The sequence below is a fragment of the Dendropsophus ebraccatus genome, chromosome 8 (assembly GCF_027789765.1).
Source record: "Dendropsophus ebraccatus isolate aDenEbr1 chromosome 8, aDenEbr1.pat, whole genome shotgun sequence".
Taxonomy (NCBI): domain Eukaryota; kingdom Metazoa; phylum Chordata; class Amphibia; order Anura; family Hylidae; genus Dendropsophus; species Dendropsophus ebraccatus.
This window is the reverse complement of record NC_091461.1, coordinates 116,201,804-116,445,790: the sequence shown is the minus strand read 5'-3', so window position 1 is coordinate 116,445,790 and position 243,987 is coordinate 116,201,804. Positions and strand designations below refer to the sequence as shown.

The 243,987-nt window shown below is 42.7% G+C and overlaps 1 protein-coding gene across 2 annotated transcripts; it reads right to left on the bottom strand.

Annotated features, from left to right (window-relative positions):
* Window positions 1-83,197: 83,197 nt before the first annotated feature.
* ADGRL4 (adhesion G protein-coupled receptor L4) lies at window positions 83,198-200,504 on the bottom strand. Of its 2 annotated transcripts, XM_069981509.1 has the most exons (16): window positions 200,318-200,503; window positions 198,967-199,107; window positions 152,732-152,884; window positions 143,770-143,916; window positions 134,586-134,656; window positions 133,251-133,430; window positions 132,979-133,162; window positions 126,237-126,353; window positions 117,538-117,740; window positions 114,928-115,107; window positions 107,748-107,951; window positions 94,977-95,197; window positions 94,829-94,895; window positions 90,050-90,141; window positions 86,519-86,687; window positions 83,198-84,353 (listed from the first exon to the last, which is right to left on the bottom strand). In XM_069981509.1, the coding sequence occupies exons 1-16, from the start codon at window positions 200,337-200,339 to the stop codon at window positions 84,291-84,293; spliced, it is 2,214 nt and encodes a 737-aa protein (XP_069837610.1). In that variant the 5' UTR covers window positions 200,340-200,503; the 3' UTR covers window positions 83,198-84,290. The 2 variants fall into 2 exon arrangements, with proteins under 2 accessions (XP_069837610.1, XP_069837611.1); XM_069981510.1 differs by lacking the exons at window positions 94,829-94,895; window positions 94,977-95,197 and having other exon boundaries at window positions 200,318-200,504.
* Between the last annotated feature and the right edge of the window lie 43,483 nt (window positions 200,505-243,987).

Below are 243,987 nucleotides of genomic sequence, written 5' to 3'. Positions count from 1 at the left end.
AAATAACACGGCTGCCGTCAGCCGCTCCGCAGCTAGCACCTGTAATGCACTGTTTTACCTTAGGCAAAGCAGAAAAACCAGGCTAATAAATAGCATTGACTATGTACGGCAAAGTATGAAGTTATGGTAAAGAGAGGGATAATAATGCATTATATCCGAGATGTCTCAGGGAAAGGAGAAGGAGCAGTCAGTGTAATACAATTGAGAGAATGACGGCGGGCCAGATTAAGGCTGACTGCAATGAGGAGGATGTTTTGATTGCATCGGCTGCTTTTAGCATAAATGGAGCATAGAAACAGCCTGATTAACATGATTAGGACGACTGTGTCTCTCGCCTGATTTTATAGTTCAAGCACAAGGCTGCAATGATGATGGGAAATGCTATAGAGCTGCCAGAGTTTCCTCGCTGCTCTGGAGTTGTTTAATTCTGCTGATGTGACTCTTTATCTGCCGAGATCTCTCTTGCTTTGATACACAATGTCTTGTCTAATTCCGAGGAACTCTGAGGGTATAGGACCCGAGGAGAGATCACTATTCAGATTCTGTGTATAATAATAATAATAATAATAATAATAATAATAATAATAATAATAATAATAATAATAATAATGTTTTTGTATATGGCAATAATGAGAGGACTATACATTGACTCTTGAATACTTATTATCACTTAAAGGGGAACTATCAGCAGGTTAGATATATCTAACCATCTGATATCCCCTTATTGCGCACAGGGTGCTGAGGATGAGGGAATGTCTCTTACCTCCCCCGCTGTTAGCAGTGTAATCCTCTGTCCAGAGCACCATGGGGAAGTGTGAGCCGGCCCGCTCCTTCTAATCATAATCAATGGAGCGGGTGGGCCGGATCAGTGCACTGGGGGTGGGGCAGTGCTCCTAACGGCGCTCCAGAACGAGGATTAGACTGGTAACTGGAGGAAGGTAAGAGACATACCATCCTCCCTGGCACCCCATGCGCAACAGGCCTGTCTTACCCATTCCTTACTGATTCCTGGGAAGCCCCTCTGCCCGCTTTGATATCTGAGCCTCCTCCTCCTCCTCCCTAGCCGGTGTCTTCTCCAAGGCCTGCAGCATATCTCTGTGCGCTCTGACTTAACCCCCCCCCCCCCGGTCCAGTCGCTTGTAGTACTGTGCGCTGTAGTCAAGACCCTCATTCCTCCTCCCCAGATCACCTAATAATATATGAGCTATGTTGATCCCCCTCTGTATATATGAGCCATGTTGTTTCCCTGTTATGTATAATACAGTATACAGAGACCCTATTATATATGAGCCATGTTGTTGTCCCTCTCTGTATATATGGGCCATGTAGTGTTCAGCCTCTGTATATATGATATGTACAGAGGGGCAACACAACATGGCTTATATACAGAGAGGGGCAACAATATGGCTCATACAGGGCCACATCTGCCATGAGGCGAAATTCAAACTTCGCCTCACACGGCAGATCATACTTGAGGGGGTGGCCCTGGCCGTCCCTGCACAGTGAGCGTCCATGCATCATATATTAAATGCATGGCTACTCACTACAGGAGCAGAGACTGATGTCTCAGATGTCTCTGATTACAGTGATTTGCGTGGGAGGGCCACAAACAAGATCAGAGAGATCAGCGCCTTTTTGCAGTGTCTTTACATCGTACAACAAATCAAGCGACCGGGCTGCACAAAGGATTATTGTATCGTATGTGCAGCCCGGAAAACTGACAGCATAGATATGTAAATATAGGATATGTATATATCTCTGCTGTCAGTTTATAGATCATAAGCAGCAGTCTATACTTACACCCCCCACTGCTTGTGATTCAGCGCGTCTTGTCCAGTCCCGCTGCTGGCTGTATCTTCAGGCCCTGCCTCCTCCAGATTGATTTACAGCCCGAGGAGGCGGGGCCTGAAGATACAGCCAGCAGCTGGACTGGACAAGACGCGCTGGATCACAAGCAGTGGGGGGGTGTAAGTATAGACTGCTGCTTGTGATCAGTATATATATCCCAGAGTCCAATATGTACATGTCCTATATGTACAGAAAAAACGTAGAGGAGACAGCACATCCAAAAGAAGTCTTTACTTTAATCACACCATTTGTTTGGGACTGTCCTATATGTACAGTATATCCTATATATGTACAATATATCCTGTATACCTTTCCTATATGTACTATATATCCTATATACCTATCCTCTATGTACAGTATATCCTATATCCCTATCCTATGTACAGTATATCCTATATGTACTATATATCCTATATACCTATCCTCTATGTACAGTATATCCTATATACATATCCTCTATGTACAGTATATCCAATATCCCTATCCTATATGTACAGTTTATCCTATATACCTATCCTCTATGTACAGTATATCCTATATACATATCCTCTATGTACAGTATATCCTATATACATATCCTCTATGTACAGTATATCCCATATACCTATCCTCTATGTACAGTATATCCCATATCCCTATCCTCTATGTACAGTTTATCCTATATACCTATCCTTTATGTACAATATATCCTATATACATATTCTATATGTACAGTATATGCTGTATACATATCCTATACGTACAGTATACACAGGATGATGTGCAGCCAGCAACAATGAATTAAAAAGCCACCTCTAAAGACCCGATCAGTGGAGGATCAGGCATATTCCTTGTCCTTGACTCATTGGTGTAGCAGGAGTCCTTCTAATAACACTTGTTACATGTTACATAAGCTGCTGTAGAGCAAACTGCTGAAAATGTTCCTTCTGGCTGTTCTCAAAAGGAGTCATACGGGGTCCAGTAGATTGGTTAGGGGGCACATGCTGGAATACCTGAAAGTATATACAATAGGCACGTCTGAACAGGACCATCAAGCAATGTAAGATGCAGTTTCCTTTTCCACCATGACCCCCACTGATCTGGTAATGGCGGTCCATCCTGAATACCATCCTGGGTCATCAGTTTTGTAGTCCAGCAAAACCCCCCTTGAAACCTCTGATAAATGTAGTGCAGTCTATGTCCCATACTTCAGTATACATATAGGATTTTCCTGTAATAAGATGGACAATCCCTCTAAACTCTTCTACAATAATCCTCTTCTATCTTCCTTAAACATTCTCACGCACTCTCCTAAGTATCCTGATCTCTGAAGAAATTGGTTTTACATAATGTCACAGATCCATGGAAATGCTTGAACAAAATTGGCCTAGTCTGCATCGCCGGCTGATTCCAGTCCCGTATCCTCGGCTGTACTGATGGTTTTTTTTTCCAGTGCTTGTTTAAAGATCCTCTCGGCTTTTGTGGGATCTGTTTTAGATGAATTTCCGTATGTGAGTCTTATGGCGCATCTGGACCTAATAAACGGCATTAAGTGAAAATAAATTAACTTCTAGCCTTATAGAATGAACCTGTCACTGTCAATCATGGAGAAGCGGGCAGGTTCTGCCATAGACAGTGATCACACGGCAGACGTGGCCCGATGGGGAATGACCGCAATTCAGACAGAACTTTAAAAAACAGTCAAAAAATATGATGTTTTTGTTGTGTGATTCCAGCCATAACCTGAGGAGCAAAGGAGCGCTCTAAGCGATCTATGCTTGCAACTCAAAGTATTCTTACTGCAATTATATGCATTGAAGTCAATGCAATAATTAAAAATTAAATTGACAAAACAAAAGATGTGTGAATGAGGCCTTAAAGGAGAAATTTAAAAAAAAAAAAATACACTGAAGGTTATATAGATGTCTCTATATAATGTATGCGCAGTTCTGGTAGTTAGGGACATCCAGAAAACTGCCCCCTACCCTGCCATCTACTCTATCTGCTTCTCTCTCTGCTCTGTCCCCTGCAGGAGATGAAGATCATGTGACCACTGTCTCACAATCACTTTGTGTGTTGAGACTAAGCATGGAGATGTAACCGGGGTGGGGGGGGGTGGGGGGGTTTGGAGTGGGGTGGGGCATGGATAGGAGGAGGCGGGGTTATGGGGAGCGTGTACTGCAAAGACTACTGGGAGATGTAATGTGATAGCAGTGCATAGGAAGAGGAACAGCAAGAGGGATGGAGCAGGCAGAAACAGGACTTCTGTATAACCACATAAAAAGTGTCAAGGATAAGAACCTTCCATTGTTTGGAAGTTTTATTTTTTCCTAACAAGGCTGTTAAAAAGTTCCCCTTTAAGGCCGGGTTCTTACATAGTACTCATAATAACATGTTGCATAGCCAATGACTACACAGCAAAACCACAAAAGATTTTCTATAAATCACAATAATTTTGCTTTCTGATTATTAGTCGTGACTCGTGAGGTTTTAATTTTAGGTTATCGTCCTACTACGTATAAATGGCATCCGCCTTTGCAGATGGCCATCTATCGGTAATGATGGCTGCGAATAATGTCCATGATCGTTATTTGCGGCTGTCATTGCGATAGCCGGCCATGGTTTGCCAATAAAATGACGGAAAAGACGGCCATCATTTGTACATAGTAGGAGGATAGTCTTGTCTTGTACGTGAAACATGCAAGGCAGGGAGCTGTGAGGGAGTGAGGAGGCATGCATACTGCGGCTTAGCAACACATCTAGGACTAGTGTTTCACAAGCCTCTCTATAAGGGATTTCCAATAATCAATAACTGATTGGCAGGATGGCACCAACACCGATCAGCTTTTCTACACAGAGTAAGGAGCTATGTCCCCCATAGATTTTTTGGTTACCCCTGACCCTTCTTGCAATGTTTTAGGTTCTGAATATTTTTAGCAAATATTCTCCAGTATTTAGCACGCGCCATTTTCACAGCTTTCATCGTTGCGTCCCCATGCGTCTGTGTTCACCATAGCCCGCGTTTCCCTCTCCTCATTTAATTCCGGAATCCATTAACACATCGCCTCTCATTAAACCGACCCCTATCACCACTCGCTATAATGAAACAGAAGAACTTTGGGCTCCAACCATTCGACGCCAAGCGAAAATGACTGATAAAAGGGATTGTTTTCTGCCGAGTAAATGATAGCCACTCACATTTTATAATATTCATTTAGGACACGATGACATTAGGTTATTGGACAAATAAGATAAGGGATTGGTAAGTCCCCTAAGTTGTAAATAGAGGGATCGCAGGCAATGTGGCTGCCAACATAAGCAATACTCCCGCAATAATTAACTTCACCTTTCTCGCTGCCAATTTATCCTTGTGACAATTGGACAACTTTCATTCCTGCTCCAGGTTTATGGCTGAGAGAGAAAATCCTCTAAATCAGCCAGGTAAGTAATGGGTATAGCACTGTTCACACACCACCATCATCATCATTACTGTTAGTGGATAGACCATCAATTAAGTTTTTTGGGAATCCCCCTTAAAGAGGAACTATCAGCAATTTAGACAAATGTAACCTACTGATAGCCTCCTATTGTGCACGGGGCACCGAGGAGCAAGGTATGTCTTTTATCTTCATCCTCGGCACCGCTTCCGTAGTGTTAGTTGTGCATGGTAAGCAGTTAGGAACACTGCGGACGTGGCTACAACCCCCCGAGCACCGATGATTAATACTCATTTGAGGGGCGGGCTGGCTAGGGGCAATAACCCCCCCCCCCCCCTCGTGCGACATCAGTCCACCACGTTGGGGGGTTTATGGATTGCCAGCCCGCCCCTCCAATCATTATCAACAGAGGGGGAAGGCCAGGTCAGTGCTCAGAGAGGAGGTAGCCCTGCCCCCAGTGCTCCAAACGGCTTACCGGCCACAACTAACAGTACAGGAATGGAGATAAGATAAGGATAAAGGTAAGAGACATACCTTCATTGTCAGGGTCCTGTGCCCACTAGTGATGAGCGGACCGTCTGACTTTTGGTCCGACGGCATCTGCGCTCTATTATCATGCCTGTGATCCCGGCCGCATAGTTGCAATCCTGCGAATATGCGGCCAGGATATTCCAGGGAATTCCAGATCGATTTCCTGGAATATCCTGGCCGCATATTCCAGAGAGCGCAACTATGCGGCCGGGATCACAGGCATGCCGATAGAGCGAACTGCTTTCGGACCAAAAGTCAGAAAGATTCGCTCATCTCTAGTTCCCACTAGGGCGCTATCAGCAGGTTGATGACAGTTTCCCTTTAAACTTGCTCTACACCTTAATTTAAAGAGGTTATCCAGTGCTACAAAAAGATGGCCACTTGCTTCTAGAGACAATACGACTTTTGTCTCCAATTCAGATGTGGTTTGCAATCAAGCTCCGTTCACTTAAATGGAACTAATTGGCAAACCCCACCCAAACTGGAGACAAGAGTAGTGCTTTCTCTGGAAGAAAGTGGCTGTGTTTTTGTAGCGCTGGACAACCCCTTTCTGAGACTCTTTAACCGCTCCTTGGCTTGGTCCCTTCCCGGAGAGATATCTGGCTAGTTCTGTGTTTTGACACTCTTAAATGAGGCTCCACTCACTCTTTTTTGCCTATTCTCAAGATAGATCATCAACATTGTTGAGCTGAATTGCCAAACCGTTTGGGTTCGTCAGAGGTTCGGCATTTGACTCCTGGCATCTGCAGAAGTTGGAGGACAGAAAAACATGGATATGGCCTATGGTTGTACCCATGTTTTCCCAGCCACCGGTATTCAAATGCCGAGTGTTGAGGCTCGGAGAGCGTTACCAAACCTGAGCAGTTCGGCAACTCCATTCAACACTAGTCATGTGATCGTAAAGGTGCAACACCTGCACACCGATAAACCAGCTGAGGCACCTACATATACAGTATAAAGGAAGCAGACAGCGCCATACAAAGTATAGTGACATAGTTTTGTGTCACATGTGAGGGGTGCGGCTTCCTCCTTTTAGCTGTGCGCTCCACCCAGTTCCGGTGGGTAGTCCAAGAGAGGCCGTTAGCTAAGTATAGGGTCCAACTCTCTGTGGGGTCACCTTAATATGTGAGTTGGTACATTCTATTTGATCAAATGGTTTGGAAAGAACCTCATTTTTTTGTTTTTAGTTAAAAAAAAATTCTATAACAGGTTTTTACTGTGTGTATGCTGGGGGAAATATATATAATGGGGGAGATTTATCAAACATGGTGTAAAGTAAGACTGGCTCAGTCGCCCCTAGCAACCAATCAGATTCCACCTTTCATTTCTCACAGACTCTTTGGAAAATGAAAGGTGGAATCTGATTGGTTGCTAGGGGCAACTGAGCCAGTTTCACTTTACACCATGTTTAATAAATCTCCCCCCATGAGTGCAGCAGTTTTCTCTTTTTGGATATATACAGTAGTATAGTGGCCGTGCTGGGTAACTGCAGCTAAGCTCTCATGAACTTCAATAGGAGCCAACCCAGCATGGCCACTACACAATGTAGAGGTGTCTGCTTCCAGATCCATTCATTGTATATGTCAGTGCCATGGCCCTAGCAAACAGCTTTGTTGGTGCCCCAGTGATCTAATATCAATGATCTATCTATAGACCATCAATAAAAAGAATGTCAGCCAAACACTTATTTAGCCAGGAATAGTTACCCATGGGAGACCCCCTATCTCTTATCCGATGTCACAATACAGAAGGATCAGGCAGTTGGATGTCAACATGGCCGATCCTTTTTTTCACAGCTGCAGCTTATTCTTCTATCACTATACAGAACACATGGATGCCTTACCAGGGCCGGATTAAAGGGAAGGCACCAGGGACACGTGCCCCGGGGCCTCCACCACTTAGGGGCCCCCCACCAGCTCGAACTTTAGCAGAACGGTGCTGCCTACCCAGGATATCAGGCCATGTAATAGGGCCTTAACACAGTGGGCAACAGCACGCAGAAAGTGCTGTGTTCTCACATTGCGTTATTAACACAAACACAATGTGGGAATACACTCTTATACTTAGTCCACCCCCCCCCCCCCCTCTGCTCCTGTCTCTAGGGCCTGGCATCTTCCCCTGGACTGCAGCCTCTAGTGACCACGTGCATAATAGAGGAGGATGCTGAGCCATACAGCCAGGAGCGAGGAGGGGTCTGTGCTAATTCATCTACAGTAAGCAGCCATCTGTATAGATCACAGTATAGTTTATTTATTTATTTTTTGGGGGGGATTGTCGCCCGGGGCCTCCACCAACCTTAATCTGGCCCTGCGCCTTACATACAAGTGAGGGGGGGGGGGGGGGGGGGGGTTGTATGTCAGTAATGTTAACAAGAGGGGAAAGTGATGATCTTGTAATCTGTGTGCTTATATAATCACAAGTTTACTTCACAGTACATTTGAAGGAAATATAGAAAACCTTTTTTTTTTTTTTTATTTTTTTTTTTTTATTTAAAGGAGTTGCCTGGTTTGGGAAACCCTATTTCTTTACTGTATCAGTTCTGATTTAGGCTATGTTCACACTGCGTAAAACTACGGCCGTGGTTTTGCGGTGTGTGACAAAGCCTTATGTTGAATGGGATCCCGGCCGGAGCGTACACACATCGTATACGCTCCGGCCGGGATCCCATGCGGCGCCGGTAAAAACTGACAGGTCATTTTTCTGCAGCTGGAATTCAGTGAATTCCGGCTGCAGAAAGACCTGTCAGTTCAGACAGTGAAGCGAGCGACTCAGGCCGCTCGCTTCACTGTGGGCTATGGGAAGCTCTGATGCGGGCGTGCGCTGATGCGCCCGCATCAGAGCTCTGCGGCCGGAAAGATCACCCGGCCAGAGACCGACCGTTCTGTGACCCGGTCGGGGTCACGGAATGGCCGGTCTCATACAGAGTGTGCACATAGCCAAACATTGCGGGTTTAGATCCATCATGTAATAGTGTGGAGAATACAAAGAGTTTCTCTCCCTGGAGGACCTAGAGGATGTCCTGCCCAATGACATCAGTGAGAACTATGCAATACATAACATCACCTGTGGGGGCGCAGCAGAGAAATTTAACACTTACCGGTACGGTTTCCTCATATATTGTGGTTGGGACCAGTTTTTTTCACTGATTTCATTGATTGTCATCAGAAAATTACTCATTGTATAAATAAAGTTTTTATGTTATACATATTTTTTTTTAAAGAATTTTTGGTGAAATTTTTTCTAATTTTCCATTTTTTTCTTTCTTTATGATAAAATAATTCTGATATCTTGCAGTTTTCATTCTCACCACTGGGGCTAAAACTAAGCTGAGGCTTCATAATGAGTCTGTGGTGATAAGAGGAGGCTGCTGTAAAGTGATCTGTGCAGCATTGCAGCATCACGTGACACCTGTAGATAGTGGGGACAATAGCAGCTCCCTGTGAAATGACTGCTTCACAGGTCACAGTGCACACTCAGGAGACAGAGTCTGTCTATTGTTGTCTATGTCCATGAGTCTTGCTGTAAAGCATGTCACTAAATGCTATTAAGAACAGCTCAGGCAAGATGGCCTCCCCCATAACAATGTAAAAAAAGTGAAATAAACTGTATTCAGAAAATAGAAACAGATTAGAATAAAAGAACAAAATTTTTGTATCTTACTCTAATCAGTAAAAGAAAATTTAGGTGACACATTCCCTTTAAGGCTTTAACCAGTTACAAAGACTTAATGGAGGCATCAGCCGGAGCTCTTTGTAGAATTATCAGAGTTAACATCTCCACCAGTGTTTTTGCTCTCTTCTCTTGCTCCTGATGTGGTGATTGACACCTTCAGCGGCGTCTCTTGTCCCATAAATCACAGCCGTAATGCACAGCCCAATGTGGCTTTTGTTTGGAAGAAATTGCCTGTACCAGGATTTTATTCTTCATCAATGTCAGGAGCGCCGTGATTAATAACGTCTTGTGAAATGCAAAGTGGTTTTCACGCACAATTATAATAATTCATTTTTGGACGGATGGCGTGTCACCATCAAAATAATTTATATCCCTTGTTTACTTGAGATTCCCTGTTGGTCGGGGTTGTAATGCCTTCCTCAGCTATTTTTCTTGTGCCAACAGGGTCTTGGCCTACCTCTTTGTCTGCCCCCGGAGCAGCGCTTCCTGGATCTGCTTCCCCTTAAAAACAAAGAATCACCGGTAAATATCCAAATATCAGACTGCGGTGCCAAGGGTGGTTTTTTTAGGTATTTTATTTACTAAACCTTCTGGAAAATTGTTGAGACAAGTAATTATTACAGCTTCCATTGTGGCCGTCCTAGTCTTCACGGTTGTATGTAATGGTGTAATGCTTGTGAACATTCAAAAGCCATATAGTGAGGGAAGTGACCAACCAAGTGCAATATAGTGAGGGAAGTGACCAACCAAGTGCAATATAGTGAGGGAAGTGACCAACCAAGTGCAATATAGTGAGGGAAGTGACCAACCAAGTGCAATATAGTGAGGGAAGTGATAAACCAAGTGCAATATAGTGAGGGAAGTGACCAACCAAGTGCAATATAGTGAGGGAAGTGACCAACCAAGTGCAATATAGTGAGGGAAGTGACCAACCAAGTGCAATATAGTGAGGGAAGTGATAAACCAAGTGCAATATAGTGAGGGAAGTGATAAACCAAGTGCAATATAGTGAGGGAAGTGACCAACCAAGTGCAATATAGTGAGGGAAGTGACCAACCAAGTGCAATATAGTGAGGGAAGTGACCAACCAAGTGCAATATAGTGAGGGAAGTGATAAACCAAGTGCAATATAGTGAGGAAAGTGACCACCCAAGTGCAATATAGTGAGGGAAGTGATAAACCAAGTGCAATATAGTGAGGAAAGTGACCAACCAAGTGCAATATAGTGAGGGAAGTGATAAACCAAGTGCAATATAGTGAGGGAAGTGACCAAGTGCAATATAGTGAGGGAAGTGATAAACCAAGTGCAATATAGTGAGGGAAGTGACCAACCAAGTGCAATATAGTGAGGGAAGTGACCAAGCAAGTGCAATATAGTGAGGGAAGTGACCAACCAAGTGCAATATAGTGAGGAAAGTGATAAACCAAGTGCAATATAGTGAGGGAAGTGACCAACCAAGTGCAATATAGTGAGGGAAGTGACCAACCAAGTGCAATATAGTGAGGAAAGTGACCAACCAAGTGCAATATAGTGAGGGAAGTGACCAACCAAGTGCAATATAGTGAGGGAAGTGACCAACCAAGTGCAATATAGTGAGGAAAGTGACCAACCAAGTGCAATATAGTGAGGAAAGCGACCAAGTGCAATATAGTGAGGGAAGTGACCAACCAAGTGCAATATAGTGAGAAAAAAGTGACCAACCAAGTGCATTATAGTGAGGAAAGTGACCAACCAAGTGCAATATAGTGAGGGAAGTGACCAACCAAGTGCAATATAGTGAGTGAAGGGACCAAGTGCAATATATTGCGTGTGATTATATGGGGGCAGAGTACAGAATTACCCATGATCCTCATCTCAGAGGAGACCATATAATGATGGGACCTGCAGGAGAAACCCCAGCTTAGTATATACCCCTTCACCCTACATCCCCCGGGATTGTGAAATAACAAAGAAAAACTGCATGAATCTGGTGGTCGGGGCAAAACCATCTCTGCCCCTTCCTCTCCCAAGCTCCTGACTGGCAGCCTTCCTAGCCGTGCCACAGTGTACTCTCCATACCCAGAATGCCCATATACTGGAGACCTCCTTATATCCTAATAACAGATAGGAGATCCGTTGTTCCCAATAAGCAGCGTAATATTGTCAGACAGGAGGGCTAATATGTATAAAGTAATGTCAGAGCTGACTTCCCACCCAGATCTTCTCCATATTGGAGCACAAGACGCAGGACGAGGGGTAATGACTGGAACATATTGTAATGGACCCATTTAACCAAGGCTGAGATCAAAATTACAGAGACAGCAAAAATTGGTTATGCTTAAAAACACAGAATCTGTTTCTTTTCTCCCCGGCTACATATCATTGTTCTATCTAAATAGCATTTTTTTTTTATTTGTTCTTTGTGTTGCAGGAAGGTGGCGCTGTTGTCCCGTGCAATCTCCTGTCTATTCCCAATATACTGTATATAATGCTTGTCTTTAATGCCTTTGGCTAAAAAAGGTCTATCTATCTCCTATCTATCTATCTATCTATCTATCTCCTATCTATCTATCTATCTATCATCTATCTATCTCCTATCTATCTATCTATCTATCTATCTATCTATCTATCTATCTCCTATCTATCTATCTATCTATCTATCTATCTATCTATCTCCTATTTATCTATCTATCTATCTATCTATCTATCTATCTCCTATTTATTTATCTATCTCCTATCTATCTATCTCTCCTATCTATCTATCTATCTATCTATCTATCTATCTATCTATCTATCTCCTATCTATCTATCTATCTATCTATCTATTTATCTATCTATCTCCTATCTATCTATCTATCTCCTATCAATCTATCTATCTATCTATCTATCTATCTATCATCTATCTATCTATCTATCTATCTATCTATCTATCTATCTATCTATCTATCTATCTATCTCCTATCTATCTATCTATCTATCTCCTATCTATCTATCTCCTATCTATCTATCTATCTATCTATCTATCTATCTATCTATCTATCTCCTATCTATCTATCTATCTATCTATCTATCTATCTATCTATCTATCTAATCAACTTTATTGGCAGGTCTAAATAACATATTAGCATTGCCAAAGCAAACAGGAAATTATTGGGGATGGGTAAGGATGGGGTGTAGGGACAGAAGTCTGCTGTATATCATAGGTGGCGGGGTGGGGAGATGTCGGGGTCGGGGAATTGGAGTCCATGGCATATCACGCTCCCCTCAGTCTATGGCAGGTAGAAAACCGAGACAGAGTTCCTGTCTCGGACAGAGATGTCAGCAGAAAGCACTATGTCAGACTGAAAATAAAACATTTCCTGCATGACATACAGCAGCTGATAAGTATGGAAAGACAAGATTTTTTAATAGAAGTAATTTACTAATCTATACAACTTTCTGACACCAGTTGATTTGAAAGAAAAAGATTTTTGCTGGAGTACCCCTTTAACCAAGGAAATACTTTTACTGTAAACTCTTCAGTGCAATACAGGTTGACCCGGGGGCATTCACACGTACAAGATCCGCGGCAGATTTGATGCTGTGGTCAGTTATTTAGACCAAATCTGCAGCGGATCCGCACCATCAAATCCGCTGTGGTACAAGTGTGTGAAACTACCCTAAAGCAGGAAAATTTGCACAGGTCCTGGTAATACAGAGGGTGAAGAGTAAATGTACTATTACACGGAACGATAATCTGCCGATTCGGCCGAATATCGCTCTGTGTAATGAATACAACGATCAGCCGATGACAACGATCATTGATTTAGGTTTGAACCTATAATTGTCGGGCGCCGACCGCGCATCGCTACGTGTAATCGCGGTGTGCAGCCAAGGGCTGACAATATACATTACCCATGCAGGCTGCAGGGCTCCTCTTGCGGTCTTCTTCTCCTCGGTTCCCGCGCGCTCCAGCTTCAGAGCGGCTTGTCTGAGCTGACAGGCCGCTCGGCCAATCACTGGCCGGGACCATCGCAGCCAGTGATTGGCTGAGACAGGCCCCTCTGGAGCTGCAGCGCGCGGGACCTAGGGAGAAGAAGAGCGCAAGAGGAGCCCTGGACCATGGATAGGTAATGTACAAAGTTAAGCAAGGGCTGCAAGGACATCGGTAGCGATGCCCATGCAGCCCTTGTTAAACGATAATCGGGCGGTGTAATAGACCCAGTAAACAAGATCGGCGCTCGTTTACAGTTATTATCGGGCCCCCATCAGCCAGTGTAATAACAACCTAAGTAGGAGTTGAAGTAGAAGTTAAGATAGTTAACAGGCAGTAGCGGGCTTGTGGTTGGCTTGGGGTTGTGGGGCCCTATCTAACTTCTTCAGCTGGGGATCTAAGTAGACTCACAGGTCTGATGTACCTCCTGAAGACATTGTGCAGTGTTTCTTGGGTAGAGTACCTCCTGCAGACCTTGTGCAGTGTTTCTTGGGTAGAGTACCTCCTGAAGACATTGTGCAGTGTTTCTTGGGTAGAGTACCTCCTGAAGACATTGTGCAGTGTTTCTTGGGTAGAGTACCTCCTGAAGACATTGTGCAGTGTTTCTTCAGTAGAGTACCTTCTGAAGACATTGTGCAGTATTTAGTAGAGTACCTCCTGCAGACCTTGTGCAGTGTTTCTTGGGCAGAGTACCTCCTGAAGACATTGTGAAGTGTTTCTTAGGTAGAGTACCTCCTGAAGACATTGTGCAGTATTTAGTAGAGTACCTCCTGAAGACATTGTGCAGTATTTAGTAGAGTACCTCCTGCAGACCTTGTGCAGTGTTTCTTGGGTAGAGTACCTCCTGAAGACATTGTGCAGTGTTTCTTGGGTAGAGTACCTCCTGAAGACATTGTGCAGTGTTTCTTGGGTAGAGTACCTCCTGCAGATCATGTGTGGCCCCCAGCACAGACAGGGTTTTTCTTTTTGTTCCCCCTCAGTGTAGCCCACCGACTCTGGCACTATCCTCATGTGGCCAGGAAGCTGAGGCTGGAAGAAAGGTGGGACCCAGGTGGAATAAAACTTAGTGGCCCACCCCGACGGGGACAGTTCCTGACATGAACAGAGGTGGCAGTAGAGAGCAGTGTGTCGGATTGGAAAAAATACACCACTTCCTGCAGGACATACAGCAGCTGATAAGTACTGAAATGCTTAAGATTATTTAATAGAGGTGAATTACAAATCTGTTTGATTTTCAGACAACAGTTGATTTAAAAATAAATTATATATATATATATATATATATATATATATATATATATTTATTTTATTATTATTATTATTTTTTTTTTTTCCAGTGGAATACCCCTTTAACCTCTAAAAGTCTTCCTAAGCTCTGCTTGTGCTAATGGTCAAACCTATAATGGTTTTGCCCAAGCAGAGCTCAGGGATGATTGTCACTCCGCCCTTGCACAGCCGGAGCCCAGCTTAAATAAACTGGGGATTTGGAGCTTTGTATTAGAAAAAAGCTTGATTGAACATATACAAAATCATATATATATATATATATATATATATATATATATATATATATAATTCATAGATGGCCATTGTCATCTGCCACTATGGATCAGGTGAGGCATTGTCTGTACCATGGATGCTGATTCCTCATGGTAGAGCGGGTTGTTTGTATTCTCTTCCCGCACATTAGATCAAGCTTTTCCCTTTCTAACAAAAAAGTGAAGCTCGGTTCAGAGGCTTCACCTATCGGGGTTGATAGTCTAAGACCACACTCACCGTCAGCTAAGTCCTGATTATATTGAGCTGACAATGGAGCCGACTTATGTGATGTTCTCAAACTCTCCCCAGACCTTTCTACTCATTGTGCCGTCAGCCGAGCTCTAACAAAAACGCCTTTCTTCAGTAGGCCGAGACGGCGAGGACAAAGCCCGCCATAGAAATCCCACATACGGCAGGAATTGCAGAAAGGACGGATCTTAATGATAGTTTGCCGATTCATCAAAAGACTTCATGGCCTGCAGTATAATCAATTCTATACAAGAGCAGCGTGCATCGCCCAGACTGCTGGATCAGCTCTACACAACGCTTTCCCCTAAAATTACAAAAAAAGACCCCTCTTGGTATAGTCTTTTCGGCTATTACCAGTGACAATCTTTATTGGAAACCAATAATGTGGTCATAGGGCACGGATAAGGAACCTTTGGCCCTCCAGCCGTTGCAAAACTACAACTCCCATCATGCCTGGACAGCCGAAGGCATAGGAGAAGGTTTGGTAGGTAAGGATAGTGATATAGGAGATGGTTTGGTAGGTAAGGATAGTGACATAGGAGATGGTTTGGTAGGTAAGGATAGTGACATAGGAGAAGGTTTGGTAGGTAAGGATAGTGACATAGGAGAAGGGTTGGTAGGTAAGGATAGTGATATAGGAGAAGGTTTGGTAGGTAAGGATAGTGATATAGGAGAAGGTTTGGTAGGTAAGGATAGTTGTATAGGAGAGGGTTTGGTAGGTAAGGATAGTGACATAGGAGAAGGTTTGGTAGGTAAGGATAGTGATATAGGAGAAGGTTTGGTAGGTAAGAATAGTAACATAGAAGAAGGTTTGGTAGGTAAGGATAGTGATATAGTAGAACGTTTGGTAGGTAAGAATAGTAACATAGAAGAAGGTTTGGTAGGTAAGGTTAGTGACATAGGAGAAGGTTTGGTAGGTAAGGTTAGTGATATAAGAGAAGGTTTGGTAGGTAAGGATAGTGACATAGGAGAAGGTTTGGTAGGTAAGGATAGTGACATAGGAGAAGGTTTGGTAGGTAAGGATAGTGACATAGGAGAAGGTTTGGTAGGTAAGGATAGTGACATAGGAGAAGGTTTGGTAGGTAAGGATAGTGACATAGGAGAAGGTTTGGTAGGTAAGGATAGTGATATAGGAGAAGGTTTGGTAGATAAGGATAGTTGTATAGGAGAAGGTTTGGTAGGTAAGGATAGTTGTATAGGAGAAGGTTTGGTAGGTAAGGATAGTTGTATAGGAGAAGGTTTGGTAGGTAAGGATAGTGACATAGGAGAAGGATTGGTAGGTAAGGATAGTTGTATAGGAGAAGGTTTGGTAGGTAAGGATAGTGACATAGGAGAAGGTTTGGTAGGTAAGGATAGTGACATAGGAGAAGGTTTGGTAGGTAAGGATAGTTGTATAGGAGAAGGTTTGGTAGGTAAGAATAGTAACATAGAAGAAGGTTTGGTAGGTAAGAATGAGGGATGAGCTAACCGGCTAAGGTTCGGGTTCGGCTTCTATATAATGTGGTATGCGGAGCTGTATATATATACTGTATATATTGGTATGCTGGGCTGTATATATAGAATGGTATGCTGGGATGTATATATATATATATAATGGTATGCTGGGCTGTATATATATATATAATGGTATGCTGGGCTGTATAGCTAGAGGTATAACCAGGTATAACCGTCCAAGGACGGCTACAAAAATAGTTGAGGGTGTCAGGCATAAAACATATCAGGAAAGACTCAAGGATCTGAATCTATATAGTCTGGAGGAAAGACTTAAAGGGAATCTGTCATTAGGTTTATGCTGCTGAACAGATCGGTGTATTACTTGCATCATTCTGTTCAGCCGTTCTCCTAATATGCAGGAGAATAGGATTCTTGCCACACCCCTCCCCCACCCTCCAGCTGCTGATTGACAGTTGACTGTCTATACACAGCATGGATAGCTAACTGCCAATCAGCAGCTGGTGGGCGAAGTTTTCTGCTTGTCATGAATATCCAGGACTACTGGGCTCATGCACATAATGGAGAGGACTACTTATTGTCCATGTTACTGTTGAAATTGAGCAGATGGCCGTCAATTAATGGCAAATATCGAACGTTGTTTTAAAATAACGGTAATTATTTGCCTTTAAATCACAGCCATCCTATTAATTTCAACAGTGTGAGAACATAGCCTTTATGCGTTTTCAATCCACTTCTTGTGTTGGTTGCAAAATACTGACCAAAATACTGAGCAAAAAAACTGTCTGTGAACATAACCTTAAAAATTTACAATAATGAATAAAACATAAATAAATAAAGACCTATATTTTATCCCCCTCAGGAGATATGAACCCTGGTCGGTCTCTAGACAGGAGAGTTACCCCCAGACCACAGCTTCAACTACATCTGAGTGTTTCTTTCAGGCATAACCTGCCTACAGAGGACTGATCTGCAATCAGAGACACTGTCTGACAGCTGAGTGAGCAGGAGGCCGGGCAGCATTGATTATTCATAAAGAGAAAGGAAGGGAAAGGAGTGATGAGCTGTGCCAGAGTGTGGCACATACAACTCCTCTTTGCCTCTTCAGTATAGTAGGAGATATGAAATTGTGCATAATCCGCTGCACGGAAAATTACCAAAAAGCACCATGCTCACTAGTGGACCGCCAGCTACAGAACACTGTCAGCATCTTAGATAGGGCTGGGGAGCTGACAGATTCCCTTTAAGGATCTAAATCTGTATAGTCTGGAGGTAAAAAGAGAAAGGGGGGACATGGTATAAAACTTTAAATATGTTAAAGGACTAAATAAGTTTCTAGAGGGAAGAACAAGAGGACATAATCTAGGGTTAGTTGGTGGAAAGATTAGAAGCAACACAAGAGAATATCACTTTACTGAAAGAGTAGTAGATGCCTGGAAAAACCTTCCAGCAGATGTGGTAGATAAACATATATCTACCCCAAAAGAATAAGAAAGGAAATACTAAAATGGCCGACTTGATGGACCAGGGGGACTTTTTTTGGCGGCAACCTTCTATGTTTTTATGTTCTTAGCTTCACATTAAAGGGGTTGTCAATCGAAAAAAAAAATGTATTTCCAATGAACTGATATCATAAAGTTATACAGATTTGTAATTTACTTCTATTAAAAAATATCAAGTCTTCCAGTACTTATTAGCTGCTGTATGTCCGGCAGGAAGTGTTGTTTTATTTTCATTCTGATACAGTGCTCTCTGCTGACATCTCTGGCTGAGACAGGAACTCTGTCTCCATTTTCTGTTTCAATAGTTTTTATTAAACAATTTCTCAAACATTATAAACACAGTTATCCCACACTCCGGGCATATTTTGTAATAATACATATTGCGAACAAAGTAATATATGAGAAGATTTAAAACTTCTCCTGCCCTGGACAATTCCTGTCTCAGCTAGAGATGTCAGCAGAGAGCACTGTGCCAGACTGAAAATAAAACAACACTTCCTGCAGGACATACAGCAGCTAATAAGTACTGGAAAAGGACGCTGGTTGACCTCAGGGAGATCAACCAAAACACTGCAGAGACACCATCACGTGTCTCAACGTCAGTGTATTCTAGTACATTGCTCCCACTAGCCAGAAACCTACTCCACACTGATGAGGGGCAAAAACCCCGAAACAGCTGTCTGTGGATGGATACCTAGCTTGGGTGATTTCCTTAATTGGAGACATTCCTTGGCTTGGTTGTTCCTTCCCGGAGGAAGGTCTGACTAGTTCACTAACGTCGAGACACGTGATGGTGTCTCTGCAGTGTTCTTTTGCATCTTCAGTAAGTACTGGAAGACTTGAGAATTTTTTAATAGAAGTAAATTACAAATCGATATAACTTTCTGACACGAGTTGATATGAAAGAAAAAGATTTTCTCTGGACAATTTCTTTGAAAATCACATGTTAAAAAAAAAAAAAAAAAAGCTCAGTCTGCACAAGGCCTTATAACAACTGATGGACAGAATGTTTACCAGCTGGATAAGGACAAGGACGACTCATAGACTCTATGGTGATTTTTTTGGGATGGCGGTTGCCCTTTAAGTCGGCCATCCATTGCCTGAGTGTTTTGCTCTTCTCTTTGACCAGCTGTACTAGGTTAATGTCAGGTATTTATCGGCTAGTATGCGGCACTAATGTAAGTAATAGCGCAGTAAAAGGTTAAGGCGTACACGGCTCGTGCCTCGGAGATCCTCCTGTAAATATAAATGGAGAGCGCGTCGTCAGTGTCTCTCTCCCGTTTCCATCCTATTCAGTTATTAAGCAAAGGATTCCTATAATTAGATGGATAAAAGCCCTGATGGACGCCATGTGAAGGTTTATGTTGGGAGACAGTTGATGTATGAGTAAGTACATTATATTTAGAGTCAATGGCCAGCAGAGAATGCATTATGTTTTCCAGGCTAATGAACTGCTTCATTAAGAACGTGTCCCTAATTCTCTTGGCTAGACCGCGCACTTGTTCTTAATAGCAACATGGCTCAGTGCCCTGCTTTGAGTTAAAGACGCCACTTCATATAGATATTAGGTTTACTAGGAAAAAGAAACAAAAAATTGTTCTTTAGCATATAAATCAGCCTATGAACAGTAAAAATATGTAGCTTTAAATCAAAAACATTGCCACTCCTGTTTTAGGGCTGCATCTGGTATTACAGCCCAGTCCCATTCAAGTAAATAGGCCTTAAAGGGGTACTCCGGCGAATTTTTTTTTCTTTCAAATCAACTGATTTCAGAAGGTTATATTGATTTGTAATTTACTTCTATTTAAAATTCTTCCAGTCTTCCAGTACTTGTCAGCTGCTGTATGTCCTGCAGGAAGTGGTGTATTCTTTCCAGTCTGACACAGTGATCTCTGCTGCCACCTCTGTCCATGTCAGAAACTGTCCAGAGCAGGAGCAAATCCCCATAGAAAACCTCCCCTGGTCTGGACAGTTCCTGACATGGACAGCGGTGGCAGAAAAGACTGAAAAGAAAACAGAAAACAGGGACACAGAGTCTTATTGTAACCTAGTCAGGGAAAGATTAGGGATAGCTGGACAGGGTCAGTTTTTTGAAGTTGATTTTCACCATCATCTTTCATTATCATTTGTTTCCTTTCTTCTACTGTCGAGATGCTTCTCTTTTTATTTGTTACCTTTCTTCATTAACAGATACTTCAAATGTTTTTCCTTGAAACTTATCAAAAAATTTGGTTCTACTGTAAGTCCTGGAGGTATCTGAATACAGGCAGCTAGAGATCAGTGATCCGAACTGCTCTAACCAAGATTTATTATGAAGCTTGAAAAAAGTTTGCTTCGTTACAGAACCAAAGTTTTGCAAAGTTCATAATGAACCTGGTTATGGATGAACCTGGTCCTGGTCATGATGCTTACCTGCTGTCTGCGTTTCCCCATTGTCCTTCTATGGTGCCCCCCGTTGATTGCAGAAGCCTCCACGCCCAAGTCAAGCTCGTCTTGGGAGTGACAGCCCACTATGCCAATCACTGGCCATGGCGCTGTCCCTTCTCAGTCAGTGATTGGCTGAGCAGGCTGTCCCTCCTGAGACATGAAGGCTGCTGGGATCAGTGGAGGACACTGGAGACCTGTAGGAGGACATTGGGGGAACGTGGATAGGTAAGTGTTGATTAAAAAAAAAAACCTGCAATTGTTTATCTGTTGTAGTGCAGCTTGCTTAAAGAGGTACTCTGGGCCGGGGGGGTATTTTTGAGGATCGCGGGGGAGGGGGTGGAAATTGAAGCCAAAAGTCACTTACCTCCAATGCCCGGATCGCGCCGCATGGGTCTCCCATCCCGCGGCCGCTTCCTGCTGCCGCATGAGACGTGACGTCTCAAGGCAGCTCTGCCATTCAGCGTCCGAGGCGGGACCCCTGCTACGGCCGCTGATTGGCAGAGCTGCCTTGAGACATCACATCTCATGCGGCAGCTCTGACCAGGAAGCGGCCGCGGGACGGGAGTACCGGGCGGTGCGATTCGGGCACCGGTGCTGGAACAGGGGAGGTAAGTGATCTCCGGCTTCAATTTCCACCCCCTCCTCCTCAAAAATACCCCCCGGCCAGGAGTACTCCTTTAAGGTTTGGCTTGAACAAACCCAAACTGTGCTCCAAACTTAGGCAAACCTGCTAAAACGAACTTTTAAAAAGTTTGCTCATCTCTACTGACAGCCATGGTTGGACCAGAGATGAGCTAAGCAGGCTTCAGGCCTCCTTAGAATTTGTAGGGAACGGAACCATCAGCCTTTGATTCCCGATATCTGCCCGCTGCCTGGAGAAGGTGTAGAAGGAAAGACGACTGCTATAAGTCCAGTTCCACCATCTTGTGACCATCCACCTTCATTACAGTTTTCTAACCTTGACTACATTTCACTGTATGTTCATTTAGAAACACCTGCTCAGTGAAAAACCCATTTCAGCATCTCAGTCGATTTGCTATTAGCATGCACAATTTCAGTCGCCACAGGATCTCATTGCTGGTAAATTTGTTTTTTTGACAAAACCAAAAATTTTCATCTCTGCAAAACCCTTGTTTTCTACACATAACAGTGAGGTGTATAATTAAGACTGCTCTAACTGCCGTCGTATGACGGGAAAATACTTCTGAGGCTGGCATGATGGAGAGACGGTATTATATGTTAGCTGTAATTGGAGTTAAAACAACACATTATGATGGAAAAACAAAAATCCCAAAGTTTTGTAGAAGTGCTAAAGAGGTCTCTGCACTGTGTGTTATTCTGGCCCCTCCTCTCAGCTCAGAGTGATGGCTCTAGCAGTCTCCTGATTGGACACTAGAGCTGTCACTCAAAACTTAGAGGAGGAGCCATCTTGAGCATAACTTAAAGGGGAACTATCATCAGGTTGGACACATTTAACCTGCTGATATCCCCCTAATGCGCACAGGGCACCAAGGAGGAGGGTATATCTACTACCTCCCTCCTCTGCGCCACTCCCATGCAGTAAGTAGTTGAAACCATGTCCTAGAGCTTTATTAGAAGCACTGCCCCACCCCCATTACACTGAGCCGGCCCACTCCTTGTAATGATAATGAATGGAGCAGGTGGGCTGGATCTTTGCAATGCCGGCGAGGCAGTGATCTGGGCTGTAGGTTCAACTACTAATTCCATAGGAATGTGGTGTCCCATTGGGGGTGTTGCAGTTATTTACACTTCTTCTTCTCTCCTATCATCTCCCTTCTTTCTTCTTCTGTTGCACTCTTTCACCCACTCGTAGCGCACCTACATGCTAGAGAGGAAGTTAGTCACATGGGTGGAGGAGGAGCATAGGGTTTTCGTTCTGGATCTTGTGGAGGAAGGACACAAGCTAGATAGCTCTCCACAGGAGTCCTGTCTGGGCCCTGGCCCTCTGCCAGGTCCCTGTGCACCAAAGTCAGTCTTATTCAGTACTCTGCATGGGAAAGACACAAGACAGCACACTGTCACCAACCTCTTTACCTGTAACACTTCAAAGCACTCTGCACTGTTAAACTCCTCCTAAAAGAGGACTAGGCAGAGACAACCTCAACCCACGCCGTGGACAAGGTGAAGTCACAGAGCAGGACAGTATCAATAACAGAGCCACAGAGCCAGGAACTGATCCGGACAGAGCAAAGTTGCAGTAGCCTATGAACTCTGTCTCGCAGTGTGGGTGTCAGCAGGGAACCCTCAGCATTCTGCTCATCCCAGGTATCAAGGTCTGGGGCCTGTGTCACCCATTAGGAAGGTTAAGCTGAGTCTAGTGGGCATAAGGTGGTGTGAAGACTGAAGTCAAAAGTCAATACACGGGCACAGGTGTTCTTCTTCTTCTTCTACAAGTATTCTACCTCATCCTTCAACATCCCGGCAGGGCACACCACTACATGGGTTGAGACTCTCACGGCATCCTTCTCTCTGCTACTCTACTTCTTGTATTACTCAGCACAACTCAACCAACACGACTAAATCCTACACTGCACTTATTCTACAGATCTGGTCATTCTACTATCAAGTGTTTTATTGGAACGTTGTCAATTGTGTTTCAGAGACTTTCTGTATTACCTGCTGCACATTTACTCGTAGTAAACCAACTCTCCCCTTTCTGTGGGTGGAAGGTCCTACTATCCGGGAGGGTCACTATCCCCCTCAGGCCATCTGTGACAGAACGCCAAGGGACCCAGTAGCAACCCGGCAGGACACTGACCACTGGGGAAAAGGGTACAACCAGCCTTAAAGGATTTGTCTAACCTGCTGATAGTTCCCCTTTAAGGTATGGGTACATTCCCATCCGCCATATAATGTAGACAAATTCTCTTTAAGGGATTATCTGATTTAAAAAACTCATTTTCAAATATCTTCTTAGGACATTTAGAATGGATCAAGAGAAGTCCTCCATCCAAAGTCTTTATCAATGTGTCACAATCATAAGGGTCCTATTAGATTAAGCGTTTTTCCCCCTTCCCATTAACGATAAACTTTCACAAACGAGCCCATTTGGGAACGACCTGAAATCATTCATGATAATACACGGAACAACAGTAATTACACCTTCGTATATGAGTATTTTTTACACAATAACCTTTTTGTAATAGGGTGTCTCTGCACATCTGCTGTATGCACAACATAGCCCACTAATTTTATTGGACACCATGCAATGCTTCATTTATCCTGCGGAGGTGCTGCAGGGAAACGGAGCACTTGCTGATATGCTCCTCTGTAGATTCTACCTGGTCACGGGATGTCTTATCAATACAATCAGAATTTTTTAGGCTCCTTTTAACAAAAAGGGATTTTCAAAAATGGGCAGCTCAGGATGGTCAGGGTCTGGGTGTACCCACCCTCACCAATCGCTAAAACTACCTGGGAGAAGTGTTCCAATACCTTTCTCTACCTGACCAGCTGCAATCTCTATCTCACTGTATAAGTTTCATTATAAGTCTATGGAGCTACATGTGATGGAAAAGTCAGCATGCCACATGCTTTCCCAGGTCATTCGAGCAATCGGTGGGGGCTCTATGACATATGCATCTCCAAAATGATAAGCCTAGGTGTCACCATGTGTGGCTGCTCTCTGGAAGGGTTGGTAAGGCGTGGTGTACCCCAATAAGTCCAGAGAGTTAGCGTTCATACTAAACAGTGTGATTCTTTACTGAACAAATTTTAGGTGCAAAACAATAGAGGCCAAGCAGTGAGTCGACTTCTCCAGTCTCCGACCCATAGCAGCTGAAGGCAGGGAAAGGCCTAAGCTAGGAGTCTTCTTCTAGGTCTCTGCAGGCTTGTGCTCTGGTCAAAGGGCCTGGTGACCCAGGGTCTGTAGGGTCAGCATCTTCTTCTTCGTCTTCTGTGCGGTCTAGCAGAGTCTCTTCACCTCTCTGGCCTCTGGTCTAGCAGCCTTAATAGATACAATATTTCAACTTTAATCTGCCATAGACTTGTATTGAGTTTCAATATAAGTCTATGGGAATGACAAAGCAGTTTCTTTCTAGACATAAACAACATTGAAAAGGTCCAAAAAACTCCCCTCTGCTCACTATCTCACAGCAACAGTGGAAAACCACCAGCTTCTAAGCTTCTTGTGTCATAGCTTGGCTTTATATTAACCCCTTCAAAGTATGGAGCAGGTACAGGGCAATTACAGTGAACATAACAAAACACATTACATGCCAAACAAAGTGCAATGCTACAACACAGTACAAGTGTGCACAACAGAACAACACAGTGCAAGTTAACCCTTGAACGTACAGTAAAGTGAGATGGTGATGGCCTTTCATTATAGTGAATGTCCGTGAATGACCAACATTGCCCTTACTTCTGGGCATGGGACATTACAGCTGGTTAAGCGGGAAGATTGGTGTATATCAGGGATGGGGAACCTTTAGCTTTGGCTGTCCAGGCATGATGGGAATTGTAGTTTTGCAGCAGCTTCCCTATCCCTGGTGTAGATGGTGTATTTCTCGCTCTTCCATTCTGTAATCTCCAGTATAGAGGGTTTTATATCACGCTGGGATACTGTGGGAGTTTATTATACATTGGATAATTCATGATGAGCTCCACTCCGGGCTCCATCTTCCGTCCCGCTCAGGAAACAGCAACATCTTTATTAAACTTTATCTCTGGTTCTTGATTAAATTGACCTTTTTAATTCAATTTTTTTTTATCTTGAATAAAAGGGTAGGATGAAGAAATTACAAGAACAGCAAGTACTAAGCTTAATAGGAATATTAAGTTTACAGATGTACAGGGCTAATCATTTTATACGTTAAATATAAGGCAGATGTAAGAGAGCTTCAAAGCTACGGCTGTAGTATTCCTTACACCACAATCATCACTTCTCCTTACATCATTTCCTATTGAAATGCATAGGCTTTCCCAGATGTTGTTGGTTTAAGAGGGGGCCCAAGTATGTTGTTGACTCCAGAAGAAAACTAAGCCCACCTGCTAGAATTAGGACGTGTACTATAATATGATGATTTCATTCTACATTTGAAAAGTTTATTGATCCTTTTGTTGCTAAATATCATTGGAAGATCAATAGGTGTCTTTTTAGGCTGCGTTCACACGTAACGGATCCGCAGCGGGTCTCTCGGGTCAACGGATCCCTGTCCTGTACACCCTATGGGCAGACAAACTCGCAGCAGGAGCATATACTTCACCTGCTCCCCGCTCCGGCTTGCTTCGGGGCTCCCGGTGTCGTCACGTCCCGCTCAGCCAATCAGTGCACTGCGGCGGGGCAGTGCACTGATTGGCTGAGCAGGACATGCCGGGACCCCCGAAGCAAGCCAGAGCGGGGACCAGGTGATGTATATGCTCCTGCTGCAAGTCTGTCTGCCCATAGGGTTTAGCCGCAGGAAGGATTCGCAGCGGGTCTCGCTGTGAATTCGCAGCAAAAAACTTGCTGTGGATCCGTTACATGTGAACGCAGGGGTGGTAAAGCAAAAAAAAAAAAAAACTTTAAAAAAATCTTTTAAATTAACTGGTGCCAGAAAGTGCCGGAGATTTGTAATTTGCTTCTATTAATAAAAAAAATCTCAAGTCCTTCAATACTTATCAGCTGCTGTATTTCCTGCAGGGAGTGGTGTATTCTTTCCAGTCTGGAAAGCAGGAGAAGTTTTCTGAGGGGGTTTGCTACTGCTGTGGACAGTTCCTGACATGGACAGAGGTGGCAGCAAAGAGCACTGTGTCAGACTGAAAAGAATTCACCACTTTCTGCAGGACATACAGCAGCTGATAAGTACTGGAAGAGAGGAGATTTTTTAAATCTATTTTTCTATTGATCTATTTTTTAAGCCCCTTTTACACAGGCTGATTATTGGCAAGTAGCGTTGCTAGAAACGCTCGTTTGCTCAATAATCAGCCCACGTGTCTTATTTTTACTGTGGCTCCCAAATGTATTGCTATCGACTGAAAATCTTCCTTTGTAAAGAAGCGGTATGCGGCCAATAGTAATATAAGTTAAATGGCTCTACAAATAATACCGTGATTGTTTGTGCGGCCTGGCCATGCAATTAATCATGCCTTCTGAAGGCACTGCCAATGAGCACCTGATCCGTGCTTGCTTGTGTCCTTGCACGTCCTCATACCAGTCCCAGGGATCAGCCCTGATAACCCCTTTAAAAGACTGCAAAAAACTATTGTATATTGTATGTTTGGAGCTACTCTTCCCTTTATACTGTTTGTGAGAAAACTAGAACCATCCAGTGGGCGAGGTAGAGTGGAGAAGCACAAATACAATGTTTTAACTTTAGTCTACCATAGACTTGTATTGAGTTTCCATACAAGTCTATGGAAACGAAAAGCAGTTTTCTAGATATAGGCTATGTTCACACTACATATATTTTCGTAAAAACTACGTCCGTTGTTGCACGGAATGGCCGGTCTATTACAATGTATGAACATAGCCATAAACAACATTGAAAAGGTCAACATGTCTGTTTTTTCCCCTTTCAAAAACTCAGCTCTGCACACTCTCAGAGCAACGGTACAAAACCACCAGCTTCTAAGCTTCTTGTGTCATAGCTTGGCTTTATATTAACCCCTTCAGAGTATGGTGCAGGTACAGGGCAATTACTGTGAACATAAAGACACATGACATACCAAACAAAGTGCAATACTACAACCCAGTACAAGTGTGCACAACAGAACAACACAGTGCAAGTTAACCCTTGAAAGTACAATAAAGTGATATGGTGGTTGCCTTTCATTATAGTCAATGTCCATAATCAGTGATACCCTTATCCCTGGACACTCCACCTACCTATAGGCCGCTCTCCCTTCTCCAGCTCCCCTATTTCTTCGTATCTTAGTATTTCATATACGTTAAAACCTTTTAGTAAACCAAACGCAGAGGCTCACAGTTATTGATCATAAATACTGTACATTTTTTCTCTACTTAATATTGACTACTTAAGTGCATTGCCGCCAGAGAGCCTGCGCCATAACATCACAGGAACGTTATCATTTGTAATTAAGTATTCAAGGCAGCCGAGCCTCCCAGAGTCGCCAGGTAGGTACTATGTCTAATTCTAATCGGTTATGTTTGATGCAAGGAGAATCTATTACATCCCGATAAAATATTCATACTGATAACGTTCTATCATTTTTAGGTTCACATAGATTGTTGTTGTCAGGAGACAGATTTGCTTCATAAGGAAAGTTTTGACCAAACTTTATTTTACGCTGTATAAATTGTATATGGGTGAAGATGAAGCCTATAGGTATCGGTATAATACAATATCACATGGGTAACGTGTATGGGATTAAATTCCTTGACCTGATATATAGTATATAAATCTAAAATATAGTATATAGGTTACAAAATTCTATGGTCTTGGTAACCAATCCTTAAAGCGACTCTGTACCCACTTTGTGACCCCCCAACTAATTATTCCTTCTCTTAGCTGATGAGAAGTTCTTTTTGCTGGTATGTTTATCTACGCTGGTGTTGCTTTCCAGAGGCCGAAATTCATACTTTATTCGGGCTGTAGCCGTGCCAAAGAGGCGTGGCCTAGAGCAATCTTGCCCTAGGCCAGTGCCGCCTGTGTGGTTGTCCGTCTCCCCCTGCCTGCCCTCTGTCCGGCCCCACAGTATTAGCAGTCATTGCACTTGCGCTGCCTTCTGACCCCCCAGGCGCCGCTGCAATAATGTAGGCGGGTCCGCGCTGCCTCTCTGGAGTGTCCTCACAACGCCGCCCCCGTCCGTGTTTGTGATGCACACGGCCTTTCCCCGCCTTGCCCCAGCTGGTCCTTTTCTCCGCACATATGCTGTTGCTCTCTGTTGCGCTACGTTCCCGCGCATGCGCAGTGACGCTGCCGGCTATGTGCGTCACTGCGCGTGCGCAGGACCGTATTGCTACGGATCGCAACGGCACATGTGCGGAGAAGAGGACCAGCTGATTCAGGGAGCCAGGGGCGGATTAACTTTACCATAGGCCCCGGGCTGTTCACCAAGCCTGGGCCCCCCCACCCCACTGTAACTATGGCAGCACTAGCCTGGCGTTCATAGTACAGTATAGATAATGTGTAGCCAGGAGACAGTACACCACTGAAAGTATAAGTCTTTTTGGGTGGACATGGGCCCGCCAGGAGCTAAAGGCTGCGGGGGGCTGCGGGGGGGGGGCAGTCAGGAGAGGCAGGGAAAGGCACGTCACAAACAGAGGGCGGGGGTGGCGTTGTGAGGACACACCACATGCACCACATTGCAGCGGCGCCGGGGGGGTTAGGAGGTGATGCATGTGCAATGACTCCTAATACTGTGCGGCAGGACAGAGGGCGGATCGGGGGGCAGGGGGAGACAGACAACCACACGGGCGGAGCTGGCCTAAGGCACGATCGCTCTAGGCCATGCCTCTTTGGCACGGCTACAGCCCGAATAAAGTATGAATTTCACCCTCTGGAAAGCGACACCAGCATGGATAAACATACCAGCAAAAGAACTTCTCATCAGCTAAAAGAAGGTATAAGTAGTTGGGGGGTCACAAAGTGGGTACAGAGTCGCTTTAAAGGGGAACTCGAGCCAAAAAGAACATTTAGCTACAGGCAGGGGCTGGGGGGACATAATAAAGACACTATACTTACCTGTCCCCGTGCCCATGCAGCACCACGTCACAGGCTCCCAGACCACCGCAGGAACTTTTAATAGTACCAAGAACTCAACCCAGGTGATGGATTGTCCACTAAGCCAATAACTGCAATGGTGTCTCATGCTAGTCACTGACTGCCTAAGCAGGCAATCCATCAGCTGGATTGTGATGTCACTGGATCAGTAGATACAGGAGGCTAGCGGGGGTCCTGGAGCGGTATGGCTGTGCTGTGGAGGCACAGGGATGGGTAAGTAGAGCTTCTTTATTATGTTTTCACAGCCCATACCTGCAGCCAAATCTGAATGTTGGTCGGACTTCTCCTGATACAGTCAGTGCACAAGTAAAATAAAGCTAATCATTTACTCCATTACACATACCATAGCTAGAACACGTATGACACAATATAAAACCCTTAAAAATGTTACTGTCGAGAACTACAGAAAACATCGGAAGATTGGGGTTGGTGAGGATCATGGTGGGGTTTATGGAGGTTTTCTGCTCTTTCCCTGTTTATCACACCAAAAATATATTATCTCAATTAACCTACAATTAAACTCCCCAAACTCTTCTGTTTGGTAAAATCTAATTAAGCTGGAAATATCTCGGAGGAGTCGTGAGCAATGTCAGATCTTAGTTGTTACAACCAAGGGAACGAGCAGCCTGAATGATGAGGGTTATTATCTGGAAATAGGAAAAAATGCAATAAATGCATAAAAAAGCATCTTTCCCTATTCATCCAGGGATTGTTTTCATCCAGGGATTGATGGGAATGATGGAAAAAAAATAGGAAGATTGTGCTGCTCATGTAGGTAGAAGGGACCTGTGCGTCATGGGCTCCATGTAACAGGAAGGGGCTGTTATATTAAAGGGGTTGTGTGACTTAAAAGAAAAGCTATACCCCCCCCCCCCCCGCCCGAACCCCTGTACCAGCTAAGTAACGCCTCTTGATTTCCTTTCAGTGTGCTTGTTCAGCCAATAACTAGCGGAGGCAGGTCACCTAGCCTGGGCACGGAACTAAAAATGAATGGGGCCAGAAAACTCTTGTAAATGGGTTTTCTGTTCTGTTGTCCCTATTGGTCAACTTCATGCTCTTGCTGTACACTCTAGCTCAGAATTTATCGACCTCTATTTCCTTCTCATGACAGCTTCTGAGACCATAACTCCAGCCACCACACCCACAGGAATCTCACACATAATGGGAGGCTGATAAAGTTATCTGAATTCCAAAGTGGGACAATGACAGGAAATGGGCTAATAAAGACAACAGAGCAGACAACTTGTATCAGAAGCAAAATGAAAGCATGAAAGACCACAGAACAGCAATAAAGTAACCTCATTAACCAAACCATGTCCATTTATTAGATAGCTGAAAATAGGTTTCATCATTGTAAACTCCTTTAGGGCATCTGGGTTAGGAAATTATAGAAGGGGAGTATGTAGTGGCCCGTATAGTCAGATGACTATATTAGAATGGACTGGATGGAATGAAAGGGCACAACAATCACACAGAGAGGATACAAAAAGCTAAAACTTGTAATAGAAATGCACATGCACAAAAATCCTAGGACCATGCTACCATACCAAGAAGTGCATGGAACTGAACTGATGTGATCGTGAAGAAAGATTCTGGCAGGGCACAGCCTATAAATTCCATGTAATCATATATGTATCAAGGAATATATGGGGCTTCCATTGAGAAAGGGGCTTACTCTCTAATCTATTACTCTTGTCATGGATTGCAACTCGATTGCAAAAACTTTTTTTTGCCTCTGGCCCCTTTATTTAGTGCGCCTGGGCTGCCTTTTGATGGGCAGAAAATAATATACACCAAAAGTCCTGGGATCAAACTCAACAACTACCTACATTTTACGCTTCACTTTTGTACCTTTTATTATAGCAATATTTCTTTTTCCTCTTTTTTCTTCTCCTCCTCTTTTTTTTTATATAATTGACTTTATAAAAGGACAAATGGTCTCAATTATATAGCGCGGTGTCTGAAATAGTTTTGACATTTTAGCGGTGGAGAGATACAACAAAATAGAGACTTGTCATTTTCAAATACATTTCAATATCAACCTTCTAGATCCAATGTACTTATCTTTAAAAAAAAAAAATGAATATGCCACTTCTCCAGTTTTCTTTGTGAATTATTCATAGATGACTCAAATAAGGAGAAGGAAAAAAAAAAAAAGTCAAAAAATCAGAGCAGGCGCTGTTTATCTTTCTATGTTTTTTTTTTCTTGGCGACTACCTTCAGATGAACAGACTGAATATGTGTATGTGAATAATTTAATAAAGACCTCGAAAGGAGACAATTTTTTTTTTGTTTCCGTATGTTTAAGTCTACATGTGTACACGTATTCCCCGAAGACATCGTCTGTGCAAATGTCCCACAAGCTCCAGTGACTCCTATTGTTCCTTCAATTAATTCATTCTTTGTTGGGCACATGGTCAGGATCAGTAGGTTATATATTGAGCATTGAATCGTATCGGTCTTTAAATCGTTGATGATTCTTATAATTAGATCATACCCACCATCCCTGGTCTTTCCTTCAGGCGGAAGAAAAAAAAAACACTTTATTACCCTATCTACATATCCTGGCTAGTACAGAGAGGCTTGTTGGAGTTCCCCAGTGCCCAGCATCCATAGATAATGCCAGCTATACCAAAGCACCATCTCGTAACCTGGTGCAACTCTTCTATATGCCACCATGCCACCTCTTTTACTTACTGAAAATCATAATCTAGCTTCTTGCCAGAAATAGGGAAATTGATTTGAAACAAATCAAAATCTTCCAAATTTATTTGTAGTTCACTTTGGGTACAGGGACTCCTGTCAAAGATAGGAGTCCCTGCTCCCGTTGTTATTACTGGGCCGAAATCAGAGCTATTGATCCAGGCAACTGATTGGCAACGAGAGGTAAGGGGAGATGCTATTTGCATTGCTGCTAACACCTTGTTGAGCCAGGTGTTCTGAGGTTTTCTGAGCAGAAAGGAATACAGTGTGTGCGTCTTGGTCAGTAAGTCGTTTTCTTGATGATCTAGAGCCAGAGTTCCCTTAGAGTGAGCTCATGGCAGTGTATTAGAGATTCGAGCACAAGTCTACTAGTTTGAGTAGCAAAATTTGAGTATATTTGAGTCCACCCGAACTCAAACTTTTGGTATTTGATTACCAATGGCTGAAGACGATGGATGCAGTCCTAGAAAGGCCTGGAAAACATGGATATAGCTGTTGGTCTATGGTTGTATCCATGTTTTCCAGGCAGCCTTAGGGCCCCATCCAATGTCTTCAGCCACCGGTAATCAAATAACAAGAGTTCGGGCTCATCTCTACTGCTTATGTGTTCAGGAGGCAATGACACTGACACAGTGCAACCTCACCTACATTCTCTGCTGAATCCATGTTTTCCAGGACTCCCTAGGACTCCATTCAACGTCTTCAGCCACCGATAATCAAACACTGAACAATTGAACAATTGAGGCATGCTAGAGTTGCGCTCATCTCTAGTAATTTTCTAAGAATAGTGCTACTCTGCATTGTGTGTAGTGCCACAACCCAACCCCATTCAAGTGCATGGGCCTGAGCTGCAACACAAGCATAATAGAAACCTAAATCAAGACATATACATGGGTACTGTCTCTTGTGGACGATAGGTCGCCATTCACGGAAACTTGGTCAGCATGTTCTTTACCAGCTCTGTGTCACATGACCCAGACCAACTCCCAATGTACACCAATGGGACTATCCTGTTTACAGGCATAGAGAGTAATGCTGCGTTTACACGTAACGATTATTGGCCCGATCGTACGATTAGCAATGTCGAATTTACGTTTTTTTTTTATAACGATCAGCGTTTAGATGGTACGATATATCGTACGAATATTCGCACTGCGATCGTTTTGCGATCGTTTAAGCCTATTTCACACATTGGTTAAATTGACGAACGACTGTTCACACGGAACGATTTGCTAATTTTTTGCGTACGATGAACGACGATTTGATGACCTGATGAAAGATCAAAATGTACGATTTATCGTGCGTCGTTTGATCGTTCTCTGCGTTTACACGTACGATTATCGTTCGAATTCGACCGTTATCGCGCAAGTAACGTGTAAACGCAGCATAAGGGTCCTATTGCACTGAGCGATTTTTAACGATTAACGACTAAAAATCGCAATCGAGATTGTTTATCGTTAACCTGAAATCATTCACCATATTACAAAGAACGATAATCGTTAGTTACAATCGTTACTATGATCGTTATTGCGATCGTTACTATGATCGTTTACTCCCAGCAAAACAATGCACAATTTGCAATTACACTGAACGATTAGTGAACAAATGTGGAAATTGAGCGAACGAACATGGAATTACAGCGAATGATTTGCGAACGATTCACGATAATTTTAGGTTCAGATCTAAATCAACGATCAACGACATACAAACAATTTTTCGATCGTTGCCTGCAATTACACAGAACGATTATTGTTTAAATTAGAACGATTTAACGATTTTTCGCATAATATCCGGCCCTAAGGGCCCTATTACACAGAGCGATAATGGGTCAAATCAGGCCAATTCGGCTAATTATTCCTCTGCGTAATAGAGAGAACGATTAGCCGATGAAACAATCAATGGCTGATTGTTTCTTTAAATCCAGACCTAAAATGATTGGGTGTTGGGCATGCATCGCTATGTGTAATAGCTACATGTAATAGTATAAAATAATAAGCACCTACCGTAACACGTTCCCTGGTGTCCTCGGGTCTTCCCCAGTCTCTGCAGCTTTGCCTATTGGTCCCATCTCTGCACTGACAGGCCACTCACAGCCAATCACTGGCCAAGACAGGACAGCAACCAATGATTGGCTGAGCGGTCTGTCAGTGCAGAGACTGAACCAGAAGGGAACAAAACACAGAGTTGCAGAAACTGGGGAAGGCCCGAAGACACCGGGGAACGTAGTAAGATAAGTAAAGGCTTTATTATTGTACATTTAAGGTAGGGGCTGCACGGACATCACTAATGATGTCTGTGCATCCCTTGCTGCCTGATAATCGGCCTGTGTAATTGCTCAGTGAATGAACTCCAGGATTAGGATTTTCGCCACATGTGACAACCCCTTTAAAAAAAAATTTAATATAAAGGTGGAAATGAACGAAGGTGTCAGATTATTAACCTAAGGAAAGGTAGTAAAACAAAATATAGACTTGATCCTCAAATATATTACACCTACTTAAAGGCAAAATCTCCATTTCCTCCTTCTTCCTGGCTCCGACCCCTGCGGACATCATTCGTCTACTTGGATATCAGCAAAACCTGTTCCCAAATAACAATAGCTGAATATATTTCTCGGCATGTTTATATAAATTCCCAGTGTACGGATAGCTTGACAGCTGTTATCATGCCCTTGTAGAGGCCTGACGGAGAGCGGCTGAACAATTCAAGAGGACATTGTGGAGGTAATTTGCAGGAAGTAGAACACGCTATGGAAGAGAGAGCCGGGATATTACAATGAAGAAAATGTTTTAAAAATCTCATTCTAGAAAAGAAAAGAGAGACTTTGATTAAAAAAAAAAACCTAATAGTTTCACTTTAAGCAGAGCACAATTTCTCACCCTGTTAAGCAGGTAATGGAATTTATATAGATGTCAACAGACCAGTAATAATGGCCGCCTCTTCTTAGGGGAAAGTTCTTTACAACAACTAAAATGAGGAGAACTTGTTCTGTGGTCGACCCCATGAACCTTAAATAGAGGGGATGGATCCGGAACACTTCAAGGTGTTGCTGGATTTATTTGGGGGGAACAGACATATGAATGCACACACTCTCACACAGATAATCACATACATATACACACATACACAAACACACACACTCACATACATACACAGACACACACACAGATACTTACACATATACACATACACACACATACACTCACATACATACACAGACACACAGATACACACACATACACTCACATACATACACACACACACAGATACTCACACACAGATACTCTCACATACATACACACACACACACACACACATACACACTCACTCTATACATACATACACAGACACACACAGATACTCACACACACATACACCCACATACATACACAGTCACACACACTCAGAAACATACACACATGCATAAAAACACACTCACATACATACACACAGACACACACTTAGATACTCACATACATACAAACACACTCACATACATACATACATACATACATACACAGACAGACATATATATATATATACATACATACATACATACAGATACTCACATACATACATTCAGTGTGAATTGGAGCCTACGTAAATCATGCTATGCAATGATTAAACGATAATGAAGCAAGAGATAGACTCACTTTTTGCTGTCTTCACATTTTGTTTTCTTTCTTAGGCTGCGTTCACACTACGTATATTTCAGTCAGTATTGCAACCAAAACCAGGAGTGGATTAAAAACACAGAAAGGATCTGTTCACACAATGGTGAAATTGAGTGGATGGCCGCTATATAACAGTAAATAACGGCCATTATTTCAATATAACAGCCGTTGTTCTAAAATAACAGCAAATATTTGCCATTAAATGGCGGCCATCCACTCAATTACAACATTGTGTGAACAGAGCCTTTCTGTGTTTTTAATCCACTCCTTGTTTTGGTTGCAATACTGACTGAAATATACGTAGTGTGAACGCAGCCTTAATTCGTGTCCATTTTCAGGCTGAGGAGGCTTAGAGGTATGCGTCCACGGAGTTAGCGTGGGTCCCGTCTGCCACGCAACGTTTCAAGGGTGTGTCCCTCGCATTAGTAAGAGGGACACACCCTCAAAACATTGCGTGGCAGACGGGACCCACGCTAACTCCGTGGACGCATACCTCTAAGCCTCCTCAGCCTGAAAATGGACACGAATTAAGAAAGAAAATAAACAAAATGTGAAGACAGCAAAAAGTGAGTCTATCTTTTGCTTCATTATCATTTAATCATTGCATAGCGTGATTTACGTAGGCTCCAATTCACACTGAATTTGATTCACGGACGACCGGTGGTGGTTTGAAATTGTATGAGCCAGACCTTTTACATTGGTTCACCTGCACAGACTTTGCTTGAATGGTATTCACATACACACACACACACACACACACACACACACACATACACACACACATGCACATGCACATACATACACACTCACATACATACATACATACATACACACTCACTCACATACATACAGTACATACATACACACTCACATACATACACACATACATACACACACATACATACATACACACACACACACACATGCACATACATACACACTCACATACATACATACATACATACACACTCACTCACATACATACGGTAAATACATACACACTCACATACACACACACATGCAAACGCACATACATACATACACACACATACACACTCACTCACATACATACACACACTCACATACATACATACATACATACACACACACTCACTCACATACATACATACATACATACACACTCACATACATACACACACATACACACTCACATACATACATACATACATACACACACACACATACATGCACACACACTCACATACATACACACTCACATACATGCACACACATGCACACATAAAACACATTATATACACACAATGCACATATACATCATAGATAAACACGCCCCTGTGCCCCTGGCGTACACACGTACAGACACAGGTGAACACATCATATAAACACAATATACACAACGCACAGACACACAGATGAAGACTTCATATATACCCAATATACACAACACAGAGAAACACTTTATATATACACATTATACAGAACACACAGACACACAGATGAACACTTTATATATACACAACGCACAGACACACAGGTGAACACATCCTATATACACAATATACACAACACACAGACACACAGATGGACACCATATATAATCAATATACAAAACGTACAGGCAAACAAGAACACATCATATATAAACTAAATATACACCATGCAGAATACACAGAGAGGAACATATCATATACTGTGTGCACAATATACACAAAGACAGACACAGAGAGGATCACTTCATATATACACATTATACATAATATATACACAAAACAAACACATACACAACACACAGACTCAAATGAATGAATCTGACATATATATGGATATAAACATCAGCTATATCCATGCACAGACACAGATAAAACATCCTATGTGCATTTCGATATCACACGGCCAATACTCGGTATAACTATGGGCCTATAGACGTCAATAGATGCTGTTTATGGATCCGGATCTGTAATATGGAAATATGCATAAGACGTCAGGGCATAAATATTCACTTCCCTGCATTAGCTTTTTGTTACTCACTTTAGCCTAGACACAATGGCACGTGGCGCCCCCCGCTGGCGCTCTCCCCACTTGTCCCCCCCCCCCCCCCCCTTCCCTGTGATCCGTCCTAATAAATACAAGCAGCCAATACGATCCGCTACAGATAAAACAAACCAGCCGTAAATTCCATAACGCAAATATTCCATCCACGACTTTATTTTTTATTGATATGGGGTTTTTATTGTAGCTTGTCTACGTCTATGTCTCATCCGTGTAGATGGCGGTAATATGCATGCGGGCCTGTAATACTCCGCATGCTTTGTGCAGCAGCCCCGAGGTAATGAACATACACCGGCAAACACATTAATATGAGAAAAGAGAATCTCATCAGTTGTGTAGCCGGCGTGGAGCAGCTCGCCCGTCCCGGCTCCTCTCATCCTCACACACGTCATCGAGTTAATAAGCAGAAGAGAGGAACTTAAAGCCAGCCACATGCAAATCCTCTCGGTGTATTCTCACTTTTGCTTCACATCCATCGCCAGTGTACATATTTCCCAGGAGGTTCTTTCCACTGTATTACAAATCTTGCTGAGTTCAAGAGATAAGGAACAGGCATAAGCAACTCATAATTATAGCCAGCTATTTGACTAGTTATTTTGATGGTTACTGATTCCGTGCTATGAGTCTCATAATGAAAGGAATGGAAAGATGATTATATTAGAAGAAAACGTGGCGGAGATAACAGCGTAACGGAGAAAAAAAAAAAGCATTGTAATTAGAATAATAGAAAATCCAGCTGCGAAACAAAGAATTACAATGTTTTTTTTATATTTAACCGGTGGCTTATAGCACAGAAGAGCTGGTGGTGGAGTATGGGCTGGTTGTGGAGTATGGGCTGGTGGTGGAGTATGGCTGGTGGTGGAGTATGGCTGGTGGTGGAGTATGGGCTGGTGGTGGAGTATGGCTGGTGGTGGAGTATGGGCTGGTGGTAAAGTATGGCTGGTGGTGGAGTATGGGCTTGGTGGTGGAGTATGGGCTGGTGGTGGAGTATGGGCTGGTGGTGAGTATGGGCTGGTGGTGGAGTATGGCTGGTGGTGGAGTATGAGCTGGTGGTGAGTATGGGCTGGTGGTGGAGTATGGGCTGGTGGTGGAGTATGGGCTGGTGGTGGAGTATGGGCTGGTGGTGAGTATGGGCTGGTGGTGGAGTATGGCTGGTGGTGGAGTATGGGCTGGTGGTAAAGTATGGCTGGTGGTGGAGTATGGGCTTGGTGGTGGAGTATGGGCTGGTGGTGGAGTATGGGCTGGTGGTGGAGTATGGGCTGGTGGTGAGTATGGGCTGGTGGTGGAGTATGGCTGGTGGTGGAGTATGAGCTGGTGGTGAGTATGGCTGGTGGTGGAGTATGGCTGGTTGTGGAGTATGGGCTGGTGGTAAAGTATGGCTGGTGGTGGAGTATGGGCTTGGTGGTAAAGTATGGCTGGTGGTGGAGTATGAGCTTGGTGGTGGAGTATGGGCTGGTGGTGGAGTATGGGCTGGTGGTGGGCCCTTTGGTTGCTTTGTTCTCTTATACCCCAGCAATGGTACCTAGCACGCAATGTGTTATCTGGGGGTCCTCCATCACCAAACCATAGAGATGAGTTACTACAAAGAGTGTCTCTGGTTTATTTGTGCACTGCACAGAGTATCTATTAAAATTCAGGGACCCTATATAACGCTTTATATCACCAGTGGTGGAGCAAACATTTAATTCAAACCCCGTATGTCAAATGTCAGACCCAAAAAGAAATTCAAACCCAAGACCAAACCCCTAAATTTATCAGACCCCACAATTGTTAATTGGTCATTGATTATGATGAGGGTTAAAGGGTTAAAACAGTCTGATGAGTTGTCCACAGGATAGGCTATTAGTAGAGATAGGCATGCTCGGGTTGGGTCATAGGGCATTTGAATACCGGTGGCTGACAAAGTTGGATGCAGCCCAAAGGAACATGGGAAAACACGGATATCGCCGTAGACCTTAGGCTGTATTCATGTTTTCCAGGACTCTCTAGGGCTGCATTCAATTTCTTCAAATGCCACACAAATGTGCAGGCCGCACTCATCTCTAGTCATTAATCGCGGATGTCCCTGGTGTCGCCATCTAACTCCACAGATCAGCTGCACTACACAGTAAAATGGCCTGGAGGAAGAAGCCAGCTACTTCCAACCTGGTTAAACGTGTAGTGCCGGAGCTGAACAGCTCATTGGTGAAGGTACCAGGTGTTGACACCACGGCCATCACTGACGACCCATCCTGTGGCTGCTGAACTTGGATAAAGCCCTAAGGCTATGTGGAAAACATGGATATAGTCATTGGCTGTATCCATGTTTTCCAGACAACCTTAGGGCTTTATCCAAGTTCAGCAGCCCCCGCTAATCAAATACCGAACGTTCGGGTTCGGATGGACACGAGCCCGAACCCGGTTTGCTCATCTCTAGCTACGACATCTATCATACGACATTTATCTTCAGCACATCAATATGGTACTTCCTCACCCAAGATGGGCTCACTCTTTCTCCTAATCACCACCACCATCAGAAGTAACTTTCCCAGCAGCTGGACTGGCCTACTTTGCTTGGTTTCTATGCACTAACCACTCCGAATTACAAAGAAGTCCACATCTGACATCACATCACAAGGAACCCGGCTTACACTCCATCAATTAGAAATATGATGCTAACTAAGACCTGCCAACAGTTGCCAAAATGACTACTGCTGGTACCTTAAACCCCATATGGTTTCCAGCACACCTTGTGCCATTATAGGGCATTGAGCGGTTGCGCTCCAGTTAATTGGTTAGTACTGTAACTGTGGAGTGATGAGGTCATGAGGTTTTCCCAATTTGCACAATTTTAGGACTCATTTACACTAGACAATAATATTTTTGCCCCAAATGTCCAATACTGTTTAGAAGTTGTCTCCTGGTGCCAGTATTTGGGTAAAAAAAATCTTTTATTCCCACGGCATGGTGTGAAGGAGGTGTAGTCCAGAGCATCCGTGCCCTAGGCCTGCTGAAGATGAAGATCCAACCCAGGGGAATGCCGACAAAGAAGAAAGTCTGGGAGAGAGGCGCTGCCGGCCTTTGACACTGTGCTGACAAAAAAAGTTTTTTACCCAAATACCAAGAGACAAAGGAAGCCTTTGTAACGCCTGGAGTAGTGGATCCACTGGACCGTCACCAGCGATGGCACTAACCTCACCAGGGAGCGGAGTCTAAGGGGCCGCTGGTTTTCACCAGAGCCCGCGGCAAGGCGGGATGGACTTGCTGCGGCAGGCGACCCCCAGGTCGCTACCCCTGGCTTGGTTGCTAGTGACGGCAGGCGAGGCGTGGCAGGAGCAGTAGGCAGGAGATGGTGCTGGACGAGGTCTGTAGGCGTTACCGCAGGTGACAGGCTGAACACAGGAGCAATGGTGAAACAGGGGAACAGGAACCAGGAACAAGGACTAGGGACCAGGTAGCAGATAGGAATCAGGAACAGGGACTAGGGACCAGGTAGCGGATAGGAATCAGGAACAAGGACTAGGGACCAGGTAGCAGATAGGAATCAGGAACAAGGACTAGGGACCAGGTAGCGGATAGGAATCAGGAACAACAGGGAGCTGGGCCAAACGCTATGGGAAGCATGTAGAGGCTCCAACCCCTGTAGTGGGGCAGGGCTGGAATATATAGGGAGTGATTGGTGCAACTAACCAATTAGGGGCGGACTGGCCCTTTAAATCTGAGACAGCCGGCGCGCGCGCGCCCTAGGAGGCGGGGACGCGCGCGCCGGCCGGCACAGACGGAGACAGGAGCGGAGGAGAGGTGAGGCGCCCCAGGGGCCGAACTAGCAGCAGCGCCGGGTCCCTGCACAAGGACCCCGGCGGCTGCATGGGGCAGGAGGCGGTCGCGGCGGCGGCCCGGAACGCGGGAAGCCGCTGCAGCCGTGACAGCCTTTTGGGATGGTGTTGAGCGATATTTCTACATCTACAATGATAGAAAAATTGTACAAAAATTTACTTGATGAAAAGTTTGGCCAAGGATCAATACCAAGAAAAAACTTTGTCTGATGTTAATGGAACCTGATGTTTTTTGTATACCTAGTACAAATCTGGGGGTAGCGGGACTCTTTCTTTGGTCTTCTTGAGTCTTGCTCCACCCCCATTGGCCCAGCACTAGCCATAGCACATTGTATCACTTTACCTGGAACGTTTCTTTACATAGTCACCGACTAGAGTTTTCAATAACAAACGCACGAGAGTCCACGGGAAACAGCAAATTGTGAAGACTAGAGACATTAAACCCCTTTAATCTAGAATAAATAAATTTCCTCGGAGCTCTAGGCTGGATATTGGCAGAGGACAACATATGAGCGAGCCGCTACATGACAGAGCACGGCGCATTGTGGCAGCTGAACTAGAAGGCGAAGTCAGGCTAAAATAATGAAGACGGCAAATCTGACCCACAGGCATGCAGATAATGTCACTCAAGCGCTAGCTCATCCCAATGGTATCTCAAGTCTCGGAAAATAGACCTCGGTGTAGTCATGTCATTCCGGCGAATGCACAAGATAAAAGACGAGTCCACTCAATGAGGCGCAAGAGAATTCAAGCAAATTTCAAAGTGTTTTATTGTTATATTTTTAGGCACCCCATGGGGTAACAAGGGTCTCTAAGACTCCTAATACCCAGGTAATGGGCTATGGTGTAATCATGGGGTGACCTCCGGGCCCAGTGCAAACTCTATAACATGACCCCCACCTACTATGTTCCATTATACCGGAGCACGAAACAGAGGGAAGGCAATAAATACAGTAAAATGTAATATATAAAAGCACATTTCCTCTATGTTTCCCTGCTGATCTGTAACTGTAAGACAACTGGCTGCAGCAGGAGCCTCCCCCCCACTGCCTTGTCTCTGTTTTCTATATATCCCCATAGAAAACCTCTCCTGCTCTGGACAGTTCCTGTCTCGGCCACAGGTGGCAGCAGAGAGCACTGTGTCAGACTGAAAATGAAACAACATTTCCTGCAGGACATACAGCAGCTGATAAGTATGGGAAGACTTGAGATTTTTTTTTATAGAAGTAAATTACAAATCTATAGAACTTATTGACCCCAGTTGATTTGAAAGAAAAACATTTTCGCTGGACAACCCCTTTAAAGTCAGTTAAGAGAGTTAAGATTCAGGAATCAGAGTCAATTATCAGAGTGGGGTGTCAGCGTGAGGTATCAGAGTCAGTTGTCAGTCATAAGTGTATGTCAGTCATAGGTGGTAAGTGTATGTCAGTTATAGGTGGTAAGTGTATGTCAGTTATAGGTGGTAAGTGTATGTCAGTCATAGGTGGTAAGTGTATGTCAGTTATAGGTGGTAAGTGTATGTCAGTCATAGGTGGTGTGTGTATGTCAGTCATAGGTGGTAAGTGTATGTCAGTCATAGGTGGTGTGTGTATGTCAGTCATAGGTGGTAAGTGTATGTCAGTCATAGGTGGTAAGTGTATGTCAGTCATAGGTGGTAAGTGTATGTCAGTTATAGGTGGTAAGTGTATGTCAGTCATAGGTGGTAAGTGTATGTCAGTTATAGGTGGTAAGTGTATGTCAGTTATAGGTGGTAAGTGTATGTCAGTTATAGGTGGTAAGTGTACTGTATGTCAGTCATAGGTGGTAAGTGTATGTCAGTCATAGGTGGTAAGTGTATGTCAGTCATAGGTGGTAAGTGTATGTCAGTTATAGGTGGTAAGTGTATGTCAGTCATAGGTGGTAAGTGTATGTCAGTTATAGGTGGTAAGTGTATGTCAGTTATAGGTGGTAAGTGTATGTCAGTTATAGGTGGTAAGTGTACTGTATGTCAGTCATAGGTGGTAAGTGTATGTCAGTTATAGGTGGTGTGTGTATGTCAGTCATAGGTGGTAAGTGTATGTCAGTTATAGGTGGTAAGTGTATGGCTCTGGTCCAACCAGTGGGCCTTCATGGAGAGGAGCAGTCACGCCTGCATAGTGCCACTCCATTCATTGCCCATTGGACTGCAGGAGATAGATCTATGATGTATTCTGGGGGTCCCTGTGGTGGAGCCTCCATCAATCATTCGTCCAGCACCCATCCTGCGGTCAGGGTATGAGTGTTATTTGTGAGCAGGGTTGTTTGGTTAAAGGCATTGTTCACCATTTTTTTTCTTTTCTTTTCAATTAACAGGTGTTAGAAATTTGTAATTTACTTCTCTAAAAAAAAAAAAAAAAATCTCCAGTCTTCCAGTACTTATCAGCTGCTGTATGTCCTGCAGGAAATGGTATTCTTTCTAATCTGGAGAGCACAAGAGGTTTTTCTATGGGGATTTGCTACTCCTCTGGACAGTTCCTGACAGAGAGCACTGTGTCAGACTGGAAAGACTACACCACTTCCTGCAGGACATACATCAGCTGATAAGTACTGGAAGACTTGAGATTTTTTAATAGAAGTAAATTAGAAATCTCTGCCATTTGCTGAGACCAGTTGATTTGAGGGAAAAAAAAAATTGTTTGGGGGGGGGGGTGAACTAACCCTTTAAGGTGGCAGTGGGCATCCTCATCTACGGCACAATGTATGTATACTGTATGGCAAGTATATATCATATGTAGCCTTTTCTCTTTCTGCAGTCCCTGTTCCCTAGAGAACAATATTTAGATATCAGGGATGAATATGACAAGTGTCTCACATACCGATTGGCAGGGGACATCCTCATTTAAGGTGGACCGGTGTAAACAATCTCCTACAAATCCTTCCTCCTCGGCCAATGATAAATCCCTGGCTCTGTAATGGGTGTTTCATCGGATCTTCTATGGCAGGTATGGGAAGCATTTGTTCAGTGTTTATCATTAATTCCATGGCTGCGGCCACCGCCATTATCCGCAGGTATTGCACAATCTGCGGGTAATACAGATGCAGCAAATGAGTGGACAGGAAAGTAATTGGTTTATTCAGTGTACAGCGGGGACTTGTAGATGGGCAGACATGAAATGCACACTCTGACAGCTTATTACAACCCATGTATAATTAAGGAATCCATTAAAGGATGTTGTGTAAAGAATGAAATGTCCTTCACAACTTAATAGAGACGTCGCCAAAAACCTCGCATCGAAAAAAGTGGAAGACTTTACAGAAAAGGCTCGCCTTCCAAAGTTGTCAGAAAGAAGCGAGATGGAGGAATTCATTAACCAATTTATTTCGTCTGGTTCTATAGGATCTGGCAGATTAGGAGCTATTAATGTGGCAAACATGGGTGAATGACTAAAGCCGGTCATTCAAATTACATTAATACTGGTGAGCAGTGTCCCACCGCGAGGATTTCTAGATACTCGGAGGTTGTTGGACATGTAACACCCATCTTTGTACTATTATTCTTAATGCACTTACCTGTGTGCAGTGTAGAGAGAGTGAAGAGAGAGACAGCAGGGGCGGATTAACTTTACTATGGGCCCCGGGCTGTTCACCAAACTTGGGCCCCCCCAACCCACTGTAACTATGGCGGCACTAACTTAAGTATTTTACCTCCATAATGCAGCCTGTAAAGGACCTGTGGTGACATCATTGTCACATGGTAAGGTCCTTCAATATATATTCTCTAATGTTACTGCATTGTCTCCTGGCTGCAGTTTTGCCCTGATTTGTGCAAAATTGTGGTTAAAAGCAGAGATTTTTATGCAAATCATGACTAAACATAAGCCTGTTTGGGGGGCCATGGGCCCCGGGCTACTGCCCTAAACTGACCTATTATAATCGGCTACTGAGAGAGAGAGAGACTCTGTGTGCCATGGGGTAAAAGCCCAGTCAAGACCTTAAAGGGGTAGTTCACAAAATAAAAAATAAAATAATATATATATATTTGTAATTTACATCTATTAAAAAATCTCCAGTCTTCAGTACTTATCAGCTGCTGTATGTCCTGCAGGAAGTGGTGTATTCTTTCCAGTCTGACACAGTCGCTCTGCTGCCACCTCTGTCCATGTCAGCAACTGTCCAGAGCAGTAGAAAATCCCCATAGAAAACCTCTTCTGCTCTGGACAGTTCCTGACATGGACAGAGGTGGCAGCAGAGAGTACTGTGAAAGATTGGAAAGTATACATGACTTCCTGCAGGACATACAGCAGCTGATAAGTACCTGGAAGACTTGCTATTTTTTAATAGAAGTAAATTACAAATATTTGACACTTTCTGGCACTAGTTGATTTGAAAGAAAATAATTTTTAGTAAACAACCCCTTTAATGCAGTTACTAGTGTGCGGTGGAGAGAGACGAAAGAGAGACTCGGTGTCAGATGGAGTAAAAGCCCAGTCAAGACCACTAGTCAAGTGGCCACTAGTCTTAATCCAAAGAGTTTTACATTATTTATCAGACTGATAGGGTCGTATCTTCTAGACAGAATATGGGGCGGTACTACTCATGCACAGTGTATTCACATGAAATATATAAACTTTCAATACAGGCGGGGTTTAAAGTCACAAGACATATACATATCACACTGATAGGTCAGTCCACAGATGGTCAGCAGTTCCCTGGTACAAAGTGTTGTTTACCATAAATTGTTTATATAACAATGTCTCTTTCTTGCATCTGTATTGTGGCTGCGATGTAAGTTGAAGGTGCTGCGCTCATTGGCGCGCTGCCAGCTTTCCTCTCCTCCTTCCAGACCATCTTCTTGTCACGCTCTGATCAGAGACCTGTATATATAGGTGTAGCCCCACAGGTACTGTGTAAGCAGGTAAAATCACATCACCTAGCCTTTTCAGTATTAAAGAGTTAATAATGTTTTAAAGAGATTATTTTGGAGGATCCCCATTGAACATGTCCATATTGCAAATAGATTGTAAGCCACCCTTTTAACTGTAGGCCCTCCTGTAGACTGCCCTCATATGGGACAACTGGTAGCTGCCTCATAAGGGTCTTCTTCTGGATCAACACAGTAGAAGTAAAGGATGGACTTCTCTTTGTTCTACCTAATCATCAATGCAAATAGCTCAACTTGATGTTACTGAGTAATATTCATATATACATCCTGCAGTATCGCACTCATTAAGGAGATCCATCTACCAATCTTAAAGCCAAACCTACCCTACGCCCTAAGCCTATATTCATTATAGCATCAAACCCCAGGAATCGTCTAACATCCCCTTGACCACTCTCGTTAAACCATATCCTAAAGAGATATTTAACCTACTTCCATCGAAGCCCGAACCCAAACCGATTCCTTCTTTGCATACATTTGCATATTTAATCAGCCCCCCCCCCCCCCCCATCTCAAACAACCCCATCTGTAGACTAACCAAATAACTGGTGCGGTTTACGGCTGTCAGCGACGGGGCCCGGCGCTGGCAGTGATGGATGATAGCGATATTAATGGCAGGCGATCCATCCTACACAGCAGAAGAGCAAGATGCCGGAATAATTTTTTTTTTTTTTTTTTGCTATACAGATAATCTCCAGTGCATACGAGGAACATTTCTGGATCAAACTGAATTTGGATTTTTTTTTTTTTGCGTGTGAAGTGTCATGGCTGCCTGTTCAGGTTAATGATCCGCCCCTTGGTGCGTTTAAGTTCTTGTAGTACATAACAATTGCTTTAAGCACACCATGTAAATGCCCTCATTAAACTCCTTTACTCTACTATTCTGTTTTAACCCTAGCCGGATATCTCATTTACAGACAGACTATTTATCAGGTCCTCATTTCTAAATTCCACTTCATCTAGGCCGTAACGTAACATATAGATAGCTGCTTCTTTCTCTTCTTCTTCTTCTTCTTTTTTTTTTTTTTTTTCTTTTTCCTTCCTACTGATTTCAAGCAACTTGAAGATTAAAGGACAGACTTTAATAAAACCTTGGAGTTTCTCTGTCTATTTGACAAACATTTATTTATTTTTTTTACTGGGGGGGGGGGGGTATAAATGTGATTATACTTTTTGCTGATTTTTCAAAGAGATAGAAAGCTTAAGTCAATTAGCAGTGACACGGTGATGTCTGCGAGGACTGAAGGAGCCTGGCTGATGTGTTTTGGGTCCGATGAATTCTGACAGTAGGACTTGGAGACCTTGAGAGACACTGACACAATGACAATATTTTTCCATGAAGCTGCTGTCTTTCTCCAGAGTCCACTACTGTAACTGGGCAGGGACCATGGATCACCTGGGGGAGGAAGAATTGTGTTGGAACTGGTATTGTTTTAAAGCATTGTTTGATCAGATAGTATTTTACATATCAATGTTTTTCTATGTATTTTCAATGTATTCAGTAGTGGTCAAATAAAAAAAATTGCAGTACTCACCTGCTCTGATCCTCTCCCGCTGCATACCACTTCCTGGTGACTTTTTGGCCCGAGAAATGATATGTCCAATCAGCCGTAAATAAATAAAATCAACATGTAAATTCTTTTTTAAACCCTTCAAGACTAAAGATAATTGATGCCCGGATGTCCACGTCACATTGAGGCAGTGTTCTTCCTCACCTTTTAAGAACCATAATGCTTTTATTTTTCCACCTACAGGGATTATTATTATCATTTTTACATATTGTTATTTGTATAATAGGAAAGGGGGTGATTTAAACTATTACTGGGGGAGGGGCTTCCCTCTGTCCTGTAGGATTAGCGATCTCATAGATTCTGAGGCAGACTCTATGAGAAGACCGCTTTTCCTACAGGATAGAGGTAAGTATTACTTCTCTGCCTGTCAAGGAGTTACGCTGTGTGGGTCCTGATCAGTCAGTGACGGGTACTTCTCCTGTTACTGACTCCCTTAAACGCTACAACAGTATTTAAGGGGTTAATGGCAGGTGGCTGCGTAATCGCGGCTTCCTGTCATTATCCTCTGCTTCTGGGACACTAATCACACTGAAGCGGCCTTGCACACATTACAACCCCATCAAGTCAGGAAGGTTTATACATGTCCCTACTGCACATGGTGTCAGCAGTAGAAACGGCTAACATGAAGGGGGTAAAGGAGGTATCCAAAGATTTTAAGTCATCCACAGGACAAGAGATAATTACCTGAGAGAGAGTGGCTGGTGAATGGAGTGTTGGTGAGCATGCTTAGCCACCATTCAATTTATTCTTAATGGGGAGCAATCTGTTGGTTAGACAATTCTAACCTTCTGATATGTCCCTATTGCGCACAGTGCGCTGAGGATGAAGACATATATCTTACCTTCCCGTGTTGTTATCAGTGTAATCCTCGGTCTGGAGCACCGTTAGGAGCGCGGCCCCGCCCCCATAGCTCGGTGCTCTGGGGGTGGGGCAGTGCTACTAATGGTGCTCCAGACCGAGGATTACACTGATAACAGCACGAGAATGGCGCCAAGAAGGACATACCCTCTTCACTTCCCAATGCGCAATAGGGGCATATCAGCAGGTTAGTTGCATCTAACCTGCTGATCGTTCCTTTTTAATGAGCCTGGCTATGTTTATTATTCTCATAGACAATGAATGGAGCAACGGCCAAGCATGCAGTCACTCAGAGCCCTGGACACCATTTTGGGCACACCTGGGATACCGCTGTGGTGCCCTTGTGCTGCGGTGTTGTTTTGTTGGTGGGTAATTGTCTCTTATAATGCATAGAGACTACATGTGATTTTTTTGTCATTTTCTGCGAGATTTAGAGGTAAGATTTGTATCTTTCTGCTTCACTGTACTCCGATTTCTAGGAATCTTCGAGAACTGCTTTTAAGTAGAATTCAAGATAAAGGAAAGTTAAAAAGGTTTTCTGGGCAGAACCTACTGATGAGCTATCCACAGGAAGCTGCACGTAAGGCACATAATGGAGAGTATGGATGGAACATTAAAGAGACTCAGTCAGTAGGTTGATGCTGCCCAATCTAAGTCCGGCATAAACTAGGGAGAGAGAAGCTGAACATGATGATATATCACTTACATTGAGAAATAATGGAGGAGCACCGCGCACCAGTCCTCTCCATTATGTGCTATTAATGAGCACCATCTCCCTCTGCCCAGCGGCTGCTGACTAACAGCTGTCTATCTATACTGTGTACATATACTGTGTATATAGGCAGCTGCAATTAGCAGCCGGAGGACTTCATATAGGGTGTAGGCATGTATACAGGAAGACCCAACTCCAAAGTGGGCTCCACTTTAACTATGGAACCCTTCATCTCTGGACCTAAAATTTGCCAATTTATTTGCTTCATAAATTAAAATTTTGCAGCTGGCAGGGGCAGGGGGGAAATTGATTATAAGTACTAACTTACCCGTGGCTCAAGCACAGACAAAAAACAAAAGGCGCAACAGCAACCCACAGGTGCAAGGGCTTACCGTATATACTCCTCCCAGTGTACACACTGTAAACACCTGCTCTGTAGATATAAAACAGAGTGTACCATGTCGCCACGTTAAGGACGCCTTAACGTGGCGACATGGTACACTCTGTATGATCAAATAGTTTGCTAAGATCCTCACTTTTCTAAAAAAAATATATATATTTTAATTTTTTATATCTACAGAGCAGGTGTTTTTCTGTGTGTACGCTGGGAGGAGTATATACGGTAAGCCCTTGCACCTGTGGGTTGCTGTTGTGCCTTTTGTTTTTTGAGTGGGCAGTCTATCAGCTTGGTCTTGACGTGTCAGCTCTGGAGATCCCATAACCTGGCAGGGGTCCCGTGGCTGACCTCGCGGGCACGGGGAGTGATAATTTATTTGAATTGATTGATTGAATTTGTCCCCGCCCATGCTTGCTGCAGGATTTTTTTATCCTCCGGACTTCTCCTTTAAGGACTACTCTATGTGACTAGATCCCTATTATAAGCCATAGAGAGTTCTCAATTTCTGACTGATATGTTTCAAGGGATCTATAAAAAAAAAAGTCAAAAACACAAACGAAACAGTATACAATAATTAGCATCCCCTTGTAATGAAGCTGGTTGGTCACTAGATGGCAGGACTAGGTTTCACCTATAGCAGCAACTTAGTACATGGGCCAATAATTCTCCCAATAGGCAAATTATCATTTGTCAACTGATCGGGCTGTTCTGATCTGCCGAATTTTTTTTTTGCCGTCAGCCCTATATCCTGTACTAAGGGATGTTGCATCCTAACAACTAATAGACAGGAGAAGCCAGAAAAGCAGAATGGTTCCTGCTATTCGTAACTCCTCTTTGTCCTTGAGTCTTCACATCATTGGGCGCAACGTTTTTTATCAGTGCTAAGTAATAGCTAAAGGAGTTTTCTAGGCAAAACATACTGGACAGGTCATCAATCACTGATTGGTGGGATGTGGCCCCTCCCCCCACCAATCAGCTGTTTGGCTTCTTTATATTGATCTTATATCAGTCGACTGGTCTACCTAAGTAACAGGTGTGTGAGGATCCAGGGCTATCCATCCAATGGGACCTGCCAATGGGATAAGGGGCCATTCTGTCATTTCCTATAGGACGTTATGATTTTCATGGATATTATATCTGGATTCCACCTATTGTTCCCGTTATTCCATGAGTCAATGTTCTTCTTCTTATAAGAAGTAAAAATTTGGCCCAAGATATAATAAGATATAATTTCACAAAGAGGTAAGAATTGTGCAGTGAACGGTCGCATTGAGCTGCATCTCGATCCATCACCGTCGCCTCCATCTTCCTATTGAACGTAACCGTCCCGAGGCAATTACTATCACAATTGACTACATGTAGGGCAACAAATGGCCTTGTGTAGTCTCAGGCGTACACAGATATATGCTACATGGGTAAGTATTATTGATCTCCAGTATATAGAGTAGCATCTGTGAGACGAGAAGGATGGACACCTGGCTTTCCTAGTGTCTGCGCTTCCATCACTCCATGGAAATCGATAATTTTTGTGTCGCTCTCCATCTATTCTCTGGAAACGTACTATAAGATTGACTTTCCATGGACATCATTAGTTCTCATAAACCAGTACGTGCCGCTGTGATGTATGTCTTAGGGAGCTATACTTTCCCCAACGTCAATCCTTACCACCCATCGTATGTATCCTGGGGCTGAAGAAAGGGGCCAAAAATAAAACACCACGGGATGGATACTCCAGAGATGGTGATGGTTATGGTTGGCTCGGTGCGGCCTATATGGGTCTCCCAGAGGAATTCATTCTAAGGACTCTTCATCTATATGTAACATTTGTATTTCATTTGATTGGAACGGACGGTCTCTGCAAAGATCATCCCAACCGGTACTGGTACCGGACAGGTGATCTTTCAGGCCGTAGAGTTCTGATGCGGCCGCATCAACGCGCGTCCGCATTGGAACTCCCCATAGCACACAATGAAGCAAGCGGCCAGAGCCGTTCGCTTCATTGTGTGAACTGACAGGGTTTTTCTACGGCTGCAATTCACTGAATTACGGACGCAGAAAACTCACATGTCAGTTCTTTGCGGCGTTGCGAGGGATCCCGTCCGGAGCGTATACTATTTGTATACGCTCCAGCCGGGATCCCATAAAAGAACAATAAGGCTACTCCACGCGTACAAAGTACGGCCGTTGCTGCCGATGGCGATGAACATAGCCTAAGGGTCCTATTACACAGAGCGATTTTTCACTATTAATGACTAACGATAAACGGTCGCAAAAGAAATTGTTTATTGTTAACCTAAAATCGTTCACCATAGTACACAGAACGATAGTCATTAGTTTTGATCGTTACTATGATCGTTTATTCCTTCTGATCCCAGCAAAACAATGGACTATGTGCAATTAAACAGAACGATTATTGTTTAAATACGAACGATATAACGATTTTTTGCACGATAACCGTCCACTGTATTAGGGCCCTAATAGAAAAATGGTCTATTAACAAAGGGAATATAATGGACCGTTGTCTCAACCAGATATTTAAGGGGTAATCAACTGGTGTGAGAAAGTTTTATAGATTTGTAATTAAATTCTATTTAAAAATCTCAAGTCTTCTGGTACTTCTCAGCTGCTGTATGTCCTGTGGGAAGTGATATATTCTTTCCAGTCTGACATAGTGCTCTCTGCTGCCACCTCTGTCCATGTCAGGAACTGTCCAGAGCAGGAGAGGTTTCTTATGGGGATTTACTACTGCTCTGGGCAGTTCCTGACATGGACAGAGGTGGCAGCAGAGAGCACTGTGTCAGACCGGAAAGAATACACCACTTCCTACAGGATATACAGTAGCTGAGAAGTACTGGAAGGCTTGAGCCTAGTTATCACCTAGTTATCCTTATTCTATGGCTTCTGAATGTGGGATAACCACAATCAAAAGCTTTGGCTGTCCAGGCATGTTGGGAATTGTAGTTTGGCAGCAGCTGGAGGGCAAAAAGTTCCCCATCCCTGTATTAGACAGTCATTAGTTTTGGACCGTTTTTCTATAGGGTGTGTATGGGCCTTTAAATCTCACGTTGCAGTTAGGTCACATGGTTGACAGTGGGCGGAGTTTAAATACTGGGGGAGATTTATCAAACATGGTGTAAAGTGAAACTGGCTCAGTCGCCCCTAGCAACCAATCAGATTCCACCTTTCATTTCTCACAGACTCTTTGGAAAAAGAAAGGTGGAATCTGATTGGTTGCTAGGGGCAACTGAGACAGTTTCACTTTACACCATGTTGGATAAATCTCCCCCCACTGTTTCAAAGGGCAACTGGCAGAATTCTGTAAACCGTTACATATTCTAATTTTTAAAAAAAAACAAGCAAATAACAACAGATCAAAATGGATGCACAAAAAAAAAAATGCAAAAACTAAGTGTGAACCCTGCCTAACCGTTTTATCTGTGGATCGAAGCCTCTGAGTTAGGGTGCGTTTACACAGACAGATTTATCTGACAGATCTTTGAAGCCAAAACCAGGAACAGACTATAAACAGGGAACAGGTCATAAAGGAAAAACTGAGATTTCTTCTCTTTTCCAATCCATTCCTGGCTTTGGCTTCAAAAATCTGTCAGATAAATCTGTCTGTGTAAACGTGCCATTAGGGTGCGTTTACACAGACAGATTTATCTGACAGATCTTTGAAGCCAAAGCCAGCAACAGGCTATAAACAGAGAATGGGTCATAAAGGAAAGACTGAGATTTCTCCTTTTTTCCCCAATCCATTCCTGGCTTTGGCTTCAAAAATCTGTCAGATAAATCTCTCTGTGTAAACACACCATTATCCTTTAACATCTCTAATAAATTCCAACCCAATGGGATCCGCCTCAATACGAGAATATAGTAGTGTGAACCGTGGACTAAACACTCGGCTTATCGCTTCCCCAACATTTGGAAGTAATTAATAATTGTTAAGGCTGTCTCCGCATCTATATTATTAGAGAGACACCAGGGACTGATCCTTCAAGAGAGTCAATTGCTTTATTCACAGGCACTTCATGAATGATACAAATAAGCGCAATCCGAGCCCAAGCGCCATGCCCCAACCATAACCCCAGCCAGGCCCCCGAGGGGTGCACTCATGCCATCAATCATGATGCGAAACCAGGCACTTAGGAGCAGAAAATCCTATGCATTGTCTTGTGTTTATATATTTAGTATGATGCCTGTTGGGAGAGATGTCAGTACTAGCCGGCTTATTTACAGCTTGACATGTGGAACAATCCGTATGATAATGAGAAGCTGCTGATTTGGTTCTGCGCACCCAACGTGCTCCATGCATTTCAATAAACACTGGAAAATAGAAATCATTTCCAGGATCAAAATATGAGAAAACAAAACGTGTTTCCCGATGACACCGCAGATTGCCCGCCGCTGCTATCTGTCATGGTGTCAGTCTTGCCGGACAACCGGAGACTACGAATGACGCCGAGCGGCAGAGAGAAGGTCAGTTTGTAATTGCAGAAATTACGCCGTTTTTTTTTTTTTTTTGGTTTTTGTTTTTTCCCGATTTTACAACTTACTTCAATGGTGGGAAAAAAATTGTCACCATCATGTCACAATTTTATAAAACGTCATAGGAAAACAAGTAGAGTTTTTGTAACTGTATTTTTTTTTTCTTTCAAATTAACTGGTTTCCAAAAGTTATACAGATTTGTAATTTATTTCTATTTTAAAAATTTCCAGTCTTCCGGTACTTATCAGCTGCTGTATGTCCTGCAGGAAGTGGTGTATTCTCTCCAGTCTGACACAGTGCTCTCTGCTGCCACCTCAGAGCAGGAGAAGTTTTCTATGGGGATTTGCTACTGCTCTGGACATTTCCTGACATGGAAAGAGGTGGCAGCAGAGAGCACTGTCTCAGACTCGACAGAATACACCACTTCCTGCAGGACATGCAGCAGCTGATAAGTACTGGAAGACTGGAGATTTTATAAATACAAGTAAAGCTATATAACTTTCTTACACCAGCTAATTTGAAAACATGGCTGTATTTGGAAGTAGGCACTCATGGTTTTTCCTAGGACAGCACAATCTGGATGTAAGGCCCCGTTTTTATAGACATCGCCTGCCAAGAACAGCCAAAAGAGCCTTTGTTAATAATTAGAGGGACCTGATTGACGATACTATAAACCCTTAACATGCTTCATAGGGCAGGGTTCTGGCAAATGCTACCTTTAAAAAAGATATATTCCTAACAGCAGACACAGAAATAAGTGATAAATTCTGGATGCCTGTATTGTCCACTAGGTGGAGCTCACTGCATACCTGTGTATACAAGTCAATCTAAAGCAGGGATAGGGAACCTTGGGCCCTCCAGCTGTTACAAAACTACAATTCCCAGCCGTTGGCTGTCCAGGCATGATGGGAATTACAGTTTTGCAACAGCTGGAGGACCTAGGGGTTCCCCATCCCTGATCTAAAGCAACATAAAAACATATGCAACAAGCTTTGTGAAGCCTTTGCAGAGAACTTCCATTACGTAATCTGCCAGTCGCTTCCTTTGCAAATAAACTCAGTTTATCTGCACATAATATGGTCTTCCTTACAATATCATGGCGATAAGGTCTGTTTCTATGGAGCTTGCACCAGTTATTGAATATAAAATTATTGTAGTTTTCTTGTACTTATATTGTGTGTGGTTATAATGTTTTAGGCTGGGCTCACACTGCATTTTTTGCAATCTGTCTTTTTCATCTGTTTTATGCAAAAAACAAACAAACAGATGAAAAACGGATGTATTTGTGTGTATCCATTTTTCCATACACACTGACCAAAAAACTATCAAAAACTGGTAAAAAAAAAAATGAAATGTGTTTTCATCCGTTTTTATATAATGGAAGTCATTGGAAAAACAGATGCACACAAATGCACCAGTTTTTTCATGTGTTTTATGTAAAAAAAAAAAAAAAAAAAAAGATGAAAATACGGATGTATTTGTGTGTATCCGTTTTTCCATACACTCCGACCAAAAACACTGATCAAAAACTGGTCGACCATGTTTTTGTGTACGCAAAAAAAAAAAAACATGAAAAAACTGATGTATTTGTGTGTATCTGTTTTTCCATACACACCGAAAAAAAAAAAAAACACAATCAAAAACTGGTAAAAAAAAAAAACAGATGTGTTTTGATCTGTTATCCGTTTTTTTTATAATGGAAGTCAATAGAAAAACTGATGCACACAAATGCATCCGTTCTTTCATCTGTTTTATGGCAAAAAAAAAAAAACTGCTGAAAAAACAGATTTGTGTGTATCCGTTTTTCCATACACACCGACCAAAAAAACCCATCATATACTGGTCGACCATGTTTTTGTGTATGCTAAAAAAAAATAAAAAAATAAATCAGATGTGTTTTGATCCGTTTTTGTATAATGCAAGTCAATGGAAAAACAGATGTACACAAATGCACCCGTTTTTTCATCCGTTTTATGCAAAAACACAGTGTGTTTTGATCCGTTTTTGTATAATGGAAGTCAATGGAAAAACAGATGCACACAAATGCACCCGTTTTTTTTCATCCGTTTTATGCCAAAACACAGTGTGAGTAGTTAGTCCTACTGCCGTATCATTCTCCTTGCAGTTTTGGTTGCTATTACATATCGCTCTCTTCATCGTTATATACGTTCTAAATGCTAATTGCAGTAAAGTGAGCTTGTCACCCAGGTTGCCAGTATTTCCATAAGCAGCTTGGTGGCGAGCCAATGTCTTATTTTACACACTAAGCAAAGTGGTCGCTGGGTAGAGGAAGGATGCCAATGCCTCCATGTGTCTCTTCTCACTGATCACATAGGTTTCCTAAGGCATAAGGAGTCAGAGAACCATATGCTGCCTCTCCTGTCCTGCTAATCCGCCGCCTCTCTCTCTCGCGCTGTCTACGTGGATGTCTTTGGCTCCGGTTCACCTTGAGCAGCTCTGCACACAGATAAAACCCTGAATTTTAATATAACGCAATTAAGTAAACACACCTTCCCTGCCATTGTCCTGACCACAGCAAAAAAAAAAAAAAAAAAAAAACAAACAATCCGATTTGGCAGGAGGAGACGAGACAAAGAGACAGGTCAGAATGGCCGGTGGAAAAGTTTGCTTTCAGCAGAGGTTACAGCCAGGAGTCCCGAGCCTTGATGACCCAGCAGTGGCGGCTCTGATTGATAGGATGCTGAGACAATGAATGGGACGGCGCAGATAGATGGTTTGTTGTCTCCGGGAGACGCAGGCCTTTCACGGCCGGCAATGGATTAGCCTGTGCTGCTGTTATTCCAGGAGATAGGTGCGTGCTGGATGTTTGCTGGGAGTGATTCATGGCGATAATAAATCTGTTGTGATATTCATTGAAACCGCTGTATTTCCTGGGCAGAGAAAATTCTGCTCGGAGAGAAGAGGCTCAAGAGCGCTGGGGTGACTGGGTCCATGTTTAGCCGCCTGCAGGGTGCGGGGCCGTTGGTTTCTTTCTTTTTCTTTTTTTTTTTGTTGTTGTTGCAATGGTTAAAAGATTGTTATCACCTTTAAATATTAAAGGGGTTATCTAGCTTTTATAAGAGAAGCTGCTTCTATATGGCGACATAGAGGGGGCCTATACTCTATAGGGTCGTGTGTAGAGCCTTTTTTTTTTTTTTTTACAATATGGCGACAGTATGTGGAGGTTACTATATGCAAAAACAGAGGGGGGCCTATATACTATATGGGACACAGAATGCAACTGTAACATATGAAGACAATGTCATTGGCCTACTACATGGAGCACTGTGAGGAGCCTTACTACTATATGGAGGCAGAGAGAAGTCCTAATAGTATATGGGGGCAGTATGGGGGGGGGGCTTACTACTAAATACGGACACAAGGGGGGGCTAACTGCTATATGGGGCACAGAGGCAACTATAATATATGGAAGCAATATGATTGGCCTACTACGGGGAGCAGTGTGGGGAGTCTTACAACTAAATGGGGGCAGAGAGAAGGCCTAATACTGTATGGGGGCAGTATGGGGGGCCTTACTACTATATGAGTGCACAGAGGTATCTATATGGAGGCAGTAAGAGAGGCCAAACTACTATGTGGGGATAGATAGGAGGCCTAACGTCTGTATGGAGGCATTGAGGGGGCCTAACTACTGTACGGGTGCAGCCTAATATAAATACGGAGTGTGTATAGAGGTGAAGAGGGTGCAAGAGTCAAAATGTCTTGCAGATTCTGCATAGAGGAGTCATGGCTAAAGAAGTCTTCATAACAGCCCGGGGAGGATGGAGAAGAAAAGGAAAAGTAATGACTTCAGTTATAGAAAACATCGCTTGTGAGTCATTGAGTATAAGTGGTTAGTCACCACATATCCAGCGGAGAGTGTCTAGCACTAATATATATATATATATATATATATATATATATATATATATATATATATATATATACATGTGTGTGTCCAGGATGTGTGTGTCCACTCCTCAGTTTGAATTTTGTTGTAATACCGCATACAACCTTAGGACGGGAGTGGTGCTGGTTCTGCTATGTTTTTCTAATCCTGGACAACCCCCTAGGATGTGGTGCTTACTAACATGGAGGATGAAGGACCCCTGTGCTTGTAATTGCTGGGACCCCCAAAGATACTTCTCTTCTATCCAGTAATAAGTTATAATATTGGGGTAATCCCTTTAAGAAAGTACTAGGACAATAGGTTCTGCCATTGTGTTTTATTCAGGTAACATATGATGTCGAGCCGGCGCCTGCCTGGGCATGCTGACAGTTGTAGTGCCACAAATTAGAGACCACCTTTCATTATAGTCGATGGATGTGAACATCATATGACTCCCTTGCCCTTGCAGATCTGGCGCTCACCGACCGGGCCTGCTTATACTTGCGGTTCCCCATCCGCCAGCCAGTCTACGGCTGCCGCATTCATACGGTGATAACACGTGTCCTCGAAAACTTACCTGAACACATTAAAAAACTAATTATATGATTTGCAAGCCTCATTCCGTTGCGACATTGACCCCTTTTTGCAGCTGCCCAGATATTCCCTGTTTACACGTTTCCTAATTATGGATTTCCTGCGGAGAGATCAGACAAAGGACAAGGCAGATTTACCGTCCTTGCTCAGCGGGATTTAGCATTTGTATTCTTTTGAAACAAAAACATTTTATGTTATCATAAAACTCTTGGAAAGGTTTTCTGGAGTATAAAGTTCATATATAAAGATCTGACAGATGATATCATCGGGCGCAGTTCCAGCCAGTCGCCAGTAGATGGCAGTGTGGTGCAACCTATCTCCTATTGATGTTGATGGGAAAAGGGGGGGGGGGGGGGGAGCTGCTGGAATATTCGGCAATGCAGTGGAAAGAAAATGTGGATTATCTAAACAATGAAAGGACATGGAGATAGGAGCAGAGAGTTATTTTGCTGTTTTATTTCTCCCTAATAAAATAAAGGGGGGGGGGGTGAAGAAATAAATAATATTAAGAAAAATGAGACTGTTGTTAGAGCGGATCAGCGAGTGACATTTATTAGAATCTCTCGCTTCTCAAGCAGCTTGTTTCCCAGCGGAGGAGGCTGGACCTGACCTTTTATCCATATATACAATACAATGGTAAAGCAGGACAAAACATCAGCATGTATACATTCCACCCCATCACATTGTTCTGTTTGCTAAGCATGGAAAATTACTCCGAGCTTGATTTATTGAAGTGTACTGTACCTTCAGAGCCGGCTGTTCATACAGTAGACTGCTAGCTCTTCTGACCCTGTTCCTTAGCATTATTCATCTTTTTACCATTTGCTTTTCACTCTCTGATTACATTATTCTGGCCTCTTTAGCATTTCTATACAGATTTCTATGCGGCTCTACCTCCAGGATAGACACTACTCTTATGTAGAAAAAACATTTACAGATTGGTCTCCTGTTAGCCAGAGTAGCAGCAAAGAAAGGGTGTAATACTTCATATCACCAGTGGTGGCGCTGCAGCTGTAAAGCAGAAAAAAACCTTACAGATTACAGGAGATTCTCAGCAGGTGTTTACAATGTGATCTGCTAATTTGTAAGGTGGGTGAATTTTGAAAAGTGCCTCAAATGCCATTTTGCCTCATGCTATCTACTATGCTGTGTTTTACGCTCTGATACTGTTGATGTCTTTGTTGCAAAAAAATTTTCGGCGCACCATCATTATTATTAATATTATTCCTTGCTCTAATGTATTGTTGGGGTTTGGCAACATAGTGTAGGGAAAGTCTGCACCTGGTGTCGTAAAGCTATGCAATCAGAGAGCTGGGGCCTTAAAGGGGTACTCCAACATCACAACATGAACAGCTTCAGCAGCCACAGCCCGCACAGCTCTGGGAGTCGGGTCGTGACATCACCTTTTTATCCAGGAAGTGACATCACCATGTTATCCAGGAAGTGACATTACCATGTTATCCGGGAGGTGACATCACCATGTTATCCGGGAAGTGACATCAACATGTTGTCCGGGAAGTGACATCACCATGTTATCCAGGAAGTGACATCACCATGTTATCCGGGAAGTTACATCACCATGTTATCCAGGAAGTTACATAACCATGTTATCCAGGAAGTGACATCACCATGTTATCCAGGAAGTGACATCACCATGTTATCCGGGAAGTTACATCACCATGTTATCCAGGAAGTTACATAACCATGTTATCCAGGAAGTGACATCACCATGTTATCCAGGAAGTGACATTGCCATGTTATCCAGGAAGTGACATCACCATGTTATCCAGGAAGTGACATCACCATGTTATCCAGGAAGTGAATGAAGGTCATGCTTGGTCGAAACGCATCCTTACTGTACCTGATGTCTACTGCACTATAATAAATTAGCAGAACTACTTGGTGAATGTCCGGTCTTTTCTACTATCTATCTGAAATACCACTACTTCAAGCACCACCACTGATGGACGTGATGTCCTCCCCACATCTACTATAATCAAGATGGCGCTGGCCAGGGAACTACATTTCCCTGCATGCCTTGCGCCCCATTCTGTAACAGCATGTATTGGACCTATTGAGCAAAGCCTGCTTTTGCTACTTCCACAAACTGTTTCTGCTAAATAACTTATTGCTGTGCCATCTCCTTCCTCAATAGCATGTAGTTTTTACCCATTACACCCCTGCTTGGCACCTCTTGCAAATTTTAAAGGGACTCTTCTAGCAAAAAAGTATTGCATATTACCATACATAGACCATATTTTGCTCGGTAATAGCTAAACAATGTCCAAGTATAGTGCCGTCTATATAGTGCCGTACAGTGTATATATAGTCAGGGCTGTATTTACCACCCGGCACTCAAGGGCCTGTGTCTAAGGCGGAAGTGTTGAGGGGAGAAGAATTTAAAGGAGAACTCTAGGTAGGACCACTTTTTTCACAATACCCTGAGAGGGGGCGGCTGAAAAAAATAACATCCACTTACCTGTTTGACTCCAGCGCTGGTGCCTGCATTCCACAGCTCGCTCCATGGGGGCTTTATAGTGTAGGGACAGGATTTGGCACGTGATTTGGCAGGCCCGCTCAGTCATTCATTCGCTGTACCGGTTTCCTGTCTTTGCTGTTGACTGGCTGAGCAGGGCCTGACACGCCACATCCCAAGTCCCATCTCGGCCAGGGACCAAGAACCAGACCAGTGGAATCCGGCACTGACACTAGAGACGGGGAGGTAAGTTCATGTTATTTTTTCACTCACCCCTTCCCTGGGCATTTTGAAAAAATGGGTCCTGCCCTGTGTTCTCCTTTAAGTGAGTAAAAAAACTAAACAGAGCGGTATATTACTTACATCATTTTGTTCAGCCGTTCTTCTTATATGCAGGAGAATAGGATTCATGCCACACCCATTTCCCCGCCCTCCAACTGCTGATTGACAGTTGCCTATACACAGCATGGATAGATAACTGCCAATCAGCAGCTGGTGGGTGGAGTTTTCTGCTTCCCATGAATATCCAGGACTACTGGGCTCATGCACATAATGGAGAGGACCAATTATTGTCCATGTTATTCAGGAGGATATCTCTGGATCAGCTGCACAGAGCAATGTAAGTGATACATCATTCTGTTCAGCTTCTCTGTCACCAGTTTATGCCACCCTGAGATAGGACGGCACAAACCTACTGACAGAATCTCTTTAATGTCTGATTTGGCCACAAAGTCCTTGAGCTGGATTTGGCATAAAGCATCACCATTTACCTCTAACCCGAGTGCAGTCCCTGCTCCTCTACAAGTCTTTTGGCTGAAAGAAATCTAGACATATAAATTTGGATGAATCTGAATTCATTTTGAGAAATTCTAACCAAAATTTTTTTTGTTCTTAACGGTTTCACTAATTTTCTGTGTACTATAACGTCAAAGGCACCAGGTCCAGGGTACACAGCCTCCGCACCCCTATCACTACACCCCTACAAAATATACTATATGTTACAGATATGTAACAAAATCGTCACCCGTTGCAATATTATAGCTGACATCTGTTTGCAGATTTGTTGCAATCGCTTGTCAACAGTATAAAACAGCAAAAAGATCAATACTCACTGCACCAGTATACTCCGGCTCCCGTGCCAACACTTCCCCGGGTCCCCCACTGATCTCTGTTTTTCTAACTTTACATGTTGTGTTGATGCACCACGTCATGGCTGGAGGCCGGTAAACAAGACCCAACGGGGGATAAGGGAAGCGTCGGTACAAGAGCGCCAGGAGATTACTAAACGGAACAGTAATATTTTTATCGTTTAGTTATTTTATACCTCTGTCAGCTGTTTGGAAACCCCTGAAAATCCCCTGGAAATCTGGAAACCCCTTGCAATACATGAGAGAGCCCACCGTTCTTCTCAGTGGGATTGACAGATTTATTAAAGGTAAAGATATATATAAATATATATATATATATATATATATACATATATATATATATATATATATATATACTTTTTCTTTTACAATGTGTGAAAACAAACAGTAAAATTCATTAAAATAGCAAAGCAAGAAAAAAAAAATCAATGAAGAAAAGAAGTGTTACTGCTACATAGTCAAAGAAAAAAAATATTTTAACCCTTCAAGGATGAGGAGCTTGATTTTACTTTTTACTACAGGGGTAAAAAAAAAAAAATCTTTCAAATCTAATCAACAAATTAAAAAATCTTCAGTCTTCCAGTACTTATCAGCTGCTGTATGCCCTGCAGGAAGTAGTGTATTCTTTCCAGTCTGCTGCCACCTCTATCCATGTCATGAACTGTCTAGAGCAGCAGCAAATCCCCATAGAAAACCTCTCCTGTTCAGGACAGTTCCTGACATGGACAGAGGTGGCAGCAGGGGTTATCTATTATTACAGCTGCCATCTATCAAAAAGATGTGTTGCTATGAATAACCTGATTCCCAACTGTAAGGGGTACTGTAAGTGCAACGTCCCAGAACCCATGTGTCACTGCTGAGTATACATGTATGTAGGTAAGCACTGATGTTATGTATGTTACAGAGTAATTTGTGGATGAAGGTGCTATACTGCATTTTGGTCACTAGATGTCACTAGCTGTTTTCTTCCATAGTGAGCAAATGCTGAAGAATATTGAAGGGGTTAGGTGTATATGTTACAGTCTGTGCGTGCTTGAGAGGAAGTTTGCCAGCCACATCCTTATGTCTGGGCCAATCACAGCCCTGCAAAAGTTCCCTCCAGTTCTGAGATGCCAAGGTAACTCATGCATGCTCCACCAGTAGGTTTTTAGCCATTAACTTATAAGCCTGGGGAAAAGGGCCATGTGCTCAGAACAGTGTAGTGTCGAGAAGAGAGTATTTCAGCGACGAGTCTATACTGCTTACTTTCTATTTCATTTCTATTTCTGAAGGCCAGGCCATGGTCTGTAATAGCAAAGGGTGGTTAACTACCACAGGTGAGGGAACCAGGCCTGTCCATGCTGAGGGGTATTGTCGCACTTAAGTTTACTTCAAGTCCTTCAAGGATTTTCGAGTCATTCAAGTATTTATCTAAAACAGTTGGAGAAGTGCTACACGCCGACATGCTCTGCTGTCTCTCATTCAGCTAACTTCCTCAGAAAACCTGGGGCCCCTCTGTGTACTTGACCAGCATTGACAGATAATTACTGACCATGAGTATGGGTATTCTTCTATTTTTAAAGTATCGCAACACAAACCAAGGTTCTGAGAATTCCCCCAACAGAGTGTTATGCTATTGGACAGGTCCCCTCCAGATAGTCCCCTAACCTCAAGTTCAAGTCTTCTATCTGTAACTCCCAGAGACCTTTCCAAAGACCGCAAATATTGCCTATTCTCACTTCGTTTGCTAACTCAGAATACTCCAAAACTCTTTAAAGGGAATGTGCTGACAAAACTTTCAAGCTGAAAATAACCATGTAAAGGCAGTTATGGAAAAGTGCTGTACTCGGAGTCTGTGTATTTATATCTTTGCACCACCACACCACCGAGGGGATACTAGGGACACCTTTAATGTCTACTTGCTTTGTATTTTACATTACATTCCTTTCTCACACTAAGGGTGAAGCAGTAGTGTAAGCGTCAATATCTGCATATTCTATGGAACAGAGGAGTGATGCCTTGGTCACATGATCTTCTCACTATAGAAAATAGTCCCTAGTCCAACTCCTTAACCCAGAAGGGGTGGACCTAAACCAATCAATGCTATTTTGGCTCAAGCGTGTATTTCCTAATTCTGCTCCTCCTGGGTAGATCAGAAAGGGACAATGTTCAAATATTCAAGACTGGATACTACAGAGGGCTCATACCTCCATTTTGCATCACTAAAGCAACTACAATGATAAAAGGAGAACATCAAATTAGTGTATACAACCCTCCCATGTGAATGCAAACACGATACTATACCCAACTACTTACCACTCTTGAAATAGGGATCTGGTGAGTGCTGGAATATTGCAGTAGCAAGGTACTCGGCAGGTGAGTACTGTTTTTTTTTCAGGTCTGTTAAAAATAACCTCTAAAGCCTGGAATCTGAGTTACCTCTGATCCTGGCCATTGCCCTGAGTCCGTGTCATCGCTACTTGTGCTGTACATGAGTCACATGGGCTGCTGAAAGAGTTAAAGGGGTAGTGCGGCGCTCAGCACTTATTCACAGAATAACACACATTACAAAGTTATACAACTTTGTAATGTATGTTATGTCTATGAATCCCGTGTCCCCCCCACCCCCGCATGTGTACCCGGAAGTGTGGTGCGCTATACATGCCTGATCCGTGTCGACCGACCCCGTCCGCCATCTTCTTCAAAGACGTCATCTTCGGGAGGCCGGCGGACCCGCTCCTGCCGACCCCCTCTGCCGCGTCATAACTGTGCCCAGCCGCGATTGGCTGAACACAGTTATGCTCAGCCAATTGCGGCTGAGCAGCTGATGACGATGAAGAGGGGACGGGACGGCTGCAGCGAGTGGGCCGGCCTCCCGAAGATTGCATCGACAGAAGACGGGGGTCGACACACGTCAGGTATAAATAGCGCACTACACTTCCGGGTACACGTGCGGGTGTGGGGGGACACGGGAAGGAAGCAATTCAGAGACATAACATACATTACAAAGTTGTATAACTTTGTAATGTGTGTTATTCTGTGAATAATTGCTGAGCGCCGCACTACCCCTTTAAGTCTTTTTTTCCCCATAACAGATTTACTGAAACAACAAAAAACATCCAAAACCCAAAATACAAAGTATAAACCGAGAAGAAGAGGTGAAATCTAAATCTATAAGACAAGACACCTGCGCTGTAACACAATAGTCTTCACACAATCCAGCGCTCCGCTAAAACAATACATTTTCCAGTTAAAGGTCATTCAAATAATTTTTTTCTTTTTCTTTTTTTTTTTTTTTTAAAGGCTGTTTGGACATTTCACCGGATACTCAGCCCAGAAAATAATGGCTCGTCGGTGCCACATCATTCTATTTTGTGCTTGAAAATGGATGTTAAATTATATGTTATAAGTATAGACACACATTCCCCAAACTGTCATAGACGCATTGCTGGCAAATCACACTTACTCAGTGTCCTGCTAGACTTACCATTAATTTCCTTCTTTGTCATAGACGTATTACTGGTGCATCCATTTGCTGCTGAAACACTACGCGACCCGGCAATTCACACATATTAAACGCCATCTCCTGATCGGAGCTGTATCCGAGGAAGAAAAGCAACGGTCAGGATAATACAAAGCTGAGGCTGGATTCACACGTGGCGGTTTCGTGAAAAAATAATGTCCTTTTTTCATAATGTTTAATTGCTTTTTTTTTTTTTATCCAGATGCAACGTAATAGTATATGGCCAATATAAAAGGCCGCATAAAATGCATTTTACGGTTTATGTTTTTCTGTTGTCTGTTTTTATTGCTGCAGGGGAAATGTTTTCTGCCATTTTATTTCACACACAAAGTAAAAAAAAAAAAAAGTTCCAGACAAGCTAAAAATTGTTCAATGGGGTAAAATAGACCAAAGATGTTATCAAGTAGATTATGTTCAGTCCATTGAACGCTTTGGATACAGCGGACAGCTCTGGCGCACGGACGCAACCAATCTGGCAGTATGTGGGGATGCCGGGGAGCATGGATGGCAAGATGTGTGGTGGAGCCATGACTGCTTAGTTAGTTAAACTTAACTAAAATGACAACGGTGCAGAATCTGCCACCTGAGGAGGAATACTCATTCCGCCTCATGGCAGAAGCGGCCCTGATGATGGAGGAGCAGGAGGATGAAGGGGGTAGTAGTATGATGGTGGAGGGGCAGGGGGATGAAGGGGGTAGTAGTATGATGGTGGAGGGGCAGGAGAATGAAGGGGGTAGTAGTATGATGATGGAGGAGCAGGAGGATGAAGGGGGTAGTAGTATGATGGTGGAGGGGCAGGAGAATGAAGGGGGTAGTAGTATGATGGTGGAGGGGCAGGAGAATGAAGGGGGTAGTAGTATGATGATGGAGGAGCAGGGGGATGAAGGGGGTAGTAGTATGATGATATGGGTTGCAGCTGCATCATATGGGTACTGTAGACATGTCACTGGAGAAGTGTTCGAGGGGGTGTACATCTCACCTAGGTTGCTACACAGCGTGAGATGGTGAGTCCAGAATGGATCTGTTGCTCAGCAGTGTTATACTGCTAAGTGATTATTTATTGTTACTGGGCCTGGATTTACATGGAATGGCAGGTAGGTTTGGTAGTGGGACCTGTCATTCCCTCCCCCCGATCCAGTTTGGGTTTTGGGATCAGGTGTGCTCTGACCCTAATGAGCCTGAGAAGGTAAAAGCTCTGCAGAGGCTGCAGATGGTTGCTCTCAGCCAGGAGTCTGTGTGTGTTTGGAGGAAGCTGTGAATGCAGCCACTGCTGGAGGTTAGATAGACCCTGCGATATCCAGGCGAAAGACGCTGTGTTATATAGTGTCAGATAGGTGAGAGAACCTGTTAGTAAGCGCCCAGACGGGCAAGACCTTTTTGTTTGGTTTATACTGAAAAGCACGGTGTTGCTGTATTTCTGTTTGCTGGACTGTTAATGCTACAAATAAACGCCAAGCTGCTCTTTTATAAATCCAAGTCTGCTGTGAACTGTGTCCAAACACACCATCCCCGGGAAGATCCCTACAGTACAAACTACCAGTATATACAGTAAGTCAGTAAAGTACTATCTCTGAGTCTCAGCCTGCCCTGAGTGGGGTGTGTAATATTCTGGAAAGCTGAGACTGGGGTGTGTAATATACTGGGGACCTGACACTGAGGTGTGTAATATACTGGGGTCTGTAATTTACTGGGGACCTAATACTGGGGTCTGTAATATACTGGGGACCTTATACGGGGGTGTGTAATATACTGGGGTCTGTAACATACTGGGGACCTGACACTGGGGTGTGTAATATTCTGTAATAACGAATATTCTGTACGATATATCGTTCCATCTAAACGCTGATCGTTATAAAAAAAAAATCATTACTTCGAAATCGTTAATCGTACAATCGGGCCAATAGTCGCCTCGTGTAAACGTAGCATTAGCGTCCATTTACACAGAAAGATTATCTGTCAAAGATTTGAATCCAAAACCAGGAATGGATTTGAAAAGAGAAGAAATCTCAGGCTTTCCTTTATGACCTGATCTCTGTATATAGTCTGTTTCTGGCTTTGGCTTCAAATCTTTGGCAGATAATCTGTCAGATAATCTTTCTGTGTAAATGGACCCTTATGGTGCGTTTACACAGAGAGATTTATCTGACAGATTTTTAAAGCCAAAGCCAGGAACAGACTATAAACAGGGTGCAGGTCATAAAGGAAAGACTGAGATTCCCTGTCTTTTCAAGTCCATTAGTGACTTTGGCTTCCAAAATTGGCCAGATAAATCTGCCAGTGTAAACGCACCATCAGTCTTATGGTTCTAAGATAAGATGAATTTACTAGAACCTCTAAGGGCCCTTTTACACAGAAAGATTATCTGACAGATTATCTGCCAAAGATTTGAAGCCAAAGCCAGGAACAGACTATAAACAGAGATCAGGTCATACATGAAAGCCTGAGATTTCTCCTCTTTTCAAATCCAGTCCTGGCTTTGGCTTCAAATCTTTGGCAGATAATCTGTCAGATAATCTTTCTGTGTAAAAGGGCCCTAAGGGTCTTTTTATGTGACCTGGTAAGTGGCCGAGTACGACCTCAGATGAGCGCCAATCAGCGAGATCACCGCTCACCTGCATTTCCATTAGGATTGATCACACGGCCCGCTGTATCCTTCATGTGGCCATTAAAATTCATTGTTATGGGCCGCACATCTCCTGTTTACACACGTTTTCTCGTTCGTCGCCTGATCGTTGGCCCTTTTACGTGGGCCGATTATTGGCTGACTGACCGATCCTAGGAATAATTGCTAGCGATAACTGGCCTGTGTAAAAGGGCCTTAAAGGGGTTATCCAGCGTTCGAAAAACGTTGCCATTTTCTTCCAGAGACAGCCCCACTCTTGTCTCCAGGGCAGGTGGGGTTTGCAAATAATCTCCATTCACTTCAATGGAACTGCATTGCTTAACCTGCACCCAAACCTGAGACACAAGTGGTGCTGTCTCTGGAAGAAAGTGGCCATGTTTTTCTAACACTGGATAACCCCTTTAAGTCAGGAGTATGGAATACACCTTTAAGTCTTTCGGGTCTGAAGCCTTTCTTTATAGACATTATGTCAGTTTTCGCGCAGTAGATTGACACAACAGATGTTCGAATTGTTACAAATGCTTCTTACGATGACAGATGTGATGACAGCCAAGGTGTAAAAATACTTAGAATAATGAAACCTTTAACACACAACCTGTTTATTTCCTAACAATCTATGTAAGTGTGCATCGCCGCATCTCATCCCAAAGCTGCGGGGGTTTAACCCCTTCAGGACCCTGACAGTTTTTTTTATTCAGTTTTTTCAAAAAAGTTTGGTAATTTATTATTTTTAAATCAGCATAATTAATCGTGCCGTTTCATAGGAAAAGACATTATGGGGGGAAGAAAGTGGCAATTAAAATATATATTCTTAATATTCTTAATAAAAACTTTCTTACATCGGGGGGGGGGGGGGGGGGAGGGGAAAAATATTTTGGGTCGGAGGTGGGGGTACATAAAAAAAAAAGGTTATGTTGACCTCTCCCTGTGCCCTGTCCCACTCCTGCACCCTAGCCAGCTGTCTTGTTAGCTCTCCTCTGGCTAGGTCAGGACCCGGCTGACGGACGCCCCTCTCAACCAGTCAGTGACTGGGGCGGGACACCTCTGCAGTCACTGATTGGCTGAGTGAGCTAAATCTGACCTGCTTGTGACATTTTAGCCGGGTTGTGACATACCCGTAACCGAGAAGATGATCTTGTCTCTATTAGGAGTCTGTTTTGTCACCAGCTCCTGTATTTTAAAGAGGCAGTGTCACAAATTGTTTTTCTTTTTTATTATTTTTTAAAGAAATCCACAGAGGTTGTGATCTAAACATTATACATATGGCCAGTAGGTGTCTCCCTTCACTGTGCATGTGTACAGCTGCTGTGCGTCCACTTTTGGTATCATAGAATCCTGGGGGTGCTCGCATTGTATGGTCAGCTCTCCTGTCTCACAGTGAAATTATACAGACTGAATTACAATTACACAACAAAGAGCATTGTCTCATGGTAAGCTGCAGAGCTGATAATAGAATTAGCAAATGTTAATTGCCTTCAGGTGATATACAACCTGCATGATGGACAGGTGTCTTTCCTTGTGTAAGTGCCAAAGGACTGAGACTTCCTGTGTTTGGTCTCTTTTTGTTGAACAGAGAAAAGACCAAATATCAGCATGGAGGAGCATGGAACGTGTTTATAACGTTGATTTAACTAAAAAAAAAAAGCAAATATATTACAAAACTGCTTGTGATCACAACCCCTGTTGATTCCCTGTTGGGAATCTGTCAGTAGTTTATGCTGCCTTAAATGAGGGCAGCATAAACTACTGACAGAAAATGTATAACTTACATCATTCTGTTCAGCCATTCTCCTAATATGCAGGAGAATAGGATTCTTGCCGCACCCCTCCCCCTGCCAATCAGCAGCTGGTGGGTGGAGTTTTCTGCTTCTCATGAATATCCAGAACTACTGAGCTCATGCACATAATGGGGAGGACTACTTATTGTCCATGTTATTCAGGAGGATATCTCTGGATCAGCTGCACAGAACAATGTAAGTGATACATCATTCTGTTCAGCTTCTCTGTCACTAGTTTATGCTACCCTGGGATAGGACAGCAAAAACCTACTGGCAGACTCTCTTTAAAAAAAAAAAATGCTGTAAGTTGTGTCCAGGCTGACTGTGCTGCTCTGGCAGGAAGCCCATGAACATTTCTCACCCTATTATTCTTCTTTGCGGCTACTTTTAAAGATAACATTTGTTTGTTTTCTTACATCTTGTACAACATTTGAATCCCAAATTGGAGGAAATCTGTAAGTCATGCTGCCTCAACAAAAGAGAACTCACAAGTCTACCAGGATTACCATGTAAACACAAATAAATCACATCCTCTATATGGTTCAGTAACGTCCTTTTTTTTTTTTATACAGACATAACTCTTTCTTCCAGTAGTGATATCCCAGGTGTAAAGGCTCCTACAGTATATCCTAAAATCAGACCTTTCTCTAGGTAATATATTGTGATCAATGCACAATAGGGCTTCTTACCCTGAATCAGGACATAACTCTTATTTCAATCTGTCGCTCCGGCGCTGAGATAGAACTTCTACTGTTCGGATTTGTCAACTTCTCAGAATCTGAATTCTCTGCAATTGATTCTTGCCATCTGTAGACGTTGGATACCGTCTTAGAGCTGCCAGTAATACATAAATAAAGCCATAAGCTGTATCCATGTTTTCCAGGACTCCCTAGGGTGGCATTCAACTTCTCCAGATGCCGGGTTTGGAGAAGTTTCCTTCAAGGGGTACTCTGGCAAAAATATTTTTCTTTCAGATTAACTGTTGTCAGAAAGTTATATAAATTTGTAATTTACTTCTATTTAAAAATCTGCAGTTTCCCATTACTTATCAGCTGCTGTATGTCCTACAGGAAGTGTTGTTTTCCTATCAGTCTGACACAGTGCTCTCTGCTGCCACCTTATTCAGAGACAGGAACTTTCCAGAGCAGTAGAAAATCTCTCCTTCTCTGGACAGTTCCTGTCTTTGTCAGGGTTGGCAGTAGAGAGCAGTGTGTCAGACTGGAAAGAATACACCCCTTCATGCAGGACATACAGCAGCTGATAAGTATAGGAAGAATTGGGATTTTTTAATAGAATATACAAATCTATATAACTTTCTGAAACCAGTTGATTTGAAAGAAAAATACTTTCGCCGGCGTACCCCTTTAAGTCTTCTAAACATTACTTATAGGTCTCCACATGCTTTTAAAGTATTCTCCTTAAGATAAATCCTCGAGAAATATTATTACTATTTAACTCTTCCCGTTGAGAATACATACACGCTCAGATCGCTTGGTGTACGCAGAAGAATAGCTATCAGCCGGATGAGTATTCAGCTAACAGGTATCGCAGGTGAATGGTGTCTTTTTGAAGTATAAATTGATACAAATTGGGAATGATATAAAGTTATACTCACTGTTTTGTAAATAAAAATTACAGAATTCAACTAGTTCTCCGAAACGAGAGACAAGCGAGAAGAAAGAAGGAGAAGGAAACATGATTAATTCATCAGAACTGGTAGCGAACGTTGCGCGCCCTTCATGCAAAAACAAACAAAATCTCCACTTCTGCTGTTAGTCTCATGATAACCGGTGCTTAATTGAAAGAATTAATAGCCATGCAAGCAAATTGCCTTTCAGAAGAAAATTGAAGAATTGATAAAGTGGAAAGGGCTTCTGTAATTTCGAGTCAGTGTTTGCTGAAGCAGCAGGGCTGTTTCCTCACAGCGCGCTCGATTTCCAGGGAGTCTTCCACTAACTGCCTGTAACATTCAATGTTTAGCTGACCTCGAGTTGGGCTATTAAGGGCTTCTCGAAAATAAGTGTTTTTTTTTTTAGAAAAAAAAAAATTACAAATTTAAAAAACGATTGAAGAAATATCAAAAAGTCGAGCTGTGATCTGTGCATAATTCATATTTCACCCCCTAAAAAAAGGCAAAAAAACAACAACAACAAAAATCTTCATTAACCGACATCCCGCTGTGCTATTTTGTGAACTTGTGTTTTTTGAGAAAGAATAATGGGTTATAATTAAAATTCTTGCTGGCTAATCTGGAAGGAAATTTTTTTTTTTTTTCCAAAATTCTTACAAGAGTCATCAAAAATGTAACAAGTGCATATTTTCTTATTAAAGGGGTTTATGAAACATCTCGGTTTTCTGAGTCAAGCATTTTGAGCATTCCCGCAGTCTCTAAATTGCAATTGTATGGTGGATTTTGTTAACTAAATAATACGTTCCGTGGAATGAAGCGTAAGCCGGGAGTCGGCTCTAAAAGTTTCGGTTGGGAAAGTTTTATTAAAGTGAAGTTCTATCTTTAATTAACTTTGGCTTATTTAGTCTGGAAAAGTGAAATCTAGTCACTTTGTTACAGTTTTTTATTACTTTTTATGCTGTTTTATCAGTTCTTATGGTCTGTTTTTATTCTGTGCCGAGTGGAACGAAAATCCGATGCTGGAAACTACCAACAAGTAGTTTGAAACTACTCGCAGTCACTTGTTTTCCAGTGTATCAAAAATGATAGACGAGATGAGCATGCTCGATTCTGATTGTTCGGCATTTGAATACCAGTGGCTGAAGAAGTTGGATTCAGCCCTAGAGAGTCTTGACACACATGAATACAGCCTGTGGCCTATGGCTATATCCATATTTTCCAAGACTCTTTAGTTCTGCATCCAACTTCTTCAGCCACTGGTATTTAAAGGGGACCAATCAGCACGATTGTGCTGATATGGTTCCCCGCAGCACAGTATAGATCTACTGTGCAGCTCGCGGAGCATACCAGCAGCTATAGCAGTAGCTTTATATAAGTGAAAAAGAAGTTTTATTACACCGCATGCAGCCAGGAGAGGGGCAGCAACTAGTCATCTGGGCAGGGAGCTGCCCGTGACTAGTCATTACAGATGATTGACAAGCAGAAAGACCGTTAGTGGCCTCTCAGCCTGTCACTCATCCCCGCACTGTACGCTGACAGACAGAGAGCCATGACTAGTCCCAGGCAGCTTCCCGGCCAGAAGACTAGTTGCCGACCCTCTCCCGGTCTCGAGTGGCATAATAAAACTTCTTTTTCACCTTTATAAAGTTGCTTCGGTAGCCACAGCTGGTAGGCTCTGCGAGCTGCACAGTAGCTCTATATTGTGCTGCAGGGAACCATATTAGCACAATCGCTCTGATTGTTTCCCTTTAAATATTAAAGTTTCCTACCATTTACAAACAAATTTTTTATTGTGATCAGGAAAAAATAAGGAACATCTTCCAGAAAAATAATAATTACAATTAGGACGCGCAGGTCCTAGCACCAAGTACATAGTTGATACGATTTACATCTCCTCTGAAAACCTATGTATTTTTAGGTTGCCATGAAGTAGCAAATGAGCTTTGGTTCCTCTTGACCTGAGAGTCTTTTTTTTTTTTAGTTTAGTTTTTTTCCTAGGGATAGAGTATAGTCTAGGGCTATTGTAGGGATATGGCAGGGGCAGTGGGAATTTAGTGGTTTCATATGTTTAGAGTTTAGGGGCAGATCTAGGGAAAGATTAGGAAGAGTTAGTTAGGGTCAGTTCTTCTATTTTATCCCTGTTTGTAATCTGTTTTCTTTCTGACTGCCATAATTCTCATCATCATCCATCCATTCAATTATTTCCCGTTTATTTTCCAGTATTGATACCTGCTGTATTGAAGGTATCTGAGTTCAGGTAGTTACAGCTAGGACCCTGGAAAGGTGACTAATTTAAGTGAAGCCCAATTAGTGTCATATTGAAACCAGCCGGTGTTGTTACGCAAGGCTTCCAGATTCCGACCACCTGTACGTCTTTCATGTATGAGGTCCAATCAATGGTTTGGAGTCTTTGATTTTGATACTTTTTGAAGTTGCCAAAGTGACTGTAAACCCATGGTGTTTCTTCCCTGCAGCATTCCCCCACATGGATCTCATTAGCATCCTGTCGTGGCTTGGGTTAAATGAGGCGTATTCATTAGAGAGTGGCCATGATAATTTAGCAGAGCTTAGAGAAGACTTTGGCAGTTTGAATAACACCATTTCTCTAAGTAACTCAATCCAGATGAAGAGATTATACGAGAAGATTAAGGTTTTATAGTTGTTGCGAATGTAATTCTTCGTACCCTGCTGAGAAGCGACATGGTGTTAACATTCGAATATGAAAGCAAAATGTAATTTCATTGAAAGAATGCAAATCGGCTTGAAATCATGTCGGCTGCAGGTAAAGACTCCTTTAAATTTCAGCTTAAAGTTTTTCAGTAACTTTTTTTTTTTCAGTCAAAACAAGAATTTAAACTGAGGAGGGAGGGTCATACCAATGGAAACAAATCATACCCCCATTCCTAAGATAATTATTACCCATCAGGGCAAGTACAGGGGGTATTGCTGTCAGGGACTTAGGGATCTAAGAAACCAAAACTCACCGTTCGGCTTTACAAGTGGAGGCCAAAGCGGTCTGTTCCGGGTCCTGTTCTTTTTAATATGTTTGTACGTGTTATAGTAGGTTTGGTAGGTAAGGATAGTGATATAGGAGAAGGTTTGGTGGGTAAGGATAGTGACATAGGAGAAGGTTTGGTAGGTAAGGATAGTGATATAGAAGGTTTGGTAGGTAAGGATAGTGACATAGGAGAAGGTTTGGTAGGTAAGGATAGTGACATAGGAGAAGGTTTGGTAGGTAAGGATACTGACATAGGAGAAGGTTTGGTAGGTAAGGATAGTGACATAGGAGAAGGGTTGGTAGGTAAGGATAGTGATATAGGAGAAGGTTTGGTAGGTAAGGATAGTGATATAGGAGAAGGGTTGGTAGGTAAGGATAGTGACATAGGAGAAGGTTTGGTAGGTAAGGATAGTTGTATAGGAGAAGGTTTGGTAGGTAAGGATAGTGATATAGGAGAAGTGTTGGTAGGTAAGGATAGTGATAGAGAAGGTTTGGTAGGTAAGGATAGTGACATAGGAGAAGGTTTGGTAGGTAAGGATAGTTGTATAGGAGAAGGTTTGGTAGGTAAGGATAGTGATATAGGAGAAGTGTTGGTAGGTAAGGATAGTGATAGAGAAGGTTTGGTAGGTAAGGATAGTGATATAGAAGGTTTGGTAGGTAAGGATAGTGACATAGGAGAAGGTTTGGTAGGTAAGGATAGTTGTATAGGAGAAGGTTTGGTAGGTAAGGATAGTGATATAGGAGAAGTGTTGGTAGGTAAGGATAGTGATATAGGAGAAGGTTTGGTAGGTAAGGATAGTGACATAGGAGAAGGTTTGGTAGGTAAGGATAGTGATATAGAAGGTTTGGTAGGTAAGGATAATGACATAGGAGAAGGGTTGGTAGGTAAGGATAGTGACATAGGAGAAGGTTTGGTAGGTAAGGATAGTGATATAGAAGGTTTGGTAGGTAAGGATAATGACATAGGAGATGGTTTGGTAGGTAGGGATAGTGATATAGGAGAAGGTTTGGTAGGTAATGATGGTGACATAGGAGAAGGTTTGGTAGGTAAGGATAGTGACATAGGGGAAGGTTTGGTAGGTAAGGATAGTGACATAGGAGAAGGGTTGGGAGGTAAGGATAGTGACATAGGAGAAGGTTTGGTAGGTAAGGATAGTGACATAGGAGAAGGTTTGGTAGGTAAGGATAGTGATATAGGAGAAGGTTTGGTAGGTAAGGTTAGTGATATAGGAGAAGGTTTGGTAGGTAAGGATAGTGACATAGGAGAAGGTTTGGTAGGTAAGGATAGTGACATAGGAGAAGGTTTGGTAGGTAAGGATAGTGACATAGGGGAAGGTTTGGTAGGTAAGGATAGTGTCTCTGGATAACTGTCCAGAGCAGTAGCAAATCCCCATAGAAAACCTCTCCTGCTCTCCAGACTGGACATACAGCAGGACAGGACATACAGCAGCTGATCAGTACTGGAAGATTTTTTAATAGAAGTAAATAATAAATCTCTTTCACTTTTTGGCACCAGTTGATTTGATATATATATATATATATATATATATATATATGACTAGAGCCACAAAGTTGCAAGGTTTCCTACACCCAAGATTATCAGAAAGTTCCCATTAGAATCCTTGGGACAGCACAGTCATCCAGCGGTTAGCATTGAGGTCCTGGGTTCAAATCCAACCATGTCCTTTTTGTGTCCTTCCACATTCAAGAAACATAACAGTAAGGCTGCATTCACATGTTCCGGGAAGTTGTCTGGGCTCACGGATCCGTGCGCACGGACAATATTACAGCCCATTGCTTTCTATTGGGCTATTCAGACGTTCCGTGATTTCACGGATCCGTGATCTGTTCCGTTTAAAAATAGGACATGTCATAACTCGGAACAGAAGCACGGAACGGATTACCCATAGAAATCGATGAGATCCGTGTTTTTAACGGATGTAAACGGATGTGACATCCGTGTTCATCCATGAAAAACACGGATGTGATGAAATCAATGTAATTTAAAATGCTGTAAAACAGATCTGTGAAAAAAACGGACACGGATGCAAAACGGATGAAAAACTGACTGTTTTGCACGGATCACGGAGGTAGCTACCAGACCACAATCACGGACTGGGAAAATCACTGAATGTGTGACTGCAGCCTAAGGTAATGTGGTCATTGTTTTCATTGGCGCAATGGGAAGTCTGAGATTTGTTTGTCCCATGGGGCACTGGACAATCTCTGTACATTGCTACAGGATATGTTAGTGCTATACAATATTTCTGCAATTACCCATCAAATATCAGAACATTAATCGGCTCCAGCGTCTTTACATTCCTGATCCAATAGACATTTACATAAATAGATGCAAAAAAAAAAAATCGCATTTGTCAAATCAGAAAATTACCTCTTATAGAAATAATCATATGTCTCCTTCTCCATGGTAGCTTCAGACACGCAGCTCGTCTTCCGAGACCCCACGCTACAAGACGACTGCGCCGGTTTATATTTATCTACAAGTGTTATGTCTACACGCATGTTCTAAAAATCCTAATTATCAGGAAAATATCTAGAAGAAAGGTGGCAGAACGGCATAGTGACAATGCATTAAATAGAAGCGCTCACCGCCTGCTAAAGACGCCGAATACAAACACCAAAACAAGCTTTGTTCCCAGCCATACGTCGCTTAATAATTCCACTCACACGTTCCGGCGAAAATAAACAGAAGCCTTAGCAAATCCTTTAATATGTGTGATCTAAAAGCTTATAATGTAGAAAACCGCCAGATTTGTCTATTAGTCATTTATCTGCTTTAGTCAATGGAAACAAACTACATTATTATCCAGTGGTGGGGGTGGGGGGTGTATTCTTTAAAGGGTTTGTCTTGGAGAAGAAATACGATACGTTACTTCCCATCCATGGGTTTAGTCTGGAGTGAATAGAGTTGAGCTGTAATACCACTCATATCCTGTGGGCAGGTGGGGCGCTGTGATTGTTTTTTTTTTTTTTGTTTTTTTTTTATAAAACTGGACTCTCCAGGATTTTCCATCATTATTTGTTATCATTATTGTTTCATAATTCCAAAATTTTGGGTGGAAATGTAGAGAAACATAGAAGATTGTTGGCAGAAAAAGACCACTTGGTCCATCTATTCTACCCTATTAGCGTCTCCTTTCTTATTATCTTAGGATAGATATATGTATATACCAAGCAGGTTTATATTCAGTTATTGTAGATTTATTAACCACATCTGCTGAAAGTTTGTCTCAAGCATCTACTACTCTTACAGTAATATTTTCTCATGTTGCTTTTCTTCATGTTGCCCCCTCCCCCCAACCATTGTAAATCTTTGATGTCTAGAGCGATAAAAATATTTTTAACTGCTGCAGCCTTCCCGGATGTCTATATAATACATGTCACCATTAGAATAGACATTACACTAGGAGAGCTGTCTGTGTCACTAGTGCTGCAGCCTCCCCAGATGTCTATATAATACGTGTTACCATTAGAATAGACATTACACTGGGGGAAGCTGTCTGTGTCACTAGTTCTGCAGCCTCCCCGGATGTCTATATAATACGTGTTACCATTAGAATAGACATTACACTGGGGGAAGCTGTCTGTGTCACTAGTTCTGCAGCCTCCCCGGATGTCTATATAATACGTGTCACCATTAGAATAGACATTACACTAGGAGAGCTGTCTGTGTCACTAGTGCTGCAGCCTCCCCAGATGTCTATATAATACGTGTTACCATTAGAATAGACATTACACTGGGGGAAGCTGTCTGTGTCACTAGTTCTGCAGCCTCCCCGGATGTCTATATAATACATGTCACCATTAGAATAGACATTACACTAGGAGAGCTGTCTGTGTCACTAGTGCTGCAGCCTCCCCAGATGTCTATATAATACGTGTTACCGTTAGAATAGACATTACACTGGGGGAAGCTGTCTGTGTCACTAGTACTGCAGCCTCCCCGGATGTCTATATAATACATGTTACCATTAGAATAGACATTACACTGGGGGAAGCTGTCTGTGTCACTAGTGCTGCAGCCATAGTATCCTGTAGCTGGGGGCACTTATGCTGCTACACTGTTCGGAGTGCTGTGGGTGATTTTCTATATCTACAAAGTAAAGTCTTGTCTGGACTATACCTGCTGGCACCCACCCTGCTTCATGTGTAGTGTTGCTCCAAGATACAAAAGAGTATATATATATATATATATATATATATATATATATATATATACCCTTTTAATACTGAATGTAAATACCATTGTGAGTTTGAGGATAGATTTGATCAAGTTAACCTAGATCAGGGATAGGGAACCTTCGGCCCTCCAGCTGTTGCAAAACTACAATTCCCATCATGCCTGGACAGCCAAAGCTAAGTTTTGCAACAGCTGTGGGGCAGAAGGTTCCCCATCCCTGACCTAGATTATCATTACATGGCCCAAGGTTTCCTTTTGTTAATGCTGAAAAAATACCTGTAGATATCTAGAATGTTTGTTTTTGGTAAATATCTGTTATTTAACAAACAAACAAAAAATCCTGAAGCAAAAAACAATCAAAATGTATTGTTATAAATATATTCTTTATAATTTCTTTTGTAAAAATAGGCTAAAGTACAGGCTTTTACATTTACATATAAAGAGAGTGTACAGATAATCCCAGATATTGTCACACAGGAAACAGATACAGTACATCATCTACATACATAGGATACAGCCTGTAAGAAGGCGCTGGATTCAGGATAAGGGTCCCCCCTCCCCCCGCCCGCCCTTGGGTGTGACACAGTATAGCTATACAAAAAAAAAATACTGATTACTGCATACTATAAAACAGTAATCCACTTATATACATATGCCAGGTGATGCCTTACAACTATTACCAGTGAGCTTAAAGGGAATCAGCAGGTTAGATTGGTCTTTGTGGTCTTCTTAAAGGGAAACTATTAGCAGGTTGGATAAGTCTTTGTGATCTTCTTATAGAAAAAGATGAATCTAACCTGCTGATACGACCCTATAGTCATATTACTAGCTGCTGCCGCCCTAGGTACTAAGTCTGAAGACACCCCATCTTCACTCACCAATAAGCATCATGATTTTCTAGTTTCTGAACATCACATTGATATCTGATCAGTCTTAGGCGGCGTTCCCTCATTTACTGTACGTCACCACATGCAGCCAAAGCCAGACCCTCATGAGGTAACCAATAGGTGTATGGCCAATAATCCTGGTAACAGCACATGACTACAGGGGACTACCATACCCCCCCCCCCCCCCCACCTCCTTCGAAAAGACGCCTGGATTTACTGGCAAGTCTGAATGGGAGGCGGGAGACTAAAAAAATAAAAAATTAAAAAAGTTGTTTCAGGTCAGTTTCTTACTGTCATCCTCTGCACCATTTTTGTGCAGTTTGTAGTTAAATCCGTAAGGTGATTTGGTGCACTGGGGGCGGGACTTCCTGCCAAACCAGGGAGCACCAGGGCACCAAACCACCTTATTAACTACAAACTGCATGTTAACAGCGCTGAGGATAAAGGTAAGAAGCTTTCCTTCATCCTCAGCAACCTGTGCACTATAAGGTCATGCCAGCAGGTTAGATTTGTCTAACCTGCTGATAGTTTCCCTTTAAGAAGCCCACAAAGCTCTTTTGTACTGTTCAGAGTTTCCTACAAGGCACATTGATAAAGAAAGTAATTGAACATGTAAATAATTAGGTACGGCCGCACCAAGTGGTGACTTTAGACAATGTCTATGCCTGCCTCTTTAAATAAATAATTAGATTAGACGGGGGAAACACCTTCCAGTCTCTTATTCATTACCATGCCTAAAAGCTCTACTGCACCGAATGATTATTGGCCGTTTTTGGCCGTTATGGATGCTAATCGTCCCGTGTAATAGAAGGTAACGATCAGCCGACATGAACGATAATATCATTGATCTGCTGCCGTTGCTCCGTGGAATAGCAACTGCTTTGGGCTGCCCGGGCAATCAAGGGATTACCCGGGCAGCCCCCCCCCCCCCGCATCTCCTCTTGCTGGCGACGCGTGGAATAGCGGTGGCAGCAAGCAGGAAAAGAGGAGCAAGCGAGCTTAAGGATCAAAGTGACACAAAAAAAAGTAAAGACCGGCCTCTTAAAGGGAACCTGTCACCATGTAAATTCTTTCTAATCTATCGGCATCATGTTATAGAGCAGGAAGATCTGTGCAGATTGATATATATCATTGTGGTAAAAGATTGAATGTAACTTCATTGAAATTCCTGCTCTTTCTATTCTTAAGAGTCCAGTGGACAGTGTTAGTCATTGATTAGGACCGCCCACTGGACTTCTAAGAGTAGAAAGAGCAGGAATGTCAATAAAGTTACATTTAATCTTTTCCCATAATGTTATATATCAATCTGCTCAGCTCTTCCTGCTCTATAACATGACGCTGATAGATTAGGTAGCATTTACAAAACAGTTTAAAGAGAAGTTATTTTATGGAGGGTAAGTATTACTAAAGCAGACACGTCAAAAGAGCCGACAGATCCTATTGACTCAGGCTGGGTTCACACTACGTATATTTCAGTCAGTATATTTCAGTCAGTATTGTGGTCCTCATATTGCAACCAAAACCAGGAGTGGATTAAAAACACAGAAAGGATCTGTTCACACAATGGTGAAACTGAGCTGATGGCCGCCATATAACAGTAAATACCTGCCATTATTTCAATATAACAGCCGTTGTTTTAAAATAACAGCAAATATTTGCCATTAAATGGCGGCCATCCACTCAATTTCAACATTGTGTGAACAGAGCCTTTCTGTGTTTTTAATCCACTCCTGGTTTTGGTTGCAATATGAGGACCACAATACTGACTGAAATATACGTAGTGTGAACCCAGCTCAATATGCGAATGTAGAGAATTTTCTAAATCGCTGTAGAAAAGCTAGGCACTTAGTGAAATCAAGAGGGCCAAACTTTTCATGGTCCTGGCCCCTCCTTCACTGGCATCTTCACCTCTACTGGACAGCGTCTCAATGAGAGTACAGTCTGATCTTTTCCCATCATGTTATAGAGCAGGAGGAGCTGATTGGATACATATATAGGTTTAAGGGAAAATATTCTGTATAACTCCATTTCCTGCTCATTTTAGACTTAGGAGTCTAGTGGGCGGTTATATTCAGTGATCTGTAGACTAGGACCGCCCCCTAGACTCCTAACCTGAGAAGGAGCAGATGTTTATATAAATAAAATACAAGTGACACTAATATTTTCCCATAAACACATATATATCAATCTGCTCAGCTCCTCCTGCTCTATAACACACTGCCGACAGATAAGGCTGCAATTTTTAGGTGTCAGGTTCCCTTTAAATATCCCCTATAGTGCTTTTGACAAGGACTTACACGTTAACCTATCCTTATTCTTACAAATAGTAATTGTCTGAGAAGGGTGTGTCAGAAACAGTTTTACCTCCTAGGGCGGGGGTGGGAAACCTTTGGGCCTTCTGCTGGTGCAAAACTACAACTCCCATCATGCCTAGCTTTGGCTGTCTGGACATGATGGGAATTGTGGTTTTGCAATGCGGGTACTGTATATTGCTGACTAGACGTGTTGACAACGAGCAGGATATAAATGACATTGTAGAGTTTATGGACGTTAAATCATAGACCATGGGCCGTTTTATTCTAATTCTCATGGCGGGAGCGATGACAGCTACAGTGTATCCGGTTGCTAGCTTGTCTCGTTTTGTAAATGTTCTGCAAATCGTTGCAAACTCTGACCAGCTGTTCGGAAAACATAAACATCTCACCCCATGTACAGATATACTGCTCCGTTATATAACATATTACCTGACATATTGCACATTGTAAAAACAAAGGTCAGACCCGACGCTCATCGCTGTATATTCATTTACCGCGTATAAAGAAACAGAAGACATCCAGAGGCTTATTAAATAACATAAAATATACTGTACATAGTAATGGGGGCAGAAACTGGGCACGCTCCGGGGTCTCTCTCCCAATGGATGGAGACCAGGGCTATAATGTACATGTGATAGTTTAGGGGCCCCGTTACAGATTATGCATTGCGGCCCAGGAGTTTGGGGGTCCTGTTACAGATTATGCATTGCGGCCCAGGATTTTATGGGCCCTGTTACAGATTATGCATTGCGGCCCAGGAGTTTGGGGGCCCTGTTACAGATTATGCATTGCATCCCTGGTGTTGGGGGCCCTGTTACAGATTATGCATTGCGGCCCAGGAGTTTGGGGGCCCTGTTACAGATTATGCATTGCGGCCCAGGAGTTTGGGGGCCCTGTTACAGATTGTGCATTGCGGCCCAGGAGTTTGGGGGCCCTGTTACAGATTATGCATTGCGGCCCAGGAGTTTATGGGCCCTGTTACAGATTATGCATTGCGGCCCAGGAGTTTATGGGCCCTGTTACAGATTGTGCATTGCGGCCCAGGAGTTTATGGGCCCTGTTACAGATTGTGCATTGCGGCCCAGGAGTTTATGGGCCCTGTTACAGATTATGCATTGCGGCCCAGGAGTTTATGGGCCCTGTTACAGATTGTGCATTGCGGCCCAGGAGTTTATGGGCCCTGTTACAGATTGTGCATTGCGGCCCAGGAGTTTGGGGGCCCTGTTACAGATTGTGCATTGCGGCCCAGGAGTTTGGGGGCCCTGTTACAGATTGTGCATTGCCTCCCTGATGTTGGGGGCCCTGTTACAGATTATGCATTGCGGCCCTAGTGTTGGGGTACTGTTATAGATTATGCATTGGAGTCCAGGAGTTTATGGTCCCTGTTACGGATTATGCAATGCCTCCCTGATGTTGGGGGTCCTGTTACAGATAAAGCATTGCGGCCCAGGAGGTTCAGGTTACTTCTCTTCTCCCCAGTAACCAATGAGCCGCTATCGGATATGTTCCAGGCCCCTGTAAGATTAGTTATTATGGGTTGCATAGTATTATTTTGAGCTGGGGTAATGTGGTTTTCATTGCACCCTCACGGCTTGTATACTGGAATACTGCACTTTATTTCTCATACTGGAGCGAGCGTAGAAAAATCGAAGGAAGATAAAGAAGGCGTCGTATAGCATAGTAAAGAAATATGGATTCTGTGACCTTCAGTAAAAGACACAATTACAGCCGTCATATAAGTGGATGATGTCTGGTCCCATCATGGGGGAGATCTCTTCACCGAGCTGGCACCAATGTTTGCTGGAAATCACCGCCGCTCCGTCTGTTTATCTCAGACACATGAAACAACACGGCACGTTCTTGAATAATCGGTAGTATTCTTCTTGTATCTGCAAAACAGAGTCAACATTTCATCTGTGACAGAGGTCTGCCGGCCGGAAAACTCTCCAAAATGTCATTTATAAAGTAAACTTACACATTTTTATGAATCACGGTGGAGATGTGGCGCTTAAAGGGGTACTCCGGCAGGGAAAAAAATAATCAACTGGTGTCACAAAGTTATGAAGATTTGTAAATTACTTCTATTTAAAAATCTTCAGTCTTCTAGTACTTATCAGCTGCTGTATGTCCTGCAGGAAGTGGTGTGTTCTCTCCAGTCTGACACAGTGCTGTCTGCTGCCACCTCTGCCCATGTCAGGAACTGTCCAGAGCAGCAGCAAATCCCCATAGAAAACCTCTCCTGCTCTGGGTAGTTCCTGACATGGACAGAGGTGGCAGCAGAGAGCACTGTGTCAGACAGGAAAGAATACGCCACTTCCTGCAGGACATACAGCAGCTGATAAGTACTGGAAGACTTGAAATTTTTAAAGGGGTTGTTCACAAAAAAATAAAAATAATAATAATACATATATATATATATATATATATATATATATATATATATATATATTTATTAAATCAACTGGTGCCAGAGATTTGTAACTTTACTTCTATTAAAAAATGTCAGATCTTTCAGTACTTATCAGCTGCTGTATGTCCTGCAGGAAGTGGTGTACTCTCTCCAGTCTGACACAGTGCTCTCTGCTGCCACCTCTGTCCATGTCAAGAACTGTCCGGAGCAGCAGAGGTTTTCATTGGGGATTTGCTGCTGCTCTGGACAGTTCCTGGTATTATGATCCTGAGATATTACGTCTACCTTGGATCTCCATAGCCGTAAGAATGTTTTTGTTTTCTAGTAAATGGCCGATGTGAGGAGGAGGACGCCGGAGATACATAACGTCAGAAGGCTTAAATGCTGCCGCTCCCCAGCCATCGGGATTACAGAGTCATTTCCTAAGATAATGTATGGAAATGTTGCGAGTGCATACACACTACTTTGCATATGAATGATCTCGGCTGCAGTAATTGATATGCAGCTATAACATGGGGCCAAACAGACAAACAAACAAGTAACATGGAGCACTGTTTGCCTATTATACAGCCTTATTATGAATCATATTTACATCAAACGTTGATCCCAAGGTGACCCTGTGCTTCTAGATCAACTAGCTACATATATGCTTCCTTAAAGGAATAGCTATCATTTCATTTGACTATTTATTTGTATAAAATTAGGAAGAACCACCGTCGATCAGCTCTAATCTGAATAAGAGTTCAGTTTACCTACAGCACCTCCTCAGGGGAAATAAGGTAATACAAGGGGCCCACAGAAACTAATGGGCTGTGCAATGCATAGATATTCCGGGTCCTCCAGAGAAAGAGATTTTTTTTTTGTCTCTCCTGCTCTGGATTATAGGTAGGATCAAGTGAGAGGATCCCCTCTAACAGCTGCTGTATGCCCTGCAGAAAGAGGTGTGTAAATAGACAGACAGACCGATCATCTTTGGCAAATAATCTTTCTGTGTAAATGGACCCATAGATAGATAGATAGATAGATAGATAGATAGATAGATAGATAGATATTCTGTTTAAAAATCTCTAGTCTCCCAGTACTTATCAGCTGCTGTATTCCCTGCAGGAAGTGGTGTATTCTTTCCAGTCTAAGACAGTGCTCTCTGCTGCCACCTCTGTCCATGTCAAGAACTATCTAGAGCAGCAGCAAATTCTATCTATCTATCTATCTCCTATCTATCTATCTTCTATCTCCTATCTATCTATCTATCTATCTATCTATCTATCTATCTTCTATCTATCTATCTATCTATCTATCTATTATCTATCTATCTCCTATCTATCTCCTATCTATCTATCTATCTATCTATCTATCTATCTATTATCTATCTCCTATCTATCTATCTATCTATCTATCTATCTATCTATCTATCTATTATCTATCTATCTCCTATCTATCTCCTATCTATCTATCTATCTATCTATCTATCTATCTATCTATCTATCTATCTATTATCTATCTCCTATCTATCTATCTATCTATCTATCTATCTATCTATCTATCTATCTATCTATCTACTTCATCTTTATTTCTCGTATTTTCTTCTTTAGTAAATTTAGTAAATTATTATTATTATTATTATTGCACATTTTTCTTACTAACCTTTTTAGACAAAACGCAGAGGAAGATAAAGATGAACATTCCCTGGAAGGCATTGGAGATGGTGAAGAGATAAGCGGTGACCACCGACCCATTTACCACATGAAGGACGCCAAACATCCAAGTCGCTCCGAGAAGAAACAGAAGGGCCAGAGCCCCCCGTGCACAGGACCTGCAGAGGAGAGGGGGTTGTTACATCAGGTAGTGATTCTGGCGGTAATAACCCAGTACAGCCCATCCTATAGGGACACCCAGCCTGGTATATACACAGTACAGCCCGTCCTATAAGGACACCCAGCCTGGTATATACACAGTACAGCCCGTCCTATACGGACACCCAGCCTGGTATAGACACAGTACAGCCCGTCCTATAGGGACACCCAGCCTGGTATATACACAGTACAGCCCGTCCTATAAGGACACCCAGCCTGGTATATACACAGTACAGCCCGTCCTATAGGGACACCCAGCCTGGTATATACACAGTACAGCCCGTCCTATAGGAACACCCAGCCTGGTATATACACAGTACAGCCCATCCTATAGGGACACCCGGCCTGGTATATACACAGTACAGCCCGTCCTATAAGGACACCCAACCTGGTATATACACAGTACAGCCCGTCCTATAAGGACACCCAGCCTGGTATATACACAGTACAGCCCGTCCTATAAGGACACCCAGCCTGGTATATACACAGTACAGCCCGTCCTATAAGGACACCCAGCCTGGTATATACACAGTTCAGCCCGTCCTATAAGGACACCCAGCCTGGTATATACACAGTTCAGCCCGTCCTATACGGACACCCAACCCGGTATATACACAGTACAGCCCGTCCTATACGGACACTCAGCCTGGTATTTACACAGTACAGCCCATCCTATAAGGACACCCAGCCTGGTATATACACAGTACAGCCCGTCCTATAAGGACACCCAGCCTGGTATATACACAGTACAGCCCGTCCTATAGGGACACCCAGCCTGGTATATACACAGTACAGCCCGTCCTATAAGGACACCCAGCCTGGTATATACACAGTACAGCCCGTCCTATAGGGACACCCAGCCTGGTATTTACACAGTACAGCCCGTCCTATAGGGACACCCAGCCCGGTATATACCCAGTACAGCCCGTCCTATAGGGACACCCAGCCTGGTATATACACAGTACAGCCCGTCCTATAAGGACACCCAGCCTGGTATATACACAGTACAGCCCGTCCTATAGGGACACCCAGCCTGGTATATACACAGTACAGCCCGTCCTATAGGGACACCCAGCCTGGTATATACACAGTACAGCCCGTCCTATAGGGACACCCAGCTTGGTATATACACAGTACAGCCCATCCTATAAGGACACCCAGCCTGGTATATACACAGTACAGCCCATCCTATAGGGACACCCAGCCTGGTATATACACAGTACAGCCCGTCCTATAGGGACACCCAGCCTGGTATATACACAGTACAGCCCGTCCTATAGGGACACCCAGCTTGGTATATACACAGTACAGCCCATCCTATAAGGACACCCAGCCTGGTATATACACAGTACAGCCCATCCTATAGGGACACCCAGCCTGGTATATACACAGTACAGCCCGTCCTATAGGGACACCCAGCCTGGTATATACACAGTACAGCCCGTCCTATAGGGACACCCAGCCTGGTATATACACAGTACAGCCCATCCTATAGGGACACCCAGCCTGGTATATACACAGTACAGCCCGTCCTATCAGGACACCCAGCCTGGTATATACACAGTACAGCCCGTCCTATAAGGACACCCAGCCTGGTATTTACCCAGTACAGTCCGTCCTATAAGGACACCCAGCCTGGTATTTACCCAGTACAGCCCGTCCTATAGGGACACCCAGCCTGGTATACACACAGTACAGCCCGTCCTATAGGGACACCCAGCCTGGTATATACCCAGTACAGTCCGTCTTATAAGGACACCCAGCCTGGTATATACACAGTTCATACATGCTATGATGCTACATTACCCTCCTCCAAGTCTCTTGTAAATGTCTTCTGTAAAGATGATATACCCTGGTGACTGGCACTGCCATATGACTTCATTCTAAATCTACTGCAAGCAATTCCCAGGAGTAAAAATCTGTCTATAATAATCATGTGAAGCGTTGCCGAGCTCGGAAAAAAAAAAAAAACAAACCCCACAGCCTCCCTTATTGTCTGGCAGGATATGAATTTTTATATATAGAATAAAAATGTAATTACCTGGGAATACATGTATAAATTGTTCCGCGATTGTTTAATAATGTGAATCTATGTGATAACTTTTAGCAGACTCTACATTTTATTTATTCTGCTGTTATAGAAGGGATTATGTATCAATGTAATGAAGATTCCTAATCCCAAGTGATAAAAGTTATGTAAATGGGTCGAAGCAGCGACTGTAAGAAGAAGAGGAGGGGGCTCTATACACAAGCTGGCAATGGATTCTTATACCAGGAAGTCTGGTGATACATACTCATCTGCCCTGATCCCCCGACCGTTCTGACTGCGCTTGGTCTCCAGTCCACAGGGCATCTTCCAACGCTATCCCAACCCTGCAGGAACCACCCAATCAGCGATTCAATGACCTCAGTGATCCAGTCCCCCCAGTCCTGACTGCTTACTCAAACCATTATATCGTTCAAATGTTTTTTTTTTTTTTTTTTGCAGAAATCGATAGTACAGGCGATTTTAAGAAACTTTGTAAATGGGCTAATTAGGCAAATCTGCTATTATCTGCATCCAAAAAGACTTTTCCCAGGTCCCCCCCCCCTCTCTCTCTCATTCACTGCTCATTATCAGGAAATCTCGACTCTTTTACATCAGTCGAGCCCTGTGTATCCTATGGAGGGGCGAGGGGTTAGGAGGGAGATTAGCCGGCAGCAGAGAGCAGAGAACAAGGGATTACACAGCGGGACCTGAGTTCAGAGTTCAGAGAGGTCAGTGCTGACTTCAGAGGAGATAGCCCGATGATGTAGCTGTAAATTAACTCTTTGTTGTCCTGTTTTGGTGCCTCATCTCCCTCCACCCTTCCCCTCTCCATAGAGAACCATGAAGACAGGACGGAGAGCTTCAAACAGCTTTTTCATGAAAAAAATGCATTTTTTGGCTAATAAACCCAATTACAAAGTTTCTTAAAATCGCCTGTACTATTGATTTCTGCAAAAAAAAAATAAAAAAAAAAAATTAAAGAACAGTGACACTTTAAGTGTTTTCTGGGCCAAGTTAATAAATGCCCTGTCCCCAGGATATCCTATCCCCCCACCCCCAATCATCTGTTTGCCAGAGTGGCGGGACCTCAAGCTCCATGTATTGTGTAGCGGACCTGGCTTCAGCCCCTATTAAATCTTCGGCCTATTATGTTTGCTAGAACTCACCAGGCTCAGGATGCTTCAACCACATGACAGCCAACACAGATGTGTCAGAAGTTATGTGCAACCTGTAATTCTTCTATATTATATTTCCATCCTAGTGCGCACTGTGACCCAAGGCGTTAGACTTTACCTTATGTTTTCATAACAGCTGACCTCTGGCTTCAGCATAGCTGTATGTCGGAAAACTTTGTATATGATCACTCCAAACGCCATCAGGTTAACCTGGAAATCAAACACATCACACATGAATCAATAACTATATATGTGTGAATTTAAAGGGATAGTTCAGCAAAAAATAAATAAATAAATAATCATTTCAAATCAACTGGTGCCAGAAATGAATGTAATTAACTTCTAATAAAAAAAATCTTCAGCCTCCAGTACTTATCGGCTTCTGTATGTCCTGCAGGAAGAGGTGTATTCTTTCCAGTCTGGAGACCAGGAGAGGTTTTCTATGGGGATTTGCTGCTGCTGTGGACAGTTCCTGACATGGACAGAGGTGGTAGCAGAGAGCACTGTGTCAGACTGGAAAGAATACACCACTTCCTGCAGGACATACAGCAGCTGATAATTATTGAAAGACTTGAGATTTTTTAATAGAAGTAAATTACAAATCTCTGGCACTTTCTGGCACCAGTTTATTTGAAAGATTTGTTTTTTTTTTGGTGAACCACTCCTAACTTTAGGTTTGGCCTAAACAACAAAATAGATGGGGCTTTACTGCTGGTGTCCATCTTGGGCCCTCACCTAACTGCAGGATAACCTGCCGTGGATTCCGCCATTCGCGCCTGCGCATCTCCGCCTGTGCCATAGGCAGATTCCGCCATCCGCCCAATGAATTGACATGTCAGTTCTTTGGGTGGATGGTGGAATTCGGGTTATCCTAATTGAGAACCCCTGGTGTAATGCATGCATCTGGGCCTAACACAGCTTCCACTCGATTTGTTGCTGTTTGCTCTTGTCTCGTCCCTAGTTCCTGATCTGTGTTCATTCGCTTTATAGAATTTGCAATAATTTTTTATTTCCTCCCATTTGCATTATTATAGGGGACATTAACCCTCCTCACTACCATCTGGCAGATTCTCGCAGCCACGAGTAATTTTTACGTCTAGGACAGACGTTACCTATAAGAAAGTAATCACCTTCTAAGACCAGAAATAAGAAGACTTTAAGCTCTCATACCACACTTCATTTCCTCACTTACCCCTCTAAGCTTCAGGGTCCTGTAAAATATCAAAATCACCATTCCCTACAGGACTTTGGCGTCCGAATCCTATCTTGTAACCCAATATGGCGGATTATGGAGGAAGAAGGGGATTGTCTCTTTCATAAATCCCCTAATTTTAGCGTCCTCTGTAAATCCGACCTCTTGTAAAACGTTAACTGTTCGGGATTAACCCGTATCGTTCGGAGTTCAGGCCTCTCGTCATAACGTCAGAAATTTTTCTCTCCCGTCTGTCTACATTTTAATCGGACTTATAAACAAGCCGCGTATAAACAGCCCGAGGAAATATCCTGACTAGGCAAAAAATGGACGGCCAACTCGGATCACGTCGATCTGGAACAAAGTCAAGCCCAAGTATGGAGCCGTGTAATATGGAGGAAATAACTTTCATTGAGGCCTCTCGTAGGTCAGGAAAGTTTACGGCGAGTTTTTAAGCCAAATGCAACAACTTAGCAGACCTCACGCTGTTCCGCCGGAACGATTTTTCTAGATGCGCCAGGTCTGCTAGTCAACGAGAGTCTCTTCATGAAATAGCTGGCTTCTGCCTGATGCTACAATTTGAGTTAAGAATAACTGTGATGATTACAGAGTACATAGGAATTTGTGAAACATGAAGATGACAGTGTAATCTTCGGAAGCGTCCGATCGCCAATAGCAGATGATGCCACGCAAGATTTAGAGTATCAGATTATTAGACTGTTGGCATACTTTTTTTTTTTCAACCTCCTGCTGAGTTTTCCAAAGTACGGACTGACACGTCAAACTTTATTCCCTGATTTCAAAAGTTCCAGTTCCAGTCTTAAAGCGGCTACGTAAAAACACCGGACACATAAAAGAGCGAAAGAATGTTTTTTTGATATCTTGTCCTTTCCATGTCCTCTCACCCCGGGGGGGGGGGGGGGGCGCAAAGAAGAAGAGGAAGGATCTCAATACCAAGGAATAAAGTGGGCCGCCTATTATGGTGGACAGAGGAATCAGGTACTTGTTCTTACCAGAGATGAGCGAGTACTAAAGTGCTCGTTACTCGAGTCAAGTATTTTCCGAAGCTGGAGTGCTCAATTTGGGTAACCAACCCCAATAAAGTCAATGGGAGACTCAAGCATTTTTTTGGGGGGGCCTCCTATTTGGCAGAGGGGACATTGTCTGGTGTGTCTGAAAACCCTAGAAAATGATGGAAACACCACGGAAATGGAACTGGCTGTAACGACTCGAGTCGTGGATCCACTGGACTGTCACCAGCGATGGCGTAAGCCACACCAGGTAGTGGAGTCTAAGGGGCTGCTGTACTTCACCAGTGCCCACCGCAAGGCGAGATGTACTTGCTGCAGCAGGCAACCCCCAGGTTGCTACCCCTGGCTTGGCTTGCTTGTGACGGAAGACGAGGTGTAGCAGACACAGTAGGCAAGCAGGCAGGCCGCTGGATTCACGGTAGTACCGGGGTTGCAGTCACAAACGTAAACCGCAGATGGGCAAGGACAACGGACAAGAACCATGAGCAGGAACAACGGGCAGGAACAAGGGAGAGCTGGGACCACACACTATGGAAGCATGCAGAGGCTCCAACAGGGAAGGTCATAGAAAGTGTCAATTTATAGGGAAGTGATTGGTGCAACTTTCAATTAGGGACAACCAGTCCCTTCAAATATGCGACATCCGGCGCGTGCGTGCCCTAGGGGGCAGGGACATGCGCGCTGGCTGGGACAGCGGGAGACAGGATCGAGGAGCGGTGAGGCGGGCCGAAGCAGTAGCAGCGCCAGACCCTTACACATGGGCTCCGGCAACTGCTTTAGATGAGGAGGAGGGAGAGCGGGTGCTGCGGCGGCTTGGAGCGTGGGATGCCGCCGCAGCCCTAACATTGGCACAGTAGCGGGAGCATGTATGGAGGCATTAAAGACTCCCAGCTCCCTGAATTATGCCACTTTTACAAAAACAAAAGCATAGAACCGGGTAGAACGGAGTTCACATTTTTTTTGTGCTTTGTTTTCCAGTAAGGGATAACACTAGCCAAAAAAAGAAATGGATTTAAGTTTTGGACAGTAGGGAGTATAGTACTTAAACACGTGAGTGGAACATGTGGGGAGGAGACTATCAATTTCATTCGAGCACCATGCAGTATTTCTTCGAGTATCGAGCACTTTCGAGTACTGCGATACTCAAGCAAATAGTGAGCTCGAACGAGTATACTCTCTCACCTTTAATTCTAACCCTTTTCACGAGCCTTGGGAAAATGCTAGAGACGAGCGAAACTACAGTAAGTTTGGTTTTCAATAAATCTCAAATGCTCAACATTTGACTCCCGTTGACTGGAGAATATGAAGACAGCCCTAGGACTGCCTGGGAAACATGGATACAGGATAATGCAATGCAGACTGGCATTTTCAATTTTAGAAGACTCGTGCTCATGCCCTAGAGGATAAATAAGGAACTGCAATGGTAGCAGGGATTGTGGCGCACAGGCCAGGAGGAGGAAGGATACTACCACCATGGACCCTAAAAAACAGGACTTGATGAAAGTATATGACTTAGCCCTTAAAAGAATACTTTCAATAAGAAAAAAAAAAAGAAGAAGAAAAAAAAGTTCCCAACCCCCCGGGTTTATTTACTGCTCCCCAAGAGTCACTTTGACACAGCTAATGCAGATCCATTCTGCTCCAATAGTCCGTTTGGAAGTTTTCTGAATGATCATTGAATTTCAATATGGCGCTACCCAGGAAACTACATTCCCAGCATGCTGTGCACCTAGTTTATTACTTATGCAGAGGTCCTTTGAACCAATGAGAGATGCTCATTTTCTTCTACTTACTTCTATTCTCCTTTCTTTACACACCCTCTTCTCCACCACTCACAGGGACTTTTACACACCCTGTAGGAAATAATCACTTTGTGAGAGGAAGTGTAGCGTCGCTTAGTTCAGTTAGTACCGACAGTCCGGGTGGGTCATCTCTCCACTCCGGACCACCTTTATAAGAGCCCAAGGGACCCATCACAATCCGGCAGGTCACCGATCATTGGGGGTCAATATAGCCAGCCATTACACAGAGCAGGTATACCATCACATCTGTGTGCACTGGCATCACAACAAAACTATCACTGGCTGAGCTGTACTACACCACCGACCACCAGGAACAACTCAACAGGTGACCGGTCAGACACCATACTCTCTGCTGCCACCACTGTCCATGTCAGGAACTGTCCAGAGCAGCAGCACATCCCCATAGAAAACCTCTCCTGCTCTCCAGACTGGAAAGACTTCCTGCAGGACATACATCAAATACTTGAGTTTAAAAAAAAATAAATAAAAGTCAATTGCAAATCTTTGGTACTTGCTGGCACCAGTTGATTTGAAGATTTTTTTAAATTTATTTTTGCTTTAGTGCCCCTTTAAGGCTCCTGAAAAAATGGTGTATATGGATCCTTGAGTCCATTTTCACCAATTGGTGGCACATCTAGTAAGATCCTGGTGCCTGGCTATACATGCAAAGGCTAGGCTTTACCCCTGATATTATAAGGTAATGAAAACTAAACACAAAGCACAGTAGCAAATATCTCATTGAATGCAATGGGTTGGCGCACATCTGAGCTCCTTGCAGTATGTTGTTAAACAATCCTCTTAATCTCACTTAAATCAAAAACACTACAATAAAACACTAGAGAATATTAATAAAAAAGGAATGTTGTACTCACGAGAATGATGAGACAGGCCGGCCCAATAAAACTCCAGATAAAATTATTCTCTGTGCTCAGCCAACATCTTCAAAATAAATAAAATATCACAGCTTAAATAATTTATCCTGTTGGGAAAATCGGAAAAACCAAGGGTAGATATACTTACACTTTATCTGTGCCGTAATACTTGTATCCCAGAACAGCCGAAACGCCAACCACTATGGCCGGGCTGCAGTATCCGAAAATGTAAAAATTCTTATGTAGGAATCCTCGATTGTAAATGACCCCAACGACGATGAGATACAGGTGAATCCCTTCAATGCACATCCACGCAAAGGCAGCGAGGAAGAAGTAATGGAGGGATCCGGCAATGACTGCACAAAGAAGCTGGAATAACAAAAAATAAGGAATTTTTAGATTCCATTGACTTAGATTCAATTAGATTCAGATAATTTACATTTTTTGGCTTCTCATAAGTTTTAGGGTACGTTCACACGTGGGGCAGACAAACTCGCAGCAGGATGCACATCCCGCTGCGAGTTTGTCCACCCCCCCCCCCACCCCACGCCAGAGTGTATACTTCACCCGGTCCTTGCTCCAGCTTGCTTCGGGGGTTCTCGCCACGTCCCGTTCAGGCAATCAGTGCGCTGCGGCAGGGTTGGTGAACACGGGTCAGTGAACAAACTTGCAGCGAGATGTGCATCCTGCTGCGAGTTTGTCTGCCCATAGAGTGTACTGGGCAGGGATCCCCAGCGGGTTCGGTACGTGTGAACGTACCTTAAAGGGGAACTATCAGCAGATTGGAGAAATTTGATGTGTCCCTATTGTGCAGAAGATGCAGAGGGGGAAGATATGTCTCTTACCTCCATCCTCAGCACTGTTCCGGTGCAGTTAGTAATTTGCTTCACGGTCTGGTAAGACCACTGCCCTCCCCCATACCGCGGATCTGCCCCTGGGAGATTACCCCTTTCTAATGATAATAAATGGATAGTGCTGGCTGGGGATGGGCCGGATCTTCGATATAGGGATGGGACAGTGCTCCTAATGATCTTACTGGAATGAGAAGCAACTAACTGCACCAGAATGGGGCCGAGGATGAAGGTAAGAGACATATGTTCCTTCTCTCCCTTCCTTCAAGAGGGAGATATCAGCGGGTAAGATTAGTCTAACCTCCCGATAGTTCCCCTTTTAAAGCATAACTTATGATATGTTACAGAGACATGTTAAAATTTTATTGGCCAGGGTATTAGACTGCGATTGATCAGACGAAGGAACTTGTAGACAACCAAATTACAGCGTGTGTGAGCAAGACGGCCTCATAGACGTACATTATGTGGCCACCTTGGTCATGTGAAACAAAGTCAGGAGAGAACGAGATCTTTCCAGGCTTGTTCTCCTGATCTGTCGTGGTCTGAGCACTCAGATATAAAACCTTTTGATGTATCTTTATTAGTGTTAGGTCTCAGTCTAGCATAGTGCTTAGAGATGAGCGAGCCGGCTGAGGTTCAGGTTCATAAGAACACCTGAACTGTCTGTTGGCTTCTGATTCCGGCTGTCTGTCTGCTCCAAGGAGAGGGTGGATACACCCTAAGGGCCTATGGCTGTATCCCAGTTTTCCAGGTGTTCCTCAGACTGTATCCACCCTCTCTATGGAGCGGGCAGACAGCGGAATCAGAAGTCAAGTTCAAGTTTGTACAAAGTTCGTACAAGTTCGTAATCTTGGCCGGCTCGCTTATCTCCAATAGTGCTCAATCAAGCATCGGGTTACTCAACTGAGCTCAATGATCATGACCATACACTTATGTGGCTGTGTTCACACTACGTATATTTCAGTCAGTATTGTGGTCCTCATATTGCAACCAAAACCAGGAGTGGATTAAAAACACAGAAAGGATCTGTTCATACAATGTTGAAATTGAGTGGATGGCCGCCATATAACAGTAAATAACGGCCATTATTTCAATATAACAGCCGTTGTTCTAAAATAACAGCAAATATTTGCCATTAAATGGCGGCCATCCACTCAATTTCAACATTGTGTGAACAGAGCCTTTCTGTGTTAATAACAGACGGCCAACCACTTTGTCTGCCTACAATGGCTGCAACGCGCACCTGCCCCTCTCATCTCAAAACGCATCATGGGAATCAGCCAGAAGGAGGAAGTGCAGTGCAGAAAAGGTAGGACTTTTCCTTTAATGACCTAGCGACATGTCCAGGAGTGTAACTAGAAATGGCTGGGCCCTATAGCAAACTTTTGATTGAGCCTTATCCCTCTTTCCTGACTGACCACTAAGCCGTCAAATGTAGCCATAATTGCACTCGTCAGGAGTGCTTTCACTTAAAGGGATATCTGCTGATCCAGGGAGGCCTGCTTGTCCTCCAGTGCTGCAAATGATGATGGTTCAGGGGGCCCAGTGTATTGCAGGAGCAGGTCACAGGGCCCCCTGATGCTGGGGGCCCCATATTGGTAGTTATGTCCTCGGACATGCCTGAAGTTTGTATTGGTGGAAGTCCAGGTGCTGAGACCCTACCAATTTCTACAATGAAGGGGCACACGTGCTCAGCAGTGTGTTTTGCGCCCCCATTATCTTTGCTCTACATAGTCGCTGCAAGCCATGTTTGGTTATATTTAGTGTGGAGTGAGGCCATGTTCCCACTCTGTAAGACACCGGACGTTCTGTGTCACGGAACAGCCGGTGTCAGAGAAGATCATCAAATTTCCCGCTGCCCACAATGGAGCGGGTGGCCGGAGCCGCACGCTCCATTGAGTGCACTGACAGGTTTTCTGTGGCCGCTATTCAATGAATAGTCGCATAAAAATGACATGTCAGTTTTTTGCGGCACCGCTAGGGATCCTGGCCGGAGTGTATAAAGACGCCAGCACTACGTTCCGCAGTAATTACTACGAAACTTATGTAGTGAGAACATAGCCTGAGCATGTCTGGTTGTACATAGTTTGCATCAGGATGCTTGATCAAGCTTGATGCTCGACCGAATTTACACTTTCTCTTGCACCAGTTGATTTGAAAGTTTTTTTTTTTTTTTTTTGATGCAGTACCCCTTTAAAATGTTCTAAAAATGTGTGAGGTTTCCTCCCTGGCGCTGTGTTTCTGTATTCAGGCACTGAGATGCAAAATATCACAGGTGGATATATCCCATTGATCGTTCGCAGTCTAATCCACTTGTGTTCCATCTGGTAAGACTACAATTGAGAACCACTGCTGCTTACAACCAAGTATCGTGTCTCCGGAATTTTATCCGTTACATATTCATGACAGATTTCCGACGCTCCGAGAGACTTAAACTGTAAAGCAATCAGAGCTACACTGGTTTTCTAGCTCTTTGTGTACAATTGTATTAGAAAAATTGAAAGGGGAATAAGGGGCCCAAGTTTCATAAAACGCACATGACGAATTGTTCAGATCCACGCGGCAGAACCCCAATGTCTATATCCTCCCTCTTTTTTATGTTCTACGTAATGAAGAGGCCCAGAATATTTTTTTTTCTAAACAAATTGATCGAAATGTAAAATAAAATATATATTGACAGGACCAAAAAAGACAGTATGGGGCCGTTTGTGACTATAGCAGCCAATCCTGAGCAGAACTAGGGCTAAAAAAGAGGCGGAGCTTATGTTAGCTGTGCACCAATAAAAATGGATGTTTGAGGGATTTAAATGTTCCTAGGGGGTGGGGCTTAAATGTCCTGATTTGACATGTAAGACCCCTGACTGAGCCTGACACATCACATCCTGGGTGCCCACTCTAACCAGGAAGCCGCCAGGGGCCGGGGGACCAGAGCGACAGTACGCAGCATTAATTTTATGTCACATCTGTGCAGGGTTCGTTTTTTTCAGGGGGAGCTGTCAATTTTATTGGTGGATTTCACTTTGAGCTCTTTTTTCATCTATATTTTTGGGAGTTCCGGACTTCACTGTGTGCGTTAAAAAATATACAAGTGATCAAGTGATAAGTGGGAAAAGAGAAGTTGTATTTTATTACATTTTCTAACTTTTTTTTTCTGGTCTTTTGTGACTTATACTATAATTGCCGTAATAGACTTGGCTGCTTGTACAATATACTTCATTATGACTTTGGCGCAGCTTATTGCATTTTTTGCAGTGTATTTTCGTATTTCCTAGCATACCCTTCCTGAGCGGGAGGATCGCAGGGGGTCTAAACCTCTGTAACCCAGATCAGCTCCTTTTTTATTAATACAGCCACAGATACGGCACGTGACCCGTGGCTCTATTCATTCCTATGGAGCTGCCAGAAAGACCCAGGTACTATACTCGGCTCTTTCCAGCGGCTCCATTCAAATTCTATAGAGCCACCGGAGAGAGCTGAGTAAAGTACTTGGGTCTTTCGGGCGGCTCCATAAGAAGGAATTGAGACACTGGTCACGTGACGTACCCACGGCTGTATTCATATCAAAGGAGCTGGGGGCCGATCTGGAGATTGCCAGGGGATACAGAGGTCGCACCTGCCACAATTCCTTGCTTGTCCCCTTATCCTGTGGATAGGGGACAAGTTAGTTTAAGATGGACATCCTCTTTAAAGTGACAATACACATTAATAACTGATGGCTGAAGTGATTGGCTGTCAGTTATCTCTCCCGTCGTCTCCATACACAGGAGTGTTCAGCACGGCTGAGTTTTCCTGTGCTTTCTATGGAAGGGGAGGGGTGAGCCATGGCAAGAGAGCTCTGGCTGTGGCTTATCTCTTTCTGAACAAAGGGGTTGCTTATGATTTTCTTTTATGGCCAACCTTTATAATCACAGACATAATCTGTTAGTGGTTGTTTAGGATGGGTCCATACACACTAGACTGATGGCCGAGCCAACTGCTAGTGACGTTCCAGGCTATAAGCTGTATGACACCGAGTACGGAGCAGTGTCATCTCCTTTGACGTCCATGTTTGTCAACTGTCGAGAAGAGGTTACATCCATATGCAGTGAGCGCCCCCTACAGGTGGCAGCAGGCGGAATCTCATCCTGTAACTCTATAGCTGTGTGAAGGGAAGCAGGAGATTTAGCGCTCTAAGCAGGCATATGTTCCAGTTCTGGTGTAATTTATTTATTCTCTGCATTGAACACGTGGATGCCTATTAGAAGATTATACTGAAGAATATGCCTATTATTCGCTGTTATTATGACTAAAGCCATCTTACCAAGTGATACATTTCCGCTTACATTAAACCCAGACTGTTTGGGTGCATTCAAGGTTTAATTACTGCGCTGAAAGAGAACATTAATAGTTATTCTATTTCTCCGGAGATAAGTGCGGGAACAGGAGAACGGCTGCGGCTCTGCCATAGGTATAACAAAACAGGATCATGGTAAGTGAAAAGAGGTATGACAAACTAGCGGTTATGTAATCCTTTTCCCCCGAGGAGAATGAAAATAAAACAAGATAGATGATGCTGTTAGCTATTAAGACTTGTTCAGTCACCGAGATCTCACACTAAGCAACAAAACAAAAGGAAATGTTTGGAACAAAAAAAAAAAAAAAGCCACAGTCTAAAACAAATTATAGTTTTTTTTTTCTTCTCGATAAAACAGAAAACGACTTTATAGGTGACATCTAAACGATCGGAAATAATGTATTTCGAAATGGAGCCGCCAGACACGTTAATGTTCCGGGTTGACTTTATAAGCTGGTGAGTCTCTTCATTTGGAGTCATAGTAGGAGAAATAATAAGATTTATTTTTATATTACATATTCCATACCGTAGTATATGAATAAGTACAGTAAAACTTCTGGGAGAAGACCGACCAAACATTGCACCATGAATGAAAACAGTCTAGCACAGTGCCGGACTGGCCCACCATAAGACCGGAGAATCCTCCGGTGGGCCGTCAGCTTTAGAACCTGCACAAACACTGACTGACATGTTGTTTCTCACTGGTTCCTCATTGGTGGACCCCCAGGAACATTCCTCTGGTGGACCCTAGATCCCCCTGTCCGACACTGGTCCAGCACAAGCACCAGGTAGGCTGCTGCTCTATTCCCATAGCAGGTGAGGTCACCTTGGGAGCATGAAGTATTCATAGGGCAACATCATAATAAGACTTCCTGATCCATAAAATAAAAAAAATAAAATCACTAGTCAGGCCGACAGATTTCAGACTATTAAGTGTAACTTTTATGGTAAAAAATGTCTGACATGCCACAGTGATGTGTCAGAAGTTTATATTGATGGAAGTCCGAGTGCTCAATGAAGAGTGCTCAGTTGCATGTATGGTGCTCCTTCATCTCCATGCTGAACTGCTATAACAAGCAGTCTTCTTAATTCCTATAGATAGTGTTGGACTGGCCTGCCGGAGGACCGGAGAATCTTCCAGTGGGCCCTTAGCCCAGAACCTGTCATCTGCAAGTCTGTTACCCTCGGCACACTGCGTACATACAGGCTTGGGTGGACCCCCTCTCCAAAGGGAGACCGAACTGGGCCGAGACAAATCTGGTTTCAGCACCTTGAGGGCCCGGCCTGGGTCCCTTACTCCTGGTTTTCCCACTCAGCCACTGGGTGCTACAACTATGGAAGACTTCCATTAAACCATACAACCTTTACAGTAACTGTTTAGAATGAAGATGATGGAGTGCATCACACACTGCTGAGCACTTGTGCCCCTTCATTCTAGACAATACAATACAAACTTCTGAAATGCCCCTATGGCATTAAAGCGACTCTGTACCCACAATCTGACCCCCCACCCCCCCAAACCACTTGTACCTTCGGATAGCTGCTTTTAATCCAAGATCTGTCCTGGGGTCCATTTGGCAGGGGATGCAGTTATTGTCATAAAAACAACTTTTAATCCGGCAGCGCTGTGTCTAACGGCCGGGGCTTACATTTGTATATGCATTAGGCTGGCACACTCTCTCCGTCCTTCCTCCCCACCCTCCTCATCATTAGGAATGATCCAGGAACATTTACTGCTGTTTGAGCTTTGCACAGGTGTATTAACGATCCAGCCCATGTTCATTATACACACAGGTGGGCAATAGGAAGCAATCTGCCTGGAGCATTCCTAATAATGAGGAGGGTGGGGAGGAAGGACATAGAGGTTGTGCCAGCCTAATGCATATACAAATGTAAGCCCCGGCCGTTAGACACAGTGCTGCAGGATTAAAAGTTGTTTTTATGACAATAACTGCATCACCTGCTGAACGGACCCCAAGACAGATCAGATGGATTAAAAGCAGCTATCCGAAGGTACAAGTGGTTTGGGGGGTCAGATTGTGGGTACAGAGTCGTTTTAAAGGGGTTTTCCATAAAGCAGAAAAGGTCCTACCTAATAGCTGCCTAGATCGGTAAAATCAGGCAGCTAGTGAGTAATAAACCCTATTGAAATCAATGGGAGATTTGAGCATTTAACCTCGTGCCCTATGCTCATATGAGAGCAGGGTGCCTGGTTCACCTTTAAGGAATGTGTAAATAAAATATACAAAAATGGGCTCTTTAATATTCTGACACGGAAGGGACATGAAGACTAGATATCTTGTCACCTAGGCTTGTCAGTCACAGAGATACAGTGAGTGACTACATCTCTGTCAAAACTAGACCAAAATGGCAAGCGGAGTTCCTTACCATCCAACTCCCGTCCTGTAGGCCAGTCTGAACCTGCCCTTAAAGGGGTACTCAACTGGTGTCAGAAAGTTATACAGATTTGCAAATAACTTCTATTTAAAAATCTCCAGTGTTCCAGTACTTATCAGCTGCTGTATGTCCTGCAGGAAGTTGTTTATTCTTTCCAGTCTAACACAGTGCTCTCTGCTGCCACCTCTGTCCATGTCAGGAACTGTCAAGAGCAGCAGCAAATCCCCGTAGAAAACCTCTCCTGCTCCGGACAGTTCCTGACATGGACAGAGGTGGCAGCAGAGAGCACTGTGTCACACTGGAAAGAATACACCACTTCCTGCAGGGCATACAGCAGTCGATAAGTACTGGAAGACTGGAGATTTTTAAATAGAAGTAGATTACATATCTATATAACTTTCTAACACCAGTTGATTTGAAAAATAAAATAAAAAATAAATAAACAAATAAAATAAAAATCACCAGAGTACCCCTTTAAGGGTACTATTACACGAAGCGATTTTTCAACGATCAACAATAAATGATCTCAATCGACCGCTATTGCGAACGACCTGAAATCGTTCGCCCAATTACATGGAACAATGATCGTTACTTATGATCGTTCTTGCGGTCGCCTTGTCACTATTGCGTTCATCGCTACTGCGATCGACGTCTTATTCCATGCGAACGTTCATTGATAAAAATAGGTCTAAATTCTCGTTTCTTGTTGGTCGTTTAATCGTTGTCTGCTATTACACTAAACAATTATCGTTTAAATACGAACAATCTAACGATTTTTCGATCAATAATCGCCCCGTGGTAATAAGGCCCTAAGTGTACGGGCATCTATACAAACCTCAATATTTACACAACCTCTTCTGATACTATAAGAAACCTTAAACAACCCCGACGCTGCTATCGAAAACATGATAACTTCTAAACAAAGCCTCCTCAAGACAAGAAGTTCTACTCAGACGGAAGAAATGAGCAACTTTTCCTTTCTGCGTAAAAAAAAAAAAGACTGTACAATCCCTTTAAGATGTCAACCTTGACTTCGCATTCAACGCTCAGCTTTTTTTTCTTTTTTTCTCATCCCAGTGATTTTTCTTCTCGCTAACACATATATATATTTTTTGCTTCCCACTGAAAAACAACATCGAGTCGCGGAACATTCACAAAAGAAATTTGTTCTCGTTCTTCAGAAAGGCCGATAAATAAGAACAAGAGTTTTCAAAGTGACTAAGTTTTAAAGTGGCATCTGCTCCGGAACATTATACAGTTCACACAAGTTTCCATAGAAATGTGGAGAAATAAGCGGAGTATAGAATAGCTGATTGCGGCTCCCCCAGGGGAGGATAAACATTAGTTACCGCTGCCTTGCGCCTCGTGAATATTACCACCTTCCAATATTTAAACAATAAAACAAAAGCAATTATTCCTGTGTGCGCCGGCTCCCGAGTCTACAGTGTCACACTGCGGAATTGATTTCCCCTGGCATATCTATGCAAGATCCTCTTTAAATACATAGACGGTATACATGTTATTGCTTTCTGCAATATGTCTTAAGTCAGCAAGACAAGATTCCAAAAATATTTCACCCAGATAATGTGACGACGAGGGACTGGAAGGAGAGGAAGTTAGGAGATAGTTTTGGGGTAAAATATACATAGACTGAAATAAAGTAGATGAAAGGAGGACGGAACGGGCACGGAGGTTTGTGGGATAGGACAGCGTTAAAGGGGAGGTCTAATTTTGAAACTTTGTTTAGTATTGTTTTAAAGGGGAACTACAGTTTTTTTTTTTTTTGTTTGTTTTTTTTTTAAATTAACCGGTTTCAGTAAGTTATGGAGAATTAAAAAAATCTCATGTCTTTCATGTCATGTCTTCTAGTTATCAGCTGCTGTATGTCCTGCAGGAAGTGGTGGTTCCGCTGAACCACCGATGTGGATGGTGTAAGCAGCACCATGCAGCAGAGTCTAAGAGGCCTTTGGTTTTCACCAGAGACTTGCTGCGGCAGGTGACCCCCAGGTCGCTTCCCCTGGCTTGGCTTGCTACCGGGGGCAGGCGAGTTGCAGCTGGAGACACAAAGGCAGGACCATGGCTGGAAGCAGGGCTGGAACCACAAGCAGAAGACATGGTGCAGGAACAACGGGGAGAAAAGCAGGGACTGCAACACTAAAGGGGCTAGCATGCAGAGGCTCAAACGGGGGGGAAGGGGGGAGGGACGCGCTCACCAAACCGAGGAGGAGGGAGCAGGAGGGCGGATGGGTAAAGGTGCTCTGAGGGGCCAAAGAGAAGGCTGCGCATGGGGCCCGACAGAGGAGCCCGGGGAGTGGGTGCAGCAGCAAGGCTCATAGCCATGACATGTGACAAGTACTCTTTAAGTGGCATGGAGGGCAGGATACAGCAATAGTGTGCCATAGGGGTAGGGCAAGCGACTACTATGGGGGCGCAGGATACCCCCTGCTGCCTCTGTGGAAGCTCACAACATACTAATGTATGGCATGGTCACCATACAACCACTGATGGTTTGGCACCAAGGCACCAGTCAGATCTTGAAGTTGATGATGGTGGCTGGAAAATGGGAAAATGACTGAGCCAAACTATAAGCCTTATAACATGGATCGATAATATGCTGAATCAGGCTGATGCGATCGCTCCATGTAATAAAGACAAACAATCATCGGCTAATTGTGTCTTTTTGTCCTGAACTAAAATCATGGGCCGCACTCCCCAGTGTTCTCTTCACTTTTCTGTGCTCCCCACAGCCGCCAATGCAACTTCAGAGCTGCTCTCTGAATTTACAGGCTATTCAGCCAATCGCGGGGACTATAGTTACTATAGTGATCTAATGCGGCCCTATGATGGGGGCCGGATCACAGCGTCACTATCATAGCAGGTATAGGATATTCCCGGTGTGGAGTTGTTGGTACCTACCAAGGAAGGACAACCGGTGAACTGGTGGCAGAGCCAGGGGCAGCCAAGACTCATCAATGTACATGGAGAGGGCGGCTAGCCTGTCTGGTCTGATCCCACAGAACTACTGTAGAGTAAAGTGCTAAAAAGCTCCTGCAGTCTATGATGGAAGAAGTCCTATTCCACAGGAACGATTATCATTCGGATAATCGTTTAATCGTTCGAATAAAGCGATAATCGTTAAAGCGATAATCGTTCGGTTGAATAGCAGTTAACAAATAAACGATGAACGAGAAATCATTGATCGCTTAATGAGACCTTCTCGTTCGCAAATCGTTCGCATGGAATAAGACATTGTTCGCAGTAGCGACGAACATAATAGCAACGACAAGACGACCGCAAGAACGATCATAAGTAACGATCATGGTTTCGTGTAATTGGGAGAACAATTTCAGGTTGTTCGCAATAGCGGTCGTTTGAGATCGTTTATCGTTAACAATTATCCGAACGATAATCCTCAGATTGGTCAGAGAGTCCACAATGGACATAAGAGTATAAGAACTGGAGCATTAAGCAATGGAGGAGGAATGACGTTCTCCATCATGTGGATGGCCGGGTGCATTATTTACCTGGGGAAGAGGTGGCACCAGGATGCATTATGGGAAGGAGCAACATAGAGGCGGAATCAGAAGGTCACCCTACTACCTTAAGGTGTGATATGTCAGCTCATAATGGCATCCATAAAAAGATGTCTCGTTCTTAGAATCCCTGCATCAGCCACAATACAGGCATGAATGATTGTGGTGGTTAGCATACCTGAAATGGGTCATCGGGGAGCGGGGGGTGAGGCGGCGGGGGGGGGGGGGGGGCAGCCGGCATTAGCATAAACCATCTAAAGCAGGGAGGACGCTATAAATACATCACAGCATAAAATCCTGAATGTGGAATTAAAGTAGTTAAGTAATTTAAGGAATGAATTACAGCGATTTCTCTTTACCAAAGATGCTTAGTAGATTAGAATGGCAGATGATTCATTTGTCGGAATTAGCATATTGTAATAATCGACTGTTTCTCCCAACTGGTCCTTTAATGTTTTTTAAATTACGTGTTTATGTACTTTGCCGAATGCAGCCGACTACAATGGAAGGGGATGTGGTATTAAATACGGTATAATAACCTAAAACACGGATTACGTATATATGTGATGTGTATACTGTGTGTATAGCAGAGAGAATCATAACATTATTATTATTATTATTATTATTATTATTATTACTATTACTATTATTATTACTATTATTATTATTATTATTATTGTTAATATTGTTGTTGTTATTATCCCTTTAGATATTTTGCATCTGTTTTCCTCTTAATGATATATTGTATCCCTATGTATCATACTCCATTCAGAAGCTTTTTTACTTTCTGGGTATGTTCCCAAAGCGTATTTTTTCGTAAAAGTACGGCCATTGTTGCTACTTTGTACGAAAGAACACGCTGCCTTATCTTCTATGGAATCCCGGTCGGAGCATATACACATAGTATACACTCTGGCCAAGATCTCTTGCGGTGCCGCAAACAACTGACATGTCAGTTTTCTATTCAGTGAATAGCGGCCGCAGAAAACCCTGTCAGTGCACATTACGGAGCGAGCGGCTCCCGCTTCATAGTGTGCAGTGGAGTGTTCTGATGCGGGTGCGTGCGGATGAGCCCGCATCAGAACTCTGCAGCACGAAAGATCATCTGGGCGGTACTGCAGTATCGGCCGGGATAATCTTTTCCGAGACTGGTCGTTCCATGAGCCGGCCGGGTTACAGAACGGCCAGTCTCTTACGCTGTGTGAACATAGCCTAAGGAAACTACAAAGGATGAAAATGAGAATGGGAAGGATCGCGGAGATCTGCTGAGCGCCCTGAAGATTGTCCATTGTAGATGAAAAATACTGAATAATGAACCTCCAGCAGCACAGAGGATGAAATAAACTAAATGATGGGCGACCTTACTGTATATAGGGGCGTATATAGACGAGAAGGGGTCACAGCCAACACCTATCTACATATCTATATATTTATTTACCCTTTCATCTCTTCTATCTATCTCCTATCTATGTATCTTTCAATCTGTCTTCTATCTCTGTTTACTCTTTGTTTCTTTCTTTTTTCTTTCTATCTCTGTCTACTATCTCCTATCTATCTCCTATCTATCTATCTATCTATCTATCTATCTATCTATCTATCTATCTATCTATCTCCTATCTATTATCTATCTATCTATCTATCTATCTATCTATCTATCTATCTATCTATTATCTATCTATCTATCTATCTATCTATCTATCTATCTATCTCCTATCTATCTATCTATCTGTCTATCTATCTATCTATCTATCTATCTATCTATCTATCTATCTATCTATCTATCAATCATCCAGTACATGTTATACCTTATTTTTGGTCATATTTATCCCGATGATAAAGAGCAGCTCGGCTAAGAATAAGGCGCAGCAGAGATTCTTGTGAATTGTCGTCCTGGTGCTCTGGATTTCACTGAAGAAGAAGAAGGTAAAGATGCACAAGGAGAGACAAATCAGGGAGATGATGATCCCAAGCTGGGTGATGCGTGTCAGGATGCTGTGATGAGTGGCCACCTAGAGGAGACAAACACACAGAACAAACAGGATGAGTCACAGCCCAGCGACAACCTGACCTGGATTTAACTATTGACTGTAATGTATATTTAGCTCCGGCATCCCCTCCGGCCCAGGGACTGGTAATAGGGATGGCTCCATGTAATGCTATGTGCTATGATGAAGAGCAACCGTCTCCAACCTGTGGTTCTCCAGTTGTGGTAAAACTACAACTCCCAGCATGCACAGCCTAGCCGACAACCTGTATATCTCACATGCTGCTGCTGTGTAGTCATGTACACTTTATAACATGGGGTATACATTGTCTATTATTCTATTCTTTAACTGTGCTCTCTGCTGCCACCTCTGTCCATGTCAGGAACTGTCCAGAGCAGGAGAGGTTTTCTATGGGGATTTGCTGCTGCTCCGGACAGTTCCTGACATGAACAGAGGTGGCAGCAGAGATCACTGTGTCAGGCTGGAAAGAATACACCACTTCCTACGGGACATACAGCAGCTGATAAATACTGGAAGGCTTCATTTTTTTTTCAAACAGAAGTAAATGATAAATCTGTATAACTTTTTCACACCAGTTAACTTGAAAATATTTGCTGTTTCTTTTTATATTTTCATTGTTGAGATTTTATTAAGCTTTTATTTTTTTTTATTTATTTATTTTTTAAATTACACAATCTTTTATTTTTTTTTTATAATATATATTTTTCTTTGTAGTTTAGCCTATGCTTTTTGCAGTGAATATGTGTTTTTTGTTATACAGGAACTATATCCTTCTTACAATAAGTTCGTTATTCCTCAAAATTGGCAAATAAAATCTCACTCTTGATCAATATCATTCCCCATGATGTCAAATGAACAGTCTAAAACTGGACATACCCTTAAAGAGGTAGTCTCAGCTGCCAAAATTCATGCTTCATGCTACTAGTCTGCTTTCACTTCCTGCTCTGGGTGGAGGATGGGTATCTCCACAGTCATTGGCTGTTCTGGCCAGCAGCACTGTGTTCTGCTGCTCTGCATTCTGCTGTTCTGTGTCTAGCTCTGCTATGCCAGGTCCTGTCCTGACATCTTCATGACAGCTCCACAGGACCTGTCAGTGTGAAGATGAAGCAGTGAAGTAGTGACTCAGCGGCCTGGCCACCACTAATAACACAGAGAGGTGGTCGGGAACTTAGACAACAACAGGGAGACACAGCTAATAAGGCAAAGAAAACTAGCTATAGCTCTTTAAATGGCCACAAACTTTTCATGTGACATAAAGGCAATACAAAAGTTTTGAGAGGTCGAGTTCTATATATTCAGACCTCCAGCTAAAGCTTTGGCTGTCCAGGCATGATGGGAGTTGTAGTTTTGCAACAGCTGGAGAGCCAAGGACCCCTACTCCTACTCTAGAGTAATAGGAATATAATAAATATAAATGTTTAATATAATTAATAGTAAATATAATATAAAATATTATATAAATTATATATATATATATATATATATATATATATATATATATATATAGTAATCTCCAGGATTGCAACGAGTCAGGAAGAGAAGAGCCCAGCCAAGAACTTCTCCTGGCTTGATGCAACAATCATTGGGGGTCTTAATACCATAGCCCAACTGATACCCATAGCCCAACCGATTCGGGACCCTTTAGGATAGCTGTCATCAGCTAAGTCCCCCAATCGTCATGTATTCGTGCATGCTCAGCTCGGCAGAGCGTGCATGTAATTTCTCAATTAATTGAGGGGTTAAATGAATGCCGGACTCCCACTGCCTGATCCTGATCTCCCCTGACATTAGGAGAGAGTCGGGAGGCTACAGGATATAGTCACTGACTGACGTATAGCCAATGTATACAGCCAGCTTTTCCTCCCTGAATAAGTCTTCATCTCATCTCACGTAACATCTGTCTGGCACTTAGAAGATAAATTCTTTGTAGATTTTACGCTGGATAAGCACTTAAGATTGTATTATAAAAATTAAGAAACTGCAAAATAAAGAAAGCCGTAAGCAAAAGGGGAGATAGATGAAAACTCATTGACTTGGCGGAGTCTCCTCAAATCCATTTCTATTAAGCATAAAGTAATCTGTGCAGACACCAATGAGAAAATAATAGAAAGTCTGTGATTGGGTTTTACTTGATCAATAATTAGAGAACATCGAGAAGCATTATTTATTTAGAGCTCGGTGGATACGAATTAGAGAAGAGCCGACGTCAGCGCTTTATCACCCAGCTGAGTGAATGGTTGAATCCTCTCTTTACGATTCAGTCAGAGGCCTATACTATATCTCCTATTAGTCTCATATAGAGTCCGATATAAGGGAGGAGCCGGATGGTCTCAATGGGGCGGATTCTGCACTTTCTGTCTGACTGTGACCGCTAAAAATTTCCATTATCTGCCAAAATCCTGAGAAATCAAGGAAGCTGAGATATGGGGAGCTGTTTGATGTGATGGCATTGTCCCCAATAAAGCTTACACTATACGGCTATGTTCACACTACATAAGTTCCGTGGAAATCGCAGCCATTGTTTCAACGGCCGTGATTTCCACAGAACTTACGTAGTGCTGCAGGCTGAAGGGATCCCGGTCGGAGTGTATACATACGGTATACACTCCGACCGGGATCCCTAGCGGCGCCGCACAGTGTCAGACTGGGGTACCTTGGGCCCACCAGGGAATATTTTATTCTTGGGGCCCACCCTACATACACCAGATATACCCAGCGCCAAACCTTTCACATTATTATAGTGACTTTCCACAGTGCTGTGTACTGTATGTGACCGGCAATGCTCGTTCACTGTTAGTAACTGGTCAGACACTCCAGGGATGGGGACCTGGACAGCCGAAGGCTTAAGGTTCCCCATCCCTGTTCTAGTGTATAGGAGTTGTCCAGGCATGATGGGAGTTGTAGTTTTGCAACTGCTGGAGGGTCAAAGGTTCCCCATCCCTGTTCTAGTGCATAGGAGCTGTCCAGGCAAACAGCACAGCCGTCCACTTAAAGGGGTTATCCAGCACTACAAAAACATGGCCACTTTCCCCCTACTGTTGTCTCCAGATTGGGTGGGGTTCTGAAACTCAGTTTTATTGAAGTAAATGGAGCTTAATTGCAAACTGCACCTGAACTGGAGACAACAGTAGGGGGAAAAGTGGCCATGTTTTTGTAGCGCTGGATAACCCCTTTAAGTTTCTTGAAAGGTGAAGTCCCATGAAACTAACTGGGGGATTATATGTCATCAAGGAGCTGCTAAACAGGGATGCAGACCTCCTGCTCAGGGGCCCACCAATGGTTAGGGCCCACCGGGGGATTCCCCTGCTCCCCTGTTGCCCAGTGCGAGCCTGGCATCGCAAACAACTCACATGTCAGTTGTCTGCGGCCGCGATTCATTGAATAGCGGCCGCAGAAAACCCTGTCGGTGCACACTATGGAGCGAGTGGCTCAGACCACCCGCTCCATAGTGTGCATTAGAGAGTTCTGATGCGAGCGTGCACGGATGCGCCCGCATCAGAACTCTGCGGCCCTCTCTTTTCAGAGACCGGCCGTTACGTGATCCGTGAACGGCCGGTCTCATACGTAATGTGAACATACCCTACAGTTGTATATACTATACAATAAACCTTACACTATACACTACTTACACTATAAACCTTACACTATGTAGTTCTATAGACTATACAATATACCTCACACTATGAAGTTCTATACACTATACAGTATACCTTACACTATACAGTTATATACATTATATAATATACCTTACACTATACAGTTATATACATTATATAATATACCTTACACTATACAGTTATATACATTATATAATATACCTTACACTATACAGTTATATACACTATACAGGATACCTTACACTATACGGCTAGGTTCGCACTATGTATCTGTGCGGCTGTGTTGCGGGCGGTAAATCATCGGCCGGATTTTTCCGGTTCATGCGTATGCTGGAAAGTATAGGATATACGGCTGCACAGTGCACACTATGTATGAATCTACGGCCCTATCATCAACGGACCCGTAAAAAATAAACAAGACCATTGTTTGCGGCTGGAAATGTGCAAATTCACGGCCGAGGATTGACAGGCGGTCCGTACGGAGTACTTCAAAAATAGCCGGCAATGATGCCGAATGCCGATGCCTCTAATAGTTAATATATTAAATTAATAAAACACATTTTCGTTGTAATAAAATCAGTTTCGTTGTTCAATAATTTAATTCTAACGAATCCATCATTGTGCAATTAAATATACTGTTAAAATAAATATATATATATATAAATAAATGTATATTTATATATATATTTATTTTTTGACAATATATTTAATTGCACAATGATGGATTCGTTAGAATTAAATTATTGAACAACGAAACTGATTTTATTACAACGAAAATGTGTTTTATTAATTAAATATTAATTAGTACAGGAAGCTCCAGGAAGCCGTTAATTCATATTCCCGGCAATAGAGCTTTCTGTACTAAGCATCACTTTACTTTAATGAAAACATCAAATGTTTCTTCTAATTATGTTATCACAATAGCATTATTAGAAGAAACATTTAGAATTATATGTGCGCTCAGCTGATTGGCTGATCGGCTGAGCGCACATATAAAGAGCCGGTCCGCAGTACAGTGACTTCATTGTGCTGCGGACCAGCGAAGAGGACACATCGGGGTGAGTATAGAGCTCTCCCCACCCCCTCCCCTGCACTGCACCCATCCCAGTAAGGAAGGGGGGTCACTTAACCCCTTCCTTGCTGGGATGGGTGCAGTCTGACATCAGTCTGGCCCCCAAGGGGTTAAGGGGGATGCAATACATCCTCCCTTAACCCCTTGGGGGCCAGACTGTAAGCAGCGATCTGTAAAGATGCTGCATACTGTAAGGAGCACAACACCGCTCACAATGATGGGTGTTGTGCTCCTGTTTGTGTGTTTTTTGTGTGTTTCTCCCTTTTTGTTTTTCAGATATCGGTATCCTGGGGATAACGTCGGATTCCGTGGACTACGTCGATGACCAGCGGTTGTTTGGTGTTTTTTTTTTTAATAAAATGGTCAATGAGGGGTGTGGGGGTGTTTTTATTTCAATAAAAAAAAATTTTCACTTGTGTCTTGTCTTTATTTCTTTACTTTATAGACTTAGTAGTGGAAGCCGTCTAATAGACGGAATCCATTACTAAGTTGGGGCCTAGTGTTAGCCGGTATAAAATGGCTAACACTAACCCCCCATTATTACCCCAGTACCCAATGCCACCAGGGGTACTGGGAAGAGCCGGGTGCCAGTGGTCCCGGAGCGTCAAAATTGGCGCTCCTGGACCGGGCGGCAGCAGGCTGGTAAGATTTAGGCTGGGGAGGGCCTAAAACAATGGCTCTTCCCACCCTGGTGTTACCAGGCTGCAGTCGTTTGGTTTTTAACCCGGCTGGTTATAAAAATAGGGGGGACCCTATGCGTTTTTTTTTTTTTATTATTTATTTATTTTAAAAAAATGCATAGGGTCCCCCCTATTTTTATAGCCCCAACTTAGTAATGGAATCCGTCTATTAGACGGCTTCCACTACTAAGTCTATAAAGTAAAGAAATAAAGACAAGACACAAGTGATTTTTTTTTTATTCAAATAAAAACACCCCTCATTGACCATTTTATAAAAAAAACACACCAAACAACCGCTGGTCATCGACGTAGTCCATGGAATCCGACGTAATCCCCAGGATACCGATATCTGAAAAACAAAAAGGGAGAGACACACAAAGAACACACAAACAGGAGCACAACACCCATCATTGTGAGCGGTGTTGTGCTCCTTACAGTATGCATCATCTTTACAGATCGCTGCTTACAGTCTGGCCCCCAAGGGGTTAAGGGAGGATGTATTGCATCCCCCTTAACCCCTTGAGGGCCAGACTGATGTCAGACTGCACACATCCCAGCAAGGAAGGGGTTAAGTGACCCCCCTTCCTTCCTGGGATGGGTGCAGTGCAGGGGAGGGGGTGGGGAGAGCTCTATACTCACCCCGATGTGTCCTCTTCGCTGGTCCGCAGCACAATGAAGTCACTGTACTGCGGACCGGCTCATTATATGTGCGCTCAGCCGATCAGCCAATCAGCTGAGCGCACATATAATTCTAAATGTTTCTTCTAATAATGCTATTGTCATAACATAATTAGAAGAAACATTTGATGTTTTAATTAAAGTAAAGTGATGATTAGTACAGAATGCTCTATTACCGGGAATATGAATTAATGGCTTATGGAGCTTCCTGTACTAATTAATATTTAATTAATAAAACACATTTTCTTTGTAATAAAATCAGTTTCGTTGTTCAATTATTTAATTTAAACCAATCCATCATTGTGCAATTAAATATACTGTCAAAAAATAAATATATATATATAAATATACATTTATGTATATATATATATATATATATATATATATATATATATTTATTTTAACAGTATATTTAATTGCACAATGATGGATTCGTTAGAATTAAATTATTGAACTACGAAAGTGACTTTATTACAAAGATTATGTGTTTTATTAATTTAATATATTAACTATTAGAGGCATCGGCATTCGGCATCATTGCCGGCTATTTTTGAAGTACTCCGTACGGACCGCCTGTCAATCCACGGCCGCATTTTCAGCCGCAAACAATGGTCTTGTTCATTTTTTACGGGTCCGTTGACGATCGGGCCGTAGATTCATACATAGTGTGCACTGTGCAGCCGTATATCGTATACTTTCCAGCGTACGCATGAACCGGAAAAATCCGGCCGATGATTTACCGCCCGCAATACAGCCGCACAGATACAGAGTGTGAACCTAGCCTAAAGTTGTATACACTATACAATATACCTTACACTATACAGTTATATACACTATTATACAGTTGTATACATTATATAATATACCTTACACTATACAGTTGTATACACTATACAATATACCTTACAGTATGCGGTGTGACAGCTCCTCACCTGATTGTGACTCATTGGCGACATCAGAATAGCGAAATGTGTGAGGTGGTTACATTTGCAGGACGTATGGCTAATGTTGGAGTACTCCACCTCGCACCCCTCCGTAGACCACTCTCCCTGCAGTGATTCGGGGGCATATTTCCAGAATGCACACTTTGCTGTTTCTGTTTCCATAGACGGCTGAAAAAGTATAAAATAAACGGTTAAAGATTTTCATGTTCAAACAATAATCTATAGACACATTGGGGCAGATTTATCAAACATGGTGTAAAGTGAGACTGTCTCAGTCGCCCCTAGCAACCAATCAGATTCCACCTTTCATTTTCCAAAGAGTCTGTGAGGAATGAAAGGTGGAATCTGATTGGTTGCTAGGGGCAACTGAGCCTGTTTAACTTTACACCATGCTTGATAAATTTACCCCATTATGCCTAATTCTCCCTCCATTGTACGTTCATGGGCTCCTAAATCCAGCCGAGGCCTGTCATGGATAAGGCACGCAAGTCTATAGGTTGTGTCCATAGACTTGAAGCTTAGCTCCATTTAAAGGGGTACTACGAAAAAAAAAATGTTTTCAAATCAACTGGTGTCAGAAAGTTTTACAGATCTGTAAATAGTCTTCCAGTACTTATCAGCTGCTGTATGTGCTACAGGAAGTGGTGTATTCTTTCCAGTCTGACACAGTGCTCTCTGCTGCCACCTCTGTCCATGTCAGGAACTGTCCAGAGCAGGAGAGGTTTTCTATGAAGATTTGCTACTGCTCTGTACAGTTCCTGACATGGACAGAGGTGGCAGCAGAGAGCACTGTGTCAGACTGGAAAGAATACAACACTTCCTGCAGCACATACAGCAGCTGAAGTACTGGACAACTATTTACAAATCTGTAAAATTTGACACCAGTTGATTTGAAAACATTTTTTTTTTCGTAGTACCCCTTTAAATGGTGCTAAGCTTCAAGTCTATGAAGAGAATACTTTTAATAGAAGTAAATTACAAATATATATAACTTTCTGACCCCATTTTCTTCTTCTGTAGAGTACCCTTTTAAGTGAAATGGCGCAATATCAGCTAGAACTCATAGACAAAGGAGGCGCTGTTTTTGGACTCCAGACCCTGTACCCTGTATTCTGTATATAAGTTCTGCATTATCTAGTGTGCTCTGTGCCATATCCACTTAAAGGGTTTCTGCAGGATCACTTCTAGAATGTTCCATTCTCCAATCAAGTTTCCATAGAAAAATAAGTCGTATCAATTACAATGATAAGTAGAATCCTGTTGACTGAAATGGGAATGAGGTGGTTTTCGGCACAGCGCACATGCGGTATAGCGGTATAACAGGGAGTCGGATCTACAGCTCACTCCGTGCCGGTGGAATTAATACTGCCTTATCTCTCGGAGCCGATTGCGGATGAACATAGACAACAGGCTTGTTTTTATTTTACTAAGCATTAAAGACAATTGTAATTTGGCGGCGTTGTTGTGATTTAGCAGCCGCTACCATACGCCGCTTTATTATAGTCTGCCGGGCTGATATCATTATCGGATTGTGCGCAGAGTCGGTAATTATATACATTGAGAGATCTCATTCAATGAGGATTATTTACCTATGTACAGAGAGGAAGAGTTACAGCCCTCATGTTCTTTCATGTCTTTCTATGGGACAGGTTTAATTTGGTTTTTATTATCACCATTAGGTAGATAACGATTGCTGACAGATTGCTTACCGGCTATTTAAAGGGGTCGTTCACCAAAGATTTGTTTCTTTCAAATCATCTGGTGCCAGAAAGAGACAAAGATTTGTAATTTACGTCTATTAAAAAATCACAAGTACTTATCAGCTGCTGTATGTCCTGCAGGAAGTGGTGTATTCTTTCCAGTCTGACACAGTGCTCTCTGCTGCCACCTCTGTCCATGTCAGGAACTGTCCAGAGTAGTAGGAAATCCAGTGAAGTAAAGAAGAAACTGCGACAACTCACCGTTCTGTAGCACATTCTTCTTTATTGATGAAACGTATTGATGAATGAGAGGACGTACACATGGACATACAGTAGGTAGCGACGATCGTTTCGTATGAACTAGCCACACTTCATCTGGCAGTAGGAAATTCCCCTTAGAAAACCTCTCCAGCTCTCCAGACTGGAAAAAATACATCACTTCCTGCAGGACATACAGCAGCTGATAGGTACTGGAAGACTGAAGATTTTTTAATAGAAGTATATTACACATCTCTGGCACTTTCTAGCACCAGTTGATTGAGCTCTGCTACATCTGAGGATGCTTATACTGGGGTCATGTGATGCACATAAGTGAAAAAACCGACACAGATGGAAAAGCGGATGCAATCACGGATGGTTTTTCCCGAATTACGGATTTAGCTAGCGGACTAAAATCACTGGACGTGTGAATGAGGCCTTAGCATCTCTTCATACCACATTTAGCAGTGGAAGTTCAAGGTTTCCTAATATATATATATATATATATATATATATATATATATATAGGCATCTGGTCTATGGAGCTGTGTGATACAAGCACCAAGGGCATCGCTGACACAAAAAACACAACAGTCAATGTAACGGGATACAATAGAAAAGGACGCAGACATGGACCCACCTCTAAGTGCTTCAGGACAAACATGATCTTGTCCAGTTGGTAAAGCGCCGGGGGATTGGAGTCGATCACTGCTGCGATTACCGGTGAATTTACTATTTCACTTGCCTCAAAGTCGTAGTCATTTTCCGTTGCTGCTTTGTTTTCAGGGGATGCGAGGAGAGATCCGATACTGTCATACCGCAGGAAGACAATGCTGATGGTACCTGGTAACAACAAGACGTGGCAGTCAGCAGATGAAAAGCTCACTATATATATATATATATATATATATATATATATATATATATATATATGCATATAAGGATTCTGCCTGATAATATACAAGTAATAACATTTAACCATCCATTTCTTCTAAATAAACTGGTTTCAGAAAGTTATCTAGATCTGTAAGTTACTTCTATTTAAAAATCTCCAGTCTTCCAGTACTTATCAGCTGCTGTATGTCCTGCAGGAAGTGTTGTATTCTATCCAGTCTGACACAGTGCTCTCTGCTGCCACCTCTGTCTATGTCAGGAACTGTCCAGAGCAGTAACAGATCCCCATAGAAAAACTCTCCTGCTCTGGACAGTTCCTGACATGGACGGAGGTGGCAGCAGAGAGCAGTGTGTCAGACTGGAGAGAATACACCACTTCCTGCAGGACATAAAGCAGCTGATAGGTACTGGAAGACTGGACAATTTTATATAGAATTAATTTATAAATCTGTAAAACTTTCTGACACCAGGTCTATAGGTTGTGTCCATAGATTTAAAGCTTAGCTCTATTTAAAGGGGTACTCGAAAAAAAAAAATTATAATAATAATAATATATATACAGTATATATTTTCAATGTTTTTAATTCTATTTAAAATTGTCCAGTCTTTCAGTAATTATCAGCTGCTGTGTGTCCTGCAGGACAGTCTGACACAGTGTTCTCTGCTGCCACCTCTGTCCATGTCAGGAACTGTCCAGAGCAGGAGAGGTTTTCTATGGGCATTTGCTGCTCCTCTGGACAGTTCCTGACATGGACAGAGGTGGCAGCAGAGAGCACTGTGTCAGACTGGAGAGAAGACACCACTTCCTGCAGGACATACAGCAGTTGATAAGTACTTAAAATCGAAGTAAATTACAAATCTTTGTACTTTTCTGACTTGTAAGACAAAACTTTTCACCTACCACTACAGAATGCAGATGATTCAGAGTTCTGTGTCAAAAATTCTTCTTTGACTATTTTAAAGATATAGTAAAATTATACCTAGAAAGTATACCTGCATGTTCAGGACAAGTTTCACACGGGAGGCAACACTATTACTGGTCATTCTATAACTTGTAGATGGAGTTGTTATGAGATTAACCTGATCGATTTACAATTATCAGCTGTCCATGAGCTGGAGGTTTAGACTGGCTGCTATGATGTCTCCCATTGAGCGCACACACAAAGAAGAGATGATTCTGCTTTCCTATACCTCTGTAGCACACCCTTAGAAGTAGCTTTAGTATTGAGGCCATTAAAGAGCAGCACTGAGTAGTGTAAGCTGTGAATATGCACTACATGTAGAATATACATATATGTGATATATAACACTTATTACAAGCTGCAGCTCTGTCTGTGAGTTTCTCCCCAGCGAGTGGATCAATTAGATGAAGGATTTTATCACTTTTTACAGAGTTTATGATACATTTAGGAGGGAGGAGTAAAAGAGCCTGATAAATAGAGCAAGGGGCATTTTTGTCTGATAAGATATATAATTATTTTTACATTCTTTTGTACATACTATGATATTAATATTTTTTTTTTGGTGGCAAAATCAAACGACCAAGAAAACCGAAACCCACCGTCTCTTCCCATACGCTCACTCTCCTCAAGTAGCAAATCAGCCCTGTTACGATGCAGCCATTCCCTTGGTCGTCGACTTGCTCTCTCTAAATATTGCATTATTTTATAATTTAGCAATTATTTAAATACAGATAAAGGAATCTGTTCCTATTTGTCATGCTGAGAGCTGGCGGCTCCCCGCCGTGAAATGGATGTGATTGCCGGCATCTAAGTCTGCCAAATAATTACTCTTTTTGTCTGATACTTTTATTCGGCTCTTTCGTCTACCTTCACAAACGCGCTAACAGTAAATACATGTATATTCCCCCTAAATACACGGTGGATGGTTGTTTGCCTAATTGCACCTAGATTAATACTAGAGGGGGCGATTTGACAAATGCTGTCAGGTCTAGCATTGCACTGCGCTCATTTATTCAGCTAATACTATTTTAATGAGCTGTGGCACATTTCTTTGATTAAATCGTTCTTTAAAGTCATTTGCTCTGGCTATTAAGGAGCGAGCGAGCAGTGTTATTCACCTCCATTGTCATTGGTATTCACAGCCAGGATCAGGCTGTCTGAATTGCTAAAGAAAACAATGTACTGTACACAGGTGTCTGTGTGCTGGATGAAATGTGTGTGTGTGTGTGTGTGTGTGTGTATATATATATATATATATATATATATATATATATATACATACACACACACAGTGGTACCTTGGTTTAAGAATAACCTGGTTTAAGAGCGTTTTGGTTTAAGAGATCACCGTTTTTTAAAATTATACCTTGGTATAAGAGCATTGCTTTGGTTTCAGAGCTCCCTGCACTGGGTGGGAGGGGGAGTGGGGGAGGGGCTTGGTCTGCATAGCGGGGTCTACAGCCCTGTACTCTGACCCAGGAAGTCTCCCTCACCTTCCAAATCATAGCAGATCCACTTCAGGCTGCGGCTTACATCAGGGGACAGGACTGTGGGGGTAATCTCTCCATAGCTGTAACCCCTCTCTCCCCGGACAGAGAGTGCTGCATGTATGTGCCCACATCTGCCCTGCTCATTCCTTCATGCTCCCTGCAGTCTCTGTCCACCCTGGTGTTTCCCCCCCCTCTCCATTACTGTACAATAACTTATAATATCACAGATTATGCTGTTTCTGAATGTTTGTTTCACCTGTTTTACATGTTATTCAGAATAATAAATCATCATTTTTTAAGTGTGGAACCAATTGTCTGCATTTCAATGATTTCTTAAGGGAAAATTTGCGTTGGTATAAGAGTTGATTTGGTTTACAAGTGCATTCCCGGAACGAATTATGCTCGTAATCCAAGGCACCGCTATCTATCTATATATATATATATATATATATATATATATATATATATATATATATATATAGTCTACCTATATATATTTGTTAATTTTACAAGTACTAATTATTAACCCATAGCTGCACCAGGACGTTAGTGAACGTCCTGGTGCCGCTATGGGAGTTCAGAGGGGGGTCACGCGGCGACCCCCTTCTAAACTGCCGCGATCCCAGGTGCCGCATGTAGCCCGGGATCGCGGCTATTAGCGGGCACAGTCCGATCGCCGTGCGGCGCAATTGCGGGCGGGGGGGGGGGGGGGGGGGGGAGGGGGGTCGATCTCCGCATCCATCCAGGGCCAGGGTCTGCGCCGTAATGGCGCTGATCCTGGCTCGGCATTCTATTGCTTTCGGCTGCAGCAGCCAAAAGCAATAGAACACCGATCTCATGGATTCATGCAATATAACATAGCATGGATCTCTATGAGAGATCAGAGTGCATATACTAGAAGTCCCCCAGGGGGAATAACCCTAACCCCAGGGGGAATAACCCTAACCCCAGGGGGAATAACCCTAACCCCAGGGGGGCTTCTAGTATATGTGTAAAGTAAAAGAAAAATGTATTTTTAATAACAGAAAATCCCCTCCCCTAATAAAAGTCCAAATCACCCCCCTTTTCCCCATTTTATAAATAAAAATAAATAAACAAACATGTTTGCTATCGACCCGTGCGTAATCGCCCGAACTATTAATTTATCACCTTCCTGATCTCACACGGTAAACGGCGTAAGCGCAAAAAAATCCCAAAGTGCAAAATTGCGCATTTTTGGTCGCATCAAACATATATTTTCTTTAAAAGGTTTTCATTTTTTACAAGCCATCAAATCAAATAAAAGTTATACATGTTACATATCGTTGTAATCGTAACAACTCAAGGAACATATATAACAAGTCAGTTTTACCCTAGGGCGAACGGAGTAAAAACACCCCCCCCCCCCCCCCCCCCAAAATAAAAAAAAAAACACAATTTCACCACACATATAATTTTTTTCTGGTTTCCCGGCACATTTTAGGCAAAAATTACATCTGCCATAGCAAATTGCATTTAGTTGTGCAAAAAATAAGGGCTCATTTGGGTCTCTAGGTGGAAAAATGCAGGCGCTATGGCCTTATATACACGAGGAGGGAAAAACGAAAACGCAAAAATGAAAACTGGCTGTGTCCCCTAAGGGTTAAAGTTTTATGTGTATATTATGTTTTTATTAAAATAAATATAAAAAATTAAATATATATATATAAAAGCAATGTAGTTGTTCACACAACATCAAAAATAGAGACCAGGCGGCCGATTTTGATCGTTTCATCGGTTATTGCCGTGATCTAACTGACTGCAATGGCAATGCATTGAAGTTAATGGAAAGACGGACGTCCAATGTACACAATGTATTGAATAACAGACGTTTTTACCGCGGACGTCAAAATAATGAACATGATCATTATTTTCGGACGTCTTTTGCAAACAGCGGACGTTTTTTATTAGTTGTTCACACAGTTATTCTTTTCTCACCGTTCTTTCTCCGTTTTTACTATTCAATTCAATGGACTTTTCAATTAAGCCGCATCCAAAGGCCAATTAGTAACCAAACTAAAATAATGTGCAAACATGGGGAGGCCAGACAGCTAAATGACGTCTGTTATTTTAGACTCAAAATAACGGACTTCATTTTAAATGGAGCTCAAAAGACGTTGTGTGAACATAACCATAATGTGTATATTATGTATGTCTATCTATATTTTATACATATATGTCACAATACTTGATTCAATACTAATATGAATTATTATAAATAAAACATATTCAAACATGGTGTAAAGTAAAACTGGCTCAGTTGCCCCTAGCAACCAATCAGATTCCACCTTACATTCCTCACAGACTCTTTGGAAAATGAAAGGTGGAATCTGATTGGTTGTTAGGGGCAACTGAGCCAGTTTCACTTTACACCATGTTTGATAAATCTCCCTCTTCATAATCCTATTACACATACTGTCCACCTACTTTTGGACTACTATATATATATCAATAATTAGTATTTGGAAAATCAATTAATTTGGAATATTGTTGACCCTCCCCATCCAATTACTTATGTTCCATCAGTAATTCGTGTAATTAACATTCTTACCACATTGCTTTGTAATAAACCAAATTATTATCAAAGTCATAAAGGGAAACAGGCTGGGTTCTCCTGCTGCCGCTATAGGGTGTTCATGCCTTTGTTACTGTCACATATGGCCCTATCCCAATTAACACAATGATATAAGTAGAGGGGTCACTGCCCCAGAGAAGGTCAGAACGCTCTTCTCCTGCTGCTGTCATTATTCCCATCATATTCCTGGATACAGCCTTGTTCTTCCTTTGCTCGCTGTATGACATTATCCTTGTATCCTGTAACCCTATCCTCATTAATAAGATCACATGAGTGAAGAGGTCACTGCCCCCCTACAGGATCAGCATACTCCTCTCCTGCTGCTCTCCTCATCCCTATCATCCGATTGGCTACATGTTGCTCTTTCTCTTCTCACTTCATGACACTTTTTCTGCCCTGTACTTAATATAATCACATGAGGGATCAGGTCACTGCCGATCAGATGATCAGCACGCTCCTCTTCTGCTGCTGTCTTGACTCCGTACAACATCTAATTGGCCGCAGAGCGTCCTTTCTTTATTCACATACAGTATATTGGTCAGGTGTAACCTTATCCATGTTAATATCATCATGTAAGTGAACAAGTCGGTGCACCCTACTCCGCTGCCGTCATTACAATCATAGGGGTGGTGACAGTGTATTTTCCCTCTACACACTTCACCACATTATTCTTGAATCATGTAAGATTAATATAATCACATAAGTGAACAGGTCACTGCCCCCCCACAAGATCAACATATTATTCTTCTGCTGCTGTTTTATTTATACTCACTCACTTCTTGACATCATCACCGTGACATAGTATCCTCATTAACATAAACATATAAGTAAATAGGTCACTGCCTCCCACAAAATCAACACAGTCCTCTGCTGCTGCTGTCTTCATTCCCATCATCCTTTTAGCTTCACTCTCTATCTTTATGATCATTCGGTCACTGCCCTTCACAACATCGGCACACTCCTCCTCTGCTGCTGCCATCATTCACAGCATTTTATTGGCTATGTTATACCGACCTACTGGGAATTTGCCCGGTCCAGCAGATTACAAGTCCGGGCCTGCCAAAGTCCCCACTAATCCAACTGGCCATATAATGATTCTTTGGCCATTCGTTTCAGGTGAATTATAGAAGCAGAGACTCCAGTCAAAGGCATTGCTCCTGCACATTGAGTGGCAAAGCATGCACTGTATGCCTAGTCGGCTTAAAGCTTGTGACGCTACCCAGAGGCAATCAACAATACTGTATGCATTACCATTCATATCAACTAGTATGTTCTCTGGAGTCTGGACTCTACTCCGGGCCCACCATGCATTACAATTTATATTCAATAGTATGTTCCCTGGGTTCTAGGCTCTGCACCAGGTCCACCATGCATTACAATTCATACTCAATAGTATGTTCCCTGGGTTCTAGGCTCTGCACCAGGCCCACCATGCATTACCTTTCTACTCACTAGTACGATCTCTGTGTTCTAGGCTCTGCAACGGGCCCACCATGCATTACCTTTCTACCCACTAGTATGACCTTTGGGTTCTAGGCTCTGCACTGGGCCCACCATGCATTACCATTTATACCCACTAGTATGACCTCTGTGTTCTAGGCTCTGCACCGGGCCCACCATATATCCACTAGTATGTTCTCTGGGCTCTAGGTTCTCCACCAGGCCCAGCAAATGTGTGCGACCCCTTGGAGGTAAGTGGGGATGTTGTAGGCATCACCACTTACAAGTTGACCTCTGGGTCCAGATTAAAGCGACTCTGTACTCACAATCTGACCCCCCAAACCACTTGTACCTTCGGATAGCTGCTTTTAATCCAAGATCTGCCCTGGGGGTCCGTTCGGCAGGTGATGCAGTTATTGTCCTAAAAAACTACTTTTTAACTTGCAGCCCCGTGCCCTACGGGTGTGGCTTAGAATATCTGTGCCCTAACTTTGTACCACCCCTCCGACCCTCCTCCCTACCCTCTTCATCATTAGGAATGCCACTGGAACATTTTCTCCTGTCTGAACATTGTACAGGTGTCTTAACAATCCAGCCCATGTGCCGTGCTGACACAGGTGGGGAATAGGAGACAATCTGCCTGGAGTATTCCTAATGATGAGGAGGGCGGGAGGAGGGACAGAGAGTTTGTGCTAGCCTAATGCAAACACAATCGAGGCCACGGCTGTTGGGCACAGGACTGCCAGTTTAAAAGTTATTTTTTAGGACAATAGCTACATCACCTGCCGAACGGACCTCAGGACAGATCTCGGATTAAAAGCAGCTATCCGAAGGTACAAGCGGTTTGGGGGGGGTCAGATTGTGGGTACAGAGTCGCTTTAAATCCAATGGTTGATTTAAGCCAATTGACCTGAAACAGTGTTCAGCATATTCGCCCTGCCTACTGTAACAGTACCAAGACCCACTAGAGGTTTCGTTGGTCCAGTGTTACCATATTTGTGGCTGGAAATTGATTCAAACCCATTGTAAAACCTATCCTGTATATATTCTATATCTATCTATATCTATCCTCTGTATATTCTATATCTATCTATACCTATCCTGTATATATTCTATATCTATATATATATATATATATCCTCTACATATTCTATATCTATCTATATCTATCCTCTATATATACTATATATATATCTATACCTATCCTCTGTATATTCTATATCTATCTATACCTATCCTCTATATATTCTATATCTATCTATACCTATCCTCTATATATTCTATATCTATATATATATATATATATATATCCTCTATATATTCTATAACTATCTATATCTATCCTCTTTATATTCTATATCTATCTATATCTATCCTCTATATATTCTATATCTATCTATATCTATCCTCTATATATTCTATATCTATCTATATTTATCCTCTATATATTCTATATCTATCTATATCTATCCTCTATATATTCTATATCTATCTATATCTATCCTCTATATATTCTATATCTATCTATACCTATCCTCTATATATCCCATATCTATTTATATCCTTCCTCTATATGGTATATTTTATGGTCCTATAGTTATTACTCTACAACCTATAAGAAGTAACGGCTCAGTATAATTAAGAGCAGGGACAGCCATCCAAACTCTCTTCATGTTATTTTTTAATGAAGAAACGGAAAGTTTAATTACATTACAATACGCCGTACAAAATAGCATAATAAACAATTACACGTATTAATGACGCTTCCCCTTTAATTACGGCCCGTTAATGTGCCCGTTACTTCTGCGTTCGCCTCCATTTGCATACAAACATTTAGATCATTAGCCTTTTCATTGCAAATGGAATATCCGAAGCCTTGTTTAACCCCATAAAAACCTACAGCAAATTGTTCTAACCTCTAAACAAGAAAAAAAAAACAAGACGTCAGCTCGCTCCTCACCATTAGAAGACGTAGCCTCTTTTTTCTTTGGAGAAATCTTGATGTAATCTCCTTCCATAAGAGCGTGCGGGTGAATGTGCTTCATGTGGTTCGAGTCAAAGGTAAACAGTTTGAGAGCTGCAAAGACAGTAGAGGAATTGCGCGTTACTGCGGCTTTTGATGAAAATAATTATGGTAAATATATACTGCTCTTAAAATAGGAACGAGAGGGAACAAGTCTTAGAGCAGTAAACGTTCTGGATTCTTGGAAGACGAAAAAGAACATTCTGTATCAACGAGGTATATTAAAGCGGAGCTATTTGTATTGTCAACAAGTTATCGGGGGGTAATGTAACTGAATTCACGGAGCGTATTCTTTGTTTCTTGTTGGTTTTATACCTCAGGCCTCAGGTGTGGAGGAGATATCAAGGCACATGGATGGGGCCCATGCCCTCCAGATCCATAGACAATCCATGAGCTCTGTTTGGCACCATAGTTGTATGGACATATAATATAGAGCGCCATTGTGGAAATTGTTTAGTGTGCCACCATATGAAACACTTCTCCGAAAATAAGACCTACCCCAAAAATAAGACTTAGCTTAATATTCCAGGTTTTATGGAATAGGGTTGAAATATAAGCTAAGCCCTACTCCGAATATAAGATAGGCCCTAGTTACAGTCAGTTGACCAGATTTCTGACACTGGGTGCTGATGTACAGGGGGAGGGGGGGGGGTATACAGTATGAGGACTACCTGCAGAGGGGGATGTATACAGTATGGAGGTCTAGCAATAGGGGAACTTACAGTATAGGAGCCTAACAGTGGTACATACAGTATGGCAGCTAACTACAAATCGTATAGGGGCCACTGGGCCACAGTGTAGGGGCATACCGTGTTTTTCCAAAAAATAATACCGTGGCCCGGGCTGCTGCACACTGGTATTGAGGCTGCTGGTGGGCTTCTGGTGTTTGGGGTTGGTTTTGTCACGGTGGCCAGAAGTGACAGTACCCACCCCCAGACAGACGGGCACCGGTCCTTTGGTGGAATGGTTGTATTGTAGCACGGTCATGTATATATATGAACTGGGCATATATGACGTCTTTCTGCCCCACCAGTTTGGAGAATGCCAGGTAAAGTAGTACGAGTCCTAGGTCTCTGTCTCTAAGTCAAGCTCTTACTGAAGATTTCCCCAAGTGGATGAGTGTTTGTCAGTAAGATACATCGGCACATAGCAGCTTTGTCTTACTGGGGATCAGTCCCTTTTCCTTTCTTCTAGGGGGTGATTGTCCTGATGTTTTGAAGATCCACGACATACTGTAGACAATGGTGTTCCAACCCACGGTTACCCCACTCCTAAGGGCTTAGCACTGCATACTAGCAGTCTCTCTCAAGGGAAACAGGCCCTCTCTCTCCTGGCTGACCCTAAAACTCCAACTAGGTCAGAACCTAGATTCCAACTCTAACAAGTCAACTCTTTCTGAATAGGGAATCCATAATCTATAAAGGGTGGTGTAACAGGAAGAAAAGAAAATATAGAAAGGACAGGATAGAGTGTCTTGCATCTGTGATTGGCTGAACACAGACAAAGCTAAACCTTGACACTGCAGCTGTGCACAGGGGAAAGTGAGACACCTAGTGGTTGGAGGTGAAATTCACAGCTCCCAGCTCTTGGTGTGATACCTGACAGAGTTACTTTCTGAGGGGCGGTGAAAAGCTTAGTGACCCCTGTACTGGGACACCACAATAAAACCTACCCCAAAAATAAGCTGTAACTTTTTTCAAAGGTAAAAATAATATAAGACTATTTTCGGAGAAACAAGATATGAGATTTCCATAAGGAAACCAGGGTGCATACAGAAAGTCCAGCATATAAAGCAAGTAATCCGGTGTGTCTCTGACTTCTGCCTTGGATTTCCTGGTGGATTTGTCTGCCCTTTGGCTAAGCCCTACACTCTTTTATATACTTCTTTAGATTCATTATTTATCCGTTTTATATACTGATCTTACATTGGCAAGTGACAACCCCTTAAATCTTGGTTAAAAGAGTCCACCCTGAGTGGGTTACCAGGGTCTTGCTGCTGCCGCATTCCCGTCGGAGCGCTCACTGTATAAAGCGAAAGTGTTTTGTGCACATCATAATATTTTAATAGGACAGGAAGTTAGCTGAAATGCATCCTGCTGGATCGAAATATTAGAATGTGCATGAAATAAAGTGAGTGCTAGGATTTTCATATTTTTAACCCCTAGCTAAGGGAGTTCAGAGGGGCGTCGCGCAGCGACCCCACTCTGAAATGCCGTGAGTCCAGGTGGGATATGCAGCCCGGGACCACGGCTATCAGCGGCCCTGATTGCCATACTCGCTTATTAAGTATTAGGATGCAGCTGTCAAAGTCACCCTTCCCTAGTGGTCTAGTGGGGAGATCACCCCCCTCCCCCCGCAATGCGATTGGGGAGGGGCGATCCCCGCAACTGCACCAGGCCAGGGTCTACGCCCCGCAACTGCTCCAGGCCAGGGTCTGCGCCGTAATGGCGCTGATCCCGGCTCGGTATTCTATTGCTCTCGGCAGAAGCAGCCGAAAGCAATAGAGCACAGATCTCATTGATCTATGCAGTATATCTATACTGCATAGATCTCTATGAGAGATCAGTGTAGTTATACTAGAAGTCCCCCAGGGGGAATAACCCTAATCCCAGGGGGAATTACCCTACCCCAGGGGAAATAACCCTAACCCCAGGGGGAATAACCCTAACCCCAGGGGATATTACCCTAACCCCAGGGGGAAATAACCCTTACCCCAGGGGGAATTACCCTAACCCCAGGGAGGAATAACCCTAACCCCAGGGGGAATAACCCTAACTCCAGGGGAATAACCCTAACCCCAGGGGGACTTCTAGTATGTGTGTAAAAATTTTTTTTTTTATTAATAAAAATCCCCCTCCCCTAATAAAAGTCAGAATCACCCCCCTTTCCCCATTTTATAAATAAAAATAAATAAATAAACATGTTCGGTATCGCCGCGTGTGTAATTGCCTGAACTAATAAATCATCACATTCCTGATCTCGCAAGGTAAACGGCGTAAGCGCAAAAAATTCCAAAGTGCAAAATTGTGCATTTTTGGTCGCATCAAATCTAAAATTTTTTTTTATAAAAAGCGATCAAAAAGTCGCATATGCGCAATCAAGGTACCGATAGAAAATAAACATCATGGCGCAAAAACTGACACCTCACACAGACCCATAGACCAAAGGATAAAAGTGCTTTAAGCCTGGGAATGGAGCGATTTTAAGGAACTTATATGTTTTTTAAAGGTTTTAATTTTTTAAAAGTCATCAAATAAAATAAAAGTTATACAAGTTACATATTGTTGTAATCATGTATAACAAGTCAGTTTTACCCAAGGGCAAATGGCGTAAAAACAACCCCTGCCCCCCAAATAAAATAAAATTGTGTTTTTTTCAATTTCACCACACATATAACTTTTTTTCTGGTTTCATGGCATACTTTAGGCAAAAATTATGTCTTCCATTGCAAAGACCAATTAGTGGCGCAAAAAATAAGGGCTCATCTGGGTCTCTAGTTGGAAAAATGCAAGTGCTATGGCCTTATATAAACAAGGAGGTAAAAAGGAAAGCGCAAAAATGAAAACTGGCTGTGTCCCCTAAGGGTTAAAGAATCTATTTTCTATCTATATATAAAATAATCCTGAGATTTTGCAGTTCTCATTCTCACCACTGGGGCTAAAACTAAGCTGAGACTTCCTGTTGTGTCTGTGGTGATAAGAGGAGGCTGCTGTAAAGTGATCTGTACAGCATTGCAGCGTCATGTGACACCAGTAGATAGAGGAGACAGTAGCAGCTCCCCTGTGGAATCACCTCTTCACAGGTCACAGAGCGTGCTCAGTAATGTTTCACATTCATTTCAAGGGGACAGAGTCTGTCTGTTGTCATCATCTATGTCCATGAGTCTAGCTGTTTAGAACAGCTCAGGAAATATGGCCACCCCCTATAACAATGTACCAAAAAGTGAAATAGAAAAAGATTACCACAGAATGAAGAGACCATTGAGGTGCTGTGACCTTTCCTCCTCCTGATCAGTAAGGGTCCCTATACTTTGGATGGTCCATCAATGTTTGGCCAAGGACGATCCATTTAACCCAATATTTGTCAACTACATTTTACTATATAAAAGTTTTTAAACCTTTTTTGTATTTTATTTTTGAGTCTTATTTTTTTTTTGTCAGATCTCACTTTATGCCGTCAATTTCCTTCATATTGCGCAGAATCTCTCCACCAGTCCAGGGACTGAATTAAAGTAAGAGGAACATTGATTGCAGTAAATTGCCGAGAGAGAGAGTCAAGGCTTTGAGTGCGGCTTAAGCCCTCGCAGAGTCCACCTTGTTTTTTGTACGTTACCATGGTAACCTTTGACGGGACCGTTCGCCTATTCTCCTAACCTGTGGCTAACCCTTTGCTCACCTCGGCTCTCCCATAACCAGAGATTAGGATCCAATCTGTAGTTATGGTGATACACGGGAAGGCAAACAAAGACATCCACTTTTCCCATATTGGATATTAGCCGATGAGCCGTTATATAGCCGTGTTATTCCTACACATTACCGGGCAATATAAAACCGCAGTCGTCCTGAACTCCTCACATTAACAATCCACTCCAGTGTATTTCTATAATCTCTCGCTAGCTCCCCCCGAATCGGGACTTGGCAAAGAGAATTATTTCTGTGTCTCTTTCTATTTCTGTGCACAAAGCCTTAAAATGACCCCAGAATGATATCACTGGAAATGATGGCGGAAAGCGGAGACTAATAGAAGCCCGAGGAGGCCTGAGTGGAAGCAGAGGTACTAACAGTGCTTTGATGTTACGGCGCCCATGTGGTCCTATCAAATGTGGCCCCATAAAGTGGATATATGTGAGGAATTCTCAGAAGTCGTCCATTCAGATCCCTGTTTATTAGCTGGAAATGAAACCAAGAGCCGCCATTGTGGTGGTGGAGAAGACTCAGAAACACTTTCATTTATAATAGTGGGGGATATCTGTAGGGCTTAACTACATATTCATGATGTATAAACCATAACAAGGTCTTCAGGGTTAGGCTAGGTTCACACTGCGTTTTCAGCATCCGTTTAACGGATCCGTTTTTTTTAACGTCCAGAAAAATAGGGTCAGCAACGTTTTTTGGTCCGTTTTGGTCCGCCAAAAAAAAACGGATCCGTTTTTTTTTTATAATGGAAGTCAATGGAAAAACGGATGCACACAAATGAATCCGTTTTTTGCAATCCGTTTTTCATGCGTTTTTTGAAAAAAACGGATGCGTTAAACGGATGCTGAAAACGCAGTGTGAACCTAGCCTTATCTAGATAATGAGGTCTTGACCTAAATATTAGTGATGAGCGAATAGTGAGATATTCGAATATTCGATATTCGTACGAGTATCCCGCGAATATTCGAATATTCGATCGAATATTCGATCCCATTAAAGTCTATGGGAGCAAGTATTCGATTAGTGAAAAACATCTATTTGACCATTTGGAGGGTAAAACCGGAAGCTGGGGGATTTGAATGCTTATCAAATATTTATCGAATATTCGAATATCTCACTATTCGATCGGATGTCTATTCGATCGAACAGTATTCGCTCATCACTACTAAATATCTAACATTATTAGAAGTCATGACTGACTAATTGTGACTATTTATATGGAGGAGGAAAGGAAGGAAGGGATCGCATAGATAATAGATAGAATATCCAATCGAAAATACTGCAGCACACCGTAGTAGAAGTGAAAAAATAAAGTGATTTATTCAATCCATACAGCAGGTAATGCGACGTTTCAGTCTCTACACTGAGACTTTTCTCAAGCAAGTGGATAGATAGATAGATAGATAGATAGTATATGGGGCAAAAAGAGCTTTATTCTACATGGGGGTTAAAGTGGGCTTCTACTTCTTAGGGTGGCAAATAGGGCCTAACTACTATATGGGGGAAAAATTGAGAATTTACTGTCTGGCGACCCAGAGGAACCTTAATACTATGCAGGGGCACAGAGGAGGCCTAATACTATACGGGGCACAGAGGAGGCCTAATACTATACGGGGCACAGAGGAGGCCTAATACTATATGGGGGCACAGAGGAGGCCTAATACTATATGGGGGCACAGAGGAGGCCTAATACTTTATGGGGGCACAGAGGAGGCCTAATACTTTATGGGGGCACAGAGGAGGCCTAATACTATATGGGGGCACAGAGGAGGCCTAATACTATAAGGGGGAACAGAGGAGGCCTAATACTATATGGGGGCACAAATGAGGACTAATACTATATGGAGGCACAGAGGAGGCCTAATACTATATGTGCTGAAGCAAGGAACCTAAATGAGTTAGATAGATAGATAGATAGATAGATAGATAGATAGATAGATAGATAGATAGATAGATAGGAGATAGATAGATAGGAGATAGATAGATAGATAGACATGAGAAAGATAGATAATAACAGATAGATAGATAGATAGATAGATAGATAGATAGATAGATAGATAGATAGATAGATAGGAGATAGATAGATAGATAGATAGATAGATAGATAGATAGATAGGAGATAGATAGATAGATAGATAGATAGATAGATAATAGATAGATAGATAGATAGATAGATAGATAGATAGATAGATAGGAGATAGATAGATAGATAGATAGATAGATAGATAGATAGATAGATAGATAGATAGAAGAATTTTCCTCACCCATGTCACTGGCATCCACATCCAGCTGGGTCGTCTTCTGGAAGTTCTGTGACATATCTATGGCCAGCTGCTCGGTGGTGTGCAGAAGTTTGGTTATACTTTTTTTTCTATTCTCTTCCGTTAACTTCATCCAAACTGTAATTTTATCCTTTTCAACAAAGTTGTTCACGGTGTTAACAAAAGTCTGCAGAATAAAGCAAGGCCTTATCACACCGCCCGCTGCCGTTTACTATTCACTCTTTACACAGGAATGTCAAGCCGGAATCGCTTACCGTAATGGTGGTATTAGTGAGAGTCTCTTTGTTTGGTGCTGTCTTATTTAAAGTGCTTAGCAGTGGAGAGGAAGCAGCGAGCACTTCAATATAGGAAATCACATCCACGGGCAGGAGATCTCTTGTCGTACTTTTCTGAATCTCCTTTAGAATAGCTATTGGCTCTTTGATGGTGTTGACCTAAATTAGAGATGGAGACATAAGAGCGAGCAAGGCCGCAGCCGTTCTCCATGTCCTGGTATTTTTAGACCGCGCTCTGCTATGAAGAAGGTCTCACAATTATCAATGCATTAACCTGCATAAACCTGGCTTTCTGCATATAATAACATATTACCGGTGTTAGGGTTTTAGCAGCAAGAGCAATTCAGAAGATTGGGGTGCGGGCTGCCATGGAGGGAGGGACTGTAAGTGTTGTAGCCACACTTTGTCCCCCTGCCGCCCGGGCCCCATAGCACCTGCATGGTCTGTCTCCATGTCTTCAAGTACATTTAAAAAATTGTCGCAACTGAGTCAATGTTTAAAAGGGAATTACAGCTGATTTATTTTTTTCTTTTAAGTCAACTTGTGTCAGAAAGTTATGTAGATTTGTAATTTTCTTCTATTTAAAAGTCTCCAGTCTTCCTGTACTTATCAACTGCTGCATGTCCTGCAGGAAGTGGTGTATTCTTTCCAGTCTGACACAATGCTCTCTGCTGCCACCTCTCCAGAGCAGGAGAGGTTTTCTGTGGGGATTTTCTACTTGGACAGAGGTGGCAGCAGAGAGCACTGTGTCAGACTGAAAAGAATACATCACTTCCGGCAGGACATTTAGCAGCTGATAAGTACTGGAACAGTTTAGATTTTTAAATAGAAATAAATTACAAATCTATATAACTTTCTGACACTAGTTGATTTAAAAGAAAAAAATAAAATAAAAAATCACCAGAGTTCCCCTTTAAGCTTATCATAGAGTCCTTATATTGGGAATCACAGTGATCGCCTGTAATCTGTAATTTCCCTGCAGTGCCACCACAGGAGGAATGAAGTATTACAAGCCTCCACTGAAATCCATGGCTTCTTTATATAATATGCAGAGGAGCTGGGTGCTCAATAGTAGGAGATAGTCTTCCTGTAATAGATGTGTATGTAGAACAGGTCACCCTCTCCCCATCTTATAACTTTTTGTAGATATATTTTCTATGGCTAATTAAGTAAATATGGATTATATCTTCCATAGATGCTATACAGACATGGCGTCATCTTATAAAGAGGTCAGGAGACTGAACCACTAGAGCGGAAAGCTTTTCCTTAGAGACTAGTCTAGAAGAACAGAAGGATAGGATAACTATACATTACCCTGCTAATTGTTTGATTAATGCTGGCTGAGATGCACCCATCATCCAGATGACACTTAATCTTCACATTTTCTATAAAGAAGAAAAAAAACATTATGAAAATAAGCCATAAAATCCTGAATCCTGAAATGATGTCTAATTAATGGTTATAGATTTCACAGCATTAATAAATCTATGCGAAGCTATGGCAAATAATGAATGACATTAATGTATGTGTAAATGAAGGGGGGGGGGGAAAGAGGTCAACCTAGAGGAATAGGTGGGAAAGAGACGGAAGAGCAGATGTAGCCGAGGATGCTCTGTTATTTACCATCAGGTCGTAGGAGAGATCTTCTTTCTGACATGGTGATATTGTGATAGCTGTGATTTACAGAGTGTAAAGTGTAAGAAAACATTTCTCACTTAAAGGAGAAGTCCGGCAAAATTTTTTTATTATTAAAGTATTGTATTGCCCCCAAAAGTTATACAAATCACCAATAGACACTTATTATGGGAAATGCTTATAAAGTGCTTTTTTCCCTGCACTTACTACTGCATTAAGGCTTCACTTTCTGGATAACATGGTGAGGTCACTTCCTGGATAACATGGTGATGTCACTTCCTGGATAGCATGGTGATGTCACTTCCTGGATAACATGGTGATGTCACTTCCTGTATAACATGGTGATGTCACTTCCTGGATAACATGGTGATGTCACTTCCTGGATAAAATGGTGATGTCACTTCTTGGATAACATGGTGATGTCACTTCCTGGATAACATGGTGATGTCACTTCCTGGATAAAAAAGGGTGATGTCACTTCGTGGATAACATGGTGATGTCACTTACAGGATAACATGGTGATGTCACTTCCTGGATAACATGGTGATGTCAGGGCCCGACTCCCAGAGCTGTGCGGGCTGTGGCTGCTGGAGAGGATGATGGCAGGGGGACACTGAGGGAAACAGGGCACTGGAGGGACACTGAGCATCCCACTGCCATCATCCTTTCCAGCAGCTACAGCCCACACAGGTCTGGGAGTCGGGTTGTGACATCACCATTTTATCCAGGAAGTGACATCACCATGTTATCCAGGAAGTGACATCACCATATTATCCACAAAGTGACATCACATGTTATCCAGGAAGTGACATCATCATGTTATCCAGGAAGTGACATCACCATGTTATCCACGAAGTGACATCACCATTTTATCCAGGAAGTAAAGCCTTGATGCAGTAGTAAGTGCAGGGAAAAAAATCCCTTTATAAGCATTTTCCGTGTACATTGTACATTGGGGATTTATATAATTTGGGAGGGGTGCAATGCAATATAAAAATTTTCACCAGACTTCTCCTTTAAGGTGGATGCCAAATGGTGGCTCTTTAGAATATTGATATATGCTTTGTGGTTACTAAAGATGAGCAAAGCCGGCTTGGTAGGCTTTGGACAAAGTTAAACAGTCTTCTGTCTGCTCCATGTAGAAGGTGAAGGGAGCCCAAGGACTGTCTGGAAAACATGGATACAGCCAGAGGCCATCAGTAGGATCCATGTTTTCCAGGTGGTCCTCGGGCTGCCTTCACCCATCTCCATGGAGCGGGCAGACAGAGGGATTCAAAAACCGATAGTTTAGCTTCATCCAAAGAATAACCAAGTCAAATCAGCCAGGCTAAGCAAACCACCTTCCCAAGGCCATGTTCACACAACATATCTTTTGCATAAATTGCAGCAGTTGTTGCAATTTGCAACAACGGACGAGATTTATGCAAAAGATACGTTGTATTTGAATTAAAGGACAAGTGCCATGAAATACTTTTTCCCAGTAATTGAAGCACATTACAAAGTTGTATAACTCTGTAATGTGCTTCAATCACCTATCTGCCTCCCTTCCCTGTCTTTTCCCCCCTCCATCCCCCACCAGGAAGTGTCCTGACTCACACAGACCTAATGACTGTCGTCACCGTCACCAAGCTCTTCTCTCAGCTCCTTCTCCTGTTACACTAGCCTCCCCCCTCCCCTGCCTTGTCAGGTGACTCAGCTTGCTCAGCTCCCATTGGCTGAACAACTGCAAGCCATCACTTGGACTGGGGAGGGGGGGCTGCTGTAACAGGACCTAGAGCGGCCCTCCTGCTGATGACTCATCCTCACAAGAAGGAGCTGCCTGGTGACGGTGACAGTAATTAGGTCTGTGTGAGTGAGGACACTTCCTGGTGGGGGGTGGAGGGGGGAAAAGACAGGGAAGGGAGGCAGATAGGTGATTAAAGCTCATTAAAGAGTTATATAACTTTGTTATGTGCTTCAATTACTGAGAAAAAGTTTTTCATGGCACTTGTCCTTTAATGAAGTCCCGGATGGAGCATATACACATATGATGTGTGATCCCGGCCTAATTCTGTATGGTATAGTTCTCCCTTGTATTGGACACCAGTGTTGCTCTCATCATAGAGTAATGGGCTACATAAGATCTATAAAGTCCCTATTACACGGAACGATAATCTTCTGAATCAGGCTGATTCGGCATATTATCGCTCTATGTAATAATGCAGGGCCAACAGCTGATTCATGTGTAAAGGGGGAGGGGTGTTTCGAGGCGGTGGAGGTTAAGGGGCAAGGAGTGGTTGGACCATAATAAAGAAGTGATACTTACCTGTCCCGGTGCCTCCTCATCCACAGCTCCAGTGCTAACGGTCACCCATCAGTCTCCTGCAGCACCCAGTCCTGTGACATCACAACCTGACTCAGGAATGCCTGCTCAGAAAATCAGTGACTGAGGCGGGAAACTTCTGCAGTCACTGACTGGCTTAGCCGGTAGTTCCTGCGGCGTCATGCCGATACAGGGATTGGGAGAAAACAGGGCTGCGGCTGTGGGGGCACCAGGACGGGTATGTTTCACTTCATTATTATGTCCCACCACCCCTTGCCCACCTTTTTTTTTTTTCTTCTTACATTTGACTGCAAAATCCTTAGGACCCTATGTCCAATCTAGTCAGTGATATTGGATTATGGTAAGAGAGGATCCAATGTTACTACAGGCATATATTTAATAGAGATGAGTGCAACTCAAGCATGTTTGAGTCCCATCGTTTGGCATTTGAATACCGGTGGCAGAAGAAATTGGATGCAGCCCTAGGGAGTCCAGGAAAACATTGTTTACAGACTCCCTAGGACTGTTTCCAGCCACCAGTATTTAAATGACGAACCATCAGACTCGGGCATTCTGGAGTTGCACTTAAAGGAAAAGTCTCATGGAACTACACAAACTGCAGGCAGGCCGGTGAGGGCAGGAGGTCAGGTTAAAAGAAAACTCACTGCCCAACCTGGCCGATGCCACAATGGTCAAAAAATAGGATTAGTCTTACCGGTAAGACTGTTTCTTCGAACCTTCACGACGGCACCATAGGAGGATGGGTTGTACCCTAGGGACAGGAAAAAGCACGAGAGGTTAAAAGCCCCTCCCTTTCCTCCCAGCACCAGTGCCTTTATAACAACCAATAGCACCACGTGAGTATCATATTAACATACAATACTAGGGAGGGATACTGGTGCCGTCGTGAAGGTTCGAAGAAACAGTCTTACCGGTAAGACTAATCCTATTTTCTCTCCTCACCTTCACGACGGCACCATAGGAGCAATACCAACCATTACTCTTAGGGGGGGACCACAGCCTGTAGCACCTTCCTGCCGAAGGACAGATCTTCCCTTGACTGCAGAAGTAGTCTATAGTGTCTTGAGAATGTGTGGGGGGACGACCATGTCGCGGCCCTGCAGATCTGTTCCAGAGAGGCCGAAGCCCTTTCGGCCCATGATGTGGACATCGCTCTAGTAGAATGAGCTCTTATATTAATGGGAGAAGGTAGGTCTTGAGCTTTATAGGCTTCTGTTATTGAGTCTTTTATCCATCGGGCGATGGTACTTTTTGAGACTTTTTTCCCTTTGTTTTTTCCCTGGAACTGGATAAATAAATTTTGATCAGTTCGCCAGGGAGCCGTAGTTTCCATATACTGTAGGACTGCTCTTCTAACGTCTAGAGTATGGAATTTTTCTTCTAATGAATTTTTGGGATTTGGACAGAATGATGGAAGGATAATGTCCTGATTCTTATGAAACTCTGTAACTACCTTAGGTAGAAAAGAAGGATCTGTTTTTAAGGTAATACAGTCTTCTGAGATAGTACAATATGGTTTACGGATAGTTAAGGCCTGGATTTCACTCACCCTCCTGGCTGAACATATCGCGACCAAAAAGACTGTTTTGTATGAAAGAAGTCTTATATTAATGTCTGTTATGGGTTCAAAGGTAGGTTTTGTTAAGCCTTCTAAGACTATATTCAGGTCCCATGGCGGATGAATAGTCTGAGGTTTAGGCTTAATTCTAGACGCAGCTCTTATAAACCTTTTGACCCATCTATGGTCAGCTAAATTTGTGTCATAGATTGCCGATAAGGCCGAAACCTGTACTTTAAGGGTGGCTGGTCTAAGGCCTTTAGACAGTCCCGCCTGTAAGAAGTCCAGGATTTGGGCTATGTTTGGTTCTGCCGGAATTGGTGGAGGAGATTTACACCAAGAGGAGAACACCTTCCAGACTTTTAGGTAGATGGAATTAGTTACCTTCTTTCTGCTTTTCATGAGGGTGGATATTACCTCCTCTGATAAGCCTCGGCTTCTTAATATTGTCTCTTCAGGATCCATGCAGACAACTGTAGTTTCTCTGGTTCTGGATGGAGAATCGGACCCTGAAACAGAAGGTCGGTTACTTGTGGAAGTAGGACTGGCTCCTCCACTGCTAGTGTCTTGAGGAGGCCAAACCAGCTCCTTTTCGGCCAGTATGGAGCTATCAGAATAACCTTTATTCCCTGATCCCTGATCTTCTGGAGCACCTTTGGTATCAGTGGGATGGGAGGAAAGGCGTAAGCTATTTTTACCTTCCAATTTTGTGTCAGGGCATCTACTGCAGTAGGATGGTCTGATGGGTTCAGTGAGTAGAAGTTTGTCACCTTCTTGTTTTTTCTTGTGGCAAACAAATCTATCTCGGGTTTCCCCCAGCGTTCTACTAGTTGACGGAAGATCTGATCTTTGAGACACCACTCCCCTGGATGAACCTGGTGGCGACTGAGAAAGTCTGCCTGAGTATTTTCTGTCCCTTTCAGGTGGGTTGCTGAGAGAGACAGAAGATGAGACTCTGCCCAAGTGAATATTTGTTTTGAAACTGACCATAGGGGATTGTGTTTTGCACTGCCCTGGTGTCTTAAGTGAGCTACCGTGGTGACATTGTCCGATAGAACATGCACATGGGTGTCTTTTAAGGTGTTTTGAGCCGCCTGTAACGAATTCCTGACTGCCTTGAGTTCTTTGAGGTTTGAGGAGTCTTTTAAATCGTTTGTGTCCCAAATCCCCTGAAAGAATTGGGTCCCGACTTGGGCTCCCCAACCTGTCTGGCTTGCGTCTGTTTTTACTATTACCTTGGGTTGAGGGTTCCACTGTACCCCTTTTTGTAGATTCTCTCTTCCTTGCCACCAGCGAAGTGATTTTTTCGTCTGGGGGGTGAGGGAAAACTTTTTGTCTAATCCCGAAGGTTTTTTGTTCCAGGTCTTTAGAATCTGGGCCTGAAGTGATCGGGAATGGGCTTGACTCCAAGGCACCGCTGGGATGGATGAAGTCATTGAGCCTAGAACTGACATTGCCTCTCTCACAGACGTCAGTGAGCTGTTCTTTAGTCTCCTGATTTTTGTGAGGATCTTTTGTATTTTTTCCTCCGGAAGAAATGACGTCTGAAGGGTTGAATCTAGGAGGATTCCTAGAAACACTTTCCTGTGAGATGGCACCAGGTCGGATTTGTCGACGTTGATGATCCACCCTAGAGATGTTAGAAGGTTGCGAGTTGTCTCCAGATCTTGTACCAGCTTGTTTTGTGTGTCTGCTATGATGAGGAGATCGTCCAGGTAGGCCACGATATTTATTCCCTGGAGATGGAGAAAAGATATCACCTCTGACATCACGTTGGTGAAGATTCTTGGAGCCGAGGAGATCCCGAACGGGAGAGCTCTGAACTGATAGTGACGAACCTCTTTCCCTATGAGAATCGCAAACCTTAGATATTTTTGGGAATCCTGGTGTATTGGAACATGATAGTAGGCGTCCTGGAGATCTATGGAGGCCATCAATGCCCTGGACGCTATTAGGGGTGTTGTCGTCTGTATTGATTCCATCTTGAACCTCTGATATCTGACATATTGGTTCAATGGTTTTAGGTTTATAATTAGACGGAAGGAGCCGTTTGGTTTTTTTACTAGAAACAAGTTCGAGTAGTGACCCGCTCCTTTCTCCTTTGGTGGAACTAGGGAGATTACTTCCATACTGTGTAATTTCCTCACGCTTTTCACTAATTCTTTTTGTAGGGGATCTGAAGACTGACGTGAGATTGTAAATCTGTGTGGGGGAGGGTGAGTTAGTTCTATTCGGTAGCCCTCCCTGATGATATTTGTTACCCAGTTGTTGTTGGTAATATATGTCCACACATCTGAAAAGTCCTTCAGTCTTCCCCCTACCGGGCCGGTGTCACTGTTTGTCTTGGGAGGACTTGGGGTTGAAAAAAATATTTCTCCCTTTCCCTCCCTTGGAGTAACTCCAGCGGCCCCCTTTCCCTTTACCGCGGTAGTTGTCCTGAAACCTCGGTCTTTTGTACTGTTGTTTCTTTTGTGGGGGTTTCTCTTCTGGTAAGGCCTTCTTTTTATCTGCCGACTTTTCTATAATTTTATCCAGATGTGTTCCGAACACATATTGACCTTCAAATGGTATACCGCACAGATTTGATTTGGCGGTATTATCTCCGGTCCAATTTTTTAACCAAAGCGCCCGGCGGGCGGCATTGGTTAGTGCGCCATCCTTGGCTGCGAATCGGATGGATTCTGCTGTGGCGTCAGCTAAAAATGCAGTGGCATCTTTTAGTAGGGGTAGGGAGTCCACTATTTGTTGTCTCGGACATTTATCATTTAAATGGCCTTCTAGCTGTTCTACCCAAACATGGAGGGCCCTGGCAACGCAGGTGGCAGCAACGTTATTTTTTAATGAGTACGATACTGTTTCCCAGGATTTTTTTAAGAGGCTTTCCGCTTTACGGTCCATGGGATCTTTGAGCTGAGAGGAATTCTCAAAGGGCAATAAGGATTTTTTTGTGGTCTTGGCTACCTGTGCGTCTATTTTAGGAATATCTCCCCACTTAGACGTATCTTCTTCCCCGAAGGGTAACCGTCTTCTAATTTCGCTGGGCACCTGTAACCTCTTTTCTGGTTCTGCCCACTCATCAGTGATCAACTGTTGTAATGTGTCATGGACTGGAAACACCAATTTTTTCTTGGCTCTCAGTCCCTGAAACATCTTATCTTTAGGGGCTACCTGCTCCTGAACTTGTTCTACACTCAGGGCATCTCTGACCGCTTTGAGTAGGGCAGAGGTGTGTTCTGAGGGAAAGAAGTACTTCCTTATTTCTTCTTTCTGTTCAGTCTCATTATCGCTCATTTCTATTGATTCCTGAATCTGACCAGATTCATCAGAAGACGCGGATGAGTGTCTCCTACGTTTCCTGGATAATGTAGTTTCTTCTGAAGCTGCTACAGAAGCAGAATAACTTGACATGATATCTACCGGTGCATCATTGGATACTACCTGATGGACCGGGGAGACCTGAGGAGGGTTTAGGTCTAATGGAGCAGGAGGAGGGGTAGGTGGAGGTAGCGGCAGAGGAGGAGGAGGGAGTCTAGTTATAGATGTAGCAATCTCCTCCTTCATCATTTTCCTGATATCTTCCAGGAATGATGATCTGTCTTCCTTTATGATTTCCCCAATGCAAGATGGGCAGATGTTTTTCTTGCAACTGGATGACAATTTTGCATTGCAGTTCACACATCTCCTCTCTGGTGCTCTAGGTTTATCCTTCTTAGGATTAGATTCTTTAGTCTCCTAAGGAGGATAAGCAATATATATATACATCAGATTTAAGAAGATGATCACCCAATGTAAGCACCACCACACTGGCTGTATAGCCATAGAGAGTATATATCTCTCTCTCTCTATATATATATATATATATATACCCATATGTATATACCCGTAATATATATCATAATTTCTCCTGCACCCATATACAGATTGAGAGTGGAGCAGATCCTCATGGTAATTTGTACTATCAATGTAATATATCACCCATAGTGGAAGACATGCACTGATTTCAGAGGAAAAAACCTGCAGAGTTTGCATGGGAAGCGTGCTGAATGCAGAGCTGCGCATGCGGAAGCGGCCGAAGCCGGTACACTACTCACAGTTACCGCCGTAGCAGTCTTGTCGGACGTGGAGGGATCCATCACCAACAGCGAGACGATCCGACCAGCTCGCGCTGAAGATTTAAACTGTGCGGTCCCGGAAGTGGAGCGCACGGCGTCTGACGTCATCTCCGGAGCGCCGGTCTTCCACGTCACACGCGGGCGACACGGCGTCCTGACGTCACCAGCAGCGTCCTACGTCACACGTAGAACGCCGCAGCCTCCGCGTCATGCGCCGAGCGCCGCGGCGTCCACGTCACAGGTGAGGCGACGCGGCCTTCCCACAGCCGGGATCCCGTCTGCCCATATCCACCGGTGGGGAGCGAATAATTCGGGTCCCCCCCTTACTGCCGAGTACCTGGAGACAGTGCGAGGCTCCCCACGGGAAACGACGGAACTGCTCCTCCCTACGGCCGGCCGTCTGGTTGGAAGGAAGGAAGCCGAGGCCTCGATCGATCCCACAGCCATGGTAAGTCTTTTTTCTTCTTAGAGGGGATCTCTCCTCGCCTTCACGCGGATCCCCTCCCTCTCGTGCCTGCCCTAATGGGACAGGAAAAAGCACTGGTGCTGGGAGGAAAGGGAGGGGCTTTTAACCTCTCGTGCTTTTTCCTGTCCCTAGGGTACAACCCATCCTCCTATGGTGCCGTCGTGAAGGTGAGGAGAGAAATATTTCAATTCAATCCTTCCTCTACTTTTTTTTGTAACATATTTTTTCCCCCCTATGAACACAATTAAAACTATTTTGGAAAGTGCCATAATACCTTTTTGTTACCTATTATACTTTCTAAATGTAATTATCCTGAATGTAACCCGGAGGAAAATCCTTCCTTTGTAAAGTTGATGTAGCAATTATATGGCGTAAAGAGACGGATTAATATTTCCACTACTTACCTTGACAGTAAGTCCCATCGCCGGCTTTAAAGTGCAAACTTCCTGAGGACGAGTGATAACCTTTCAGACATGAGCAATTGTACCCTCCGGCGGTATTCTCACACTGAGCGTGGTCGCCACACTTGATTTCGCCGCATTCATCTACATCTGCAAATACCATGTCAAATCGGAGTTTAATGACACATTTACAGATTGTAAGCCCCCCGCCCCCCACCCTCCTTGTTACTCCATGCCTGGTGGCAAAGAACCAGAATTGCAATTTTTATAAGGTATAAAAAAAAAAAAGAAACATCGTCCGTGAGATAATTTCGTCTTTCTCCCTCTGTCAATGAGGCGTAGATTAGAAAAAAAAAAAAAAAGCCGAAACAATTAAATGTTTTTCCCCACATCACATTATTCTGTTTCAAGGGGATAAGGAGGAGAATGAAACATTTTTAGATATCTCCGAATTCAGCTGCTGACACTAATATACTCGCCTCGTAAATTACCTGAAAAGATGTCTCCTACTTACTCATGTTTGTAATTAGAATAGGAAAATCCATAACTTAGGCTAAGTGGGAAGTTTTTCTTACGAGTTGTCACAGGCGGTTATTGGCGGATAATTGTAGACTGAGCCGGATGATAAATAGCAAACAAATAAACATTCCGGTAAAATATGGAGATGGATAGGTTTAATAATGAGAGGAAAAAAGGGCTGAGGCTTTATTAAATCTGCCATGATACAAAGTGACAATAGTGGAGGAGAAGTGGATCTAAAGCTGGATAGGGTATATGGCTTCTGGATTGTAAGAAGTGTTGAGTGGAGTTGCTAAAACTTTCAGGTTCGGCAAAGTTCATCCAAGGGCGATGTCCAACTTTTTCAGATGCCAGGAGTCAAATGCAGGAGTCAAAAGTTCTTCAAACGTGAATGTTTGCCAATTAACTCCTGGCATATGAAGAAGTTGGATACTGCCCTAGGGTGGCAACCTACTACTCCAGACGCCAGAAGTCAAGTGCCGAATGTTCATGTTCGGAGAACTTTGCCGAACCCGAACATGTGGTAACTCCACTTAACACTAGTTGTTAGTAAAAAAAAATGTTTCGCTCATCAGATTTGGCAAGGTTCTCCGAACCCGAACTTTTGACATTTGACTCCTGGCAACTGGGGAAGTTGGGTGCCACCTTAGGGACTCCTTGAAAACATGGATACAGCCTATGGCCTATGGCTGTATCTGTTTTCCAGGAAGCTTTAGGGCTGCATCCAATTTCTTCAGCCATTGATAATCAAATGTTGAGAGTTGGTGTTTGGAAGAACCCGAATGTTTGCTCGTCTCTGGTTCTCACTTTATAATTGGTCGGGGTTCTTCTTCTGGAACCCATACTAATCCAGTAGAGTTGCCTTTTCTTTTTAAATGAAGAATATATCCCTAGTTTGAGCTTAAGAAACCCAATCATTTTTTTTTTTATTAGTGTCTTTCTGCTTTTAAATATTAAGGGAGTCCTTTGTATGTGATGCCCCTTTATGATGTCTATATGTAAAGCATTTATTTAATGTTGTTATAGGAAAAATCCATTAGAGTTTTTTTTGTTTTTAAATCAACTGGGGACAAAAAGTTATACCGATTTGTAATCTCTATTTCTGCTTTCTACTTCTATTTATTTAAAAGCTGCTGCATATCATGCAGGAAGTGATGTACTCTTTCCAGTCTGACACAGCGCTCTCTGCTGCCACCTCTGTCCATGTCAGGAACAGTCCAGAGCAGCAGCAAATCCCCATAGAAAACCTCTCCTGATCTGGACAGTTCCTGACATGGACAGAGGTGGCAGCAGAGAGCACTGTGTCAGACTGGAAAGAATAAACCACTTCCTGCAGGACATACAGCAGCTGATAAGTACTGGAAGACTGGAGATTTTTACATAGAAGTAACTTACAAATCCACACTGGTTGATTTGAAAGATTTTCTTTTACCATTCTAACCTTTTTTATGGATATTTCCATTAACTGTTAAGTTCAATGTTGTTGTTTTGTTGCATTATTTTTTTATTTAGGGGGGTGGAATAGTACAACCATTTTTGCTATTTTTCCTAGTAAAAAAAATTTGAAGATCTTACATTCTGCTTTTTTACCACTGACCTTAATGGAAAAACAGTTCCTACTGGTACAAGGTCATTATCATCCAACCAACCATTAAATATAAGAAAACAAAAAACATTAGTGTGAACAGGCCTAAGGCTGGTGACGTCCTATTTCAGGGCTATTCAAGAGCAGGTTAAATCACCACAATGTCTGATTAAAAAAAAATAAAAAATAAATCAAAAAGTTTTGACTAAAAATCATAATGTAAAGGTGGACTGACAGCAAATCCTCTACCCCATATCTAATCCGCGGAAATGTACAATGCAATTCTTATCTTTCATTAATATTTACTAGAACTCCTCGCTGTAAAATTAAACCGGGAATATTTTTAGATTTCTGTAAAGGAATGTCAATAATTTGGGGGCTTCCTCTGACAGGAAGTTCTCTATACAATGAGTCATAGGGAATTACAATGACTGAAGCTGTGCAGTCAAAACTCCCATTAAAACAGACTGTTTATTCATATTTTACAGCTTTAATGCATTAGAACAGCCGAGGAACAAAAATAACAGTCTGGAGAACTTCACATTTTGCAACGAGTCAACTTAAAGTGACTTTTTTTTCCCTTCCGCTCCTATAGTGAGACAGTGAGATGAAATGGCGGTGGTAAAATATTAGCATTTAGGCACAGCCTCCCTCAGGTCCAGCCTATAACTGACTTCATATAAGCAGATCAGATTAGTCTGACAGGATCGATCCCTCATAAATCCATGCTCGTGCTGTGTTATAAGATTATTTTCATTAAGATACTCCAGTATAGCATCTCTTACAAACCCCTCAAATACTTAACCAACTATAGATGTTAGACTTACAGGCCTATAGTTTCCAGGATCACTTTCTTACCCCTTCTTGAATATTTGTACCACATTAGCTATGCGCCAGTCATGTGGAACTATCCCTGTCATTATAGCATCTTCAAATATTAGGAATAGCGGTCTGTCTAACACAGTACTTAATTGCTGCAAAACTCTGGGATGGATTCCTTCTGGCCTAATGCTGTCCCTGCTCCAGCCTCTCTCCCTGTGTGCTAAAGGACAACATTTGAGCCAAGCATCAAGTGACCTGGGCCTATATAGACATAGGTCACCTGATGTGGCCAGCCAATCACTATTATGCCAGTAGCCAACATGGCTTTGCCAGCCCCTTCCCTGAATGTTTATTGGCTAATTAAAGCTGTCAAACCTGCAGGGATGAGACCTGCATGCTAACTGCACACTAATCAGCAGTATTCCTCTTTAAGCTCCATCTCTAATAGTCAGTTGTCCCTAAACTCAGCTCTAAATTGGGTGGGGACTAGCTACTATGATGTCTCCCATCTACAATATATAGACAACATGCAGAGAATCAACAGCAGCATGAAAGCCAACATACAACAGTACTAATCAGTGTAATCAGTATGAAACTGGCCATTCTGTCACTTGGCCATGTCACAAAACAGCTAGTGTCAGTGAAGTTTATTTCAACCAGTACTGCAGCCGGATAAACTTCTTTTCTGGTGAATTGTGATGCGGGCGCATCTTTGTATGCCCACATCCCAATTCACCATTGCACACAATGGAGCGTGCGGCCGGAGCCACACTTTCCATTGTGTGAACTCTCAGTTTTGTGCGGCCGCTATTCAATGAATAGTAGCTGCACAAAACTGACATGTCAGTTTTTCCTGCGGCCACTAGGGATCCAGGCCGGAGTGTATACTATATGTATACACTCTGGACGGGATTTCATTGATTTCAGTGCAATGCATATTTTGAATTAATCACGGCCGTTGCTGCAAACTGAACAACTGCCATGATTAAGTCAAAATATACATTGTGTGAACATTAGGCTGCGTTCACACTTTGTTTTTGTAATGCGTCTTTTTTTCTTCTATTTTATGCAAAAAGGAAATGAAAAAACGGATGCATTTGTGTGCATCCATTTTTCTATTGATTGTTATTATTAAAAAAAAAAGTATTAAAAACCGGTTTAAAACGCATCTTTTTATTTTTTTATTTTTTTTAGTATACGTAAAAACATGGTAAACCTTGATTTTCAAGTATGCAAAAAAAGGATGCGCTTTGATCCGTTTTTTGATCCTTTATTTTAAATAATTCAAGTCTTAGATTATGTTACTCTTTGGCGCTGCTCCCTCCTCCTCCCTTTTCAATAGACATCTATAGGCAGTTACTGTAACCCGATCCCTCAGCACAGCTAGAAATTCCTGTTATCTACACCTTAGTCATAGATTAGAATGAAGGAGCGTATGTCAGTATGTATTTTTGAATTATTAGAAAAAAATTAGGGGATACATTCCCTTTAAGAGAATTCAGTAGGTTCTCCCTATAACCAATCAAAATATTAATGCTCACTGCACCAAGTGACAGACTCAGCTCTGCTGTACTGGTCCTGTACCATGCTATCACATACGGCTTTGAGAATACAGTAAATGATTCGACTCTTAGCATGGTCTCAGATGGAGAAAATTGCATGACGGTGAAAAGAATGCAACGTACTGTGCATCGCTCGCGTCAATGAAGTATTGATTTCGCTTTGTGAGGATGAAGTGCAGTCTGCAATCAGTATTGAAGTCTCTCTGAGCTCATGAGAAAGCAGACGGCTCGAGGAGTTAATGAAGATATTTATGGGTGGAGGGATGAAGAATAGCCCCGTTAATACCAGGCTCGGAGAGATGTAAGAGAATCTATTGCCATGTCAACAGCGGGATCAGGTTGGTAGAGTTCTCCGACAATCCATTCCCTTCTCTCCTCTAGTAATAAGTTCCCCTATTTCCCATTTCACTTTTTTAATGTGTCAGTATTCAACTTCATCCTGGAACATTTCGGCATTGCCGGCCAACTCATTTCGGTCCTGTCCGGAGAAGCATGAACTATTGTGCGTCCATCGAGTCGGGTCTAAATCGTTTTCCCCATTGAGAAGCAATCAAATGATTTGCGAAGTATTGATATTGATTTTACTGCCACCGTACGACCTACGTGCAAAGTCCGAAAGTTTTGTGCCACATTGACCCCCCGCTACCTTACTCCTTTATTTATATAACCCCAACTGATTCTGGAGTACTTCACATTTGCCGATTTTGGTTCCTCTCCCCATTCGGGAATCACAGTCTAAATTTGTATGTTTTTGGTGGGGAAGGGAAACCAGACTACCCGGAAGAAACCAACACAAACACGGGGCAAGCATACAAATTCTATGCAGATATTCTCCTTGTTGGGAATTGAACCTTGGAACCCAATCATTGTGCTGCTACAATTATTCACTTTTTCTTGAAGGCCTTTGTTGCTCTATATTCTAGCTGTTTCGACCCACCCATTTTCCATTGACTTACATTATAAATAAAAATGTTATGTAAAGTGTCACTGTCGTTTGGGAAAACTTTTGACATCCAGAAATGAAGTCATACAGCATCCGGTAGTGAAGATACTGTGGAATTTATTCAAGCATCATCCACAGTGGTGACGTTTCAACCCATCAAGGTCGGCTTAAGAAAGACCCAGAAAGGTCGAAATGTTGCCACTGTGTATGATGTTTGAATAAATATCGCTGTATCTTCACTACTGGATGCTGTCAGACAATTTCATTTCTGGATGTCACCTGGGACAATCTCCGTTGGGATTGAAGACGATCTGGTGTGCGTCCCACGTCCCACACCTACTAACAAGAAGGCTGATTCGTGTTTGGTGCGGTTGGATTATGTTTTTGATGGTATGTCATAGCAACATGTCAAAAGTTTTGATCGGTCCGGGTCTGAGTGTTTAGAAGAAGATCAGAAGAACAAGCCAGGAGAAGACCATGCTACAGCGCACCCTTTTCCTGCTCTGTGTTTAAAAAAAGAGTTGGGCTGTATAAGTAAGGAGAGGATGCGCTTAGAGTGTTCTTCTCCTGGCTCCTTCTTTCGGACCGATCAAGACTTTGACATGTTTCTAAGACATACCATCAAAAAGATAATCCAACAGCACCAAACACGAATGTGTAGAGAATAGCCTTCTTGTTTATAGGTGTGGGACGTACGCTAGAACGTCTCCAATTCCAACGGAGACCATGTGACATCCAGAAATGAAGTTGTCTGACAGCAACCAGCAAGGAAGATAGGCTGAAATTTATTTCATACACAGTGGGTCTTTCTCAAGCCAACCCAGAGGGGTCGAAACGTTGCCAATGTGTATGATGCATGAATAAATTTCAACGTATCTTCCCTACTGGATGCTGTCAGACAACTTCATTTCTGGATGTCTCTATGACATGTCAAAAAAAAAAAATATTTATTATACACAAAAATGGGGTTGACCACATTTTTCAGTGTGTTAAAACGTAACATTTAAAAACTGAACAGTTAAACGGAGTCTCCTTGGGCTTCACTTTCTGCCATCAGTTGTTATAATCTAATTGTCCAGGACTGGGGTCATTTTAAGTCTTCATGTGCAGAAAATTGAAAGTGACAGAGAAATAATTTGCTTTTCCAATTCCAGATTCAAGTAGATTTTTAATGTAAAGACGTCTAGATGACAATGTTCTATTGTCTGAAATGGTTATTTAAGGTTATCTAGCCTTGGTGTAGCATGAGTGGGGGGTGGGGACGTTGTTCAGCTGCCATGATCCTACCTGTTTGAAGATTTTGTAGCGTTCCACACCAATTGTCTAGTGGGCTGCCTAATGTACCTAATGGTGGAAACCTACTAGGGACATAGTAGGAAGGGAGGGGGGGGGAGCAACTACCTATTAATAATTACGGGGGGGGGGGGGGGGGGGCATTTACTTAATTGGGGGAGGTTGGGTGCCTACATCTACCTATTGAGGGGATTACATATTTCCTGGGGGCATCTACTTAATGGAGGCTTAACTACCTAAACAGAGGGTTACTTATCTACTGAGGCATCTACTTAATTGGGGGGATTGCCTACCGACTGATGGTGAATTATCGTTTAATAATGGGGAAATTACCTGACGACTTTGGGCTTCCACTATATGGGGGGAATATCTACCTACTGGGGGATTTTCCTTAATGGGAGGAAATTACCTACCGACCCCCAGTAAATATTCCTCCCCCACAACCCACTCCCAGTATGCAGAGTATCAAGGGAAGCATTATTTGGGGCACAGAGAGTAGGAAAAGGTTGGGGAATGTGCTGGAAAGTTACGGAGCTTAAGATTTTGTCTGGCAGATATTAAAGCGTCTCTGTACCGACAATCTGCCCCCCCAAAACCACTTGTACCTTTTAATCCAAGATGTGTCCTGGGGTCCGTTCGGCAGGTGATGCAGTTATTGTCCTAAAAAAACAACTTTTAAACTTGAACACTGCACATGAGCTGGATCTTTAAGGCACCTGTGCCGTGTTCAGACAGGTGATGAATTGGAAAAATCCTGCCCGGGGGCGTTCCTAGTGATGAGGAGGGACGGAGGGGTGTTGCAATCCTAGGGCATACACACTCTAGGCCACGCCAATTTGACACAGGGCTGCAAGTTTAAAAGTTGTTTTTTTAGGACAATAACTGCATCACCTGCTGAACGGACCCCAGGACAGATCTTGGATTAAAAGCAGCTATCCGAAGGTGGTTTAGGGGGGTCAGATTGTGGGTACAGAATCGCTTTAAACAGGTTATCCTAGATTAGAAAAAAACACTACTAAAAAAATAGCCCCACTCCTGTCGTTAGGTTGTGCATGGTATTACACTTCATTTCTATTCATCGGACATGTTTTTCTGAATACCTCCACTACCCTAGACCACCAAATATACAATCACTAACCCCTTCTTTGCCTTAGACCACCAGCAATACTGACATTGACCCCCTTCACTGCCATAGACCACCAAGTATCCTATAATTATACCCCTTCTTTGAAGCATACCACCAGATATGCTGACGTTAACCCTTTCGTTGCCATAGACCACAGGTGAACTGACATTAACCCTTTATTGCCCTAGACCACTAGATATACTGTACTAATATTTCTTCTCTAATGTACACTACCAGGTATACTTGCATTAACCCCTCCATTGCTCTAGTATGGTGACAGGGTCCTTCTTTCCTTGGGCAGCCTGCAATTTTTTATTCCTCGTCAATCTCGACTTTTGTTTTTGTGCTTTTCTTATGTTCTTATGACCTGACGTCAACATGCAAGCGTATAGTAACGGCAAGTTGTAATAGTTGACCGAGCTGGCTCTGCTACATCTGTAACCTGAGCTGCTTCTATGAAAATTATTATTCAATATTTGGTTTCATAACCACAAAAAAAAAAAAAAATCCCAATCAGATAATAACCTGACTGCGGGGGGATTTGGGATGCAGAAATCTTCCATTACCATTCAATTATTTATTAAGTTCTCGGTTTTATAAAATATGAAGGTTGGTCTTTTTCTCTTGATGTGAAAATTGTTAATATTGAATTGACGTGCCAACACTCGGAGGAGCAGATCTTAATGCATTAGCAAAATATAACATATCATGTAATAAGAATACCATCTGTCCTCCAGATGTGCTGGAAATTCTCACTTCAAAGGCCTCAATTGTAAAATATTAAAACCTCTAGCAATATACAATGGTGTCACTTGCTAACGTGTTTCATGTGTAAGCCCGCTGCAACATTGATGCAAAAAAGCAGCCGATTTATGAAAGACCCATAAAGATGCTGCTCGGAATATCAATGTATCCAGCAACCTGGCACAATAGAAGCTCGGAACACTGTGATCTATCGCTCCCCCCGCGCTCATTGCTTTCCCCGGGTTGGACCGTAAAATTGAATTGGATAATATTAATAATAGTATTAATTAAGATTAATAATTGATCAGTTGGAATATGGATTAGGAAGGACAAATGTGTAGGAGACTTATGAAAAATACATAGCCGCTTACCCCGGCAGAACGTTCCATCATTGGTCATAAATCTCTCCGCGCCGCTGCTGGAAGTGTAGCCTGGCGCACACAGACAGAAGTAGCTGCCCTTGGTGTTGGTGCAGTTTGCATGATCTCCGCAGATGTAGGTGGCATTTTGACATTCGTTGTCATCTGGGGGGGGAGAAAGAAAGATTTTTTTTTTTTAATATATATATTTGTAAAACAATTAAACAAGCAAATAAATAAAGCTCTGGAGTAATACCCCCCCCCCCCAATGCTAACAATATCTATTATTTTTAGCATCATTCCTTTCTTCTTTGCAGCTTTGGTTTGGCTTTTAAAGGGGTACTCCAGGCTGGGGTCATTTTTATTGCACGGCTGGCGAAGGGGTGGATATAGAAGGTGCGGGTCACTTACCTCCCCAGTTCCAGCGCCAGGTCCTGGATTGGGCCGCCCCGTTCTCCTGTCCGACTTCCGCATCCTGGTCTAAGCTGCGGCTTGAGCTCAGCCATTTAGCGGAAGAGGGGGGACTCCGCTGCGACCGCTAAATGGCTGAACTGCCTTGAGACGTCACGTCTCAAGCCGCAGCTCAGACCAGGAAGCGGCAGCCGGATGGGAGAATGGGGTAGCGCATTCCAGCCCCTCCTCAGCCGTACAATAAAAATGACCCCAGCCCGGAGTACCCCTTTAAAGGGAAACCATCAGCAGGTTTGTGCATAGGAACACAGTAGCCATCAAGGTTTTCTTATCGGCGCTGGTCTTCTCACCGTCTCGAGTGCTGCTGTTTCCAGGGCAATTAATGCAATACAAATAAGCTAGTTCACTAATAAGGAGCACTGGGGGCGTTTACCAGCCCCCCCCCACAGCACTGTTTGGCCCACTTGCTGCCTTCACTGCTCATGCCTATTAGGCATATAAATAAGCAGGCAGGCTGGAAAATGCATCAGGAGGTGTGAGTGGTGGAGGTGGCGGGCAGGCCAAACCAGGGGGTGGGGAAAATGTCCCCAGTGCTCCTAATAAGCATATTTGTATCACGTTATCCAAAAAATGGCGCCACTTGAGCCGATGAGAAGACCAAAGCCATTAAGAAGACTTCTGAATCTATCAGCAGGTTCCTATGCACAAACCTGCTGATAGTTCTCCTTTAAAAGGAACCAATCACCCTCCCTGGTGAAGTATGAATTGGTGGAGCAGCACCGCATGTTATCACGCTGCCTTCATCATCTTTCCAGCCACTCACACTTGTTTGCTAGCCTAAGCCCGGGTCTTCACATTAAGTTTCCAGAGCTCAGGTTGCCAATCAACTGTGATTGACTGGGAAGAGGGTGGAGTCAGTGTGATAACATGCAGTGCGGCTCCACCCCAATATCTAGATACCAGGAGCCAGGAAGAAGGATTAAAGGTTCACACTCCACCAGGGAGGTGCTTAGTTCCTTTTAATGACCACACATCACTTCTTCTGTCTCCATTCAATGACTTGTATAGAATGGAATCCCTCACACTTACTGAATGGCTGAGCGGGCACAGAGGCTACAGAGACTGGGATGGGTCAGTGGAACTTATTTATTAGGTTTTCACCACCTCCTATGCTGCCTGTAACCTGCAGTGGGATAGTAATTATTCAGATATCTGGGCACGCCTATAACACTGGAGGTGTAATAGCTGACCTATTAGGGCCAAAAGTGTGTGTGTGTGTGGGTGGATTGGGGGGGGGGGGGGGGGCTGTTAAGACCGGGGAGAGCATGAATTGCCACCGTCTACCACATGTACAGAACAGGCTTCAGAAGGTGTTTTCTACTTGCCAGCATTTTTTGATCCCCTTGGAGGCACATGAAGAGTCTACAGCATTTTCTGTTCCTGTTGGGAGGGGCATAAAGAGTCTACAGCATTTTCTGTTCCTATTGGGAGGGGCATAAAGAGTCTACAGCATTTTCTGTTTCTATTGGGAGGGGCATAAAGAGTCTACAGCATTTAATGTTCATATTGGGAGGGGCATAAAGAGTCTAAACATCTCCTGTTCTTCTTGGAAGGGACATGAAGAGTCTCCAGCATCTTCTGCTCTTCTTGGGAGGGGCATGAAAAGTCTATAGCATTTTATGTTCCTGTTGGGAGGGGCATAAAGAGTCTACATTATTTTCTGTTTCTCCTGGGAGGGGCAAAAGGAGTCTACCAAGTGTATTATATTGGGAGGCAGGTAGTAAAGAGGGAAAATATATTATTATTAACCTCTACATCTCAGATAATTGTGGCTACTAAAATTTGCACCAAAATGTGCTAAAAAAAAGTGCATGGCACTGATAAGTTCCAAATCGCTCCCTCATTGTCACCCATGTTTGTACATTAACGTATCATCTTCTTTTCTTTATTTGGGATAGAGATTCAGCTTAATGTTCCAAATTTATGAACCACAACCAATTTAGAGTGGCCTATTAGCACTTACCCTCCCCCAAGGAAGCGATCACCCACCATAGTTCCTGACTTAACAGAAGTTGACACAAGTTTCTGTAAGGACATCTGCCAAGCAGAAGCTAAGCAAGCAAAGGCGGCGCTCACATCTTGTCTCACATTCCTCAATATTGAAGAAATCTTTTTATAACCGCTTTTTCTGTACAAAACGATAATCAATTTCAATAACGGAAAACACCGCTAGCGGGAGGGAAAGATCTCTACAGACCTAAAAAGTCACGAGAAGCACATAAAAAGTACTTTAATGAGCACTGTCGCTAATTGCGGCACATATGTTTTGCTCACATGCACCAATAACTTTTAAATTATATTATTTTAATGCAATAAAACTAAATAACAATGACCATATGTCACTTGTGCTGTCACCATATGCCCACAAATTTCTCACCACTCGTGGAGATGGGGAATATCTGTAAATTCATTCCTGACATAAAGCGGAATTTTATGACTTCTGCGACTGTAATATACATTGCTCCACAGTCATGGTGGAATTATAATATTCATATTAGGTTGTGGATTTGAACAGAACAATGATTAAAACAAAGGAACAATAATTTAAAACGTGCAATGCCGGGACATGGGAAAAAGGATTGTTTATTGTATGAAAGATATGGCTCCTGTACGACAACAAGCCCGTATTGACTGTGATGCATTATATGGGATAAGCTGAATAAAAAGGTACAAATATATTAATAAAAAAAAAAAACAGTTGGTTCAGGTTAAAATATGTAAATAAAAAATTGGTAAAAAAATAAAACTTTGACAGTGAAAACAATATATATATATTGTACTCTGACCCAGGAAGTCTCCCTAACCTTCCAAATCATAGCAGATCCACTTCAGGCTGGGGCTTACATCAGGGGACAGGACTGTGGAGGTAATCTCTCCATAGCTGTAACCCCTCTCTCCCCGGACAGAGAGTGCTACATGTATGTGCCCACATCTGTCCTGCTCATTCCTTCCTGTTTCCTGCAGTCTCTATCAGCCCTTGTGTTTCCCATCTTCTCCATTCCTGCTATAATGTTCCTGCACTCACACTCAGCCATTCACACTGCTGTATATAAAGTTTCTGTCACTGTCCTCCTGCAAAGCTCTGTGATTCTCACTTACTGATTGGTCCATGCTGTATACACCCCCCTTCCCCATTGCTGTCATGTGACCACACAGATCTCTGACAGCAGCCCTGCTTCTCTATTCTAGCCTGTTGTATTACGCTACTGCATTATGGGGATCTGCAGTTCCATCCTGTATCTACAAGCTGCTGTGTTATCAGGGTTATGCACTTACTATTCATTATACACCACATGCTGATTGCTATACTGTACAGTAACTTATAATATCACATAACCAGCTGCTGTGTTATCAGGGTTATACAGTTACTATACATTATAACCCACATGCTGCTATACTGTACAGTAACATATATCACATATCCAGCTGCTGTGTTATCAGGTTTATACAGTTACTATACATTATACACCACATGCTGATTGCTATACTGCACAGTAACTTATATATCACATATCCAGCTGCTGTGTTATCAGGTTTATGCAGTTACTATACATTATATACCACATGCTGCTATACTGTACAGTAACTTATATATCACATATCCAGCTGCTGTGTTATCAGGGTTATACAGTTACTATATTTTATACACCACATGCTGCTATACTGTACAGTAACTTATATATCACATATCCAGCTGCTGTGTTATCAGGGTTATACAGTTACTATACATTATATACCACATGCTGCTATACTGTACAGTAACTTATATATCACATATCCAGCTGCTGTGTTATCAGGGTTATACAGTTACTATACATTATACACCACATGCTGCTATACTGTACAGTAACTTACATATCACATATCCAGCTGCTGTGTTATCAGGGTTATACAGTTACTATACATTATACATGCTGATTGCTATACTGTACAGTAACTTATATATCACATATCCAGCTGCTGTGTTATCAGGGTTATGCAGTTACTATACATTATACACCACATGCTGCTATACTGTACAGTAACTTATATATCACATATCCAGCTGCTGTGTTATCAGGGTTATACAGTTACTATACATTATACTCCACATGCCGATTGCTATACTGTACAGTAACATATATCACATATCCAGCTGCTGTGTTATCAGGGTTATACAGTTACTATACATTATATACCACATGCTGCTATACTGTACAGTAACTTATATATCACATATACAGCTGTTTCTCATTGTTTGTTTTATCTGTTCTACATGTTATTTACAATAAAAAAGGGGGGGGGCGGATATGGAGATCGGCGGCGGAGCTGCTTCGGTCCCGCGGGAGGATGACGCAGAGGTCCGGGGGGGGGGGGGGGGGGGGGGAGGGGGCTTGGGGGGGTAGCGGCGCGAGGGTCCCAGGGGGGGGGGGGTAGTGGTGCTGAAGTTTCGGGCGGATGGGGGAGAGGTAGTGGCGCCGAAGGTTCGGGGGGGGGGGGGGGTGGCGGGTGCAGGGCAGAGAGGTGTGCAGGGGTGCCAGCGGGCTCTCAACCAGTCTGGAATCACGGGCACTTCCCTGATGCACATCGGGAAAGTGCCCGTGATTCTGGCGCCCTCATAGACTTCTATGGGGGTGTCCAGGCCGGAATTCCGGACAAAAATAGGACATGTCCTATTTTTTTCGGATCTATTTTCCAGAACGGACACCCTTTAGGATTCTTCCGGAAGGGTGTCCGTGACTAATTAAGGTCTATGGGTCCGGATTTTTTTTCCGGACGTGTGAAGGGGGCCTTATACAGTTTTCCCTTTAAATAAATTTCTTAAAATTATAAGAAATATTTAGAAAAATTATTAAAATATAAATAAAAAATATTTAGACTTTGCTTCCATTCTATGTAAACAAAATAGCTAAATAAATATAAACCAGTCCCTCCCCTATCTGCATGGTCACGATAATGCTTCTATGATACATGACCTATATACACCCCCAGCCTCCTGTATCCAGGTACACTGCTCAGTGCCCGCTGCCCCACTCTCTCTTATTAACCTTGTTGATTTGTTTTCTTAATGACACCTCTTTATTGGATACAATCTCCACGTTAATTAAGTTTAATTAGAAGCCAAACAAACAGAATATAATGGGAGCGAATATCACACTAATTATAAACGTGGTGACAAAAGTCACAGTGACGCGGCTCCACGGATAACATCAGCTCCAGGATATTACAGGAGTCTGCCGTAGTCATACACACTTTTTTTTCCCCCCTGTTTTTAAGAACGGATGTGTTGATATTGCGTAATTCGTAATTACAAGTCGCTGTACATCAGGAGAATCAGGAGAAATGTGACAGAAAGTGATGGTGATAAAGACGTGTCAGGTGACAGTGATGGCGACTATGGTGACAATCAACAATATAAGTTTCTTAGGTCTATTAAAGGGGTTTCTGGGACTTTTATTATATGATTTCAGGATAGGTCATCAGTATCAGATTGGTGGGATACTGACAGCCTGCGCCCCTAAAGAGAACAGGAACAGAAGTAGACAGCGCCATACACTGTGTAGTGGCTGTGCTGGGTTACTGCAGTCCAGTTGTAATTTGCTTCCATAGGTGCTGAGCTGCAGTAACCCAGCATGGCCACTACACAATGTACGGCGCTGTTTACTGTGTATGCTGCTTTATTATGCACTAAAGGGGTCTTCCAAGTGCGAACACATCCCCTATACACATTATAAAAAATATGTGTGAGATAGCACACGTCTCCAGTTCATGTTGCCCACTATGGATACAGCTACAGTCATGTATGGAGAGTTTTAGGGGCCCTGTCTTGGTTCACTATGACCTTTGTTCTGTTTTTTTTCCCTGTTTCCTATCTGGGCCATTGCACATATCTCATCCTGTACCGGGCATCCCATGAAAGATGTGAATGTGCGTATGTGCCGGAGAAGCCGAAGACAAGACGCCATCTTCATCTCCATAACAAAGCAACAAAATGAAAACACCAGTTGCAAACCACTTCTTCTGTCCAGATCACAGGATCGCAGACATGAAAGTTTCCACACTCAAAGGGAATGTTAAATCTTAGACCAAGAGCAAGATCTGTGAGAACAAAATTCTGACAGTATATGATATGGCGAAAACATCATACAGACAAGGCCCCGGATACATCCTTTTATCACTGTATAGAAACCCTCTATATACATCTCACAAAGGCTTCAACATGATGACAAGCACCCTACAATACTTATCCCATATCTATCTATCTATCTATCTGTCTATCTATCTATCTATCTATCTATCTATCTATCTATCTATCTCCTATCTATCTATCTCCTATCTATCTATCTCCTATCTATCTATCTCCTATCTATCTATCTATCTATCATCTTCACTATATCAAAAAGCAGCTCTACTTCGGAGGTATAAGGGTGCCAGTAGATAGGTCCTGACCACGTACCAAACTAATACGGTTCAGATAATACTCCGCGGCAACTCCAATTCGTGTCAAATGTGATTCAAATTTATTCCATCATGTGATGCACTATTTATCTGAAGTATCACTTGATGGAATAAATTTGAATCACGTTTGACACGAATTGGAGTTGCCGTGGAGTATTATCTGAACCGTATCTATCTATCTCCTATCTATCTATCTATCTATCTATCTATCTATCTATCTATCTATCTCCTATCTATCTATCTATCTACCTCCTATCTATCTCCTATCTATCTCCTATCTATCTATCTATCTATCTATCTATCTATCTATCTATCTATCTATCTATCTATCTATCTATCTATCTATTATCTATCTATCTCCTATCTATTATCTGTCTATCTATCTATCTATCTATCTATCTATCTATCTATCTATCTATCTATCTATCTATCGGTTAGATCCTTGTATACTTAAGTGGTGACTCACAATCATATTTTCTAGAAAGTTCAATCCCATCAGATAGAAATATACATTTTTCTGTGTTGTGAATGTAGCTTCCTTCCTGCCTGCCTCTCTCTCTGACCCTCCTTTCCTTCCTCCCTCCCTCTGTCTTTTTCTTCCTTCCTCCCTTCCGCCCTCCCTCCCTTCTGCCCTCCCTCCTTTCCTCCTTCCTTTCCTCCCTCCCTCCCTTCCTCCCTTCCTTCCTTACCTCCTCCCTTCCGCCCTCTTTACCTCCCTCCATTCCTTCTTTCCTTCCCTCCCGCCTCTCTCTCTCTGACCCTTCCTTCCTTCCTACCGCTCTCTCTCTGACCCACCCTCCCTTCCTTCCGGCCTCTCTCTCTCTGACCCTTCCTTACTTCCTTCCTTCCTCTCTCTCTGACCCACCCTCCCTTCCTTCCCGCCTCTCTCTCTCTGACCCTTCCTTACTTCCTTCCTTCCTCTCTCTCTGACCCACCCTCCCTTCCTTCCCGCCTCTCTCTCTCTGACCCTTCCTTACTTCCTTCCTTCCTCTCTCTCTGACCCACCCTCCCTTCTTACCCGCCTCTCTCTCTCTCTCTGACCCTTCCTTACTTCCTTCCTTCCTCTCTCTCTGACCCGCCCTTCCTTCCTTCCTGCCTCTCTCTCCAACCCGCCCTTCCTTCCTTCCCGCCTCTCTCTCTCTGACCTGCCCTTCCTTCCCGCCTCTCTCTCTCTCTGACCCGCCCTTTCTTCCCACCTCTCTCTCTCTGACATGCCCTTCCTTTCCGCCTCTCTCTCTGACCCTCCCTTCCTTCCTCTTTCTTTTCTACCTTCCTTCCTCCCGCCCACCCGCCCTCCTACCCTTTCTTCCGCCCTCCCTCATAATCTTCCTTCCTTCCTCCTTCCTTCCCTCCCTCCCTTCGTTCTGCCCTCCCTCCCTTCCTTCCTCCCTTCCTCCCTTTCTTCTTCCTTCCACCCTAACTCCCGCCCTCCCTTCATTCTTTCCCTGCCCCCCTCCCTTCCTTCCGCCCTTCCTTCCTTCCTTCCTTCCTTTCTCCCTCCTTCCTTCCCTGCCCCCCTCCCTTCCTTCCTTCCTTCCTTCCTTTCTTCCTCCCTCCCTCCTTCCTTTCCTGCCTCCTTTCCTTCCTTCCTTCCGCCCCCCTCCCTTTCTCCTTCCTTCCTTTCTCCCTCCCCCCCTTCCTTCCTTTATATAATTTATTTGCCCTCTGAGGGGCTCTGTAGCTGGACATTGGGGTGTCTAGCAGACAGTAGCACTGGGGTATTTTACTATAAACTCTTATTAACCAATCCCTAATCAGCCTGAATCCATATAACATTACAGCAGTCTGTTGCAGCCCCCACCTCTTAAAGTCGTATGCCCCTTTGGGGGTCTCCCTGAATGTTTCCATAGATGGATATTTTTCACCTAACGAGTTCGGAGATTCATTATTACTGCGGCTCCTCTGAAGTCATTAATGTTGTTGTTGCGGCTGCAGAAATCAGCGGCTCCAGAACATCTGCGAGCGTTTTATGTGTATTATATATCACATGTGTCAAATGACATTTTAGTGGCTTTGTGCTGGTGTCTATAAATCAGCCGCATTGTTTGACGGCTCCAGTGTAAAAAATTATTCTGATTGAGGCAAAAATCCATGTGATAAAATCTGTGCCTAGATATTAATAATAATGACTATATTAGGCCATGTGGCTTCTTCAAAGATGGGCGTGGTTTGTATGTAGGGGGTGTGGTTTATATGGTTTTTTTTTATAGATATTTTTATTATTTTGCAGTTTTATACCATTCATTGGGAATAAAAATAATTACCAAATTCATTGTACATTGATGTATTTTGACATGTGTTACTTTAACATCAGTTTTTTTTTAAAAAAATGCTGCATTCACTCCCTGTCTGCTCTTCTGCCTGTGGCAATGCACAGCACAAGGCGTCATGCTATAATCATACCTCGCTCTCCCAATTAAGATATATATTTATCTAGGTATAAAACAGGGAGATGGTGATGTAGGGGATGGTTAGAGATGGTGACATCACTCAGAGGGCGTGGCTAGGGATCAGAAAAAAGATACAGCCCCACCCCTCCTGTGACATCAGAGGATCATGTGTTATCTGTGGAGAGAGGGAGGAGCCGTGAAGCTGGAGACAATACATATTGTGTCATTCTTCGATTTTCTATTTCCTGTTAGGGGTGAATCATGCAAAACCACAGTGAAGCCAGTACTATTCGTAATAAGGTTGCATTAGTAAGTGACAGGTCTTGATGTAATTGCTACAGTTTTCTGTATTATAAATTCCCTTTAACTCTTTTGTCCCCTAAGCTAATCATTTTAAAGTGCACTCACCCTATAAAAGTGCCCCCCATAGTATGCTGTAATGAGTCTCTGAGAGGCTACTCGGGTGATACTGCACTGTGTCAGACTGAAAATAAAACAACACTTCCTGCAGGACATACAGCAGCTAATGAGTATGGGAAGACGTGAGATTTTTCTTAATAGAAGTAAATTACAAATCAATACTATAACTTTCTGACACCAGTTGATATAAAAATATTTTCACTTGACAACCCCTTAAAAGGGGTTATCCAGAGCTACAAAAACATGGCCACTTTTCCCCCTCTCTTGTCTCTGGTTCAGGTGTGGTTTGCAATTAAGTTCCATTTACTTCAATGGAACTGAGTTCCAAACCCCACCCAATCTGGAGACAAGGGAGGGGAAAAAGTGGCCATGTTTTCGTTCTGGATAACCCCTTTGAAGACGAGTGAACCTCAAGCACACTCAGGTTTGTCTGGACCCAAGCGTGCACCATTTGGTTACTGGTGGCTAAAGAAGTTGGATGCAGAGAGTCCTGGAAAACATGGATGCAGCCATAGGTCATAGGCATTCAACTTCTTCAGCCACTGGTAATAAAGTGCCGCATGCTCAGGTTCGGACAAACCCAAGCGTGCTCGAGGTGCGCTCATCTCTAATCTCCATAGAACACCCAACCACTTGGAACATGGACGAACAAAACCAGATGACATAAGGTCTGGCATCATGGAGCACTTGATTTGGAAGGTGAGGATCATCAGTGGCTGGAAGCCTCTGCTAACATCTGCTCAATCCTGACCCCCCAGATGACAAGCTGATTGAGATGGCTGATTGCATGAATTGATTATAAGGCAAAAAATAAAATAAAAATAAAATTACCAATTTGGCCGAGGTCCTGATTGCATGTTAAGCCGGCCTGAGACTCGCAATGATTTGGCCTAATATAAGAAGCACACAAGCAGCTATTACTCCTCGGGAAACGTATCCCACGTGTTATTCCATAAATTCCACAAGTAAATTAATTACTCCACATCTGACACCTCATAAACCATAATCTGATTATGAGAGTAAACACTATTTTACTGGTGATTTATAGAGAACGAGACGAAGTCAAATCTAATTGACATCATCTGGGTTCTGCAAAAGTGTTTGCCGATTGATATTTACATTAACCCCTTAGAGGAACGCTAACAAACAGCGGAGGTTCAGCCAACGTGTAATAGGAAGCTGTGGCATATAGAGATGGAGCACAGCTGGGTTCGTCCGGGGGGGGGGGGGAGGTATTGCTAGGCAAATAAAGGTGGAAATTTCTCCATGATGATGGTGGGGAAACTCTCATCGGATACTTGACCATAGACTAGGACCAGCTTCGTCATGGTTCTATTAGTCCATGTCATGTTATCTGCAGTCAGGTTGGGACACTCGGCCATAGAGTGGACAAGAAAGTGTGCCTGTAATATACTTTTATGAAGCTAGCCTAAAACAGTAACCTGTCAGTATACAGCTATGCCTTAAGAAATTGAAAAATCAATTTTATAAAAATTGGCTGAAAGATATATTTTTGGTCATTTTTTTGTGTACCATTTGACAGAACTTTTTATCATTTTGGCTGTTTGTTTATACCTAGAATCAGCCAAAACAAACAAAAAAAGTTCTAACTAAACAGTGATTGAAATAACAAATTTAACTATAACTAGAACTTTTTAGTGTTTTTTTTTTCTTTTCATTATACTACACCCCCAAAAAATTCCTAAAAAATGTACCCTAAAATGTTAGGGTTCTTGTAGTTCTTGTACCATACATCCTAGAAAATTAAAATAGTGATGACTTTTAGGCTGGGTTCACACTACGTATATTTTAGTATTCAGTATTGTGGTCCTCATATTGCAACCAAAACCAGGAGTGGATTAAAAACACAGAAAGGATCTGTTCACACAATGGTGAAATTGAGTGGATGGCCGCCATTTAATGGCAAATATTTGCTGTTATTTTAGAACAACGGCCGTTGTATTGAAATAATGGCAGCTATTTACTGTTATATGGCGGCCATCCACTCAATTTCACCATTGTGTGGACAGATCCTTTCTGTGTTTTTAATCCACTCCTGGTTTTGGTTGCAATATGAGGACCACAATACTGACTGAAATATACGTAGTGTGAACCCAGCCTTAGTGTGCAGAGAAAAAAAAAGAAAAAAGAAAAGAAAGTTTCAGTGTTCTACCAAAAACCTCTGTTTCATTCCAGTGGTGGTGGTGGGGACTCTGAACCCCTATTCTTAGGGTCCTATTCCCCGGGCCATTGGGGGCCCGATCAACGATGTAAACGATCGGCTAGATCACGCTCATTTACTGGGCCTATTTCACGGCCCCAATGATCGTTAAGCGAGGGCTGCAGGGACATCGTTACTGATGTCCTTGCAGCCCTTGCACCATACATTACCTGGCCGGGCGCAGGTCTTCTCCTTCTTCCTCCTGTTCCCGCGCCACAGCAGCTTCGGAGCGGGGCTGTCTGAACTGACAGACCACTCAGCCAATCACTGACCGGGACCGCTGGTTCAGACAGCCCTGCTCCGAAGCTGCTGCACGTGGGACCCCGAGAGAAGGAGAAGACCTGCGGCCTGGACCGGTAATGTATGATGCTGCTAAAATAGTCGCCGCGCACTGCTATTCCACCATAGCGATGCGCTGGTGGAGAACGATGATTTTAGGTCTGAACCTAAATGAACGATCAGCCAATGACACGATCATCGGCTGATCGTTCTATCTATTCTACAGAGCGATAATAGGCCGAATTGGGCCGATTCGGCCGATTATCGCTCCGATTCGGCCGATTATCGCTCCGTGGAATAGGCCCCTTAGGCTCCTCTTAAACAAAGCAATTTTTACCGATTAACGATAAACGATTGCAAACAAGATTGTACAATAATTGTCCAGTGTAATAGGGCACTTACATCATGGAGAGTTTCAGCAGTCAGCCCCCCCCCATCCTATGTGTTAATTTCTTCCTAACATGTGAATGGGGTGGAGCAACCCTTTATAGGCTAAACCTAGGTTGCATGTAGTTAAAGTAACATCACTGTTTGTGGACAGGTGACGATCACTAACTATGACATCACTCCAACTACAGGCGGAAGTTTTGTATCAAACACATTCGACCTAGAAGTTGAGACTCACTAATAAAGAGAAAGGTTGATACAAGGCCGACTGGATCAAGGCTTTTCTACCGGACCGTATAGATAACTAGAGATGAGCACACTTGTCCGATCTTTTGGCATTTGATTACCATGGCTGAAAAAGTTTCATATAATCCTAGGGAGTCCCGGAGAACATGGATAGAGCCATTGGCTGTACCCATGTTTTCCAGGACTCCCTATGACTGCATCCAACTTCTTCAGCGAACTCGAGCATGCCCCAGTTGTGCTCATTTCTAGTGACGTGAGTCCAACTACAGGTGGTGGACGTATTGTATTACACACATTCAACCTAGAAGTTGGGGCTTCCTAATATAGAGTGAGGTTGATACGGGGCCCAATGGGTCAAGGCTTCTGTCGGACCTTGTGATAACAGAATCTGTAGAACACAAACTAAACTTTTTTTTTTTTTTTTAATAAAGAGCTATCGAGAAATTGTTTTTATTCCATAATAACTACGAAACAATACTCAGGAAGAAGAAAACAAACGACTTTCAGAGGTTTCCATAGCTTTTCTATAAAGTTGACCAACTCTTTGCAACAAAGAAAGCAGCAGCCATTGGGAATCATCCCTATAATAATTTCCTTTGTACCTGGAATCCATGGAAGGAATTTCAGATATTCCATCTCCTTTCTTCATCTCTGTGATCTCGAGACCCTGACCTTTCTTGTATAACAAAGCTCTTGACGTACTGAACCATCTTCACAGCCTTCTTCGAAAACTCAACACCTCAATGCTGTGTTATACAATAACCTCCTCCTCCCTCTTCTCTGCCATCTACTGTACATCACCCCCCATGGAGCTGATCAACACTATTTCTTATTCAGATGTCTTTGTCGTTACATTGAATTATTTCAGATTTTTTTCTGATGTTAGTAAATGTATTTGAATATTGATTGTCAGTTAACCCCTTAGTGTTTTTTTTTTGCGGAGGAGTACTAAGGAGCTTTAGGCTAGGCTGCCACCTTCTTCTTACACCAGCACAAGCAGGTAAGTGTGGGGGGGGAAGTGTGGGAAACTGCTGGATGGTGGTGGTGGTGGGGCGTTGACATGGCAAACAACGGCCGTGACGCTCAACAGCCATTGTTTATACACTGTGTGAACATAGCCTTATGCTGTATCCGTATGACTCAAACATACTTGAGTTGCGCTCATCTCTAGCCCTGAGCACTCCATTAATCTGATTGCATAGGATCCAATGGGAGCTTGAAAGAACATCAGAAACAAATGCATCCAGAAACGCCCATATTTTTTTTTTTTTTTACAATTTTTCATGGTGGTTTATTTATTAGGTTTTCATTAGCTGTATGAACATGTTTTTTTTTTTTTTTATATTATGTCGGTCTCTGGAATTTTATTTGTTTTGTTTTAGCGGCTACTTTTTTTTTTTTTAACATACTCTGAATATGGCATTTTTCCTGCCATTTTACTCAAAAATAAAATAAAATAAATAAAATTATGTAATAATGAGGGCTAATGCTGCCCTATAAGTATATTATTGAACCACACAACTCTATGGTCACAGTGATACCGGCCCATATTACAGGGATCCATAATATGAGGGTATTTCCTACCTGATCATATATATATTTCTTACGACTGCACTTTCCCCATTACAACCAATGTAACGGTCTGATCAGAAGACTTCAGCAGATTTACAATAAGCAATTCCACATAACCACATTCTGTAGCTACAAAGAAACAGCAACTTCTTACAAGGAGCAGACTTCCTCCGACATCAAATTAATTTGCCTTAAAGAGGGGCATAAATTATTATTTTTTAAATAGATATGCAGTTTTAATATGTGGAGTTGCTGAGATTTATTGAGTGGCAGGACTGTCTGGCCGGGTATTTATTATCCAACTTACTGTTTTATGATACTTTGTCTAAGCTCAACGAGTTAGCTTAAAAATCACAATGGGAGGAAGGCATGCATAATTAATGAGGTATTTACAGGAAACTTGTGTTCGCTCGTAGTCAGGAGGGTAAATCTTTCCGCCGTTATTCCACTGATGAATTAAAAGACAAGAAATGCACAAGCTCCCAGCCTCAATATGCAAACACTAAATAAGGAGATGAAAGGAGGCGATAATTACTGCAAAGACCAAATAAACTAGCCGGTAAATACCCTAATTACAGGGCAAGTAAACTACTAGTAAAGATGGAGAGCAACTAATGGTCAGTGCATGGATCTATCTCCTTCCTATCTATCTATCTATCTATCTATCTCCTATCTATCTATCTATCTATCTATCTATCTTTCTATTATCTATCTATCTATCTATCTATCTATCTATCTATCTATCAGTTGTTTTCAGTTGTCTCAGCTCCTGTCAGTACTGCTGCACAGACCTTCAAAGACTGTTGACCATGGGAGTTTTAGCTGGTTAAGCAGAAGAAGGAAACCTTAAAGGGTTAATGCATGTTTAATCACCCCCCCCCCCTCCTAGAGACTAATAATTGATTCCATACATGTCATTACATTTTTAGTCTCCTTCCTCCAGTTCAAAGCTGCTGCTTTCTGTTGAATACACATAAACTGTGTGTGGGCTGTCCTTTCTTTCTCCCCCTCCCTTCAGAGACAGCTGGCTGGCACTATATAATGAGAAAAAGTTAATCTAAGGTCAAGTTAGTTGTGCCCTCCCAGTGATTAACCCTCCTAGCATCACAGAGTACAGAAAAAGCCGGACAGGGACTTGTTTACATCAGCTTTCGCAGAAGGGAGGAGGACATAGAGAGAAAGTAGCAGCTCGAAACTGGAGGAAGGTAATGACATGTATGTAATAAATTGTTAGTGGAGGGGGGATGATATATATCCAACATGGAGCCGGCCGGGAAATTACATCTCCCAGCATGCATTGCACCTCAGAGCCAACTGCCAAGTATCTGCCTCATCTTCTTGTATCTGTCCATAGCAGACTCAATCTGCTTCTTTACATTGTAAACAAAATATCTATCTATCTATCTATCTATCTATCTATCTATCTATCTATCTATCTATCTTCATAAACTGTGTTTCCTTTCCCCTATACAGCTCAGGAGGCTGTCAGTGATTGTTTCCCAGCCCCTTGGTCAGGTGATCACTGATTCATGTGATGCCAGTGGTGGGTGGGGTTACAGATGAAGTGTTACAGCGTGCCTGGCAACAGAAGAAACATAGATCATGTGACCTCTTTCTCAGAAGGGAGGGCAAGGACAGAGGAGTGGAGACAGAGTGAAGCAGACAGTAAGGATTTTATGCAGCTTCATGAGGCTGGGTTCACACTATGTATATTTGAGGCTGTATTTGTGAGGCTGTATAGCAACCAAAACCAGGAGTGGATTGAAAACACAGAAAGGCTCTGTTCACATAATGTTGTAATTGAGTGGATGGCCATCATTTAATGGCAAATATTTGCTGTTATTTTAAAACAACGGCTGTGGTATTGAAATAATGGCCGTTATTTACTGTTATATGGCGGCCATCCACTCAATTTCAACATTGTGTGAACAGATCCTTTCTGTGTTTTCAATCCACTCCTGGTTTTGGTTGCTATGAGGACCTGACATGAGGACCAAATACAGCCTCAAATATACATAGTGTGAACCCAGCCTTAGGGTGTAAGTCAGGATGGGCTGCAGACAAACGGGCCAGTTGATGTAATAGAAACCTATTACTCACAAGCCTAGATTACGGGTGAGGATTGTACATTTTTCTTAAGTGGAGTGCCTCTTTAAGTAATAAGCTCATTTGAAAATATTTTATTTAATGTTTAGGCTTTCTTTTCTACAGAGCGTTTCTAGCTTCGGGATATAGTGAGCATGCTCTCTTGTGGCTCTATCTGGATCATTCTATTACGATCAAACAACAAATCTAGTTACATTCTGTGAACCTTTCCAGGCGGATATAGAATGGTTCCACCCTGTTATATAGTGCAAGCTTTTTGAGTAATTGGGCACAATGGTGAGAAAGGGAATATTAAACAAGAAAGAGACTAAACATAGTCTGGGCCAAGCCTTAGGGAGGTGCGGGGTTAACCTGCATGAATCACAGTCTATAGATGGTTTGTGAATAGACTGTAGGCTGTGCATCATTAGACTGAGCTGTGTGTGTAGGTACAAGCCTCACTCAGGCCTCAGTTTCATAGATGTAGGTCATGGCTCACCATTGTTCCTCGACTTCAAATATGGGTTTGGGGTGTAAAAAACTGGACACCCTAATGGCAATGACATTTCCTTCACTAATTCCCTTTTTGCATAGATACAATGAAAATATTCTGTTTGCTTGAAGTCACCACTAGGGGGAGCCTATAAGATTAATGAAGACAGATTCTTTTTATTATTGTCATTTTAATCAAATCCCTCTTTAAAGGGATACTCTGGGCTGGGAGGCTTTTGTTTGTGGCTGGGGTGGAGGTGGATGAAGGCAACGACGTCCACTTACCTCCTCGGTTCTTACCGATCCCGCCTCTGATAATGAATCGCTGAGAGGGTTGGAAACGTCATGTCTCAAGCCGGCGTCACAGTCCAGGAAGCGTCCGGGTGACGCAGACCGGAACATCACAATCCGGGACCTGACGATGGAACCGGGGATCCACCTCCTCCCCGGCCATACACAAAAGCCCCCAGCCTGGACTACCCCTTTAAGTGCTACTACTCCTACTACTACAAAATAAAACCTACAAGAGAGAAAGGATGGCCAGTCCAAATCGACTACGCGTAAATAAAAAAACAACAACTACGAAATAATAAGAAAACAAAAAATGTGAAGCGTCACACATAAAAGAGCGGAAGAGAGATTACAAAATATAAGGATAAGTGCTGGGAGTATAAACAGTGAATAAATAACACAATAAACAGGTTATAAAACAAGTTATATAAAATTTGGGGAAATTATAGCATCTCATTGTAACGATTGTATAGTGAGATGATAAATGATGAATAGAGACTAAAGTGGCAACCGTGACCCACGTTATTATTTACTAAGATGTTCTGCCTGGACTATTGTGCATTGGATCGGCGTCCTCACATACTCTATACTATTGTTTTGTAGATATGACTGTATACCAGGTGTCGAGTGTAAATTGACAACTTGTATTGTTTCAATTTACAATAGTTACTTTGTGACTATATCATTTGGTTTCATTTTATTCAATTATGGTTTATTATTGTGGTGTTTATTTACTTCTATCCCACAACACTTATCTATACTCACGTGTATGGCGTTGTTATTTCTATTAGACTTTTGATTCCTGCTTTTTATTATGCTACACTGCAGTTTGTTCAAATGGAAAATGTGTTTGTGGGAATGCACAAGATTTGTGTTCAACAATGCACAAGTAGCGCAGACCAAATTGTGTGTGGCAGTTAGAGATGAACGAGCCGGGCCGCGGTTACAGTTCAAAGGAACCCGAACCGTTCCGTGGGGAAGGTGGAGACAGTCCAAGTCCTGCCGGGAAAACAGAGATACAGCCTATGACCTAGGCTGTTTTCATGTTTTCCAGGTGGGACTTGGGCTGTCTCCACCTTCTCCACTGAGCAGGATTAAAATACCAATGGTTCGGGTTCGTATGAACTGGAACCTCAGCCCGGCTCGCTCATCTCTAATGGCAGTGCTACATCATGTTGGTGCAGCCCACAAGCATGCTGTGGCTTTTATACTCATCCATTGTCTCTCTCTCTCTGTAAATGAGTCAGGAACAGCAGGGGACTATTACAGGGACCGGTGCAACAGGCAGGAACATGGGCAGGAACACAGGCAGGGACTACTGTAATGGGATAGGGACACAGAGGCTCCAACAAGGGAGACATGACAAGTTAGGGTTATTTATACCACACATACTGCAGTTTGCAGCCAATTAAGGGTGCACTGGCCCTTTAAATCTCACTGAGCAAACGCACGTGCCTTAGGGGGCAAGGATGCACAAAAAGAAGCAAGACCAGTAATGCTCAAGGAGAGGGGACCCCACTGCAAGTGGAGCCGAGCCCCTGCATGAGGGATGCGGTGTACGCTGCGAGAGAGCGATAGCTATCCCTAATCTGTCCCTCAACACCTGATGGAAATAAGTCTCTCTGTCCCTGTATATATCCCTATGACAGCCCTGATCTACAAACTAACCCTAGCAGAGCAACAAGTACTAGGACCCAGAGCAAGACTGAACAGAATCTAAATCAAGGACAACTAAGGAACTAGAAACAGACTGGATTAGAACAAGACACAAGAAGACACAGAAGAAATGTTGAAAACACAGAGTGCAGAATGTATGCTATATAAACAGCACCAAACTGCAAAGGCCATCTCTTTAAAGGGGTATTTCCATCTCAACTAACATAGTTAAACTCATAGATGATATTGACATAAGTGTTTTTGCAGATATATTCATTTACAAAACATACCTCCTTCTCATGATATGCTGCTGTTTCCCTCCCATGTTGACAGTTTGTTGTTTAGGTAACCGACCACCACTCTGCTCTAAAAGCAGTGGGGATATTTACTATAATTGCACCACTGGCGTGCAATGGGTGGGCAGGGGAGGCGTGGCAAGATGGAGAGGGGCGTGACCTCCACCTGCGTCTGATTCATCATGATTTACGCCTACTCACAGGCGTAGAATATGATACAAATCTACACCTGTTGGAATGGCAGCCTCAGGCCTCTTTGTAAATCGGGCCGGGATTGTGGGAGGGGGCTTTATTTAAGAACAGCATATGAGTACAAGTTTTCATAAATGTATGAGTACCAGTCTTTGTAAATGTCCCCCAATATCTCTATACATATACATTATAGCTTCATATATAAGCCAAACCACTGCTTTTAGAGCAGAGTGGTGGTTGATAACCAAGCCAACAATGGGAGGAAAAGAGAAGCATATCAAGAAAAAAGAGACAAGTTGGATAATTGCATTTATTTGCAAAAATATTTAACATGACAAACTCTACAAGTATAATTCATTAGTTGACATGGGAATACACCTTTAGGCCGTGTTCTCACTGCGTAAGACACCGGTGGAACGTCCTGGAACGTCCAGTGTCAAAAAAGATCATCACAGATGATCTTTACCGCCGCTAAATTCGGATGTGGGCCCATCCGTGCATGCCCGCATCAGAATTCCCCACTGCACACAATGGAGCGTGCGCCTGGAGCTGCACGCTCCATTGTGTGAACTGATAGGGTTTTTTGCGGCTGCTATTCATTGAAAAACTGACATGGGGATCACGGCTGGATTGTATACTATTTGTATACACTCCGTCCGGGATTCCTTAGAAGGCAGCACTACGTAAGTTCCGTTATTGCAACAACTGTGATTATTACTAAACTTACGCAGTGGGAACATGGCGTTAAATAGAGGCTAACCAATCAAAATGACCACTCTTAGCTGATCAAGCTGATCCAGAGTAATAGTTCAGCTGTGAGACAGTTGTAAATGCTCCGACTATCGGTAATTTTTTTAAATTTACTTAAAAAGCCATGATTTTCTGGGTGAATTTTGTTTGACAATCCCCATAATCCTCCATTTATATTCATCAGGATCGCTCCATACAGAAAGGAAGTCAGAAGTTAATTGAAAAATAAATAAAAATAAACCCCTCAGGGACCCTTGAACATAAATATTAGAGGAGACGTATAATGAGCGATGTATAAGCTTTTGTACTGGATGGCTTCTATTATTCGCCTGCACTATACATACATGAATATGTTTTTATCACAAGTGGCTCGACTGTTAAATTATTTGTAGTCATCTCCTCTTTTCATTCTGAACAGATGTTTTATTTTATTTTTTATTTAATTTTTTTTTTATATTTTATCTCGAGTGCATGAAATATGTCTCTTTTTTTCTGTAATCACCGCATAGAGCCATGGAAACAATTATGCCATGTAAAAAAAAAAAAAAAATCTGCATTTGAAAAGTACAGAAGCTCCAACAACCTTCCTCCCTGGAGCTTAAATGATGGGGTTTGGGGGGGGGGGGGGGGGGGGGAATACATGGCGTAAAAAAAAGGATATCCTCAGTTTCCTATGGAGAGGTCGGATTTCACTCCTAAACTTTGATAAAAAGAAAATACTATTGAGGGCTAATTGCTTTTACCATCTCTATACCCAATTGGAAACCACTGTAATGTATCCTGGCTGAGTCTAGTTATTAGAATAGAATGAATGCAGAGTATTTAGTTACTATTGCAGTGTAAGTCAAGTGCAGAAACGTCTGGACTCTCCTTCTCCGGTAGTCAACATAGTAGCCCTGTGTCCTTCAAGAGTCATAGTGTACAGTCATGGCCAAAAGTTTTGAGAATGACACTTATAATATATATTTCACATGATCTGCTGCCCTCTGGTTTTTATGTGTGTTTGTCAGATGTTTTTATCACATGCAGAAATATAATTGCAATCATATTATGAGTAACAGAAGCTTATATTGACAGAATAAGTTAATGCAGCAAGTCAATATTTGCAGTGTTGACCCTTCTTCTTCAGGACCTCTGCAATTCTCCCTGGCATGTTCTCAATCAACTTCTGGAGCAAATCCTGACTGATAGCCGTCCATTCTTGCACAATCAATGCCTGAATTTTGTCAGAATTTGTTGTTTTTTGTTTGTCCACCCGTCTCTTGATGATTGACCACAAGTTCTCAACGGGATTAAGATCTGGGGAGTTTCCAAAATCTCTATGTTTTGTTCCCTGAGCCATTTAGTTATCACCTTTGCTTTATGGCAAGGTGCTCCATCATGCTGGAAAAGGCATTGTTGATGGCCAAACTTCTCTTGGACGGTTGGGAGAAGTTGCTCTTGAAGGACATTCTGGTACCATTCTTTATTCATGGCTGTGTTTTTAGGCAAGACTGTGAGAGAGCGGATTCCCTTGGCTGAGAAGCAACCCCACACATGAATGGTTTCAGGATGCTTTACAGTTGGCATGAGACAAGACTGGTGGTAGCGCTCACCTAGTCATCTCCGAATAAGCTGTTTTCTAGATGTCCCAAACAATTGGAAAGGGGATTCATCAGAGAAAATGACTTTCCCCCAGTCCTCAGCAGTCCACTCCCTGTACCTTTTGCAGAATATCAGTCTGTCCCTGATGTTTTTTTCTGGAGAGAAGTGGCTTCTTTGCTGCCCTCCTTGAGACCAGGCCTTGCTCCAAGAGTCTCCGCCTCACAGCACTGTGATGCACTCACACCTGCCTGCTGCCATTCCTGAGCAAGCTCTGCACTGCTGGTAGCCCCATCTCGCAGCTGAAACACTTTTAAGAGATGGTCCTGGCACTTGCTGGTCTTTCTTGGGCGCCCTGGAGCCTTTTTGGCAACAATGGAAAGTTTCTCCTTGAAGTTCTTGATGATGTGATAGATTGTTGACTGAGGTGCAATCTTTCTAGCTGCGATGCTCTTCCCTGTTAGGCCATTTTTGTGCAGTGCAATGATGACTGCACGTGATAACCATGGTTAACAGAAGAGAAACAATGATGCCAAGCACCAGCCTCCTTTTAAAGTGTCCAGTGGTGTCATTCTTACTTAATCATGACAGATTGATCTCCAGCCCTGTCCTCATCAACACCCACACCTGTGTTAATGGAGCAATCACTAAAACGATGTTAGCTGGTCCTTTTAAGGCATTGCTGCAATAATGTTGAAATGTGTTTTGGGGGGATAAAGTTCATTTTCTATAATATTGACTTTGCAAGTAATTGCTTTTAAGCTGATCACTCTTTATAACATTCTGGAGTATATGCAAATTGCCATTTTAAAAACTGATGCAGTAGACTTTGTAAAAATTAATATTTGTATCATTCCTAAAACTTTTGGCCATGACTGTAGTGTTCCACTAAGTTTTTTTGCACCTGGGTAACGTAACTTACTCAGGTTCTAAAGGTGGGATAAAGGAGAGGTGTATTGTTTGTTTTCCCCCACTAGGTGTCACTGTTGTATTTCTTATATGTCTTATATTGAGCTTGAAGGAAGCATTAGGTTAATTGTATTTACCACTTTTTTTTTTTATCCTGTCACAAGTTTGATTTGGTTTTCCTCTATTTCTGCCCTATCACCTATTCTTTTTCTTTTACACACACAGCCCTACTAATCCTACACTTGCTAAGCTAACCCTACAAAAAGGAGCTAGTTCCTGGTGGTAGGTTCTTAATCTTCTTCTTAAGTTAATGGAGAGAAACACACACAGAGCAGTTCCTGCTGTAGTGAAGCAAGGGCCTGGCTCAGGCCAGAACCCTTGTCAGGGTTCAACAAGTGACTTATTCTATTTCTTATGCTGTTAACTATGGCTTTCATGCAGTGCTAGACCTCTCAGGATGGAGAGACATCTTTTGAGGCAAACCTTGTCCACGCCAGGGAAACCATTTACACTACACTGAGTAAGGTACTGACCCCAATAGGACAAAGCTGCAGTTAAAGCCTACGTATCTTACTGTAACACAGCTATTCTGAGAAGTCTTGGAAAGTCTGCTCAACCCAGCGCAGGGATCTGGGACCTCATACTACCCTAGCAGGACGGGTACCCTGACACAAGGCGATCAGATGACAGATATCTATACGTGAGTACGAGTATCTTCTTCTCTTCTGAACTATGCTATTCCAACAGAGTACATTGCTACATTGGACAGAACCCTCAAGATGCTCCTCTACCCTATTCTACTCTTGCGACAAAGTCTATTACCACTACCTTTTGCCCAAATCTGCATCCCAAAGTTTGTTATCTTGTATTGGCACTGAAGTTCCCAAGTAAATGGAAGTTATCCTCTTTAAGCTGTTGGACTCTGGTCTGTTATTTTGCACCTGCACCTATACACCAGGTTACACATGGGTTATCCAAAACCCAGTAGCACAGTGTCAGTTTTTCCAGGGGAGGGTTCCAATGCCACTCCAGGCTATGGTGACAAGTGCCCAAATGACCCAACACCCACAGAGCTGCCACAACACCACCTAGGCTATCCTGGCATACGGCACTAGTGACCTAGGAGATTCTCAGCTTGACTCTTTTAGGAAGGCCCGCACCCTCATTAGTTCCATTCACTTTCAGGCACTCTCAAACTCACTCCCAAAGTATAGTCACAGTGCTTACTTCTACTTTCCCAGTAGTCATCATACAAGCCCACCATTCTTTAGGAGTCACAGTGGCCTGGTAAATGTCAGTTACATCTTATGGTTTCCTGTGCTCCTGTCATTCCTCAGTAGTCAACGCAGTCCTTTTTTCCTCTCCAGTAGTCATGGAAAGCACTCTCATAGTCATACCCAAACAATATTCACAGGGCCTCCTTCTAATTTCCCAGTAGTGATCGTAGTAGCCCACCACTCTTCTTTAGGAGCCATAGTGACCCAATAGATTGAACTCGCTCCTCTTGGTGCCCTGTGCTCCTTTGCACCCTCAGTAGTCAAAGAAGTCCTTTTCTCCAGTAGCCATGGTAGACACACACCCAAACAGTAGTCACAAGGCCTCCTTTTACATTCCCAGTAGTAATCATAGTAGCCCACCATTCTTTGGAAATCATAGCGGACCAGTATATTCAACGTACACCTCTGGGTGTCCTGTGCACCCTCAGCAGTCCCAATAATTTCCAGTAGCCATGGCAGGAACTCTGATAGTCATACCAAAACAATAGTCACATTGCCTCCCTCTACTTTCCCAGTAATCATCATAGTGGTTCACTATTCTGTAGTGTTTTGATCTATCTCCTCTACTTCATAGTAGCCCTGTACCATCTTTGATAGTCACAGCAGTGCAAACAGCCAAAGAAGCCCCCTCTACTTTCCCAATAGTCATCATAGTAGCCCATCATTTGTCTGGAGTCATAGTGTCTCAAAAAGTTCAAGTCACAACTTTGTGAATCCCTATAACTTCAGAGCAGACCTCTCTACTTCCTCAGTAGTCATTAAAGTAGCCCCTACAGCCAGGGGGAGGATGTAGAGCGCTGGAGAGCAGAAGGGGTAGGACCTTTTCTGCTCTCCTGATATCTTCTTTAAAGGAGTATTACCCTTAAACATAACTTTTGATATGTTGCTGCCCATGGTGAGACTAACAATCCCTTCCATACTTGTTATTATCTTTTCAGTCTCCTTTCCCAAGTTCTAAACGGCTGCTTTCTGCTGAAAACACAAAAATCTGTGTGTGAGCTTTTCTCTCCATCTCCCCCTCCTCCCTCCCTTCTTTGATGATGTAAAAAAGTTCCTGGCAGGCTTTATCTGCCACTTTTTTTGTAATGCTGAGGTTAACCTGAGGTCAACTCACTGTGATTAATACTCCTGATATTACAAAGTTCTTACAAAGTTGCAGATACAGTTGTCCAGGGACCTGTTCACATCAGCTGTCTCAGAAGGGAGGAGGGAAGAGAAGGAAACAGAGAGAAAAGCTTACACTGTTATTTGTGTCTTCAGCAGAAATCAGCAGCTCAGAACTGGGGGAAGGAGACTGAATAGATAATAACAAGTATAAAAGGAATTGTTAGTCTCACCATGGGCAGCAACATATCAAAAGTTATGTTTGATTGGAATACCCCTTTAAAGAAGACATCCGGAGAACAGAAAAGGTCCTACCCTTTCTGCTCTCAGTCGCTCTACCTACTCCCTATGCCGATAACTTCTTCAGAAAAGAGGGGGGTGGGAGCAGGTTACGGGAATACCCCTAAAGCGGAATACCTCTTTAAGTTTTAGTCCATTTTTATTTTTTGGGGGGGTGAAAAAACCCTTTTACTATCATCCCATCAAACCCTTGAAGTATTAAAAGCAGCTTCAAAGCCAGACGTATAAAATAAAAGGGAAACTTCTAATAGAATGATCAATGTATCAATTGAGATATCCGCCGTTGTTTTTGTGCTTATTGTTCTAACGCAGAGAGTGGCTTCTGAGTAATGGCCGCCGTCGCCGCCGCAAATGAACCATCCCTCAAAAACGAGGGGTGTCTGAGCGGAGCAGGAAAGTGACAGGTCTCCTTAACTAGTGCATTAAGAGCGCGCCTCGCCAAATCCTGACGCTAGTAATGAGTTTTTAATTGCCGCACCAGAAGACGTTCCATCATTACATAAGGAACAGAGATTATTCAGACTTCCTGTACTGTAGGAGAGAAGAAAATTGTCGCTTTGCTCCAGAGCAATTGATTACAGCAATGATTTGCAGGGAAAGAAAAACATTCCTTTAAATGGCTTTGTCGCCATTTAAACTCCGCTAGATACATCGCCAGATATTTCAATTAATGTGTCCCGGGAATCTATTTCTTATCACTGTCAACACACAAACTATAAATTTAATTTCCAAATCGTAATCTTTAAATTAAATCTCCAAAAAAAAAAAAAAGAAAAAAAAAAAAATCAGGTAAGAAAGTAATTCCTCGCCCTTCCCCCCTCCCCTCGTTCGGAGGCTGCGGAGAAGCTTATTTTCTATATTATAAAGAAGGTAATGTGTGGTGAGATTCTAATCATACCACAAATGAGATCTTTTTCCAGGCATAGGTTTCAAATATCCATTTCTTTTTAATGTACCTTAGACGAAAGGAAGGGGAGGGGGGGGTAGAGGTTTAAATAGATTTAGTTACGGATCGTGAACTTCAAGCGTGCGGCCGGCGAGTTTGGCGAATAATTAAGAGACGTAAAGGGAATGAGATGTCACAGGGTGATCATTAAATACGGGGCTAGATTGACCATCAAATACAGGGATGTTTACAAGCAAAGATATAGATGCATATTGCCCAGTGCATTACTGTATGACCGTGGTCTATAGTTAGTGCAGAACTACAACTCTCAGCATGCCCAGAGACCCTGGGGCTAAATGAAAAGGGTTGTAATCTGCATATGGCTTTAACAGATTTTTTTTTATATCATCTAATATTACTGGGTAATGAAAGGGTTAATGACAATATCCCTAATGGTCTGGAGGAAATAAGGGGGCGAGGCTAATATTTTGGTGGTCTAAAAGTATTGAAGAGATCACAATTCCCGGTGGTTTAGGGCAACAAAGGAGTTAATAGAAGCATGTTTGGAGGTCTGTGGCAAAGAAGGGGTTAATTCCAACATAATGGTGGGTCTAGGGCAGTCAATAACTAGTGAGAAAGGGCAATGAGGTGGTGGTCTGGGGCATTAAAGAGTTACAACCCTAGTGATGTAGGACACTGGGTAAATTTTAGTCTCAAAGTGGTCAATAAAGGATTAAAGGTCGAGTGCCGTGAAAAACTTTTTCCCAGTAATTAAAGCACATTACAAAGTTATATAACTATATGCATATATACATATATAGTGATATATGTAATATGCTTCAATCACCTATCTGCCTCCCTTCCCTGTCTTTTCCCCCCTCCACCCCCCACCAGGAAGTGTCCTAACTCACACAGACCTAATTACTGTCGTCACCGTCACCAAGCTCTTCTCTCAGCTCCTTCTCCTGTTACAGCAGCCCCGCCCCTCCCCTGCCTTGTCAGGTGACTTAGCTTGCTCAGCTCCCATTGGCTGAACAACTGCAAGCCATCACTTGGACTGGGGAGGGGGGGGGTTGCTGTAACAGGACCTAGAGCAGCCCTCCTGCTGATGACTCATCCTCACAAGAAGGAGCTGCCTGGTGACGGTGACGGCAGTCATTAGGTCTGTGTGAGTTAGGACACTTCCTGGTGGGGGGTGGAGGGGGGAAAAGACAGGGAAGGGGGTCAGATAGGTGATTGAAGCACATTACAGAGTTATATAACTTTGTAATGTGCTTTAATTACTGGGAAAAAGTATTTCATGGCACTTGTCCTTTAATGTCAGTATTCTTAGGGACCTAAAGCAGTAACGGGTAAACGTCAGTATCTTAGTGGTCTGAGGCAAAAGGGGTTAATGCCACTGGTTAGTGTCACAGTTCACATTAACTGGTACTGCTGGTACTGCTGGTACTGTCTACAGCAATGAGTGGGGGCAGGACAATAAGAGGTTAATGTCAGCAACCTTAAAGGTCTAAAAAAGTAGGGTGTTAATGCTAATATTCTTGGTTGCCTAGGGTAGTAACGGGTTAAAGTCAACACATTAGGTGGTCTAGGTCAGTATTGGGTTAATTATAATTTATCTGACTGTATAGGGTGGTCGGGAGGGGGGGAGGGGTAGTGTTGAGCAGATCTGTCAAAAGGTTTTGGTTCCGCAGCCTTCTCCGTTGCATTTGATTCAACATGGCTGCAGAAGTCGGATGTCGCCATGTTTTGCTGGTAGCCCTAGGGCGGCTTCCAACTTTTGCAGCCATGGGATATCAAATACCAAGCACTCGGGTTCGGAGAACATTGCCGAACCTGAACAGTTTGACAGGTCCTCTCAAAACTAGTTAATTAGTATTAGTGGTTGTTTAGGGCACTAAGGGGTTAATGAGAGTATCTCTGGTTGTCTAGTAATAAGCTGTTAATGATAGTATTCCTGGGGCAGCAAGGGGTTAATGAATGTGCCCTATATTGCAAAGGATAGTAAGGAGTTGATAGGAGTGTCCCTTGTTATCTAGCATAGGAAAGGGTTAATGATAATATCACTAAAGGCCGTATTACCCGTAGCAATTATCATTTAAAGATTCTCTATAACGATCGATCGTTAGTGAAAAACTAGCGATTTTGTAGCGAACGTTATTACATTAACCGTTTACTGTAATGAATGACCGTTTTTAAGTGGTTATATGGTCGCTAATCGTTCCTCAGGACGGCCCACACAACGTGTTTTATGTGCTAACGACTTATTACACGAACAGATCTGCGAACTAAAACTAACGATGTTTCATTCATTGTTTGATCGTTGAGTGTTATTACACGGACAATCGCTAATTTAAACTATCGCTAATTTTAAACGATAATCGCTCCGTGTAACAGGGCCTTAAGAGGTTTATCATAGTACCCCTGTTTTTCTAGGGCAGTAAGAGGTTAAATTGAATGTACCAATTTACTTACTGAATTTTTTTTACACTACTTAGTAGGCGCCGGAGCCAAGATCCCAGTGGTGTGGCTCATCTTTCAAAATGGCCGCCAGTTTACGTGATCAGCTCAGATTTCTTCCTGGTACTTTGGCCCACTCTATACACAGGAGGCGATTCCGGTGCCCCCAGTGTATAGCATATCGCCTCAGTTACGCGGCCGCCCTTGATTCTGATGGAGGCGCATCACGGAGAAGATATCCTTAAATTTGGGGTGCCGGGCTCATGTCCTGTGCCCAGGCGTTTTGAAAAATGGACTGCGTTATCTGGTCTCCCTAACAGTGCCAACCAGGTAGTGTAAAAAAAGAAAAAATCAGTAAGCGATAACAGGGTATTAGATAATTGTTTGTAGGCCTTGGTGCAAAATTTCTACCCCCCCCCCTCCTTTAAATCAGATGTAGTCAGAGTCAAATAATCAAACAGGAGCCATCATAAACTGTCAGGACATGATCTGCATGTTCTGCAACCTAGAGAGCCACATGTTGGGAGACACAGCACATATTACCCCACTCTCTGCCTAGTGATGCTCACCTCTCCTGGCTCCTGCTCTGCTCCTGTGCTCTGGTCTCCTCTGGTCAGGTCTGGATAATGTGTAATGGGGGGCGGAGCTAATCACTGCTCTGCCGCACACAGGAGAAAGTGTTGAGGGGCAGGACTGAGTAGACTGCTATTCAACTGCATCAGTAAAGTACAGTGATGTGCCGATACAGTTGAATAGGGAGAGAGCTGCTCACCACAGTCATTTCCGGAGAACTGCAGGAGTGACAGCAAGCGGTAACAGGGGCCGCTCATACCTGGCCGTCCAGGCATAATAACTCCTGCAGTATCACAGCACCCGACACATTGGAGACTCCGGCTGCGGCTCCTCACTACTCAGGTAACTTTCCAGTGGATTCACATTGAGTTCTGACATCGTAATTACTTCCAGAGATCGAAATTGAAAAGTAACTCCTGAGAAGAAGCTGTAGAAGTTCAAGAATAGCGCGGCGCTGTCAGCAAAAGAGGGAGAAGATGCGAGCGGCATCAAATACCCCGTATCTGATGGCAGCGGCCCTGTTGCCGTGTTTTCTAAGTTTAGTGTCTTTCTTATCCTCGGGGAAAACTTTCCACTAACAATGCCAGACGCTCATGGAAAAATCTATTCCGGATTCAAACACTTCTCTGTAACTTGTCAGAACTTTCTATTCCCGGAGATTGGTCTCAGCGCAGCTGCTGCATCACAATGTAAGAGAAATCCTATAAACAATATACAGCCGGAACATAGTAGTAAACCCGGAGGACGGGATTGGGTGGGCACTAGGACCCAGAGGTTTTGGGGGGAGACTTCGCATATCTGGCTCACTCATGTATTATAGAATGTCCATTAAAGGGGGTTTATACAGCCAATCAGTTGTTTGCCAGGACCGTGGTCGGCATACAAGGTAGACAGCGCCGTACATTGAGTTGTGGCCGGCCTGGGTTACTGCATCCATTGAAGTGAAAACTGAGATGCAGTAACTCAGAACGGCCACTACACATGTATGGAGCTGTCTGCTTCTTTGTTCATTCACAACGTAGGCCAAAATAGCTAATCGGTGGGGATGTCAGGTGACTCCACCGCTCTGATATTGACGGATTTTTCTAAGTTTAGATCATCAGCGGATCATCACTATCTCAGAGGTCTTTCCCCAGCCTGCTGGATGGAATCATATGTTATTCCCGGTTTTAGATAGATAGTGTCAGGACAGGGGAGGTAGGGACAAGACAGTGAGCCCTACAGCTGAGCCCACCCACTGTCCCTACCTACTAGCCTCAAACGGCCCTAGGCAGCCGTGGACAACCACAAAGGTGGTTCCTGCTCTGGTGTAAGTGAAACACCGAACAAGAAAGATGAACAAACACAAAGGGAGAGTCGACAAGCCAAAGTCCAAACCAAGCGGGCAACGCAGTACAAAGTCAGTAACAATCGGTCAGAGTCAGAGTCAGAGGTCAGGCGGCAAGGTCAGGTAACAGGTAAATCAAACAGAAGGATTAGGTATGGGGATCGCAGGAATAGAAAGGGGGAGCTGGGATCAGGGTATGAACCTTAATAGCCAGCAGGGAAAGACTGGTTCAGCTTTCTATACTGAGGATCAAGAGCCCAGTCCGGATCCCCATTGGAGCGGCGCTCTGATCCTCAAGGTTCCAGACAGGCAGAGGTAAAACGTCAATGAAAAAGACTTGCTCAGCTGCAGCAATCAAGTCTAGCAGTGCTCAGTGTAACTCTTGCATTGCCGGAAGCTGAGAAGCAAGCGGGTGTGTCACACAAAAGCAAAAACTAGGCCCAGTTCACACCAGACTACTGCACATTCCTGATTGATAGATAGATAGGAGATAGATAGATAGATAGATAGATAGATAGGAGATAGATAGATAGATAGATAGATAGGAGATAGATAATAGTTAGATAGGATATAGATAGATAGATAGATAGATAGATAGATAGATAGATAGATAGATAGATAGATAGATAGGAGATAGATAGATAGATAGGAGATAGATAGATAGATATGTAACAGAAAATCTAAGCAGCACTGCTCAAAAATATTCGGGTGCCAGCGGTCCTGGATCCTGACCACAGATCGTTCCCAAATAGCAATAGATAATCCACGGCACTCACGGGGTTAAACGGTGAAAAAAGTGACACTTGAGGATGGTAACGTGAGGTTACCGAAACGTCGTGTCTTGTTTTGGAATGCTGCAATAAATCACTTACTTTTTTCACCGTTTAACCCCGTAAGTGCCGTGGATTATCTATTGCTAGATAGATAGATAGATAGATAAGAGATAGATAGATAGATAGATAGATAGATAGATAGATAGATAGATAGGAGATAGATAGATAGATAGATAGGAGATAGATAGATAGGTAGATAGGAGATAGATAGATAGATAGATAGATAGATAGATAGATAGATAGATAGGAGATAGATAGATAGATAGGAGATAGATAGATAGATAGATAGGAGATAGATAGATAGATAGATAGATAGATAGATAGATAGATAGATAGATAGATAGAAAGGAGACAGAGTCCCCTTAGCTGTCAGTCATTGCTTGGTAAGATACTTTTCAGACATAGATTCTGGGCTCTAATTGGACGGAGACTTGCAGAATGTTATTAAGCTCTAATAGAGTGCAAAAAATAAAGAAAAAATGTAAAGGAATAAAATAACCCTGTAATGTGCCATAAGGCGCAGTGCACATCTATGCAGGGAGTGGAGCTGTGGGTTTTGTGCAGGGGAGATATGTTTCTGTTCTGTCACATTACGGAACGTTCTTCTTCTTGTCTAATTATTCCATTTGGACTCAGAATGAGCATTAAGTTCCCATCTGATCCAGAGACACAAATTAAGGTAAAACATATATCTCCAGAATGCAGAGAAGAAAACCAATTTATTTACAACTTTCCAGATTCGTTCTGCAAACTGTTCAGTCACAAATCAACATGAGAAACCTGTCTGGCACAAACAGCCTGCTCTCAGACCTCCGTCACTCAACTTTTCCTTTTTTTTTTAACTCACATTTTATTAAAGCTTTTTATGTTATCTATTATAACAAGTTCTTTTTTTTCTGTTACTATTATTATTATTATTTTTATTTTTTTAGCTACCTGTCGATAACATTTGTTTAAAACATATTCACTTTGTTGCTATGGTACTACTACTACTGCTACTACTACTACTACTGCTGCTACTACCACTACTACTGCTGCTACTACCATTACTACTACTACTACTACTACTACTACTACTACTACTACTACTACTACTACTACTACTATTATTACTACTGCTACTACTACTACTGCTGCTACTACTACTACTACTACTACTACTACTACTACTACTATTACTACTACCATTACTACTATTGCTACTACTACTACTACTACTACTACTGCTGCTGCTACCACTACTACTACTACTACTACTACTGCTGCTACTACTACTACTACTGCTGCTACTACTACCATTACTACTACCACTACTTCTACCACTACTTCTACTCCTTTGCTGCCACTAATAACTATGTCGGGAACTACAGGGATGCTGTGTGATGTCTACTCTAATGGTAACATGTAATATATAGATATCAGAGGAGGCTGCACCACTAGTAACACAGACAGCTCTCCCAGTGTAATGTCTATTCTAATGGTAACATGTATTATATAGACATCAGGGGAGGCTGCAGCACTAGTGACACAGACAGCTCCCCCAGTGTAATGTCTATTCTAATGGTAACATGTAATATATAGATATCAGAGGAGGCTGCAGCATTAGTAACACAGACAGCTCTCCAAGTGTAATATCTATTGTAATGGTAACATGTATTATATAGACATCAGGGGTGGCTGCAGCACTAGTGACACAGATAGCTTCCCCCAGTGTAATGTCTTCTCTAATCATAACCAGGGCCGATTCTGGGGTTTCTGAGCCTGAGGCAAACCTGAGGTGGACGCCCCGAATGATGGCCGGCATCCCCGGAGACCCCCCCCCCCCCCCCCCCCCCGCAGCCAGCCACTCACCTGTCCCACACCACAGCCGGCCCACGCTCTCCGCTGTCTCCACATCCCGTCAGGTCCTGCGACGTCACCCTGCAGCTGTCACGGACCTCCAGGCTGTGGTGAGTGAGTGGGGTGATCGGGTCGCGCGGGGCCACCCGATCACCCCAGCGCGTCCCCCACCGACCCCCAGGACTCACCACAACATGGAGGTCCGTGACAGCTGCAGGGTGACATCGCGGGACCTGACGGGATGTGGAGAGCGCGGGCGACGGGACAGGTGAGTGGCCGCTGTCATTTTTGTTAAGTGATACTTAACAAAAATGACAGCAGGGGGGACATAATGCCGCCCCTGCCGGACCGCAAAATCTGCTGCCTGAGGCAGAAGGCTCATTCCGCCTCATGGCAGAAGCGGGCCTGATCATAACATGTATTATATAGACATCAGGAAAGGCTGCAGCACTAGTGACACAGACAGCTTCCCCCAGTGTAATCTCTATTCCAATCATAACATGTATTATATAGGCATCAGGGAAGGCTGCAGCACTAGTGACACATACAGCTTCCCCCAGTGTAATGTCTATTCTAATGGTAACAGTATTATATAGACATCAGGGGAGGCTCAGTAAACATGCAGCAGCACTAGCAATATGCAACTGTCCAGGGGCTTGAACAGCCCTACAGGTCCCACTGTAGCCAATGGAAGCAGCATACGAGTTGTTACTGCTGCCACGTAATGAATAAAAACAGAACAACATTTTTTTTTATATTATCCCAATTCAAATATTTTATTAGAAAATTTATTTTAAGCCTCTTTATTTTTAATCAAAAATTCTAAAAGTTTAACTAATTGCTTCCTTACGTTTGGCTCAGTAAAAACAATTTCACTACAGCTGACAGAACGTAGAGTAACAGGCGCGAGTAATGATTTGGGTTTCTGAGCCTCCTAAACAGTATCAGTAGGGCGTCCAATAATTGCTGATTACCATAGCGGAAGGACCTGCCGCCATCTGAGAACTGATGAGATAACCCAGTCATTTAATGTCTGACAAAATAGTAAAATAATCAATTCCTGAATTCATTTACTTAAGAAGAGACATGGCTTAGATGAGACGGAACGCTTTGTGATTTATCATCTATTTAGATAAAATAATTCAGAAACAGCCACGGTACGCCGATAAGTTGCCATGTAATGGGTTTACTGGGGCTATTTCATCTGGATATGTGGACAGCAAATGGGCAGAGGAAGACAATTGCAGCAAAGGGGATCGGTATACGTCGCATCTACAGGATTCAAAAAATTTTTATGCATAAATTTACCTGTAACGTTTTTGAATTCACAACAATTTTTTTTGTTGGATAGTGGTTTGTATTTGATTTTCCCCACTAAAGGGGTAGTTCAGCAAAAAAAAAAAAAAAGAAAAAATGGATTTAAGTTTTTTTTTCTTTCATATCAGAAATTTGTAATTTACTTCTATTAACATATCTCCAGTCTTCCAGTACTTATCAGCTGCTGTATGCCCTGCAGGAAGTGGTGTATTCTCTCCAATCTGACACAGTGCTCTCTGCTGCCACCTCTGTCCATGTCAGGAACTGTCCAGAGCAGGAGAGGTTTTCTATGGGGATTTACATGGACAGAGGTGGCAGCAGAGAGCACTGTGTCTGACTGGAAAGAATACACCACTTCCTACAGGACATACAGAAATTTATTACAAATCTCTGGCACTTTCTGGCACCAGTTGATTTGAAAGTGTTTTTTTTTTGTTGTTGTTGTTCTTTTTTTGCTGAACTATCCCTTTAAAGGGAACCTTTTGTCACTTTCATGCTGCCCAAATTATGAGCCACCGGGACTTTCCCCCTTTAAATCCCCTCCACCAGCCTATGATTGATAATTACAATAATAAATAACAATTATTTGGCGCATCAAGACCATGGAGGACCAGAGAGGCATCACTGGATCTTTGGATAAGGGTTGTGTTGTTTTTTTATCTTTGATTATTTTTATCTTTTATTGAACCTTTGGATTTTCCTGGCAATTCTAAGAAAAATCCACACTTTTTTTTTTTTGCTGATTATGACTTTTCTACTGATGTTTTTTCCCTATACTGTAGGTTCACACTGCGTTTTTGTAGTCCGTTTATGGATCTGTTTTTAAATGGTTACTTTTACTGTACGCAGAAACGTGTGTACGCTAATTTTTTTTTCTTTTCTTTTTTTTTTTAAACATCCATTTTTTTTGGAATCAACAGGATACAAGAGTGAAAGTCTGCTCTTCCAATCACTGGTCATGTCATGTCCCGTCTTACCCAATTATTTGTTGTCTGAGATGGGTGTCACGGGTGAGTGATGAGTGTGACAGCCCGCTCAGCCAATCAATGATTGAGTGATTGAGTAGCCATTCAGTGACTTGTCTATAGTGTGATGGCCTCTTTGGCCAACCACTGGTCGCTACGCTGTCCCGTCTCAGTAAGTAATTGGCTAAGCTGGCTATAGGCGGCTTAGGACACCAGAGACACAGAGGACACTGGGGGAGTGCAGACAGTTGAGTTTTTATGTATACATACATTTTTTTAAATAGTTTTTTCAATCCTGTGTATTATAAGATAACATGTGTTCATCTATTAGACACCCGATTTTCGAATATTGTAGATTTTCACTCTGTCAATTTACCAAAATTGCACAAATCTATAGAATATATACACATATATATATATATATATATATATATATATATATATATATATATTTAACAAAATTGTAAAACGAAGCTTGCAAAAACTTGATTTGAAACTTGATTTGAAACTTTGACTTGATTTTTTAATGAAGCAAAATTTTGCAAATGTGGCTGGATTTGCTTCACTCATCTCTATAAGGCTGGGTTAACACTGCAATCTTTTTTTTTTTCATCTGTTTTATACAAAAAAAGAATGAAAAATGAATGGAAAAAACGGATGTATTTGTGTGCAACTATTTTAATCAGTTTTGCCATTGACTTATATTATAAAAAAAATCAAAAACCTGATCGAAATGCATACATTGTTTTTGGCGTACACAAAAATGTGATCCACCAGGTTTTTTTGTACGCAAAATAGTTGCGCCCAAATGCATCTATTTTTTCATCCTTTTTTGCATTAAACGGGTGAAAAAAAACATTACAAAAAAGTATTGGGTTTACCTTATACAAAACCTTATGTTAGACTTTAAAGGGGTACTCCAGCCTGGGGGTATTTTTAAGCTATGGCCAGGGAGGGGGTGGTTATAGAAGGCAGTGATTACTTACCTCCCCGGTTCTAGCACCGGGTCCCGGATCGCGCCGCCCAGTACACCCGACCTGCTTCCTGGTGTGAGCTGCGGCATGAGACGTGACGTCTCAAGGCAGCTCAGCCATTCAGCGGCTGAGGTGGGACTTTGCTACGGCCGTTGAATGGCTGAGCTGCCTGGAGACGTCACGTCTCATGCCGCAGCTCACACCAGGAAGCGGGTCGGGTGTACTGGGCAGCGCGATCCGGGACCCGGTGCTGGAACCAGGGAAGTAAGTGATCTCCGCCATCTATAACCACCCCCTCCCTGGCCATAGCTTAAAAATACCCCCAGGCTGGAGTACCCCTTTAAAACAGTAGTGTAAAATGCATGTAAAGGAATTTTAAATCAAGTGATTACATTTTTTTTAAATAGTTTTTTCAATCCTGTGTATTATATGATAACATGTGTTCATCTATTAGACGCCCGATTCTCGAATATTGTAGATTTTCACTCTGTCAATTTATCAAAATTGTACAAATCTATAGAAAGTTAGATCCCAAATTACTGTATGTTACACATCAGATAAGCGATTGCGACACCAAAACTCTGCAGCAGTATATGGCCGCCAGATATCGCTTACACTGCAATATCCTGCGCGCTTTACATATTTTACCGTGTTTTACATGTTTTACATATTATTACGTACATGTTTGCTGTGTAGCATAAGGACATGAATAAAATATAACTTGGGTGACTGCTATGTGGATGTGTCAGTGATAAATGGTGGAAGCATGGAGAAATTAATCACATGTGACTGCAACATCGGGATCTCCGCTCGTAACCTGAACCCAAATCCACTAAGAACTTTTATTCTGTTCACAAATATTCAGCAAATTCTAATTAAAAGAAAAAAAAAACGAAGGAAACTTGCTTCTAGGAGCGAAGCTGTCGTATAGCGAGAGTTATTAATATGTATTACATGGAGGCATGGAAAATAGGAAATTGAAGGGGGGGGGGTATATGTTGATACGTTGCGCTATGGTAAAATGTCATGAATATAGAGAGTAAATAGGTGAATAGTTACAGTGGATATCACCAATCAGCCACAATATACAGTATACTGAAACAGTTCTGCATAGACCTGTAATGGTGTCTGCGGTACCTGATCCTGTAGCAGAAATACAGCAGGCATAGGGGCCCGTTGGACTGCTCAGCCCTATAATGTCAACGGGTTAGCTGTTCAGGAACTTTGTCCAGAAACTGGTTAACCAGGAATGGTGTGTACTATAGCCAGGTCTACCCACCACACTAGGGAGCCCGACAATTCAGACTCCCCTCCTTCTAGCTCCTGTAATGCTTACTGGTGTGCGGCAACAGCAGGGGGGGGGGCACAGAATGAGGAGTGCTCAAGGACCTGAGTCACATGACCCGCAGGTCCTTAAAGTTACTGTGGGGATATGACCTGATTACAGAGAAGAATATAGGGGAGTCTGAGCTATAACTGCTGTGTATATGTATGTGTGTGTATGTATCAGTGGAGTGTGCATGTGTCAGTAGTTTCTGCATCTGTAGTGTCTGTGTCAGTGGCATATGTTTGTGTATCTGTGTGTGTATGTCTGTATCAGTGAGGTGTGTGTCTGCCTTAATAGTGTCTGTGTCAGTGGCATATGTGTGTGTGTATCTGTGTGTCAGTGTGTGTGTATGTCTGTATCAGTGAAGTGCATGTCTGCATTAAAGGGAACTTGTCACCCGGGACGTGGGAGCAGAGCCTGCCCAATCCCCTGATGCAGCCCCGGATACTTACCCTTTCCTGCAAGTCCGCTCCTGGAACTGGTACCGGGACGGAGATATTGGCGCCCAAAACTGAGCGTGCGCTGTATGCTAATCAGCAGAGATGAGTCCGATGCCCATAGAGAATCAATGACTCATCTCTGCAGCGAATGTGCACCACTCCCGATGGGGATATCTTGCAGAAAGGAGTGAGACTTGCAGAAAAGAGTAAATATCCGGGGCTGCATCGGGGTTGGGCGGGCTCTACGCCCGCGTCCCGGGTGACAGGTTCCCTTTAATAGTGTCTGTGTCAGTGGTATATATGTGTGTGTATGTCTGTATTAGTGAGGTGTGTGTCTGCGTTAATAGTGTCAGTGATATATGTGTGTGTGTGTTTCTGTATCAGTGGAGTGTGCATGTGTCAGTAGTTTCTGCATCAGTAGTGTCTGTGTCAGTGGCATATGTGTGCGTGTGTGTGTGTGTGTGTGTATCTGTGTGTATGTAGGTATGTATGTATGTATGTATGTGTGTGTATGTATCATCTGTGTGGGTGTGGGTGTGTATGTCTGTATCAGTAAGGTGTGTGTCTGCATCAGTAGTGTCTGTGTCAGTGGCATATGTGTGTGTGTGTGTATGTATGTATGTATGTATGTATGTGTGTGTGTATGTGTGTATGTATGTATGTATGTGTGTGTGTGTATGTGTGTATGTATCATCTGTGTGGGGGTGTGTGTCTGACTGTATCAGTGAAGTGTGTGTCTGTATCAGTAGTGTCTGTGTCAGTTGTATATATGTGTGTGTGTGTGTGTGTGTGTGTGTGTGTGTGTGACCCCTTTGATCTCATCACAGTTCAGTCCTACATTACATTGCACTTCTATGCTCGATTATTAGATTTTTTTGGGATTGATACATCTCGGACTAAGGGAATGTGCGTTGTGTTTGGCTGACGGCTATATGGTTCACATCATTTGTAGAATTCCTTGAAAAATAAGCCGGGGCACAAGATGGTCGCTGTGTGTCCTCTCCATTGGGATCATGTACAGATGTTGTTGGGTAGATAGACACTAAGCTGACGTTATCACTAAGAGCTTTGTGATGTTTCCTGAGCCGGGCAGGGTGTGACGCCATGTGTCAGTGACTACTGTTTTCCTTCCCCTAATCCATAGACGGCTTTTGTTTTTTATACTGGAAACAATAGGGAAGTGATAAGTAACGGTATTGATAAAAGTGGAGACGTTTCCTTACATCAAGACCAAATCTGACAATATGGCGGCTCCTGGAAAAAACACAAAGCTTTAACCCGCCTTATCCTCTATCTGCAATGAAAGTGTAATGAAAAATCTATCTATCTATCTATCTATCTATCTATCTATCTATCTATCTATCTCCTATCTATCTATCTATCTATCTCCTATCTATCTATCTATCTATCTATCTATCTATCTATCTATCTATCTATCTATATATCTCCTATCTATCTATCTATCTATCTATCTATCTATCTATCTATCTATTATCTATCTATCTCCTATCTATCTATCTATCTATCTATCTATCTATCTATCTATCTATCTATCTACTATCTATCTCCTATCTATCTCCTATCTATCTATCTATCTATCTATCTATCTATCTATCTATCTATCTATCTATCTATCTATCTATCTATCTCCTATCTATCTATCTCCTATCTATCTATCTATCTATCTCCTATCTATCTATCTATCTATCTATCTATCTATCTCCTATTTATCTATCTCCTATCTATCTATCTATCTATCTATCTATCTATCTATCTATTATCTATCTATCTACTATCTATCTATATATTTCCTATCTATCTATCTATCTATCTATCTATCTATCTATCTATCTATCTATCTATCTATCTCCTATCTATCTATCTATCTATCTATCTATCTATCTATCTCCTATCTCTCTCTCTCTCTCTCTCTCTCTCTCTCTGATCTAGCACATTCTCTTTACATCAGATACCATTCCTTTATAATACATTGCCGCTCATGGTCTCAGTGTAATTTCTGCCACCAAGTGTCTTAAGTGGGAGATTATATGAGTTCATCAATCTGCCATATGAGTCGGTGACATCGGGTCCCTGATGAAATTTCTGCCCCACGAGGGAAGCATCTAGTTCTATGCGTCTCCGGCGCCCCCCCTCCCCCCCATCAGAGGATAATCTGAGCGCTTAGCATTATTGTGAGAGCCAGAGGTTGATATATATTTTAATATATTTACACTGAGGACCCCCGTGATCTCTGCGCAGGACCTGCACTCAGCTTTGGCGCAGTCTCTTGTATATGTATGTGACATCTGGGACTTGTACGTAGACTTATTATATTATCCTTTGCTGCCTTTGTCATATTGTTATCGCCGTTCATTTATTACCTGTCCCTGTGTATTTGTTGGGTCGTCTATTGTTATTTAGCATCCGTGAATTATTTAGAGGGTGCGATGGAGAGTCCTAAAGGGGAACACGTAGGAGATACAGCTTTACCTTTATGGCCATTATAAAGAAAAAAAAACTGTTAAAAAAAAAACTATGTATATTCTTCTAGCAGTTACTTTGTAGCAGTTATATTAGTTACTTTGTAGCAGTTTGGTATATTATCAAAACTTATTATGGACGGTGGCGAGACAATCAGTTTGGATTTGCGCTATTGTGCTACTACATCGATGTCTAGATTTAGATCATTACGTCTTATTGTAGAGGTGCCAACCCCCTGGCCGACAACCTGCACTGGCACTTATACACAGTGGACGATGGCAGAATCTCAGACAGGTTGACCCCAAGTTTACAGTTGACTAGTTTTCTGGCTTGAGCTAGCACCAAGGAACGTGGTAAGGCTGTGTATCTGCCGGCTCTGAATCTGCAGGTCAATGGTTAGCCATGATCAGGGGACTAACACTTTGTCCTCACTCTGCCCCTGTCTATTTGCTAGTGACTAGTCGCTTACTAGCATTAACGCAATGTTTTTCTTATGACTAGTATGGAGTGAGCACTTAAATAATTGAGTTCTCTATAAATACTCAAGTTTAGCATTTATTTATGCTTGACTTCTTGACTTGAGTAAAGAACACCAAGTTTTTTAACCAGGTGCCCCCTGAAGCGGAGGGTGTCTGATTCACCTATATTTTTTTTTGTATATTTTGTCTCTTGAAGGGATATGTAATCAAAATATACAAAAATTAGATCGACAAAGAGCAATAGGTTACCACAAGACACATTAGAACTCCGGCAATTGGCGGCATACCGCTGGAATTCTAATGTGTCTTGCAGAAACCTAATGCATTTTTTTTTTGTTCTAATTTCAAGGGACAAAATATACAAATATTTGAATCAAAAAAATTCAATAGGTTACTGCAGTGGCTGGGAGATATACAGTAATTGATGGCCAATGGTTTAGCAAGGTAGGTACCTGAGTTCCACGAGCATGTTCATTTAAAGGGGTATTCCAGGAAAAATTCCATATGCTGTGGATAGGGGAAAAGTAAGAGATTGCGGGGGTTCTGACCTCTGTATTCACTGCCGATCTTCGTATTGGGCCCCCAGCTTCTGTGTAATGAATACAGCCACGCGTATGGCATGTGACCCATTGATCTATTCATTTCTATGGGGCAGATAGAAAGAGCGGAGTACAACGCTCTTCCGGTGTACTTGGCTCTTTCCGTCACTACATAGGAATAAATAGAGCAGTGGATCACGTGCCGTACCCACAGCTCTATTCATAACACAGAAGCCGGGGGCCCAATACAGAGATCGCCAGGGGGTACAGAAGTCGTTTTTCCTTAAATACCCCTTCAACACTACCAATAACTCATTGTATGGCTTATGTGACTGGGTTTTTACTATTAGAGGGTAAGGGGGCAAATCATGGTAGGCACTGGTCCCAGCAAGGGTGACATCAAGGTGTCTGATCTGCCGATCCCAGGCCGAGGTCACACCCCACAGAACAAGGGGCCAAATGGATGAGTGGGTATACCCCTTTAAAGGTCCGACGTGCCAAGCTGATCAGCCAATAATTCACTTTAGGTAAAGTTACTGTACCTTTCATTGAAAAACTGCGATGGTGTCTACCTGGATCAAGAAATCTATTTATTGTCCAGACTTGTGTTCCCGAAGCTCGGCACAGTCTACAAGGTCTCACCCCGGCAAGAAGAAACAGACTGACAATTTTCCTTTTCCCCTTTGTAAAAGCAAAATTATTTGTTTGCCTTTTGTTTCCCCCATCTCGGTTACTTTAGGTTTGGAAGATTCTATTGTGTAATGGACTTTTTTGATCATTGCTGTTATCGCCAGTGATTCTGTCACTACTGTCGCTCTCCGGGCTAACCTGACATGTCTACTATTGCTCGTGTCAACCTGCATTGCATCTCCCTTCTTCTTCTCCTTTCATGAAGCAGACAGAGATTCTTTTTTTTTCCCGGCTATAATTATCTGAATTTCTGTTCCAGAAGAAGAAGGGGAAAAAAAAGAAAAAAAAAAAACTACTCTAAGGTTTGACAGTGGAGTAAGAAACCGCTGGAGACGAAAGAAACAAAAGCCAGTGGAAGCAATGTTATTTTCAGCTGTATGATCTTAGTCTTATTTACTAAGAAAAGCTAATGTTTTAATAATGTGCCGTGTCCTGGCGTCTCACAATGAAAGCCAGCGAGTCAAAACCGGGGGGAAAAAAAATATTTTTTTGAAAGGTGATTGGATTAAGGTGGATAAAGCTGAAAACAAACATAAAAGGCAAAAAAGAAAAAAAAAAAAAAAAAAAAAAAAAAATATATATATATATATATATATATATATATAACTTCTACTAAAAAAAAATATTAAAATTAACTGGTCTTAGAACTTTAAATAGATTTGTTATTTACTTATATTAAAAAAAAACTAAACAAAAGGACGTCCGGAACTTATCATCTGCTGTATGTCCTGCAGGAAGTGGTGTAGTTATTCCAGTCTGACACAGTGCTCTCTGCTGCCACCTCTGTCCATGTCAGGAACTGCCCAGAGCAGTAGCAAATCCCCATAGATAACCTCTCCTGCTCTGGACAGTTCCTGACATGAACAGAGGTGGCAGCAGAGAGCACTGTGTCAGACTGGAAAGAATCCTCCACTTCCTGTAGGACATACAGCAGCTGATAAGTACTGGAAGAGTGGAGAAGTTTAAAGGGAACCTGTCACCCCCCGTGCCGGGGTGACAGGCTCCCGACCCCCCGTTAGAGCCCCCTATACTCACCTAATCCCGCCGGGTCCCGCTTCTGGAGGTGGTCGGGTGATGAAGATCTCAGCCGCTGCAGCCCGGCGCGCGCGCTGAGAGATGAGTCCAACGCTCATAGAGAATGACGGAGCGCTGGACTCTCCTGTCATTCTCTATGGGTGTTGTACTCATCTCTCAGTGCGCGCGCCGGGCTGCAGCGGCTGAGATCTTCATCACCCGACCACCTCCAGAAGCGGGACCCGGCGGGATTAGGTGAGTATAGGGGGCTCTAACGGGGGGTCGGGAGCCTGTCACCCCGGCACGGGGGGTGACAGGTTCCCTTTAAATGGAAGTAAATTACAAATGTATATAACTTTCTCACACTAGTTGATTTAAAAAAATTTAATTAAAAATACCCCTTTGAAAAAATTAAGCCATGCCATATGACATCTACCAATCTATCAACAATGCATCAAAGGGAGGATATTTCTGTAATACAGGACTTTATGGAAACATCATACAATGAGCAATGGACAAGACACACACACATTGCACATCCAATACACATCTCCAGTCTCCCACCCCTAGCCTCCATTGGTCCCATGTATCTACAAATTTTCACATGACAATTTAGGCAACTATGACGTATCATGGACAACACAAACCCGCGATGTTATGTTACTATGGATACATTTTCAGGCCTAATAAACACATGACTGTAACATAGAATGGCTTTGTATGGTGGAAAGGAGTTTTCTTTTTATCTGTCCCAGTTTGCCTTTATTACATATGAAAGCAAGGGTGATTGTGGGAAGTATGTGAACTATGGCATGGCAACCAAAGAGTCACAGTTCAGAAACGAAACAGGAAGTGATTCGACTCATGGCAGAGAAGAACGATACAGGGATGTAAGGAAACAGGAAGTGATTCGACTCATGGCAGAGAAGAACGGTACAGGGATGTAAGGAAACAGGAAGTGATTCGACTCATGGCAGAGAAGAATGGTACAGGGATGTAAGGAAACAGGAAGTGATTCGACTCATGGCGGAGAAGAACGGTACAGGGATGTAAGGAAACAGGAAGTGATTCGACTCATGGCAGAGAAGAATGGTACAGGGATGTAAGGAAACAGGAAGTGATTCGACTCATGGCAGAGAAGAACGGTACAGGGATGTAAGGAAACAGGAAGTCATTCGACTCATGGCGGAGAAGAACGACACAGGGATGTAAGGAAACAGGAAGTGATTTGACTCATGGCGGAGAAGAATGGTATATGGATGTAAGGAAACAGGAATGGTATATAACATTTGTGTATTCCCAATGGGAAAGGGTAAGTCGCAGCCAGACTGCTCTATCAATGGCTTTTCCCTCCAAGAACAACACCCAACCCTTTTTGTCCACTGACGTCATCTATTGGTGGAGAGTCAAGAGTGTCCTATACAGCTGGTCCAGCAGATACTAGAATAACAATATCTATTTGTATAGTGTCAACAGATTCCACCTTTAGCAAACAGATGCTCTCAGTTTCTGTCACTTATTTCAATTGCCTTGACAATAACCGCTGATTAATAAAGCGCTAGGAAGCTGTACATGTAGTGATCACAAGATACAGTATTATTTACAATTTTTTTTTACCAAATTTTAATCAAAATTTACTCAAATTTTCTACAATTGTAGGAAAATTATGCAGATAAAAGTACAAATACCGGTACAACTTGACCATTCTGTACAACAACTGAAGTGGAGACACAGTATATAGGCCCATGAACTTTTTGATTTTGGTAGGGTAAGTATGCATTAGTTCTGTTGGACTCCATCTTCATAATGTTCACGGCCAAGATCTATGTCCAGAGACCAACAGTTGATGCTAGATATCCACTGCGTATCTTGGCCGATTGCTGTTTCCAGGGAGCAGCCAAGTTGATAGCTACGCAATTTACATCATAAGGCCGGGTTCACACTACGTAAACAACACGGCCGTATTTTATACTAACGGGTTTACTTGTGCAAACAACGGCCGTTATTTGTGAAATAACAGCTGTTGTTGGGCAAGTACGGCCGTTAGTATGAAATATGGCCGTGTTTTGTACATAGTGTGAACATTACAATTTTAATAGTCAACCCCTTAAAGAGGTACTCTGGAGAAATAAATGTTTTTAAATCAACTGGTGTCAGAAACTTATACAGATTTGAAAATTACTTCTATAAAAAAAAAAAAAAACCTCAAGTCTTATCAGCTGCTGTATGTCTTGCAGGATGTGGTGTATTTTTTTTCAGTCTGCTGCCACCTCAGTCCATGTCAGGAACTGTCCAGAGCAGGAGATGTTTTCTATGAGGATTTTTCATTGCTCTGGACAGTTCCTGACATGGACAGAGGTGGCAGCAGACTGGAAAGAATACACCACTTCCTGCAGAACATACAGGAGCTGATAAGTATTGGAAGACTGGTGATTTTAAATTACAAATCTGTATAACTTTTTGACTAAACATTTTTTCTTCTCTGGAGTACCCCTTTAACTTTGCCCAGTTTTTACAGTAAACATAGACTAGAGTAGCAAACTATACAATTAAAAAAAAAATTCCTATGAATCTAATTGTAACGTCCTTGGTTACTCATCATCCCTTAAGAACACCATGACCACCTTTGGCCAATCCACCAATCTCCAGGATACAAGTGGTTCTACACGACTAACCAAACTTAAACTCGGTTTCTACATAACTGGTTTCCTAGAGGATTTGATGAAAAAATATAAGGTGTACTTACCTTCACAGAAGTTAATTCCATCCCCTGTATACCCAGGAGCACAGTAGCAGCCCAGGATCCCCTTCTCCTCCTTGCATTGAGCATTTTCATGGCACATCAGCTGACATTGCTGACCGGGGTCCAGCAGAAGAAATATACACACTGCGAAAGGCCAACCATCATATAATGTTATCAAATGTACTGACACCAGGGGAAAGAGTCAGAAAAATACTTGTAGTGTTAGATGGGAGGTCAGCCTGCTGTGTACTACATGGATGTGAGCAAAAAGTAAAATAAATAAATAAATAATAATAATAATAAAAAATAATAATAATAATAATAATAATAATTCTTATTCTTATTCTTATTATTTTATTTTTATTTTTTTTAACCCTGTTCATACTATTATTAGGAGACTAAATCTTCTTGACAGAAAAGGGGAAAATAAAAAGTACTAAAAATGAGATAATAATAATAATAATAATAATAATAATAATAATAATAATAATAATAATAATAATATTATTATTATTATTATTATTATTATTATTATTATTATTATTATTATTATTTTACAGGTATTCCCATCTCAGCTTGTTATTTCCTACTTAAAGGGCTATTTCCATCTGGGTTTGTTATCCCCTTCTTAAAGGGGCATTTCTCACCTTGATCTTGTGATTGTTGTGGGTCCAGGGGGGTTCAACCACAGGGAACCACACAAACCCCAAGATCAGCTTAAGATAGAAATGCCCCTTTAAGTTAGGGAAAACAAGTGAGATGTGAATAACCCTTAAATTCAATATATTCAACAACATTAAAATATGGTAGGTCCACTGAGTCCCGCACCAATCCCAAGAACAAGCTGATATGTGGATAACAAGAAGAATTGGGGATAACCTTTTAGGTTAAATATTGTCTACAACCAAAATAAACAAATACAAATATATTAAGAAAAAAAAATATATAAGAGAATTTTAATTGAAAAAATATTGAAAGTTATTTTTTTTTTAAAACATAACAAATACATACAATGTTATATATTTTTTTTAAAAAATCTATAATTTAAAGTAATTTTTAAAAAAAAAACAACATAAACCTAATAAACATTCTAATCGTATTATTCTTTGTTATATTATTGCGCCCAAAAAAAAAAAAATCTAATTAATAAATTATAAATTCTTTTCTTTTTCTCTGTCTGTGCCTGAAATACACCGTCCACACAGTCTACACAGTGGGAATGGTAAGTAGTTTTCCAACTTTCCAAAAAGTTAGATCAAGTTGAAAGACATATAATAAAAAAGTTGGCTAAACCAAAGGCCTAGGTGGTGTCAGGTACGAGGTGATAAACAATCCGCCACCCCCAATTTCTTACCTATGAGATAGAGACGTTTCATTTGAGGTGGCCGACTCGTTCTCTAACGCTGAGACAGTTGATACAAGTGGCTCGCCAGCTCTCGGCCTTGTGACGCAGTCGGTTTCCTCTTCAGATTTTCCTGTTTCTTTGTTTGCTCAGGAATTCTACTTCCTACACTTTCATCAGAAAGGAGTTGACTTCTAAGCCTTATATAACATGTACAACTTGTACCCGAGTAACTCCAGCCTGACATCTACCACCCAAACCTGTTTTCAAAAAGTTTTTCATGAAGTTTTTTGACTTTTATGTTTATTTTGTTTATTTGTTTGCCATGGATCTGTGTTTTATACTGTGGAGATTTTATGGTTCCAGGGAGGAGGCAGGATTGGTGAAGTCACTCCTTTGTCCCACAGATCTTGAGAAAGATTTACTTAGAATGCTGCGAGTGTTGTGTCTATGACAGGATGGAAAACATTGCTGGGACCATTAACACTTCCTGGAACACGCAGGAGGCAAACACAATGTACTCCTGGATGGAGGGGAATCTCCTGGTATTACACATACTCATCCATGTCATGGCTTTTCACATTGTGTTCCTTGTCATGTATTACGTGCCTGGAATTTTAGTTATTTATATCTGTACTATGACCAGTCTATGTTTTCATATAGTCTTCACTGTAGTGTTTATGTTCTTATAGAGTAAGTCAATAAGCATAAATAGCATATACTGTAAATCTACAGTGTTATATGTGAATCGGTCTTCAATGTATTATTAAAATATTATTTATATTGTCTAAAAGTAATAACAATCACAACAAAGAAAAGAAACAGAAACTCACATTTTACAATGGCATGGGTTTAATTACCAATCTATAAAATCTATCATCTATCTCCTATCTATCTCCTATCTATCTATCTCTATCTCCTATCTATCTATCTATCTATCTATCTATCTATCTATCTATCTATCTATCTATCTATCTATCTCCTATCTATCTCCTATCTATCTATCTCCTATCTATCTATCTATCTATCTATCTATCTATCTATCTATCTATCTATCTCCTATCTATCTCCTATCTATCTATCTATCTATCTATCTATCTATCTATCTATCTATCTATCTATCTATCTATCTATCTATCTCCTATCTATCTATCTATCTATCTCCTATCTATCTATCTCCTATCTATCTATCTATCTATCTATCTATCTATCAAATTCCAACGGCACTCTGGAGACTTCAAATTAAACGTGAAATGTATTCATATTGTGCAGCACAGCAAAGTAAGCGACGTTTCAACCGTCTCACACGGTCTTTTTCAAGCTCAGTGATTAAGTGCAATCTATCCAACTTTATACATAAGTGCTCTATTTACAAATATACATCATTGGTGATAAACAGTGTCCATCAAACTAAAGAAGTCCATTCATTGGTGTGTTCCAGTGTCCATCAGGGATGATCTCCCTCTTCTATTGGGAGAAATTAGTGTCCGTCTGTGTGAGGATTTCCACGAACCCTCTGTGCTTTAACCCTTAAGTGTCCCAATGTAATCATAGAAAAAACAAATATGCTTGAAAGCAACAGTGTGAATATTCATAGATTATCAGATTACCGGTCTGAACATCTCACAACCTCTGGATAGCCTCGGAGTTCGGAGCCAAAGATGTTTACTCTAGAACTTAATTAGTAGCTTGAAAATTTCATATGCTCTTGGTGTTCCCAATTCAGACACTGCTCCTCAGTGCGTCTTATACGATTTGCATCCGGACTCAATGTGTTAAGTTTTAATATCCATTGAAGTTCTTTTTTCTTCAGTAATACCTTTATGGAAGGTGTGACCAGCTGCGATTCTAATGCGGTAAAAATAAATTTTTTTTTTTTTTTTTTTTTTTTTTAATGGACCTGGAGTGGTCTAAGGGGTTAACAGGTGAAGCTGGCTGTACCTCTCCCAGAGAGATCAGGGAGAATTGAACCCTAATGGATCCTGAAACCTGACACTACATGCAAATCATATAAGACGCACTGAGGAGCAGTGTCTGAATTGGGAACACCAAGAGCATATGAAATTTTCAAGCTACTAATTAAGTTCTAGAGTAAACATCTTTGGCTCCGAACTCCGAGGCTACCCAGAGGTTGTGAGATGTTCAGACCGGTAATCTGATAATCTATGAATATTCACACTGTTGCTTTCAAGCATATTTGTTTTTTCTATGATTACATTATAACACTTAAGGGTTAAAGCACAGAGGATATCCTCGTGGATATCCTCACACAGACGGACACTAATTTCTCCCAATAGAAGAGGGAGATCATCCCTGATGGACACTGGAACACACCAATGAATGGACTTCTTTAGTTTGATGGACACTGTTGGATAGATTACACTTAATCACTGAGCTTGAAAACGACCGTGTGAGACGGATGAAACGTCGCTTACTTTGCTGTGCTGCACAATATGAATAAATTGCACATTTAATTTGAAGTCTCCGGAGTGCCGTTGGAATTTGTTTAATAACTACACTGACCCGTGGTCTAGGTCCTCTAGCTGGCACCCACCGCCACCTTTAACTTTGAAGCTGTGCTGCCTACTATCCTTGTGGCTATCTATCTATCTATCTATCTATCTATCTATCTATCTATCTCCTATCTATCTATCTATCTATCTATCTATCTATCTATCTATCTATCTATCTATTATCTATCTCCTATCTATCTATCTATCTATCTATCTATCTATCTATCTATCTATCTATCTATCTATTATCTATCTATCTATCTATCTATCTATCTATCTATCTATCTATTATCTATCTATCTATCTATTATCTATCTATCTATCTATCTATCTATTATCTATCTATCTATCTATCTATCTATCTATCTATCTATCTCCTATCTATCTATCTATCTATCTATCTATCTATCTATCTCCTATCTATCTATCTATCTATCTATCTATCTCCTATCTATCTATCTATCTATCTATCTATCTATCTATCTATCTATCTATCTATCGTAATATTTAATATCTTCCTTGTAGCTTTTTTTGCTTCCATGTCAGACTTTCTGCAGGTTTTATGAATAAAGTTTTCCCTTGTCTTGTATTTTATTATTTGAACATCTTGAAGCTTGACGGAGATCTTCTTATTAAAACTTCCTCCCGACTGAAGCAGCAGAGGGAGCAGATAGCATGAAAGGCCCAACTGTTATCACAAGTGATATAATGAAAGAAACAACAGCAGAGACAATGCTGACACCTCCCAGGGATCCATATGAATGCACTTAACTTTATTCTGTGCCATTCAAAACCATTGCATTAAATATAGCGGCTGTATAAAGGGCCTACCCACAGAGACGTTTACAGACGCGGCGGACATGATGCTGAATTGCTGATGATCTCGTTCAAGAAGGAAAAACTCCCACAGCCAGTGGCTGCCTCTAATCTATTAGTGAGACGTCTCACAAGGTGACATGTGCTCACTCTTATGTATACATTGCCCTTTGTGTCTTTTAATAGAGAATATTACTGTTTTATTAAGTGGTGAAAAGGATATTCTGTTTCAGAAAAATAATGGTTGTTGTGTATTAAAAAGTTACTGGTATAAGGAAGGGAAAAAAAAAATAAAAAAACATATTCATCATGGCCAATACACAGCCAGCTCTGCTACATTAAGATACACACACACACACACATAAACACTTCTGCTAGGTAAACATACCCACAAACAATACAAAGTGCTACTATACCAATATAACGACACACGCACCTCTGCTACTTCACCGTACACAAACAGCAGAAATATTACTATTTTATCAAGTGGTGAAAAGGATATTCCTGTTTCAGTAAAATAATGGTGGTTGATGTATGATAAAAAGTTACTGGTATAATTAAAAAAAAAAAAAAAAAAAAAAAAAAAAAAAAATATATATATATATATATATATATATATATATACAGTATGTACAGAAAAAAATAATAATAAAAAAAAATATTATATATATATATATATATAATCAGCATGGACAATACAAAACCAGCTCTGCTACATGAAGATACACACACATAAACACTTCTGCTACATAGACATACCCACATCACAGACAACACAAAGTGCTACTATACCAAAATATAGACCCACAAACTACTTCACCATACACAAACAGCTCTACTACAAAATATACTTAAAATAAGCGCATCTTATCAAGCTAAAACTATGATATAATTATATATCTAAATACCTCAGCCAGTTAATAGGTGAGGGGTCCTATGTTTTAGGGTATGTACACAACATGGCCACCATATAGAAAGCCTTAAGCCTTAAAAGAAAGCCTTCTGCCGAGAGAACCTGCTGATACCCCACAAAGCCCTTTGCCTTAGGAGTTGATAGCTGTTATAAACTCTCCTCTGCGCCTCCGCATTCTATATAAATTCGCTAATTGACTCTATGCAAATGTGGGGCCTAAAGGGGTTATCCAGCGCTACAAAACACGGCCACTTTCCCCCTACTGTTGTCTCCAGATTGGGTGGGGTTTTAAAACTCAGTTCCATTGAAGTAAATGGAGCTTAATTGGAAACTGCACCTGAACTGGAGACAAGAGTAGGGGGAAAAGTGGCCATGTTTTTGTAGCGCTGGATAACCCCTTTAATAGCATTCGGGGTGTTGCCTGGGTTCGGGAGCACCACTATGTCCCGCCCAATCCGCCCCCATCTGTACTGCCCCCTCTAGTCCAGCTCGTTCAGCCAGCCTCCTCCCTTCCCGCTCAGCCTGCCCTCTACCATGCCGCTGGTATGATATAGCCGATCAGGACCCCAGGACAGTAGGGTGCTCACTGCCACAGTTTGCAGCTGGCAGGAGGTTGATCACAGCTGGGAGCTTGGCTTGAGTTGGATGGTAAAGCTCAGCCCAGGCTCCCAGCGCCAATCGTGTTCTTTCTATTTGCAAACTGTGGCAGTGAGCACCGTGGTAAAGGACTTTTGTGGCATAACAGCAGGTTCTCTCGGCAGAACCTGCTGATAGTGCCGCTTTGAGGGCAGGTTTTTTTTTAAATGGGAAGGTGGTTGTGCTGCAAAGAAAAACAGAAATCTCCCAAAAATCATATCAGGCAATACCTCTTGGGGTTCAAGAGTTATCAACACAGTAATTTGCTTTGTGTTCAGCACCATGGACAACACATTGAACATGCCAAATAGCTGTGCATCACAGGGAACATTCCATGTTATTGTTGCAACGTTCTTTGTTGATAATATTTGAATGACAAGATGTGGCAACTGTCAAGATAGCAATAAAGATATGTCCCCTATAGTAATATGTTTTTTGAGTCCCCTTGTTTCCTAAAAAAATATATTGAAAATTGTCAAATGTACCCTGAAATATATCATAAATAAATCATCCTATAAACATTTTCCAACATTGGTTAATTGCTTAAACATTTTGAATGTTATACAGATTTGTAAATGAGTTCTATATAAAATTGTTAAGCCTTCCAGTACTTATCAGCTGCTGGATGCCCTGCAGGAAGTGGTGTATTCTTCCCAGTCTGATACAGTGCTGCCACCTCTGTCCATGTCAGGAACTGTCCAGAGCAGGAGAGGTTTTCTATGGGGTTTTGCTGCTGCTCTGGACAGTTCCTGACATGAACAGAGGTGGCAGCAGAGAGCACTGTGTCAGACTGGAAAGAATTCACCACTTCCTGCAGGACGTACAGCAGCTGATTAGTACTGGAAGACTTGAGATTTTTTAAAATACCCCTTTAACCTCACAGTCGATCCAGTACTTGCTGCTATAACATGGAGGCATAGATGTACCTGTATTTTCTGAAACTTTTTTATAGCAAGAAACAACAATAAAGGGATAAAGTCTATAACTTTTCTCTGCCTACTGTAATTACCCAATGTATTGTTAAAGGTGAACTTTCCCTCATATCCTGGAAACATCTACAATCCCTGTAAAGAATCTCTGGGAGGCTGAATGTCATCAGTCACTGACTACAGTTTTCTCTTTTTTTTTTTGGCACCATGAGCTTATTGTCATTTAAATTAAACCTGCGAGATCTAAATATCACTAATCCCCTCTTTAATGCCTGTTTAATTCGACACAAACTTGCTTTGCTACTTAATGTCTCCTCTAACTATTATTTAAACCTTAATGCTCTGATGTCTCCAGTTGAATGAATCGCTTTATTTGACAAATTCAATGTTCACCCGCTGATAGCAATAACGTTTTTTTTTTTTTTTTAATATACCATAAAAGAATAAAATGATGAGTAAAGTTAGAATAATAAAGTAATGTTTAAAAGGCTCGTCCACTTTATACAATTTTCTTTTTTTTTCTTTTTTTGCTGGAAGGATTCCTTGACGACAAGTATATGACCGAGTGTCTCGCTGCTGGATCCCACCCTGTAATCAACTAGAAAAAACTATGGCCATGTTCACTCCTCTACTTTTAGGATATATGTCAGCATACAGGTATATACTGTTGTGTAACCCAGTTGGGTCAATTTAGCTCAGTAGAGCGAATGTAGTCTACGAGTAACTGTGTTCAATCTAGTTCCAGTTCTTTTTTAAGGACTTAAAGTGACCCTGTACCCACAATCTGACCCCCCCAAACCCCTTGTACCTTCGGATAGCTGCTTTTAATTCAAGATCTGTCCTGGGGTCCGTTCGGCAGGTGATGCAGTTATTGTCCTAAAAAACAACTTTTAAACTTGCAGCCCCGTGCCAAACGGGAGTATCTGTGCCCTAACTTTGCACCACCCCTCCGTCCCTCACCCCACCCTCCTCATCATTAGGAATGCACCAGGCAGATTGTCTCCTATTCATCAGCTGTGTGAATACTGAACATGGGCTGAATCGTTAATCACCTGTGCAGTGTTCAGCATGGAGAAAATGTTCCAGTAGCATTCTTAATGATGAGGAGGGTGGGGAGGAGGGACGGAGGGGTGGTGCAAAGTTAGGGCACAGATACTCCCGTAGGGCACAGGGCTGCTAGTTTAAAAGTTGTTTTTTAGGACAATAACTGCATCACCTGCCGAACGGACCCCAGGACAGATCTTAGAATAAAAGCAGCTATCCGAAGGTACAAGTGGTTTGGGGGGTCAGATTGTGGGTACAGAGTCGCTTTAAAGGCAACCTGTCACCCCAGTTGCTGTGGCAGAGACCACCCGGTGGAGCCCCATATACCTACTCATTCCACAAAGTACTGCTCCTGGACTCACCCCCGCTGCCAACAAATTGCTGTCTGAAGCCCTGCGCATGCGTTATGCTAATTACCATGGGACTCCACCGGGGGGGGGGGGGGGGGGGGTCTTTTTAATATCTGCCCTGGCAGACAGGGTGACTGGTCCTCTTTAAAGGCATGGCCGTCTGTGCCTTGGGGTCCTGTAATGTTGCTGGATAAGACTCAATGGTGGCAGTGCCGTCCTATTTGCTCCATGCTCATCCTGGGGCTGCTCATGTCTCCGGCTTCTTCTGCTACAATACTTCTGGCCAGTGGGATGTGCAGTCCGCCAACTGCTCTGGATTTATTAAGGCACCTTGTCTCCACCTGGTACTGCCATGTTCCAATCAAGAGCCACCTGCACCTATTGCATTGTTTGAGTCGAGAATTCCAAGGGAAGGTATCTGCTATTTCTGCCGTATTCCTGTGTATCCTGACCCATGCTTGTTCATCAGATTACACTTTCTGCCTGACCCTTATCTGAACTGCCTGCCTCTAGTGTTGCTGACTCGGATTTCCTGCCCTGACCCTTTGAGTACTTTGAGATTTTTAACGATTAACGACTGACGATAAACGATCGCAAATGAGATTGTTTATCGTTAACCTAAAATCGATTACCATATTACACAGAACGATGGTCGTTAGTTACGATCGTTATTGCGATCGTTACTATGATCGTTTACTCCATCTGATTCCAGCAAAACAATGAACAATGTGCAATTACACTGAACGATTAGTGAAAAAATGCGGAACTTGAGCGAACGAATGTGGAATTACAGCGAACGATTAACGATAATTTTAGGTTCAGATCTAAATCAACGATCAACAACATACAAACGATTTTTCGATTGTTGCCTGCAATTACACAAAACGACTATCGTTTAAATTCGAACAATATAATGATTTTTCGCACGATAATCATTCCATGTAATAGGGCCCTTTGCCTGCCTAAATACAATACCCATATCATCCCCGGTACTGTGCTGATTCTTCTGCTGATGACTCAGCCTCCTGATCACTGAACAATGATAAAACTATGGCAGAACAACCATTTGGCCATGAGTTATTGAAGGTGTATAGCCACCTTTACACGAGCCCCACGAAGAGTTTGGTTGAGCACCATCATAATAATGGTAATAATAAAATGTACTGATAATGCGCCAACAGATTCCAGAGTGTATGGAGCTCCGTTTAGCTCAATCAAGTACTACGTTTGACCGAGCATGCTCACTCAACACTTAATACCACCATCTATTGAGATTTGCATCCTGTGCCTCTTAGGTTAGGAATTTTGTTTGTACTATATTAGCAGCATTACGGTAACAGCAGTGAGACTATCAATACCTATGCCATATGATTTTGTAATTAACTGAAGGAATTCTAGAGGGGCCAAGGTGATGTACTAGATTCTTCAGCCTTATCAACTATCGACTATGGTCTACGTTAGTATCAATCTGTTGGGAAATGTCATAACTGATGTTCAGTTTCCTTTCTATTGAAATCAATGGGCTGTCCATGTAATGCATGCACCTGCTGGGTCCTCAAAATTGAGATACGTTGAGGCAGAATCCATTAGCTCCAGGGAGTACATGAAGGTCGTGAACAGGAGATTCCTTCCACTGTAATAATAAAGAGGTATTCTTAGGAATAATAAAAAAAAATGTTTTTACATTTTTTAAAATTATTATTAACTTACTTTTTATTATAACTAGAGATGAGCAAACTTTTAAAAGTTCAGTTTCGCAGGGCTTGCCAAACTTTGAAGAAAAACTTGGGTTTGTCCAAACTGAACCTTAAATAGACTACACTAAATCCGCTAAACGATTGCAGGTGTTTAGCTTTTTTAGCGCAGTTCATCAACACCGCTCATCCCCCACTGATCGTAGCCACCTTCACTTCCTAACTCAGACGAGAGCGACAGCTCACTCGGCCAATCAGTGACTGAGACGGTACTACAGCCAGTATTTGTGGACTGGCACTCTCCTCTCAGGAGTAAAAGCCTGCTCAGCCAGTCATTGGCTTTGGTGCTGTCCCGTCTCAGTCAGTGATTGGCTGAGCAGGCTGGAGGTGGCTGCAATCAACGGAGACACCAGGAGGACACTGGGGGAACACGAACAGGTGAGCATACCCTTATTTTTGTTTTCTATTATTATTAAATTGTGCGGCCGGCATCTTGGACCATGTTCAAAGTTCGTAACGAATCTCAGTTTGTAAATTTTGGTTCACTCATCTCTAATTATAACTTTATTAAAGAAAATAGATTTTTTTTAAAAACATTTCTCCTTTGTTGCTGTGTGGGGAACTGCAGGGCTGCTTAAGCACAGAGTTGGCACAGGGATATATACAGTAACTAATGCTGCAGCATGCCTCCCCTAACGTCTATATAATATATGTTAGCTTTAAAATGAACATAACACTTGGGGATGCTTTCGAGGTAACTGTCAATCACCAGTTATCCTGCTACAGTATGCTGTTGCTGTAGCTCTCCTGATACAATGTCTATTCTAGTGCTTACATGATATTAGACATCAGGGGAGGCATAGTATCTGCATGCAGCAGCACTAGGGATATGTAACTGTACCAACTGTGCAAGGCTTGAGCAGCCCTGCAGTTCCCCAAATAGCCTTTGGTGGCAGCAAAGAGGATGTTTTTTTTTATTTTTTTTAAAGAAATCTATTTTTTTAAATAAAGTTATAATTAGAGATGTGCAAACCGAATTTTACAACAAACTGTGTGAGCAGCCCTGCTGTAACGCCTGGAGTTGTGGATCCATTGAACTGTCACTAGCGATGGTGGTAACCGCACCAGGGAGCGGAGTCTAAGGGGGCGCTGGTTTTCACCAGAGCCCGCTGCAAGGCGGGATGGACTTGCTGCGGCAGGCGACCCCCAGGTCGCTACCCCTGGCTTGGTTGCTAGTGACAGCAGGCGAGGCGTGGCAGGAGCAGTAGGCAGATGGTAATGCAGGCAGAGGTCTGTAGGCGTAACCGCAGGTGGCAGGCAGAGCTCAGGAACAATGAGTTAGCAGCGGACAGGGACTAGGGACCAGGACAGTGGACAGGGACTAGGAACAAGGACCGAGGTCAGGAAAAACAGGGAGCTGGGCCACACGCTATGGGAAGCATGTAGAGGCTCCAACACCTGTAGTGGGGCAGGGCTGGAATTTATAGGAGAGTGTGATGTGCAGCAACCAATTAGGGGCGGACTGGCCCTTTAAATCTGAGACAGCCGGCACGCGTGCGGGCCCTAGGAGGCGGGGACGTGCGCACCGGCCGGTACAGCGGGTGACAGGAGCGGGGCGAGGTAAGGCGCCCCCAGGGGCTGAACTAGTAGCAGCGCCGGGTCCCTGCACATAGACCCCGGTGGCTGCATGGAGAGGTCGCAGCGGCGGTCCGGAGCACGGGACGCCGCCCGGCCGTGACACCTGCATTTCCCATTGGTGGGACCGCTAAATGTAAAAATGTAAAAAAAAAATATGTAAAAAGTTATACTACAAAACATGAAATAATAATAATAATCATTTTATAACTCAGTATCTCCGAATACAGTCTTCAGGCTTTTATATCCAGACTATGGATGCTTAATGTTGATCACTCATGCAAAAAAAAAAAAAAAAAAAAAAAAAAAAAGAATTACAGTGATTCTTATGGGAACTGTCACTAAGGTGTTTCTAAAAAATTTTTGATGCTTCACTGGAAAGTACAAATGTGGATGAAACAGTCTTTCTGCATGAAAACTAATAATTCAAACAATTTTCCTCCATTGTGTTCACATTAAAATGGAAATTGACATAACAGCGAGAAAATGGGCGGCAACAACCAGAAGGGGGTGAACACCGGGAAGCTACAATCAAAGCCGCAATGATCTTTTACATATCAATTCAGCACAATGATAGGTGCACTCCTACCTCTCCTACTGGGATTGAAGAAATATTATATTTTAGAGTAAAAATCTAATAAAAGGAACACTCCAGATAATACTTACACATTGTTTTATGCTTGGTCCAGGGCCTTGGGGGAGGAGCGTGACACAGGGATCTCTCGTTGATGTTATTTGAATCCATGGGTCATGCTCAGTGCCCAGGTCTAGCACCAGCAAGAACAGAAGCCATGAATTTTAGTGCCGCTGCCATCCTGGGTGGTGAAAGTAACTGATGTCACGTGAGAACTGAATATGAGTGATGACATCATCATCATCATTATCATCTTCATCATCATCTTATTATCAACAACAACCAAGTTCAATGATAGAAACAAACACCATTGTGGATGATAAACGTTCCACTGTCCGAAGATGGCTGGCCTGACCGCCAGGTGTCGCACGTACAGGAAACTAATAGTAGTAGCCTCCACTATCCAGTATACAAAAGCCGTACACTTCTTTGGATACTTCATATTTAATTCCAAATAAGTAAAAACATCTTTGTGAACAAAAAAAGACGGCCATAGATCAGCTCCAACATATAGATGTGCTTCTTTATCCAGCCCAGACTGCCAGCAAAACTTCTTTTAGTGTCCCTGAAAACACAACAGTATCAGATAGATGGTGACCCAAGCAGTAATAGTAGCCCAGATGGTAATAGTAGACCAACACGGTACTGCACCCTCTAGGTGCCCCACAGTAATTACACTCCCTTTAGGTGCCGCTCAGTAATATCACTCCCATTAGGTGCCCCTCAGTAATAGCGTTCCCTTTAGGTGCCCTACAGTAATAACACTGCCTTTAGGTGCCCCACAGTAATAGAACTCCCTTTAGGTGCCCCACAGTAATAGAACTCCCTTTAGGTGCCCCACAGTAATAGAACTCCCTTTAGGTGCCCCTCAATAAAAGCGTTCCCTTTTAGGTGCCCCACTTTAATAGCACTCCCTTTAGGTGCCCCTCAGTAATAGTTCTCCCTCTAGTGCCCAACAGTAATATCACTCCCTTTAGGTGCCCCACAATAATAGTACTCCCTCTAGGTGCCCAACAGTAAATATGGTCCCTTTAGGTGCCCCACAGTAATAGTGTTCCCTTTAGGTGCCCCATAGTAATAGCACTGCCTTTAGGTTCCTCACAGTAATAGCACTCCCTTTGGGTGCCCCATAGTAATAGCACTCCCTTTAGGTTCCTCACAGTAATTGCTCCCTTTAGGTGCCCCATAGTAATAGCACTCCCTTTAGGTTCCTCACAGTAATAGCACTCCCTTTGGGTGCCCCATAGTAATAGCACTCCCTTTAGGTTCCTCATAGTAATTGCTCCCTTTAGGTGCCCCATAGTAATAGCACTCCCTTTAGGTTCCTCACAGTAATAGCACTCCCTTTGGGTGCCCCATAGTAATAGCACTCCCTTTAGGTTCCTCACAGTAATAGCACTCCCTTTGGGTGCCCCATAGTAATAGCACTCCCTTTAGGTTCCTCACAGTAATTGCTCCCTTTAGGTGCCCCATAGTAATAGCACTCCCTTTAGGTTCCTCACAGTAATTGCTCCCTTTAGGTGCCCCATAGTAATAGCACTCCCTTTAGGTTCCTCACAGTAATAGCACTCCCTTTGGGTGCCCCATAGTAATAGCACTCCCTTTAGGTTCCTCACAGTAATAGCACTCCCTTTGGGTGCCCCATAGTAATAGCACTCCCTTTAGGTTCCTCACAGTAATAGCACTCCCTTTGGGTGCCCCATAGTAATAGCACTCCCTTTAGGTTCCTCACAGTAATTGCTCCCTTTAGGTGCCCCATAGTAATAGCACTCCCTTTAGGTGCCCCATAGTAATAGCACTCCCTTTAGGTTCCTCACAATAATTGCTCCCTTTAGGTTCCTCACAGTAATAGCACTCCCTTTAGGTTCCTCACAGTAATTGCTCCCTTTAGGTTCCTCACAGTAATTGCTCCCTTTAGGTTCCTCACAGTAATAGCACTCCTTTTAGGTTCCCCACAGTAATATCGCTCCCTTTAGGTGCCCCATAGTAATAATGGTCCCTTTAGCTGCCCCATTATAATAGTTCTTATGTCTCGGCAGCCTGGCACAGGTGGCACAGTTGAAAGAAGTGACAGTGCCAGAGGGACCTAGCTACATAGTTTCCTCTATGGTTAAAGTGGCCCTATAGCCAATAAAGAATGACAATGAAGAGAGGTGTGCTCTTGGATTACTTAGGTTCTGATATTCTAACGTTAGTGTTCATCGCACTTGTTGAACCAGTTGGATTGACTCCCAGCTGCCTATGTCCTATGGCTGTATCCATGTTTTCAAATCTCCCTAAGGTGGGCATCCAACTTCTTTAGCCACCTGGCATCAAACTCTGAGCTTTCAGGCTTGGAAAACGTTGCTGAAACCGAACAGATCAACAAGTTTCTCAACACCATCCAATGTATTCAAGAAATAACTATAATACGATTTATAAGAACAAATTCCCTTCATGTCATTCATCCTGCTCCACCATGCCACATGGGTGTCCTGTGGGTGTTTCAAGAGTTTCTCCTAATTGTTACAAGACTATATTTTTGCATACAAAGAGGAAGAAAATACAAAGCAGCCCCTCATATATAACCCGCGTTCTCATATGCCCAACTGCAGGGTGCCTGAGCCTACTAGGAAAGGCCATAAATATCTTTTACAATGTACTTTTCCATTGTCATTTGGATTTAAGCTCCAATCCTTGTTATGATTTCATTTCATAGTTCACTTTTATTATTTTGGCATTTCCAGAAAGAAATTGTGAGTGGTGTCTGGGATGCCGAATCCTCGTTATAAATGTCAACGTCTGAGTGTAGACAATGGCAATAATGCATTGGAAGAAGCAAAGTCGTTTCTGCAAAATAAAGCTGAAGACGATAAGTAGTGTTTAAAGTATACTTTGTTGCAATGTGGAATCTACAGTTTGTCTTGAGCCGGAGGGATAAAAATTGTAACTTTCCTTTTGTAAGATATATAATTGCAGATCTACCTGAGAAAGATAGATGGAGAAAGTATATGTTTGTGATATCTGGGTAGTTTCTAGACCTATAATGGCCGCCTTTCCTGGGTCCTAACTGTGGATGTTATCATTCAGATACCCCCAGGACTTACAGTAGACCTGAAAATAATGAGCAGTAAGAAAAGTATACAGGCACATATTGAGGCTATTTTCAGACAACGCATGTTTTCATAAAAGTACGGCTGTTGTTGCTATCGGCAACAACCGCCGTACTTTGTACGAAAACAAACATTGCCTTGCTTCCTATGGGAGCGTATGCACATTGTATACACTCTGGCCAGGATCTCTTGCGGCGCCGCAAAGAACTGACATGTCAGCTTTTCTGCGGCCGCTATTCAGTGAATAGCGGCTGTAGGAAACCATGTCAGTGCACACTATGAAGCTAGCAGCTCCGGCGGCTTGCTTCATAGTGTGCTGTGGTGAGTTCTGATGCGGGGGCATGCTGATGCGCCTGCATCAGAACTCTGCAGCAGGAAAGATCATCCAGCAGGTACGGCAGTACCGGCTGGGACAATCTTTGCAGAGATCGGCCGCTCCATGACCCGGCCGGGTGACAGAACGGACGGTCTCTTACGCCATGTGAACATGGCCTAACACTAGAAGGTAGCAAGAATGGATAGAGCCTATGCTTTCCTGTTTGCACTTCCCTGGTGTCTTCCTATGGGTCTCTGGTGTCCCTTGAAAATGCATCACTGCATATGCCATATGTATTTATTCCTGCATGTTTTCGTTCTAATGTCGCTGTTGAAAACGAAAGACAGCAACATTGCTGTAAAAAGATGCTGTCATAAATAAATATGCACAAAGGAAGCTGGTGGAATAGAAAGCAATGGGCATACCGGGGATTGCAACTGTTTATTCCCATAAAATAATATAAATGTTATTATTTTAGGGGATTAAGCAGCTGCATAGTTTATTTTCTGTATGCTAGTTTTACATAGATGTGATCTCTGTGTATGCCAATTGTTTTCTACCCTGCCAGCTTCTTTTGTGCATATTTACTTATGACGGAATATTTCCTTTCCAATGTTGCTGTTTTTTTTGGGAACATTGGGACCATAATATGCTAGTTTTGTTTAGGTTTGGACGAACCCAATTGAATAAACTTCCAAATACAAATACCAATGCAACACAGAAACAGAACAGAGATACAAATGTACCTGCTGCTGACTTAATTGGCGGTGCACTACAACTTTCGACTATGTTTAGTAGCAAGGTCTTCTGTCTGAGAGAGAAATCCCCCCCTTTTGCATGTTCTGGATGGTGGAGCAGCCCAGCAAATATAAAAAGCAAGGAGCTATAAACAGAGCAGAGCATCTGACCAAGGCTTTATACCACAATCTGTTTCTACATGAATAAATCAGGAAACTGCAAAAATGACTATCTAACGTATCCCTGGACAGATCAACACGGGCCCCCACACATTTCAGTGGCCTCAGAGTAGTCATCTAGTGTCTACTATGTTACAGGAATATATCCAAGCTTTGCCTGGCTGCAAATCACACATCTTAGTGCAAGCCAAAGCTTGTATACGTTTGGAAAAATACCCTAATGTAGTCACACACTGACTATGCTCACGCAACTGAAAAGATTGGAGTCTGAGCAAGAATACATCAGCATATCATTTTAACAGTCTCCCAACATTCTGTATCTGTGGGGACACAAGTGGTGGTGTGAATGAGCCTTTACTATACAGAGCAGGGTCCCCTTTCTATGACAGAAGTCCCTGCTCCTGTTTGTTCTTTCCATAGCACTGAATGTACAGTGTGTGAGCAGTGATGTGTATGTATCTCCCCACTCTATGCACACAAAAGGTTCCAAGCAGGTGCACGGGCAGCGGCATATAGTGAATACATCTGCCCCTGAAGGAACAAGGACAGAGAACATGAGAGATATAATAAACACTTGGACAGACTCACATAGCATAGGATCATATAAAGAGAAGCCATGAATAGTTATCCAGAGCCAAAGAGATCATCTGATCCTTTGATCTGTCTTTACATAGCAACTGCCTGAAACAGACTAATAAACAGGAGAAGGGAGAATAACAGGAAGATTCATGCTACACATTGTTACCATATGTAATTTCCTGGATCCCTATGTTGTCAAAGCTGAAATGGGAACGAGAGCAGTGCTAATATAAAAGACTCATCTACATCCAAGAGACGACATAGCATGAAACCTCAACAACAACTACTGTAGCTCTACATAGCTATGAAGATATAGAATGAATGAAAGCAGTCTTTTTAGGGGGTCTTCAGTCACATAACTTACAGTTACTAGACCTCAAATTTGCCATTTGTAATTCCGGTGTCTTACTATGAGGGGCGCTATGGATTTCCTTAATCCCTAGGGATCTGGCCTGACTATTACCTCTGCATTCCTTGTAGGTATATCTCTATATCTGGATTTTATAACATTTTTAGAGGATTATGAAAAGCGACTCTGTACCGGCATATAGGAGTCCCCACGCAGTGTCCGGCTTGGAAGTTAGCCAAGTCAGTTTGGCATGGCCTAGAGTATCCATACCCTAGGCCTGCGGTGCCTCTCTCCCTGCCTCCCTTCACTATCAGCACTCCCCTGGGCTGGATGGAGGTGGGGAGAGAGGCGCGGCATGGCAGGTCTAGGGCGTGGATACTCTAGGCCACTCCAGATTGACTATGCATCCCGCTGCAGCAATATATGTAGTTTTTCTTCAAAATATCGACTCGGGAGAAAGGCTGACCCCTGAACCGGACACTGCGCAAGGACCTCTGTAAGGCGGTATCGTTGCTTTGGGGGCAACTAAATGCCATTTTACAAAAGAACATGCCTTGTAGGAAAAGGTGTCTATACACTTTCAATAACTGTCAGCCAAATGATTCAGGCAATGGTTATCTCTCCCAGGCTCCCCATACACATGTTTGGGAAAGCCAAGCATGAAAGCGTTATTTATGGGGAGCGGGGTCCAGCTTGTGCTCCAGTTAAACCAATATCATCTGTCAGTGGAGAGTCGGGAGGGCTGTATATGTGATGTCCCACCACGGGTGTTATTAGTTCATCACCCCTCACAAAAGCCTGTTCTACAAAGTTAACGTGGTAACGGTGAAGGGATACTTAAGTTTTACCACTGGATGTCGCTATTATCTGTATATGCACATGTTATGATCTGCGCACCAATAAGAGCTCTCATCTCTTCTTCACCTATCTATTCTTTTTCTTCTCTTTACACTTTCTTCTCCACAACTCACAGGGGACATTACACCTCCTGTAGAAAGTTGTCACAGTGGAAAGGATATAGCTCACCCACATAAAATAAAAGCAGGTGTGTCTCCATACCTGTGTGCCCAACTGGCACTGGCGTCACAACAGTATACCATATGGCTGAGCTATATCTTGACCAACCACCACAGTAGTGGCGTCACACTCTACCAAACTCTACTGAGTTTTGCTGTTCCAGCGATCAATGGTGGTCCCAGTAGTGAAGTCTTACTGTTAATATACTTATCTCCTATACTGTGGATGGGTAATACACATCTATTGTGGCAAAAGCCAGAATTTTCCTAAAAACGATTTCTATTGATACGTCTACCATCATAAAGAAACCGGCTGCCCTGAGCTGCCCGTACACGTAGAAGCCCCAGATGTCTTCTGCTGTGTGTGACCTCCACTATATCATTGAGAAGCCAGCTTGATATGAGTCACCTTTACCCAAGCTGCAAATTTCTGTGACACTTCCATTTAATCTAAGATTTTGAGAAATGTTCTTTTTTTACTAGGTGAATATACATCCAAATAGGGGAAGAAAAAAAAAATGCAGCCATCAATCTGGAGACATTTTACGTTATATAGTGAAACATGAGGATGTCTTAAAGCATTGCAGTTTATGACTGATTTACTTTTCTGGGGAGGCCATAAACAGTAATCTTGGAAAGAAATTATTTGCAGGCTATGGTGCCTGCCTGTAGATATGGAGGGTTCTCTCTGCAACAGATGAACCACCTGATGAAGGATCAGTACTAAACTTGTCCTACATAAAGCGTATATCTCACAGTAGGCGGCCCAATAAAATGTAGCTTTTACTTAATACTGGTTAAATCATCCAAAATATATATTTCTAACAGTATCTAGTAGAGATGAGCGGACAGAACTTTATAAACTGAGATTTGTTACGAACGTTGCAAAAAGTAGCGTTTGGTACCGAACCGAACTTTTTGCAAAGTTCTTAACGTGTTTGTAAAGATGGAGGATGCACAATTTATTACACTTAAAAAACAACAAAAAAAGGGTATACTCGCCTGTCATTGCTCCCCTGTTGTCCTCCTAAGGGTGTGTGCGGGAGTGACAGCCTTCTCAACCAATCACTGACCGAGGCGCTGTCTCTTCTCAGTCAGTAGTTGGCTAAGCGGGCTGAAGGCAGCTGCGGAGGACACCAGAGGCCGGAGAAGGAAGACAGCAATGGAGAACAGATAGGTAAGTATTGATGGGAAAACTTGCTTAAAGGGGTTGTCCGGCGCTAAAAAATTATTCACAGAATAACACACATTACAAAGTTATACAACTTTGTAATATGTGTTATGTCTGTGAATGGCCCCCTTCCCCGTGTCCCACCACCCCCACCCGTGTACCTGGAAGTGTGGTGTGCTATACTCACATGTCACATGCCGACCACGGTCTCCGATCCTCAGCAGTGACGTCTTCTTCGGGCGGACGGCGGATCTTCCCGAGTGCCGGCCGCCCTCTGCAGCGTCATCCGAAGCTCAGCCGCGATTGGCTGAGCATAACTGTGCTCAGCCAATCGCAGCTGAGCTTCGGATGACGCTGCAGAGGGCAGCCGGCACTCGGGAAGATCCGCCGGCCGCCCGAAGAAGACGTCACTGCTGAGGATCGGAGACCGTGGTCGGCACGTGACAGGTATGTATAGCGCACCACACTTCCAGGTACACGGGTGGGGGTGGTGGGACACGGGGAAGGGGGCCATTCACAGACATAACATACATTACAAAGTTGTATAACTTTGTAATGTGTGTTATTCTGTGAATATTTTTTTAGCGCCGGACAACCCCTTTAAATGTATTAAACACCTGCAATTATTTGGCTGTTTTAGGGCTGTTCATCTCAAGGGGTTATCCAAAACATGGACATTTTTTTCCAGAGACAGCACCACTCTTGTTTCCAGTTTGGGTGCAGATTTTGCAACTTAGCTCCATTGAAGTGAATGGAGCCTAATTGCAAACCACACCTGAACTAAAGACAAGAGTGGTGCTGTCCCTGGAAGAAAGTGGCCATGTTTTTGTAGCACTGGATAACCCCTTGAAGGTTCTGACGAACTCAAACTTTGCTTCAAAATTCGGCCGCTCCCACAGGAAATGGCCGTTCAGCGTAGTGTCTACGTAGACTTTCTATTACCTATGGGAACAGGACATCATTGGTTGTTATACAAACAATGTCAGTGGTGCAAAGCCAGTGCTCTGGGGGCCGTCAGTGGTGGGGAAGCAGGACAGGTAAGTATATCTTACTCACATGTCCTAGGCTAGGCTAGGTTTGAATTTTTAGGCTAGGCTAGGTATGAATTTTTCCAGGACAACCCTTTTAAGATTTTATTCTGATTTAGTAATGGATTCGGACTTGTAAAAGAGCAGGGACTCCTGTCAAAGATCCGAGTCCCTGCTTCTGTACAAGACATGCCTAGTTGCTTAGTTAACATTTGCTCAACCATGCAAAAAGGATCCACCCCAGTGAATGCTGCAAGCCCAAGCAGAGATGTACTCATCGTTACCACTTACTGTATGCTTTACTGCTCAGTGATCAGGAGCATGGACTCCTCTCTTCGACAGAAGTCCCTGCTCCTGTACTTGCCATATGTCCAAAATGAATCCCACAAATTTTGATCACATTGGTTAAAACAACCCATTTATTAATTTCTAGCAAATGGGCATTTAGCCCCAACCCCACAGCAGGCCCTTGGGTGCTTTTACAGTCCTCAATCTGCATCTTCTGTCATAACTTCATTAGTACAATCCACCATGTCACTTTGCAGGTGTTTATCATCAAGCTATAAAATTAGAATGTAAACAAAGAAAATATGAATCTTCCATCAGAGAAAAAAATAAATAAATCCCGACGGGTGGGAGATGAGGGCAACTTCTGCAGATGTTTCTCATATTCTAATTATATTCGGTTTTCTCTTAACTGTAACTCCTGATATGCATAGGACCAATTAACAATTGTAATGTAATTTATTCTCATCTCACCCACACATGTAAACTTTGGCGCACATTGATCACTAAGTTAGATGTAATAAATTTGTTTCTGCAAATTGCCATTTTATGATTCTCATGAATGTGTGATGATAAATTCCATAAGAGATAATTAGAAAGCAATACGTGGTAATTAATACGGGGATGTGATATGCATGGAGTGGATGCTTCCTGATAACATATATACTAATTTAATAGGGGATTTTGTTTCATCTCAGGGCACCAGAGTTTCAGCCACTGCACCCTCTCAGGGCCGTCTGGGCAGGGCTATGAACTGTGCCCCCCCCTTACCCCGTTAGCCCCCAACCTTGTTACCCTTCCCAGCTTCCCAGCCCCATCTGAATCCAGCCTACTCTTTCCCCTGGACCACCCCAGCCAATACAATCGCTTACAATAAAAAATGGATTTGCGAAGTGCAGTGGCGGGGGATGGTGGTGGGGTGGGGGTTGGGGGCAGAAAGCTTCCTGCGTGTGGTCCGTGGCCTCATTCTTACAAAAAAGAATTACACTGACAGACAGAGGAGCAAATTGCTCATCGCTCCTTTGTCTGTCAGAGTGACTGTCTGTTTCACAGTCAGTTCAGAGGCTAAGGAGGCCCCCTTCGCGTCATGGGCCCCTGGGCACCCGCCTACCCAGCCCAATGGGAAAGACGGTTCTGCACTCTCTCGGTTCTCGTTGTTGGCCAGTTGCAACCCCTCACACTTCATTCACACTCTCTTCCATCCAGCCTGGTGAATGTACAGTACTATGTGCATCACTACTTACTGTACTACTATCGAGCGGAGAGTCTGGCAATAAAGAGTAAGGAGCATAGAATACCACCAATCTGTTTGGTGGCAGTTACATCTGTAAATTATAGGAACGGTGCAGGTATAACTCAATGGAGGAGATTTACTAAGTACATCAGAGCTTAATCTCCATTTTTTTTTCAAAATGACTTACATCCAGGGTCATATCTGCCATGCGGCAAGATGAGTATCTCGCCTCAGGCAGCAGAATGCAAAGTCCCAGAGGAACAGCATGTTTCATGGTCCTTAATTATACTGTCTGGTATCTTCTGCTACACACCATTCTCCTCGATTCTGTCTATTTTATTGTTGGTTCTGTTGACCTAATGATGGTTGGACACACTTGGTATACATTGAGGTATACACTGGTATTATACCCTTTAGATTTTCTGCACACAAACCTTCATTTTTATTGGGAATGTGGAGAAACGCTTTGTTTTCTGAATTATACGCCACCCCCTTAAAACCCATTGTCACATTTTAGGCTACATCCACTCCCGCTAGTCTATGCTTCTTTACCTCTAAGCCACGCCCCATTGTCCAGTAGGGCACAAAAAGTGTCTAAATGCAAAATATGGAGTTAGAATCATGACACGTTTGCTGTAGCTTAGTAAACATGCCCCATTATTTATACATGTTCTTTACAGGTTAATTTGATGTTTCATTATAGAACACAAAGAGATTCAAAGTCAAAAGTCATTAACGTGATTAATAGATGACTTCATGCTCCCAGGACGTCATAGAGACAGGTTAGAGGGGATGAAGACGGCACCGCACATCATTCATATGTCTTCGTGTTGAGGCCATTGACATCTAGAAATGAAAGTTTAAAGGTGAATCCCATAGCGTTGAAAGATGTGCCAGAATTCTGGGGCAGATTGAACTAAAACACAGGCTACACGACTTACACCGTACGTATTTTGGGAGATATCTTAAATAAAGCCCCGCCCCCTTTCCCAGGAAGGATTTACTAAGAGGTGCGCGCCTCATTATCTAATTATAATGAGATGACTCTGCTGACCGTTCCCCAGAAGTCTCAGCAACACCTACAAATAAGACTTACCTCTAAAATAAGACCTACCCTCATAAGAATAAACCCTACTCCAAATATAAGCCCTAGTTACAGTCAGCTGACCAGATCCCTGACACTGGGTGGATGAGCATCAGCCAATTAGGGCCAGACTTGTTATGCTCCGCCCCCACCTGCTCAGCACAAGTTGCAGGGGAGGCAGGAGGGGTAAGAAGATGCAAAGTAGAGGACATTGAATATGGGTGGGAAAAGGGTACTAACAGAAGGGTGAGGTATACTGTATAGGGGAACAACTACAGAGGAGGGAGGTACAAAGTATAGAGACTGCACGGGGGAGGTATATAGTATGGAGGGCCTTGCTGCATGGGGGGATGTATAGTGTGTGTGTGTGTGTGGGGGGGGGGGGGGAGTTACTGCATGGGGGGAATACAGTGCGGGGGCATTACTGCAGAGGGAGGAAGGGGAAACAATTACAGAGGGGGGAGGGAGAAATACAGCATGGGGGGGCTAACTGCAGAGGGGGATGTATACAGTATGGGGGGGGCCTTACTGCATGGGGGGGGGGCTAATACAGTGTGGGAGTCCTTACTGCAGAGGGGGGTATATACAGTATGGGGGGGGCCTTACTGCAGAGGGGGAGGGATGTATACAGTATTGGGGAAAACGACAGAAGGAGTAGGTATACCATATGGGGGGGGGCCTTGCTGCATGGGGGGATATATACAGTATGGGGGGGCACCTTACTGCAGAGGGGGATATATACAGTAGGGGGGGCACCTTACTGCAGAGGGGGATATATACAGTATGGGGGGTACCTTACTGCAGAGGGGGATATATACAGTATGGGGGGCACCTTACTGCAGAGGGGGATATATACAGTATGGGGGGCACCTTACTGCAGAGGGGGATATATACAGTATGGGGGGCACCTTACTGCAGAGGGGGATATATACAGTATGGCGGGCACCTTACTGCACAGGGGGTATGTATATAATATGGGGGGCACCTTACTGCAGAGGGGGTATGTATATAGTATGGGGGGCACCTTACTGCAGAGGGGGTATGTATATAGTATGGGGGAAACTACCTGCAGAGAGAAGATGTATACAGTATGAAAGTACAACTACAGAGGCAGGGGTGGGGGTTGTGGGGTGGAGGGATCTATACAGTATGGGGACCTAACTACAGGGGAACTTACATTATCAGAGTCTACCAACAGTGGGACATACAGTATGGCGGCTAACTACCGTAAAAAGTGGGGCTGCAATTCAGGGGCATATTGGGTTTCTCCCAAAATAAGACCTAACCTGAAAATAATATAAGACCCTGTCCTATTTTCTGAGAAACATGGTACTATCTCCAAGAATGGAGTATACCTCCAATACCTAAGATACCAATACCCTCCTGCCCTCTAATGAGGATGAGATGACTCTGCGCACTTTCCTAGTCTACACAGCAAAGCTGAAAAGTGAACTGCAGAAAAGGGAGATGTCAGGCTATGGTGTGTGCTCCGGAGGGGGTGCACCACATTCAGCTAGTCACATTCAATATAACAAAGTGCAAAATGATGTCATTTCCTGATGATACATTGGTCCTCAATTATAGGTTATAATATGATAAAATATCCGCAGATATGAGAAACAGCTTCTAAATACAATTTGTTTTATTTCAAATTAAAACCTATCTATGAGATATATTGAATGGTTTTATTTCTTTTAGGAATCCTTATTCATCCGCAAGAAGACAGGACATCTAATGAAGATTGTGACATAGACAGATTGGCACTGACAGCTCCAGATTGATGGAGTCGTTGACATTAGCAGATAAAGTGGATGACATTCAGCTTATGTAACATTACTCATCAGCCGAAGGACAACCAGGACTCTCCTAAAGCCTCAGGACGTGGAAGCTTATATATTTTTTATACCTATTTGGACTTTTTCTGATATTCGTAGGGGTTCGGGTATAGGAAATGCCAGCTATGTGCAGTATGGCTATGGGATTTGGCTGCTTCCGGGAACTTCTTTCAGTCCATTTGCAACAGATACAGCACCCTGGATCTGGTCCTGTCCATGCGGCTGTCACTGCTCACCACTTTGGGCTTGGTCCTGCCCGCTCCTGCACCTCACTCCCCCACTCAGTCCATGGCAGATGTCCATCACCATCCTCTCTCCTCATGGGCTCCATGCTGCAATTCCTGCACTGGCTTCTAGCAGGCATGCGCTCAATCTTCTAGATTTAAAGGGCTAGTGTGCGCCTAATTATTCTCCCCCCTACAATCCTGTTCCACCTGCACTTGTTCCTCCTTGCCTGAGTATTGTTGATTGTTTGTGTTCCTGTGTGCCAACTCAGACTGTCTGACCCCTATCTGGGGCCACCTGCCCTGATCCTGACCCTGATTGTCTATGCTGCTACCTCATGCCTGGTACTGCAATGATTATCCCGTTTATGACCCACCCTGCTGACTATGCACGTTTCATCTGTTCTCTGGCTCCTCTCACCGGTACTGTACTGCTTCTAAGGACCATCTGCTCCTCCCACTAGAACTACGCTCATGACTTGCTTTATGACACGTCTCATGGACATAGACACAATGAACAAATCATGTCTCTCTTTGTATAGGAAACATTAGTATGCATGCGCTGTAACCTCTGTGACCTTTGCAAAGCTCATTCCTCTAGAAAGGAGACAGTAACCTGCTCATCTGTTGTCTCCTCAATCTACTGGTGTCACATGATGCTGCAATGCTGTACAGATTACTTTCCAGCAGCCTTCTCCTTATCATCACAGACACATGAGGAAGTCTCAGCTTGGTTTTAAACCTAGTGAGGAGAATGAGAACTGCAAGATTTTGGGGATTTTTTTTATGAATAATAATAATAATAATAATAATAATAATAATAATAATAATAATATACACTGACAATAAATATTTAAATTATCAAACTTAATAAAGATTAGTTATTAATATTACTTAAAAACATAATATATACTGTATATATATATAATAAATATAAAGTGTAATAATAACATAGTAGAATGGAAAATGAAAAGAAAACAAACATCACTAAAAAATATGTTTAACCCCTTAACGACCCATGACGTATCTCATATGTCATGGCGCCATTAGGTGGGTTCAAAGAGGGTTCAAAGTGACCCTGCTCTGAACCGCCACGATCCCAGCTGCTTCTTGCAGCCTAAGACCGTGGCTATTAGCGGGCGCGGCTGATCGCTGACAATTGGCTGAGATCTTAAGGGGTTAAGGTAAGATTACAATAGGTTGTAATCCAATAGGTTGTAAGAAGTTTGTGTTGGTGAAAGGTTATCCCCAGGATGCAAGTATTGGAAACATTTTTATCTCCTTTCTATCTTGATTAATTATCATTACATTATATGTTACTTTTATGTCATCAAGTGAAGCAATTTGCCTTTTCTCCCAGGCGGATCTGCCGCCAGATAAGATGGGGTTAATCGGTGCTCAGGCCTCCTGTATGATAAAGGGAAGGAGGATTTTATCTTCTCTACTTGTGACGTTCCTCCCCCAGCCTCTGTTTACTGCTTATTTATCTGAGCTCTTGCCATTTGCTGTGCTTGTGAGGGTATATTATTATCTTATCTATCTACCACAGCGCTTGTTTAGACATCAATCAGTCATTTTAAGGCAGATTAACCTCATAATGTCGTCGCGCTCTATCCGGAGGAATCCGTCAAATGTTTTACAATGCGGATCGGTAAGATTTTTCACAATAATAAACAAATGGAACAAACTTATAGCAGGATTCATGTGGTTTCAGGTTTCTTAAAGGGACAGTCTGGCTTTGGATTCATTTTTAGGTTATGTTTTCACATCATTGCGAAAGTGGCCACCAATAGTCACAGCATTTTAACGTTCAATCCCAGCAACATTGCGCAACTATAGGTGATGACATGCGGTGTGGATCCTCTCTACCTCTCTGATAGGCTATGTTCACACAACGTCAAAAATATTGAAAAGGCGGTCGTTTTTCATATTTAAGAAAACGTCAGTTTTTGCCAAGATTTAACTGACTGCAATGGCAATGCATTGAAGTCAATGGGAAGACAGACGTCCAATGTACACAATGTATTGAATAACGGACGTTTTTGCCGCGGACGTCAAAATAATGAACATGATCATTATTTTCGGACGTCTTTTGCAAACAATGGACGTTTTTTATTAGTTGTTCACACACAGTTTTTCTTTTGTCACCGTTCATTCTCCGTTTTTACTATTAAATTCAATGGACTTTCCAATTTAGACACACACAAAGGTCAAATAGTAACCCCAAACTAGAATAATGTACCAACAGCCATCATTGTACTAAGGGGAGGCCAGGCTGCTAAATAACGTCCGTTTTTTTAGACTCAAAATGACGGACGTCATTTTAAACGGAGCTCATAAAACGTTGTGTGAACATAGCCTATAGAGTGAAGTGTGGATTAAAGAGTATCTCTCACTCTGGAAGACCCATTCTGTCCTGCAGTACACAGACAACCCCACTGATTTGGATTGACACGCTGTAATGCTTAGTTTGCCCTGTGGTGGCGCTGCAGAAAACATTTACTTCCAGATTTCAAGATTTAGATTTCCTTACAGATTGAAAGTTTGAGAACAGATTGTCAAAGGGTCTAACAATGAGAGATCCTTTATTGGTCCGTTCAACACTCTGTCATTAGGTTTATGCCGTCCTATCTAAAGCCCCTATTCCATGGGGCGACTATCAGGAGCAAACAAGCGTTATAAGCGCTCGTTTGCTCCTCGTTCCCCATTCGCTGCCGCCACTTTTCCTCGCGACAGCAGCGAGCGAGTGAGTGTGGGAGGGGCCGTGGTGACCTGGGGGGGGGGGGGGCTGCACGGTTGATCACTAGATCATCCGGGCAGCCCATAGAGGATAGTGGTGGTCTGCTGCTGCCACTCCTATTCCACAGAGCTCCTATTCCAGATCGCTGCCATATCAGTCGCTTGTATTTCAACATGGGAAAAACGAACGATTGCAACGATCGGCCGACATGAACGATGTCGGCTGATGGTTGCCTTCTATTCCACAGGACGATTATCGGCGGCAAAGGTCGATAATCGTTCCGTGGAATAGGGCCTTAAAGGTTTGTGCACACTTCGGAAATGCAACGTAAAATCCATTCTAGACTCAATTCTATGAACGGGCGGATTCCGTCGTCCGTCCAAAGAATGAACGTACCAGTGATTTATGGCTGGACATAGATATGCTTTAAAGGGGTTATTCAGCGCTACAAAAACATGGCCACTTTCTTCCAGAGACAGCATCGCTCTTGTCTCCAGTTTGGGTGGGGTTTACCACTTAGTTCCATTGAAGTGAATGGAGCTTAATTGCAAACCGCACCTGACCTGGATACAAGAGTCATGTTGTCTCTGGAAGCAAGTGGCCATGTTTTTGTAGCGCTGGAGAACCCCTTTAACTTAACTGCATTTCAGATCATGAAACACTTCTAGTTACGGCCGTTTAACGTCTTTATTCCCTACTTGAAAATAAGAGGCCCAGTGTTGGGTGGTCCCATGCACGTTGGCTTTGTGATGAGGAGAACCTACGCAGGACTCTCCAGGTTATTATCTGTGCGTTGTTTCGCTCGGACTCTCACGCTTTCTCTAATACCCACCCAGTGTGGACCATGCCCATACAGTAAAGAGGACAATGAATTTTTATTCTTAAAACAAAGTCACAATAATCGTCTGTGACCCACCACGTCAGTCAGGTGCAATAATAGAAACCTCCTCGCTCTGTGCAGACAAAGTTTATAGATTCTCATGAGAAGTTTTTACGGCCGGAGGAAGTGACTTCATCCTCCCACTTGAGTCTCCATTATAACCAGTAGGCACATTCTTCTTTTCCATAATAGACTTTTGCTCACTCTTTACTATGTTCCCAGTACATGACTGTATATTGCAGACAATGGGTGTACGCTGAGTACGCTTCTGTCATTCTCTTTGTGGAACGAGCTGAACTATTGTTCAGGTGATTCTATTTTTAAGGCACAATATAGAATTGTTATGTTCTAACAGTTGTAAAGGCAAAAAGCTTTAGTGTCCTATAGCTCGGTGACTGTGTAACCTCAAGGTCGATGAGTCGTGTTTTACTTCTCTGTATTCACGAACGAGGCAAACGAGGTGACGGCAAATCAGGTCATTGACAAGAGATGGAACAAGATTGGAAAAATAGAGCTGCTGCTCCTCTGCGCTGGTTGTGTGTGGTATTGCATTATTAATATAGCCAAGGGAAGACTGCAATACCAGGGGCAGCCACTGGACAATAGTGGTGCTCTTTCTAGAAGCCATGTATTTCTAATCTTGCTTAAAAGGCTAAAACCATCTGGGACACGTATGGCAAATCCTCAAGATATGTTTAGATCAAGTGCTTCCTGGATCCTTCCGGACTGTTCTGGAGCTGAACTCCAGGCAATTTGCATAATCCCCATTGACTTTAATGGTGCGTTCACACCTACAGGATCTGCAGCTGATTTTCTGCTGCAGATTTCATTTAAATAACTGAACACAGCATCAAATCTGCTGCAGATCTGCTGCAGATCCTGTAGGTGTGAACGCACCCTGGAGGTGTATTCCAGAGAGGGGAAAAAAAACTGTCTCCAGATCAACTGCTGTCAGAAAGTTTTTAAAATTGTAACTTACTTCAATTTAAAAATGGAAAGCCTTCAAGTACTTATCAGCTGCTGTATGTCCTGCAGGAAGTGGTGTATTCTTTCCAGTCTGACACAGTGCTCTCTGCTGACACCTCTGTCCGTGTCAGGAACTGTCCAGAGCAGCAGCAAATCCCCATAGAAAACCTCTCCTTCCCTAAACAGTTCCTGACATGGACAGAGGTGGCAGCAGAGAGCAGTGTGTCAGATTGGAGAAAATACACCACTTCCTGCAGGACATACAGCAGCTAATAAGTACTGGAAGACTTGAGATTTTTAAATAGAAGTAATATACAAATCTGTAAAACTTTCTATAACTTTCTAACATACCCCTTAAAGTGTATGGACATATGTGCCAGAGCAAGTACAGCTAATAATATCAGTGAAGAACAGGTAGTGGGTCTCAGTCATTGGATGGACTGTAGTTGATTCTTCTATAAGCCCCTCCCCCCCACACACACACTATGTAATACATCCTGTATATCTGACCATATACATTATCGATGTATAGGATTGTGTAGCCACATCTGCCCCTGTCTATGCTGTATTGTATCATTGTATTGTATATCTCTATATGCTCCTGACTTATCTGTCCTGTTATCCGCAGCCAGAGAACAATATTATTCCAGCATTTTATCTCTTCGTTTGACGTATAATAGTGAGTGGACGACTTTTTATTAATATTTTGCAAGTAAAATCCTCGCAGCTGGAAAAGCATTGGGTATGGCGGCAGCGATCTCTGACAATGCGATGGCATCTGGAACCCCAACTGCTGCCCATCTGTTCATCCCTACCTGCTGCTTCCTACAAAGCAGAATCTGCTAACAATGAAGACAGGATTTCTGGCCAGTATTAGGTATTAGTTCTCGCTGGATTGTTCACATTACAGTTTACTTTAAATCTGGGGACAAAGAAGGGGGAAAAAAAAGCTAAGCTAATATTTTCCTAATGGGAGTTATGGGAGGCCGAGCCGCTATCTGCATCTGTAATCTCAGCAGCTGGCTTGTTTTATACCTGTATTCATGGATTCAATGGGGTTTGTTTTCCAAAGAAACATCACACAAAGGGAAGGGCTGTTATATAAGATGGCGATCGAGACGCTTATATACTGTAGTCTGTTAGTTATAGGTCTGATAGAAACAAAATGCCAATATTATCTATCTATCTCCTATCTATCTATCTATCTATCTATCTATCTATCTATCTATCTATCTATTTATCTCCTATCTATCTATCTATCTATCTATCTATCTATCTATCTATCTATCTCCTATCTATCTATCTATCTATCTATCTATCTATCTATCTATCTATCTATCTCCTATCTATCTCCTATCTATCTATCTATCTATCTATCTATCTATCTATCTATCTATCTATCTATCTATCTCCTATCTATCTATCTATCTATCTATCTCCTATCTATCTATCTATCTATCTCCTATCTATCTATCTATCTATCTCCTATCTATCTATCTATCTATCTATCTATCTATCTATCTATCTCCTATCTATCTATCTATCTATCTATCTATCTATTTATCTCCTATCTATCTATCTATCTATCTATCTATCTATCTATCTATTTATCTCCTATCTATCTATCTATCTCCTATCTATCTATCTATCTATCTATCTATCTATCTATCTCCTATCTATCTATCTATCTATCTATCTATCTATCTATCTATCTATCTATCTATCTATCTCCTATCTCCTATCTCTCTCGTATCTATCTATTTATCTCCTATCTATCTATCTATCTATCTATCTATCTATCTATCTATCTATCTCCTATCTATCTATCTATCTATCTATCTATCTATCTATCTATCTCCTATCTATCTATCTATCTATCTATCTATCTAGCTATCTATCTATCTATATATCTTCTATCTATCTATCTATCTATCTATATATCTATCTTCTATCTATCTATCTATCTATCTATCTATCTATCTATCTATCTATCTATCTATCTCCTGTCTATCTATCTATCTATCTATCTATCTATCTATCTATCTATCTATCCATCCATCCAGCCATTATTCATATATCTATCTCCAATCAATCAATTCTTTCTTTCTTTCTTTCTTTCTTTCTTTCTTTCTTTCTTTCTTTCTTTCTTTCTTTCTTTCTTTCTTTCTTTCTTTTTTTTTCTTCTTCTTCTTCTTCTTCTTCTTCTTCTTCTTCTTCTTCTTCTTCTTCTTCTTCTTCTTCTTCTTCTTCAATGGTTTTTTTTTTTTCCAAAAAAACATCACACAAAGGGAAGGGCTGTTATATAAAATGGCGTTCGAGAAGCTTATATACTGTAGTCTGTTGGTTATACTGTAGGTATGATAGAAACAAAATGCCAATATTATCTATCTATCTATCTATCTATCTATCTATCTATCTATCTATCTATCTATTATTCATATATCTATCTCCAATCAATTCTTTTATCTATCTATCTATCTATCTATCTATCTATCTATCTCCTATCTATCTATCTATCTATCTATCTATCTATCTATCTATCTATCTCCAATCAATTCTTTCATCTATCTATCTATCTATCTATCTATCTATCTATCTATCTATCTATCTATCTATCTATCTTTCTATCCAGCCATTATTCATATATCTATCTCCAATCAACCAATCAATTCTTTCTTTCTTTCTTTCTTTCTTTCTTTCTTTCTTTCTTTCTTTCTTACTTACCTACTTGCACCCACTATGCCTCCCCCACCCCCCTTGTCTTGTGTCTGGTCAGTGATTGGTCAGCATCTCCTCCATCATATCTTGTAACGTCCCCTTTAATACTCTCATCCCATAGACCTATTGAGATTCCTGGTTTCCGCTAAGGTGATTGTACATATCGGTAATTGCCATCATTACAGACAGGAATACTCTCTGGCTGTGTACAAGGAAGCGTTGTGTTTGTTGGCAGCCATCAGAGGAAGGGCGAGAACACCAGGCATTTTGTTAGAGATACTGAGAGACATTACTGCTTGTAGAGGAAACTACAGCAATTAGCCGGGAACAGATCATTGTCTCAGTGGAAAACCCCACTACTGATATGTGTTTATCCGGCTGCACCGGCCTGTAGAGTATAGCATTGTGCCGCTATACGACCAGGAGGCTGCCCATCATTATTCACCCGTCTTGTTAGATTAGTGTTTAGCAAAAGAAAATTTTGCAAAAAAAAAAAAAGAAAAAAAAGTGACAAACATGATGATTTCTAGAGATGAGCGAAGCGAATCAGGCGAATCAAAATTTGCTGCAAATCGCGCTGTCAATTCGATTCGTTCTGCAAAGTGAATTCATGTTGATTCGGTAGGAAATTTCACAAAAAAATAAATAAATGAGTAATGGCGGCCATACAAGCTGTCTGGAGCGTCACTGGGCGGGAAAGAGGGATTAACCATAATCCCTGGTGCCGTCCAATCAGCTGCACGCACCGCTGCGAAGTCAGCCCCTCCCCTTCTATATAAGGCGGTTTGGTAACGGAGGTGGCCAGTCAACTGTGTGTGGAGGAGAGAGCAGGATGGCAGCAGGCAGTTACAGCAGAGCAGGGAGAGACTAACAGAGAGGAGAGGAGAGACTAACAGAGAGATATAGGGACAGAGAGAAGAGGAGAGACTAACAGAGTGATTCAGGGACAGAGAGGAGAGGAGAGACTAACAAAGAGATATAGGGACAGAGAGGAGAGACTAACAGAATGATATAGGGACAGAGAAAACAGGAATGGCAGAAATTAGATGATTGGCTGGCTGACTGAAATTTATTTTAATTCTGAGTTATGACACTTTAACACCACGCTCTAACAAATTTGCCCTTCTGTGATAGTCCCAGTATTGTAGCTACTATAGTTTTGGCTGTTTTATTGAAATTTGTTAAGATTCGACTTTAACAAATTTGACCCGAAATTTACGAACCTCACGAGACAAATTTCCGTATGCTTCGCTAATGTCTACACAGCATCGTTCATGCCCACAGATTATGAATAAAACTGAGGTTAAGTCTCCTACATTTAGGGAGGAATAAAGAGGATCTGTGGTCAGTATACTAAAATCATAAAAAAAAACAAAAAAAAACAAACATTTTGAGCCTGATATTAAAGGGGTAGTGCGGCGATTAACATTTCATTTTATTACTTTGTATTGTGTGTTAATAAGCTGTCTGACCCCAACCCCCCCCCCCCCCCCTTTCCCCCCTTTTCCCCCTCCCAGAAGTTAAAGGGGTTATCCAGCGCTACAAAAACATGGCCACTTCCCCCCTACTGTTGTCTCCAGTTTGGGTGGGGTTTTGAAACTCAGTTCCATTGAAGTAAATGGAGCTTAATTGCAAACCGCACCTGAACTGAAGACAACAGTAGGGGGAAAAGTGGCCATGTTTTTGTAGCGCTGGATAAAACTTTTAAATAAAGTATACATACCAAATCACTGTCGACCCTGTCCTCTTCTCCCGGGCGCCATCTTGGGTCGATGTCGTCACAGAAGGGTGCGGTCCTGGTCTCCTTCCTCTTCGCTGTCTTCCACGGCAGTGAATAGGAGAGGAAAAGGCTGCTGGTGCACATGCGCACCAGCAGCCTTTTCATTGGCTGGAGCACATCACATGGCTCCCAGCTTGCTCAGCCCTGATTGGCTGGGCAACCTGGAAGCCATGTGATGCGCCCCAGCCAATGAAGTGGCTGCCAGTGCGCATGCAAACCAGCAGCCTTTTCTCTCCCATTCACTGCTCTGCAACCCAGAAGTGAGGGAGATCCAAGGATGGCAGACAAAGATGATGGGGACATGGCCGGCGGAGATTTAAACGGCGATTGTTACCAGTGGGATGGTAAGTATAAAGTATATGTGTGTCTGTGTTTTTTTTTTTTTTTTTGGGAGGGGGTCACCGGAGTACTCCTTTAACCCCCTCAGTCTGATTTATGCCCCTCAGCCTCATATTAACCCCCTCAGCCTGATTCACGTCTGCATATTCACAGCCTGGGTCTGATTTATTTCTCTTCAAACTTATATTTACTCCCCCTCAGCCTCATATTCAACCCCCTGAGCCTGTTTTATGCTTCTTATATTGTCCCCCTGAGCCTGTTTCACATCTCCTCAGCCTCATATTTAACCCCGGCCTTATTCACCCCCCACCCAGCCTCATATTCATATGATTTATGCCCCCTCATATTTACCTTCTTGAACCTGATTCACTCTCCCTTGGCCTCATATTCAACCCTCTGAATCTGATCCATACCCCGCCTGATATTCAGCCTCCTAAGCCTGTTTCACACACCCTCAGCCTCATATTCATCCCCCTCAGCCTAATTTATATCCCACAGCCTTATATGCACTTCTCTTTTTGAAATAAAGTTCACACCTACTTGACTTTCTAGGGAAAAGCATGGACAGTCAACAGGGGCGTAGCTAGGATTAATGGACTCCATAACAAGAAACTGTATGGGGTGCTCTCAGTGACATGACATCCCTGATACTCACTTCTCCGGTGTGTATGGGGTTCAGGCATGGCTAGGTTCAAGATGGTTAGGTACTTTGGGGGGATTGGGGGGTTGTTGTCACCTCCCAGCGTGTTGGTGGTGCTGCGTTTGGGAGGGGGCTCTAAAGGGGTAGCTTCCCTACTGCCCGGGCCCTGTAGCAGCTGCGTGGTCAGCCATAATGGTAGCTACACAACTGATAGTGAACTAAATAATAAAATCCATAAATCTCAGGAACAAGGTGTGTGTGTGTGTGTGGGGGAGGGAGGAAGAATCAGGGGGAGTAAAAACATCATTGGTATCAGTGCAGCGGAGGACATAGCTAGAAAAATATAAACTTGAAAAACGTTCCTATCTAAACTTTATTTTAAGGAGGAAATTTTTGTTACTTGTAATTATTAGGAATCATAGACTTTTCCTCTGTATAGTCCTATTCGCTTTTGAGAAATACAACATTTTGTTGCTGAAGTAGAAGAAGAAGAGATTTAAAAAAAAGAACAAGTGAAACTTTGGATGAATGGATTTCACATCATTCTCTGTATTCAGAGAGGTAAAGGGACAGGCTCCATGTGGATGTCTAATGGAATGGCTGCTGTCTAATGCAGCTGTCCTATTGATTCTGAGTTATGCCGGAACTACATAGAAAGTATGTGCCCCACTAATACTCCTTTATAGCTGACCTCTTATGCGATTGCTACAATGCGAGGTCTGCTAAATGGAAGGCCTATGGGATTCTACAGGTAGCTAACAAGATAAATGGCGTCTCAGAATACGGGGAAAATAACACCAAGAAAATAAGAGCAATTTCACAATATCACAGGACTGAGAAATGCTGTTTTGCACAACGTGATGATATAAAGTTCACTTCAAGGGATATTTGTAAACATGTGGAATAATATTGATCGTGCTGTGTTTACCCCGGCCATTAGGTGGCGCCGTAGGTTCATCTACGTATGGATTCCATGCTGAGGGTCATGATGCTCTATGTTTGTAAAAAAATATTATATATATATATATATATATATATATATATATATATATATTCTCATATGGACTACATAGATTTATAACAGCCTTGGGCATCAGCTGTACATATGTGTTCATTATATTGCTCCATTACTTATACAAATGCCCCCCATACTAATAGTATATAGCGTATATACCCTCAGGCACAGGGTAACATAAAAAATTAAACAAATAACTGGAAACACACTGTAATACCCTAAGAAGAATGGCCGTGTATGGTTACTCTGTATTCTATAAAATGAATGAAACCGATGTAATACGATTGTATGTTCGGCATTCTATTCTAAGACCTTTGTTACGCGAGTGCTTAGATGTTAATAGAACACCTCATATTTAGCACTTGTGTGTCAATGACAAGGTTACAAATCATCAGGATTCATGGAAAACAAACAATATACTTAATAGAACAACAAGGAGAAAACAAATGTGACGCGGCGTGAAGATCACGACGAGATAACTCGCTACGTGACGATGAACGGTTCAGTAGATGTGGAGCGGGTCTGTGGCCGGATCCTGTTCTGTTTATATAGTGTGGGTAGGAGTAGCAAAAAATTTAGATCCGCGTTCCATTCATTCTCTATGTAAAGTGAAACTGGCTCAGTTGCCCCTAGCAACCAATCAGATTCCACCTTTGATTTTCCAAAGAGCCTGTGAGGAATTAAAATTGGAATCTGATTGGTTGCTAGGGGCAACTGAGCCATCTTCACTTAGGTTTTTCAATCATTAAAATGAGCTACTGATGTTTGATGGACGGATTGCAACTCTTTTCATTTAGTGTGTACAGGCACATGAACACCTTTCAAAGACAAGCGTCCCTGCTCCTGTATACTAGTGTAGTGTACAGGAGCAGGGAATTCAGCCATTGCCAGTCCCTACTCGTATACCTGCATTTACGTTCCATGATACCCTACTTTTTCACATATAATGATTTTGCTTTGGTCTCTAGATAACTTCTATAAAATAGAGATCGGGTGGGCAGTTACCTTGCTGCTGGAGGGGAGGGAGTGATCAGTAGAGGGTTAGCTCGTTGCTAGGAGGGGGCGATCAGGACAGTTAGCTTGTCGCTGGAAGGGGAGGAGGTGATCAGGAGGACAGTTAGCTTGTCGCTGGAAGGGGAGGAGGTTATCAGGAGGGCAGTTAGCTTGTCACTGGAAGTGGAGGGAGTGATCAGGAGGGCGGTTAGCTTGTCGCTGGAAGGGGAGGAGGTTATCAGGAGGGCAGTTAGCTTGTCGCTGGAAGGGGAGGAGGTTATCAGGAGGGCAGTTAGCTTGTCACTGGAAGTGGAGGGAGTGATCAGGAGGGCGGTTAGCTTGTCGCTGGAAGTAGAGGAGGTGATCAGGAGGGCGGTTAGCTTGTCGCTGGAAGGGGAGGAGGTGATCAGGAGGGCAGTTAGCTTGTCACTGGAAGTGGAGGGAGTGATCAGGAGGGCAGTTAGCTTGTCGCTGGAAGGGGAGGAGGTGATCGGGAGGGGGCGGTTAGCTTGTTGCTGGAAGGGGAGGAGGTGATCGGGATGGCGGTTAGCTTGTCGCTGGAAGGGGAGGAGGTGATCAGGAGGGCAGTTAGCTTGTCACTGGAAGTGGAGGGAGTGATCAGGAGGGCAGTTAGCTTGTCGCTGGAAGGGGAGGAGGTGATCGGGATGGCGGTTAGCTTGTCGCTGGAAGGGGAGGAGGTGATCAGGAGGGCAGTTAGCTTGTCACTGGAAGTGGAGGGAGTGATCAGGAGGGCAGTTAGCTTGTCGCTGGAAGGGGAGGAGGTGATCGGGAGGGGGCGGTTAGCTTGTCGCTGGAAGTGGAGGGAGTGATCAGGAGGGCGGTTAGCTTGTCGCTGGAAGTGGAGGGAGTGATCAGGAGGGCGGTTAGCTTGTCGCTGGAAAGGGAGGGGGTGATCGGGAGAGGGTTAACTTGTTGTGGAAGAGGAGGGGGTGATCGGGAGGGCAGTGAGCTTGTCACTGGAAGGGCAGGGGGTGATCGGGAGGGCAGTTAGCTTGTTTCTAGGAGGGGGTGATTGGGAGGGCAGTTAGCTTGTTTCTAGGAGGGGGTGATCGGGAGGGCAGTTAGCTTGTCACTGGAAGGGGAGGGGGTGATCGGGAGGGCAGTTAGCTTGTCGCTGGATGGGGTAATCAGGAGAGGGTTAGCCTGTCACTAGAAGGGGAGGGGGTGATTGGGAGTCAATTAGCTTGTCACTGGAAGGGGAGGGGGTGATCGGGAGGCAATAAGCTTGTCACTGGAAGAGGAGGGGGTGATCGGGAGGCAATAAGCTTGTCACTGGAAGGGGAGGGGATGATAGGGAGGGCAGTTAGCTTGTCACTTGAAGGGGAGGGGGTGATGGGGAGGGCAGTTAGCGTGTCGCTGGATGGGGAGGGGGTGATCGGGAGGGCAGTTAGCTTGTCAATGGAAGAGGAGGGGGTGATCGGAAGGCAATAAGCTTGTCACTGGAAGGGGAGGGGATGATAGGGAGGGCAGTTAGCTTGTCACTTGAAGGGGAGGGGGTGATCGGGAGGGCAGTTAGCTTGTCGCTGGATGGGGAGGGGGTGATCGGGAGGGCAGTTAGCTTGTCGCTGGATGGGGAGGGTGATTGGGAGAGGGTTAGCCTGTCACTGGAAGGGGGTGATCAGGAGGGCGGTTAGCTTGTCACTGGAAGGGGAGGGGGTGATCGGGAGGGCAGTTAGCTTGTTTCTGGGGGGGGGGGGGGCAGGGTGATCAGGGGGTTCTGATGTGAAAGATCAGAGGGGGTGGGTGAACAGTCGAGAATTCGCAATGGGGCGGCCACCTGAGGTTTGCCTAGGATTGCCCTGCTCATGAATTTACATACATCTGGCTGATTGCATCAGCTTCTCCTTAAATACATTGTAGGTTTTTGGCTTAGTTCACCATTAGTATGACTGAGTGATATAGCGCAGCCTCCTCCTTTGCTCCAGGTAACAGAGTCCCTGGTGTATTCCGTAAACTGAGAAAGCAATCGGTATGTTTATGCTTTTTAATAATTCCTCCAAGTTCATCCCATTCCATTGACTTGCACCACAACGGATGTATCATATTGCATAGCGTAGATTGTAAATGCAGGGGGAATGTTATAGCCCAATTTACATTTATTTAATATTTTATTCCTATATAGAGCAGATAACCAGGCAAGCGAGATAGTAAAAATAAGAATTTAATTCAGGCAATAGAAAGGAGCAGCTCCGCAGAATAGAATGCTATACTGACAATTGGAAAGTAGAACATAATTTATTTTCAAATCTCTTATTTTCAGGGGGAAAAAAATCATCTTTATATTTAATTATTAGAATTTTCATTGCAAGATATGCAGCAAATGGAAAGATAGTCCTCGGCCCTGAAGTGCTTCCTTTTATTTTATTATCAGATTGGGCGATAAATATATTTCTGCCTATGCTAAAAGAACTGATCTGTGTGGACTGTGAAGGCAACGGGGAGGTTTGAAGGTTTCTTATGGATTTTTTATTAAACAATTAAAATTTTTAATTGCTCCATAACATAGTACTAATAGAGAAAGATACCAGCTCTATGATGGTGATCACCTTGTGTAGTTCAGAGCGTTACAGGAGGAAGAAGGGAAAGGTAGGACATGATGGAAACCTTTATATATGTTACAGGAGGAAGAAGGGAAAGGGGTGACATGATGGAAACCTTTATATATGTTACAGGAGGAAGAAGGGAAAGGGGTGACATGATGGAAACCTTTATATATGTTACAGGAGGAAGAAGGGAAAGGAGGGACATGATCGAAACCTTTATATATGTTACAGGAGGAAGAAGGGAAAGGGGGACATGATGGAAACCTTTATATATGTTACAGAAGGAAGAAGGGAAAGGGGGGACGTGATGGAAACCTTTATATATGTTACAGGAGGAAGAAGGGAAAGGGGTGACATGATGGAAACCTTTATATATGTTACAGGAGGAAGAAGGGAAAGGGGTGACATGATGGAAATCTTTATATATGTTACAGGAGGAAGAAGGGAAAGGGAGGACATGATGGAAACATTAATATATATTTCAGGAAGAAGAAGGGAAAGGGGGGACATGATGGAAACCTTGATATATGTTACAGGAGGAAGAAGGGAAAGGGTAGACATGAGGGAAATCTTTTTATATGTTACAGGAGGAAGAAGGGAAAGGGGAGACATGAGGGAAATCTTTTTATATGTTACAGGAGGAAGAAGGGAAAGTTGGGGACATGGGGAAACCTTTATATATGATACAGGACTCAATAAGGTTCAGGAGGGATGTGTTTTTAATTAGAAAACTGAACACAAGAAGAAGAGGACACCGTGATAGATCATTTTGGGAAAGATCAGAACAAACACTAGAAAATATTACTTTACTTAAAGAGTAGTAGATTCTTGTAACAAACGTCTAGCAGATGTGGTAGGTAATTCTACAATAACTGTATGTAACCTGCCTGGTATATACATATATCTATCCTAAGATAATAAAAAAGGGCAGACTAGAAGGTACCACAGCACACCAGGGCTACATGAACCACAGACCTGCCTGGTGCTTCTTCCGTGAATTGGCAGAGGCCACTCTACATCTGAGCAGAGCAGTTTAATTATATAATTCTGGATGTCGACAGCTGCCACTAGGGGGAGATTATGAGCTTGGTGTGCTATTATTAAGTTCAGCATATAAACTATATGTAGCAAATCTGTTAAGCCGGACCTTTTGGCGACTGCAGGCATACGGAATGATATCATTTGGAGGTGTCTCGGATAGAAAAGCACCTATAAGTGTGTGATTGTTCGCCAAGTAGCTAGAAGTAATTAGTCGGCTGTCCGTGGTCTTTTAACAGTCGCTATTACACCAAACGATTATCAGCTGAAGCCGGTAATCGTTTAGTGTAATAGGAAGCTTAGGCCTAAATCACACGTTCGCATTTCTGCCCACAATTACGGGCAGAAATTAGGACCCATGCATCTTAATGGCCCTGTTCACATGTTCTATCTCCAATGCAGTGTTCTGTGAATTGCATAATACTATAAATGCACATCCATTGTGCAGTCTGCAATCTACCCATACTTATCAATTGCTGTATGTCCTGCTGGAAATGTTGTTTTCTTTCAGTCTGACACAGTGCTCTCTGCTGCCACCTCTGTCCATATCAGGAACTGTCCAGAGCAGTACAGGTTTTCTATGGGGATTTACTACTGCTGTGAACAGTTCCTGTCTCGGACAGAGGTGGCAGCAGAGAGCACTCTGTCAGACTGAAAAGAAAACACCACTTCCTGCAGGACATACAGCAGCTGATATGTATGGGAAGACTTGAGATTTTTAAATAAAGTAAATTACAAATCTATATAACTTTCTGAAACCAGTTGATTTAAAAAAAAAAAAAAAAAAAAAAAAAAAAAAGATAACCCCTTTAAGGATATTGCTGTCACCATCTATATCAGTATCTACCTCTAGTTTGAGTCCATGTAAATATTTATATACAGTTTCCTAAATATTTTGCTAGACTGATTATTATTATTATTATTATTATTATTATTATTATTTCTTCTCTATTTCATTATTTATTTATTTTAAGAGCCCAAATTTAAATAATCAAAACACTTAATTTGATGTATTTTGAACAGACCTAAATAATTACCACTGACACTTGGTATCTGCACATCCCATCTAATATCTCCTGTTTATTATCAGCTTCCCTCGTTTATATTATCATGAGTCGAGAGAATCACCGTCGAGCGAGCAAATACTTCACACCAGGAAATTTTTACTGTAATAACCTTGAATTCAATGAATCCCAGATATAATCACATCAGTAATTTTGCAGTAATTCTAGCAATTTATTATTATTATTTTTTTACCACATTTTTCCTCTCCCTGTGAAAAATGTTCATTCTTCCTGCGCTGGTCCGGTCCTTATTAAAGCGAGCACAAAAACCGTCTTTCTGTTTTGTACGCTGTATAATGAATGCTTTGCTATAGGAATAACATATGTTATGTCTTTATTTCAGCAGGTAGCGTTAGGATAAGATGCAAATATTAACTATTATTTATACCTCACTAAGTTTTCCCAGGGTAACGTGATATCATTTCTTTTTGTAATCACCTTAAAAATGATAAAAGCCGCGGTGCCGAGCAGCTTGATGTTCTGCCGTCTTGGCTCCGGCCCATCAGCAAAGCTGTTCGGAGACCTCTTTATTAGTTTTTAATTTATTTTCCTCAATTGCTTATTTTCCCCCCCTATTCCAATAGGAATCCTGTTCATTAGCGAAGCCAAGTGTTCATTAAAGGTGCTCGGAAATTTTTTCTTTCTTCATTGTGAATATTAGGACATTTTTAGAACGTTAAGATTTATTAAATGAAACGTTTGCATAAAAAGAACAACTTTAGCTTTGGGTAACGGGGATTGGCAGATTTTTGGTGTTGTCCTTAAATACCTCTGAAGAGTCGGTGAACGTTCGGCTCCTAAGAGGTGCCAGCGTGAGCCTAATTCACAGGATTAGCACCGATTATGGGAGCAGAGGGGAGATGCAGGTTTCTTAAAGGAACAGTGCAGAATAACACCTGATACACTGGCCCAGATTTACTGTTGTAGACAAGACGGAATTGCGGCAATAAGTCACATGCACCTTGCACATTTATTATGAATACTAGACACTTAGATATTTCTTTTGTTCTTCTACAAGGTCTCACACTGAGTATAAGATGCTGGGAGAGCTGGGTGATCTCCATTATACTGAGTATAAGAAGCTGGGAAAGCTGGGTGATCTCTATCATACTAAGTACAAGATGCTGGGAAAGCTGGGTGACCTCCATCACACTGAGTATAGGATGCTGGGAAAGCTGGGTGATCTCCATCAGACTGAGTATAAGATGCTGGGAGAGCTGGGTGATCTTCATCACACTGAGTATAAGATGCTGGGAGAGCTGGGTGATCTCTATCATACTGAGTATACTCCTCCTCCCCGTTTACTGTTCAGGGTCTGGTTCCCGTGCATGTATGGGCACCAGGCCCTAAACAGTACTGTATCATACAGGATCCTTGCCCCCCTCTCTGTATACTGTATACTAGGCCCTGAACGGTACATGAAGAGGGGGCCCTACGGTATGATAACCCCCCACCCCTCACCTAGATACTTTTTAGAGCCTGGTGGATTACCCCTATCCTAAGGAAATTTAATGGATTTAATAGTCCCAGATAATTACTTTATAAGTAGTGTTGAGCGAGCGCAAATATGCTCGAGTGCTTGTTACTCTAGTAGAACCTTTTTCAATGCTCCAGGCTTCAACTTAAAGGGGTAGTGGGGTGTAAGACATTTTTTCACTAAATAACACACATTACAAAGTTAAACAACATTGTAATGTGTGTTATTTAAGTGAATGACCCCCTTCCCCGTGTCCCCCCCACCCCCCACCCCCGGCCATGGACCCGGAAGTGTGATACAGTATACTTACGGAATCACTGTCGACCCCGGCCGCCATCTTGGGATGATCACATCATCTTCAGGAGGCCGGCCTGACTGCTCCAGCCCTCCCTCATGCCGGCCCTCCTCTAGCGCATCATCAGCTGCTCAGCCGTGATTGGCTGAGCTCTGTTATGCTCAGCCAATCACGGCTGAGCAGCTGATGACGCGCTGGAGGGGGGTCGGCATAAGGGAGGGCTGGAGCAGTCAGGCCGGCCTCCTAAAGATGATGTGATCATCCCAAGATGGCGGCCGGGGTCGACAGTGATTCTGTAAGTATACTGTATCACACTTCCGGGTCCACGCCCCAGGGTGGGGTGGAGACATGGGGAAGGGGGTCATTCACTTAAATAACACACATTACAATGTTGTATAACTTTGTAATGTGTGTTATTTAGTGAAAAAATGTACCGCACTACCCCTTTAAGTAACGAACGCCATTATAGTCAATGGGAGACTCAATCATTTAACCAGGTGCCCCCTGCTTGGCACTGTACTCGCTCAACACTATTTATAAGTCTTCATTCCTCTAACACAGACATTTATACTTACTTTTTTGCTCTCATTAAACCTAATGCAAAAGTGCACAAAAACTAAAGTGACCGACATTTTCCCGGGCTTGTGGCAGCCTGTCTGATATTACAAAGTGATTTTCTTCTTCTAAGAGACGCCGTCTCCTTCATATATATATATATACACTGCATGTCACAAAATGTTCTTTCTCACAGAAGAAACTTTCCGTAGGTCTTCTAAGGCGTGTCTGTTCGGAACAAGCCGGAGACGGTGGCAGATTGTCTCAATAAAACAGAAAGTCACATATGAAATCTTGTTTTTCTAATACAAAACATATTAATAT

Excerpts from the sequence above, each read along its gene's own strand:
- ADGRL4 (XM_069981509.1), bottom strand. The coding sequence starts at position 200,339 with ATGAAACGTCTCTATCTCATAG. Across the intron at positions 117,741-126,236 it reads AGAGGCTACGTCTTCTAATG|GTACCATCAGCATTGTCTTC; the intron begins GTGAGGAGCGAG and ends TGTTGTTACCAG. Across the intron at positions 94,896-94,976 it reads TATTACGGCACAGATAAAGT|ATGTTGGCTGAGCACAGAGA; the intron begins GTAAGTATATCT and ends TTTATTTTGAAG.